The sequence below is a fragment of the Tachyglossus aculeatus genome, assembly GCF_015852505.1.
Source record: "Tachyglossus aculeatus isolate mTacAcu1 chromosome 12 unlocalized genomic scaffold, mTacAcu1.pri SUPER_6_unloc_1, whole genome shotgun sequence".
Classification (NCBI taxonomy): domain Eukaryota; kingdom Metazoa; phylum Chordata; class Mammalia; order Monotremata; family Tachyglossidae; genus Tachyglossus; species Tachyglossus aculeatus.
Genome location: NW_024044828.1, coordinates 22,051,392 through 22,288,158, shown reverse-complemented (window position 1 = coordinate 22,288,158; position 236,767 = coordinate 22,051,392). Strand labels below are relative to the sequence as shown.

At 58.0% G+C, this 236,767-nt stretch overlaps 9 protein-coding genes across 10 annotated transcripts; 5 read left to right on the top strand and 4 right to left on the bottom strand.

Annotated features, from left to right (window-relative positions):
* The first annotated feature begins 1,162 nt into the window (after positions 1–1,162).
* ARHGAP11A (Rho GTPase activating protein 11A) lies at positions 1,163–11,957 on the top strand. The gene is made up of 12 exons (XM_038741463.1): positions 1,163–1,320; positions 3,502–3,572; positions 3,994–4,090; positions 4,570–4,823; positions 4,937–5,100; positions 5,752–5,886; positions 6,149–6,223; positions 7,782–7,973; positions 8,190–8,328; positions 8,702–8,810; positions 9,255–9,393; positions 9,762–11,957. The coding sequence occupies exons 1-12, from the start codon at positions 1,198–1,200 to the stop codon at positions 11,195–11,197; spliced, it is 2,934 nt and encodes a 977-aa protein (XP_038597391.1). The 5' UTR covers positions 1,163–1,197; the 3' UTR covers positions 11,198–11,957.
* Positions 11,958–12,890: 933 nt separating this feature from the next.
* SCG5 (secretogranin V) lies at positions 12,891–19,549 on the top strand. Its single transcript, XM_038741464.1, has 6 exons — positions 12,891–12,973; positions 13,366–13,604; positions 16,960–17,109; positions 17,249–17,361; positions 18,081–18,137; positions 19,321–19,549. The coding sequence occupies exons 2-6, from the start codon at positions 13,373–13,375 to the stop codon at positions 19,414–19,416; spliced, it is 648 nt and encodes a 215-aa protein (XP_038597392.1). The 5' UTR covers positions 12,891–12,973; positions 13,366–13,372; the 3' UTR covers positions 19,417–19,549.
* Positions 19,550–20,652: 1,103 nt separating this feature from the next.
* GREM1 (gremlin 1, DAN family BMP antagonist) lies at positions 20,653–23,749 on the top strand. The gene is made up of 3 exons (XM_038741099.1): positions 20,653–20,685; positions 21,513–21,673; positions 22,372–23,749. The coding sequence occupies exons 1-3, from the start codon at positions 20,653–20,655 to the stop codon at positions 22,994–22,996; spliced, it is 819 nt and encodes a 272-aa protein (XP_038597027.1). The 3' UTR covers positions 22,997–23,749.
* A 1,205-nt stretch (positions 23,750–24,954) lies between these two features.
* FMN1 (formin 1) lies at positions 24,955–54,195 on the bottom strand. Its single transcript, XM_038741098.1, has 19 exons — positions 53,874–54,195; positions 53,823–53,826; positions 52,627–53,491; positions 51,719–51,833; positions 49,848–49,909; positions 44,154–44,890; positions 43,120–43,270; positions 42,463–42,550; positions 42,219–42,280; positions 41,786–41,874; positions 40,111–40,240; positions 39,463–39,609; positions 39,031–39,090; positions 38,785–38,905; positions 33,630–33,722; positions 27,594–27,645; positions 27,045–27,194; positions 26,594–26,678; positions 24,955–26,009 (listed from the first exon to the last, which is right to left on the bottom strand). The coding sequence occupies exons 1-19, from the start codon at positions 54,193–54,195 to the stop codon at positions 25,965–25,967; spliced, it is 3,378 nt and encodes a 1,125-aa protein (XP_038597026.1). The 3' UTR covers positions 24,955–25,964.
* A 33,645-nt stretch (positions 54,196–87,840) lies between these two features.
* RYR3 (ryanodine receptor 3) lies at positions 87,841–162,005 on the top strand. Its single transcript, XM_038741370.1, is given in 102 exon segments — positions 87,841–88,051; positions 96,918–97,037; positions 97,784–97,891; positions 98,502–98,576; positions 98,684–98,762; positions 99,642–99,754; positions 100,062–100,161; positions 100,432–100,525; positions 100,630–100,704; positions 101,271–101,427; positions 101,947–102,120; positions 102,530–102,651; positions 102,850–103,018; positions 103,212–103,347; positions 103,746–103,841; positions 103,931–104,049; positions 104,235–104,368; positions 104,747–104,988; positions 105,676–105,868; positions 106,172–106,388; positions 106,542–106,646; positions 107,077–107,180; positions 107,674–107,757; positions 107,912–108,071; positions 108,871–109,018; positions 109,771–109,976; positions 110,247–110,421; positions 111,231–111,439; positions 112,071–112,231; positions 112,665–112,701; positions 112,936–113,096; positions 113,375–113,540; positions 113,776–113,862; positions 114,689–114,915; positions 115,798–116,617; positions 117,641–117,841; positions 118,607–118,709; positions 119,059–119,196; positions 119,519–119,792; positions 120,410–120,524; positions 121,286–121,415; positions 121,607–121,710; positions 121,976–122,111; positions 122,331–122,515; positions 123,764–123,883; positions 124,158–124,278; positions 126,296–126,465; positions 126,860–127,080; positions 127,505–127,595; positions 127,906–128,046; positions 128,319–128,482; positions 129,178–129,256; positions 129,572–129,661; positions 129,877–130,023; positions 130,567–130,629; positions 131,166–131,241; positions 131,340–131,463; positions 131,929–132,044; positions 132,434–132,501; positions 132,716–132,837; positions 133,126–133,175; positions 133,441–133,501; positions 133,793–134,031; positions 134,395–134,476; positions 135,256–135,386; positions 135,729–136,064; positions 137,328–137,571; positions 137,656–137,743; positions 137,868–137,960; positions 138,685–138,855; positions 139,177–139,236; positions 139,335–139,478; positions 139,698–139,810; positions 142,780–142,876; positions 143,644–143,780; positions 144,180–144,231; positions 144,484–144,537; positions 145,272–145,371; positions 145,493–145,572; positions 146,953–147,029; positions 147,536–147,609; positions 148,292–148,372; positions 148,460–148,548; positions 149,226–149,354; positions 149,714–149,818; positions 150,121–150,202; positions 150,351–151,660; positions 152,928–152,986; positions 153,156–153,366; positions 153,653–153,739; positions 155,937–156,140; positions 156,526–156,656; positions 156,794–156,836; positions 157,069–157,196; positions 157,576–157,636; positions 157,735–157,881; positions 158,840–158,974; positions 159,184–159,340; positions 161,148–161,212; positions 161,307–161,407; positions 161,563–161,614; positions 161,858–162,005. Coding segments are annotated over 102 exon segments (14,679 nt in total). The 5' UTR covers positions 87,841–88,000; the 3' UTR covers positions 161,954–162,005.
* Positions 162,006–162,097: 92 nt separating this feature from the next.
* On the bottom strand, positions 162,098–174,520 carry AVEN (apoptosis and caspase activation inhibitor). Its single transcript, XM_038741097.1, has 6 exons — positions 174,464–174,520; positions 173,659–173,854; positions 163,071–163,141; positions 162,803–162,901; positions 162,387–162,642; positions 162,098–162,309 (listed from the first exon to the last, which is right to left on the bottom strand). Exons 1-6 carry the CDS (start codon positions 174,518–174,520, stop codon positions 162,209–162,211), a joined length of 780 nt encoding a protein of 259 aa, XP_038597025.1. The 3' UTR covers positions 162,098–162,208.
* Positions 174,521–182,078: 7,558 nt separating this feature from the next.
* On the top strand, positions 182,079–183,620 carry CHRM5 (cholinergic receptor muscarinic 5). Its single transcript, XM_038741096.1, has one exon. It carries the CDS (start codon positions 182,079–182,081, stop codon positions 183,618–183,620), a length of 1,542 nt encoding a protein of 513 aa, XP_038597024.1.
* Positions 183,621–188,839: 5,219 nt separating this feature from the next.
* On the bottom strand, positions 188,840–196,176 carry EMC7 (ER membrane protein complex subunit 7). Its single transcript, XM_038741095.1, has 6 exons — positions 196,075–196,176; positions 195,872–196,032; positions 190,756–190,875; positions 189,741–189,879; positions 189,329–189,409; positions 188,840–189,062 (listed from the first exon to the last, which is right to left on the bottom strand). The coding sequence occupies exons 1-6, from the start codon at positions 196,174–196,176 to the stop codon at positions 188,898–188,900; spliced, it is 768 nt and encodes a 255-aa protein (XP_038597023.1). The 3' UTR covers positions 188,840–188,897.
* Positions 196,177–201,027: 4,851 nt separating this feature from the next.
* Positions 201,028–214,106, bottom strand: KATNBL1 (katanin regulatory subunit B1 like 1). Of its 2 annotated transcripts, none has more exons than XM_038741288.1 (10): positions 214,054–214,106; positions 206,405–206,520; positions 205,557–205,597; positions 204,560–204,836; positions 203,627–203,745; positions 202,863–202,913; positions 202,680–202,769; positions 202,113–202,202; positions 201,510–201,603; positions 201,028–201,103 (listed from the first exon to the last, which is right to left on the bottom strand). In XM_038741288.1, exons 2-10 carry the CDS (start codon positions 206,504–206,506, stop codon positions 201,095–201,097), a joined length of 873 nt encoding a protein of 290 aa, XP_038597216.1. In that variant the 5' UTR covers positions 206,507–206,520; positions 214,054–214,106; the 3' UTR covers positions 201,028–201,094. The 2 variants fall into 2 exon arrangements, with proteins under 2 accessions (XP_038597216.1, XP_038597215.1); XM_038741287.1 differs by having other exon boundaries at positions 201,038–201,127.
* Between the last annotated feature and the right edge of the window lie 22,661 nt (positions 214,107–236,767).

Below are 236,767 nucleotides of genomic sequence, written 5' to 3'. Positions count from 1 at the left end.
CACACAGTAAGTGCTCAATAAATACGATTGAATGAATGAATGAGGCCCTAAAGACTAGGCTTAGGACTACCTGTATATATTTGTGCATATTTATTGCATTTATTTTATTTTGTTAGTATGTTTTGTTTTGTTGTCTACCTCCCCCTTCTAGACTGTGAACCCGCTGCTGGGTAGGGACCATCGCTATACGTTGCCAACTTGTACTTCCCAAGCGCTTAGTACAGTGCTCTGCACACAGTAAGCGCTCAATCAATACGATTGAATGAATATGGGCAAGGCACTTAACTTCTCTGGGCCTCAGTTACCTCATCTGTAAAATGGGGATTTAGACTGTGAGCCCCACGTGGGACAACCTGATCACCCTGTATCCTCCCCAGTGCTTAGAACAGTGCTTTGCACATAGTAAGCGCTTAACAAATGCCAATTATTATTATTATTATCCCAAATGCCCATGTTAAGGAAAGTGCACCACGCGTTTTCGCCTGGTTTCGCTAGGCCCCCGCCCTCGCAGGCGGCCTAGGCATCCAGCTGGGGGGGGGGGGGGGGGGGTTCCTAAATTTTGAACGCTGGCTGACCAATCACAGAGCGGGGCGGGGCAAGCCGAGAGCGGGACTGACCAATCAGAGGGCTGGGCGGGCTCCACCCTGCCGTTTGAGACGCGGCGCCATGGGGGCTATGGACGGACGCCCCTGGCGGGGCGGAAGGGGCCCGCCCTGGGCTATGGTTTAGACGGGCACGGGCGGGGGCACGGAGGGGCTGGGGCGAGCACAGGACTCTCAGGGGGCGAGGGGAGAAGGGGGTCGGTAGCCGCGTGGAGAAGGGACAGAGGGGCAGCCTAAGTGTCAGGCAAGAGAAGGGGCAGGATGCCAGTGACCGGAAGGAAAGGACACTGAGGCCACCACCCGGGGGGCAGTGACGGTGGCCATGAAGGAGAAAGGACGGCCAGTCAGTGACGGGAAGGAGTGAACTGTTTGGGCGCCAGTGGTCGCGAGGGCTGGGGGGCAGGGAACCAGGGGCAGCCATCGCGGGGAAAGGGGACAGGGCAGCAGGAGGGGAACAAGGTGTCGGGGGCAAGAGGGAAGCGGGGCGTCGGGGGGCCGCAGACGAAGGAAGGGGCAGTGGAAGCAGGACCCGACGGACGGTGGGGCCTGGGGCCGCCGAGCAGTCAGGGCCAAGGGCTGGGGGCTTAGGGCCGGCATGCTGGACCGGCAGGGGCTGCGGCCGGCGCTCCTCCACTACCTCCGCAGCGCATACGGGATCAAGGTCAAGGCCGGCCTGGGCCAGCCGGACCCCGGGAAGCAAGTCGCGGCAGCGCTGGGGGTAAGGCCGGCCGTGGCCTTGGGCGACCGGGCCCCCACGACGCGAAACTCAGCGGGCCAGATGGGGGTCCCTGCCCCGGGTCAGGAGCAAGCTTTGGGCCCTGAAGGAGGGGCCCGGGATAAACCGCTCGAGGCCTGGTGAAGGCCGGGGGGTTGGGGGGGGGGGGGGTAGTAAGGAGCAGAAGGAGCGGCCGGAGGATCCCCTCTCTTCCTTCCTAATAATAATAATGGCATTTATTAAGCGCTTACTACGTGCCAAGCACTGTTCTAAGCGCTGGGGAGGATACAGGGTGATCAGGTTGTCCCACGGGGGGCTCACAGTCTTCCCATTTTACAGATGAGGTAACTGAGGCCCACAGAAGTGAAGTGGCTTGCCCAAAGGCACACAGCTAAGTGGCGGAGCCGGGATTTGAACCCCTGACCTCTGACTCTGACCTTTTAGACTGTGAGCCCACTGTTGGGTAGGGACTGTCTCTATATGTTGCCACCTTGTACTTCCCAAGCGCCTAGTACAGTGCTCTGCACACAGTAAGCGCTCAATAAATACGATTGATTGATTGACTCCCAAGCCCGTGCTCTTTCCACTGAGCCACACTGCTTCCTCCCCGCAGCCCGGCTCGATCGGGAAACGCTGCCAGGTTGAGGGCGGGTGGGTGGAGGAAACAAGTGATAGAAAGGGACAGAGGGCAGGGGCCACTGGCTCTCCATTATCCGAGCCTCCAAGGGCGCCGTGGTGCAGATAATCGAGACAGGCAGGTAACCCAAAGCCCGTGTTTTTCGATAACCATGGTCGTCGAGACTCCCTGGAGCTACGGGTACTGAGAAAAGCCAAGTTGCTTTATTTCACTTCCCCCATATGCCCTGTTGCCAGAGCGACTGGAGGCAGGGGGAAGTGGCCCTTGGCCAGTAGTGGGGGAGGGGGAAGGGGGCGGGGCAGCCTGCGGTAAAAGCTGGATCGTCACTGACTGTGGACAGTTACCTAGGAATAGTCAGTGTTTGGGATAAGGTGAACGCCCCTCAACCCAGCCCGGATGTCACCGTCTCACCAGTGGCTCTATCGGTTTGGCATCACCAACCCTGGTCTCTTTTCACCCCTTCTCCAAAAACCCTGGCCTTGTCCACCACCTGAGCGAAGGCTACTTTCTGTGGCTTCTGCTTCTCTTGCCCTCATCGTCGGGCCGTGCCCGGTAGGGTGAGGCAGGAGGTTTTCTCTATGGTCCTTGAGAGGGAAATTCCCCCATGATTCATTCATTCATTCAATCGTATTTATTGAGCACTTACTGTGTGCAGAACACTGTACTAAGCGCTTGGGAAGTACAAGTTGGCAACATATAGAGACGGTCCCTACCCAACAGTGGGCTGGGGTGAAGGGCTGGCAGCCAGGGCCCTTGGAAGAGGTCTAGTTTCCTGGCTGTAAAGATCAAAGTTTTGTAGTGGGGGGTGGGAACAGCTGATGCTCAAGAGCTCGAAGGCAGCATGGGTGGGCTTGGGTAGCAGAGGTGTGTCCAGGGTGGGCGCTTGGCCAGGGTTTGGGTGTCTCGGTGGACAGTGGCTTGGCCTGGACCAAGTTGTGTTGGTAAGGAAATGGCAGCATCCTCTGAGGCTGAGCCAGGGAGAAGAAATTGGTGGTGGGGAGAGGTAATAGGATGTGGTGGAAGGGAATGGGATGCTCCCCTGGATTCTCCCCCAGCTCACTTGGCCCCGGGCCCAGTGCAGCGACACAACCGAGTCCCAGAGAGGCTAAGCAGCGTGCCCAAGGTCACACAGCAGAATGGGGGCAGAGCCGGACTGGACCTGGCTTCACGCGGGTTCCCCCAGACCCTGCGGTTAGGTGCCACCCATGGAACGGGGGCCGAGGGCAGTGGAGCCAGGGTCCCTATTTTGGCCTTGTCTCCTTCCCTTCTCCCCAGACCCGCCTGACCTCATGATGACCGTGATAATAGTATTAAGTGCTTATGATGTGCCAAGCACCTTACTAAGCACTGGGTTAGATACAAGATTCTCAGGTTGTTGGACACAGTCGTGTCCCACAGGGAGCTCACAGTCTAAGGGGAAATGGAGGGGATGGGCAGAGCCAGCGCCGGGTGGCAGTGGGGACAGGAGCTTGGCTTCGCCGTCTCCCTTGGGGACGTTCGAACCTCTGCCCTGAGTAAGGTCTTCTCTCACTGAATTGTATCTTTAGGGTAAAACGTTTGGAACTCCGCTTTGCACCTTGCCCCATGTCACAGTGCCCGAGTTTGGACATGTCCCCAGGTGAGCAAATGGGGCCCAGGAGAGCTGGGGGTGGTCTCTGGGCAAGGAGTGTGAAGTTCAGAGAAAGGGGTGAGCAGCCAGGATGGACAGGGGGCACGGGCTTCCCTCAGCTCTCAAGACAACAGGCCCAAAAATGATGTTTTGGCTTCAGATGCTCCCCGATCCCAGACCAGGTAGAGGCGCACCCCACCTCTACAGTAGGGAGCATTCCTTTCCAAGGTGGTTGGAGGACCGGGGGAGATAGCCCTCAGGTGGATCAGTGACATGGCTGAGGAGGCGATTTCCAAGACCCCGAGGATAGGGGGAGGCGACCCTGGCAGGGCGGTAGGGGCAGGAGGCTTGGGGCTGCCAAGTGGCTCGCTGGGGCTGCCCCATTCCAGGTCAGTGTGGGGGAAGGGTGCTGATCACTCCCCTCCCTCAGCTTCCTGGTGGAAGCCTGCACATCTCTCCGGGAGCACATCCACACCGAGGGCCTTTTCCGGAAGTCCGGCTCCGTGGTGCGGCTGAAAGCCCTGAAGGTGAGCATGTTTGTGGGTGAGAAGTGCGCTGCTGGCCTGCCGGGGTGGGCACCCTGGACAGTTAGCTGTGGCACAGAGGCCTGGGGAGCCCGGCAGCCAGCTCGTACCATGCAGGGAGCCTGGGAAGCTTTGGGTGGTGGCAGGAGTGCCTGGGTGAAGTAGGAGGAGTTGGACAGGAGGAGAATACAGGTTTTGGGGTGGGACCCTTTCAATCCCTCCCCTCCCCATCTTTCCTCTCTTCTGCCCTGCCCCCTTTTCGGGAAGCCTTTCCCAATTCACTCTCAACATCCCAACAGCTGCCCTCAGCCATTGTTTGAGAACCTGCTCATTGTCCAGGGCCGCCCTTACCAGCTGGTCCATCCTGATGTAGTCCGGGTGCTGCTGCCTGGTCTCCTGTAGTAGTACTTCCTCCTCCTCCTCCCCTGTCGGTGGCCAGCGCCCAGTCCTTGGGGGCTGCCTGACTGACCTGTGGGTTACAGAGCAAGCTGGACCAGGGGGAGCCCTGCCTGGCATCCGCCCCTGCCTGTGACGTGGCCGGACTTCTGAAGCAGTTTTTCCGGGAGTTGCCAGAGCCCATCGTGCCAGCGGCGTTCCACGAAGCCCTGTTGAAAGCCCAGCAGCTGGCCAGGGAGGAACGGGACACCGCCACCGTTCTGCTCTCCTGCCTCATGGCTGACACCACGATCGGCATGCTGCGTTTCTTCTTCAGCTTTCTCAGGAGCGTGGCACTCAGGTCGGGGTGGGGCCCAGGGTGGGCGGGCTGGAGTTGGGGAGGGGGTGGTGTAAGGCGTGGGATGGGGCAGTACTCGGCAGGGACCAGATCTGCCCACTCTTACATTTCCCAAGGTCGAGCGAGAACAAAATGGACAGCAGCAATCTGGCTGTGGTCTTTGCCCCGACCCTGCTGCACTTGGCTGACGGCCGGGCCAAGGCGGCAGCCCCCAGCGAGCGGAAGCTGCGCCTACAGGCAGCCGTGGTGCAGACCTTCATCGAGCGCGCGGCCGATATCGGTGAGCTGACGGACCGCCCCGGACAGGCGCCCAGAAACAGACCCCAGAAGTCCCTAGTTCCCACCCTCAGGGCTTGCAGTGTGGTGGGGGAGACCAGCAGACATACTTCGTGAATATACGGTAGGAACCAGGGACAGAACAGAGATCCTCCACCCAGAGCCAGAGGAGGCCAAAGGAATAAATGGACCTGGAGCTCCAGCGGGGCTGAGGCAGCCTGTGGGGTGATGTGACTATCAAGGGGGGAGTAACTCTGGGAAGGCTTTTTGGAGGAGGTGGTTGTTGGGATGGAGGTTTGCTGGCAGGAAGAGAGCTGGGGAGTCAGGTTTGAAGGGAGAGGGATTTCCCGGAAGGGGCTAGGCATTCATTCATTCAGTTCAGTCGTATTTGTTAAGTGCTTACTGTGTGCAGAGCACTGTACTAAGCGCTTGGGAAAGTACAATACAGCAGTAGAGACAGTCCCTGCCCACAACAAGCTCACAGTCTAGAGGCAGAAGAGTTAAGATTATGGGACAATTTTCAGAGGGCATTGGTGGTTGGGTGGCAGTGGGCACTGATTGTGCTCCCACTCCCCAAGTGCCACAAGGAGTAGCCCCTACCCAAGCACATCTGCGTCTGGCGCACCCTGCGAGCTCTTGGCTCTGTCTCTCCCAGGGCATGTGCCGGCATTCATCCTGGAGAAGATTCCCTCGGCGCTGGGCACGGAGGGCCCCAGCCTGGGGGGCAGCGAGGAGGGCGAGTGGGAGTCTCCGGCAGAGTGGAGGAGGAGGAGGAGAAGGAGCATGGGAGGTGAGGGCCCACCCCCAACATTTGCCTGGTCTCAGATTGGGAGTGGTCCCAAGTGGCAGGGGCGGGGAAGCGGCATCTAACAGGGGTGATAGGTTGGGCCTTTCTTCCTCATCGAAGACCATCCCCCCTCTGCAGGGCCCTAAGAGTGGAGCACTTGGGTGTGTGTAGGAGTGGGTGAGGGCTGGCCGGGCAGGAGTGGTCAAGGGCAGGCTGGGCAAGGGCCAGCTGAACCCTGACTGCTTCTATCTATCTTGTGTTTTAGATATGGTCAGCGGAGCCCTGAATAAGCTGAAATCTAACCGGACTCCATCCACTCCTCCCCAGTCAGAGCGGTGGGGTAGGTGCCTGGGCCGGGATTTATGGTCGAACCCCTCCCGGCGGGCGGCCACGTGGCCAGAGGAGACTGAGTCGATCAATCAATCAGTTAATGGCATTTACTGACCACGTACTGTGTGCGGAACACTGTACTAAGTGCTTGGGAGAGAATAATACAAAAAAGTAGGTAGAGACAACCCCTGCCCACAAGGAGCTTACAGACTAGAGGGAGAGATTGACAAATGGGGATGAACACGAAGGAGGGAAAAGCAGGGGGAACTGACCGACCCAAGTGCGTAGGTGATGTCGAAGGGAGGGCTTAGTCAGGGAAGGCCTCTTGTAGGAGATGTGGTTTTCGTAGGGCTTTGGTTTGGAGATTGGGAGGTGTTGGTCTTTCGGATATGAAGGGGAGGGAGCTCCAAGGCAGAGGGAGGATGTGGGCAATGGGGTTGGCAGCAAGATAGATGAGATTGAGGTACAGTGAGAAGGTTGGTGTTAAATGAGTGAAATGTGCGGGTTGAGCTTTAGTAGATCAGTGAAGTAGGGTAGAAATGGGGGAGATGAAAGGGGGCCTTAAAGCCCATGGTAAGGAGTTTCTGTTTGATGCAGAGGTGGATAAGTGGAGATTCTTGAGGAGTAAGGAGGCGTGAACTGAATGTGTTTTCAAAAGAATGATCCTTGTAGCAGAGTGAATTGTGGGATAGAGAGGAGAGAGATGGGTGGAAGGAGGATCAGTGAAGAGGCTGCTGCAGTAGTCAAGGTAAGATAGGATTTGATGACATTAAATATGTGGGTTGAATGAGAGAGATGAGTTGAGGATAATGCCAAGGTTAAGGGCCCGTGAGACCGGAAATATGGTGGTGTCTATGGTAATTGAAAAGTCTGGGTGAGTACTGGGAAGATTAAGAATTCTGTTTTAGACATGTTTGAGGTAGAAGTGGAACAACCGGGTAAAGATGTCCTGAAGGCAGGAAGAAATGCAAAACTGGAGAGGAGAGAGGTCAGATAATCGGGAGTCATCTACGTTAGAGATGGTACCTGAAGCTGTGGAAGCAAATGAGTTCTCCAAGGGAGTAAGTGGAGATGGAGAATAGAAGGGGGCCCAGAACTGAAGCTTGAAGATCGTTCGCAGTCAGGGGATGAGAGGCAGAGGAGGAGCCGGTGATAGACACTGGAAAGGAGTGTCCAGAGGACAGTGTCAGTGAAGCAAAAGTTTCCTAGTGTTTCCAGGAGAATTGGGTGGTCTACCGTGTCAAAGACAGCTGAGAGGTCGAGGATTAGGATGAGATAGAGTCCATTTGATTTAGCCAGAAGGAGGTAATTAATGACTTTTATAGAGGGCAGTTTCTGTGAAATGGGAGTCCGGTCATAGCTCCTGGCACCCCTGACCCTGGGGAAGGGGAGATTACAGTGGAGAATTGGAGCCTTGTGTCACCCTGACTCCTGGTGTTCTCATTGGTAACTGAGCTGGGCGCAGCTGGGGAGCTCCTTGGGAACGCTGGAAACCTGATCCGTGTTCCTGAACCACTGGAACTCGGAGATGAATGTTCCCAGGGACAATGTCCACCTTTGATTTCCAGTACTTCCGCCGGGGACCCCAGGGACCCTCACGCCAAGCACCAAGCGCAAGCTGCCAATGGAGCCCTCCCACGGCTTCTCCAGCAAGAAGCGGAAATCTCTCAGGACCAACCTCAACCTGGACTTGTGTCCAAGCGGCCCCTTTGGCAGCTCGGTCAGCGGCTCTGCCAGCGACATGTCCACGCCCGCATCAGGTAGGGACCCGGGCCCTGGCTGCACTACATCACAGCCCCCCGAGAACGCCGACACCTAAAAAGGAAACTAGGGAACGTGGATGGCACGCTCGGGTCTGGCACTGCCCAGCGTGGGGATGGCCCCAGTGAGGGGCTGCATCCCAGCCCCTTGGTGAAGAGGGGGGCCTGCCCCCAGCCCCGAAGTGAACTCTACGGGGGTGGGGGGTGTCTTTGCAGTTCAACTGGAAGCAAGCCCAGGGGGGAGACTCCAGCCTTCCCAGATCTCGCATTCACCCCTGACCATCAGCAAGGAGTGGCTGCCCAACTCGAGCGGGCTTCGACGGAGCAAGAGGGTGGCCGGCATGTCCGTGCGCAGGTAACTGGTTGGACTGGGTTCTGCTGAGGTCTCAAGAGAGGAGGTGGTGGGATGACCTTACCTAGTCACCATACCTCCCCGGTACTCGGCATGCTCATCTAAAGACCAAGCCAGTGGGCCCCACTTCTGGGGTGGCAAACAGGAGATCTTGGATGCCATACAGGCCGCACAATCCCTTGTGCCCCTTTGCCCCCTTCCCCAGCTCCTGATGGACCTGCTCTGTGCTCCCTGCCTCCAGGGTGAGTCTGTTCAGGGCAGACCCTTTCTGTTCCCCCCCGGGTCTTGTGCCCTGCCCAAGAAGGGCCCACTCTGTGCCCTTGGCTCCCAGGGCTTGTGCCCTGCTCAGGATGAGTCCTCTTTCTCTGTCCTGCAGGGTGGATTCAGGCAAAGCAGGCTGCTTCTCCCCAAAGATCAGCCGGAAGGAGAAGGTGCGCCGGTCGCTGCGCCTGAGGCTCAACCTGGGCAGGAGTGGCAGAGACCCGGTGAGGCTCGGGTCTCCTTTCATGTCCACCTAGGTCACTGACCCAGAGGGCTTTCCGGGCCGGACCCCGAGTCGGTTTTCAGTGACCAGTGACCACCACAGACAAGTCATGTATTGTTGAACCTGTGGGCCAGGTTTTGGTCACTGCTGCCAAGGCCACATCTCTTCCTACTACCAAGCTGCATTTGGATTGTGCCAAGGCGGCGTCTTGGCTGGGAACAAACTTGTGGGTGTGGCTCGGGGTGGAGGTGGTGGCCTTGGTGACGCAGGTGGCCGTGGTGGTTGCTGCTGTTGTCATTAGCAAAGGCCTTTGCTGAGCGCAAGCTTTGCCTGAAGCCTTGCTCTGCGCACTAAGGAAGACCTGGGAGGATCGTTCACCCCCAGATTGGGGGCTGAGGGGATGTGTCTCATGTGTGAAGTTCTTTGTGTTTTCATTTCTGGACAGAACGGGGGTGGCGGAGCGAAGAGATTGGAAAGCGTGGGTCACCGACTCGCTCACCAGCAGGATTTAGCACAGAGGATGGGATCCATCAGAACAGGGACACTCTTCAGCCCGGACACCTCCCAGAACCCACCACAGAGAGGTGAGGAACCACCGCTCCCCGGTCTGGATGAGCAAGAGCTTGGTGGAGCGAGGGGAACCTGTGCTTCCGGAACCCAGGAGAGAGCCCGGTGGAGAGAGGGAAACACACAGTCCCCTGGGCAAGAACTGTGGGTGGTGTGGGAGAATTCCCTTTCTGCCCTCGAGGGTGGAAGCTGACCTCTCAGCCCAAGCTTTTGGGCCTGTGAGTGGTTCAAACGTGGGCAGGGTGGAAGGCAGGGCCTCCACTATCACTGGTGCTGGGTCTGGTGTTGGGTACAGGAGCTCTGGATGGTGCATGCTAGAACAGCACTTCCTGGAGGGCACTGGGGGACCGCATCCAGGACTAACAGCTGAACCACTTGGTTCTAGGTTCAAGGTGTAGCAGCCTGTCTGAAGGAACCCCACCAGCAGGAGCGTGCCCAAGGCGGGTGCCTCAGCGAGGGTCATGGACCGACCTCGGTCCTCCAGCCTGCCCGGCCCCTCGGGTCGGCCAGCCCCCTGTGGCCAGCCTCGAGGCAGGGAGCTGCGCCTCCTTCAAGCCGCCCCTTCCAGGCAGGAGCCCCCGGCCAACCGCCGGAGTTGGAGCCCCTGAGCCCGAGGCCAGTCCTCCTGGCAACTCCTTGACCAGTGAGACGTTGCTGAGGATTCAGAAAGCCTTTTCCCAGTCTGGAAGTGACCTCAACGGGCTAATCAGCGGGCGGGCCACAGGGGTGCCCGCAGCCACAGCCTTCTGTGGCCTGAGAGATGAGAGCCCAGTAGAGGGGCTCAGCCTGGCGGAACCGCCGACTGCCAAGGATACGGCTGCAGTCCAGACCGGGGTAGGGGACACAGTGGAGGGGTCCCAGAGAGGGCATGGGCAGGGGTACAGGGTGGATGCTCCTGCCCCAGAGGTTGGAGCCAGTGTCTGGGAGAGAGACCCCTCCCGACCCAGTCACAAACTAGTGTCTGAGTCTAGGGCCCAGGGTTCAGATAGAAAAATAGCCCCAAAGGGTGGTTCTCCGCAGGGCCTGTCACCACCACCACCAGGGAGCCTCCAAGCAGAGCTGCCAGCTGGCCGGCCTGGAAAGCGTAGCAATCCCAGCACCACAATGGATCCGCCAGGTCCTGTGGTGGACATCAGCAAGACTTCCCTGGACCAGCGGCCTGTCTGCGTGCCATTAGAACCTCTGGGGCCTGGTGCCCCCGCTTGCCAGCGGCCTACCCCTGAGGCAGGGGAGCAGCCCAGGTCAGAGCCTTCCCTTGGGGCAGAGGAGCAGGCCAAGGTAGAGCCCCTGGGCTTGGGCGTGCGGGGGAAGGTCTTGGACCACATCCACTGGTTCAACAAGTTGTCGCTGAGCGAGGCGAGTGTCACCGCCCCAGCCCGGGCACCGCTGTCATTCCAGCGGACCCCTGTGCGTCAGTCTGTGCGCCGCATCAACTCCTTGTGCGACTTCCCCCGGCAGCTGGGGCAACGCCCGCCAGTCCGGGGCAGAGATGCCACCCAAGCCGCGTCCCCTCTGGTGAAGTCGGCCAGCTGTGACAGTGGCCTGGCCTCCTTTTCAGACCGGTCAAGTGCCGTGGCAATGGCAAGGCTGCTCCCTCGGGGTCCCCCCGTCCCTCCCCGTGGGCCTAAACCAGTCCTGGACGACCTGACCAATCAGGACCCTGTACCAGCTGGGGCACACAGGGGTCCCCGGGCAGCCGGTGCTTCCCCTGGGCCCCACCGGAAAATGTCCGGGAGAGACCGGGCCCGCTACAGGGGATCCCCGAAGAATCCCATCGCAAGCACGAGACTGTTGCCCTCCACCAGACCAGTCCAACTGTGATGGCAGCGGCAGCTCCCACTTGTCTGCTGACTGACCACTCGCTGGTGATGGAGCAGTGTGGGGTAAAGACTGCAGTGGACTCTGGTTAGTTGGGAGCTCAGCCTAACCTCAACCCGCCCCAACTTGTCGTTCCTCCAGGATTCAGGGTCTGGGGTCATGGCAAGACTCGGGTCTGGTGCTGTGGGTTGGGGTGGACTCCAACAGAACTCTCAGTTCTATTTGTGGACTTCGTTTTGGGATTTGGCTGGGCTCACCTAGCCACCCAGCCTATGCCTGTAGCAGTTGCTTGCTTAAAGGGGGAGGCTGAGGGCCTGGATGATTCTCAGGTGGCTTCCTTGCCCTCAGTTGTGAGGAAGAGTTCCTGACCTCATCTGAAAGGGTGGGGCTGGTGGGGGGGGAGGCAAGCCCAAACCTGGCCAAGCAGCCGGGGCTGAGGCCAACAAGACAGGTGAACCAAGCCATGCTGGGCCCGTGAGGGGCGAGGGGGACTTATGAGGGTGGTTCACCTGCCCTGTTGGGCCTGAACCCAAACGGTTTGCGGCAAAAAAGAAAGCCAGAAACTGCTCTGGTTAGGTTTCCTGCTTGTGAGAGTCCATCAGGGTGGGGTCCTTCAACCACAAGAATCTTTTATACTATCGTGTTATTTATTTAGCCCAGAAATTAAAGTGATGCCTGCAGGACACTACTGAGTCCTCGTCTCTGCCAAGACCATACTAACCTCCTCTCTCTGGGGCTTGGCTCACACTGGTGCAACTTTGCTGGCCTGGAGAGCACACCGTGGGGGGTGATTTCTTGCTGGGAAGGAGAGTGTTCCTGCCAGGCCTCTGATTCTACCAGGGGCACCACAACCCTGGAGGAACTGTGGGCTGATTGCCCACCTGGATAGCCTCTCGCAGGATTGGGTGGAACATTGAACATCTCAGACTCTTCTCTATCCCTGACTCTCCATGACCTAGCACAGACCAACACCCCGACCTTCCCTTCTTCGTCCCTGACTCTCCCTCTGTAACCCAGTACAAACCATCTAACATCCCTGTCCCTGATTCTCCCCAGTGAGCCAGCACAAACCATCTAGCACCCCCTGCCTCTCCCCTCTCCAACCCTGACTCCTGCCATGATCCAACGTGAATAGATCTGTCCAAATTCCTCTGGTCCTGCTGAACGTATCCCTGTGGGAACAGATACCCCGTCCGGGGAAGAAATGTCTTCGTCTATTGCTTCTGAACCTGCTGCCCACCAGCTTCTGTGGGGTGGGATTTAGGGGGCAGCGATTCCATTTGGCCCTGCCTACCCCTTTTCTTGTTCTGTAAGGGCTGCGGTGTTCTGGCCCTGCCCGTCTGGCCATCTAAGAACAAAGAGGGAGAGTGTGACAAAGCGGTAGCTCCGGGGGTGGCGAGGAACTGTAGGCAGGACCAGCCGTGTTCTGGAGGGGGTCGTCAACGCTCCCTTCCCCCCGTGAAACTGCAGCCACCCACCCCTCTGATGACCAAAGATGGAGCCGCGGGGAGGGGGACACCCTCGGGACTCTGCATAGGGCGGCCTCCCTGCTGCCGGTGGAGGGGGCGGAGGATGGAGCTGGGGGATACCCCCCCCCCCTCCGGCCCCCGGGACTCTGCATAGGGCGGCCTCCCCGCTGCCGGGGGAGGAGGCGGAGGATGGAGGTGACGCGCGGCTATTTGATTGGCTCCGGCCGAGCGCTTTTCCCGCAGCCTCCCCCGCACCCTGCGTTCTGCATCCCCGGAGGTGAGGAGGGGGAAGAGGAGCAGGCCCCGACAGGTACGGGAATCGGGGGGGAGAAGGGGCTATCGCGATCGCGGCCTTTCTCGGTGCTTCAAGGGGGCGTCAGGCCGGGCAGACCCTGCGGGGGTTGGCTATTTGGGCCCGGCCACAGGAAGAGTGGTCACCCGCGTCTTCCGAATCAGCCCAGGCCTTAGCATCTCTACATTGCGATCGGTGTTCAGGGACTGGGCATCGGGTGACCGGGCCCGATCTCCGGCTGTCAGTGGGAGTCGTGCGGGGGTCCAGGCCTCAGGCCAGCCCGTCCTGGCACCAGGCCTACCGAGCAGGCTGCTGCTGTCGCTAGGAGGCCCGGGGGCCACTTCCACCCACTCCCACGGTCGCCCCTCTCCCCGCGCCCCTTCTGCCCACCGCCCATCTCCTCCCTCCAGGTCCAGGATGGAATTGGTGGTGCCGTGGCCTGCGGGGCTGCCCCGCGCGTGGCTCACGCTGCTGCTGCTGGGTGGGATCCTGGTCTCCGCACACGTCCCGCGCACCCCGGACCGCGTGTCCGAGGCCGAGATCCAGAGGCTTCTTCACGGCGTCATGGAGCAGCTGGGCATCGCCCAACCGCGCGTCGAGTACCCCGCGCACGAGGCCTCCAACGTGGCGGGGCCGCAGAGCATCGAAGGTGGGTATCTGCGCGCCTCAGACTCAGAGGGGGAACCCCGACCAGGCAAAATTAGTAGCAATGACAGTGTGTATATATATATATATTACTAAGCTCCCCTTGAGGGCAGCGCCGTGTTCTAAGCGCTGGACACATTCCCTGCAAGGAACTTCCCATTGTATCAAGGGGACAGATATAAAAATATTTGCAGTAGTACATAACAATATTAATTAATATCGTTTATTTAGTGCTTACTGTGTGCAGAACACTTATTAGGTGCTTGGGTAAGTATAATACAACAGAGTTGGAAAATATGTTCCCTGCGCGCAAGGAGTTTACAATCTAGAAGGGGAAACATACATTAAAATAAATTACATATATACATACATAACTATGGCAGGGCTGAGGTTGGGGTGAATATCAAATGCTTAAAGGGTACAGATCCAGATGTATAGGCAACACAGAACGGAGAGGGAATAGAGGAAATGAGGGCTTAATCACGTAAGGCTTCTTGGAGGAAATGTAATTTTAATAAGACTTTGAGAGTGGGGGGAGTTGTAGTCTGTCATATATACAGGGGGAGGGAGTTCCAGTCCAGGAGGAGGACATGGGGCAAGGGTCGGTGGTGAGATGGGTGAGAATGAGGTATTGGAAGTAGGTTGATGTTGGAGGAGTGAAATGTGCGAGCTGGGTCATAGGAAATCAGCAAGTAAGTTAGGAGGGGGAGAGCTGATTGAGTGCCTTAAAGCCGACGGTAAGGAGTTTCCATTTGCTGTTGTAGACAGTACAGTTAGTCGCCCTATCTCACAAGTCCATAACATTGGCACTGTCCTTGACTCATCTCTCAGGCTACCAACATATTCAGTCAGTCATCAAATCCTGTCAGATCTACCTTCACCACATTGCTAAAATCCACCATTTCTTCTCCACCCAAACTGCTACTATATTGATCCAAGTATTTACCACATCCCACCTCCATTACTGCATCAGCCTCCTTGCTGATCTCCCTGCCTTCTCTCTCTCCCCATTCCAGTACATACTTTAATTCATTCATTCATTCATTCATTCATTCAATCGTATTTATTGAGCTCCTACTGTATGGAGAGCACTCACTCTGCTGCCTGGATCCTTTTTGTGAAAAATATGTTCAATCCATGTCTCCCCACTCCTCAAGAACCTCCAATAGTTGCCCATTCACCTCTGCATCAAACAGAAACTACTTATCGTTGGTTTTAAAGCACTCAGCTCGGCCCCACCTTCCTTACCTCCCTGATTTCTACTACAACTCAATCAGCAGACTTCATTCATCTAACACCAACTTACTCATTGCATCTCCATCTCATCCTCATTGCCAATGACCCTTGCCCATGTTTTCCCTCTGGCCTGGAACTCCCTAACCCTTTCTTGTACGACAGACCACCACTCACCCCTCCTTCAAAACCTTATTAAAATAACATCTCCTCCAAGAAGTCTTCTTCAATTAAGCCATCTTTCCCCCATATTCCCTCTCTCTTCTGCATTTACTATCCACTTGGATCTAAACCCTTTAAGTTCTTGATATTCACCCCACCCTCAGGCCCATAGCATTTATGTACATATCTGTGATTTATTTTAGTGCCTGTCTCTAGACTGTGAGCTTCTTGTGGTCAGGAAATGTGTCTATGAACTCTAATTGTATTGTACCCTCCCAAGCGCTTAGTACAGTGTTCTTCAATCAATGGTAGTTATTGAGCACTTACTATGTGCGGAACACTGTACTAAGCGCTTGGGAGAGGACAACAATCAATCATATTTACTGAGTGCTCACCATGTGTAGAGCACTGTACTAAAAGTTGGAAGTCACACTCCCTGCCCACAACAAGATTCCAATACAAGGAGCTCACAGTCTAGAGGGGGAGACAGACATTAAAGTCAATTATGGATATGGACATGAAGGTTTGGGATTGTGGGAGAGTACACTCTGTGAGCGACGGGAGGAGAAACCTCAAGAAGTAGCATGGCCTAGTGGATAGAGCATGGGCCTAGGAGTCAGAAGGACCTAGTTTCTAATTTCAACTCCGCCGCTTGTCTGCTGTGTGATTTTGGGCATGTCACTTAACTTCTCTGTGCTTCAGTTACTTCTTCTGTAAAATGGGGATTAAGACAGCCCCATGTGGGATAGGGGCTGTGTCCAACCTGATTAGCTTGTATCTACCCCAGCGCCCAGAGCAGTACTTGACACATAGTAAGCACGTAACAAATGCCATCGTTATTTTTTTTTTTTTAGATTATCCTCCTGCCCCCGGGAACCCGGTCCCTTTTTCCTCGAGGGCTGGGCCAGGCCCTGCTTAGGTCGAGGCCCCAGGCTGTCCCCAGCAGCTGCTCCCGCCCGCCTACCCCGTGGGTCTGGCCTGCTTTAACGGGACGCAGAAGGTGGGGATGGGTGCGGCCCTCTGGGGACCTGAATTTCCAAGGAGGCCGGCTGCGGCGCCCGTGCAACTCCCCTATTCGGCCACAAGGTGGCGCCCAGGATCGGGATCCCCAGACCTGCCGGAGAAGCTGAAGACCAAAGGGACAGGGGGACGGGGCCATAATCAATCAACCAACATCAGTGGTATTTATTGAGCGCTTACTACTGCAGAGCTGTACTAAGTGCTAAGGAGAGTACAATGCAACAGAATGAGCAGACACGTTCCCTGCCCATAAAGAGTTTACAGTCTAGAGGAGAGAGCCTGGAAGGGCTGGACTGAGGCCTGCAGACCGTCCCCTGTGCAGCTGAGGGGAGAGCTTAGGCGTTTGGGCTAGGAGGCGGGAAAATCGGGCACAGAGAGGGTTAGCAACTTGTCCGGAGTCCGGGTTAGCAACTTGTCCGGAGCTTCAGCAATCCTGAAGCTGAGCCGGGGTTGGCGGGTCCTTCGGGGGGCCCTTTAGCCCCGGCTCGGGGAGTTAATAATAAATGGTGGTATTTTTTAAGCGCTTACTATGTGCCAGACACTGTACTAAGCCTTAGGGTGGATGCAAGCAAACCGAGTTGGTCACCGTCCCTGTCCCATGTAGGGCTCACAGTCTCAATCCCCAAATGAGGGAACTGAATCACAGAGAATTGAAGTGACTTGCCCAAGGTCACACAACAGAGTAAGGATTAGAACCCACGATCTTCCGACTCCCAGGCCAGAGCTGTATCCACTACACCATGCTGTTTCTCCGGGTGTTCCGCGTGAAGGGACCGAGTCTGAACCCGGTTCAGTGCTTAACACCTAATAAGCGGTTAACACATACTATTATTAATTGTTATCGGGAGTGAGTGGCTCAGGGCGACCTCCCCACTCGGGCCTGCTGGTTTTCCGGTGCGGGAGGGCGTCGCCGGCCCCACCGGTCCGTGTCCTTCCGCCGGCAGGTGGCGCTCACGAGGGGCTGCAGCACCTGGGTCCTTACAGCAACATCCCCAACATCGTGGCGGAGCTGGCCGGAGACAATGTCCCCAAGGACTTCAGCGAGGGCCAGGGCTACCCCGATCCCCCCAACCCCTGCCCTGTCGGGAAAACAGGTACCCCTGGGGGTGGGCGGGGGGGTGCTAAGAGCTGAGCCGGCCCCGGCGGGGGGGAAATGGTGGGGTGAGTCCGGGTGGGCCGGGACCCTCCCACCCCTCTGGTCGCCGCTCCAAGCCTCTCCCTGGCGGTTTGCAGCGGCCGACGGCTGCTTGGAGCACACACCCGACACGGCCGAGTTCAGCCGCGAGTTCCAGATGCACCAACATCTCTTCGACCCCGAGCACGACTACCCCGGGCTGGGCGCCTGGGTGAGCCCCCCGGACCCCCGGATGGGCGGGAGGAGAAGGGAAGGTCAGGCAGGAGGCCATGCAGCCCACCGCCCTGCCTGTTTATGATGCTCCTGTTCTCCCCTCGTTATTGGATCCCGAGTCGGACAGCCCCCTCCCACAACCGGCAGGACGCCCCTTCTGGGGCCGGATCCCCAAATCGCGTTGGAAACTGGCCCCTGGCCTTCTTTGTCTCCTCTGAGGACAGTAGCAGTCCCAGCTGACTTCGGCTTTGGCCATCTAGGAGGTTGAGGGTCGGATGGAGGGGACATCTGATCGCCTAAGCCACTTACAGGATAAATTTACTGCTTCCTGGGCCCCGGATGGCTCTGAGCAAGCGGGACTCAGAGGAACCAGTTTCTCTCTCCCCACCCGAATTCCCGGTTTTGGGTGGATATTCGCCCAGGATCTTCGGTCTCCACCGACCCTATCCCTATGCTCTGACTCCGCCTCTGTCTGTCTCTGCATCCCTGGCCCTATCTCTGCCTGCCTATCTCTGAGATTCCCACTCTGTGCTCCAAGGTCCCAAATCCCCTCCCGCCCCCGAGCTGCGAAACAGAGCAACTCTTAGCAGATGGAGCTCGTCGAAGGGGGGTCCGTTTGCAGCCCAGCCCGTCCGGGGGTGGCTCTGGGCCAAGCGCGGGAAGGCTGGATCTGTACCCCTTCAGCCACCGTGAATGGCCCCTGCTGTGTCTCCCCAGAGCAAGAAGCTTCTCTATGAGGCTCGACGGGCCGGACAGCGGCAGCGACGGAGACGGGTACGAGCGAATGACGGCGTCGGTGCCCCGGGAGAGCCAAGGGCAAGATCCCGATGGGGTCGAGGAGGGGAGGACCCAGAGCCCTGAGGCCAAAAATCCCCCAGTGGAGACTTCCCACCCCCAAATCACCTCTAGGGTCCGGCCATGACAGCCGCCGAGATACAGGTTGTGTCAGTGTGTGGAGGGGGAAAAATGACGAGGGTCTGGCTCCTTCCCACCGCTCCTTGGTATGGCCCCCGCAGCTGAGAGGTTGGGTGGCAGCAGAGAGAGGCCCCTATGGGGATGGGCCCCTCTGCCCAGCCAACAGGTGCAGCCGGACCTGAGAGTCAGAAGGTCTTGAGTTCTAATCCTGGCTCTGCCATTTGTCTGCTGTATGACCTTTGGGTAAATCACTTCACTTCTCTGAGCCTCAGTTCCTTCATCTGTAAAATGAGGATTGAGCCAGGGAGCCTCACGTGGGACAGGGACTGTGTCCAACCCTATTTGCTTGAATCCAACCCAGCGCTTAGTACAGTGCCTGACACATAGTAAGCGCTTAACAAATACCGTACCTCCTACTATTACTACTGCTTCTAAAATTCCTGCCCACAACGGGCTTACAGTCCAGAGCAGTGGGAGACAGACATCAATACAAGTAAACAGGCATCAATATAAAAAATAGAATTATAAATACATAATAATAATAGCATTTATTAAGCGCTTACTATGTGCAAAGCACTGTTCTAAGCGCTGGGGAGGATAACAAGGTGATAAGCTTGTCCCACGGGGGGCTCACAGTCTTCATCCCCATTTTACAGTTGAGGGAACTGAGGTCCAGAGAAGTGAAGTGACTTGCCCAAAGTCCCACAGCTGACAATTGGCGGAGCTGGGATTTGAACCCATGACCTCTGACTCCAAAGCCCGGGCTCTTTCCACTAAGCCACGCTGCTTCTCTATACATATATAACTAAGTGCTGTGGGGCGGGGGAAAGCAAAGGGAGCGAGTCGAGATGGAGCGGAAGGGAGGGGGAGCTGAGGAAAAGGGCCCTTAGTCTGGGAAGGCCTCTTGGAGGAGGTGCGCCTTCAGTAGGGCTTTGAAGGGGGGAAGAGCGATTGTCTCAGTCCGAGCACAGGGCTCTGCGGGCGGCTGCTCCCCAGCTGGCTTGGATGGGGCCTCACGGGCGGTTTAACTGGCTTTTTGCAGAGCGTGAACCCGTACCTCCAGGGGCAGCGGCTGGACAACGTCGTGGCGAAAAAGTCGGTGCCGCGCTTCTCCGAGGAGGACGAGGCCCCGGAATGAGCGGGCCGGGCCGGCCCGGTGGGAACGGGGGAGGGGCGGGGCCGGGGGAGGGGCGCATGACCGGCTTCTCTCCACCCCTCCGGGGGTCGTGGGGGCGGGGGCCGCTGGGACTATGACACTGTCGCACGGATCACGCAACGGCGCCTGTGTTTTCTGTTCGGCATCGGGCACGGGGCCTCATCTCGGGGGGAATCGAGTCACTCCGCTCGACGCGGGAGGGTTTGTCTCTGCAGGATCCAGGCTGACTCCCGGGCCCGGATGAGTTGGGATTGCAGAAGGGCTTTGAATATGGGCTGAGGGATTTGTGAGAGTAGGGATCGGTCACGAGACCTTGGCCCCACGTGCCTGGGAGGGGGCCGGGGGAAGTTTAGAAGGGCAGGGAAGTCATCTGCCAGAGGCGGCTTCGGATAACGGGTGTCTGTATATGTGAACGTGGGTCAGTGTGTGTCAATTCATGGAAGTGAATGTATTGATGTGTTTGTGCGTGCGCCCGCGCGCACGTGTGTGTGTTTCTGATTCGGTACAGTCGACCACATGGGCTTTCTCTCGGGCCCCTCGGTTGTCTCCCCAGAAGCCCTTTCTCCTAGCGTCGCCCTACCCTACTGGGCAGGATTCGGGGCAGGGGCCTGGGGGTTAAGGGCAGGGGGATGGGGAATAGAATGAGGGCACCCGTTTCCAATCCCCCCACCCCTTCCCCAGCGCCGATTTCCTGTTCTCCGGGAGGAAGGTCCCGACCCAATACCGTTTCAACGAGGCCGACTAGGACTCAGAGGGCTGTCACTACAGATGCCTTAATGACAAAAGGGGGGCGAGGGAAAGTCACGGCCGGAGGTGGGCGGAGAGAGTCCAGGAAGCAAGTCAAGCGCCTAAAGGGGCGGGATGGAGAGCGGGGGCGTGGCTGGCAAGGGGTGGGTGGGAGCCGGGCGGGCAGGGGCCTGGGGGCACATTTAAGCAGAGACGGTGGGTAGGAGATCTCTCTCCGCCCCTTCATTACCCCGGGAGCCAGTTTCGACCGCTAGCCCCGCCGTTAGCACCTCACTTTCCCTCCTCGGACCGGCGAATCCCGGACCCTCCGCGACCGAGCGCAGTCCGGCAGGTGGGTCGGACCGGGGGTCGCCGGAGATGGGCGCGCGGAGGAGGGAGGAGAGATTCCCGAAGGGGCGGGCAGGGTCGGTAGGTTCGCGCTGGGCCTTTGGCGAAGAAAGGGAGAGGTCCGGAGGGCCGTGGGAGTGCGGCATGTGTGACCGTGTGGGGCGGCAGGCTGCGCGAGTGGGTGTCCTTGTGGGTGGGTCACGGTTAAAAGTGCGATTAAAGTAACACAATACTAATTCGTGCGTGTCAGGGGTAGGGGTGGGGCGGAGGAAGTGGTGCCCAGCCGGGGCAGGTGAAGACCCCCTTCTTTCCCGACATGTCCGTTTTTTGTCTCCCCGTTGGTGGGGGGAGGGGGGCAAGCCACTCCAGGACCCGCAACCCCAAGGTGGGGGGGACGGAAAGAGGGACAGAGCCAGCGACCCCCAGGGATTATCTCTATTGCTGAATTGTACTTTCCAAGCGGTTAGTACAGTGCCCTGCACACAGTAAATCATATGCAATACGATTGAATGAATGAATGAATGAGCCAGGGGGCTGTGTCCCTCCTCCCGCCCCTGAATACCGCTGCAGGGCCCTGGAGAGTGAGCCCACCTTCTAGACTGTGAGCCCACTGTTGGGTAGGGACCGTCTCTATATGTTGCCAACTTGTACTTCCCAAGCGCTTAGTGCAGTGCTCTGCACACAGTAAGCGCTCAATAAATACGATTGAATAAATGAATGAATGAATACGATCGAAAGAATGAATGAGAGGGACAGGTCCTGGGGAGGGAAGAGCCGCTCTGCCCGGCCTGGCCCGCTCCTCTCCCGACTCGGCACCAGATGCCGCCCGTCCCGAAATCCCGGCTAGTCCGACTCCCCTCCTCTCCCGGGACCCCGCCAGCGGTCCACCATGCGGGGGGCCCGGGACCCCGGCCCGGATCCTGCCTGCAGGGATGGAAATGGAGGAGGGTCCGGGGCGTCCCTTCCTGGTGCTGCAACTCCCCGCCCCCTCTCCCCCTCCCCAGGGGCGCAGCCAGCCCCGACCTCTTACCCACCCGATCCGGGGGAACTGGGCGATTAAAGGAAAATGGATAAAAACCTGCGCGCGTTCCCGGCCCCGTTCGTCGCTCAGACCGTCTGGCCCTGGGGGCCGCCGCCTCCGGATCTCCAACAAGCCGAGCGAGTGGTCTGACTTCTAGATTGTGAGCCCACTGTTGGGTAGGGACCGTCTCTATATGTTGCCAACCTGGACTTCCCAAGCGCTTAGTACAGTGCTCTGCACACAGTAAGCGCTCAATAAATACGATTGAATGAATGAATGACCGTTCTCTCCCCGGCGGCTTCCCAGACGAAGAAGGGAGAGTCTTGGAGACCAGTGTTGGGGCCCAGGGAGCTGGACCGGGAGTCCACTGGGAGTAGGGCCCTCGACTAGGCGCTTAGGGACAGACGGGCCAAGTGAAAGACCCGATCTGTGCCCTCGAGGAATTCGCGGCGCTGGAAATCTATGCCATTGGCACCAGCGGGCGAATATTCACTAGTTAAGAAACATGAGAAATAGCCTGGGAAGGTGGACAGAGCGAGCGCGGACCTGGAGTCAGAAGGTCCTGGGTCCAAATCCCGGCTCCTCCACTTGTCTGCTGTGTGACCTTGGGCAAGTCGCTTCACGTCTCTGGGCCTCAGTTTCCTCATCTGTAAAACGAGGATTGAGACTGAGCCCCACGTGGGAAAGGGACTGTGTCCAACCCGATTTCCTTGTATCCAGCCCAGCGCTTAGTCCAGTGCCTGGCATATAATACGCGCTTAACAATGACCATTTTTTTTAAAGTTTGTATCACCCGCCCTCCCTCCGCCCCTCCCTCACGGAGTGTCCCGGTCTCCCCGCAGGATGCCCCGCTGGGCCGGCGCCCTGAGCATCCTGCTCTTGCTCCCGCTGCTGGGAGCCCTGCCGGTCCTTGCCGCGGGCCCCAGGGCGGGCACCCAGGGCGCTCCGCCCCCGCCGGGCAAGGAGCTTCGCAACGACTCGGAACAGACGTTGCAGCCGCCGCTGCCGCCGTCGTCGGTTCCTCCTCCTCCCCCTCCGCCACCGCCTCCGCCTCCGCCGGGCGCCCAGAGCCGGGGCCGGGGCCGGAGCCGGGGCCGGGGCCGGGGGCCGGGCCCCGCGGGGGAGGAGGTGCTGGAGTCGAGCCAGGAGGCGCTGCACGTGACGGAGCGGCGCTATCTGAAGCGGGACTGGTGCAAGACGCAGCCGCTCAAGCAGACGATCCGCGAGGAGGGCTGCGCCACCCGCACCGTCCTCAACTACTTCTGCTACGGCCAGTGCAACTCCTTCTACATCCCGCGGCGCGCCCGCAGGGACGGCGGCGCCTTCCGCTCCTGCTCCTTCTGCAAGCCCAGGGCCTTCAGCACCGTGACCGTCACGCTCAGCTGCCCGGACCTGCAGCCCCCCACCAGGAAGAAACGGTTCACGCGAGTTAAGCAGTGCCGCTGCATTTCCATCGACCTAGACTGAAGCCCGCGCCGCCCCCGACCCTCGACCCACCCCTCCGGGTCCCTGGTTCCTTTGCCCGCCGGTCCTCACCCCCGCCGCTCGTCCTCACCGCCCCGGTGAGGACGCTCGCGGGCGTGATTGCACGTGGGTGTGTGCGCCGTTTGCCTGGGGACCCGCGTGCGGGCGGGCGCGGGCACAGGGGAGAGGATCCCTGCAGGCCCTCGGCTGATATCCGAGGGCCCCTCCGACCCTGGGAGCGCCTCGTCTTCCCTCCGAGGGCGCGGCCCGCCCCGTTCTCCGCCTCCCGGGGGTCTGAACGGGAAAGTTGATGGGGAGCAGCCCTTTCGCTCTGGAGGGGAGCGACCAGCCGGGCCACCCAGCGCCCCCGAGCCCTCCTTCCCTCCCTTTCCACCAGCCCTCGCCCGTTCCCTCCTGCACGCCGACCCCCGGCACCTCCTCCCCCATTTCGGGCCCGGCCTCGCGAAGTCAAGAAAACCTTAGTCCGGTGGTCCAGCGAGCCCCCCGGCCGGATCCCCTCACGGACCCAAAAGGGCTCCTCCGCCACTGTTGCAAACCGGGGGCCTTGAGGATTGGTCTTGAGAAAGTATACTCCCCTTAATATTAATAATAATACTAATAATAGCAATAGTCTCTCCCTTCACCCCCTCCCCCCCGACCCTACAACGCTTGCCATCAGAGTTCTTCACAAAGCCGCCGAGGGGCTGACCAAAATATCCGACAAAACAAAATCCCATTAAAATATCTTGAAATCCAGGCATGCCTCACCTCATTTCTGACAAATTTTCCGCTTGATACAGGTGCTCGCATTAGAACGATGGTCAGGACAAGCTCCACCGGTAGCGGTGGAAGAACAATGTCGCTAAGTCAGTTCTATCGGCCTCGCTGCTAACCGAATAGTATTCTCGTCGCTGTCATTCCTGAGCCTCCAAGTCCAAGTTTCCCCGAAATATTCAGCCGCAGGCGTTTCCAGGAACCAGACACTGAGGCCCGACTCCCGAACCGACCAGGCCTCCCACTCCTTCTCTCAGCCCGGAGCTCTCTATTCCGCTCTCTTCTCTCCCAAGCGCAAGTAAACGTCACCCCGTTGCCGCGGCTTTCCTCTCAGCCTCTTACCGGCTTCGGAACGGGAACGGGGAGGAGGTTCTCCTGGGGAAGGGGGCCAAAGGGTTCGCAGCACCGTTCTCTTCGCCCCCTACACCCACCCCTCACCACCAGAAGTCTTTTCAGATTCATTCTGCTACCTCCTACCTTCCAGGACCCTTCCTCCAGCTCCCCTGGGTTAACCCGTCCCCCCATTTTTCTCCACAGTGGCACCCGGACGCCCCCACATTCCTCTCGCTGGTGTTGTAAGTTGTGTAAGGAGAAGTAGCGTGGTCTAGTGGCGGGAGCCCGCGCCTGGGAATCAGAAGGTCAAAGGATCTAGTTCTGACTCTGCCACTTGCCTACTGTGTGACTCTGGGCAAGTCAGTTAACCTCCCTGTGCCTCTGTAGGATGAGGCTAAAAATAGCTGTTTGCCTTCCCTCCTAGGCATTGACTGTGTCTGGTCCGCTTATAGTGTATCTTCCCTAGCACTTACTGATGCAACGCGGTAAGGGTTTACCAAATAGCACCATTATTATACAGCAACACCACAGCCTCCCTCACAGGCAAGAAACTGGGAGGCGGTGGAAGACCATGTTTCGGGGAGGGCAGGCTCACCAGCAGATCTCGGGGGCCCCGTAAGGTGGAGAAGCCTCTCTGACCTAGCCTTCTCTACCCGCGCTAGTGGGGACAACACCTTCCGGCCAGAGTGACCTTTCCACCCACCGGGACCCCGGCTGTGTCCCCTCGCTGCCCACCTTCTTCGGGGTTGAAACCTCGTGCCACGGGGGGAAGAGGAATAAGGGCCGGCAGTCCCCTCTCCCTATCCTCCCAGGAACTCCATCAGCAGTCGCTCCCACAAAAATCACCAAGAGGGTGAGTGCTTCAGTCACAATTTATAATCTGCAGGCCGCGCAACGGATATATAAATAGGCGCTTGCTGGGGTGGGGGTCCGCGTGGAGAGGAAATTATCTTCAAAACCCAGAGGGAGTTCGTTACCTGAATCAGTGACCTTATTTCATTCAAAAATATTTTTGAGTAAGCCAATGGAGCTTTGATTTCAGAAAAATAACGCTCCCACCCCGCTCTCACCCCGCCCCGCGCAGCGGTTGTGGCCGCGAAGTTCATGCTTTTTGAGGGGCAGATCTGAGCCTAACCGGAAGGAAATCTGACATGGTTTCCAATACACGGTTGACGCGGCGCACGCCTGGGAACCCGGCTTCCCGGAACCCTCTGCCCTCTCCTTGGACCAAACTCCCGGGACCTTGTCCCCCGCGGGGCTCCTCCCACAGCTCGCAACCCATGCACGGGATCGGGACTCGTCCCCTCACGGAGAGTCCCAGGGCTGTGGGCCAAAGCGGGGCGCGGCGGGGACTCAGGCTCCCTCTTGGCCCTCTTAGACCCCCCTGCAGCCCCCACTCTGCCCGCCCCTAGGCTCTGATGCAGGAATCGCAGCCGCTGTCCCCACCAGCGGGCTAGGAGAAGGCTGCCGGGCCGGTTCCGTCCACTTGTCCTGAGTTCGGTCCAGGGAAGTCGCCTGGGGAGACGCTGCATAAATATTTCGCTGCCTGGGCTCTAGAGATGCGGTGGAGAGGGAGCCAGCGCCTACGTGTACTTCTCCCTGCCCGGAGGGTGGCCCACGGATACCACCGCGGCGCACAGCTCTCCCCAAGCCGCGACGCTCGCTCCGGACGCAGGTCCTGTGGCGGGGCCCGCCCGCTCCATCCCAGTCCGGACAGAATGGGAAAGTGAAGGCAGACATGGTCAGTTGTTCGGCGAGGCCAGGCCCAGGATTCGTTCGTTTCGGCGTTTTCTCGCGGCCGGGTTCGCGCCGCCCCACTCTGAGCCCCCGGGGTCTCCGGCTGGGCCTGGGGCAGGGGATTCGCTCAGTTTGGGGTAACGCTGGCTTCCTTCTGCCGCAGCCGCTCTTTCTGCGAATTGGAGGAAAGAGGGGTCACCGCGGTCAACCCTCTGCCAAGAGCACCGGCCTCTCCCGGTGGTCCGAGCCCCCCCGCCCCCCGCACGCTCCTAAATCCGGATCCCCTCGTTTCCCGCCGCGTGGGCGATGGGATCGGTGCCCCCCGGCTCCAGCTGAGAGAACTTTAATGCCTGTAGTGCCGACTCAGACTGGGAGAGGCTAAAGCTGGCAGCCCCTTACCTGGAACTGCACAGGACGCAGCCCGGTGTTGGGTGGGGTGGGGTGGGATGGGGCGGGGGGCGAGAGGGGAGCAGGATCGGGGGGCGCGGTTGTTTCACCGTGTTTCTTGCTTTCCGGTTTGGTTTCGGCCACCGAGAGGTCGGGGTGGTTCTCGCGGGCTCAGCGAGGAAGGGAATTCTTCCTTAATTCCCCGGGGAATTGGACTAATGCAAATGGACAAACCAGCTCGTTCCCGGCCTCGGGGCAGGGGAGGTGACCGGAGTTCGAACTGGGCGGGGAACTGATTATCCGCGCACCGACCCACTCCCCGTTCTCTGCGGGTGTGGAGCAGGGGCACGAAAGGGCAGGGTTTCTAACCAGACTAGCCGCGGGATTCATCCTTCGCGTTTCCACCTTCTTCTCTGCCGTTAACTTCCTGACGGTGGCCTGCGCCTCCTTCAGCCTGAAGGGAAGGGGCCGGGGGAAGTTAGGCAGGGGCAGCGGGAAGCGCCGGCTATTTCGGTAGTGTCTTCTCAGGGCTCCCACCCCTCTCCTTTACCGCACGCCCGGGAAGGCTTCTTGCCGGCGGCTGACTTCTAAGTAGCCCTCCCCACCTCCACCGGGTCGGCTTTGTTTTAGGACAGTGTGGGTGTCGTCGGGGCCAGCAGCCAATTACCACTGCTCGTCCAGGCCCGGACAATCCCCGTCCCTGGACTGTTCTCTGGCCCTGTCCGGGGCACGTCCTGGACCTCGTTTGCCCCGGGCACAGAGGCCGAACACCCTCCCTTCCACCTCGGCCGACCCTCAGCCGACCTTCAGCTGGCCCTACCTCTCCTGGGAGATGTTCTTGTTCTCTCGCTTCCAGGTGGCCTTGACGTCGCTGCAGAACTCGTGCCACACGGAAAATACGTGGCTCGGCATCAGCTCTTTCTCACCTGACTTGGGCTTCATCCCGAAGAACCCCACCGTCAACCAGAAGCTGCAACAGGGAAAACAAGGAGACGGGAGAGAAGAGGCCCTCTCGCGCTAAACCCAGGGCCTTGTCACTCGTCCCCAGGCCCAGCCCCGCCCCCCCACCCCCAGCCCACCGGACACTGGGCAGAACAAAAAGCAGTGACTTTTCCTTTGCCCCCTTTCCCTTCTTTTTCTCCTTCCGCGGCCCAGTCCGATACCAGGTCCCTACCCGGAGCTCAGCTCACGGTTGGCCTCGGACCGGCCGGACTGCTCCCCGGAGGGATCAGCAGGGTCGCGTGCTGCCCTCGGGGGGGTTAAGTCCCGTCCGCCCTGCCTGGCCATTGAAAAGCCGGCCAGAAGGACAGTCCAGGGCCTGTCCGGAGCTCGCACTGTTGGCATCCCGGGAATGGACACAGGCCCCTACCTCTCTTGAGCCTTCGCCAGGCGACTCTCCTCGGTGCAGAGCTCTTCCTTGGCTGCCAAGAGGGAGGACAGTGGTGGTTAGTCCTGCCGTCTGAGGTTTTCCTGGCGACAGCGCCGGGTACACCAGGATCACGTCAAAGATATGACAAGGATCCAGCCCCCGACGGCTGGGCCAGCCCACCCTGAATCACACCCGAGAACTCTTAAATACTAGCACCCCGGTAACGTCTTACAGCGTCTTACAGCGTCCAGCACGGAAACCCAATTCAATCCTCCCGGAAATTCAGCTCTTATCTAAATCCCTCCCACTGCATTTTGGATCTCTCAGAGGTTCGGGGAACAATTGTGCTGCCAGAGGGCCCATCCTCTCCTCCGCCACAACTTGAAGAGTATCCTAGTCCGCCCTCCGCCCTCCACCTCGGACCCTGAGCCCGCTCCGACTCCTCGGCCTTGTCCTCTAGGGCGGATTGGTCACAGGCTCCAACTGCCAGTGACGCAGCAGACACAAAATGAGGGTTGGCGGGGAGGGGTGGGGGGTTCTCAGGAAAGATACCTGCTGATCTGGCTCGGAGGGTGCAGAGAAGAGAGTCCCTATCCCCGGGAGAGGGTGTTCTCTCTCTCTCTCTCTCCTCTCTCTCACTCTCTCTCTCTCTCTCATTCACTCATTCATTCATTCAATCGTATTTATTGAACACTTACTATGTGCAGAGCACTGTACTAAGCGCTTGGGAAGTACAAGTTGGCAACATATAGAGACGGTCCCTACCTAACAGCGGGCTCTCTCTCTCTCTCTCTCTCTCTCTCTCTCTCTCTCTCTCTCTCTCTCTCTCTGTGTGTGTGTGTGTGTGACTCTATTCCTCCGTGGACGGGGGTCCCCTATCTTCCTTTTCCTCCCATGATTTTTTTTCCATAAATTCCCTATTGAGCCCTGGCTTCCAGTTGGGGGACAAGGGTGAGGTCCCCGAAGGGCCCCCCGGTTCTACAGGCGGTGAGGAGCAAGAGGGCACGATCACCTCGAACATGGGTGGAAGATGGAAGCGCCCCCACGATGTGCTAATTGGAGGGGGAGCCTTTCCCCCGCGGCCCGCCCCTCTCCCTGTCCCCTCTCCCTTCTCCCCGTGCCCGGGTAGAGAGGGTCGGTCACTGTGCGGCAGCCGAGAAGCTCGTACCGGCGGAGAGATGCCCTCAGAACCCGAGCCACGAAATGCAAACACGGCGGAAAGACTCGTAGCGCTGCCCCTCCCGCGATGGGAGAGAACCCGGGGCTCACCGCACGGAAACCGCTCCTGCCGAATGAGCCTGGACTGAGCTCAAGCAGGGGAGGGGGGAGGGGAGTGTGGGAAAAATGGGGGGTACAGAGGGAAGGGGAAGCAGCATGGCCTAGTGGCTAGAGCACGGGCTTGGGAGTCAGAGGACGTGGGTTCTAATCCCGGTTCCACCACTTGTCTGCTGTGTGATGTTGGGCGAGTCACTTAACTTCTCTGGGCCTCAGTTACCTCAACTGTCAAATGGGGATTAAGACTGTGAGCCCCACGTGGGACACCCCGATTCCTTTGTTATCTACCCCGGCGCTTAGAACACTGCTCGGAACGTAGTAAGCGCTTAACAAATACCATTATTATTATTATTAAGGGGGCAGCGTAAGAGGAAATCGAGGTGGGCGTTGGAGGAAAAGGTGTGAAGGGAGGAAGAGCAGGGGAAGGGCGGGGGGAGAGGGCCGTTAAAGTTCATTTTGCCTTTTCGCGGCTCCTTAATTAAGACCCGCGGCCCCTTCATTCCCTTATTGATGGATTGATTGGCTGATTGATCGCAAAAGCAAAGCCAGGCCCGGTGGCTGGGCCGGGGCCCGCCTGGCCGTAAAGGCCCAGGAGGGCAATGGCGAGGTTGACATTTAATTCCCCGCAGATTTATTCGGCTCGTTGTCGCCGCGGGCGGCCGGGCGCTCTCCCAGAGCGAGTAGTCGGTTCCCCGCCGCCGCCGCAGATTGCCCCGGGCCGGGTCGGCGGGGCGGCAGTTGAGAGCAATTCTAAGGCGACACAGAACTCTCCCTCTATCCCCCCAACGCACACAAAACCCACCATTTTCTTCCCCATCGAGGAAAGCGAAGAAAGCGATTAAGCGTCTTCTATGCATTGAGATGAGAAACGTCTTGGCGTTTAAAGACGAAAACGCAGAAACTCCTGAGGGCTTTTCCACCGCCGCCAATGGCTTTGGTTCCCGCTGGGTTTGCGGAGAATCTCGGCCTTTCCATAACAACTAATAATTGGGACATTTGCTAGACGCTTCTTACGTGTCGAGCACTCTGTTAAGCGTTGGAGTAGATACAAAATAATAAGCACAAATGGGACTCAGCCTAAGTAGGAAGGAGAACAGGTCTCTTTAATCTCCATTTTACTGAACAGGAAACTGAGACACAGAGACTTTAGGTGACGTGCCCACGGTCATACACGAGGTAAAGTGGCAGAATCTGGATTAGAACCCAGGTCCTGTGACCCCCAGACTTGCATTCTTTCCATTAGACTCCGTGCAGATGAGGGGTCTTGCCAGTCGAGAAGATAACGCACTAAAGATGAACTGCTAGTCCAGCTATTCTTTCCCCTTCCCTTTCCACTGTCATCCCATCACCATCATCATCATCATCACCGACAGCACCATCACGTCGTGGGTGCCCTCCCGCTACTTGCCTGCTGTGTGACCTCGGGCAATTCACCTAACTTCTCTATGTCTTGGTTTCCTCACCTACAAAATCAGGATTCAATACCTGTTCTCCCTCCAACTTAAACTGTGAGCTCCATGTGGGGCAGAGACTGTGTCCAAATTGATTTTAACTTGTATCTACCCCAGCTCTTAGCACTGTACTTGGCACATAGCAAGCGCTCGACAAGAGCCACAGTTATTATTACTGAAGTGAGCCCTTTGTTCACTGGGACAAGCCAGTTCCCATGAGGGCAGGGAATTTGCAGTTTGCTTCTGCCGTGCCTTGGGAAGGTGGGCAGCTGATTGGTTGCGTATGTCCGGGGACCTCAGCGGGGTCGCGAGGACCACCGACCGCTGACGCTCTGGAAGCGTTGCCTCTCTCTCTATCTTCCTGCAGATTGAACCCTGATTTTCAGTTGGGGGAGTAGGATGAGGTCCCCGAGGCCTCCCCCACCCACGATCCTACAGGCGGTGAGGAGCAAGAGGACACGATCTCCTCGAACATGGGTGGGAGATGGAAGCCCCCCCACGATGCGCTAATTGGAGGGGGGGCCTTTCTCCCGCGGATCCTTCCCCCCTCGCTCCCTCGCCCAGGGTGCGGCCTCCAGAGATTAGGGCCGCCCAGAATGAGGGGAGGAAAAAGGTTTTCCCTTCTCTTTGTGGGAAAAGGAGGCGACTCCGGTCATGGGAAAACTGAACACCACAGCTGGGCGAGGGGGCGGCGGGGGGGGGTAGGGTGGGCCGAGTAGGTCAGCTCGGGACTGGTGGGCACATTTCAAACCTGGCGCAGGGCATGGGGTGGGCGGAGCCGGGTGAGGGGGGCAGCTCGGGGCTGGCGCAGGTCGCGGAATGAGAGGGGTCGAAGGACCGGTCACGCTGTCCCGCCCACCCTCCCCCCGTCCATCTCGCCAACACAATAGCAGACTCTGCCAATAGCCTCCAAGCCAGCTCCCCGCAGCCGGGCCGAGAGACAGAAACGTGCCCGTGAAGACATCCCGCTGACAGTACTGGAGCTGGGTTGGGAGCAGGGGGTGAAGAGGAGGATAAAAACCGAGGGGTTTGGGAATGGGGGTGGGGTGGATAAGACAGCCCAAACTGGTTCACTAGGGAAGAATCAGGGATGACCAGCGTTGAGTTGGGGGTATTGTGTGGTCCGTGCTGGGTCACTGGGGGAGCGTCGGGGATGGAGAGGGGAGAGTCAGGGGGTTGGGTGTTCCTTGCTGGGTCACTGAGGAAGAGTCAGGAATGGAAAGGGGAGAATCTGGAATGATGGATGGATCATGTTGGATCATTGGGGAAGAAGTGGGGAAGGGAAAGAACCAGGGATGTTGAATGGTCCATCCCCAACCGTGGGGGTGGCGGCCAAGAGGGCAACCGGCACTCCGTTCCTCCAAATGTTTTGGGGCCTCCTTCCAGAGGCAGAGCACTGAGCTAGACGAGCCAGGGGCGAGGACCCAAATGGGGGTCGCTGGATACTAATGCCCCCATGGCCCAGGCCGCTCAAATGAGAAGCAGCATGGCGTGAGAAACAAACAGTATGGCGTAGTGGATAGAGCACGGGCTCGGGAGTTAGAAGGTCATGGGTACTAATCCCGACTCCACCACTTGTCTGCCGTGTGACCTTGGGCAAGCCACTTTACTTCTCTGGGCCTCAATTCCCTCATCTGTAAAATGGGGATTGAGACTGTGAGGCCAAATGTGGGACAGGGACTGCATCCAACCTGAATTGTTTGTATCTACCCCAGCGTTTAGTACAGTGCTTTGCACATGATAAGCGCTTAACAAATACCATTATTATTATTATTAATAATGTCCACATTACCCAGGAATGATGAGGGCGAGCGGCTTGCGGGGATGTTTAAGGGGCAGGGGATATTTCCCGTCCAAGCCTACTCTGGTCCTGCAGGTGTGAGCTTAGTTCTCCGCTCCGCGCCGCCTGTCAGGGCTCCTCGGACCCAGCGAGACCCTTGGGTGAATAGCCCCGGCCCTGTGGGCGGCGCGGGAGGGCTCTCACCTCCTCCTCGAAGGCAGGCAGAGTCCGGGCCAGCGCGGCCCCCGAACCCCCTCGTTCTCGCCCCCCCTCCCCTTCTTCTCTCCCCCCCGCCCCCCGACAGCTGGGAAGCCCGACGGCCAATTAACCGGGCGGGCCGGACCACCTACAAGGGGCAGAGCGCGGGTCCAATCAGGCCGGCGGCAGCCTCCCCGCTAGCTTTATGGGGGCTTTAATGCGCTCATCACACTTCCCAGGGCCGCGCTGTTACGAGCCCGTTTGATGTGAAGGTGGGAAACCCAGAGTCTCGCGGAGGCTGAGCGCCGGCGGGCTGGCGGGGAGGGGCCCCGGGCGGGCAGGCGGCCCGCGCCGACATGAACGGGACCCGCGCCGGGGTCTGGAAATGATCTTACAGCCGGGATCCCGCCCCCCTCCGCGCCCCGGCCCGCCCCCGGCCCCGCCCCGCGGAGGCCACGAGGGGCCGTTAAACGTCGCCCAGACGCAGCTCAAGGCGCCGCGGCCGCGCTGGGGGGCGGCACAGGATATGATTTGCCGCGGGAAAATGAAAGCCCACGGACGGGTGGCGGGATCGCCGCAGCCGCCCTGCGAACGGGGAATCAACCGGCATCTCCCGTTCCTGTGACTCAGCCACCAGGAACGCGATTGCCCAAGTCTTCCAGAGCGAGGCGACCGCTTCGTGCCCCCTCCGTGCCCCCTCCATGCCCCCTCCGCACCACCCCCCACGCCCCGACGCTGGCGCTCCTTCCAAGCGGTGGCCGTGCCACCCTTACCCACCCGTGCCCGTGCCTGCGCCCCCTCTCCATCCTCCAGCATCGCCTCCCGAAACCCTACCATCCCTCATACGGAGTAGTCGCGGGAGGTGGGAGTGCGGGGGGACTGACCACGGAGCTACCGGGCTTTCACTACCCGCTGACCGCCCCATCGCTCCCTCCTTCTTCAGACCTTATTTCGGGGCCCCGAACGTGTGAGAGCAGTGGGAACGTCGCTTAATTATTATTCTCATTCCGACGCGCGGAATGCGCAACCGGAGCTCCCCGAATCCCCGGGTCAGAACCTGCAGGCCCGCGGGCGGCGCAAAGCGAGGCCTAGCGTTTTCTCCGATTTCCCGGCCCCGAGGGATTCCCCACGTGTCCTTCCCGTGCTCCGGTCCCGGGGCTCCGGGTGGGTCCAAGCTACGGGAGACCCCAGACCAGCAGGGCCGCCGTCGATGTCCCGCGGACCTCGCCCTGGCGCGGCTTGCAGGGGGCAGGTTAGAGGCAAGGCCCCGGTCCGTCTCTTCGGGAGCGTCGGCCCGGCCGGCGGGCCCCGGACAGCCCGAGAAACTGTTACCTTTCTGGAAAAACTCCTCCAGCTTGTCTTTGAAGGGCTGTAGATACTCCGCCGGGGACTCCTTGCACACCACGGCCATCTGCTTCTTGCTGTCTGTGGAGAGAAGTTCCGCATCACGGAGCTGTCAGCCTTCCGGTCATCCCCCCACCCCCCACCCCATCCTCCTCCCTTCCCGCGGGCCCCGAGGTCGGGAGGGTCCTGCCCCAAAGAGGCACACCTGGGGTTGCCCTGAGCCCAACACGTGACGGAAGTAAAGGGGTTTTGCATTCCTAGATCTCCATCCTCATGGTTAGGGGTGGACTTTCTTTCCCCTGACTTTTCCCCTCCCCGTCCCTGAATTTCCCCCAGTGACCCAGTATGGACTGTCCAACACCCCTGACTCTCCCCTCTCCATCCTTGTTTCTCCCTCAGTGATCCAGCACAGACCATTCAACACCCCCAACTTTCCCATCTCCATCCCTGACTCTCCTCAGTGACCCAGCACAGGGAGCCCAAAACGTCTAACTCCCCTCTCCACCCCTGACTCGCCTCCAGCGACCCAGCACAGACCACCTAACACCCTAGACTCTCCCCGCAAGTGACCCAACATGGGCTGTCCAAAACCTCTGTTCTTAGGTCGGTCCAAAACCCTGTGGTTCCGGTAAACTTATTCCGCAGTACAATCCAATCACAACCCGCTCAGCGTGGCCCGGATCGGCCGCGTCCCATCCAGTCTCAACTCCTGGCTCGGCCGACCCCGGAGAGCCCTTATCATCCCAGGGAGGACCGCATGAAGCCGGGAGGAGGCAGGGCCCTCGCCTCCCGGGCACAAAACCACCAACCGGGCGAAGTGCTAGCCACCGGCTCCGCCGGTCCCACGCTCCCGGAAGCCGAAGGGATCTTCCCGCCGCTCTCCCAGCGTTAATGCAGGGCTTGGTTCCCTCGCGGGAGATTGGCAAATTCAGAAATTCACAGTGCGTCCTGCCTTCTGGGCGGCCGCGCAATAGCGATTAGGCCACCGTCCCGTCTCCCGCCATGCCCTGCACTTGCATTTGCTCCCATTTTACACCTTTCCCTCAGTCCAACAGCACTTATGTACAGATCCGTAATTTCTATTAATGTCTGTCTCCCCCTCCAGACCGTAAGCTGGTTGTGGGCAGGGGACGCGTCTACCAAATCTGTCATATTGTACTCTCCCAAGTGCTTAATACAGAGGCGAAGCGACCAACACCAAAGAGTTTTCCCCGGGGGCCTGAGGTCCCGTTTCCACGCTAAGCCCCGGCTGCCCGAGGCCCCCGAACTACCAGCAATGAGTAGGGCAGAGTCTATCCGCAATCACCGCCTGCTCAAACGGCCAACTCCCTTCTACACATCAAGGTCCTGGAAGACAGGAAACATGTCTACTAACTCTTTTGGACTTTCCCAGACGCTTAATACACTGTTCTGCACACAGGAGGAGCTCGATAAATACCACCGATCGATTTATTACCACCATCATTATTATGGTATTTGTTAAGCACTGTGCTAAGCACTGGGGTACATCCACGTTAATTAGGTCTGGCACAGTCCTTGGCTAGCATGAGGCTCACAGTCTAATTAGGGGGCATAACAGGCACTGAATTCTCATTTTACAGATGAGAAAACTGAGGCACTGAGAAGTTAAATCGCTTGCCCAAGTTCATACAGCAGGGAACTTGCAGAGGCGGGATTAGGACCCAAGACCTGTGACTCAGAGGCCTGTTGCTCTTTCCAGTAGGTCACGCTGCTGCTCAAACATCCCTGGCACCCTGGGCTGGGTAGCCCGTGGTCCATGGCCCTGGCATCCTGGCCTGGGTAGTCCGTGGTCCCTGGCCCTGGCCCCCTTGGGCTGAGCAGTTTGAAGCCTCTGGAGCACCACTAAGTTTAGCGACAATGACAATAAAACCACCACACATCGGAGGTCACTACAAGCTGCAAATTTAAACGTCCTCTGAGCCCCGGCGTCTCTCATTCTCAATGAAGTTCTCGCACCCCCGGCCGTGTCCCCTCCCCCGGCCTGCTTTGCTTCGCGGTGGACTCAGAGACCCAGGGCAGTAGTCTTCGGTTCCTGTGCCCAGGACACTCAACACACCCAGTGGCCGCCAGCAGACAGATGGCTCCCGTCAGAGCGTCAGAGTTTCCAAGGATAAATGGCCGGAGCGATGCTAATCCGCTAATCCCCTTGGCTGCCATCGCTGCGCTGCCCCGCCTAGAAGGTCCAGATCGGGGGCTGGGGGCAGAGGGGCGCGTGGAGGGGGGGAAGGTCCTCGGACTGGGTCTCACCCCAATTCCACTCCACCCACACACCCAGTCTCCTTTTGTTCTTCCAGCGGGTGAGGGAGTCGGGGGTCAAAACCCATTTCCAACAGGCAGGTCGGGGGGCAGGGCAGGGCTTGTAGGGAGGAAGTAGGGGTAGTTAGAGAGTGGGATGACTGGCGCAGAGGTCCCTTCAGGACTAACTGACCAGGAGGTTGGACGGAGGATGGAGGATCAGAGAGAGGGAGGAAAGGAATGAGCTTAGAACAGCGCTCAGCGCTTAGAACAGTGCTTGACACATAGTAAGCGCTTAACAAATACCATTTTAAAAATGAGGCAGGAAAGGGAAGTGGTGGGGATCGTATCTATTGAGGGCCCACTGGTGCAATACATTGTTCTAAATGCTTGAAGGAAGTGAGGGTTGGGGGAGAGACAGAGAGAAAGAGAGAGACGGGTGGAGGGTAAGGGAGACATTGTATTTATCTGGGTCTGGAAATTCCCTACAGGACCTTTATAGTAGACACTATAAATAATTCAAATTAATGGCACAGATTCTATACAGTATCAGACCTTGCACCGAATGCTAAAGTGATGTGTGTGTGTGTGTGTGCGCACGAGTGTGTCCTGTCTCCTCATCAAAATGGCAGACCCCGCGGGCAGGGGTCCCCCACTCCCCTGGTCAGTAGCGTCCCCTGGGTGGCCGCTGGCCCCACCCACCCAAGCCCGGCGGTTCAGGGAGCCCCCAGTGGACGCTATTCCTCCACCTCTGGACATCTGAAGTGCCGCAGCGGCCCGGGGTCCTGGCCAGCCACTTTGAGCCACTCGCCGGTCACATCTGGTCTCGTTTTGGCCGCGGGCTGGGGTCTGGCCCACAGCTTCGCCACTTTAATGACGGTCGTAAACCCCCCCACCCCCGGCCCACCTCGCAGTATGTGTGAAAATCGCCCCCTCTCTCACGGAGCCTTTCTCCGAAGGGATGGTCAGGCCTGGTGGAAGGGAGGGGGCGGAGGGAGTGAGGGCAGCAGTTCTCTCCATGTGCCTTTGGGGCTAGCCACAGGGAGACCACGGTCAGGCCACCGAACTTGCCAGAAGGGGCCACCCTGCAGTGGGAGATGATCAGTGCGGGAGATGAGGGGAGATTGCTATGCCCCGGGAGGGCTCCCACAGCCCTTTCCCCTTAGCCCCTTCCCCACCTCCTGCTGAGGAAAGGCGAAGACCTAATGAGGTTGGGTTTTGGCACCAGGAAGGGGAGAGGAGGGAGGCAGAGCGCTCTCACCCGACCCCCATGTGACCACCTCTGGGCCCTCCCGCCGGCACCCAGAACAAGGTCAGTGTCGGCTGGTGGTGTCCTCTGCCCTGATCTGGCCAGCTGCAGCAACCCACCCCCGTGGGCTCCTCACCCTCCCTGAGCTGGCAAGTGGCAGCCCACAGGAGCCTGTTCTTGCTTTTCCACAGACCCGAGTCCTGGGGCCCCGGCGCCCTGACCCCCACATGCATTCCACCCGACACAGAAATCTCCCGGTCTGGCCGCCACTGCCGCCTCTCCGGGAACTGACCTCCGACTCCTGTCCCGGAGCCAGGCTATTTGAGAGCCCCCGACCCCTTTTACAATAAACATTTTAGAACTTGTTTATTTTATGCCTTGAAGTAAAAATGTCCCGAGCTGAAACCCTTCACCGCCTCACACCCGCTCCCTGGCTGCCCAGATTGCCAGACTCCACCCCCGCACGCACTCCCTGCTTTCACCAAGCCCCCTCCATGCCGCCCAGCCACCTGGCACCAGTGCTGAGGTCAATATTTATGTCCTCGGGGGAAGAGCCCCTCCGGGGTGCAGCCCCCCAAGGCTGCAGCAGTCGGGGAGTCCGGTCCACCGCCGGTTCTTCACCCACACAAACACTAACGGGTCTGACTCGTCCTCACGGACTGGGAACGCAGAACAAACCACTTTGATCGTCTCCACTCCATGAACTATCGACCACCCAGATGACAACTAGAAGTCAGGGATACACCTAAGGACTGGGAAGCTTAGGATTGAACATACTGAATCTGCCAGGCTGACCATCACTTGACATCTTCCCTACTTTGGCTCCTGATCCACCTAACACACGGCACACAAACTAAAGCCTCCAGGAGAATGAACTCCAAACCACTGGAGAAGAAATACAGCTGGAAAGAGCTTCCTGACATGGCTGAAAAAGCCTTATCTGGGCAAGAAACCTCACGGGCTCCATCAAGGAACCAACGATTGGGCACTTCTATAGGAAACCCCACTTGCCTCCACCAAGGAGACTGTCTCTACATCATCCAAGGAGAACAACTATTGGGCACTTCTGCAGGAAACCCCAAAGGCCTCTGCTGAGTGTTTTGTAGGATGTGGTCTAGAAGACACAGACTTCTTCTAGACTGTGAGCCCGTTGTTGGGTACCATCTCTATATATGTTGCCAACTTGTACTTCCCAAGCGCTTAGTAAAGTGCTCTGCACACAGCAAGCGCTCAATAAATACGACTGAATGAAAGAATGAATGAAAGACAGTCCCTACCCCTGAGGCTGAGGCTGAGGGGGCAGCCAGCAGACAAAGCTGGTTGGATGAAAGTGATGCCAAGATCGGAGATACAGTTCATAATGTGTCAGTGCGTCAATGACCACTTTATATTGTACTCTCCCAAGCGGTTAGTACAATGTTGTGCACACAGTAAGCTCTCAATAAATGCAATTGATTGATTACAGAGGGCTTACCAAGACAAGTGTGCTGACGGAGTGACTGACCAATGGGCCAACGGATGGACCGACATCCTGACTGACCAATTAGCTGACCGCCTTACAGACTGAGGCAGGAGACCATTCTCAGGTGGGGCTGCCATGCTTTCTAGCAGCCAGAGGCCAATGAAGACCCTGCTTACCTTCCAGCTGCCTCTTCAGCTTCCTCAAGTCTTTCAGGAGATCTTCAAACTTGACCTGGGCTGCCAGGAAGAGCTCTTGGGGGTCAGGAAGCGGAAAAACACTCTTGTCGGTTCCCGCCTCCTGAAAGACAGCCACTGTCCGTGAACCGGGGGGTGACACCCCATGAGGGTCTGGGAAATTGTGCTTCCTGAGTCCCGAGGCCTAAACCACACCAGCGCTGGGGGAGGGGGGGGGGCGCCACTCACCTCATCGTAGTGCCGGAGATAATAGGTCACAACGTAGTCCACCAGATTGATCCCATTGTCCTATAGGATGGGATAAACATGGAAACCCTCTTTGAGGTGGGGCGGGGCTGCCTCCATTGAGTTGGGGCATAGAAATCCTTGGGTCAGAGAGCGGGGTCTGTGGAATCTGGCCAGGATCTCCATGGCTCCCAGGAGGGAGGGTGGGCCCAAGCAGGAGGGGTAGGTGGGGCTGGCGCTGAGCTCCCATGAGAATCCACCAGCTGGGCTGAGCGTGTTTGGAGTTGTTGGGAGCAGAGTGCCAGGATGTGAGGACGCAGAAAAAGAAGGCAGTGGAGGGGTGCAGATATGGGGGGAGGGGTCACAGGGACATGAGGGGCAGGGACGGGAGTTGGGGGCCCCAGGGATGCAGGCGACGGGGCTCACGGGCCTCACCCGACTCTTGACATCCTTGAGTTTGGGGAGGATCTCCAAACTGTAGCCGTCGGCCTGGCCCCGCGTCCGGTTTCCCCCATTCATGTAGTTGCCGAAGGCCAGAATTAGGCCGAGGATGTCCCTCACACTCTGCATGTCCAGCAAGCCCTGTCCCGAGGCACATCCAGGAGACCTGATCAACCTCTCCCCCTCCCCAAGCTGGTGCACGGCCTAGATTCCGCCCAACCCCCCACCCCACCTTGACACTGGCGAAAGGGCACGTGGCAGTGGTGAAGAGGCCAGTTGAGGGGTAGATGGCCACACGGGGGACTTTGTCTCCCTCCCAGTCTGGCAGCTCCCAGAGGGTAGGACTCTCTTCTGTCCCTCCTCTCCTGCCAGACTGCGGGTTCCCTGAGGAGAGGACTGTCCATCTGTCCCATCCCTCTTGCTGGATTGGCAGCCTCCCAAGGGTAGGGCTGTCTGTCTGACCCATTTTCCCAGGGATCCAGGACCGATTAAAACATTCCATCAAGCCTGACTCCTAAAGGCCAGACGGACCCTCCAGAGGTAATCTGGTCCAGCCCGTTGCCACCGGGCAGGGCTGCCATGGTTCTCTGGAGTCAGCAGTTGAGGGAAGTGATTTGGCACCTCCATGACCGGCCGACCCACCTTAGATGCCCGCGTGACGATCTCCACCTTGCGATGCACGGCACCAATGCCCTCGGAGAAGACAGAGCGGAAGATGATGCACTGAGCACGCTCAGCAAAGTTCGGGATCTGGGCCAACTCGTAAAGAAACCTGCGGGGACAAACGGATCGATCCTGGCTCTAGGCTCTGACCCTGACAGGAACTACAGGTCCCAGAATGCTTTGAAACCCCCCACCCCCGACCAGAGGCCACATTAGAGCTTCCTGCTCACTGCCCCTCCTAGGTGGTAAAGGAGACGCTCCAGTTTGATTTACTGTTGGGGCAGATGGTGGGGAACACTAATCTGATTCACTGTGAGGGTTGGAAGCAGTGGGCAACTCCAGGCTGAGTCAATGAAAGGTTGTTGGTAGAAGATACCCCTGTCTTATGCACTGTGAGCCATTGGTGGCAGGGAGGATGACCCCTCCAGGCTGACTTACTGGGTGGGTTGGAGGCTGGGGGTGGTCCCCATTCTGACCTGAACTCCCAGAGTCTCCCACAAGGTAACAGGTGTCAGTAAATACCACTAGTGCCCCCAGGTGCTTTTGGGAGAAGACATGCCCGAGGATAGGCAGCTCAGAGCAGGATCAGGAGGGAGGGGGCACAGTCCAGAGGACATAGGGCCAGGCCTTCAGACCCAGCTTCTGCGATGCCCTTCCTTCAAACGTTGCTCCAGCATCAGGCTTCCCAGACTGACCCTCATCCCCCAGGCTTTCCATTCATTCCAGAGCCAGGAGCCCCAAGACCTCCTGCCCCCCAACGCTGGCCCCCAACCCATTCCAGCCCGGACTGAGGGCCGGTTGATGGGGACATGACCTCCCCTCTGCCCAAATGTCCCCCCCTCCCCTTCACACGGGGTGAAGCCACCCCCTCCTTTAGATGTTCTCCCCACCCCAGAGTCCAGAAAACAGGGGTGAAACAGGGCTGAAGCAAGTAGTCTGGGACAGACACTGGGGATTCAGGCTGGCAAAGGTTCAGTGTCCCAGCCCCTTCACAGGGGCCAGTGGGAGGGAACAGGGGCAGTGTGTAACCCCTCCTTGAGTTAGTTTACCACTTGCCTGCTGTGTGACCGTAAGCAAGCCATTTAACTTTTCTATGCATCACTCTGCTTATCTGTAAAATAGAGATTCAATATTTGTTCTCCCTCCTACTTAGACTAAGAGCCCAATGAGAGACAGTGACCGCGTCAGATCTGACTATCTTATATCTACCCCAGTGCTTAGTACAGTGCTTGGCCCATAGTAAGTGTTTCACACATGATTATTATTATTATTGAACTTGTTAAGCAGTTACTCGTTAAACACTGTTCCAAGTTCTGTGGTAGACACATGTTAGTCGGATTGGACAACACATGTTAGTTGGATTGGACACAGTCCTGTCCCCCATGGGGCTCACAATCTAAGTAGGAGGGAGAACAGACATTGAATCCCCACTTTACAGTTGAGGAAACTGAGGCACAGAGAAGTTAAGTGAATTGCCCAAGGTCACGCAGGAAGCAATTAGCAGAGGCAGAATTAGAACCCAGGTCCTCTCACTCCTAGCCCCGTACTCTTTCCACTAGGCCATGCTGTTCTCTCTAGGCTTAGTTATTATTATTATTATTATTTATTATTATTAATAATGTTTAGGGGCAAGGAGAGCCTCAAGGGTCCTTACTGTTCCGGCTTGTCCAGCAGCTTCACCTCCTCCTCCTTCGCCGTCTCGTAATGTTTCCGGATTCGGATCAGTTCATCCTGCTGGGCACGCTGCTCAGCAGCAGAAAGCCAGGGGTGAGGGGACGGTGGCCTCGGCTAGAGACCAAGGGTTGGGGAGAAGCCGGGACAGCAGAGGGAGGCAGGAGCAGATGCCAGGGTGGCAGGAAGGCTCGGGGGAAGGCTCTGAGGCAGTGAGAAATGCTGAGGGGGCAAAGCGGTCTGTTCATTTTCCCAGTGAGATGAGGGCTTGTCAGTGAGCGAGACGCCCCAGCAGCCCTGGGAACAGAGCACAACTAAGATCTGGGGCACCGGCCCTGCCTCCGACCCTCGGCCTATTGCAGCTGCCAAAATGCCCTACCCCGGCCCACCCTGGTCTGGCAGAGACGGGCACTCACATTCTCATACAGGGCCTCCAGCGTCTCCAGATCCACCACTGAGTCGTCCACCTGGAAAATGGCTGCCGTGGGGTTGGGGCAGGGGGTGGGGTTTGGAAAGATAACGATGAGGCACTGCCTATCCTCCACCCCTTGACCTGGCCAGTTCTACTTGCTCGAGTCTCCTCCACCCTCAGGGATTCCCCCGATGGCCTCACGGGGACCCCTCCCCCAGCCCACCGCCCCCAGACCACCCCGGACCCACCCTGCTGAATGTCCTTCATCTCGAGATGCAGGCTGGAGATCAGGATGCCCACGGCCTGGGAACGCTTGCCTGCCAGCAGCTTGGTGATCTGGATAGAGACAGTAGCACGGGTCAGCGTGGTGGCCATCAGAGCCTGGGCAGTCAGTGCCCATCATGGGGGAATGCCCAAGGCTGGGCTGAATTGTGGCCTGGCCCTGCTGGGGCTGTGTCCAGTGATCGGACAGTTCTGTCATCAGTAGTTTGGATACCCAGGCCAGACCAAACCATCTTCCTGCTGAGCCACCTGGGGCCTCAACTGTGGAAGCTTGGACTAGGGCCAAGGAGGAGGCGGTGGCCCTGGGGCTCCTGGCCAGCACCGAGGCGATAGAAGGGGCCCTGGGGGAGCTAGGGGAGGCAGGAGTTGGCCCGAAAGTTTGAACAGAACCCTAAAACGGTACGACAAAGCAGCCGCCACGGCATCGGTTCTGGCCAAACCCTTGGCTTTGAGCACAGCCCTGCGCAGGCAGACCTGGAGGTCAAGCTTCCTGGGCACAGTGCCGGGGGGGGGGGGGGGCAGCTTCCCCCTGGCCGTTAAAGTCACCACAGGTTCGTGTATCTGGAGGACCCCCATCAGTAACCCTCAACTCCCACGGGTATGAGCCGTGCATAGGTAAATACCTTTTTGACTTTGCTTTTCTTTTCGTAGGACTCGGATAGCGGCTTCTTCCTCTGCTGGACAGTGTCCTTGGAGAACAGATATTCAAACTCGCTGGGGTCTCGGATATCCGGCTCTTCCAGGGTGTCCCACAGCGTGGGGGCCTCCCTAAGGCTGGGGAGCAGGGCCAGGAAAGTGGGGTGAGACAGGTATCGGCCCCCAGCCGATGATTTCCCCGGCTCAGGGTCTCCACGCCTCTGGGGCTGGAGAGAGCTTCAGCGTCAGAGCACCGTCCCACTGGGGCAACCCCAAAACCCCTTTGCCCTGGACTTTATCTGTCAGGGGCAACAGGACACTTGGAGAGACCGTGTGTGGTTATCCTTCTAAATACCTACTCGTCCAACCCCTCAGACTCTCCCATCTCCATCCCTGACTGTCTCCTAGAGACCCGGCATGGACCTCCCAACAACCCAGACTCTCACCCATCTGTCTCTAACTCTCCTCTGGTAACCCAGCACGGGCCGTCCAACACCCCTGACCTTCCCCCAGTGACGCAGGGTGGACCCTCCAGCATCACTGACTCTCCCCATAGTAACCAATGGACCGCCAGTAGGTCTGTCTATAATCTGGTCGCTGTCTGCAGGGGGGCATGTTTCCTCTCCTAAAGGTTACTGTGAGGTACTCTTTCCTCTCCTAAAGGTTACTGTGAATTTTTCCCCGGTGGGGTGGGAAAGGGGGAAGGAGAGCTGATTAGGGAGAAAGGACGGCTGGTTTGGGGAGAAAGGAGAACTAGTTGCGGGTGGGGGGGAAGGGAGCTATTTGTTGGGGAAAGGAGAACTGGTTGGGGCGTGGGGAGCAGGGTAAAGGTAGGAGCAACAGTTCAGAAAGCCTCGGAGGGGAAGGAGCAGGAGAAGCGGTTGCCGTGGAGCTGGGGGCGGGGATGCATTTGTCTGGGGTCCCCACAAAGTAGGGACATGTTGGGGTCTGGCTCTTGCCCCGGCCCCACCCGCCGTGGCAGATACCCACATTGAGGCCCCCCAGCCTGCAGCGCCCGTACCTGCCGGCGCCCAGCTGAATTCGTGTCCAGTACAGAGGCTTCATGGGGCAGCCGGGCTCGATGGCCGGCTTGCGGGGGGCCTGGCGGGAGGCAGCCCCTCCCCCTGACAAGAACCCCAGAGGGGGCGGGGGCGGGGGCCCGGCTCCCGGGGGCGGGGGCGGGGGAGTGAGGATGGACGGCAGGGGGGGTGGAGGAGGAGGTGGGGGGCCCGGGGCTGGAGAGGTCAGCGGTGGCGGTGGGGGCGGGGGCGGGGGCCTTGGGTTCAGGGGTAGAGGAGGGGGTGCTGGGATCGGCGCAGGGAGTGGAGGCGCCGGAGGGGGAGGGGGAGCTGGGGGGCACAGGGTCAGGGGTGGTGGGGGCGACCGCAGGGGACCCGAGGTGGCGGGGGCAGAGCCCGGGTCCGTGGCGTCCCCCGGCGGAGAGAGCTGGTTCAGGGAGGAGATGGTCAACTTCTTGGGCGGGGGCTGGGCGGCCTTGCCCGTCCCCCCGCCGCCACCGTCCCCGTCCCCGTCGTGGCCTTTGAGGAACGTCTCCCGGTCGGTCTGGATGAAGACGCTGCGGAACGTCTTCGGCGGCTGGTCCTCGTCGGTGGACACACACACGTCCCGGCTGCGCTCCCCGCCGCCGCCCAGCCGTGCCGTCAGGGCCTGGCGCAGCGTCTTGATGGTCTCCTCCAGCTGGGCGGTGGCCAGTGCGTGCTCCCCGCGGAGACGGAAGGCTCGGAGCTCAAACTGAGCCTGCGGACGACAAGGACACAGGGGACGCTGGACTGGAGCTCACAGACCCTCGGTCACCTCAGCACCGCTGAGGGCCAGGACAGCCAGACGCACAGACATACACATGGGTCGACCTGTGGACAGACGGGACACACAGACGGACCGACCTGTGGACAGACGGACACACAGACGGGTCGACCTGCAGACGGACAGACATCCACACAGGCCGATCCGTGAATTGACGAAAGGACCCTCCAAAACAGAACCAGGTCAAACCCCCGTGGCAACCAGCAGGTAGAGTGGGGCTCCTAGACTGAGTCCTGGCAGGGAGGGTGAGAGGGCCGGGGTCTGGACAAGGGCAGAACCGAGGGGTTTTTTTGCTACCAGAATTGGCCAGAACCACCTCCATCTGCCACCCAAGGGTTTCCCCTCCTTCCCGTGGCTCATGGTCTCCTGGAAGGAGGCTTCTACGGACAAGGGCGTTTTAACAACCGGATCCGCTGGAGAGTCTCACTCGCAACCCCGGCCCCCTCCCAATCCTCCCAACGTACACCCCACGAGGGGCTGGTGACTCACTTCCTGCACTGGACACCAGGCTTCACGCCTCCGACCACAGTCAGAGAAAAGGACCGCAGAGGGGCAGGGAGGGGGACGGCGGGAGAGGTTGGGGAAGTGGTCCCGTGGTCAGACGGATCAAGGTCCTCCTCTCCGCCCCACCCGGGGGCAGAGGGGATTTGGAGTCAGAATCCCCCCCCCCCCCCCCCAGTGGAAACGGCAAGCCGCTGGATCCACCCGGGGCCACAGCTTTGGTCCCAGCCCTGCCCTGCTCTGGGGAGGAAGCGATCCCCCAGGGAAAGACGCTGGGTTTCCACTGGTGCCGCCGCTGTACGGGTCGAATAAGTGGTGGATTGCTCGTCCCGGAGCCGGCCCGCGCCCCACGGCAGGGGTGCCTTGCTCATGGCTGCCCTTCGGGAGGGGGAGCCCAGCAGATGCCAGCCTGCAGGGAGCCCTGTGGAGTCTAGACAGGTGGCCTGGGGTCGTTTTGCAAGGCTTTGGAGGCAGATGGTCACAGGGCCAAGAACTACATACAGGGCACACGGGCACACGTGCCCACCCACATATACACATGCAAGCATGCACACGTGCCTCAGAGCACACATGTGAGCGGTCACATGCACACACACACACACACACACACACATGCACACACTCATGCGCACACCCATGCACACTGGCCTCCTCTGGGACTCCGGGCTCCGCCGGGCAGCCCTTCCCTTCTTTCCACCGCCAAACCTGGGAGAAGCCCCTTCCCGTGGGAGCCAGGGTCCCCAGCAGGGAGGGGCGGGGCTTCTCTTCTTGCTGTGGTTGACTTGTCGACAAGGAGGAAAAGAAAAAAAACAGCCCAGGCACTACAAACATTAAGTAAAACAACACACAAAGAAAGACCTTTTCAGAAGCAGTAGGGTCTAGTAGGAAGAGCTTGAGCCTGGGAGTCAAAGGAGCTGAGTTCTAATCCCGGGTCCATCACTTGCCTGCCATGTGACCTTGAGCAAGGCACCTAAATTCACTGTGCCTCAGTCTCTTCAACTGTACAATGGGGATTAAGTACCTATTCTCCCTGCTACTTAGATTGTGAACCTCATGTGGGACAGGGCTGTGTTGCACCTGATTGTTTTGTATCTACAGTGTTTGGCATGTAGTAAGTGCTTAACAAACACTGCTATTATTATTATTATCATTATTATATGTGCTCAATGTGACCGGGATCCCACGTTGGCCTCTTCAGCCACACACCACCCATAGGTGAACTGCACTGATAATGGTGTCGTCTTAAAATACAAAGCACCACTATAAAGTTGAGCTTTCTGTTGAATTTGCCTGGTTATTTCTCGATCTGTCTGTCCCTCTCCCCACTTTTAAGACTTGGAGCCCCTGACATCGGCTGTGTGGATGGGTCTAATTCACTGTCCTGGGTCCTCTTCCCAATGTTCAGCACAATGTTTGGTCCCCTGACAGTCCTTTGTGGAAGCAACTACTAACAACAGTAACAATGATGATGAAACTAGGCATGCTCATGCCACACACACATCACCTGACAAAAGCACAGGCACACACATCCAAATAGACACACACTCTGGCACTCTCATGTACACAGGAATGCACGCACGGACACCTGCTCACACATACACATATGCACGCACAGACACACTCACAGATACGCTTGGCGTGAGGAGAAATATCCATCCGCATCAGGCTGGGTCGCTTTGCTCCTTTCAAAAAGCACAAAGGAACGGTTTGAATGCTAGCTGACCGTTCAGGTGGACGGGCGAGGGTCCCACTCAGATGTCTGATTTTAACGGAACCTGGGCCTTACTCAAGTCCCCCGGGTGGGCGAGAACCATGAATAATGGGAAAGCAGGAGGGCGTAGGGGAAAAGGAGGGTCTGACCAACTTCTCCCTTCTTTTACAAGGTTCCTTGCCCCCTTATCTAAATGTCACTTGCTCAGCTGCCCACTGGCACCTCACTCCTACCCACTCCAGTCTGCTCTGCTGACCTGTCCTCGATCATGTTAGGTGGAATAGCCCCACCTCCTGGACTTCCCCAACTTCACTGGAAACCAGCTCTTTACATACTTCCTGCCCCAACTGTGACCCGCGTCTGTCCCCCCACCACCCTAGGCATTGTTACAGCCTCTCCAAAGCCTGATTGACTGGGTGATTAGAGGCCCTCGCTCCCAGAGCCTTCCTCGAAATCATCCCTTGAGGATGCCTGGTGCTGCCCACCCATGATCTCACCATCTCTCTGGCGACCCTGGGAGGCAAATGGGGCCACTTAGTCCCCCGTGCCCAAAGGCAGCTCTCCGGCTCCTACCCTTCCCCTCTGGGCCGCGGGGTACGGAGGTGGAGATGTAAGGGTGGGGCTGAAAGGATTTTGCTGCTGACCCCCGTCTCTCGGGCCAGGGATATTTTTTGTTTTAGCCCCCTCCCGTCTGTCCGTGTCCAGGAAAATTCCTGTAAGGCTTGGAGCCCGGGACTGAGGCCACCCAATGAACCTGACTTCGCCCAGGGTTAATTGGTCCGTCGCAAGGTCCGGGCAGGCTCGGCAGAAAGGGGTCGTGCTGCCCCCTAGTGGCCGAAGACGGAGAGGCCGCAGAGCAAGAGCACAGGCCTTAGCCTCAAAGGGGTGGGGTGCTGCGGTGGAGTGGGGGGAAAGTGGGGTTGTCAACGCTGTCCCGGAGAGAGGGGGAGAAGAGATACAGATCATTTTCTTCCCCAGAAACCTCAGTTCTGTGCAGCAACGAGTCCTGATGACCCTCTGGACCAGACTGCTGGGGGAGGGGAGCTGGGTCTGGAGCCCTCAGAGCCCCGGGGAATAATAATAATGATGGCATTTATTGAGCGCTTACTATGTGCAAAGCACTGTTCTAAGCGCTGGGGGGTTTACAAGGTGGATCAGGTTGTCCCACGGGGGGCTCACAGTCTTACTCCCCATTTTCCAGATGAGGTAATTGAGGCCCAGAGAAGTTAAGTGACTTGCCCAAAGTCACACAGCTGACAATTGGTGGAGCTGGGGTTTGAACCCATGACCTCTTACTCCAAAGCCCATGCTGTTGTCACTGAGCCACGAGACAGTTTACATCCCCTTCCTCTCTCACATACCCTTGGAGCTGACCCTGGCACTGACCCAAGGCCACCTCCTTGCCTTTACAGGCACAAGCGCAGAGCCCAGCAGTCTCGGCCTCAGCCCAGCACCATCCGGATTCCGTGCCTGGGTTCTGCAGCTTCCTCTTGCTGTGACCTGTCCTCACCCTCCTCCCGATTTCACTGAGGTCCTGCCTGACGTCCCAACTAGGTTGGGTTAACCCGCCTCCTGCCGTCAGTTTCTGGGGTCAGGGCCAGGCCTGGTCCAACGGCCATCAGCCCGGTCCTGCAGACCTATTCTCTAGGTGAAACAGCTGAGTCCAGGCAGGAGAAGCCAGTCTGAAGCTCCTCAGCCAAAGTATCAGGAGCTGCTGTTCTGCCCTGGCTCTGCCCTCCAGCCTCTGCACACAACCTGTGCTGCCCAACCCACATGCTGGGCCTGGGTCCTCATGACCCATGGTGACTCAAAACACACACTGGAGCAGGACCCTCACCGTCCACCCTGCAGCCTGACCCACGACAGTCCAAACCACACACCGGGACCAGATCATCACTGTCCACCCCACAGCCGAACCCATGACAGTCCAAACCACACACAGGGGGTGGATCCTCATGATTCACTCCTCAGGCTGACCCATGACAATCCAAACTACACACTGGGGCAGAGTTCTCACCCACACGGTGAGAAGATTTCTCCGACTAGGAAACCCTCTCCTCCAGCTGCCCAGGCCCCACCCATACCAGCTGATCCTGTCTGCCTGCAGGGGACATCATGTCTCCAAGGTTTCAAAAGAGAATAACTACTGGAATAGGAATCGGGAAGAGGGTGACCCCCAAGGCAGAGAGATCTAGCCAAGGCAGATGCAGCAAGATAGCATGGACAGGCCATTTACTGTGTCCAAACTCAGGTGCCAGGCCACAGGCCCTGACATCCATTCGCCCTTGAGCAGTAGACACAACCCCAGAAAAAGTCAGATGGTGAGTCTTAATATTACAGACCCCTCCGTGGGGTGGACTGTCTGGTGAGGGAAAAAAGCTCCCTGCCCCACTCCCTCCTTGTGGAGGTTGTCCAACCAGACTTGTCTCTGAGGTGTGTGTGTGGGGGAGGGTCCTGGCTAGAGGCTGGACTGACACTTCTGGGGCAGAGGGAAGACCTCCAGGGACAGGCCTCAGCCCCTTGTTCCCCAGTTCCCGCCCCAACCCTTTGGGGATACGCTTCCATCCCATGATGCCCTTTCACCTGGGCTCTTCAGGACCCACTCCCGCTGAAGGAGCTTTGTGGGCTATGACTCCCCCCTTCCCCTGACACACACACACACAGTCCTGAGATCCCTACCTGCAGGTCTTCGATCTCGTCCTTGTGCTCTCTCTTCAAGTGCAGGACAGCAGCCTGGTACTCTGAGGAGCAAGAGAGAAATCAGTTCCCAACAATGACATCCCCTGGGGTGGGACCTCACCTGCTCATCCCCCTGCCCTTCCCTCAGTGCACAGCATAGAGTTTGTGTGTGTGCGTGCATGCACTTGTGTTTGTGTGTGTATGTGTGTGTGTGCATGCACACATGCATGTTTGTGTGCCTGGGTCTGCAGTCTACAGAAGGAGTCAGGCAGTGTTTTTGATGGGCGGACAGAGGCAGGGAATAGACAGTAGAGGGTTGAGCTCCAGGGAGCAGGTGGGTGCAGACTCCTAGCCAAGAACACACAGCCCACTCTTACACTACCTACAGCCCTCTGGGGATGGGGGGGAGGGGAGCGAGGAGTGGGAACCAATTCTCACAAAATTATCTGGGCCTTGGTTTTCCCATCTGTGAAATAAAGCTAGGCAGGACCACGGTCTGCTTTGTGGGGTGTCTTCAGGGCGACTGGGCTTCACGTCACCAGAAAGTGCACTCACACAGTTTCCCATCTCCACCCTGGCCACCTTGCCCATGCTCAGCAAGACCTGCTTCATTTAACTGCCATCACAACCTCTGCCAGCCGAGTACCCACCTGGCCAAGGAATATGCACCCGCAGGTCCCAGGATGGTAGTCACAGGACTGTGGCAACAGGGACCCAAGAATCTGTCCCCATCCTTTCCCAAAGTGTCCCCTCGAAACACATGGGGAAACTGAGGCTACAGCCAGGACATCCTCCCAACTTTACTGGCCCCAACGTCCCCTGGAGTGGGCAGAGCCAGCATAACTCAAGAGTCTCCGCCAGTACAGTTGGAAGGGGCCTAGAGAGAAGCAGCAGGGCCAAGCAGATAATGGTTCAGGACTGGGAGTCGGAAGACCCGAGTTCTAATTCCAGTTCTGCCACTTGCCTGCTGTGTGACCTTGGGCCAGTCGCTTAATTTTGGTGTGCCTCATTTTCCTCAATTGTAAAATGGAGATTCCATACCTGTTTTCCCTCCCATTTAAACTGTGAGACTCATGAGGGATAGGGACTGTGTCCGACCTGATTAACTTGTATCTACCCCAGTGCTTAGTACAGTGTTTGACACACAATAAGGGCTTAAATACAAAGACAAGCGGTGGCTCACTGGGCCTGGGGCCTTCCTGCAGCCCCGGCCTAGTCCTGGCCAGGGGGAGGGAGGTGGCTGGGAGTAGGAAGAGGAGGAGGGGGGAGGGCAGCATAGGCCGCTGCTGGAGTAGAGCCTCGGCAGCGAGCGACGCTCCCAAGAGGCCAACTTTGGGATATCTAGCGTGATCCTCGGCTTTATTGCCCGGCCCCGGGAAACTCCCAAAACCCGTTCAGGGAAGGTTGGCGTCGCGCCCTCGACTGGGAAAGGCTGGCAGGCTCCGGGCCTGTGGTTTGGGCTTTTGTAGGCTCCTGGTGGGGCCCGGACTAGCTGGAATCCCGACCCCTTCCTCCTCACCCACACCCTTCCAGGTGCCAGAGGCCGCCGTCAGCGGATCAGGTGGCCGCTGCGGATAATCGATGTCCTAAATCTGCTCCCATCGCCGAGCAGAGAAAGGAGAACGGGGCAAGCCGACACGGACACCCAGCTACCCACGGGCCACTCCGGCCGGAACCCCGCCTCGGCCAGGGCGGAGCTGCTCCTCCTCTCACCACCGCCCCAACCCACCGGCCCGAGAGCTCCGTCCACCCCCTCCCCCCGCCGGCACTGGGAAACGGCCGGGGTGACCCTCCACAACGGCGGCGAGCTTCCCCTGGAGCGATCTCGGACGCCGGGCTCCGGGGGTGGCGGGCAGAGGCAGCCGCGTTACCTGCTTCCGTGTACTTCAATCCCACCTTCTCGTCTTCGTCTTTCGCCTTCGGGGGCGGCCAGACGGCCTGCAGGCGGCCGGGGGTCCGATCGTCCTGCTCGGAGGGGCTCTGCTCCTGCCGGGGAGGGACGAAGGGGTTCGGGGTCCGGTGCGGGAACGACTCCCAAACCGCACACCTCCGGCGGCAGCCCCGCGGCCCTCGGCTCCCGCCTGGTAGCCGACGCGAGACCCTCTCTCCCTTGGCCGCCAGGCCGGCCCATCGCAGAGGAAGGGGCGCGGGAGAGGGCCGCACGTGGACGGGAAAGGGGGCGACTCTGTGCCTTTTTGCGGAACTGTACGTAGACCCATCCCCGAGCTCACAGAGCGGTTTGGCCGCACGGCCCACTCAGCCCCTAGCCCTGTCCTCGCTTCACCTCAAAGCCTTTCGGGCACTCACCCACTACGACCCAACCCAGGCCGAGGGGCCAGAGGGTCCTGGGGGCTGCCAAGCCCGCGGAGGGGACAGGTCCAGCGCGGGCCGGCCGAGTTTAAGCCCCTGGGGGGGGAGGGGTTACTGTCCATTCCTGGCTGTCCCAGCCTGCTCTCCAAACCCTGCGGCCGCCTCGGAGTCTGCCTCAGGAACGAAGAGGGAAGACCAGAGAGGGGCAGGACAGACCCTGACATAAAGCACGGTCGGGCCCGAACTCGAGATCCGGGTCCTGTCAAACCAACGGAGGGCTTGGTATTGCCTCTGGTTAAAACTATTATCTCTGCATCCACCCCCGCTCCCGCCTCCTCCCGTCCTCCCCGCTGCCCCTCCTCGGGCTGTGAGCGGTCGGAGCGTCCCAGGACCTTCTCCCGGCCCGCGGCCAGTGCAGGGCGGCTGGGGGGCGGGGGGTCTCTGAACTCGCCCCCCTCTGGCCACATACGCTCTTGGGGTCGGTAGAGGAGTCCCCCGGCCGGGTCCTCTCGAAGACGGCGCGCAGCGACTCCTTCTCGTGCCTCATCTTGCGCTTGATGGCCTCCAGCTCGGCCGCGTCCGCGGTGGCCCCCCTGCGCGGGGGCCGCGTGAACAGGGCCTTGAAGGCCTCCAGCGCCGTCTCCGCGGGCTTGGGCCCGGCCACCCCGCGGCCGTCCGGGTCCGGGAAGCTGCCCGCATCCTCCCCCCCGGCCGCCGCTGCCTCCTGCTCCGTCCCGTCCTGCGGCTCCTGCTTCGCCTCGGCCTTGTGCACGTCGAGGCTCAGCAGGTGGCTCAGCTGTTCCAAGAAGGTGGGAGGCCTGAGGTCGAGAGGCGCCTCCCCAGCCTTCCGGGGCGGGGTGGCTTCGGGGGCCACTCTGGGGCTCTGGCCCGGCTGCGAGCGCGGGGGCGGAGCCAGGGGGGCGGCCTCCACGGCAAGGGCGGCCGGGACCCCCTTTCTGAGCACCCGCAGGCCGCTGAAGAAGGCCGGCAGTTGAAAGGGCTTCTCGCCGGCGGGGGCCGCGGGGGGCGCTTCGGCGCCCGGGCGGTCTCTGCTCCCGTCTTCTTCTCCCTCCTCCTCTTTCTCCTCCTCCTCTTCTCCGGCCCCGGCCGGGGACTGTGGGTCTTCCTGAGCCTGAACGACCTCGCCGCGGAGGGACTCCGGGGGCCGTGGACTCCCCTCGCCGAGCGGCTGGGGGGTGGGCAGCGGGGGAGGCGTCGCGGGGGCAGCAGGGCTCGTCTCCACCTCGGCTCTCCCGCCGGGGGCTGCCTTTTTTCCCTGAACCGCGGGAAGCACGGCCCGCACAGCGCACAGATCCGCGTGGTCCGGCGCAGGGCTGGAGGGATGGAGCCCCTCCTCATCCTCCCGCTTTTCCTTCTCTTCCTCCTCCTCTACCACCACCTCCTCCTTCTTCTCCCTCTCCTCCTCCTCTTCTTTTCCCTCTTCCCCTTCCTTCTTCTCCTCCTCCTCTTCTTTTCCCTCTTCCTCCTCTTCTTTTCCCTCTTCCCCTTCCTCCTCCTCCTCCTCTTCTTTTCCCTCTTCCTCCTCTTCTTTTCGCTCTTCCCCTTCCTCCTCCTCCTCTTCTTTTCCCTCTTCCTCCTCTTCTTTTCCCTCTTCCCCCTCCTTCTTCTCCTCCTCCTCCTCCTCTTCCCGGCCTCCGCCCTCACCGTCCTCGGAGGAATAGCCGGTGGCGTGGACCAGAATCCCACGGTCTAGACCAGCCTCTTCCCCGCTCGTCCTCAGGGCCGGGAGTCGGGGAGGCTGGGGGCTCTCGGTCTCCCCCGGCCCGGCCCGGCCGTCTCCGCTGCCCAGCTCGGTCCCGGGGCTGGCTGGACTGTCGTCGCGGGGCGCCGGGGGCGGATCCGGCGCTGGCCCCAGGGTCCGAAACGTCTTCAACACCGGGGCGGCGACGGCGGCGGGGGCTTGGCCGAACAGAGACTTCAGGGCGAACTTACTGAGGATGGACTGAGCCAGTTGGAGGCCGGGCTCGGGGGCCGCCCCTGCCTCCGCGCCGGCCCCGCCGGGCCCCCCGCCCTCCATGTCCGCGCTGCGGGCGGGGGGAGCCCCGGATCCCCTCTGGGGAGCAGAGTCCGGGGTCCTGGCTGTCCGTTGCCTTCCCGGCGACCCCTGGAAACGCGGCGCCCAGGCTCCTCGCCTGCAGGAGACGGCGGGCGAGGCCGGGCCCCGCGCAGGCCAGAGGGATGCCTCCCGATACTTCCGGGTCCGCGGAGGCCGGACCGAAGCTCCCGGCGGCGGGTCCGACCCGGTTGTGCCGGCCGCCGGCCGCCCCGCCGCGACGGAGCCCAGCGAGGCCCCGGCCTCTGCGCGGACCTCGGGGCAGCCTCGCCGGTCCTGCCGGCCGGGGCCAGGCCGCCACTCCGGGACCCCGCGGGCGGCGAAGGGAGGCTCCGGGTCCGCAGGCCGGGCCCCTCCCCCGGACCCCTCCCCCCAGCGGCCCCGCCCCCGGCGACGACGGCGGCGGGCTGAACCCGAACCCAGAACCGGCGCTGGCAGGCCGAGGGGCCCTCCGCAGATCCAAGCCGCCTCCGCCCCCGCCCCCACCGGCCCGCGCAGGTCTGGCCTGGAATGCAGGGCTCAGCCGGCGGGGCCCGGCAGGGGAAACAGACCCGACCGGTTTCGGGTTACGGCCGCCTGACTCCGGCTTGGGCCTGCGCGCTGCCACCAGACCCGGGGCCCCAGAGACCACGGCTCAGTTGACCGGGGTTTACCGGTCCACAGCAAAGGGGCGCGAACCCGGGGTCCCACCCGACTTTCCAGCTGACGAGCTGGGGCCGAGGGGCGGGAAAAGTGGGGCCGGGGGAGGGGACCGGGAGGGGACAGAGCGGGGGAGGGAGGGTTGCTGGGCAGCAGACCCTACCTCCCAGCCCACTACCAGTCACAGGGGATGCCGGGAGAGAGGCTACCGGCCTTCCAAGGTGTGTGTCTTGTTGTGTGTGTGAGCTTGTGGTGGGGGGCGGGGGACGGTGTTCCCTCCAGTGGAGCATCCGATCCTGGGACCGAATGGCCCATTCCCCTGCCCCCAGGCAAGATTCCTAGACCTTTCCGAGACCCTCCCATCGCCCTGTCTTCCCTGCCCATCAGGGGTGGGCATTGCCTAGTGCGGACGGTGAGAGGGCTGCGGCCCGAGCTCGGTTCCCTGTCCGATCGGGCCTGGCTGGTTGGCCTGCAGATTTGGATGGCTCAAATAGGCACCCCGAAGTGGGCCCGTGGCCTCGACAGCCTCTCCCACCCAAGGCGGCAGCAGGGGTCACTTCTAACCCATCCCTCACCCTAACCCAAGCCCCCAGCGGCCGCAACCCATTTCGTCTTGAGATTTCACCACCTGCCTCCCCCAGACCCACAGTGGCCTAGCTTGGCTCCTCAGTCGCTTCTGCCGGCCCAGCCCATTGCTCATGGCCTTCTTGGAACCTGAAAATTTCTTCCCACGGTTTAGCCGAAATCCTTCTGGCTGCAATCTTAGTCAATTTCCCTCATGTCCGGGCCTCAAGTCTTTAAATCTTCCACATGGGGAAGAGAATAGAATTCAACACCCTCCTCCAGTTTTAGCTCCCGTTTCCGTGAAATGGGTTGGCAGGCTAGGGCCCCAAGCCCACCTTGAGGAACTCGCTTTATTTTCCCACCAGCCCCACCTGGGCCTCGGCTCCGATGCGGCAGCAGAATTACAGACGCCCAAAGGACGCCTGTCACAGCCTCCTCCGCCCGAGGGCTGGAGTCGGGGCCCCACCTCCAACCCGCTCCCCACGCACTCCCCTGGGTGGGGGTGGGGGCGGCCAGAGGAGCCTTGGTCAACAGGAGCGGAGTCAGGGAAGTCCCCGCTCAGATCGCCCAAACGGCCTGGGCCCCACCCCCAGCCTTCGCTGCGCAGACCGGGGCTCACAGCTCGTCCCCCAACCCCCGGCGCCACGTGGAAGGGGCCAGGAACCGGAGGGGCGGGGCAGGCTCCGAGGCCGGTAGCCTGGTGTCTTTCAGGCCCCGGATGAAATTGTGAATACTAAATGTGGCTGGTGGTTGGGGCGGGGCCGGTGAGTGGGAGGAGTCAGAGGGCGGGATGGCAGGACCGGCGGAGGGGCGTCTTGGGACCGGGAAAAGGGAACAGGGGAACGTGGCGAGACCCCCGGGCATTGTCCCCGCTTGAAGTGGGGAAAAGGGGCGGGGGCCGGTCTCTGCCCTACCGGGTTCAGTAACCATATCCGTGCCCACAGAACCCAAGAACCCACCATCTCCACAACAGGACAACAGGTGAAAAGGTATCCTTGTGTTTGTACCGCTGGGTCTCTGTACATGGGTTTCTGTCTGAGAACATCTGGTGTGTTTGTGTGTGTGTGTGTGTGTGTGTGTGTGTGTGTGTGTGTGTGTGTGTGTGTGTGTGTGTGTGTGTTTGTCCTTTTCCGTGTCTCTGTGTGTCTTTCTGCATGTCTCTGTCTCTGTGCACATCTCCTCCTTTTCACCTCCCCCTCCTCCTCCTTCTGTATCTCTTTTTTTCCCCTGCGGTATTTGTTAAGTGCTTACTATGTGCCAGGTATTGTACTAAGCGCTGGGGTGGATAAAATATATTCAAGTTGGACACAGTCCCCCGTCCCACTTAAGGGCTCACACTCTTAATCCCCGTTTTACAGATAAGGTCACTGAGGCACTGAAAAGTAAAGTGACTTTCCAAAGGTCACTCAGCACACAAGTGGCAGAGACAGGATTAGAACCCAGGTCCTTCTGATTCCTGGGCCCGGGCTCTAGCCAGTAGCCCATCTTGCTTCCCCTACCAATCAGGGCCACGTGGTTCAGCCAACTTCTAGAGCCAGCGCTTAGAACAGTGCTTTGCACATAGTAAGCACTTAACAAATACCAACATTATTATTATTTACAAATATTAGAAATGGGGGTGGCAGGGTGGCCTGCCTCGTGCCAACCTAGAGACCCTTAGAGAAAAACTGTGAGCTTCTTCCTCCATTCCCTTCCCTGCCTGCTGCCTCTGAATAATAATTATAATACTAATTGTGGTATTTTGTTAAGCACTTACTACGTGCCAAGCACTGTACTGAGTGCTGGGGTAAACACGAGATAATCGGTTTGGGCATAGTTCCTGTTCCACAAAGGGCTCACAATCTAAGGGGGAGGGAGGAGGATTTTATCTCGGTTTTACAATTGAGGAAACCGAGGTACAGAGATGTTAAGTGACTTGCCTAAGGTCACACAGCAGGCAAGGGGCAGAGCCAAGATTAGAACTCGGGCTCTCTGACTCCCTGGCTTGAGCTAAGTTCCGCTAGGCCACACTATTCACGATCCCTGCCCTCAAGGAAGTTCCAATCTGATGGAGGCAGAGCACTGTACTGAGCACCTGGGAGCACTGTACTGAGCTCCTGGAAGAATATAATGGAGATGGGAGACCTAGCTTCTGTTCAGCCGAGCCTAAAAAGCCAAGACCCGCTCTCAGGACTTATGAATTATGACTTATGTAAGATCAATTGCTTATTTTGATCACTCTTTTTGTAGAACGTTTGTTATCTGTTCCCCCTTGGAGTATATCGTGGCTCAGTGGAAAGAGCCCGGGCTTGGGAATCAGAGGTCATGGGTTCTAATCCCGACTCCGCCATTTGTCAGCTGTGTGACTTTGGGCAAGTCACTTAAATTCTCTGTGCCTCAGTTCCCTCATCTGTAAAATGGGGATTAAAACTGTGTGCCCCCAGTGGGACAACCTGATCACCTTGTATCCCCCCCCAGCGCTTAGAACAGTGCTTCGCACGTAGTAAGCGCTAAACAAATGCCATCATTTATTTAGTTTTATTTTATATCATGGGCAGGGAATATGTCTGGGGCCTCTGTTGGACTTTCCCAAGCGATCAGCACAATGCCCTGCATCGTAGACGTTCGGCAAATACCTTGGCCACCACTATGGACACCCAGACCCTTGAGTGCCCACCGCCTAAGGCTACTCACCCAGAGGTCCAGGTGCAAGTCACTCGGGTTCAGCTTCTCTGGCTCCTCTTGACCCCCGGGAGGCTGGGAAGGGCTTGGCCTAGGGCCTGCGACCTGTCCGTGCCCGTCCTGGCTGGAGGCGTGGGCCGGGCCGGAGTTGTCCGGGGAGGGGCCTGCGGGATTCCGGTAGAAAGGAGGAGATGGTCAGGGCCCCCGGGTGGACGGGTGCGGCTCCCGGTTCCGCTCCCTTCGGAGCTCTCGTCGCCCATCAGAGGGCAGCAGAAGACCGCGTCGCCTCCCGGATCTGGCGCTCTGCCAAAGGGCCTGCTACCTCGTTGTTTTGAGGCTCATTTCAGAGATTGCTGACCCTTGGGGGTCGCGGCCCGAGACCTCAGCTAGGACCCCCCCCGGGAGTTCGCGGACCGTGCCGGGAGTCCGCTATTCCTTGTCCCCCCACTCCTCTTCCCCGGGGAAGAGATCTAGACTGTAAGCTCATTATGGGCAGAGAATGTATCTTTTTATTGTTGTAGTCTACCAAGCGCTTAGTATAGTGCTCTGCACACGGTTGACTGACCTCGATTCCCAAGGGGTCTGGCGCGGGATGGTTGGGGAGGGGCCGGGTGGGAAGCACGAAACCTTTTTTGGTTCTTGGCACGGGCCCACCGTCCAAGTTCCTGATACGGAGGGGGTGGTGGATGTCTTCAGGGCTGGGAATAGGGGAGTGTGTGTTCCCCGCCCACCCACAACCACCTCTTTTGGGGTGTAGGGGGTCCTTGTGGACGAGGAAACAGATTCTCTGAGTACTGCCACCTCCCTCCCCGTCCACCGGTTTCCCCAGAACACGATTAGAGCCGGGTGGACGTCCCTGTAGACTGTCCTCCTAGAAACTCATACGTGGATTCCTGGCCCTTCTCCCTATCTGGTCTCCAGATACACATCCAGCTCCCCAGGGCCTCCCCAGTCACTTCCCCAAAACCTCCTCGACCCCCTAGAACCGGGTCATGACGAGCCATGACAGGGCAAAATAGAGGGCAAAAGGCCCAGACCACACTGTCCATTCAGCTCCGGGAGCAAAGGGCCCGGGCCACATTGACCGCTCCGTTATGGGAGCAAAGTGCCTGAGCTACATTGACAACCCCACTCCGGGAGCAAAGGGCCCTGGCCACACTGACCCAAAGCGCCCAGACCACACTGTCCACTCCTCTCTGCAGGGCCCCATGGAACAGGAGCAAATTGGGACCCTGCTGAGAACAGCCTGGGGCTTCGGTTGCAAAACCAGCCCCGTGGGGCTGCGTGTCTGGGCCGTGAGTGAAGGGCGGGATGGGAGAAGGCACTGCTGCTGGATCGGCCCGCTCCTTCCCCACACAGCTCTTCCACCGGCACAGGGCACAGGGAAGCCCCACAGCTCCTCCGGGCTCCCCAAATCCTCCACATCCCGACCACTCTGATCATCTCCTCCGTGCCGCCTGCATTATTCCCTCCCCCCCACCACACTCACACGCGCGCAGACACACACAAACACACACACACACACACACACACACACACACACACACACTCGTCCATACACCCCTTCAGTTCGCTGCCCCGCCTGCCCTGGGAAGGCCTGGGCTAATGGTCCGGCCGCCCCTGGACCAACCTGGTAACTAGACGCTGCCGGGCAGAACGGCGGAGAGCAACCGCGTGCCCATCTCACGGCTCCGACCCCCTCGAGGAGGGACGAGGGCACACGGAGGGTCTCGCAAAGTGGAAACAATAGGGGACTGGGGACACGTGACTGCGTCCATCGATGGGGTAAGTGCCGGGTCTTCTGTCGTCTGGTCCCAAGCACCCGGCACAGCACACTCCACGCAGTGGGAGCTAGTACAGCGTCCTGTACAGTGTAGCCACCCTGGGTCGATTAGGCACAAGCAGGCGCTTAGCAGAGAGCAGGCGCTCTCTCCACAAAATAGGCGTCCAGGACGGTGCTTTGCGCCCAGCAGCTGCTCATTAGCAAGATTGTTTTACTGTTGGTAGGTTTTCCGTGATTTGTAGGACCTCATCTTCTGTGGCAGACACACACACACACACACACACACACACACACACACACACACACACACACACACACACATCCTCGGGCCAAGGCTCGGCCGACCCGCAGTCAGTGATTCTTCGGGGGCCGGGGGCAGGGGGCGGTTACCTGGGACCTCCAAGTGCCAGTCGTTTCCGGTCTCATGAGCGCTGCGCGACCCGGCGCTGCCCTGAATCCCGGCTAGTCCTCATTCCCCAAACGTTACCGGTTCTGAAGTCCCCAACCCTCCCAGCGAACCCCGAGGGACAGGGATCTGCGGGTTTTTCTGACGACCCAGCACCCCCCCACGACAGCTCAGCCCAACACGCCGGCACCATGTGAGTACACACTCCATCTCAGCCCAACATGTCACCATCATGTGCGTGCCCGCTCCAACTTACATGCTCATTGCTTCATGGACAAGAGCCTGACTACTTCTTCAGAAAACTCGAGGAGGGAGGCACCGCGATTCTTGCTAGAAACGCCTTCCCGCTTTAGGAAGGGAATCTACACTTATCTATCCATCTACCCACCTATCCACCTGCCCACCTATCTACCTACCCGTCTTCTTAGCTGGCTCTGCTATCAGACCAAAGCACATCCCCAAAATGCAATGGCTTAGCTACTCTCTCAAATGCACATTTAACGTCTCAACCCTCTCCTTTCCATCCCTCACTTTCCCCCAGTGACCCAGCATGAACCATCCAGCAGACCTGACTCCACATCAGTGACCCAGCACGGACCCACAACATCCCTGATTCTTCCCTCTCCATCCCTAACTCTTTCCCAGTGACCCAGCACGGACCATCCAACTCCCCCTGACTCTCCCCTCTCCATTCTTGACTCTCCCTTTGATCCAGCAGAGACACTCACCCGAGACCCTTTGTGAAGCGACAATTCTGCATTGGCCCAGCTCACCCGTTAAAGACACAGTCCTTCCTCAAATCTCCGTCTTCATCTCGGGATGAAAAGGCTTCCGCTTCCAGCCCTGCCCCAGCCCTGCCCCAGCCGCCGGCTCCGTCCAGAAAACTCCTCCGTATCTATCAGGGTTTGTCCCCTGACCGCCCCTGCGCCCCTCCCCCCGTGACCCCTGCCCGATTCTGCCCCCGGCTTCGAGCCCCGTGACGATGCGGAGAGGAGGGATGACCACGCTTCTGCCAATCGCTCCTCTATTCGGTCCGATCCCCCGCCGCCCCACCGCTTCCTGCCCGGGCCCAAGTCCGAGGCAAGGGAGCAGGGGGGGAGAGAGAAGGGAGAGAGAGAGAGAGAAAAGAAGAGAGAGAGAGACAGAGACACACACAGAGAGAGAGTTCCCTAAGATAATTGCTCTCCCCCACTTCAAAGCCTTTTTAAAGGCCCATCTCCTCCAAGAAGCCTTCCTTTACTAGGCCCTCCTCTCCTCCCACTCCCTTATGTGTCGCCCTGACTTGCTCCCTTCATTTATCCTCCCTCCCATCCTTACAACATATATGTATATATCTGTAATTTATTTATTCATATTAATATCTGTCTCCCCTTCTAGACTGCGTGCTCCATGTGGGCAGGGAATGTGTCTGTTGTTATATCATAGTCTCAAGCGCTTAGTACAGTGCTTTGCACACAGTAAGCGCTCAATAAATGAATGAATGTAGAGGGAAAGAGGGCAAGAGAGCCGGGGTGGGGGGGGGGGCGTGAGAAAAGGAAACCGTCCCTCAGGAGATCGCCCACCTCCCCAAGCACCCCGCTTCTCTCCACTTGGCCTTGGCGCTGCGTCCCAGCCGCAGTTAATGTGAGGTGAAGTAGCCTCAACGAACCCCCAACATCCGCGGCCCCCAGGGACCCCGCGCAGTAAGGGCCGCAAGAGCTATCAGCCCTGGACAAAATCACATGGGGGTGGCAGCTGGCATCTTTCCAAAGAGAGCATTCACCGTTCGATTTTGATTTCACGGCCTAAATGGCCACCGCAGCAGTGTCGGGGCCACGGACCGTCCAGAGCCCTGCTCTGAGCCTGTTGCCCAGTCTGAGGTCCCGCGGCTTTCCCCTAGATTCTCTGGACGGTCTCCCACGAGAAATCGCTTTCTCTCAGCCAGTCAGAAAAGACCCCTGCAGCCCCCCCCCAACAAATAATAATAATAACAGTAGTATTTGTTTAGCGCTTACTATGTGCCAAGCACTGTTTTAAATACTGGGGTAGATACAAAGTAATCAGGTTGTCCCGCGTGGGACTCATAGTCTTAATCCCCACTTTACAGATGAGGCAACTGAGGCACAGAGAATAATAATAATAATGATGGCATTTATTAAGTGCATTCTATGTGCCAAGCACTGTTCTAAGCACTGGGGAGGTTACAAGGTGATCAGGTTGTCCCACAGGGGGCTCACATTAATTCCCATTTTACAGATGAGGAAACTGAGACCCAGAGAAGTGAAGTGACTTGCCCAAAGTCACACGGCTGACAATTGGCGGAGCCGGGATTGAACCCACGACCTCTGACTCCAAAGCCCGTGCTCTTTCCACTGAGCCACTCTGCTTCTCTAAGAGAAGTGAAGTGTTTTCCCCAAGGACACACAGCAAACAAGTGGTGGAGCCGGGATTAGAACCAACGTCCTCTGATTCTCAAGGCCTTGCTTTTGCCACTGGGCCATGCTGCTTCTAAGACCTCAAGACCCAAAGACCCCGCCTTCCTTCGGCGGCTTCCAGCCCCTCTCCCGCAGCCGGCCATCCTACCCCCCTCAGCGCCGCGGGCGTCCGCGGCTTCTGCTCCTAGACGGGCTCCCCGGGGGGCGAGGCAGCGGGCGGAGACCTAGGCAGCGGCACCGACAGCTTCGGACCGGATCACAGGTTCCTCCCTCGGCCCTCCGGCCCCATCGGCCGCAGCCCAGACCCCGAACCCCACTCTTCGGTCCTATTTCCAGGGGGCGGAGCCAGAAAAGGGCGTTTGCTCTATTGCGAGTATGAGGGGACAGACCCTCTTCCCTCACCCCATTCCGGGATAATGAAGAAGTCTGCGCTCCCCCTCCCCAAGACCATAGGGAGGGAGCCTGCCAGGAATTCGAGATTAAGGAATCGTGGGGGAAGCTCTGGGCAGAATCGTTGAGGGTGCGGGGCGGGACACCCAGGCTCAGATGGGAGCTCCGGCCCAGCAGCCCTTAGAGCCTCCAAGCCTCGAGGTGACAGGAGGACTGAAAAACCGCGGGGGAGGAATGTCTCGGACTCACTCACGTCCTTGCATCCCAGGTCACAAGGACACGGGGACGGGGAAAGCCACAGCTGGAGAGAGAAGGTCACAGTTGATGGGGGATGGCCAAGCTGGGCATTCAGCTGGGATAGGGGTCCGGCTGGAGTAGGGGGGTCCACAGCTGGCACGTGTGTGTGTGTGTGTGTGTGTGTGTGTGTGTGTGTGTGTGTGTGTATGGCTGTGTGTGTGTTGTGGAGAGGTACAACTGGAAGCAGAAGGTCACAGCTGACGTGTGCATGTGTGCGTGAGTGTGGAGAACCGAGGCTGGGGATGTGAGAGGTGCAACTGGGGTCAGTGCATGTGGAGGAATAAATCCGGTACATTTTTTTTTTTTTTGTGTGTGTGTGTGTGTGTAGGGGGTCACAGTTGGAGAGAGAAGGTTATAGCAAACGTGTGTGTGGAGGGGGGAGAGCCAAAACTGGGAATGGGATGTAATGGGATGTCCAGCTGGGATGGTGGGGGTGGTCCATCTGGACTGGGGGCTGACAGGTTATATGATGGGTCACAGCTGGGGTGGGGTTGGGGTGAGACTGTTGCAACTAAGGATAAGGGTGGGTCACAGATGGGGTGGTTGGGCGCGGGGTGGGTGCCGACGGTTTCTGGGGCTGCCCAGAACACAGAAATATATGCAGTATGGAGAGATCTCTCACGCTGACCACCCCCCTTCCCTACCTGCATACCCTCCGTGTGTCTTCCCCGCCCCCCAATACGAGTCACCTCAAGGCGCCAGAGGGGAAGAGCCTCCCGCCCGGAAACACAGGGTTCCGGCCAACCCGAGAACCAGGTCTCTGTTCGTGAGGCGGAACGTGGGGCTGTTTCCGGCTGATCTGGGTGGGAAAAACGCGCGAACGGACAGGCCTAGAAGTGGGAAATCTTCCCTCACCAAATTAAGCGGGTCCTCCCAACGATCTCCCTTCCCCTCCCCTGGCAGCCTAGGCTCTTCACCCCTGCCCCTCCTGCAGCCGCTCCCACCAGAAACCGACCGCCCCCGAGCTGTGGGTGGGGGCTTGGGGGCGCCGAGGGGAGGGTCTCTAGGACCACCCCCCACCCACTCCAGCCCGGGATTTAACACTCAGAAAGGAGGAGGGAAAGTGGTGAGCCAAAGAGCCAGATCAATTTCGGTTCTTTGGTGGAGACTCCTCCCTCCTCCTGGACTTACTGTATGACCCTGGGGACGACATCATCCCTCTCTGGGCTTCAGCTTCTCCGCCTGTTCCTAGGGGGAATCCTTCCATGGGGGTTATGGGAAGAAGGGAGTGTCAAGGGGCCGGGGGCGGGGGATTTCCAGAGAAATCGATCGGGCAGGCTTGGGAAGCCCAGAGAGGGTTAGTGTCTTTCCCAGGGAGGCACAGAAATTCCAGGAGGAAGCAGGGAACAAGACCCTCCCTCTGTTTCTTTTGCGGCCGCAGCAACGGGAAACCAGCCCCTCCCGACCATAGGGAGGGTGGGGATAGTAGTTTAGAGGGAGAGGGTGGAAGGGGCAGTACTGAGGCTCTAGCCTGGCCCGATCCGCTCCAGAAACTCAAAGGAAACCTCCCGGCTCCCTGCTGAGCTGGGGTTGCTTCCACAGAGGGAACTGAGCGAACCACCCAACGTCTCCTGCAGCCATTCACCTCAAATACTGGGATTCCACCCATCCCTGAGTCTCTGTCTCTCTTTTTCTCTCCTAGCTCGCTCTCTGTCTCTGTCTGGTTTTGGGTCTCTAGCTCCAGTTGTCTGTCTCTGAAAGGGCATCCCTGAGCGAGGAAGAGGAGTCCCCGGACAGTTTTCCCGTTTCATCTTCCTGTCCATGGGCTGTCTCTGAGCGTGGTGCCCCCGCCCAAGTAATTTACCAGATTTGTTCGCTGACCGGTGAGAAGGCAGGGAGGGGGAGAGGGAGAGCCGGAATCCCGTAGGGCCCTTGCGGGTCTCCATTAGGGCCGAACAGGTGGTCACGGTGCGAGCAAATGTCCTTACCTTCTTTGGGGTTTGCTGACAGTCGGGGCTTTCCCGGCCGCCCCGTGGGGGCGGAGGGGTCCAGCCTGGTCCCGGCCCCTCCCGGGAAGCAGCGGCCCCGGGCGCCGAAGGGCGGAGAGCCTGAAGCGAACATGTCCGCGGTTTGTGTGGGGGGGAGAAGGGGGGGAAGGGGAGGTTCGGAGCCCCCCGGGAACGAGGCCGCCCCAGTTGAGGCTGCACAGGGGGAGGGCGCGGCTGGGCGGGGGGAGCCTCGTGTGAACAGCCGTGACTCACGGTGGGGGGAGAGGAAGGGGCAGGGAGGGGGCGAACAGGTTCCCCCACTTCGCGCCCCGCGGCCACACTGCGTTTGAGTGCGGGGGCGAGGGGAAGGAAGGATGGGGGGAGGAGAGCTGTCCTAACCTGGCTAGAGTGGGGAGAACGGGACGGGTCGGGGAGAACGGGGCCGGGCCGGGGCTGGGGCTGGGGAGAAGGGGTTAGGGTGCAGAGTTCGCGGGGCAGATTTGAAGATTTGGGATCTTTGAAGCCCCACTCGGAAGTACGCTCAAGAGGGTGGCTTGGGTCTGTCCCCTGAGCGGATGGGCCATCAAATAGCTCAGATTCTTCCAGGGGGGTACCCCCATACTCTCTCTCTCTCTCTCTCTCTCTCTCTCTCTCTCTCTCTCTCCAGCACCACTTCAGCCCCCCGGGGCTTTCCAAAAGCTCTCGGAGGCGGCCCAGGTGATCAGACCCACTTCTCAGATGGGAAAACCGAGGCCTGATATTACCCAGTTCCTCCACAGACACTGCCAGTCTCGCGGGGAAAGGAGAGGGACATAATAATAATAATAATAATAATGGCACTTATTAAGCGCTTACTACAAAGCACTGTTCTAAGCGCTAGGGGAGATACAAGGCGATCAGGTTGTCCCACGGGGGGCTCACAGTCCTAATCCCCATTTTACAGATGAGGGAACTGAGGCACAGAGAAGTTAAGTGACTTTCCCAAAGTCACACAGCTGACAAGTGGCAGAGCCGGGATTTGAACCCAGATCTCTGACTCCAAAGCCCAGGCTCTTTCCACTGAGCCACGCTGCTTCTCTATGGGGAGGACGGGCTGGGAGCAGAAGGATCATGGGAGAAGGGAAGAAGCAGCATGGCCCCGTGGATAGAGCAGGAGTCTGGGAGTCAGAAGGACTTGGGTTGTAATCCCGGCTCGACAATTTGTCTGCTGTGTGACCTTGGGCAAGTCACATCACTTCTCTGAGCCTCACTGACTTTATCTGTAAAATGGGAATTAAGCCTGTAAGCCCCATGTGGGACAGGGACTGTGTCCAACATGATTAGATTGTATCTATCCCAGCGCTTAGAACAGTGATTGACACATAGTAAGGTCTTAAGCAAATACCATCATTACCCTCAGCATTTTAACCAATCTCAGTTTAAGGGGGCTGGGCGCTGGGGTGAAGGGTAGAGGAAGGAGGAGACACGGTTCCGCCCTCAGGGGGCCAGACGGATGAGGAGACAGGGCAGATACTGATCCCCAAGGGGAAAAAGGACTCAGCTTCACTAGCTAAAATACATTCTGCACCTCCGAAGGGAGGATACGTTGACATAAAATTCCCCCTCGAGCACAACAACAGAAAAGTCTAAGGTCAGAACTATGGCCAGGGACTAGGGACTGGGGACTGGGGACCCATCTGGGAGGGCTTCCTGGAGAAAAGGGTTTTCATTAGCGCGAAGAGGAATTCCTCTCTCCGCAAAATCGTTTCTGGCTTGACACCAACCTCGATAGACAGGAAGCCTTGCGGGGTTGGGGGTAGGAGAGCGGATTGGGCAGGGTGGGGGAAAGGGAAGGTGTCATTCTGCCTGGAAAAATGAGAGCTATTTCTCACAAGTTTTCCTCATGGATTTCCCCGGAGCTCTAATTCCCAGGGGTAAATACCCCTCCCCCAAAGAACTTTCATTTTCAAAAACGCCCATGAAAAATCCCCAAGGTCCCCATCTCCTAATTTACTGCCCCCAGAAGAGTATTCCCCATTACTGCTCCCTAATCGAAAGTCTCCCCGTCTCCAATCACCCAGTACGCCTAACTCTCCTCTCTTCATCCCCGACTCTCCCCTAGTGAACCATCCTGGACCATCAAACACCCCTCACTCTCCCCTCTCATTCCCGACACTCCCCCACTCACTCAGCACGGACCACCCAACCCTCCTGACTCTCCCTTCTCCATCCCTGTCTCTCCCTCCAGTGACCCAGCCTAGAAACTCGCTCTTGTACTGTCCAAACTATTCTGGACCCTGCCGGTGTTTCCTGCTTTTTGTCCCGAGCCGGCGGCCCTCTAGGTCCAGTGGGCGTCCCTCGCCCTCGTACTCGGGATAATTTAGTAGTGTAGACCTGGCTCCTTCCTTCTTGTCCACCCCTGCCCGAAGCCGCCTGTGGTTCCCCCTCCGCGCGCAGCGCCCTGCCCAGATCCCGGCCCGGAGGGGGTCGGGGGTCGGAAGAGTCGAGGGCAGCCGGGGCGGGGGGCTGGTGAGGCTGGTCGGCTGCCAGGCGAGTGCCTGCGGGGAGCCGGAGGGAGGGAGAGAGGGAGGCCCGGGAGCTCCGCCCCGGCGCGAGCCCAATAAATGCATCCCGTGACTGCAGCCCGGACCAGCCTCACGGCCCCCAGAGCCCGCACCGGGCCGCCGGTCCCGGGCTGAAGCAGCAGCGAGACCGGGCAGGACAGGGCAGAGCAATCAATCAATCAATCAATCAATCAATCAATCGTATTTATTAAGCGCTTACTGTGTGCAGAGCACTGTACTAAGCGCTTGGGAAGTACAAGTCAGCAACATATAGAGACAGTCCCTACCCAACAGTGGGCTCACAGTCTAAAAGGGGGAGACAGAGAACAAAACCAAACATACTAACAAAATAAAATAGAGTAGATATGTACAAGTAAAATAAATAAATAAATAAATAGAGTAATAAATATGTACAAACATATATACATATATACAGGTGCAGTGGGGAAGGGAAGGAGGTAAGATGGGGGGGGATGGAGAGGGGGACGAGGGGGAGAGGAAGGAAGGGGCTCAGTCTGGGAAGGCCTCCTGGAGGAGGTGAGCTCTCAGTAGGGCCTGGAAGGGAGGAAGAGAGCTAGCTTGGCGAACGGGCAGAGGGAGGGCATTCCAGGCCCGGGGGATGACGTAGTCCGGGGGCTGAGCAAGCTTTTCTAGGGAGGTTCGGGGTCGCCTGGTTCTCCCCCAGTGTGCACTCGCACGCACACACACACACACACACACACACACACAAACTTCTTGTGGGCAGGGATTGTGTCTGTTTACTGTTATATTGTACTCTCCCAAGCATTTAATACTGTGCTCTGTAATAATAATAATTAAGATGGTATTTGTTTAGTGCTTACTATGTGCCAAACACTGTTCTAAGCGCTGGGTTAGATACAAGGTAATCAGGTTGTCTCATGTAGGGCTCACAGTCTTAATCCCCACTTTAGAGATGAGGTAACTGAGGCACAGAGAAGCTAAGTGACTTGCCCAAAGCCACAGAGCTGACAAGTGGTGCATCCCGTGGTCTTTACACTAAGGCACGCTACTTCTCTGTACACAGTAAGAGGTCAATCAATACTATAGAATGAATGCATGAAACACACACACACACACACACACACACACACTTCCTCGTTCGTCCCTCTTTCCTCCGCCTGGCCCACGCGTCTGTCAGCAGCACTAAGACGTTCGCTCAGCTTGTACTTCCCAAGCGCTTAGTACAGTGCTCTGCACACAGTAAGCGCTCAATAAATACGATTGATTGATTGATTAGACGACCGAGCTAGGCGCGGGGTGGGGGAGGGGGGATGGGAGCTTGAGCCCTCGGCAGTAATAATAATGGCATTTGTTAAGCACTTACTATGTGCAAAGCACTGTTCTAAGCGCTGGGGGGGATACAATGTGATCAAGTTGTCCCACCTGGGGCTCACAGTCTTAATCCCCATTTTTACAGATGAGGGAACTGAGGCTCAGAGAAGTTAAGTGACTTGCCCAAGGTCACACAGCAGACTTGTGGTGGAGCCGGGATTCGAACCCCTGACCTCTGACTCCAAAGCCCGTGCTCTTTCCACTGAGCCACGCTGCTTCTCAGTAGGCCCTAGGGGTGGGGCGCAGCGAGCAAGGACCCTCCGGACGGCCCGGGGCCACGGCCAAGCTGGAGGGCTCAGGAGGAGGTGTGGGAGCCACGCACGCAGCCTCCACCGGTGGAGGCTGAGGGGGAAGAAGGCGGAGGTGAAGGCGGCAGCCCGGGGCGATCCCGCCCCCCGCCCCCAGAATGCCTGGAAATCGTCCCAGTTCGCCAACGTCATCACCAGCTCCAGCTCCTCCCTGGGTTGTCACTGCCTCCAGTCTCCTCCCTTCCTCTCAGGTCCCCAGGGGCCTGGCTAGGCCGGTTGGACCAGTGGGGAGAATGGTCCTCGACAGCGTCTGCTCTTCCTCCTCCTCTTCCTGCTCCTCCTCCTCCCCCCTTCTCCACTTCCATCTCCTTCACTTACCCTCATCCTTCCCCTCCTCATCTTTCATCCCGCCTCCCTCTCCCCACATCTCCTTCTCCTCCTCCTACGTCCTGCACCCTAAACCACCGTCCCCCGACTCCTCCATCAATCAATGACATTTAGTGAGAGTTTACCCTGTGCGCTTGGAAGAGTCCAGTGCAATAGAAATGGTACACATACTGCCTGTCCACGACAAGCTTACAGTCTAGTGTCTAGTGGGGAAGACAGATATTAAAATAAATTATCGGTAGGGAAAATGCAGAGTGTAAGGATCTGGACCTTCTGCTTTCTTTCTCTGCCACACAACTCTCCCGTCTCCAGCCTTCCAACCAAGCCTATAGGAAGAGCCCAAATCCTGGCTGTCATCCTGAGGATCTGGAAGCTTTCGGGGGTGGGGGTGGGGATTCCCAAATCAGATGCCACAAACCTTCCAGCTCCCACAGTGGGCCAAGTGATGGATGGATCGACTGATTGATTGCCAAGTATGTCTGGGCTAGGAACTCCCCCGAGACCATGGGGCCCTGAAAGCCTCCAAGCTCAGGACCAGCCAGGCAGCAGGGTGGTGCTCTGGGGGACCGGCAGGTGAAACATGAGAACCACCCAGAGAGCCAAGCTCCAGGGACAGAGGTCCAATATTTCCATGACATCTGTGCACTTATGCACTCACAATCTCCTGCGGCACTTTCTGTAGTTCGGTCATATACTGTAAGCATTAGCTCAGGTGCAAATCCTTTTCCTCCTCCTAATAATTGTGGCATTTGTTAAGTGCTTACTATAATATAATACAGTATAATATATTCCTCTGGTGCTAACCTCACTGTGCCTCAATTTAGACTATCCCGCCATCAACCACTGGCCTACATCCTACCTTTGCCCTGGGCCGCCCTCCCTCCTCAAATCCAACAATCACTCTTCCCCCCTTCAAAACCCTACTGAAGGCACCCCTCCTCCAAGAGGCCTTCCCAGGCTAAGCCTCTCTTTTCCTCAGCTCCCCCTCCCTTTCATGTCACCTAGACTCATTCTCTTTGCTCTTCCCCCACTCTCCCCGTCCCAAAGCACTTATGTATATATGCATATATCTATAATTCTATTTATTTATTTTGATGCCTATTTACTTATTTTGATAACTGTAAGCCTGGTGTGGGCAGGGATTGTCTCTCTTATCGCTGAATTGTACCTTCCAAGCGCTTAGTACAGTGTTCTGCACACAGTGAGCACTCAATAAATACAACTGAATGAATGAATATATTATATTATAATATAGAATATAATTAATATTGTGTAAATAATCACATCGGGATTATAAAGACATCTCCCTCTAGACTGTAAGCTCACTGGAGGCAGAGAATGTGTCTGTTTATTGTTATATTGTACTCTCCCAAACCCTTAGTAGAGAAGCAGCATGGCTCAGTGGAAGGAGTACGGGCTTTGGAGTCAGGGGTCATGGGTTCAAATCCCAGCTCCACCAATTGTCAGCTGTGTGACTTTAGACAAGTCACTTAACTTCTCTGTGCCGCAGTTACCTCATCTGTAAAACGGGGATTAAGACTGTGAGCCCCCCGTGGGACAATCTGATCACCTTGTAACCTACTTAGCGCTTAGAACGGGGCTTTGCACATAGTAAGTGCTTAATAAGTGTCATCATTATTATTATTATTACAGTGCTCTGCACACAGAAAGTGCTCAATAAATACAATTGAATGAATGAATGAATGAATGAAGACAATTGTTGTGTTTGTTAAGTACTTACTATGTGCCGAACACTGAGCTGAGCACTAAACTGGACACAACATAATCTTATCCTTGCCCTTCATAGGGCTTACATTCTAAGGGGGAGGGAGAATAGACATTTAATCCCCATTTTACAGAGGAGGGAATGAGGCATAGAGAAGTTAAAGTGAATTACCCAAGATCACAGAGCAGGCAAGTGCTGAAGGGATTAGAACCCAGGTCTTCTGACTCCCAGCCCTGTGGTCTTTTCCACTGGATCATGGTTATTAACAACAATAATAATAGTGGTATTTGTTAGGTCCTTACTTTGTGCCAGGCACTGTACTAAGCATTGGGGAGGATACAAGCAAATCAAGTTGTCCCGTATGGGACTCACAGCCTCAATCCCCATTTTCCAGATGAGGTAACTGAGGCACAGAGAAGAGAAGTGACTTGCCCAAAGTCACACAGCAGGCAAGGGTGGAGCCGGGCGTAGAACCCATGCCTTTAGACTCCCAGACCCTTGCTCTATCCACTAGGTCATGCTGCTTCTCTGTAAGTAAATTATACTTCCCCTTACTTGTAAATTATTTTTGTGTTTGTCTTCCCCACTAGGCTCTAAGATCCTTGAGGGCAGGGATAGTGCCTCTAACTATTGTACTCCCTCAAGCTCTTAGTAATCAATCAGTTCATTACATTTATTGAGCATTTACTGTGTGCAGATCACAGACCTAAGCACATAGGAAGGTATAATAGAGTAGACACGATCCCTGCCCTCAAGGAGCTTACTGTCTAGCTGGGGAAGTGTGCAGTTTTCTGCAACGTATAGGCACTCAGGAAATACGATCGATGATGGTGGTGACCTCCTAATAGAGGGGAGGACAGAGGAAAGCCGGAAAGGAGTCAAGTGGGAGAGGAAACCAAAGCCGGAAAGGCTGGGCTGGAATTGACCTCTGGATTTTTCTCACTCCCTCCCCCTGGGGCAGGTATGGTCGGTCAATCAATCATATTTATTGAGCCCTTACTCTGGACTAAGCGCTTGGGAGAGTACAATACAACAGATTTGGTAGACATGCTACCTGCCCCCAAGGAGTTTACAGTCTAGGGCTGGTCCCACCCGGGCGAGGCCTCGCTGTGTGTTCTGGGCAATCACCGAGCTTCTCTGGGCCAGGAGGGTCCCAACCCCGTCAGTCTTTTCTCCACAGACACCAGTCATCCCGTCCCCTGCCCTGTCAGTCCTAAGATATAGTAACGAGAGACTCGAAAGCAAGAGGGACCCAGGAACAGGAGCTGGGAAACTGATTAATTCTCCACTTCCTTCCCCGATCCCGCCCACGTCACCTACGCACCCCCTGAGGGAATTCTCATTCAGTGTCTCATAGTGTGTGTGTCTGCATGATCCTGTGTGTCTGAATGTGTGTGAGTACGCATCTGCACGTGTCTGCATGTTGGTGTGCGTCTGTGTGCATGTCATTATGTGTATGTCACCGTAGATATGTCACTGTATGTGAGAGTGTATGTGAAGGCATGTTTGCACGTGTCTCCCGCTGTCTGTATGTGAATGTGTGGGAAAGTGTATTTGATTTTCTTTTTGTCTGCATATTTGTGGATGTGCAATCGTGTGTCATTCTGTCTGTGCGTGGTATCACTGTGGGTTGCTCTATGCAATTGTGTGTCACTGTGTCTGTGTCACTGTGGGTGTATCTGTGAATGAATTCCCTGAGTGTGGGAATGTGTGAAAGTGCATGTGATTTTTTTGGTGTGACTGCATATCACTGTGCTTATGCGTGAGTATCTTTGTATAATAATGATGGCATTTGTTAAGCACTTACTATGTGCCAAGCACCGTTCTAAGCACTGAGGTAGATGTAAGGTAATCAGGTTGTCCCATGTGGGGCTCACAGGCTTCATCCCCATTTCACACTTATTTTGTTTTGTTGTCTGACTTCCCCTTCTAAACTGTGAGCCCGTTGTTGGGTAGGGACCGTCTCTATGTGTTGCTGATTTGTACGTCCCAAGCGCTTAGTACAGTGCTCTGCACACAGTAAGTGATCAATAAATACGATTGAATGAATGAATGAAAGATAATTGAGGCACAGAGAAGCTTAGAAATTTGCCCAAAGTCACACAGCTGACTAGTGGCAGAGGCGGAATTAGAACCCACGACCTCTGTCTCCCAAGCCCGGGCTCTTTCCACTAAACCGCGATGTATGAGTCACTGAGAGTGTATCCGTTTGTGAATGTGTGGGTGGGGGGTCCCAGCCCCCTAGAAAGCCGAGGGAAGGCGGAGGAACCCGAGCTTCAGAGCCTCGTTCTGACCATCCCCCGTCTCGGCCACCCGCCCAGCTGACCTCAGCCGGGGGATCGGGCCTCGTGCTGGCCAACTGAGCTCCCCGCCCGCCATCCCGCCGACTTTCGAACGGCATCTTCCCGAGTCAGGCGGACATCAGGGGAGCACTGTCGCGCCCCAAACCCCGAGGGGGAGAGCAGCTGGACGGAGGAAGGGGCGACAAAGCCAACTTCCTCTGCCCTTTCTCCCGCTCCCTCCTCTTCCTCCCCGCTGCCCCCTTCTCCGCCCCGCCCGGCCCTTTCCTCGCCTGAAAACCCCCGAGGGCCCAGAGCCGGGACCGACCTGGGGCCTGCTGCGGCTGCCTCCTCCTCCTCCTCCTCCTGGCCTCCGGCTTCTGTTCCTGAAGAGCCGGGGGCTTCTGGGGCTCCTCCGGGGGAGGCCGGGGGTCCGAGGGGTCTCGCTCCAGCTCCGGCCCCCCGATCTCCGAGGCCCCGGCAGCGGGAGCTTGGGGCTGGCTCGGGGCCGGCCGGGGCCGGGGGCCGGGGCCTGGGGACTGTCCGGCCGTCGCCGGCTCCTTACGCCGCGGCCTGGAGGACCGGGCCCCGCCGGTTCCCCGGCCCTCGCTCTCCACCCTCCGGAGCGTCCGGGGGGACGAGTCCGAGGCCGGGGGACGGCCTTGGCCCACGGGGCTGGCCCTGCGGCCTGGCAGAGCCTCGGGGCCCTCCCCGCAAGGGCAGTCGCTGCCCGCGACGGCCCCGCTGCCCCCTCGTCCCGCGGGCCCCGGAGCCGGCTCCAGGGTGTCCGGCCCCGGCTTCTTGCGTCCCGGCGGTGGAGGCCTCCAGCCCCGCCGTCCCCCGGGGGCGGGGGACGCAGCGGGGGGCTCCTGAGCCACCCCTCCCGGACGCTGACCCCGTTCCCCATCGAAACCCCCGTCGGGCCCCGCCACAGCCCCGGGGGTCCCTCCCAGGAGCGGGCCGGCCGACGGCCGGGAGAACGCGGCCGGGGAAGGCTCGGGACCGGCGGGCCGGAGCGGAGGGTCCGCGGATCCCGAGAGAGGGCGGTCCCCGGGCCTCGGAGGGTAGAAACTGATACGGCACAGCTCCGTGACCGGCCGCTGCAGGCGCAGAGCCGCGTGGCGGGGTTCCATGGCAGCTCCGCACTCTCTGTCGGGCCTCGAACCCAGGACCTGGCGGGAGGGAGGGAGAGAGAGAGAGAGAAAGAAAGAGAGAGAGAGAAAGAAAGACAGAGAAGCTTGTCCGGGGTTCAGGCAGGGCAGTCCTGTCAGCTTGCCGACTGTCATCCCCCTCTGAGGCAGGAGGCTGGACCACATGACCCCTGGAGGGCCGTCCAGCCCTGGGAGTCCGAGGCTCACTCAGTCGTCCCTCATCGGCCTCGTCCTGGTCTTTTTCTACCCCCTTCCAGAGCCCCGCAGGGAAAGTGGTCCAGCAACATGTTCTCCCTGGACTTTCACCATTTCCAAGCCTGGGGGTCGGGCTTGGAGCCATTTTGGAGGGATGTAATTTTCCCATGGGGGCGTTTGGAGTATCCACCCAGGCCCAGCCCAGCACGGACCATTCAGCACCCCTGACTGTCCATCCCTGACTGTCCCCCAGTGACCCAATATGGACCATCAAACACCCCTGACTCTCCCCTCTCCATCCCTGACTCCCCCAGTGACCCAGCACGGACCATCTATGGGCCAAACCAAACCCCTTTGGACGGCAGTGACCCGTCATAGCTCCGTGTCCGGAGTTGGCAGTTGTTCCTAGAGATCCATTCAGCCTCTCCGGCCCTTTTCAGACAGGAAGTGGATGGCCCTGTCCTTCAACGGCTCCTAACACCTGGTGACTAAGGACCATCATTGGGGTCTCTCTGACCCCACCTCCTCTGCACACCCCGTGACCTCCCAGCGGAGCGCTCTGAGCGCTTGGCCCTCCAAGCTGGCATGACGATAGATGAATGTTTCCCCTATCCCATCGTCCCTGAGGACCCCATGGGTCCCCCATCCCCCACGTCAGGCTCAGGAGCAAGCAACATTGCTCTGGAAGAGAGGTATCAGACTGAACCAGAGGAGAGGCTGGGCCAGGTTTGGCCCTAAAATCCCAACCTGGAGGACATCCCCGAGGAAGAGTCTGGACAGAACCCCTCCTCCAGAAGCGCCTGGTCGAGGGGGAATCCTAGGATTGGATAGCACCAGATTCAGTGTCTCTCCCTCCCCCTTACTGGATGACTGAAATGTATCGTTTCCGCCGAGGAGCTCCCTTGGGCCAGAGAAGACAACGAAAAACAGCAGGGGAGCCGGGAGGGGCCTGGGAGCTCGGGGTAAGCAGAAACCGGAGTCTCTGCCCGCTGCCTTCGGTGGCCGGCGGGGCCGGAGGCTTCCCTGGGCACCATGCGGGTAATGGAGAGCGCCTGGCACGGGGCCTGGCACGGGGCCTGGCTTCCGGCCTTCCGGTCTAGGAGGAATCGAGAGGCCTCTTGCCCGCCGTTCCCAGCTTCGGGGAACCGACCCCTCCCTCCTCCTCCCACCCCACACTTCAACTTCCCTCCCTCCTCTTAGAAACCTTGAAAAGAGGCCCGGAGTTAGGAAAAACCGGGCCGCGGGCCTGGTGAAATTAGGCAGTGGGGCTGAACCTCATTTCCTTCTCCAGTGGCCCTAGTGGAGGAAATCCTCTGTATCTGCGGGAGTGGCGGGGGCACGCGGCAGGGAGGCTAGGGTCCAGCTTGCCACCCGCCTCTGGGCTCAAAGCGTTTAGGAAAGGAGGATGCCCTTTGGGCAAAGGCCAGTTTCGCTCTCTGAACCCAGCTCCCTATTCCAAGAGCCCAGCACCCAGAGTCCAGTACCCAGCACCCAGCGCCCAGAAACCAGCACCTAGAGCCCAGAGCCCATGAATGCTCGCTCCCGTTTCCAGGGGAGAAGAAGCCCCTTTTCCTTATGTTCGAGGCCACTGCCGGAGGGACAGGGGCAGTTAGTCGGGCTGAGGCGACTCCCTGGGCAGCAGAGATGTGGAGAAATAGCTGTGTACACAGCTATAGCTATAGCTATCCATAGACACATACCGCTCCCTGCAGGCCGACAACCACTCATTCACACGCATCCCGGCATCCACACTCACAAATTTACAGACACATACACAGACACCACTCCATGCAGGCAGACAAACACGTGCGCGCACACACACCCCCGCCCACCCCGCCCATAGAAACACACAGACATCCAAATACAAACGCATGCATACAATTTCGCTTTGTAAAACTAGCCTAGCTGGAGGTTGGCGATGCTATGCAGAATTCAGGCCCAGGAGGTCTGAGCATCTCCAGAGCAGGCCCTCGGCAACCATGACAACCCTGCCCAGGGGCATATCATCCCCCCTGGTCCTCCCCCCGCAACCGGGAAAGGCAGATCCAGGAGGGTGAGTCATTGCTCTGAACCGCCTGCTGACCCCAAGGCAAAGCCATGGAGGCTGTGGAAGGGGCGAACATGGAATCACAGGTCCCCAAATCCTCCCCCGCCCAGAGTGAGGGGGTCCCGTTGGAGCTGGAGGGGTACGATTTCAGGACCAACAGCAGGGAACCCTTCTTCCCCACAGGGAGCAGAGGAAATCCTTTCCTCTAGGAAGCCGTGCAGCCGGAAACACCACCAAGTTCAGGAGGGTTTGGACAGATCCATGGACTGGTGCCCATGCTGGGCCCCTGCGGGAGAGTCAGGGATGGAGAGGGGAGAGTCAGGGATGGAGAGGGGAGAGTCAGGGGTGTTGGGTGGTCCGTGCTTGTTCAGTGGGGTAGAGTCAGGGATTGAGAGGGGAATCGGGGATGTTGGATGATCTGTCCTGGGTCACTGGGGGAGAGTCAGGGAAGGAGAGGGAAGAGTCAGGGGTGTTGGGTGGTCTTTGCTGGGTCACTGGAGAGAGAATTAGGGGTGTTAGCTAGTTCATCCCTAAGCACGAAGGCGGGGGGCAAGCACCCTGTTCCTCCAAGTGTCCTGCTGCCCCTACCAGAGACAGAGGCCCAGACTGGGTGACCCCAGGGGCTGTCCTGGAAATGATGCTCCCCCACCCATTCCTGCACTCTCTCAGTATTTCCAAGTTCAACTATGAGCCTCATGACATAGAGGGACCATGTCCAAACTGATTAACTTTCATCTACTCCAGTACTTAGAACAGTGATTGACACATAATAAGTGCTTTAAAAATAATAATAATAGTAATAATAACAATAAATATCTCCCCCATCAGTTTCCAATACTTCTTAGCTCCCTAGTCCTTCTCCTTCACCTCGAAATATCCTTCCAGACTTGCGCCAAACAGCCCAGTGCTCTCACGAGCAGAAATCCAGATTTCTTCATCCCAATCAAGGGGTGGGGGAGGGAGGAGGGAAGATGATGATAATAAATTATTCCCACGGCCCTGAGTGAGGAATAGAGGCCCAGAGAGGTTTTGTGATTGGTCCGGAGTCACCCAGCTGCTCATGGGCAGAGAAAGGAGGCTCGGCCAAACGGGGAGAGCCGGACGCTGGAGGGTTGGGGGCGGGAGGGGGGGCGGACGGATGTTGCGGGAAGATTAATTGGCGAGAGACAACTCCGAGCTGGATAGCGGGATTAGCTCTCTCCTCCCGATCGCAGCCCAGGTGCCGGGCCGGGGGGCGGGGAGGGGGTGGTCTGGAGAGACGGACGCTCCGAGGGACCCCTCCCGGCCCCTAGGACACTTCTGCCCCGGCCCTGTCGTTAGCGATGGGCGTCGGGAGTCTGGGGAGCGCAGGTGTGGGCGCGGGCGAGCGGGACGGCAGTCGGCCGGCCGGAAAGATTGAGAGAGGGACAGCGCGCCCGGGAGGGAGGGGACTTTACCTGTTCAGGCTCCGCGGCGGCGGCGGCGGCGGCGGCCAGGATGCTGCGGATGCTGAGTCCGGTCCTCGGCCCTGCCCCCTGTCCGGCCCTGGACTCCCCCCGCCTCCCTCCTGATTCTGGGGGAGGGGAGGGAGCGGGAGGGTGGACGGGCAGGGCCTATGGCCAATCCCTGGTCGCAGCCGAGCCGCAGAGCTGGAGGGGAGGGCGGAGCTCGAGGGGCTGGGGGCGAGGGGGCCGGGGCCAGGGGCGGTCCCGATGATGCTCCAAAAGGGGCTCTGGGGGTGTCCCCAACGGGATGTCCGGCTCGGCTCCGCCGAGGAGCAGACCCTGCAGGGACAGGGACAGGGACAGGGACAGGCCGGCCCAACCGAGCTGGGGCAGAGGGTTTCAGGGTCCTCACTGGTCTGGCCCTCCGATGATTGCTCCCTCGCCTCCCCCCAACCCCGACCCCTGACAGGCCTGGGGCCAGCCGGGGCCGAAGTGGGGCGGGGTGGGGGAAGAGGAAGAGGAAAAGAAGGAAGCTCCCAGGAGGACAAACTCACAGCCAGAAACGGGGCAAGGGGCATCACTGTCCCCTGAGCCCCCGCCTCCCTGTACAGGCCTGGGAACCCCCAGTCTTTCCTCTCACTTCATCATCATCAATCGTATTTATTGAGCGCTAACTATGTGCAGAGCACTGTACTAAGCGCTTGGGAAGTACAAATTGGCAACATATAGAGACGGCGAGGGGGGGGGGAAATATTTCCCCACAGCGTTCTGGGCCCCTCCCCCGGCTCATAGCAGTCTACCCCCTCCGCCCTCGGGTGAGGAGAGTTGGCAGGGGCAGGCAAGACCAGGCCCGCGGGGATAAGAAGTGCATAGTGAGTTGGAAAAGGGACGGTGTAGACGAAATCTGCAGCCTGAAAGTGAGGGGCGGGGCGTTGGGAGAGGGGCTGGATGGTCTTCAGGGACACCTTCAGTACATCCCGGACTTGTTTTGGTTAATCTCAGAAAGTTATGACAAATTCATTCATTCAATCGTATTTATTTAGTGCTTACTGTGTGCAGAGCACTGTACTAAGCGTTTGGGAAGTACAAGTTGGCAACATATAGAGACGGTCCCTACCCAACAGCAGGCTCACAGTCTAGAAGGGGGAGACAGACAACAAAACAAAACATATTAACAAAATAAAATAAATAGAATAGTAAATATCTACAAGTAAAATAGAGTAATAAATCTGTACAAACATATATACAGGTGCTGTGGGGGGGGGGAAGGAGGTAGGGCGGGGAGGATGGGGAGGGGGAGAGGAAGAAGGGGGCTCAGTCTGGGAAGGCCTCCTGGAGGAGGTGAGCTCTCAGTAGGGCTGGCTTTGTTTAGACACACACACACACACACACACACTTACTGACACACTCCATGTCACTGTCTCACTCTCTCACACACACACACACACACACACACATATTCATGGACATGCACAGTCACACATAATGACACATCATGCACCCTGAGACCACCACACATCATGCACACTGACCCCGCCCACGTTGGGAACATTTGCTGCTTAAAATGGATCTCAGGTTGGGTGACTGAATTGGGAGGAAGGCAGGGAAAGGTGATCATGGTCTCGGTGGGCCCTGGGCTCAGTGTGGGGGTCCTAGTCTCAGCAGCTTGGGAGAGCTAGAAATTTGACCTCCTCAATCTGGGCAGCCATCGAAGCACTTGGATGATAAGAAAATTGAGGAGACCTCGGGGTGCTCGCTCAGCCTGGTAATGACTCTATACTAGTCATTATCGATGTGGGGTGTTGGGGGAGAAACTGAGAGGTCTCGGAGCCTGGTGATGTGTACACTGGCCATCCTCTTTGGGTGTGTCTATACTAGTTATTCTGGATCCGAAGCCTGGGGGAAATCTAAACTATGAAATCCTGACGGTGTGTTTTACTAGTCATTCTTCAGGGGTGTGTCTACACTAGCTATGATGGACACGAGGTGCCACGGGCAGTCCACCTCACCGACTCTGGTGACGCCGAAGCCCTCCAGGCAAGCCCAGGTGCTGCTATTTTGGGCCCAGAGTCCCGATGCCTTTTCCTGGGAGCACGGGAAGGATCAGGATGGGGCTCCCTAGGGAGGCGGCAGGAGATTATATCCATAGGGAATGTAGGACATTGAGCGAGGGCCAGGCTGAGCTTTGGCCTGCTCCCCTCCATCTGCCCTAGCTGCCTAATCAGCTTTTCGTCTTAGCGGGGTCAGGGCAGGTCTGGCGGGTGGAGCCATTTGCTACCTGGAAGAGAGAGGCCTGAAGTTAGGTTGGAGTCTCCTGTGAGCCCGTGATAAACCCGTGGTGAGCCCGTGGTGAGCCCGTAGTGAGCCCGTGGAGACCTGGACGTCAGAGTTTTGGTGCATCAGTGGAGACCAAGTTGTTGGTGTCTTCTGGAAACCTGGGGAGACACAGATGTTGGTGTCTCCTGAGTGGAGATGCAGGCATTGGAGCCTCCGGTGACACAGCTTGGGCCCCTCCATGACAAAAATCTTCCGGGATCCTCCGAGGGCTGGAGAAAGATCAGGCAGTGAAGAAAAGAACATTTTACCTTTTTGGGAAACTTCACCCCTGGCCACTTCCTCCAGGCCCCCCCCCCCCCCACCGCCAGTATACAGGATACTCCCTCCAGGATACCCCCCCACCCCAGGGCACAACCTCCTAGGGCACATCCTCCCAGGACACCCCTCCAGAGCATCCTCCAGGGCAATTCCTCCCAGGATACAGCACCCAAGGATACTCTCCCTGGGCACAGCACCACAAGGCGTCCCCTCTGTGAGCATCCCCTGCCAAGACACAGTCATCCCCCCCATCGGGTACAGCCCCCGAATCCATGCTCTAGTGAGATTGGGAATGGGGCCTGCACCGGCATCTCCACGTTTTTACACCTGCCTGCAGGGTAGAGATCCCATGATCCTTTAGAACGAAGGTGACCTGTCTGGTGGGGTGGCACAGTGCTCGAGGACTCTCGGCTTTCCTTTACCAGATATTGGGTCTTGATTTGCCGACTGTAGCTGACTGTCAGGGGCAATAATTGCCGGCGTTCTTTGCATCTGACCTACCCACTCAGACTGGTTGGTTGCCACTGGGGCAGGGACATATCCGAGCTCCGAGCTACTTCTTCGGACTCCCCCAGCTCTCTGTGAATACACTCAATAACCAACTCCCCAGCCATCCTTCTGTCCATCCATCTATCCTTCCATCCACCCATCCACTGATCCATCCATCCTTCCATACACCCACCCAGCCACCCACCAACCAGCCAGTCAACCATGGGTTTAGGAAACAGAAATCCCTCTCAGTCTCCCACCCCCACTCCCGAACTTCTCCCACCCCGTATGCCCAAGCTCGAAGTTGAGCAGAAGGCCACTCTGTGTTCTGCCCCCGGGGCTTCCATAGGGGGAAGGCGGGATAAAAGGAGGGAAGGCAGGGGGCTGGCTGCCAAGGGAGCAAGGGTCCGCTCTGATCTCTGTCCTGTCTGCCAGGGTGGTAGAAGTCGGGGAGCAACCACTTCAGATTGCCTTAGGGAACCGGCCCTGCCCCTCCTCCCGCAGTTTTCTGTTCTCAGCCAAGGCCTCGTGGCTACATGAGAGATGAAGACGGTCCTTAGGGGCCTGACAGACCAAAATATTGCTGTATAGACGCCCCTTCCCTCCGCCCGTCCCCCGAGGTCTAGAATCCCCTTTTGGGAAAGGTGCTTCTAGAGTCTCGAGGGGGCTTTTCCGCCCCCCGGCCCCCTGCAGTAATCAGGGCATAGAAAGGACACCCGACTGGAGTGATCTGGGCAGAGAGGGGGCAGGGCGATGGTACCCTAGCTGATCTGGTCTGCTGTCCGGGATGTTGTGTGGGGTCCAGAGAGGTTGCACTGTACACCCTTCTCCACTTTTTCTTCTTCCTCATCATCCGTCCTCCTCTTCTCCACTGTCCTTGGCTTGCCCCTCACCCAGACGATTCCTCCACCCCACGGAAACGACGGCAGGGCCATGACCATCCCCTTCCCCTCCCCCTCCCCATCCTGCCTGTGCCTCCTGGAGGCTTGCCCCAGCGCCAGGAAGCATGGGCCGTCTTTGTGCGCTTTTCGTTACGGTTCCCCCTTCACTACAGCCTGTCTGTTGCCATTGAGGCCGGGCTTGATTTCGCTCCATCTCTTCAGAAGAGAAAGGCTGTACCGACTGTGCTGAGTAGCCTCGCCCATCAGATGGCGCTCTAACCACCTCTTCCGGGCTAGGTGGGTTCCCGGGAATTGGAGGGGGAAAGGGGATTTCTCAGTCTTTCGTGGGGAACAATCATAGGAAAAGAACAGAGACAGGCTGCGCCGGTCACCTCACTCCCAACCTCTCTCACCTTACAGCTCGTTCAGCCATGACTCCTGCTCTCTTCTCCCTCCTTCTGCTCTACCCCCTCTCCCCGCCCCACAGCACTTTTGTATATATGTACGTATTTGTTGTATTAATATGTATATATCTATAATTCCGTTTATTCATATTGATGCTACTGATGCCTGTTTATATGTTTTGATGTCCGTCTCCCCTCTTCTAGACTGGGAGCCCATTGTAGGCCGGGATTCTCTCTCTTTGTTGCTGAATTGTGTTTTCCAAGCGCTTAGTACAGTGCCCTGCACACAGTAAGTGCGCAGTAAAAACGACTGAATGAATGAATGAATGAATGCTCTCAGGTGGGGAAGCCCTGCAAACGTCTAGGGTCAGTGTGCCGGGAGAGGGTGTGGGTGGGCTGGGATGGGGAACTGTGGGGCTAGGGGTTAGGGGGCCACAATGGGAGGAGGGTGGAGTACATAACCATAATTTATTTATTTAATGTCTGTCTCCCCCTCCAGACTATAAGCTCATGGTGTGCAGGGACCATGTCTACCAACTCTGTTATGTATTGTACGCTCCCAAGCGCTAGGTATAATGCTCTGCACACAGTAAACACTCAGTAAGTACAATTGATTGATTTACCGCCTAACCCATCCCCCTGCCATCAGGCTAAAGACAGACCCAAACCATTCTAGAAAAGCGGGGTCTCTTCACTTAAAATGATCGGCTTGCCTCCGGACTCTGGCCCCTTACATGACAAGTGCCCCGGGAGGGCTGTTCTTGGGATCCTGTCCCGCTGGCAGTCTTTTGCTCGGCCCTGGGCAGAAGCAGAGAAGGGTTGATGGTGATTCAGGGGTGTCTCTGTCCTGTCGGTCTGGCCCTCTGAAGGCTGAGGCTGAGGTGAGGACAGCTGACAGCCAAAGCCTACCTGTAGATCTCACCCACTCGGTTCTACCCTGAGTGCTTAGCACAGTGCTCTAAACACAGAAGCACCGTGCTTGAGAAGCAGCGTGGTCTAGTGCATAGAGCACAGGACTGGGAGTGAGAATAATAATAGTAATGATGGCATTTATTAAGCGCTTACTATGTGCAAAGCACTGTTCTAAGTGCTAGGGAGGTTACAAGGTGATCAGGTTGTCCCACGGGGGGCTCACAGTCTTAATCCCCATTTTATAGATGAGGTAGCTGAGGCCCAGAGAAGTTAAGTGACTTGCTCAAAGTTGCACAGCTGAAAATTGGCGGAGCCGGGGTTTGAAACCATGGCCTCTGACTCCAAAGCCCATGCTCTTTCCACTGAGCCATGCTCCTTCTCCCAGAAGAGCCTGGGTTCTAATCCCAGCCCTTCCATTTGTCTGCTGTGTGACCTTAGGCCAGTCACTAAACTTCTCTCTGCTTCAGGTCCTCATCGGCAAAATTAAGGCTGTGAGTCCCACGTGGGACATGGACTAAGTCCAACCTGATTACCTTGTATCTACTCCAGGGCTTAGTCCCTTCTAGACTGTGAGCCCGCTGTTAGGTAGGGACCGTCTCTACATGTTGCCAACTTGTACTTCCCAAGCGCTTAGTACAGTGCTCTGCACACAGTAAGCACTCAATAAATACGATTGAATGAATGAATGCTTGGCACAGAGTAAGCTCTTAAATTCCATTTAAAAAGTAAGCGCTCAGCAAGTACCACCGATGGATTGATTGCCCTGCTTCCCCAACATTTCTTGTCTCTAGGACTCTTCTGAACAGGGGGACAAACCCATCACTGCCCGGCTTCGCCCGTTCCTAACAGTTGGGAGGATTCTTTCGTGTTCCGGGGAGATTCTCATTACTAGGATCGTTTCTCCCGTGTGGGGACGCTGGCCTTTCGAGGCTTGGGAGTGACGTCTTCCAGAAGAGATGCCACCGTGTCGCCCTGGGAGGTAGGAGAAGCGTCAGAGCCCCTCGTTACCTTTGACGCGGTCCCAGGGTTGTAGCAGAGGCGGCTGCGGCTGCCGCTGCGGCTGCGTTACTCTGACTGACCTGCAGGGGCAGCCTGGACCCCGTAAACGGCTCCTTTTCATTCATTCATTCATTCATTCATTCATTCATTCATTCGTATTTATTGAGCGCTTACTGTGTGCAGAGCACTGTACTAAGCCCTTGAGAAGTCCAAGTTGGCAACACATAGAGACGGTCCCTACCCAACAACGGGCTCACAATCTAGAAGGGGGAGACAGACAACAAAACAAAACATGTAGACATCATCATCATCATCAGTCGTATTTATTGAGCGCTTACTGTGTGCAGAGCACTGTACTAAGCGCTTGGGAACTACAAATTGGCAACATATAGAGACAGTCCCTACCCAACAGTGGGCTCACAGTCTAAAAGGGGGAGACAGATGTCAAAGTCATCAGAACAAATAGAATTAAAGCTACTGGAACTGTAGCTCTTATTCTTTTTACTGCGGTCCTTGTTTTCTTAGGTTGTTTTACAGTTTTTATCAGTTCAGTCTCTCCTCGCCTGTCCATCGCCAATTCTCTCCCCTCCCTCTAATTATTCCTAGTCTGTGAGCCCGCTGTGAGCCAGGGGCCCACGCCTGAATTGTTGACTTTTTATTATCTCTGAAGACTCGGACAGCTCCCGGCTCCCAGCGGGCGTCCATAATAGCACTCTCCGCCGTAGAGCTCCCTGCATATCAAAGATGCTCAATAAACCCCGCTGAATGGATGAATGAGGCTTGCTGAGGCCGTCGCCCAGATAAGTGTGGTCGAGATGCTCTCCCTGGCCATGGCAGGAGGAGGCTGGGCCTTGCACAGCTCTGCCGCAGGAAACCCAGCCCGGTTCCTGCCAGCTGGAACGAGGTTTTACACCCTGCTCCTCCATCCTCTGTGGCAGCGAGACTCACTCCGTCTGCCCTCCCCACCCACCCACTAACCGCCACCCCCGTCCCCCCCGCCGCCAAGCTCCGGCCTGGTAACCGGCGGAAAAGGCAGCCCCGATAGAGATCTCACAATAGCGCCCACAGATCCCGGTAGCCGAATTACCGGGAGGCCCGAAAACCAAGAAATCCAAGTCAGAGGTGTTGGATCTGGGCCGAGAGGGACTCGGGCCAATTGCCACTTCCTCAGTGGCCGGATCTCTGCCTCAGGCGCAATCGGGAAGCCAGAAGCAAACAGCTGCAGCTGCCCCTTTCGCGGGGAAGGAATGGCGGGGAGCCCCGGTGGCTCCCCACAGGCAACACCAGGCACTTCCCCAAGCACAGCAGAGCTTATGGGAAACAAATCCCTAACACCGGCATTCAGGGAGCTCCATGTCCGGCGGGGGAGATGGGATGGACACAGCCCTGACCTCAGGAAGCCCCCGATCCGGTGGGGGTGAAAGGGTGGCTTTGACTCCAGAGGGGAGACAGCCTGACCTGAGGACCCAGGGTTAGCTCTGTCCCTTGGGATCCTGGAAGGACGACGCTGCCCTGGACGCTCCCCCTTCGCCCTACTTCTACCATTCTTGCTCTAGACCGGGATCAGGGGACTGGGCTCATTCATTCATTCATTCAATCGTATTTATTGAGCGCTTACTGTGTGCAGAACACTGTACTAAAGGTTGGGAAGTACAAGTTGGCAACATATAGAGAGGGTCCCTACCCAACAACGGGCTCACAGTCTAGAAGGGGGGGGGACAGACAACAAAACAAAACATGTGGACAGGTGTCGTCATCAGAATGAATAGAAATAAAGCTAAATGCACATCATTAACAAGATGAATAGAATAGTAAATATGTACGAGTAAAATAAATACAGTAATAAATCTGTACAAACATATATACAGATGCTGTGGGGAGGGGAAGGAGGTAGGGCGGGGGCTCATTCTGACTCATTCTGAGCTTGGGGGCAGCTGCTGTCCTGATCTCCCCCCTAGTGCCCCAAGTCCCCCTCCACTCTGCCCCTCTGCCTGAGCCCTGTGTGTCCACACTAGAGCCGTGGAGAGCAGCAGACGACCTTAACTCCCCCCAACACCTCCGCCCCCTCACCTGCCCCGCCTTCCGGAGCCTCAGTTCTGGGTTTCCGTGGCACAGATGAAGGATGGGGAGGGCATCTCAATGTTAGACCCTGGCCGCATCTGGCCTCATCTGGACCAGTGTCCAACATGGGCAGGGCTTCCGACCTCTTTGGGGTCTAGAGTAAAGGCACTAAGGGGGCAGGGGACGGGGAGGGCGACCCCTGAGCGGGTCTCAGTTGTATAGTTTGGGTGGCGGCAGGGGCGAGAAGACTGCCGGATTCGGGGTCCTGGGAGGAGGAGGAGGCCGGATCCCTCTGTTTCCTGACCTCCGGAGTGCAGCCCCCTGGACTCCTTGCTGGTGGGGGGCTTAAGCCCTCTGGTCTGGTTCCAGCTCAGTTTCTGGGCTCCGGAATGGGTTGAAGTCAGCTGGGGTTCCGGCTCCATTTCTAGTTCCAATTCCGCTCCAGCTGTGGTTCCGGATTCGGGTCTGATTCCCGCTCCCGGTCCGGCTCCCGCTCCCGCTCCAGATCTGGTTCTGGCTCGGCCTCGGGCCTCGCTTCTGGTCCCGACTTCAGATCAGACTCTGGTTCCGACTGGGGTTTGGGCTTGGGCTTCGGTTTGAGAGCAGGCTCCGGGCTGGGACTCCAGTTCCTGCTCAGGTTCTGATCGGAGCTTGTCTGAGGCTCCGGCTCCGGTTCCAGATCCGGTTTTCGGTCCGGTTCTGCCTGGGGCTCGGGGGCCGGGCCGGGCCGGGCCGGGAGCCGTGCGCCGGGCGGACTCTGCAGTGCGGTGCGCTCTCCAGAAGCCCCGGGAGAAGACCCGCGGAGAAACGCGTTTTGCGGGGCGGAGGCAGGGGCGGGGAGGGAGCCGGAGCCGGGAGGTACAGCGCCCAGCGCCCAGCGCCCGGCGCACCGTACCGAGGAACGCTGCCGGACCGGACAGGGCCGAGCCGAACCGGGCCGAGCCGAGTCCAGCAATCTCCTCGCCCCTGAGCCCCCTCCCAGTCCCCCGAGCCATGGCGGAGGGAGCCGAAGGAGCCGAAGATGAGATTCAGTTTCTGCGGACGGTGCGTGCCGGTGGGGCCGGGTTGGGGGCCTCGGGGGCGCCGACTAAGGAGCCGTCTCGGGAGGCGGGGGGCCGGGAGGCGGGGGCTCTGGAGGCCGGGGGCGGGAAACCTCCCCCCACCTCATTTCTAAACATCTTGACCTCTAGAGCTGGGGGCCCGCTGGTCTCGACCCTGTGCTCCTCTTACGCAGAGCCCCACTCGTCCGCCCCCCTCCCTATTCAGGGACCCCAGCCATCCCCCCTGCTACCCCCCCCCACCCAGAGCTGAGACCCCCCCAGCTGCCCCCTGAACCCCGAGCAAAGATCCCAACCGCCCCCAACCCCGAGCAAAGACCTCAATCACGCCCCTACTCCTGAGGGGTAGACCCCAACAGCTCCGCCAACCCCGAGCAGAGACCTCTAACCCAGAGAAGGGACCCCAACCACCCCTCCCAACCCCGGGCAGAGACCCCAAAAACAACTCCTCCGCCAACTCCGAGCCTTCAACCTTGCCTCCTTTAATTTCTAGCCCTGAATCCTGCAGCTGCCAAGATGAGAGACTTTAGAATAGGAGTCCACTTCCCCACTGCCTCACCACTACCCACCATATTCTCACCCCTCCTAAGAACAAGTGGGGCAGGTCACGGCAGTGGGCAGGCAGGTCCCGGGTTCCCCTCTTCCTGATAACTCCACCCCTTTGGTGAGGGCTGCTGGGATTCTCTCTATTTATTGTTCTGTTGTACTCTCCCAAGCGCTTAGTACAGTGCTCTGCCCACAGTAAGTGCTCAATAAATACGATCGACTAACTGACAGCTGCCAAGATCCCCACTTCTGGGAGAAGGTGTTTGATCCCTGAAGGAAGCTGGGAAATTTCAGATGGTCAATCCCTGGCTGGGGGTCTGACCAACTCATTTATAGGATGCTTGGCACAGGCAGGGTATGCGCCGCTGGTGGCTAGGACTGGGACTAATTGATTGACTTGGGGTTGGCCACGGTGATGCTGATGGCAGTGCCCGCGGCAATGGTGAGGACGAGGATGATGATGCGATTGTGGTGGTGGTGAAGGCGAGGATGATGGTGTGGCCAGGGATGATGGTGCAATGAATGGATGATAGTGCACACGGTGTTCAAACACCCTTGCCCACACCATCCCACGGGCATATATCGACATTACTCTCATTCGCACATGCGCACACCCATTTGCACCCCACGTATTTCACCTTGGCCCAGTATATCCTTGCCTCCCTGTCATGTCCCCCCCGGACCTGACGGGGTCTTGCCATAGGGTCAGCTTTTCAGGTGGGCTGAGGGGGCAGCTTCCTCTCCTGCCTTCTGTCCCGTTGTCCCACCCTGGCTGGGTTACAGCTGGTTCTGGGATGATTTAACTCCCCAGCCTGGGGCTCTGGTCTTTTGTCCACCCAGCAGTGAAACTAAACCTAGCTCCCCCAGGTCAGGTTGCCCCTTTCCATGATGATGGGAGGATCTGTAGACCAGGGTCCTGGGGCAACTGCTCATCTCTGAGTCCTCTTCATAGGTTGGGGGCTGAGGCAAGGGGAAAGGCAAGGGACTTCCCAAGAACAGGTGGTGAGAGAGCTGGGTGCCATCAGGCCTGAGAAAAAGCCTGCTAGGCACAACTGGCCTGCCTGGAGAATGGTCAGGAAGTCAGATCTCAAAGCTAAGAGGCAGGTCCTCCCATCTGGGCCGCCCACGGGCCCAGGGGAGGAAAGAGGAGTGGGGGAGGGAGGTAAGGGGCTGTGTGACCTCAAATCGCAGGGGCTCAGCCTCTCTGGGCTTCATATTTGCTTCCGGGGCAGAGGGGCAGAGGAGAAGACCGCATCAGTGACCCCCGGGGGTGCTAGGACTAATCCAATCATCTCCTGTGGCCCCGGGCCCTCATCGTTCTCTGGGCGGGTTGTGCCCTGCAGGAACCAGCCAGGACCTGCCAATTCTAGCTGTCCCAGAACCCACCGTTGGCAGTGAGAGGCGTCTGCAGTCATTCCTCAGGGCCACAGATGCGTCCTTCAGCTGTCTGGCAGGGGAGGAAGGAAGACGGCAGAGATCCGAACGGTCCCTGTGAGGGCAGGGTGGGGAAAGAGAAGCTTCCAGGGGGATAGCCAGTGGGGTGGGACTTGGGAGGGGAAGGCGGCTGGAACAGGCCCACCGAATCTGGGGGATTTTTCCAGCCTCTGGTCTGGTCGGGGACCCAGAGTGAGTGAGGCTGTGGTCCAGCCCGCACAGCTGTGTGGGAAGCAATGGCTGTGGCTCAGAGCTGGGAACTAGGGCTCCATCCCCCAGATCAATCAGTCAACAAATCGATAGTAATTATTGAGTGCTTACTGTGTGCAGGGTACTGTACTTAGCAATCGGGAGAATACAATATGACAGACACATTCCCTGTCCATAATGAGTTTACAGTCCAGAGGGGGAGACAGGCATTAATATTCTTCAGGATACTGGCAGAGAAATACTGTGGCCTAGAGAATGAAGCACAGGCCTGGGAGTCAGAAGGATCTGGGTTCTAATGCCAGCTCTGCCACTCGTCTGCTTTGTAACCCTGGGCAAGTCACTTAACTTCTTTGTGCCTATGTTCCCTCATCTGTAAAATGGGGATTCAGACTGTTAGTCCCAAGTGCTTAGAACATTGCTTTGCACATAGTAAGCACTTAATAAATGCTATAAAAAGTGGGACATGGACTGTGTCCAACCTGATTAGCTTGTATCCACCCCAGTGCTTAGTACAGTGCCTGGCACATAGTAAGGGCTTAACAAATATCATTTAAAAAAAAATCCCCATCGACCCATCAGCTGGAACTCAGGACCATCATTATCATGCCTGAGAGGTGTGGATTCAGGTCCTGTGAGGGCCCCACACTTCCCTCAGTGGTGACATTTGTTAAGTACTTAATATGTGCCAAACACTGTATTAATCGCTGGGCTAGAGTTAGAAGATAATCAGGTTGGACATAGTCCCTGTCCACCTGGGACACACAGACTAAGTAGGAGGGAGTAGGATTTAGTGAGGCACAGAGAAGTTAAATGACTGGTATGCTGTATGACCTTGGGAACTGTCAGAGGAGCGATTAGAACTCGGGTCCTCTGACTTCCAGGCCTGTGCTCTTTCCACTAGGCTGCGATGCTTCCCTGTGTGCTGAGCTTTGATCCGAACCTTCTTGGGGTCTCCGTGCTGGTCATCCCTCCCCCGCTCAATCCCTCCGGAGGAAGGGGTGTAGGGAGGACAGACGCAATCAATCAATCAATCAATGGCATTTATCGAGCGCTTAACTGTGTGCTACGTGCTTGGGAGAGAACAATATCACAGAGCTAACGCGGTGTCAGCGGTTCTGGATCCGGCCGTCATCCTCCCGTGGAGCCTGGGCGCCATGGCAACGAGATCCGGCCGGGTTCCCCGGGAGGGAGATCCTCGCCGCCCCCAGCTGGAGGGGAGAGCTCGGCGGCCCAGCTGGCGGGGGTATACCGAGCCGAGCCGCAAGACGTGCTATTAAGCCAATCAGGCTGGCAGCGAGAGAAATCAGGCTGCAAGGATGTAAAAAAAAAAAGGGGGGGGGGGAACAGTGAAAACAGGGCGTCTACCTTGTGCAGAGTACTGTGAGAAGGAGCGTGACTTAGTGGAAAGAGCACGGGCCTGGGAATCAGAGGTCGTGGGTTCTAATCCAGCTCTTCCACTTGTCAGCTGTGTGACCTTAGGCAAGTCACTTCACTTCTCTGGGCCTCAGTTACCTCATCGGTAAAATGGGGATTAAGATTGTGAGCCCCACGTGGGACAACCTCATTACTTTGTATCTACCCCAGCGCTCAGAACAGTGCTTGGCACATAATAATAATAATGGCATTTGTTAAGCAGTTACTATGTGCCAAATGCTGTTTAAGCACTGGGGTAGATACAAGGTAATCAGGTTGTCCCACGTAGGTCTTACAGTCTTCATCCCCATTTTACAGATGGGGTAACTGAGACACAGAGAAGTGAAGTGACTTGTCCAAAGTCATGCAGGTGTTAAGTGGCAGAGTCAGGATTAGAACCCACGATCTCTGACTCCCAAGCCCGAGCTCTTTCCACTGAGCCATGCTGCTTCTCTAGCAAGTGCTTAACAAATACTAACATTATTATTATTATTACTGAACTGGGCACCTACTGTGTGCAGAATACTGTACTGGGCACCTGTTGTGTGCAAAGTGCTGTACTGGGCTCCTACTGTGGGCAAAGTGCTGTGCTGGGCGTCTGCTGTGTGCAAAGTGCTGTAATAATAATAATGCTATTCATAAGTGCTTACTATGGGCCAGGCACTGTATTAAGCGCTGAACTAGGTGCCTGCTATGTACAAAGTGCTGTACTGGGCACGAAGTCCTGTACTGAGCACCTCTTGTGTGCAAAGTGCTGTACTGGATCTCAGCTGTGTGAGGAGCGTTTTACTGGGCTTCTGCTGCGTATACAGCGCCGTACTGAATGCCTGAATAACAGAAGAAGTGAAAGATAAGATTCCTGTCCTTGATCGATTCAGTACCTGCCAGGCGACTGTAAATCGACAGGCAGATAATCATTAACGGGATTAAGGTAGAGACAAACCATTCACCCAAGGGGAATCATGAAACAAGAACAGATCCGGAAACATTTACACACGTGAGTGCTGAGGGGGCTGAGAGGATGACCTGCCCCGGAAGATGGGGTAGAATCTGGGAAGGCCTGCTATAGGAGATGAGATTTCAGGAGACTTTGAAGCTGGAGAAAGCTGTGGTCTGGCAGATTTGAGATTGGGGACCCCGTGGGGAGAGAGTTCTAGAAGGGGCGGCATGCCTTGGTATTGGGCTGGGAATCATTGCTTGCCTCCTCCTCTCCTCACCATCCTTCCCTTCCTACACCTTTCATTCATTCAATCATATTTATTCAGTACGTACTGTGTGCAAAACACTATGTTTAGCACTTGGGAGAGTACACTATGACAACAGACACATTCCTGCCCCCAGTGAGCTCACAGTCTAGTGGGGGAGGCAAGCAATAATACTGAGAAGCAGCATGGCATAGTGGATAGAGCATGGACTTGGGAGTCAAAAGGTCATGGGTTCTAATCCCGCTTCGCCACTTGTCTGCTGTGTGATCACTTCTCTGTGCCTCAAGTTACCTTATCTGTAAAATGGGGATTGAGACTGTGAGCCCCACTTGGGACAGGGACTGTGTCCAATCTGATTTACTTGCACCCACCCCGGCGTTTAGAACAGTGCCTGGTACATAGTAAGTGCTTAAATACCATTATTATTATTAATAAATAAATTTCCCCCTTCTCCCTGTTTTTTCTCTTCCCCCATCTCTCTCTCTCTCTTTTATCCCCCTTCCCCACGTTCCTTCACCCCCAGGGTCCCCCGCTCCTCCCCCAAGGCCCCTCCCCCCAAGCACGCCCACTTCCCCCATCTCCTTCCTCCCCATTTCCTGCAGCCCAGGCCCCGCACCATCTGTGCTCCAGCGCTTAGAACAGTGCTTTGCACATAATAAGCCCTTAATAAATGCCATTATTATTATTATTATTATATTATCTCCTTTCCCAACCCCGGCAGCCCCTTCTGCAGGTGCGGCGGGGGTGGGAGAGGCCAGGCCTCCGGAGCCAGGTGCAGCCCCCGCCCCAGCTGGCCCCTGTTGTCATCAGAACGAGGGCAGAGAGGGCCGTCCCTTTTCTGCCGTGCCACGGGGTGGCTCAGGCCCTGGGCCACAAGTGCGCGTAGAAGACCTGGGGCGTCTAGACCCCCTTCCCGTCCCTGAACGTCTTTTCCCAGCAGCAAGGGTCTGTGGACCACCCTCCGTCGGAGGTCAGCGGAGAAGGTTGGTCCCCTGTCTCTCCGTGGGGGGGGAAGAGCTTAGTACAGTGCTCTGCACACAGTAAGCGCTCAATAAATACGATTGAATGAAGGAAGGAAGAGCTTAGTACAGTGCTCTGCACACAGTAAGCGCTCAATAAATACGATTGAATTGAATGAATGAAGAGCTGCGGGGCCAGGCCGGGCGGCGGTGGTGGTGGTCATTCGTTCATTCAGTAGTATTTGTTGAGCGCTTAGTGTGTGCAGAACACCGTACTAAGCACTTGGAAAGTACAATTCGGCAACAGAGACAATTCCTCCCCAACAACGGGCTCCCAGTCTCCTGCCCCAGGGATGAGTCCGGGCCACAGGATAGGGCAGGGCTGAGCAGGAGGGGCGGGAGCGGGGGGCACAGGGCCTGTGGCTTGGTTCGGGGACGCGGGGACCCTGCTTTTTAGGTCACCGGCGTGGGAGGAGGGGGCGACTTTCTCGGTCCATTGAGTCACAGGTGAGAAGAGAAGGCACGGCACTGGTCCTCTAATCCCCCGCCCCCTGGGGATGTTCGTTAACCACGCAGGGGGCCGGGGGAGGCGGGCAAGGAGGGAGGGAGGAAGGAGGCCTTGGGGAGCTGGAGGTTTGAGAGGGGAGGGAGGCCCGGGCTCTGGATCCTCGGCAGGGCGGGGCGTCCACTACAGTGTCCTCTGCTGGCGGGCAGGCCCTGTGACCGGGAGCGAGGACTTCCCCAGGTCCCCAGGTCCCCAGACCTGATGACGGTGATCGTGGGTGACAGGGTCACCGGGCTGGGTGTGTCTGGGGGCGGTTGGGGTGGCCGCCGGCGAGTGGCAGGACCTATGGGCCATTTCTGCCCTTTATTTTCCTCTTCTAAAACTTCTGAGGGTCGACCCCCGCCCCACCCCACCCCACCCCTTCCCCCCTCGTGCCGTGCAGGGCTATAGAATGGCGGCCCGGAGGTTGGGGTTTGCACGGGCTGGGGCCCGTGGGCTCCGGGTCTGGCAGCTGCACCTGCTCTTTCGCCCCCAGGGCAGCTAGGGTGGGACCGCGCCCCCAACTAGTTCTGTCTCTGGCACCTCTCTCCCTTCCAACAACTCCGCTCTCATGCCCCTCCTTTATCCTTTTCATCTATTCCGCCTCCCTGCGAAAAATATTTCCTGTTACTGTGGTATCTGTTAAGCTCTTACTGTGTGTCAAGAACTGCTCTAAGCACTGGGAGTAGATAAGAGTTAATCAGGCTGGATACAGTCCCTGTCGCACATGGGGCTCACAGTTTGAGGAGGGAGAACAGGTAACGAATCTCCATTTGACAATGAAGGAACTGAGGCACAGAGAATTTAAGTAATCTAAGACCATAAGCTCATTGTGAGCAGGTAACATGTCTACCAACTCAGTTGTATTGTACCCTCCCAAGCACTTGGAACAATACACTGCACATAGTAAGTGCTCAGTGAATACCACTGAATGATTGACTGGGCAGGGAATATATCTACAAACCCTGTTGTACTCTCCCAAGCACTTAGTACAATACTTTGCACACAGTAAGTGCTCAATAAATACCATTGATGATGGCTTGCCCAAGGTTAAAGCAGGCAACTGTCAGGGTCAGTGTTTGAATCCAGGTCGTCTGACATGCCTCAGCTCTTCCCACTAGGCCACGATCTTCCTGTATACACATGCACATGTATGTGTATTTGTTTGTGTGTGTGTGTGCTTGTGTGAGGGTATAGGTGTACAAACCCATGAGCCGGGTAAGAAGAACTCTTGAAGTGCCTCCTGGATGCTCACTCCCCCAGGTAAGGGCAATCCCTGGAACTCAAAATCGTGCTGGGGTTGGTTACAGGGGAGAACTGAACCATAACAACTGGCCAGCTGGGCCCTCATCTCTTGGGGATTGACCAGGGTTCTGGGGATTGAGCTGTGGGGTGACCAGCTGTGCCCTCCAAGCTAGAGCCTCACCTGCCCCGCACAGCCTGTGTGGAGCCCTTAATAACAATAATAAACCTGTTATTATTATTATAGGGGTGGGTACTGGCTAAGCTTTTACTATATGCTAAGCAGTGCTGGGCTAGATAAGATAATCAGATTGCCCGCACTTTCTGTCCCGCACAGGGCTCACAGACTAAACGGGACTTAACTTCTCTATCTCAGTGACCTATCTGTAAAATGAGGATTAAGACTTTGAGCCTTATGTGGAACATTGGCTGAGTCCAACCTGATGATCTTGTATCTATCCCAGTGTTTGGTACTGTGCCTGGCACACAGTAAGTGCTTAACAAATATGACATAGTCAGTGCTTGACAAATACCATTAAAAGAAAGCAGGACAGAGCCATTTTCCCATCTTTAACCCTCTAGGCTGTAAGCAGGGAATGTGTCTATGGACTATGTAATATTGTAGTCTCCCAATCACTTCGTACAGTGCTCTGCACACAGTAAGTGCTCAATAAATATGATTGATTAAGGGAAGGAAGAATAGTTGAACCCTCATTTTACAAATGAGGGAACTGAGGCATTAGAGAAGCTAAATGACCTGCCCAAGATCACAAAGCAGGCAAGTGGTGGAATCAGGATTAGAACGCAGGTCCTCCGGCTCCCACATCCTTGCTCTTTCCAGTAGGCTACGCTGCTGAAACGGCAACCTGGCTATCCATCCTGAGGAATCTCTTACCACCCAGGTTCCCCTGGCCTTTCCTCTTTCAGCCACCTCACCCCAAGGACAGCCCGGATTCAGCAGTTTTCCCCAGATGCTGGCTCGATGACCCAGCTGGGCAAGAACACTCTGGGTGTGGCCGGCTTGGGGAAGCATGGGCCGGTGCACTGGCTGGTTGTTGCTGGGTGTGCACCCAGAGGCCAGATCAGAAACGCCAGGGGAAGGAAACGTGATTAAGAGGAGTCCTAACTTTGGATGATTTTGGAAGGTGATCCCAGAGGGCCCCCTCCCCTCCAGAGGAAGGCTCTATAGAGGTCGGTGGGAAAGGGTGGGGGTCTCGCGGTGGGCTCCTGGCTCTGTCACGAGGCCTCTGGAATGCCCCCAGCCCCCTGCCCGTCCCTCTCACAGTGCTCCATCTGCAGGAGGACGAGGTGGTGCTGCAATGTGTCGCCAACATCCACAAGGAGCAGAGGAAGTTCTGTCTGGCAGCTGAAGGACTGGGCAACCGATTGTGCTTTCTGGAACCAACTTCTGAAGCCAAAGTAAGACCGTGCCACCCACCTATCCCCTCTGGGAACCCCGTGGGGTCCATACCCTCGGGGTCAGCACCAGATCAGACCTTCAAAGCCACTGGTCACTGGGGCATGGCGGGGGTGTTAGCTGTCACAACCTCTTCAGAGACCTTCTGGAAGGGCTTGCCTAGGCAAAGTGACCAACTGTGCCCTATAATGATAATAATAATTGCGGCATTTGTTAAGCACTTACTGTGTGCCAAGCACTGTACTAAGCACTGGTGTAGATACAAGATAATCAGGTCCCACATGGGGCTCACAGTTTAGGATGGAGAACAGGAATTGAATCCCCCTTTTGCAGATGAGGTAACAAGCACAGAAGAGTGAAGTGACTTGACCAAGGTCACACAGCAGATAAGTGGTGGATCCCGGATTAGAACCCAGGTCCTATGACTCCTAGGCCTGGGCTATTTTCACTAGGCCACGTGGCTGGTCTCCCTCACTCGCTGTTGGAACTTACAGCCTCTGTGAGGGGCTGATGGGGAAGTCCCCTGAGGGCAGAGCCCAGTACTCCTCTTTCCCCTTTCTTCCCTCAGTGCCCAGCACTGTGTGTGTTTGTGTGTGTGCGTGTGTGTGTGCGTGCATGTGTGTGTGTGTGCGCTCTCACGTACATGCATGCACGCGACTGTGCACACGCATGTGTGCATGTAGGTCCAGGGAAGGTGGAGGGTCTTGAGCCACAGGCCTCACTCCTCCCGTTGCTGCCCTGGCGGCAGTATGTGCCCCCAGATCTCTGCATCTGCCACTTCGTGCTGCAGCAGTCCTTGTCTGTGCGGGCACTGCAGGAAATGCTGGCCAGCAGTGGGGAGGACCCAGGAGACGGGGTGAGTGTCTGAGACGTGGCCTCGAAGAAATGGAGGAAGCCACCAGACGTGGCCAGGGCCCAACGTCTCTTTCCTTTCTGATCGGTTGCCCTCCCCACCCCTCCCCTGAAAAGAGGTTGTGGGGTGGGAAGGGCTTGGTGTTCAGGCCCGAGGCTGTGTCCAGCTCGATCCTGAGGGGACCCTGTCCATCCTCAGGCCACACTGCCAGTCTGCATTTTTCCTGAGGGTCCACGGGGTCTGCTGTGTCCACTAGGCGTTGGGAGCAGGGGAACGGGGCAGAGAGCAGGGAGGCCAGAGGCTGAAATGGCATGGGGCTTGGGAGGGCCTCTAGGCTCACCCTCCTGGGGTCAGTCAGTGGGCCCACCCATGAGCCCGCACGGCGACATCACCTCCTCTTCTCTCTCCCATGTCGAATGCTGTTGAGAAGTTCCAAACCCAGGTAAGGGGCTCTGGGCTTGGGCCCTCTGGCCGAGCGTGGGGCGCTCCTATCTTGGGTTAGGTCTGGAGCCTACAGCTTCGGGGTCGTCGCCCCCTGCTTGAGGCTGCAGCTGGTGACTCCCGGGGTCAGTGGGACCCAGCTGGACCTTTTTCTCCTTGCTGCTTCCTGCAGGCCGTTCAAGGGGGCAGCCACCGGACGCTGCTGTATGGCCACGCGCTCCTGCTGCGCCACGCCTTCAGTGGGATGGTGGGTGCCCTGCCCGGTCTGGGCTGGGGGCGGGGTGAGACACGCGAGGTGGGCAGGGAGAGCCCCTGGGGGAGGCCTGTTGCTGACCACCCTGGCCATCGTTGCAGTATCTGACCTGCTTGACGACGTCGCGGTCCCAGACGGACAAGCTGGCCTTTGACGTGGGGCTGCGGGAACACGCCATGGGTGAGCTGCCCCCCCCCCCCCCCCCCCGCCCCGGCTCCAGAAAAGGGGGGATGGGGTGAATACTGGGGGTTGCAGGACATGCCAGGTGAACCAGGGGGACAGGATGAATGGGGGCTGGGGCCCTCTGTGCCCCTCCACCCCTCAGGGGACCTCTTCCCTGGAAATGGGGCTTCAGGGCAGGGAGGGGGATGGAGTCAATGGGCCAGAGGAGGGGTCCTGGGGTTAGTGTGGCCTAGTGCAAATAGTGCAGGAATGGGAACCAATGCGAGTCTAGTCCAGGATCTGCCCCTCACCTGCCGCGTGACCTTGGGCAAGTCACCTCACCTCTCTAGGCCTTCGTCTCTTCCTCTTCAAAGTGGAAATAAGATCCCTGCTTTCCCTCCCACTGGCTCAGGGACTATCTGTGATCTGATTATGTTGGATCGAGCCTTGCATTTGGTTCAGAGTAAACTCTTAATAAAGACTATGGTGGGGGGCTGGACCAGGCTGCTGACCCCCTGCAGAACTCCAGGGGCCATGGAGCAAAGGAACTCCTCAATCTCTCCTGCTGCAGTTTTGCCTATTTGGTTCTCAGGGGTCACAGGAATTGGCAATCAGCTTTCTCCCTAGCCTGGAAGGTAACAAAGCAGCTGCCTGGCACCCCACCATCTGAGAGAGAGTCTCTCTCTCTCTCTCTCTCTCTCTCTCTCCTCAGCCTTCCCTTCTCTGAACTGAGCTCCCCAATTCCCTGTAACCTTCTTCCCCGCTCCCCATCTTGGCTGAGTCATGACTCTCTGGGGAATCTGTGCTTCAACCTCCTCCCTCGGGCAGAGTGGGGTGGGTGAGGGAAACAGGGAGAGTCGGGGGTTGCTGACCCTTGACCCTGTGGACTCTGGCCAGGTGAAGCCTGCTGGTGGACCATCCACCCCACCTCCAAGCAGCGCTCGGAGGGCGAGAAGGTCCGGATTGGCGATGACCTCATCCTCGTCAGCGTCTCCTCTGAGAGATATCTGGTGAGGGGGAGGGGAGCGAACTCGGACAATCCCCAGAGTGTGGGGGTCCATGCCCCCCCAACAACTGTCGCCACCATGTGGGTGGGGCCAACAGTGTGGTCCCTGGGAAACCACATCAGTGGCTCTGCCCAGGCCCAAAGGACAGGCCTGATGCACGCTGGCTGAGCTGCAAGAACCCACCCCCTCTGCCCCCTGAAGCTGGAGGCTCCCACTCCGCGGAGTGGAGCTGTGGGTCTTGCTCCTGTGGGTTCGGTGCTGCATCCTGCAAAGACCTGGCCAGCGGTGCCATGGTTCTCCTCTGCTGCAGCACCTGTCAGTGTCCAATGGTGTCATCGGTGTGGACGCGGCCTTTCTGCAGACCCTGTGGAACGTGCACCCCACCTGCTCAGCCGGTGGCATCGTGGAGGGTCAGTCCTGCGTGCTGGACCCCCCACCCCCCCAAATGACCCCTACCCTCGTTGGTTGGTCCGACCTGCCCCAGGCCCTGCTGCGTGCAGGGCACTGTGCTGGCCACAGAGCAGCACCCTCCGGATGGGCTGCCCTGGGCAGAAACAAGCCCACGAGAGGTCGCCGCGGGGAGACCCTCACTTGCCACACCTCTGTTTGTGGTTGGAGGACACAGGCCTGATTGTGTGGCCCCCCCATGGCTGGGGGTGTGTGTGTGTCTTTTCCCACAGGGTACCTGCTCGGTGGTCACGTGGTGCGGTTCTTCCATGGCCACGATGAGTGTCTGACTGTCCCCTTGGCTGACCAGAGTGACTCCCAGCACAGGTAGGGGGCCAGAGGGAGGGAGGGATGGGGCCCCCTGGGCTCCTGAAGTGGGACTCTGCCCCACTCATCTCTCCCCTGCCTGATCCCTTCCCATCTGTGCTCAGGAGAGTTTTCTATGAGGCCGGAGGTGCTGGGAGCCGGGCCCGGTCCTTATGGACGGTGGAGCCCCTGCGGATCAGGTACTGGAGCTGCTGCCTGTCCGGGGGTAGGGGTGGGAGTCCTTGTGGGGTCATTCCATCCCCCAGGGGCTGAGATCATGGTGAGCCTCAAGCAAGGCAAAGCTAGGTCATAGGTCAGCGCTCAGGTCCTCCCAGCTCCCCAGGAGCCTTGTGCTCTGCCTCTGCCCATCTAGATTCCTGCATTTGGCCGTCTCTGTCCCACCCCCACCCCATCACCCCTCTGCCCTGTGCCCCTGCTGCTCCCTTTATTGGGGCCCCTAATCCCCCAAATAAGTGAGAATTAAAAGTCGATGTGGGTGGGGGAGAGTGAAGGAGAGACTAAGGTAATGATCAGAGGGGAGGCCTGTGGAAGTAGGGGACCCCAGGTCAAACCCCGAGGGCGATGACCGGGAGCAGGGCCCCGGGACCCTCAGACAGGAGGGGCTGACTCGGTTTCAGCTCTGGAGGGTGGGGGCGGGGGTGGCGGAGCACCGCTGTTGGACCTCGGCAGGCTAGCCCCTGCGGGTATCCGGGGGGAGACCTGCTGGAGGGCCCTGACGGGGGCTCTGATGGGCTCGTCGGTCCAGTTGGAGCGGTGGGAGCATCAGGTGGGGTCAGGCCTTCCGGCTGCGCCACATCACTTCTGGCCAGTACCTGGCCCTGGCCGAAGACCAAGGTCTCGTGCTGCAGGACCGCAGCAGGGCGGACACCACATCCACTGCCTTCTGCTTCCGTCCATCCAAGGTTAACCCCTCTCCCCTCCCCCCGGAGCAGGGAGAAATCCCACGGAAATGAATGAAACAAGGCAGAGATGCCCCGGGGTTTGGGACCGAGGGCTGGCAAATTGGCCACGGGTGGAAGGATAGTGGAAGGGAATGCTAAGGTCAAGCCAAAGGGGCAGCGGGTGGGTGCCTGAGGAAAAAGCCATTCTCACTCCTCATTCTCCTCCTGCACCTGTATTTCTTTTATTTTTCTTTCTTTTTCTTCTCTCCTTCTCTCCTTCTCTTCTCCTCCTCTCCTCTCTCTCTCTCTCTCTCTCTCTCTCTCTCTCTCTCTCCTTCTCTCTCTCTCCTTCTCTCTCTCTCTCTCTCCCCCTCCCTCCCTCTCTCCTTCTCTCTCTCTCCCTCCCCCCCCCTTTCTCCCACTTTTTCTCTCTCTTCTCTTTTTCTTTCTTTTTCTCTCTCTTTCTCTTTTTCCCTTCCTTTCTCCTTCCCTCCCTCTATCTTTCTCTCCGTATCCCTCCTTCTATCCCTCTTCCCCCAGGAAACCAAAGGGAAGCCCGATGGCAGCCACAAGCCAGAGCCAGAGGGCATGGGAGTAGCGGAGATTAAGTATGGCGACTCGGTCTGCTTCGTCCAGCACATGGCCAGCGGCCTGTGGGTCACCTTCAAAGCGCAGGATATGAAAACCTCCCGCCTCGGGCCCCTGAGGAGGAAGGTGGGCAGGAGCACGTTGGGGGTCAACGGTATCCATGCTGGCCTCACTGAGCCCCCAGGGCAGTGGGTGCAGGAGGGAAGGTGGAGTGGGCATTGGGGCTGTGCCCTGGCTCAGGCTCCCAGCCCCCAACACCCTGCCCCCACGGTCTTCGCTTAGTTAGGGAGGGAGTCCCCGGCCCTTCTGCCGCACCCCCGGCTCTTCCATCCTGAGGTGGCCCGCCTCCCATGTGGCAGTGGTGGGCTGAGTGCCAGGAAGGGGACAACAAGGAGCATAGCCAACGAGCCCTGTGGGCCCCCATCGCCTCAGGTGGAGGCCCTGGAGAGCAGGGGAAGTGGGAAGGGGGTGGGGTGACCTCTGGGTGGGTCTGGGTTGGGGACGGAGCCGTTCCGAGCAGCGATGTTGGCTACAGGTTATTCTCCACCAAGAGGGACACACGGACGATGGTCTGACGCTTCAGCGCTGTCAGCGTGAGGAGTCGCAGGCCTCTCGCATCATCCGCAACACAACCACCCTGTTCAGTCAGTTTCTCAGGTGCGGGCCAGAAATGGGAGTGGGGAGGGCATGGGCCAGGGACATGGCTGCGGCACAGGCAGGGGCACCTGTCCCCGGTGGTGCGTGGGCAGGCCGGCCACCAGTGGCGGGGTGGGAGGACCTCCGCATCATCCAGATGGGAGAGGCCTGCAGTCTGAGTCCGGGACCCCCTGCATCTCCTCTCCCCTTTGTCTCTAGTGGCCACAACCGGACGGTGGCCCCCATCGTGCTGCCCCCCGATGCAGTGCTCCAGACCCTGCGTGACCTCATCGCCTACTTCCGGCCACCCGCCGAGGGTGTCCAGCATGAGGACAAGCAGAGCCGCCTCCGTGCCCTCCGCAACCGGCAGAACCTGTTCAAGGAAGAGGTTGGGGGCATAGCAGCCCAACAGAACGCCCTATTCCATGCGACCCTTCCCATGTCTCCTGTCCCCGGGTGGTTCTGTGCCCCTGGCTGCCCCGGTTGCCTGGCACGGCCTATCTTCCCTCCCCGGGGTGGCCCGCCTTCCCTGTAATATGTACCCATCATCCTCTTACCTGTTGTCCCCCTGACTCTCTCAGGGGATGCTGACTCTGGTCTTGAACTGCATCGACCGCTTGAACATCTACAACACTGCTACCCACTTCGCGGGCTTTGCCAGGGAGGAGAGCAGTGCAGCTTGGAAGGAAATTCTCAACTTATTTTATGAGTTACTCGGTATGCAGTGTCCCGTAGGTGGTGGTGGTGGGGGATCCTGGCGCAGGAAGGTGAGGGTCACTAAGGCAAAAACCCCCACTGCCCCCGAGGAATGTGGGGGATGGAGGCTGGAGCTGGGGTCATAGTGACCCCAGGAACTTCTATACCCAGTTAAGACTTCCAACACCTGCCTCTTTCTTCTGGGGAAATGGATTTTCCTGAATTAAGAGTCTTGGGTAGGATGCCTAGCAGAACTAACCCATGTTCAGGGAGGTGGTGTAGCCGGTGACTGGGGGAGTTGGAGGGGTTTCTGTCTCAGGGCCTTTGGGAGTAGAAGACAGACCCCATCGGCCTGCCCCGGCGGTCCCTCCCCACCTCCCCATCCCCCATGACCCCGTGGGACTCGGTCTCCTCGGCAGCTGCCCTGATCCGTGGAAACAGAAATAACTGCGCACAATTCTCCCGCCGTCTGGACTGGCTGATTGGCAAACTGGACCGACTGGAGCCCAGCTCAGGTCAGGATGGCCGGAGGGGAGGGAGACTGGCCGAGGGTTCACAGGGTGGAGCCGTGACTCAGCCGTGACTCGGTCCGTGGTGGCTGCAGGGATCCTGGAGGTTGTCCACTGCATCCTGACTGAGAGCCCCGAGGCGTTGACCCTCATTACGGAAAGTCACATCAAGTCCATCATTTCTCTGCTGGACAAGCATGGGCGCAACCCCAAGGTGAGAGCAGGGAGCCAGGCCCCATCTCCGGTCCCCTCGGAACCCCAGGCCCGGGACTGCTGATCACACAAAGGGGCCATCAGAGAAGGTGGGGATCCTGGGCAAGAGGATGAGAGGTGGTTGGGGAGGGGAAGCTGCGGCCCCTCCCAGCCCCTCCCCGGACTTACCCCCGCAACCCCCTCCAGGTTCTGGTTGTCCTCTGCTCCCTGTGTCTGTGCAACGGCGTGGCTGTGCGAGCCAACCAAAACCTCATCTGTGACCACCTACTACCACGGCGGGACCTGCTTCTGCAGACCCGGCTCGTTAATGACGTCACCAGGTGCTCCCTGGGGCCTGGGGAGGCTGGTGTGGGGGAAGGGTGGGTCTTGACCCTCCTCACTCACCCCTGGGCTCTGGGCAGGAGCTGCATTCTCCCACCCCTCAGCATTTGGTCAGGGGGCCCAAGCTCAGCCCATCTTCCCTGGAGTTCCCTGCTGTTTCTCTTGAACCCCTGTCCCGAGACTTGCTGGGGAAGGTGTCAGGCCCCAGTGGGTGAGGAATTGATCCTCCAACTTGAGTGGGTTGGCCAGTGCAGTTTGCTCCCCTGTGCCAGGGTGTCCAGCTCTGCCCCCGAGGAGCAGTTCCATCCCCAAACTTGGGCTGTTCCTTAGTGGGCACAAAACAGTGGACCACCCCCAGCCTGCTCCTTGCCTTCCAGCATCCGGCCCAACATCTTCCTGGGCACGTCAGAGGGCTCGGCGCAGTATCGCAGGTGGTACTTTGAGCTGATCCTGGACCAGGTGCAGCCATTCCTCATGACCGAGCCCACGCACCTGCGCGTTGGCTGGGCATCCTCGGCTGGCTATGCCCCGTACCCCGGCGGCGGTGAGGGTTGGGGTGGCAACGGAGTCGGTGATGACCTCTACTCCTATGGCTTTGATGGGCTGCACCTGTGGTCAGGTGAGTCCCTGCTCAGCTCTGGCTTTGACCACAGAGCCCCTCAAACTGTACCCCCCTCTTGCACCCACACATGGATACCCTTACTTAAGCTTCTGTGTTCTCTCTCTCTCTTTCTCTCTCTCTCTCTCTCTCTCTTGTTCTCTCTCTCTCTCTCTCTCTCTCTCTCTCTCTCTGTGTCTCTGTCCCTGTCTCTCTCTCTCTCTCTTCCCCACCCCCCCGGGCCCTGCTAGGCCCTGAGCAAAGTCCACCCCCCACCGGTAGGAATAATAATAACAATGGTATTTGTTAAGCACTTAATATGTGCCAGGCAATGTACTAAGTGCTGGAGTGGATACAAACAAATCAGGTTGGACATACTCCCAGTCCCATGTGGGGCTCCCAGTTTCAGTCCCCATTTTACAGATGAGGTCACCGAGGCTCAGAGAAGTGAGGTGACTTGCCCAAGGTCACACAGCAGACAAATGATGGAGCCAGGATTAGAACCCTTGACCTTCTGATTCCCAGGCCCGTCCTGTATCCACTATGCCATGTTGTGACCCTCTTGGCTCCACCTGGGTTATGGTGGAGCTGCCCAGGGTCTGAAAATGAGGGGCATATGGTCTTGGAAGCATGGCAGGGAGAGGAAAGGCAGGGCAGAGCACTCTCCCTGCCCAGCCTCTCTCAACCTCTCCCCCATCCCGCCCCCAGGCCGCATCTCCCGGGCCGTGGCCTCGGCCAACCAGCACCTGCTGAAATCCGACGACGTGGTGAGCTGCTGCCTGGACCTGGCGGCGCCCAGCGTCTCCTTCCGCATAAATGGGCAGCCGGTGCAGGGCATGTTTGAGGGCTTTGGCACTACCGGACACTTCTTCCCGGTGGCCAGTTTCTCTGCTGGTGTCAAGTAAGTGGGCACCAGCCACTCCAACCGTCCTCTCCAGGGGTTCCGTGACCTGCTCGGGCACTGCACCATGCTGTATCGTGGGATCTGGTAGGGATGGTGTGGGCGGCTGGGGTGTGGAAGGTTGCTCCATTTGCCAGACTGGCTTGCCTGTGGCGGGACTGAGGGAGGAACTAGCGCTGTGTTCTGGGATGACTGACTCACTGCATCCTTGGTAGGAGCTGGGGACCAGAGTGGCATAGCTTTGGGGAAGCCTGATCACCAGTGTCCATAGCCTGGCCACCTACCCTCTCCCTTGGGTTGCAGGATCCGTTTTTTGCTGGGCGGTCGCCATGGCGATTTCAAGTTCCTACCCCCATCTGGCTATGCACCTTGTGCCGAGGCACTGCTGCCTGGCGAGAGGATGAGGCTGGAGCCGGTCAAGGAGTACAAGCGGGACCGTCTGGGTGTCAGGGACTTGCTGGGTACCTCGCACTTCCTCTCACAGGCCGCGTTCACACCCAGGCCCATAGACACCAGTCGGGTATGTGCCTGCCTGCTGGCAGGATGGCTATCAGGGCCAGGGTTGGAATCGCACTCTCTCTGCTTGGGGAGGGATAGGAGTGGTGGCAGAGGCGCAGCTGGGGTAACTTTGCATGGGATGTGAGGGAGCAGTCATCACCCTACTTCCCTGCAGGTTTCCCTACCGCCACACCTGGAGAAGGTCCGTGACAGGCTGGCTGAGAACATCCACGAGTTGTGGGCCGTCAGCAAAACCGAGCTGGGCTGGACCTTTGGCAAGGTTAGTCCCGTGGAAGCCCGAGTCCTAGCAGGGGGTGTGGGGTGCGGGTCTGGGGGAGAGCCCGGTCCTCTCTCTCACTCTGCCTCCCCACAAAACCTCCACCAACTTTCTCTCTTCTCTCTCTCCCCCTGCTCCAGAATGAGATTCAGTATTGTTAACATTGATAATGACACTTGGCCTTTCTGGTGCCTCGGTATCTCCTAAAGAGTGACATCTTCCCCTTCCTCCACCATCCCCAGTGTCCCCACCATTCATCCTCCCTGAGCATTGGGGACCGACTCACGGCACTGACCTCTGTTGACTGTGGAGAGGCTGCTGTTGCCAGTTCTCAGGGTCGAACACTCGGACCTCTGGGTGGGTAGTTCTTTGGGGTGGGAGCCCAGGAGTGCCTGGTCCAACACACTCTCCATCTCTCTACCCCGGTCTCCAGGTGCGGGATGACAACAAGAAGCAGCACCCTTGCCTCGTGGAATTCTCCAAGTTGCCCGACACGGAGAAAAACTATAACCTGCAGATGTCAACAGAGACCCTAAAGTTAGTTTGGGTCCAAAGCAAGAATTGAGGTCGGGTTGGCCCTGGATGGGGGAGTGATTTTGTGGCTATAAGTGGGGCAGGAGCACTCCCAATCATTCATTCATTCATTCAATCGTATTTATTGAGTGCTTAGTGTGTGCAAAGCATTATACTAAGCACTTGGGAGAACACACTACAACAACGGACACATTCCCCACCCACAATGATCTCACAGTCTAGAGGAAGGGAGGCCCAGGGGATGGGGGAGATCAGAGGTCACTGCATCTGTGGTACACCTCTGGGCCTTCTCTCAGATGCTGAGATGTCACCTCTGCAGGTTTAGGACATGGCCTTGTGGGATCTTGGACTCACCTAGGGAATGGCTGGGAATGTTGTGTTATGTATCTATTCACCTGTTTGTGTATCTCTGTGTGTGTGTGTGTGTGTGTGTGTGTGTGTGTGTGTGTGTGGGCGGAGCGGGGGGCACACTTCAGCGTGTGGTTTGTTATCACAGAACCCTCCTGGCCTTGGGCTGCCACATGGTTCATGCTAATCTTGCTGCTGAGGAAGATCTTAAGAAACTGAAACTCCCCAAGAAGTAGGTGGTGTCAAACCCCACCCTTGGGTTATCTAATCCCTGCCCTGCCTTTGGAATTGAGGGGGGCCCTGCCAAGGCTGCAAATTCCAAGGCCTTGGGTTCCAGGTCTACACAAAGGGACCTTATGCCTGCCCGGGCCTTGGTTGGTTGGCAGCTACATGATGTCCAGTGGCTACAAGCCCGCTCCTCTTGACCTGTCTGAGGTGAAGCTGCTACCAATGCAGGAGGCCCTGGTGGACAGGCTGGCAGAGAACGCACACAACGTCTGGGCCAAGGACCGAATCGAGCAGGGGTGGACCTATGGCACCCAGCAGGTGAGGACGGGCCTGGTAGTTGGAGGGGTGAGTGATTTTTTTCAAATAGTTCACTCTCTGGCCCTCCCCCCAGCACACACACAATTTGCTACTGAGACATTTTATTCCCAGTAGCTGGGGTCCCCAGGTTCTAGCTGTGACAACGATGGGGCTGGAGACCCTCAGTTCCAGCTGTGAAAGTGATGGGGGCAATGTCCCCGGGTACCAGTTGTGGGGGCAGTGGGCCTGGTGGGCCTGCATTCCAGCTGTGGGGATGATGGAGCTGGTGCCCCGAGGTTCCAGCTGTGGGGGTGATTGGAGTGGCTCAGGAGAGTCTTGTCTCCCTTATGGAGGGTGGGCAGACGTGTCTCCACTTCCGGTTGGGGAAGCCCAGGTTCCGGTTCTCTTTCGGTCTCTGGGGAAAACAGAGATGTGTCGGGCACTTTCCTTCCCCGGCACTCTCTCATCCCTGGTCTCATTCCATCTTCACACCATCCCCTCGAGGCATGGATGATGGTGCCCATTTAACAGAGGAGGAAACTGAGGCTCAGAGAGGTTAGGTGACCTATCCAAGGTCACACAGCAGTCTAGATTTGGGGATTAGAATCAGGATTCCCTGACTTCCAGCCCGGGGTTCTTCCACTAGTTCCTGCTGCCCCTTGACCCGGGATGCTGGGAGGTGTCCTGAGGGTCACTCTGAATGTCCCCCATGTTGGGGCAGGGGAGTGGTCTGCACTCTGGGCACTGGGTGGGGCTGTGTGTGTGTGGGCGGTGCAGGTTGGAATGAGGCCCCTGCCTGGGTCCCTTTGGGCTCCTGTAGGACCTGAAGAACAAACGGAACCCGCGTCTGGTGCCCTACGCCCTTCTAGATGAGAGGACAAAGAAGTCCGGCCGGGACAGCCTCCGGGAGGCTGTCCGCAGCATCATTGGTTATGGGTACAGCATCGAGCCATCTGACCAGGAACTGCGTAAGAACCCTGGCCACGTCGGTTTGAGGGAGGGGGCCAGATGGAGATTCAGTTCTTGCCTTTGGGGGCTGCCGGTCCGATGGGGAGGCAGGATGGACAGACACATGAGCATGCATACACACACACACACACACACACACACACACACACACACACACACACACGCTGGGCTGGGTGCACGGGTTGGGCAAGAACAAGAGACAGTCCCTGCCCTCAGGAGGCTGCCAGTCTGTTGGGGAGATGGGTTTCCTACAAGAATAGATTGGGAAGATTAGAACAGCGGTCTTGAGAAACACAGAGGGAGACCACAGGATTGGAGCTTGCAGAACCAGGGAGGGAATGAACAGGGCAAACAGGGAACTGTTCATCGCCATCATCACCCCATCACCCCCCCACCATTTTTCCTATTGCCAGCACCATCCCCTGAGCACGAAGCACTGCGCTAAGCTCTAGGGAAAGAATAACGAACAGCAGGAACACTTCAGTGCAGGGTGAGCACAGGGAATCTGTTCTTCCAGGAATCTGTGCAGTTGGAAACCCCAGCAGGTCCAGAGAGGTTTGGGCAGATCCGTGGACGATCATCAGTGCTAGGTCACTGGGGAAGTCAGAGATGTCAGATGGTCCATATTGGGTCACTGGGGGAGAGTCAGGAGTTGAGAGGGGTGATCATTCGGGGTCACTGTGGGGACTCGGGGCGGTAGCCCATGTGATGATCTCTTGTCTCCGTGTTACCCTCTTCCGTCTCTTGGCAGCCGACCAGAATGTGGAGAAGGTCAGCGTGGACAAGATCCGCTTCTTCCGTGTGGAGCGATCATACGCGGTGAAGACAGGCCGCTGGTACTTCGAGTTCGAGGCGGTCACTGGCGGGGACATGCGCGTCGGTTGGGCTCGGCCTGGCTGCCGGCCAGATGTCGAGCTGGGGGCAGATGACCAGGCCTTTGTGTTCGAAGGCAACAGGGTGAGCTGGTGCCCTTCCCTCGCCCCCTCCCCTGGGCCAGTGTGCTGGAAGTTTCCTGGAAATCCCAGGGAGTTCCTGTAGGGCTGGGCCTCAGTGTCTGTCTGTCTCTGTCTCAGTCTCTGTCTCTCCCTGGAGAATGGGCAAGGAGAGGTGCCGCTGCCTTCCCCTGGCCTGGTGTGGTTTTATGGGGTGAAGTGGGCTCTGGTCTGGCCACAGCCAGCTACCTCATCTGATCCAGGCCTCCTGGTCCTGGACACCCCTCTCCCCCAGGGTCAGCGGTGGCACCGGGGTCGCAGCTCTTTCGGGCACTGCTGGCAGGCGGGAGACGTGGTCGGGTGCCTGGTCAACCTGGATGACGCATCCATGCTCTTCACGCTCAACGGGGACCTGCTTATCACCTCCCTGGGCTCAGAACTGGCCTTCGCCGACTACGACATCGACCACGGTGGGCAGGGGGGCGGGTGTCAGGCTCCGGATCTCTATTCCTCCCTGGGGAGCCCTGCCTCTTCCCTGGGTGGGCTGGGGTGGACTGGCCCTCAGCCCCAGGCTCGGTTCACTCCCAGGATCCTCCAAGATTGGAGCTGCTCCCTGATGGGCTCTGAATCGTCCAGGTGGTAGGAAGGCTCATGGAGGCAAAGGGGGACCAGGAGGAGGAAGAAGGGGAGGGCAGGGATATGGAGCAGGAATAGGAAAGAGAACGGGCAGTGAGATGGGTTGGAGGGGGAGGAGAGAAGCAGGAGGAGGAGGAGGATGGGGTAAGATTACATTGATGACAGGAGGAGAAGGAGGGGACAGGACAGGGAAGTTGTTCTCACTGGTTAGTCTACCTCATCTCTGAGAGGTTGTCAGTCACCTCACTACCCGGTGACAATCCCTGGGGGTCATCCCCCAGGGGCCACCTCCGGGGCAGGCTTATCTCACCCTCGGCAGGAATCTGGGTAGATTATTCACCTCCCCTGGATTCTGCGATACGTGAGCCTCCTCCACCCACCAGCCTCAGCCATCCGGTTGTCAACCTCCTAGCTTGGGCCCCCACGGGGCAAAGGGAAGGGCAGCTAAAGTTTTCACCTTAGCTCCCTCACCCCCGCCAAGCAGGCCGGTGGTCTCCCCTTCACCTTCCTGGGCCTTGACGCAGTGACCCAGGGCTGCTTCCCACCCAGGTTGGCTTCTAGGCTGCCTTGGGGGGGCTCCCTTGCATTCCCGCAGGTAGTGGGGAGCCCGTTGGGTTGAGTCCTGCTGTGCTGTGTTGTGTAGGCTTTGTGCCCATCTGCTCGCTGGGGCTGGCCCAGATTGGCCGCATGAACCTCGGGATGGACGCCAGCACCTTCAAGTTCTACACCACGTGTGGCCTCCAGGAGGGCTTCCAGCCATTTGCCGTCAACATGAACCGGGATGTGGCCATGTGGTTCAGCAAGAGGCTGCCGACCTTTGTCAATGTGCCTGGGAACCACCCACACGTGGAGGTAGCCGGGCCCATGAAGAGGGAAGCCCCCGCTGGCATCCAGGGCCCATGGATGACTCCTCTCCCCGAGGCAGGGGCACTGACCCTCTGAATGCTCCTTCCCTTTCCCTCCCCTCTGACTTACCTCTCAGACTCGGGGGTCGGCATCCTGGGCCCTCTGAGTTGGGGTGACTGTGCCGGGAGGGGGCGGCTTTGGTTGGACTCATTATCCACCCTGGCAGACAGAGTGGCTCACATCTACCATCCTGCCCTGCTGTCCTTGGATCCATCATCCTTCCCAGGCCCAGTAGTGTTGCTTAAAAAGTTCAACCTGCCTGCATCCAAGGCCCTTGAGGTGGGCTGGTCACCCCCACCCCCACCCCCACCCCCACTGCATCCCAGCCTGGGCAAGTGGGGGCCAGTCAGCTTGTTTGGCAGCTTATACCACTATATCCATGTCTTGCTGGACAAGGCCGATCTTTCCCCACCCGTAGAACAGGGTGAACCCCAGAACTCAGCTGGACATCTGGGCAGAGCCTGAAGGGGTTCACCCGGCTGGGTCCTGATGCCAGGAGTGGAGAGGGGACCCACAACCCCTGGCCGGCCAGAGGGTGGATGGGCAGTGGAGTGTTCATGTGTATGTGTGTGTCTAGGTGACCAGGGTGGATGGCACAATCGACAGCCCTCCTTGCCTCAAGGTCACCCACAAGACGTTTGGTACCCAGAGCAATGGCCCGGGCATGCTGTACTGTCGTCTGAGCATGCCTGTCGAGTGTCGCCCCGCCCTTGTGGATGGAGACCTCTTCCTGAAGAGGTGACTCACCCCCATCCAGCCCTCCTTAGTGGCCGGATCTACTGTAGGGACTTGACTGCCTGGTGCCCCAGAGGGAGTCTGTGGTTCACCCGGGCCAACTAAAAGCCAAGAAGCTCAGCCTTGGTCACCTCAACCCTGGACAGTTCCTCCAACCCTCCCTCAAAATAGGACTCCCAAGGCAGGGGCTGGGACTGAGACTGGCCGTGCTGCTGCTTAGGGGGGACTCTTTTCTGCAGGGTGGGAGAGGGTGGCTATCCAATCCCAAGGTCAGTGCTCTTGAGCCTCTGGGTGGAGCACCAGGACCCCTTCTGGAGGGTATGAAGGTTGCCCTTCCTGCCCTTCATCAGACGGGCTCATGGCTGGCTCACCATCAGCACGGGCTCCAGGCCATCACCCTCCTCCTCACCCTCCTCCTCCTCATCTATCTCCTTAGGAAGCAGACCCTGGATGCCGCAGCCCACCCCACAGCAGTAAGTACACTGCTGGCCACCGGTGGATCCTTGGCTGGCCTGGGGGATTCCAGTCACTAATCCCCCACAGTAGCTGGTAGTGCAGCCCAATGCTCGAGCCATCCCCCCCTCCCCCCTCTTTCCCTGCCCTGCTCTCTATGCCAGGAGAAGCTTGGCTCACCCCAGCTGAGCACTTTGCAGTGCTCCACCACAGTGTCCTGTCCCCACCAGAGTGCTCTCTTTCCTCTACCACAGTGCTCCTTCTCAGTGCGCATCTTTGCCGGCCAGGACCCCTCCTGCGTCTGGGTTGGGTGGGTCACCCCTGATTACCACTTCTACAGTGACAAGTTTGACCTGCATCAAAGCTGCTCCGTGACTGTGACGCTGGGGGATGAGCGAGGGAGAGTCCACGAGAGGTGAGGTGTGGTCCATCTCAACCAACCAGAGAGGGGGCAGCGGGGACGGAGGGAGAGAGGGAGGAGAGCCGTGAGCATGAAGCAGTCAGGGAGGGCTGGGAGACCCGGCATCTGAGGTCATCTCTGCCCTCATATTTGACTCAGTTTCACCCCCCTCCTGCACCTTGGCCCTGGGGCTTCCAGGGAAGAGGGTCTGGGTGCTCTTATCCACTGTAGGATGGATCACACCCAGGCCCCCGGTTCTGGGTGGTTCCAAACCCCCACATCTGGGCTTGTAGTGTGAGACGCAGCAACTGCTACATGGTGTGTGGGGGCGAGACCCTCGCCGCCCCCCAGAGACCCGTCCGGAGCAACGCGGACCTGAAGATCGGCTGCGTCCTTGACCTGGCCAGTGGCGTCCTGTCCTTCTCTGCCAATGGCACGGAACTGACCACATGCTACCAGGTTTGGCGGGGGGGAGGGAGTGGGTAATCGGGGGGAAGGGGCAGGGAGGAGATCCCGTGTCTCTGCTTCTTCTGTCTCTCATGCTGAGTCTTGGCTTCGCTTTGAGTTTCTGTCTGTTGATGTCTTTCACCTCGTCGCTCTGGGTGGGTCTCCTCCTTCGGGATCCTTCCTCAGTCCACCCCCTCGTGAGCCCCACCCACCTGTCAGCCCTCAAACAGGCCATCTTCCCCCGCAGGTGGAGCCCCACACCAAGGTGTTCCCCGCCGTCTTCCTGCAGCCCACCAGCACCGCTCTGTTCCAGTTTGAGCTCGGCAGGTTGAAGGTATCTGTCAGCGGCTCTGGGCAGGGCAGGTGGCGGTGATGTGGTCAGGGGAAAGGGCTGAGACAGGGCAGGGAGCCTTCTAGCACAAACCGAGCCTTCAGCCTTGTGCCTCTGGGAGATGGAGGGCTCAAGCTTCCTTCTTCCACTCTCCCCTTTGTCTCCCATCCCTGGTGGGAGCCACCTGCCTGACTGGCACAGGAATCGGTGACACTCAAAACTCTATTAGAGTCCTCTTTACCCTCGGTGAAGTCTGGGTCAGCCCTGGGTTTAACTGGACAGGTGTTGGAGGGGGTGAGTGGAAGGATGTTGGGTGTGTGTGTGTGTGTGTGTGTGTGTGTGTGTGTTCGTTCAATCATATTGAATGCTTTCTATGTGCTAAGCACTGTACTAAACGCTTGGGAGACTGCACTCTAACAATAAACAAATACATTCCCTGTCCATATCAAGCATACAGTTTAAAGGGGTAGATGGACATTAATATAAATGAAAAATAAAGTACAGATATGTACAGATATAATAATAATAATAACGGCATTTATTAAGCACTTACTATGTGCAAAGCACTGTTCTAAGCACTGGGGGGGTACAAGGTAATCAGGTTGTCCCACAGGGGGTTCACAGGTTTCATCCCCATTTTACAGATGAGGGAACTGAGGCCCAGTGAAGTGACTTGCCCAAAGTCACACAGCTGACAATTGGTGGAGTCGGGATTTCAACCCATGACCTCTGACTCCAAAGCCTGGGCTCCTTCCACTGAGCTACGCTGTTTCTCTTGTATGTGTTGCATGGGGCTATCCTTCCAACCTTCTCAACCCGCCTTCCCCAGGGTGCGATGCCCCTGTCGGCTGCCATCTTTCCGAGCGAGGAGAGGAACCCAATGCCTCAGTGCCCTCCGCGCTTGGACGTACAGACCCTACGGCCAGTGCTGTGGAGCCGCATGCCCAGCCGCTTCCTGAAAGTGGAGATGGAGCGGGTGAGCGAGCGGCAGGGCTGGGCGGTGCGATGCCTGGAGCCACTGCAGATGATGGCCCTCCACATCCCTGAGGAGAACAGGTGTGGCGGGCCAGAGCCGGGACCAGGGCGAGGGTTGGAGATGGGCAGGGCGCAGGACAGGGGAGAGCAGGTTGCGACCTTGACTCTTGACCTCCTGCACTGCCCACAGTTCTGTCTGCCGGGACCGACCCCAGGGCTGAGGTTTTTGTGGGGTCTGGGAACCCAGTCCCTACCTCTCCTGAAGACCCCAGCCCAGGCTGGGTCTGCAGAGAGACGGGGTGGTGGGGGTGGTTACCTAGTGGATGGAGCCAGAGCCTGGGAGTCAGAAGGATGTGGGTTCTAATCCTGGCTCCATCACTTGTCTGCTGTGTGACCTTGGGCAAGTCACTTCACTTCTCTGGGCCTTAGCATCCTCAGCTGTAAAATGGGGATTAAGGCTGTGAGCCCCATGTGGCACGGGGACTGTGTCCAACCTGATTCATTGTATGATTCACTTGTATCTACCCCAGTGCTTCCAAAAGTGTTTGACGCACAGTAAGTGCTTAACAAATACCGTCATCATCATCATCATTATTAGTATTATTATTATTATTATTATCATCATCATCGTCATCGGAGGCTCCTGAGGCCCTGGTGTTGGTTCTGATCTGTGATGCCGCCCTCTGGCCTTGTCAAAAGACCTGGAGGGCAATTCCCCTCTGCCCTGGCCAACTGGCTTTCCTGTGCACAGTTTCACTGAGCACAGCTCCCGGGCAGAAACAAGGTGGCCTCGGCACACTCCCTTCCATGTTCCCTGCCCCACCCCTGCCTCCAGGGATCGGGGCCTGGGGCAAAAGGTCAGAATCCAGGCCCCAAGGGGCTGTCCCCAAAGAGCAGAGGGAGAGACTGGGGGCGGGGCGGGCCCAGGGTGGTGACGTGGTCCTCCACCCACCCTCCCACCAGGTGCGTGGACATACTGGAGTTGTGCGAGCAGGAGGATCTGCTGCTCTTCCACTACCACACGCTGCGACTCTATGGGGCCGTGTGTGCCCTGGGCAACGGCCGGACGGCCACAGCCCTGTGTGGCCACGTGGACCTGCCGCAGCTCTTCCACGCCATCGATGACCAATATCTGCCCGGCCTGCTGCGCACCGGCTTCTTTGACCTGCTCATCAGCGCGTACCTGGACCAGGCCAAGGAGGCCAAGCTGGCCATGAAGAATGAGTTCATCATTCCCATCGCGCCTGCCACACGCCAGATCCGCCTCTACCCGGGGCCCTCGGAGCGGCACGGTCTGCCCGGTGTGGGACCTGGCTCTTGTCTCAGGCCCGGCTCCCGCCTTGGGCCCACAGCTCGTGCCAGCGCCCCCGGCTCCGACTCGACTGGCGGCAGCGCCCTGGGAACCGGTCCCGGGGTCCCACTGAGGATCCTGAAGGAGAGGGCCCTGGCCATGCTGACCGAAGCTGTGAGGGGCAGTGGCGCCCACGTCCGCGACCCAGTGGGCGGCTCGGTGGAGTTCGAGTTCGTACCTGTGCTCAAGCTAGTGCGTGCCCTCTTGATCATGGGAGAGTTCAGTGGCGACAACATCCGGCAGATTCTGCTCCTGGTGGACCCCACCGTGTTTGGCGAGCCACTGGCTGAGACGGGGGTGGGTGCCAGAAAAGAGCCGGAGGCCCGGGAGGAGGAGAAGGCTGTGGAGGCCGGAGAGGAGGCCGGCCCGGAGCCCCAGGGGCCAGCCAAAGGGCTGTTGCAGATGCGGCTGCCGGAGTCGGTCAAACTGCAGGTCAGGGGCCCCCAGTGGGTGGGGGTTACTTGCCCTCGGTCAGGAAGAAAGTCAGGCCTCATCAGGCACCCTGCACCCCCACCCTTCCCTCGGGGTCCCCCACTTCCCTGGGCAGAGGGACCCCATGCTCTGCAGGGAGTGTAAGAAGAGTCAAACTTAGGTAGTGGTCCTGGAAGAAGTGGCAGGCCCGTGGGGTTGGAGGCAGCTAAGGACCTAGGAGAATTGGGGCGGAGGAGAGTCTGTTGGATTCAGTCAGAGAAGTTCCTGGGCAAACCTGGAGTGTAGAGGGATGAGAAGGGAATTGAGTGTGGTGAAATAGCAAAGCAGTGTAGCCCAGTGGATACAGCACGGATCTAGGAGTCAGAAGGGCCTAGGTTCTAATTCTGACTGCCACCTGTCTGTTGTGTGACCTTGGGCAAGTCACTTCACTTCTCTGGGCCTCAGTTAACTCATCTGTAAAATGAGGATTAAGACTGTGAGCCCCATGTGGGACAACCTACCTTGTATCTACCCCAGCGGTTAGAACAGCGCTTGGCACATAGTAAGCACTTAACAAATATCATCATCATCATCATCAACTGCAAAATGGGAATTCAGAGTGTGAGCCACATGTGGGATATGGACTGCCACCAACCTGATTATCTTGTATCTATCCCAGCGCTTAGTACAGTGTCTGAAACATTGCAAGCACTTAACAAATACCATTTAAAAAGCCCAATTCCCAGAACTGGACTGAGGGGGAGGGAGAGAGGTGTGGCAGTGTCTGGATGGTCCAAAGGAAGTCTGTTAAGGGAGGGGGAAGTGTGGATGTATTTGAAGTTGGAGGGGATGGAGCCATTAGAGGGAGCGGTTGAGGACAGAGTGAGGGAGGTCAGGGTGGAGAGAGGAAGGGGTGCAATGGGGTGAGAAGGGATGAGATTCAGGAGTGGGGGGAGTGCCCAGCCCTAGCCTTAGCCCCGTCCAGTTCTCCCTCCCTTGGCCACCCCCAGGCTGACCCCGGGGGTCTCTTCTGCCCCCCCCAAGATGTGTGAGCTCCTCAGCCATTTTTGTGACTGCGAGCTGCAACACCGGGTGGAGGCGACTGTGGCGTTCGGGGATGGCTACGTGTCCAGGCTCCAGGTCAACCAGAAGCAGCGTTACAGCGAGCTCATGCAGGCACTGAATATGTCCGCTGCCCTGACAGCCAAGAAGACCCGCGAGTTCCGCTCCCCACCCCAGGAGCAGGTGAGAACCCTCAGCAGGCTCAACGGCCCCAACCCCACCAGGCCCACTGGGGCTATGGTCCGGCCCGGTGAGAGAATCTGGTCCCCTCCCATCCTGGCTCTGTCTGGCCCAGGGTGTCAAGAGCAGCCTCTGGTCCTTTGTTCTGAGATCCAGGGACAACTTGGGGTTAAGGAGGCCAGCCACCAGTCCTTTCACTCCCAGCTCACCCCAGGGCTGCAGTCTCTCTACAGAGAGAAGCAGTGTGGCCTAGTGGAAAGACCACAGGCCTGGGAGTCAGGGGATTTGTTTCTTTTAAATACTTGTTGATTGCTTACTGTGTGTCGGGCACTGTCCTGAGCACCGGGGTGGATACAAGATAAACAGGCTGACACAGTTCCTGCCCTACGTAAGGCTCATAGTCTTAATCCCCATTTTACTGATGAGGTAACTGAGCCACAGAGAAGTGACTTGCCCAAGGTCACACAGCAGACAAGTGGCAGAGCTGGGGTTGGAACCCAGATCCTCTGACTCCCAAGCCTGTGCTCTTTCCACTAGGCCACACTGCTTTAGGAGTCCCAGCTCTGCTAATTGCCTGTTGTGAGACCTTGGGGAAGTCACTTCACTTCTCTATGTGTCTCATCTATAAAATGGGGATTCGGTACCCATTCTCCCTTCTCTCTGAGCTCCATGTGCGACAGGGACCGTGTCTGTTCCGATTACATTGCATCTACCACAGTGCTTGGCCCAAGGTAAGTGCTTAACAAACTCCTCAATGATTATTATTAGATCAACATGCTGCTGAACTTCCAGCTGGGAGAGGACTGCCCGTGTCCCCCAGAACTCCGCGAGGATCTGTATGACTTCCACGAGGACCTCCTCAGTCACTGCGGTGAGTGACCGTGGACCCAAGCCTCATCCCTCGCTCCCCTCCCTGACACCACTCCCTCTGCTCCCCCTGCTGAGAACAAGGTCCAGAGGGGAAGGGGTGCCAGGCTGGTGATCTGGGGGAGAGCTGTTGGGCAAGAACAGAATGCCCAGCTTGTGTGCAGTGGTCGATGAGGGCAGTGAGGGGTGGGGAGAGATAGGGGGCTCAGGAAGACCTGTTTTGGATATAAAGGGGAGAGGAAAGAAACCTGAGCCGTGTCCTCTTACCACACGCACCCTCAATGTGTGTGCTTGGGGGGAGCAGATGAAGGGCTAGGGGGTCACGGTTTCTGTGCTGCACCCTGGTCTTGCAGGTGTACCTCTGGGGAAGGAGGAGGAAGAGGAGGAAGATGCTGCATGGATGCAGAGGCTCTGGGGGTTGGTGGGGAAGATCAAGGGCTGCTCCGGGCCTCAGGAGGAGAAGATTGGGGAGGAGGAAGAGAGGAACCCGAGTAAGTGAACACATGCCCAGTGTTCAGCCCTTCCCCACCAGGGTCCCCAACCGGATCCTGTCCCGTCCCTGCCCAGCAACCTGGTCTCTGGGGCAATGACCCCGGTCTGCAGGGAGTTCTCAGAGGTTGTGTCCATCTTTTTCCACCTGCACCTCTGTCACCGGGACATCTTAACTGGAGCCATTGTGAGCCAGTAGCTGGGCGGATGGTGGTTGGGTGACCCGTGGCACTGGCTTTCCTTCCTGGACAAATGGTGGCCCTGGGCTGACTCCCACTCCCGGGCCCGGCTCTGACCCCCATCTCCTGGGCCCATCCCTCCCAGCCTCCCTGAAAGAGCTGATCTCCCAGACGATGGTCCGCTGGGCCCAGGAGGAGCGGATCCGGGATCCGGAGCTGGTCCGGGCCATGTTCCACCTCCTACGCCGGCAGTACGACAGTGTCGGCGAGCTGCTGCGGGCCCTGCGCAAGACCTACGCCATCAGCCAGGCCTCAGTGGAGGACGCCGCCCACCTGCTGGTCGCCCTGGGCCAGATCCGCTCCCTGCTCAGTGTCACCATGGGTCCGGAGGAGGAGCTGCTCATGATCAATGGCCTGGGGTGAGTAGACTGGCCCCCTCCAAAGCTGGCAGCAGCAGCCTCTGAGGTCCGCCTATGTGCCCTGGTGTGCTCAGGGGCAGGGTTGGGCTCCGGGTGGGTGTTTCTGCTTGGACACCCAGTGTCCTTGTTGCCCTGAGTGGACCTGACAGCTTGTGAGCAGATTCTGGGATCCCCATCTCCTACCTGGAATTAACTCCCTGCAGCTTGGGTTATCAGAGGCCTGGGCAGGGAGGGGGTCCTAGGAACTGGGGCAGTGGCAGGAGAGCGGGAAGTGGGAATCAAACCATCACTACTATTTATTGAGTGCTTACCGTGCATGGAGCACCATAATGAGTGCTTGGGAGAGTGCAGTATTGTAAAGTTGAAAGATATGCTCCCTATCCACAAGGAGCGTACAATCTAAATGGCATAGAAGTGCAGTGTCTGGAGGCTCAGCGGCGGGGGCAATCCTGTGTCCTGGGAAGGGCTCCCAGTGTGGCTGCGTGTCCGGTCTCTGCACTCCCCCAGCTCTGCAGCCACAGCTCCCTAGACGGTGCTGGGGTAGGAAGGTGAGAGCTGGGTGTGTGGGGCAGGCAGAGGCTCGAGGAGGGTTCAGGTCCCTCTGCTCCTGCCCCCAGGGATATAATGAACAACAAGGTTTTCTACCAGCATCCCAACCTGATGCGTGTTCTGGGCATGCACGAGACGGTCATGGAGGTCATGGTTAACGTCCTGGGAGGACACAAGGCTCAGGTACCGCCGGGCCCGGGGACACTCTGAGAGCATCTCACACAGTGGGGGCCATGGGAGGGTGGTGGGAGGCAGCAGTAGAACCGGACAGAAGGGGTCAGAATATTTCCCCCTTGGAGTCTGCCCATCTTGTCACCACCATCGGCATCAGTTTGTGCCAGGCGGGCGTGGGGCGCTGAGCCGGGCACCTACAGTAGAAGTAGCAGCTCTGAGTCCTACCCTCCAGGAGCCATGCCAGGCAGACAAACCCAGGGGACAAACAATGAGAACAAGAAACGCAAGACCCAACTGGTAACAGTGGTTAAGCAACTCCCCAGAAAGCGCATAAATGGTGAGGGTGACAGGCAGAGAGTAGGGGTGAATCAGGGATGGCCTGCAGGAAGAGGCAGCTTTTTGGGGGGACTTCAAAGATGGGGAGGACCATGGTTTGGCAGATCTGGAGGGGAAAGGAGAAACATGTGAGCAAGTGGTCAGAGTAATGACAGTTGAGAACAAGGCACAGTGAGATGGGGAGCTTAGGGGAAGTGATGAGTGTGAGCTGGGGAGCAACGGGAGGCGGGAATGCAAGGGTAAGGAGAGAGAGCAGCTGGGTTTAAAATACCCATGCTGCTTATTTCAACTGTGAGCTGCATGTGAGCTGGGTACTGAATGTGACCTGGTTATCTTGTGTCTGCTCCAGTGCTTAGTTTGGTACTTGGCACGCAGTAAGTGCTGCACCAATCCCACAGTTGTCATTATGGTGATGATGACCCTGTTCCCCGCAGATGGCCTTCCCCAGGATGGTGGCCAGCTGCTGCCGTTTCCTGTGCTACTTCTGCCGTATCAGCCGCCAGAATCAGAAAGCCATGTTTGAGCACCTGAGCTACCTACTGGAGAACAGCAGTGTCGGCCTTGGTCAGTCCCCCCGGCAGATCCAACCCAGGCCCAGGAACTGAGCTCTGACTGGATCTGGATAAAGCTTCGTCTGGCCTACTGAGCGGTTCCTCCCTCCTCCCTCTCTTTTTCCTTCCCTTCTCCCTCCTCTCCCCCCACCCCAATCTTTCTCTCTCTCTTCCTTTCCCCTCCCTCCCTCTTCTGCCCCACAGCGTCCCCCTCCTTGAGGGGCTCTACCCCGCTCGATGTGGCGGCTTCGTCGGTCATGGACAACAACGAGCTGGCGCTGGGGCTGGAGGAGCCGGACCTGGACAAGGTACCTGTCCGGGGCTGGGCCTGGAGGCGGAGCCTTAAGGCTGGTCTGGGCCGGGAGCAGGAGCTTAGAGCTCTGGCTGGCTTTGGGTCAGGAGCAGGCTCGGCCAGCTGCGGGAGTGGGTATAGCGATTGTGGGGGGGGGAGAGAGAAAGAGAGAGAGAGAGAGAGAGAGAGAGAGTGTGTGTGCGTGTGTGCATGCATGCCCCACATGCAACTTCAACTCCCCTCCCACCCCCCGGGGCCCTCTGGGCCATTCTGGACCGCAGGTGGTGACATATCTGGCTGGCTGTGGCCTTCAGAGCTGCCCCCTGCTCCTGGCCCGGGGTTACCCAGACCTCGGTTGGAATCCCATCGAGGGGGAGCGCTACCTGTCCTTCCTGCGCTTTGCCGTCTTTGTCAACGGTGAGAGCCCGTCAGTGTCTCCGCTTCCTACTCTGCCCACCTGCAGGTCTTCGCTAATGGGGAGGGAGGGAGCAAGGGGGGAGGAGGCTCTATGGGCAGACTGGGGGCTCCAGATCGACCTGGAAATCTCCAGGAGTTCCGGAGGAGGGATGAGGACCGGGGTTGGGGAGTTGGGGGTCTGATCGAGCCCCTCCCACCCCTCGCCCATCACCGGCCCAGGCGAGAGCGTGGAGGAGAACGCCAGTGTCGTGGTGAAGCTCCTCATCCGGCGGCCGGAGTGCTTTGGGCCGGCCCTGCGGGGCGAGGGCGGGGCGGGCCTGCTAGCCGCTGTGCAGGGGGCCATCAAGATCTCGGAGACACCAGCCCTGGACCTACCCTCTCAGGGCCCCCGCAAGGAACTGTGAGTTCTCAGGGTAGGGTGGGGAGCGGGCATGGAACCCCCAGTCCCGGCAGCATGAGTGTGAGGGGTCGTGCTCGGTGGGCTGAGGAGAGGAGCAACCCCCATCCAACCACCCCCTGATCTCCATCATTTGAGCACTCCTCTGTGCATGGAGCACTGACTAAGTGTTTGGGAGAGCACGGTAGAGAAGATAGAGTAGGTAGACGAGATCCCTGCCCTTGTGAAACTTAGTCTAGTAGGGCACACAGACAGTAAAATAAATTACAGGAAGGGGGAGCAATCAAGCATGAGGATACGGATATAAGTGCTGTGAGGGTGGGTGGAGTATCAACTTGTTTAGGGGAACAGGCTTAAGTGCATGGGCTACGCAGAAGAAAGGAGAAATGGGTGGGGAGATGAGAACGTGAATCAGTCAGTGGTTAATTGATGGTACTTATTGAGTGCTTACTGTAGGCAGAACACTATTCTAAGCCCGTGGGGGAGGACGATTCAATAGAGTTGGTAATAATAATAACAAAAAAATTATGGTATTTATAGAGCACTTATTGTGCCAGGCACTGTACTAAGCGCTGGTAGGCAAGCTCCTTGTAGGCAGTCTACAAGGGAGTGCCTTCCTGGAGGGGAGATATGGTGCCCCTGCTTCTCCCTCCTCTTCCTCCTCCTCCTCCTCGCTTCTCCCCCCGGCTCCCCCGCCCCCGGTCCCTACCATCTCTCTCCTGGTGGGGCTTTGAATGCCCACCAGCACTGCTCCATGGCCTGTCAGTACAGTGGAGGGAGAGGGTCGGCCCATTGACACCCTTCAGTATTCAGGGTCCTAGGTGGGCCCCAGGCCTGGGGAATGGAGAACAGCTGAGGTGGGTAACTACATGGGTCCCTGAATTGTGATCCCACTCTGACATATTTCTGTCTTCCATTCAAGTCTACTGCCGGTGGGGGTGAGAGGATGAATCCAGGCCAGGGACCTGGGCCAGCGGTTAAGGAGGAGCCTAGAAGGTTGGCGGGTCCATCCTGCCACTGGAGAGGGGACTACAGGTGGTGAGAGGGCTGTCCTGTGAGCAGCTGACCCTAAGGCCCTATGTTGGGTGGCCTGGTGTCTTTCCCTCTAGTCTATTAGCTCATTATGGGCAGAGAACAAGTCTGCTAATTCTGTTGTATTGTGCTCTCCAAGGGGCTTAGTACAGTGCTGTGCACATAGAACGGACTCAATAAATACCACTGATTGACTGATTTCAGACGGGGAGAAGGAGGAGAGGTGGTGGCAGCAGTGGAGGAGGAGCGGGAAGAGGAGGAGATCGTGCACATGGGCTACGCCATCCTGTCGTTTTACTCGGCCCTCATCGACCTGCTGGGCCGCTGTGCCCCTGAAACTCATGTAAGTGGCCCAGGCTGAGCCCAGGGCCTTCTTTGGTCTCCAGGGAGGATGGGCTGGAACCCTGGAAGAAGGGCTTACTCTAACCTGCCACACCTGGGTGCCAGCAGCACTGTCCTCGGGGCCCCATTGGTCTAGGCTGGTGCTCACGTCCTTCGCGGCCCTTGGCCGTTGCCCCTGAGTGAGTACTGGCTGTGACCCCACTCGGGGGCAGATGGGCAGATGGGGTTGGGTGAGCTAGGCCCGTCGTGGCTGAGTGGCCCCTCTGTCCTCGCAGCTGATCCAGACCGGTAAGGGGGAGGCCATCCGCATCCGGTCCATCCTCCGCTCTCTGGTGCCCACAGAGGACTTGGTTGGCATCATCAGCCTCCGCCTGAAGCTACCCATGCTGGACAAAGGTGGCCACTCCCGGCAGGAGAGAGGGGGTGGAGGGGCGAGGGAAAGAGGCTCCAAGGGGGTCTGGTTTCTGTGCATGGCTCAGGTCGTCACACCCTGATTGAGGGTGGGGAGGCTGAGAATTAGAGAGAAAGTGGAGTGCAGGGGCGGTCATGAGGGCCGGGGGCCAGTGCATCATGCTCCTCTGCCTCACTGTTATTGAGGGGCACCCGTTGCATGCAAGAAAGGGCAGTGTGGGGCACTGTTTGGGGTGCTGCCCCAGGCACCGAGGTAAGCATCCGGAAGAGCATAATACGAACTGGAGGCCACGGTCCCCGTCCTAGAGATTGGGGGTGATCTGTGGACAGTGATAGTGTCATCAGTAAGAACAGGAGGAAAACCCTGGAGGGTCCTAGAAACCCCAAGGGGAAGCAGAAACCGAATCCAGGAACCACTAACCCAACTCGCCCCATCCAGGCTACCAGCATTGTGGTTCCCACAAGGCCTGGGTGCTGGGAAGCCGGCCAGAGTTAGACCCTGGGGGCAGACTCATTTATTCATTCAGTCATATTTATTGAGCACTTACTGTGTGCAGAGCACTGAACTAAGCGCTTGGAAAGTACAAGTTGGTAGCATATAGAGACGGTTCCTACCCAACAACGGGCTCACAGTCTAGAAGGGGGAGACAGACAACAAAACAAAACATGTGGACAGGTGTCAAGTCATCAGAATAAACAGAAGTAAAGATAGATGCACAACATTAACAAAATAATTAGAATAGTAAATATGTACAAGAAAAATTAGCACAGGCCCCGGTGACATTTGAACTCATGACCCCTGGTTTACAAGACCAGTGCTCTAACCCCTGAGCTGTGGAGCCTATCATAGTGAGGACTGCCACTCAATCAAAAAGTGGTATTTACTGAGCACTTAGTGTGTGCAGAGCACTGGACTAAGCCTTTGGGAGTGTACAATACAAAAGAGTTGGTAGATATGTTGTTTTCTGCCCACAAGGAGCTTTCAGCCTAGGGAGGGAGACAAAGGGCAGTGGGATTGAGGGTGGGGTGAATATCAACTGCTTAAAGGGTTCAGAGCCGAGTATGTAGATGACACAGAAAGGAGGGGGAGTAGAGGAAATAGGGGTTTAGTTGGGGCAGGCCTCTTGGAGGAGATTGGGTTTTAGGGTGACTTCGAAGTTGAATAGAGTGGTGGGCTGCCATCTGTGAAGGGGGTGGGAGTTCCAGGCCAGAGGATGGACTTGGGCAAGGGGTCGGTGGTGAGACAGATGAGATTGAGGTACCAAGAGTAGGTTGGCATTAGAGAGTTGAAACATGCGGCCTGGGTTCTAGTAGGAAATCAGCAAGGTAAGATAGGAGGGGGCAGAGCTGACTGAGGGCTTTAAAAAAGTGGGTAAAGAATCTCTGATGTGGAGGTAGATGGGCAACCCCTGGGGGTTTGGAGGAGTAGGGGAACATACACTGAATGTTTTTGAAGAAAAATGATTGGGGCAGCAGAGTGAAGCAAGGACTGGAGTGGAGAGAGACAGAAGACAGGGAGATCAATGAGGAGGCTGATGCAATAGTCAAGGTGGGATAGGATAAGTGCTTGGATCGGCAGTTTGGATAGAGAGGGAAGGGGGGATTTTTAGCAATATTGTGAAGGTCACCTATACGATTAAGTGACAGATTGGATGAGAGAGATGCATCGAGGACGATGCCAAGGTTAAAGGCTTGCGAGGCAGGGAGGATGGTGGTGCTGTCTAGAGTAATAGGAAAGACAGAGGAGGACAAGGTTTGGGTGAGAATAACAATAATAATAATAATAATGATGGCATTTGTTAAGTGCTTACTGTGTGCAAAGCACTGTTCAAAGTGCTGAGCAGTGTTCTAAGCGCTGAGAAGATAAGTAGTTCTGTTTTGGACATGTTAAGTTTGAGGTAGAAATATCCTGAAGGCAGAAGGAAATTCAGGACTCCAGAGAAGGAGAGAAGTGGATTTGCAAATCATCCGTGTAGAGACGGAAGATCTCTGCCTCTTCCAGATGGGATGGTCAGAGAGCCTGACATGAGTGCCAGCTTCTGCCCCGAGCACAAAGCCTCCATGGTGCTGTTCCTGGACCGGGTGTATGGGGTCAAGGACCAGAACTTTCTCCTCCACATCCTGGAGGTGGGCTTTCTGCCCGACCTAAGAGCCTCCGCCTCCCTGGACACGGTGAGCACCACGCTTCCCCCCTGGAAGCCCAGGTCCTGGCTGGAGGGCTTGAGGCGGGGGCTCCTGCCAGCGGAGGCTGTGGGAGACTTTCGTCTTACAGAAGGGGGATCTGTGGATTTTCCAGTGTGGCCTCGGGGCAGACCCTGTCCCGAATCTAGGAGATGGGCTTCTAGCCATCAGGCCATCCATCCTCGTGCCCCTTGATTGGGTCACTGTCCAGTCTCCTCTTTTTCTCAGTGGCACTAAGGCCACGGGTTGGGGCTGAGTCACCCTATGGGCTCCTTTGCGAGTCCGGGCTCTTGGGCTGAACTACTCGGAGTACTTAGCTGGCTACTCCCCTCAGGCAAGTGCGCCGTGGGTCACCCTGTCTTCCCGCCCCCTTCCTGGCCCCCAGGCTTCTCTGAGCACGACAGAGGCGGCCCTGGCCCTCAATAGATATCTCTGCTCTGCTGTGCTGCCACTCCTCACGCGCTGTGCCCCTCTGTTTTCCGGCACCGAGCATTGCACCTCGCTGATGGACTCCACCCTGCAGACCATCTACCGCCTCTCCAAGGGGCGGTCGCTCACCAAGGCCCAGAGGGACACCGTCGAAGAGTGCCTGCTCGCGGTCTGCAAGTGAGTGCATGGGTCGGGACACAGTCAGGAGGCTCGTCATGCAGGCTGGTGTACATCTGGACTGTCCTGAGAGTCCCCTGTGTGGTGTGTGTACGTGTGGACTGCCTGGCAAGCTGGAAGGTGGACCGGTGTGGGTCTGAGCTGTCCTGAGTGTCTTTGTGTGCCGGTGTGTATGTGGGGGAAGTATTGAGGACCAGGAGGCGACTTACTGAACTCTTTCCTGTCCCCTGGGGAGGCTCTGGATGATGGGCAGCATTGTGGAGGGGGTAGGGAAGAGGGAGGTAGGGGTGTCCACTCTGGGCTCCTCAGTCCAACCGGCCCAGCCCCGTGTCCCCTGACCTGCACACCCAACGCCTGCTTCTCTCCCTGTGGCTGCATTGGCTGAGGTGCCTTCTCCTCTGCCCTCCCCCTTACCTGTCCCTAGCCACCTACAGCCGCCCATGCTCCAGCAGCTCCTGCGGCGCCTGGTGTTTGATGTCCCCCTCCTGAGCGAGTTCTGCCGGATGCCCTTGAAGGTGCAGCTCCTCCTGGGATGGTGGCGGGTAGCGGGGGGACTGACAGGGGGCTGGCGGTGGACAGTGGGAGGATCGACGGAGGCCTGCAGCGGGGGGCTGGTAATGGGGAGCCAGAGGTGGGGGGTCAGTGATGGGAGGTGCCAACTGGGGACCGCTGGCTGAGGGGCTCTGCCACTTCCCCCTGCCCTTGGGGTGGTCAGCCCTGCCCACTGCCACGACGTCTTGCTCTCGCTGGGGGCTGTCCATGCCCCATCGCCTGGGCTCAGACAGTGACAGACGTTCTACCCGTTGGGTGGGCGGGTGGGGTCAGCTTCTGACCAACCACTATGAGCAGTGCTGGAAGTACTACTGCCTGCCCGCCGGCGGAGGTGGTTGTGATTTTGCCGCCGAAGAGGAGCTCCACCTGACCGAAAAGCTCTTTTGGGGCATTTTTGACTCCCTCTCGCACAAGGTAAAGACCAGGCCCTGGCTGGACTGGGGCTGAGGACGGGTGGGTGGGCAGAGGGTGGCCAGTGACTCTCCCCTAAGGCTGGGGCTCTGAGGCCAAGTGGGGAGCTGGGCCTGGGACTAGCTGACCAGAATTCAGGGGTCCGACTCCAGCCCGGCCCGCAGACGGCCCCAGTTTCTGTTCCTGGCCCCCCGCACCTGCCCTTCCCCCCTCCCCATTGTCTCCCCACTGTCGCCCCCTGGTCTCCCTGCTATCTCCCCACCTTTTCCCTGCAGAAGTTCGAGCCGGACCTTTTTCGCATGGCCCTGCCCTGCCTCAGCGCCATCGCGGGGGCTCTGCCACCTGACTATACGGACACCCGGGCCCCAGCCACACTGGTCAAACAGACATCAGTGGATGTGGATGGCAACTTTGACCCCAAGCCCATTGACACCTCCAAGTGAGTCTGGGACAACAAGGGCCCCCCAGCTGGTCCAGTCCAGCATTGCCGGGTCAGGGTCTGGGGCTTCCCCAGGAATCGGGGTGGGTCAGTTCTGGAGCTGCAGGAACCCCCACACTGAATGGGGCACCAGTTCCTGATCCCGACTCCCACCTCCACCCCCGCCCCCACCATCCCCAAAAGATCACCGGCTCCAGGCTCTGCCTCCACGCTGCTGAACAGTGGGTGGACAGGACAGAGGGGCGTCAGTCCCTTCTTGAAAGATGCCCGGAGCGGAGACCTTAGTCCACTACCCCTCCACATGCTCCTGACCTTGCTCTGGCCCCAGGCAGGGGCTGTTCCAAACCCCTTCACCCCATTCTCCCACCTCCACCGGGACCTTGGTAAGGTCCCCGCCTAATCCCACTCAGAAGGCACCGTCCAAGTCTCTGCCCCCAAGGGGGAATCAGGGGGCTAGCTGGGGCAAGCTTGGAAAGAGAACTGGAGCAACAGGAAATGGAACCCTATGCCTGCTGCCCTCTGCCCCGTTCTCCACCCACTGTGTCCTTGCCACTGGTGCTGCAGTTGGTCAAGGTTCAGGTGGACAGATGATGGCCACTTTAGAAGGGTTGGGGGGAGGTCAGCCGGGACTCCAAACTGCCGTCCATCTCCTGCGGAGGCCCTGGAGCCCCTGATGGACCCTCCTGGTTTCCCAGCCTGACCCTCCCAGAGAAGCTGGAGACCCTCGTGACCAGATTTGCGGAGCACGTGCACGACCGCTGGGCCTGGGACAAGGTAGGAGGCTGCAGGCGCCCGGCCGCCACAGCAGGGCCTCTGGAGAGTTGGGGAGCAGGGTGCTGTCCCTGCCCTGCCTCACCCGGCAGGCACGGTGACTTAGAAAGTGGGGTGTGTGTGTGTGTGTATGCAAGCACACACTCTCATACCCCATCCTGCTTTGCTTAGTGCTGGGGGCTAAGGGGATGTCTGGGCTTATCTGGGGGCAGCATTGGTGGGCAGCAGGGTTGGCATGGCTCCCGTTGGCCAGGAGGATGGCCAGAGTGCCCAGGAGGAAGGGTCAGCCCATGCGATAGAAACCCTCATCCCCTCCAGAGCCAGAGCGGGTGGAAATACGGACTCTTGCTGGATGAAAACATGAAGACGCTCCCACTGCTCCGTCCTTTCAAGACGTTATCTGAAAAGGTACGGGTGGGTTCGGGCGCTATGGGGAATGATGGGGGACTTGTCTCCCCAGGGGGGTGGCTTCCCCATCCCTGGCAGCGGGAGGTGCCAGGCCGGAGGGACCGTCGGATTTTGGGGAGCTGCCTGGTGCCGGCAGGAAGGATGGCGGTACCGCCAGGACTGGGTTGGGAATGGCCGGGTCGGGCCAGATAACCGGGTGGCATGTGCATTTGCAGGAGAAAGAGTTATACCGCTGGCCAGCCAGGGAGTCGCTGAAAAGCATGCTGGCCTTGGGCTGGACCCTGGAGCGGACCAGGGAAGGAGAAGCCATGGCCCATCCACGAGAAAATGAGAAGTTGCGTAGTACAGCCCTGGCCTGCCAGGTGGGGCGCGGGGTGGGAGGGGCATATGGCAAGGGGGGAGAGGGTAATAGGGGAGATTGGGCTGGGCCTCTCCTTGTGGAAGATCTCGGAGCTAGGCATTAAGGGCAGGGCAGAAAGAGGAAGAGATCCGGTCCCTGCCCTCATGCACAGTGTGTTGGGCACATGGGCAAAGCAGCAGGAGGAGACACGGTCCCTGTCCTTGAGGGTCTGCCAATCAGATGGGGAGCTAGGACTGCTACATGAACACAAACATACACATACTCTGTGTGTGTGTGTGTGTGTGTGTGTGTGTGTGTGTGTGTGTGTGTGTGTGTGTGTCTCTCCCTCCCCCCCAACCCGCAGGCATTGAGGGAGGGGGAGAAACCATCTGTGAGTCTGTGTCCTGGAGGGGCTGCCAGTTTGGGAAGCCAAGACTCATGCACACACATACACAAATACACGGCCTCCCAGCCCGGGGCACCTAGCTGGCGCCCCAGCTTTGGCACTGCCACCCCCGAGGGAAGCTCTTTGCGACCAAGGTTTCTACCCCCACTATCCTTCCAGGGGAATGGCTACAACTCAGCTCCACTTGACCTCTCCAACGTGGTGCTGTCCCGGGAGCTGCAGGTGAGTGTGGGCCAGGCCCAACCCACCCACCCCCATGCCACCTAAAGTTGGTTGTTCCCGCCCCTCACCACACATTCGCTTCAGGCCCAGCTCCCCCACATGCCATTTTGTGCTGCTGTTTCCGTTTGGCCGGAGTGGTGGAGTGAGCTCCTGGGGATCCTTTCTGGGGAGATCTGGGTGAAGGAGGGGCTGGGGAGTTGCCTTCTCAGGGTTCTCCGGGCCCTCTGGGTTCTGCACAGCATTAATGTGCAACACTCCCAGTCGGGCTTTGGCCATGCCACTGTCCCGGCCGACCCACGGGAGCAGGTGGAAGATCTGGGGCTCACCAGGGGTTTGGAGTTGGAACTGCCAGGCAGGGACCTCATTGTCCGGCCACTCTCTCGTAAAGCTCCATCCCTTCCCTGAATCGCCTCTTCCTCTCCCAACTTGGCTAGCTCCTCGTTCTGATGAGGCTGTTCTCTCTCCTGCTATTCTCACTGTCCCCGACCCTCTGCCTCCCCCTCGGGGTTCTGCTTCCCCGGCCTGCTGGGGACCAGGTGATGGTGGAGGTCATAGCTGAGAACTATCACAACATCTGGGCGAGGAAGAAGAAGTCGGAACTGGAGAGCAGGGGTGAGGCCGAGCAATGGTGGGAGGAGACAGGTGGACGGACGGGTGGCCAAAGGGGACCGTGGTGAGTGACCCCACCCTCCCGCTGTCCCTTGGTCCAGGGAGCAGCAGCCACCCTCTCCTGGTGCCCTATGATACCCTGACAGCCAAGGAGAAGTGCAGGGACCGGGAGAAGGCGCAGGAGCTGTTCAGATTCCTCCAGGTGAACGGCGTGGTTGTGTCCAGGTGAGTTCTGTGAACTCCACGGTCCCTGTGCCCCTCCAGTGTCGCCCCCCCCCCCCCCCGTACCCCGTCCAGGATTCCCACCATTTCTCCAACCCGCTCTCCCTACCATGATCCCCTCCACGATGTGTCAGGCCGCTTTGCTGGGTGGGGCTGGAGGGCAGGTGATCCAATGGAGTGAACGGTCAATTTTGCTCAGTCAAAAGTGCCACCCACACCCCCTCATTCATTCAATCGTATTTATTGAGCGCTTACTGTGTGCAGAGCACTGTACAAAGCGCTTGGGAAGTACAAGTTGGCAACATATAGAGGCGGTACCTACCCAACAGCGGGCTCACAGTCTAGAAGGGGGAGACAGAAAACAAAACAAAACGTGGACAGGTGTCAAGTCGTCAGAACAAATATAATTAAAGCTATAAGCACATCATTAACAAAATAAATAGAATAGTAATGGCCTGTCTGAACCAGGGGCCTGAAGTGTTTGGAGCCGGATGCCTCATCTGTGGAGAAGAGGTTTGCATATCAGTTTCTGAAGAAGATCCTGAAATATGTGAGCTCAGCACAAGACTTCATTGTCCACCTGGGTAAGGTGACCCCGATTGTCCCCCCTGAGTCCATCCATGTCTACCATTGGGTGTGGCGGGAGGCCGAATGTGTGAGGTGGGATGAGGCGGGGATCAGTTCCTGATATCTTGCCTTGGGTGTGGCCTCCTCAGCAGCCTCCCGTGTCTTGCCCCACAAGCCATTTTGCTGTGTAGCCTCGGGCCAGCACTCCACCCTCTCTGGGCTTGGGTCATCTTGCCCTCAGGTGGAGTTGGTGGCTCTGACTCTGGTCAGGCCGGTGTCTGTCCTGAAGGCCCAAGCCCACAAACAGAAGAGCCTCCCCAGGAGCTGTCCTGAGCTGGGGTGGGGGTGGGATGGTGGTAGCCCTCAGCAACCGGGACCCATGTTTCTGTCCATTGCACCATGCCAGAAGCCATCGTCAGCAGTGGTAAGGCAGAGAAGTCGCCACATGCCCAGGAGATCAAATTCTTTGCCAAAGTAAGCGTTGCCGTGTCTCTTGCCTCTCCTGCCTCCCAAACCTCACTCGCCCTCTGCTAGCCTGGGGACATCTGCTGGGGCGGTGGCTTTGTCCCCTACCTTGGTTCCTGGGGTGGACTCGGGGTTCTGTCAATAGGCCGCCTCTCAGGGTGGGCCTGGTGTTGGTCAGGGGCTGGGGTCTGCCCCCTCCCAGCAGGCTTGGGCTGCTTTTTAGGTACTCCTGCCCTTGGTGGACCAATACTTCACCAACCATGGCCTCTACTTCCTGTCCTCCCCACTGAGACCGCTTGGCAGCAGTGGCTCCGCCTCCAACAAAGAGAAGGAAATGGTGGCCAGGTAGCGTGGCTGTCGGTGGGGGTGGGGGTTTGTAAAACTCCCCTTCTGGCTAAGTGAACGTAGAGGTCAGGGGAAAGAGCAAGGTTCTTTGCCCTGGCAGCCTCCAACCTATCCAAGACGTGGCTGCTGGAAGTTAGAGATAAGGCAGGGAAGGGAGGCCGGAAGTCCACTGTCCCTTGTTAGTTAGGAATCCCCCCCCCCACCCTGTACCGGGAGCCCGTGGACGTGACCACGTGAGCTCAGCACCCCATTTTCTCCATTTCCCTCCTCCTCCCCGACTCCCGGCAGCCTGTTCTGCAAACTTGCAGCCCTGGTGAGACATCGGATCTCGCTGTTTGGTAAGGGAGGACTGGGAGCAGGGGGTGCTCAGCCTGTCCCTTCAGAGTGGTAACTCTCTGCCCACAGGCGTGGGCACCCCTTCGCCCTGTTGTGGGTGGGAGGGCACTGAGGCGGGAACTCACAGCTGCCTTCCTTGACCTGGGAAGGCTGGCCGGGTCCCCGGAAGATGGGAGTCCACATGGCAGGGCTTGGAGGGTGGGCAGGTGGTCCTGATAGGAATGTCCCCATCCACTGATGTCGCGTGACCTTCACCTCTGACCCCAGGGAGCGATGCCACATCCATGGTGAGCTGCCTTCACATCCTGGCCCAGACTCTCGACACAAGGTGAGGGAGAGCCCCTTCTCCCCCAGCCATCGTCTTCTCGTCTCCCCCACCACCTTCATACATCCCTCCCTGGCCCCTGGCAGGATTCTCCAGTGACTCCTCCTTTCCTACTCTGGATCCCTTCAGAGCCATGATGGCTATTCCCCAGCCCCTCAGAAGCGCCTTTGAAGGAGAGGGGTTTGGAGGGGGACGGGGAGTTTCCGGGGGAATCCTGTATGGAGGGGGACAAGAGGGAGAGGCTGGGGAGCCGTGCTCCCCAGGGGAATCCTGCATGGAACCGTGTGCCCACAGGACAGTCATGAAGTCTGGCTCTGAGCTGGTGAAAGCCGGGCTGCGGGCGTTCTTTGAGAATGCGGCCGAGGACCTGGAAAAAACCTCGGAGAACCTGAAACTGGGGAAGTTCACCCATTCCCGGACCCAGATCAAAGGCGTCTCCCAGAACATCAACTATACCACGGCCGCCCTTCTGCCAGTCCTGACCTCTATTTTCGACCACGTGGCCCAGCACCAGTTTGGCTCTGACTTACTCCGTAGGTCACTTCCTGACCATCCAGCCCTGGGTCCCTGGGGGAGAGTCAGGAGTGGAATGGGGAGGTTGGAGTGTAGGATGGTCCATGCTGGGTCCCTGGAGGAGAGACAGGGATAGGGAGGGGAGAGTTGGGGATGTTGGATAGTCCGGGCTGGATCAATGAGGGTGAGTCATGGGTGGAGAGAGGAGAGTCAGGATGTTGAATCATCCATCTCTAACCATGAGAGTGGGTGTCCTGGAGAGCAACCAGCACAGGACTCCTCCGAGTGACCAGGTGACCCAGCGGGAGCCAGTCGTGGGTTACGCTGGACTTGCTGTTGGGGTGGCCGGGGGTGACTCGAGAGACTGGTGGTCTTTCTCGCAGTGGGGGACATCCAGATTTCCTGCTCCCACATCCTGTGCAGCCTCTACACCCTCGGAACCGCGAAGAACATCTACGTGGAAAGGTGATTTGTGGGCAATACGTCCAAGACTGAAGAGCAGTCCTTGGTGGCAAGGGGCAGCGTGGTCTAGTAGATAGGGCACAGGCCTCGGAGCCAGGAGGACCTGAGTTCTAATCCTGGCTCTGCCACTTGTGTGCTGTGGGACCTTGAGCAAGTCACTTGACTCTACTGTGCCTCAGTTACCTCATCTGTAAAATGGGGATTAGGACTGTGAGTCCCATGTGGGAAAGGGTCCAATCCAATTATCTTGTATCCAACCCAGCACTTAGTACAGTGTCTGGCACATAGGAAATGCCTAACAAATACCACAGTTACAATTAGGGGGCTCTGCCACACCCAGGACCCCATGGGCCACAAGGGTGGGGGTTTCCATGGTGGGGCGGAGGCACCAGAGGTTAGCTGTTGCCGGGACCAGCTTTATGGCAGTGAGCCCCTCTCCTTTGCTACCCATGCCTCCCCCAGGGCTAGGACAACCAGAAGGGATGGCAGCCAGATGGTTCCCCCGGTACCTTTCTGTTGGGCAGGGGAGGGCAGAGGCTATGGGGAGGGGGAGCAGCTTGGTGCCCCTAGACTATTGACCCAACTGGGTGGCATGGAGCTCTGGAAGCGGACAGAACCCCCACTGGGGTATCTGGGGTCAGTGGGGATGTTGGCACTATCTTCCGGAGGCAGGATCCCCGGGGTCCAGCCAGTGGCTGCTGGGCTACCTTCTCTCGCTGCTCCCCCTTTCCTCTCGCCCTGCTGGGCAACTCAGAGAGACCCCTTTGGACACTGATGTCCAGGCAGCGCCCAGCCCTGGGGGAATGTCTAGCCTCCCTGGCCGCCGCCATTCCCGTGGCCTTTCTGGAGCCAGAACTGGACCACCACAACCCGCTGTCCGTCTTCAACACCAAGACCCCCAGGGAGCGGGCAAGTACGTGTTTGTGGGGACTGGGGGCGAAGCCTGGTTCTTGGGAGCCTTCCTGTTCAGCCAGGCAGTTGGTGCGGGAGGACACCCATCACCGGACAGATGTGGGGGCAATGGGGGAGGAGAGCCGGGGGGAGCAGGAGAGCCAGGTCGGAGCCGCCTCAGGGGAAGTGGTAGGGGGCAGATTAGTGGGGAGGGGTAGGAGGGTGGGGTCGATGTCTGACACCCTGGGCCAATACCCCTGCCCCACCTCCTGCCATCCCGAGCAGGAAATGGCTTAAGGGAAGGACTGCCGGGATGACTCGGTTTCCCCGGTTCTCCCTGTGGCCCTCCCCACGACCCCGGCAGTCCAGAGGCTGCCGGAGCGGGCAGAGGAGATGACCCGTGAGATCCCCCGGTTGGAGGAGCTGCTGAAAGAGGTGGTGGACCTGGCCGAGTCGGGCGGCCGCTACCTGGAGACGCCACACGTCATTGACGTGGCCCTGCCCATGCTGTGCAGCTACCTGGCATCCTGGTGGGCATGCGGGCCCGAGAGCGGGACCTCCGGGGGCGGGGCCTCCAGGCCCGGGCCCCGCTGCTCCACCGTCACCTCCGACCAACTCAGCCTCGTCCTGGGCGCCATCCTCAGGATCGTCCACAACAACCTGGGCGTGGACGAGGCCTCCTGGATGAAGAGAATCGCAGGTTGGGGCAGGGCCCGGGAGGGCTAGGGGGTTTCGGGTCGGGAAGCTGACTTGGATTGAGAAGTAGCGTGGCCTAGTGGACAGAGAACAGACGTGGGAGGCAGAAGGACCTGGGTTCTAATCCCGGCTCTCCCACTTCATCATCATCATCAATCGTATTTATTGAGCGCTTACTATGTGCAGAGCACTGTACTAAGCGCTTGGGAAGTACAAATTGGCAACATATAGAGACAGTCCCTACCCAACAGTGGGCTCACAGTCTAAAAGGGGGAGACAAAGAACAAAACCAAACATACTAACAAAATAAAATAAATAGAATAGATATGTACAAGTAAAATAAATAAATAGAGTAATAAATATGTACAAACATATGTACATATATACAGGTGCTGTGGGGAAGGGAAGGAGGTAAGATGGGGGGGATGGAGAGGGGGACGAGGGGGAGAGGAAGGAAGGGGCTCAGTCTGGGAAGGCCTCCTGGAGGAGGTGAGCTCTCAGTAGGGCCTTGAAGGGAGGAAGAGAGCTAGCTTGGTGGATGGGCAGAGGGAGGGCATTCCACTTGTCTGCTGCGTAACCTTGGGCAAGTCGCTTCACTTCCCTGAGCCTCAGTTCCCTTATTTGTAAAATGGAGGGCTCCAGATGGGACAGGAACTGTGTCCAACCTGATTGGCTTGTATCTACCCCAGCACTTAGAACAGTGTTTGACGCATAGTAAGTGCTTAACAGATGCCATCATCATTGTTATTATAATTATTGATAATAATAATAATGATGGCATTTGTTAAGCGCTTACTACGTGCAAAGCACTGTTCTAAGCGCTGGGGAGGATACAGGGTGATCAGGTTGTCCCACGTGGGGCTCACAGTGTAAATCCCCATTTTACAGATGAGGGAACTGAGGCACAGAGAAGTTAAGTGACTTGCCCAAAGTCACACAGCTGACAATTGGCGGAGCTGGGATTTGAACCCATGACCTCTGACTCCAAAGCCCGTGCTCTTTCCACTGAGCCACGCTGCTTCTCCCCATCCCTCCGTTTGGCACAGAGTGCATTAGAGTGTGTGTGTGTGTGTGTGTGTGTGTGTGTGTGTGTGTGTGTGTGTGTGTGTGTGTCTGGTCACCCCATGAGACGGGCAGCCCACTGAGGGCAGGGACCAAGTCTGTCATTCCCCAGGGCCAGGATGGTCCCAACAGGCCCGTCCGGTTGCCCGGGGGAATGGCGGTGTTTCCGGGCTCATGCCCCGGCCGCCCTTCCTCCCTCCCATAGTGTACGCGCAGCCCATCATCGACAAGGCGCGGCCCCACCTGCTCAGGAGCCACTTCCTGCCGACGCTGGAGAAGCTGAAGAAGAAGGCCGAGAAGATCGTGCAGGAGGAGGAGCGGCTGCGGGCGGCGGAAGGCAGGGGCAGCACGCAGGAGGCTGAGCTGCTGGTCCTGGACGACTTGGCGGCGCTCTGCAGGGACCTGTACGCCTTCTACCCGCTGCTCATCCGTTACGTGGACAACAACCGGTGAGCGGGGCCGTGGGGGACGCCGGCATGGTGGGGGCAGGCCGCCGGGACTCTCTGATGGTCAGCATGCTGTTGGCCCCCCAGGGCCGGCTGGCTGAAGAGGCCCGACGCTGACTCGGATGAGCTGTTCCGCATGGTGGCCGAGGTCTTCATCCTGTGGTGCAGATCTCACGTGAGCAGTCCCGCGCCTTGCCCCGCCCCCACGGGCCTCCCTCAGACACTCCCCGCTGCCGGCCCATGCCGCTCTGGGCCAGGCCCATATCGGTGAGCCCTTCCCTCCCCTCCTGCCCTCTCAGAACTTCAAGCGGGAAGAGCAGAACTTTGTGATCCAGAACGAGATCAACAACCTGGCCTTTCTTACTGGGGGCAACAAGAACAAACTGGGGAAGGTGAGTGGGCCGGGGCGCGATGAGGGCCTTGTGAGGGGGCCAGCTGTGATCTGGTGTCCCCTGAAGTGTCACCCGTCTGCTGCTTTCTTTGGTCCAGTCTCCAAGATGGAGTGGGTGACTTCTGCGGGCAGAGCGCCTGCTGTAGGGCGTTGATTAGCGACAAGATTATGAAACATTTGTCCGGTGTCTGTTGTGTGCATTGTGCCACCCCTACTGCATTGGTCCCCCACCCCCTGTAGTACTGGGAACCCTGGGGTGGGGCCCCTTTCCCCAGTGCCCTGTGGAGTGCCAGTTCGATGCAGGAGATTGATCCATTGATGGATCGTAAAGCAACAGGGCCAGGAACCCACCCTCCCTCGAGGTGTGGGCCGATCGTGGCCCCAGGCCTGCAGCTGGGTCAGAATTGACGGATGGACGGATGTACCTTCTGCATTGCGGGAGTCCAGGTCCAGTAAGCAGAGGAGGGGCTGTGTTCCCTGCTGCTTTCCCCCTCCCCCCAGGGGTTTGGGCAAGCCCAGGTCAGTGGGCACGCGTGCTTCTGTGTGTGTGTCGCAGTTGTGCCTGGGCCCTTCAGAAACTGACCAGGCTTTAGCCACCCCACCTGGGGCCTGGTCCCTGCCCACCTGCCGAGCATCTGGGAAGAGGATTCAAGGCCCTCCCCCTTCCCGCGGCACCCCTGACTCACCCGGACCCCCTCTCCCCGGCCTGTGCTGTCCCTGTGCAGTCTGGTGGGCAGGACCAGGAGAGGAAGAGAACTCGCCGGCGTGGGGACCTATACTCTGTTCAGACGTCACTGATCGTGGCCGCGCTCAAGAAGATGTTGCCCGTCGGCCTGAACATGGGCACCCGTGGCGAGCAGGAGCTCATCGCCCTGGGCAAGGCCTGCTACGCCCATGTGAGCCTTGCTCGGCCCTGGCCCACTGCCCGCCCCTCTGTGTGCCCCCCCGGCACCCCCCAGCCCAGTTCTACCAGGCGGCTTCCATGACCGGTTCCGTAGTGATTCCTGGGGGTCAGGGCCATGATGGGGGAGTAGGAGGGGAGTGTCCTCTTGGGCAACAAAAACCCCAACCCACCAACTCCCTGCTGCAAGAGCCAGCGGCAAGCTGAGGATCCTGTGGGTGCCCATTCCGTTCCTCCCTCCGCTCATGGCACAGGGTGTGGTGCCAACCGCAGTGGGCATGGCACCAGGAGATGACCCCCACATCTTCTTCCACAGAGGGACACTGAGGCGGAGGTGAAGGAGCACTTACGTAATAACCTGCATCTCCGGGAGAAGGTAAAGCCCTCCCAGATTCCTGGACCCAGAATGCTCAGCCCCTGGCCCAGGCCATGCCCCCGTTGGCCAGTCAGTGTCAGTTCCGGTTTGGGTTTCAGTCCGACGACCCCGCCGGGCGCTGGCAGCTGAACCTCTATAAGGATGTGCAGAGGAGCGGAGGGCCCGGAGCCCCGGAGCGGACCGCAGAGCAGACCGTGGAGCGGATCCAGAGGCTCTCAGCCGCCCTCTTCCACCTAGAGCAGGTGCTGCTCACCGACCTGGGGTCCTGTGGCCCTGCAGGGAGTTGGCAGGTGGGAGGCGGTGGGGAGGGGGAGCTGTGGAGGAGCAGGGAAGGGGCTGGGGGAGCTGGCTAACGATCCTCTTGGCCCTGTGGCATCACTGTGGGCTGGCCCCCCTCCCCTTGGCTCACCCTCTGCCACCCGGGGCCCCTTGTGACCTCCTCCCGGGCCCACCCACTGCAGGTGGAGCAGCCACTGCGCTCCAAGAAGGCCGTTTGGCACAAACTCCTGTCCAAGCAGCGCAAGCGGGCGGTGGTGGCCTGCTTCAGGATGGCACCACTCTACAATCTGCCCAGGTGGGTGCCCACCCCTACGACCGGCCCTCAGGGAAGGGGAATTTGGGGCCTGTGAAGGGAGGGGCTCTCTGGGGGAGGAGTATATTAGGAGTGGTGGTGGAGTGACTGAAGGAGGGGTCTGTCATGCAAAGGAGACTGATGGGGGAGGGGAATGATGGGGAGGGAGCTGACAGGGTCAGGGAGGGGGGCTTTCTATCAGGAGGCTCGGGCAATCAAGTCTGTGCTCCAGCGGTCTCAGGTTTCAGCATGGGACCCCCTAGATGCCCCCTTCCTTGACTTCTACCAAGCTGGCAGCAGGGGTTCCCATTGCCCTTGATCTTGGGGAGGGGGAGGGGGTCTTTGTGGGCCCACCCCAACTAGTCAAGGGTTGGGGGTCCAATCTGTTCACCCAGTCCTGAACGGAATCACTGTCTATCCAAACTGGGTGCTGTCACAGGGTGTCCCTGCCCTGGCCTGGCCCTCCCTCCTGGAGCCCATGCCCTGGCCTAGTCCTCCCACCCAGGGGCCCAGGGGCAGGCAGCACTCAGGGTCCCCTTTGCTGCCTTCCTCCAGACACAAAATTAACAATTTCTTCCTGAGCTCCTTCCGTCGGCTCTGGTTGGACCCCGCCCACGAGCGGATGCAGTGTGACAGGCTAATTTTCTTGTTAACGGTAATGGACCTGGGCACCCTTGCCCCCACCCCGCCCTGCACTCCGCCTGCCACCTGGCCATAACCCGACACCACCATGAAACGCCAATTTGTACAATTTTCGGGGAATGTTCTGATTGGTCAGCATCGGAGGAGGAGAGGTGGCCAGGCTTGGGGCATCCCTAGCCTTCCAGGGGGATCCTGGGTCAGTGGAGCAAGGGGGTGGGAAAGGCCCAGCTATTGCTCCTAGGTCAGGCTTATGGCCAACTGCAGGGCTCCCGCAATGGCATGCTGGGTGCTTAGGGAGGGAGAGAGATGGTAGAGTGGGATTTGTACCAGGGCTTTTGATCAATCAACCTGTCGATGGTGTTTATTGAGCACTTTGGGTAGAGCACTGGACTGAGTGCTGGCGAGAGTACTACACAGTTAGTAGACACGATCCCTCCCCTCCAGGAATTTACGAGCCAGTTGGGGAGACAAACAGCCTAGAGCTCGGAGGAAGAAGTGTGGCAATGGAAGAGTGGAGTGATTGATGGGAACCAAAATGCAGAGGAAGGCTATGAAGGCCCAAGGATTGAAATGACATGAGCTGGGGAGAAGGAAAATTAATCTGGAGAGGCCTTCTGGAAGAGATGGAATTTCAGAAAGGTTTTGAAGGGAGGGAAAGCTATGGTCTGGCAGGTTTAAAGGGGGAGAGAGTTCCCAGAAGGAGGAAATGTGTAAGCTAGGGGTTGGAGATGGGACAGTTGAAGATGAGCCACACTGAGCACAAGTCCTGGGGGAGAATGGAGAGTATGAGTTGGGGTATAGTAGGATAAGAGAGCGGAGAGTTAGGAGAAAACTGATGGAGTACCTTAAAACCTGTGGTCAGGAGTTTCTGCTTAATGCAGACAGGAATGGGCAACCATTGGAGGAGTAGAGTGACGTGCCAAATGACATTTTAGAAAATGACCTGTGCAAAGGAGTGAAGCCTGGGCTGGAGAGGCAGGAGGCAGGGAGACCCAACAGTAGACAGGCTGAGATGTGAGCAGCACCTGGACCACTGTAGTGGACATTCAGATGGAGAGGAGGGAGAGGAGGAGCTGGGAAACATTAGGGAGGGAAAACCAACAGGATTTGGATGTGAAAATTGGAAGAGTGGCAGGACTTAAGGATAAGGCCGAGGTTACAGATTTTAGAGATTGGAATCTTCACGTGGGATAGGAAAGTTGGGTGAGGGAAGATTTAGGAGGGAAGGAAGGGTTTGGTTTTGAACATGTTGAGCTTGAGGTGTTGGCAGGGCAACCAGGGAGAGATGTCCTCAAGGTAGGAGGAGATGAGAGGTGGGGAGAGAGGTCGGGATAGCCAGGTAGATATGGCATCCATCTGCATGGAGAGGCAGCAGTTGAAGCTATGTGAGCGAATGAGCTCCCCTGGGACATTGCATGTGGAGCGAGAAGAGAAGGGAGCCCAGAACTGAGCCTTGGGGGACCCTTCGGGCTGGGTGGGAGATGGAGGAGGAGCCCTCGAAGGAGACTGAGAAGGAGTGACCAGAGAGATAGGAGGAGGACCAGGAGAGGATGGTTGCATAATGTTTCAAGAAGGGGTGGTCCCATGCCAAAGATGGCTGACAGGCCAAGGAAGAGTAAGATGAAGTAGAGGCTGTTGGTATTTGACACCTGGGGTTTGAGTGATCGGTGGTCGTGGTCCCAGCCCCTGCTGTCTGGGTAGTCCCATGGTCCCGGTCTTTGGGGGATGGGTGGGCGGTGGCTATTTCGGCTGTGAAAGCACAGTCAAACTGTAAGTGTTCCTTTTTGGAAAAATGCCAGCTGCGACCCCCAGGTGACCAGGGCTGACAGGTCACTGGCCCTTCCCAGCGAGCTCGCATGGCTTCCGTCTGTGCGGTGTCCCTGCTGTCGGCGGCGGGATGGTGGTGACTGGCACCCACCTTGTGGGCAGTGCGATTCCCCCATCTGCTGTCCAAGATCCCAGGCGCCTTTCAGATGGAACGCTGGGCCTGGTCTGGGTCCGGACCCACAGTGGAAGCCAAGAAGCCCAGACCGCTTCTCCTGGCTGAATCCCTGTGGGACCACTGAGGGTCCAGGAGCACAGTGCCCACAGGCTGACATTCCCGCCTGGGAAACGGCCAAACGGGGGCACCGCTAGCCCTCGGGTGTGAACAGCAGTGGGCCGGGGCCACCCGACTAGACCACCGGGCAGAGGTTCTGCTGACCAATCAGATGACCCCAATTGTCCAAAGCTCCCGCCCACTAATCACTCACTGCCGCCCCCCCCCCCCCCCAGCGCCCCCATGGACCCCTCTGACCCCGCTCTCCCCCTCCCCCCCCACCCCCGTCCAGGCACCGCGCCATTAACCTCTTCCTCCACGGCTATCAGAGGGTTTGGCTAGAGGCAGAGGAATGTCCCTTTGAGGAGAAACTAGTGCAGGATCTGTCAGTGAGTACCGTGCGGCGGGCAGGGAGCCGGGGGGAGGGAGTCCCAGCTCCAGGCCGGTTCCAGTCCACCTTGCTCGTTCACTCGGGGGGTGGGGGGAGGCCATGCCCACCCACGGGCACTGGAATGGCATTCCCCTCCGCGGCCTGGCAGGGGGTGGGTTGTGTGGGAGCCCTCGAACCCCGGCCGTACTCATCCTCACCTCATCCTCATTCTCAGCCTCCAACGCTGCCCGGATCGACCCTCAGCCCGCCCTCTGGGCCCAGGGACCCTAACTGAACTGCCCGAGGCTGGACAGTGGCCCGGGGGCAGAGCCGGGACTCCCAGCTCCCGGTCCCCTGGGCTGTGCCATCCCTTCACTCAGTGGGCAGGACGTCACGGGGACGGGAGGAAGGGTCTCTCGCAGGGAACTCCCAGATCCACAGTCCTTGAAGTGTCTCCTCCCCAGTGCTTCCCCTCCATCTGTCCGTCTCTCCCGGGATTCCCCACTCGGGTTAGTGCTGTGGTTCAGGTGTGGAGAGTAGGCAGGGACCGGCCCTGCCTCTGCTCCTGCCTCTCTGCCTCTGCTTTCCCCTGCCCCGGGGGTCTGACCCACAGGCTGGATGTCCCCCTCTCCCCCATCTGCCCCCGCGCCTCTGACCACCCCCACTCAGAGAGTGCAGGAGCCAAGCATTCTGCCTGATTCGCCCTGGCTTGCACCTCCCAGTCTAGCCTTGTGACGTACATGTGGAGCAGAAGCTCTGACCCCGGCCTGTGGCCCTCTTGCCTAGAAGTCCCGTTCCATGGAGGAGGAAGCAGAGGAGAAGGAGGAGGAGGAGGAGGGGGCAGAGGAGGAGAAGGAGAAGCAACCTGACCCGCTCCACCAGGTCATACTCCACTTCAGTCGCAACGCGCTCACGGAGAAGAGGTCAGAGCCTTAGCCCTCCCACCGCCCCCTACCTTCTTTCCTTCCTCCCCTCCTTCCCCCTCCCTCGCCTCTCCCCACAGAGTAGTCACCCAAGCTTTGGTGGGGGTGGTGGGGGGGACTCTGTAAGCTCTCAGTTATCCACTGTGTGGATTGTCCCAGGAGTCAATCTGCCTTTCCTCTGACCATTTCCCATCCAGTGGGAGTTAGTCTCACCTCCGTGCCCCAGTGATGTTAGAGGCTACAGTCGGGGGTCCCTCATCCCCTGAACCAGATAGGGCCACTCCCTACGCGGCTCCTGTTGCCTGGACGTTTGGGGCTTTCCTATGGTGCCAGATTCCCTGCTCCCCTTCCCTCCATGGTTAACACCAAGATGCAGCCTTCTCTTTTTCCTCTCTGCAGCCGACTGGAGCTCGACCCCCTCTACACCGCCTACGCAGCCATGATGGCCAAGGTGCAGTCCCCGGGTCCTGGGCCCGGGCCTCCCAGTGCCTCCCGGTGGGGCTTGTGCCCACAGGAGGAGGCCGGGCAGCTGGGGGAGGGCGAGGACACCCCTCAGGGTCCCTGGGTTCTCACCCCAACTCTGTGGACTGAGCCCTCAAGGCCTCCTCCGGTTTGTTTTCCCATCTCTTAAATGGGCCCATTGGGTCAGGAGCCTGATTACTAACTGAGCGGTCTTGGCCTTTCCTTTCCCGGCCCAATGCAGAGCTGTCAGTGCAGCGTGGAGGAGGGGGGTGAAGAGAAGGAGAAGACATTTGAGGTGAGCGAGGCTCCCCACCCCCATACCAATTCGAGGGCTGGTGAGGGGGACGGTGGTGCTGGCTCGGAAATTCTACACATTGTTGCCCCTGGACACACCCCTTACCCATAGACACTCACCATGCAGTGGCATTTCCTGACCACCAGCTCATTCATTCATTGTCGTTTTTATTGAGCGCTTACTGTGTACTAAGCTCTTGGGAAGTACAGGTTGGCAACATATAGAGATGGTCCCTACCCAACAAGAGGCTCACAGTCTAGAAGGGGGAGACAACAAAACATGTAGACAGGTGTCAAAATAATCAGAACAAATTAAGGCTATATGCACATCATTAACAAAATAAATAGTAAATATGTACAAGTAAAATAGAGTAATAAATCTGTACAAATATATATACAGATGCTGTGGGGAGGGGAAGGAGGTAGGGCGGGGGTGTGTGGAGGAGGAGAGGGAAAAGGGGGCTCAGTCTTGTGCACAGAGCATTATACTAAATGCTCGGGAGAGTCCATCGGAAGCGAAAGACCAGGTGCTGGTCATCAGCTGCCTGGAAGCATCGTGGGAGAGGCCGGTGGATCTGGAGCACCGGGCGGGGGGTGAGAGCGGAGAGAAGGGGTCGGGGAGAGTCAGTGGAGGGTCAGCAGTGAATGAATGGGGCAGGTGGGCAGGAGGGTGGGCACGCAAGGCTTATACCCAGCCGGCCTTGAGGGGACAGTCGGCTGGCCCCTGTCCTGCAGGAGAAGGAGACGGAGAAGCAGCAGACGCTGTCCCAGCAGGCGCGGCTCCATGAGAGGGGGGCGGCCGAGATGGTCCTGCAGATGATCAGCGCCAGCAAAGGTAGCGGCCCAGAGTACCCGGTGGGGCCCCACAGTCTGGGGGGTGGTGGGAGGGCAGGTGGATGGGCCGGGGGCCGCAGGACTGGGCTGATGGCCTGTCCTGTCTTGTCCTGCCCCGGCAGGGGAGATGGGGCCCATGGCCATGGAGACGCTGAAGCTGGGCATCGCCATCCTGAATGGTGGCAATGTCAGGGTGCAGCAGGTGAGGACTCGGGCTCCTGGAGCTGCGGTTAAGTGGCCGGGGCTGGGGGCCAAGGCAGGGGCGGGAGGAGGACTAGGCAGGGCCCTGGCCTGCTGTGTGACCTCAGACCAGGGGCCGAATGTCTCTGGGCCGTGACCGGGTGAGTCACTCATTCATTCAATCGTATTTATTGAGCACTTACTGTGTGCAGAGCACTGTACTAAGCGCTTGGGAAGTACAAGTCGGCAACATATTGAGACGGTCTCTACACAACAGAGGGTTCACAGTCTAGAAGGGGGAGACAGACAGCAAAACAAACCATGTAGACAGGTGTCAAAATCATCAGAACAAATAGAATTAAAGCTATATGCACATCATTAACGAAATAAAAAGAATAGTAAATATGTACAAGTAAAATAGAGTAAAATATCTGTACAAATATATACAGGTGCTAGGGGGAGGGGAAGGAGGTAGGGTGGGGGGGATGGGGAGGAGGAGAGGAAAAAGGGGGCTCAATCTGGGAAGGCCTCCTGGAGGAGGTGGGCTGTCACTAGGGCTTTGAAGGGAGGAAGAGAGCTATTCCAGGGGTGACATGTGGGGATGGTGGGGTTGTGCTGAAAACATCAAGCTTTGGATTAAGGAGCATGTGAGTTCCCTGCTCTCGAACATGATGGTTCAACGGGTCATGGTGAACCTCATGTCAGGATGTCGGAGAGGACTCCGGCCACAGCGTGGCCTAATGGAAGGAACACAGGGCTGGGAGGCAGGGGACCTGGCTTGTAATCCCAGCTCTGCCAAGTGCCTGTTGTGTGACCTTGACCAAGTCACTTAACTTCTCTGTGCCTCAGTTCCCACATCTGCAAAATGGGGATTCAGTCCCTGTTCTCCCCCTTACTTAGACTGTGATCCCCATGTGGGACCTGATGATCTGGTATCTACCCCAGCACTGAGTCCAGTGCTTGGCATGTAGTAAGCACTCAACAGATACCACAATTATCATTATTGTTATCATGCTAGACTATCTCCTAGACTGTGAGCCCACTGTTGGGCAGGGACTGTCTCTATATGTTGCCAACTTGTACTTCCCAAGCGCTTAATACAGTGCTCTGCACGCAGTAAGCACTCAGTAAATACGATTGAATGAATGGTATTGATGTCTGTGCCAGCCGCCCCGTGGATGGTGTAAGGGACCCTGTCAGTGATAAAAAGCCGGGACAGCCCAGGGCGGGTACTCCCCTGGCCTGTACCAATGCCCCATCTCTCCGGCTGAATAGGTTGGCGGCCAATTGGGGCCCCCCAGGACGGGGTGGGGAGGGGGTGGTGGCGGGGCCTGACCCGTGACTCACCCGTGTCCAGCATCTCTCCCGTGTCTATCCCTCCCTCTCCCACTGCCCCTTGCAGAAAATGCTGGCCTACCTGAAGGAGAAGCAGGACGCCGGCTTCTTCCAGAGCCTTTCTGGCCTCATGCAATCATGCAGGTAGTCACTGGGGCCCGATGGGGCCAGCCGGAATGGCCAGGGGCCCCGGCGGGGAGGGTGAGCAGGGGATGGCTCCAGGGGTCCTGTGAGTTCTGCCCACTGGAGGGCTGATGCGGGCCTCCCCCGGGGCCTGGTCCCCTGCCGCCAACACTGAGGATATTCCATTAGCCTGTTGCGCCCACAGCCTGACTTCCGTGGGCCCGCTGTCTGGTTTCTTTTAGTCCTCGGACCCCTGGCCTGTGAAAAATCAAACAATGGTATTTATTGAGCGCTTTGTCCACACTTGTCGGGGAGCTCCTCCCTCCCCAACCACTGTAACCCCTTCCGCCCCCTCCTAGCACAGACCTATGGCAACCCTGCACCCTCCCCACAAACCCCGTGGGGACTCCCTGCCTAAATATCCCTGCCCGCTAGTGCCGGGGGGCTGCTAGTGTCATCATGTGAGAGAGAGAGAGGTGGGACCCACCTCTCTTTCCTGTGTCACCTCCCACTCTCTGCCCCTGCAGCGTGCTGGACCTGAACGCATTTGAGCGGCAGAACAAGGCGCAGGGTCTGGGCATGGTGACGGAAGAGGGGACCCGTGAGTCGGAGCCATCATCATCCCCCCCCCCCCCCCGCTCCCCCATCCCCGCCTCCCATCTGCCCCGGTCCCGCTCGAATAAGCTGCTTGATTTGCTCCTGGCTCCACACCTCCCTCCCCACCCCCTGGATCTGATCCCAGCCCATGGCCAGCCACTTTCTGACCACCCCTAACCTCGGTCCTCCCCACAAATGCACACCTCGCCCCAGCCACCGACTGCCCCCTCACTGTGTACCCCTCACCTAAGCCCCAGCACCCCCTAACCTGTGGTTCCGTTATTCCTCTGCCTCCCAGTCATCATTCGGGAGCGGGGTAGGTGTGGACATGCCAATCTTCCATAATGCTGCTTTCCAGTGCCCCCAACTCAAATCAGGCAGGGGGCCAGTGGGGTGGGAGGGATCAGTCAGATACGTAATTAGAGAAAGGGTTTTCGAGCAGGAGACCTGGGGCTGCCCTGCCCCCTCCTCCCATCCCCACCAGCCCTGTGCCACCTCCCCACCTGTGCCGCTCACCCTCAGCATGACACAACCTGGCTTTGGCTGCCTCCGGCTCCTCTCCCGGCTGTTCAGTTTAGACCCGTGATGACGAGTGCACCCCTTCTTATGCGGGTGCCCCTGGAGCCCCAGGACTCCGGGTGGCCGTTTCCAACGGGGAGCTCTGCTCACGGTGCCCTGTCTTTCAGGGGAGAAAGTGCTGCAGAATGACGAGTTCACCCGCGGCCTCTTCCGTTTTCTACAGCTTCTCTGCGAGGGCCACAACAGCGGTTAGTTTGTCCGGTTGGGGCTGGGGCGGGGCAGAACCCCTGGGCGGGCTGGACTCCCACACTGACCCAGGCCGGGCCTGATTTCAGACTTTCAGAATTTCCTCCGCACTCAAACGGGAAACTCCACGACGGTGAACATCATCACCAGCACCGTGGACTACCTTCTGCGCCTACAGGTGGTCCTGGCGGGGAGTGGTGGGTTGGGGGTGGGGGGGGGGCGGGCTGACTGGGGTCAGGGGACACCAGAGACATCGCTGGAGGGGGGCTTGGGGGTGCCCAGCAAGGGGGCTGAGGTGGGGGGCCATCAAAGGAAATAGGTGAGGGGTGAGAGGTTACATCCCTGAGCGACAAGTCTCTGGGGCCTCGCTGCCAATGGTCTGGCCAGCCGGAGACTCTGGCTCCAACTCAGGCACCGGGACCCAGGAAGGAACCGGGTTCGGGCCGCCCTCCTAGACCCCCATCCTCGTGGTTAGGGTTGAATCATCCAATGCCCCCGACTCTCCCCTCTCCATCCCTGGCTCACCCCAGCGATGCAGCACGGACTCTCATCCGTGGCTCCATCCTGGCCCTTTAAGGACCTGCTTTTGGGGTCTGGAAGGAAAAGAAAAGGCTCAAGGGAGCTCTCTTTGGGCCTTCTGGCCATTCTGAGGAGCAAATGAGAGCATCTTCCCTTGGGGCTGAGGGTCCCAGCCTGGCTGGACTCTATCTGCACCAGTCACAGTGGGCCAGTCCTGGAGCTTCTCCTCGCTGCAATCAGCATCAGATCCCGGGCCCCAGGCTGTCGGCAGTGAGCTGTGCCCACTGCCAGGGAGCCTTGGCCAGAGACACGGACCTCGCGGCTTTTCACCTCCAGGAGTCCATCAGTGACTTCTACTGGTTCTATTCCGGGAGAGAACTCATCGACGAGGCTGGGCAGAGCAACTTCTCCAAGGCCCTGGCTGTGGCCAAGCAGATCTTCAACTCACTGACTGAGTACATCCAGGTGTGTGGATTGACCGTCGCTTCCCTTTGCCTCACGGGGATGGGGGTGGGGCATTGGCCAGCCATCATTGCCCTCGAGGAAGCAGCGGGGTTGGGGTTGTGGGGGAATCTCCCTGTCCCCTGATGAGAAGAACTGGCCAAAAGGGATCCCATCTGTTTGGAACAGGTTGGGGGCACTTAGCCTGGGACAAGGGAATAGGCCAGTTGACCTCTGAACTTCTGTTTCTGTGCTCGGGACCAGGGGCCTGGGTCCCAGAGGAGTGATGGAAGCAGAGATCGGGGGGTCTGGGTGGAGGGGCCAGAGCCCGAGTGAAGCTAGGCCGGTCAACGAGAAACAGCCGTCACCATCTTTGCCCGCAGGGCCCGTGTGTGGGGAACCAGCAGAGCCTGGCACACAGCCGACTGTGGGATGCCGTGGTCGGCTTCCTCCATGTCTTCGCTAATATGCAGATGAAACTGTCCCAGGTAGCAGCCCGGCCTGGTCCTGTGGCATGGTGGGGACCGGAGACCCTTCCCTGACCCTGCTCTGCCTCTGGGAGACACTGACCCCCAGGATGGGGGATTGCTGCCACTCTGGGGGATCGGAGGGCAGGGGATCAGCCCCAAATCAGTCTCTTGGGGGTAGAATTGGGGCCGGGGGTTAGGGGGGACCCATGGGAGTCACTGCTTTGGAGGCACCCACGTCTGTGGGCCCATTCCCCGCTCTCTGGCCATCCACGGGAGCTGAGAACTCCCTGCGCCATTCTCCGTGCCTTTCCCGCCTCCAGGACTCCAGCCAGATCGGGCTGCTGAAAGAGCTGCTGGACCTTCTGCAGGACATGGTGGTGATGCTGTTGTCCCTGCTGGAAGGTGGGTTGGCCCCATCCGTCCATCCATCCATCCATCCCCTGCACCCAACAGCCTTGCGGTGCGGGCGTGGAGGGTGGGGTTAGGAGGTTTCCTCCCCAGGGCAGCCTGTGGCCACGCCCCACTCACCAGGCGGCTCGTGTGCATCCAGGTAACGTCGTGAACGGGACCATCGGCAAGCAGATGGTGGACACGCTTGTGGAGTCGTCTGCCAACGTGGAGATGATCCTCAAGTTCTTCGACATGTTCTTGAAGCTTAAAGAGCTGACCGGCTCGGATGCTTTCCGTGAGCTGGACCGGGACGGCCGGGGCGTCTTGTCTAGGAAGGAGTTCCAGAAGGCCATGGAGGGCCAGAAGCAGTACACGCCGGCCGAGACCGCCTTCCTGCTCTCCTGCACCGAGGCCGACGCCGACGCCGCCTTCAACTACGTGGACTTCATCGAGCGCTTCCATGGGCCGGCCAGGAACATCGGCTTCAACGTGGCCGTGCTGCTGACCAACCTCTCCGAGCACATGCCCGGCGACCCCAGACTCCGGAGCTTGTTGGGCCCGGCCGGCCGCGTGCTGAGCTACTTCGAGCCCCACCTGGGCCGCATCGAGATCATGGGCGGCGCCAAGCGCATCGAGCGGGTCTACTTTGAGATCGGCGAGTCGAGCCGGACCCAGTGGGAGAAGCCGCAGGTCAAGGAGTCGAAGCGCCAGTTCATCTTCGACGTGGTCAACGAGGGCGGCGAGGCGGAGAAGATGGAGCTGTTCGTCAGCTTCTGCGAGGACACCATCTTCGAGATGCAGCTGGCCGCACAGATCTCTGAGCCCAGTGTCCCTGACCGGCCCGATGGGGCGGGGCTGGGGGAGCGGGCCGAGGCCGGGGGCGCTGGGCCGGCCGCGGGGAGGGCGGCGGCAGAGGAGGATGAGGAGGCAGGGTCGGTGGTGGCGGAGGAGGAAGGGTGGCCCCTGGCCCCGTCTTCGGCTCTTGCGGCGGCCCAGTGGGGTGCGGAGACCCTGCGGTGGCACTGGCAGAGGTTGATGAGGCCGGCAGGGCGAGAGCCCGGGCTGCTGGGCCTGCAGCTGGCCGGAGCGCTCCCGGCCGGGCTGCTGCGGCTGGCAGGAGACGTGCTGGGTGGCCTGGGCCGGGCCCTCTGGGCCGCTGTCTTTGGGGGAGGGCTGGTAGAGGGGGCCAAGAGTATTGAGGTCACCAAGATCCTGGGGGACATGCCTGACCCCACCCAGTTCGGCATCCACCTCGATGACATCGGGGTGGGAGCCAGACTGGAGGGGGAGGTGGACGGGGATGGCGGGGAGGCGGCGGACATCCTGAGCGACCTGTTTGGGCTCTCCAACGGGGAGGGAGACAGCGGCCAGCCCGGACTGGACCCCGGGCTGGGGGACCTGGCTGAGACAGCCTGTGGCGAGGGCGGACCCCCGACCCTGGAGAGCACCGTGCAGAGGAGGAGGGCTCAGGTGAGCTGGGCCATGGCCCTCAGTGTCCATGGCCTGCCCCCAAACCCCTCCTCCAGAGTCACGATGAAACCCTCTGGGCTCCCTGGCTGGGAGGGAGAGGGGTAATCTAAAGTAGGGAACTTCTACCCCTCAACCTGCTCAACCGAACAGCTAGCTGCAGCCGGCTCTGGCTGGAAGGGGAGAACATTTGGGGTCGCGGTCAGGGCTTGCACTGAGCTCTCCCTGGGGGCAGCACTAGTACTGAGCACTTGCGGAGTCCAACTGAAGCTCGGGACGTGTACTTGCCCCTAAAGAGCTGCCACTCTAACTGGAGAGACAGACATGGAAATATTTACAAAACTGGCCTACCCTGATAAACACGTGCTGTGCGACTGGGGCCGGGTCACTCAACCTCCCTGGGTCTCTGTGTCCTCTGTGTGTGTATATGTATACATATGTACACACACAGATATCAATGGTATTTATTGAGCACTTACACTGTGCAGAGCACTGTATTAAGTGCTAGGGAAAGTACACTGCAATAGAATCGGCAGATGTGAACCCTGCCCACAAGGAGCTTACAGACTACAGGGAGAGATAGACATTAAAATGAATTAGGGGAAATAGTAGAGTACAAAGACATTTACAAAAGCGCTGTGAGACTGGGGTGAGTAGTAGAGTGATTTAAGGGGCACACACCCAAGTGCTCAGGTGATGCAGAGGCGGGAGAGAGGAGGGAAAATAAGGGCTTAGTCAGGGAAGGCCTCTGGAAGATGTGATTTTTAGGAGGGCTTTGAGGAGCGGTGGACTGTCAGATATGAAGGGGAGGGAGTTCCAGGCCTGGAGGAGGACGTGGGCGAAGGGTCAGTGGTGAGATAGATGAGGTCGAGTTACTTGGTATTAGAGGAGCGAAGTGCGTGGATTGGGTTGTAGTGAGATATCAGGGAGGTAAGGTCGGAGTGGGTAAGCTCATTGAGGGCCTTAAAGCTGATGGTAAGAAGTTTGTTTGATGCCGAGATGGATAGATGCCACTGGAGGTTCATGAGAAGTGGGGATATGTGGACTGAATATTTTTCAGAAACACGATCCGGGCAGCAGAATGAAATAAGGATTGGAGATGGGATAGACAGGAGGCAGGGAGGTCAGGGAGGAAGGAGGTGGGGACTTGCGCTGGCAACTGCCTCCCCCTGCCAACTGCCTCCCTGGGGGATGGGAAAATGGAGGAGGCCAGGGAGCGCCTGGGTTGGCCCGCCGCAAAGCGGCAGCGTTGTCGCTGTTCACTGTGCAGGTGGCAGAAATGGCAAAGGAGAGCGAGGTTGGAGGCACAGAGGAATCTGAGAAGGCGGAGTAAGTCTCTGGGGCAGAAAACTCAGGCAGCAGGGGCGACCTGGGTAGGGGGAGGTGAGGAGGGGTGGACCTCCTGCAGGAGGATGGGTGAGCCTGGCTGGAGCAGAACTCAGGCAGCGGTGATGGAGGGAGAGTGAGATGACTGGTGCAAATGGTGTCTCCCCATCAGCAGGGAAGACCAGGAGAAGCAGGATGAGGCCAAGGAGGAGGAGGAGGAGGAAGAGCAGGAAGAGGAAGAGGAGCAGGAGCCCCCTACCCAGCAGGCGGCTGGAGGGGAGACCAGGAAGAAGAAACGCCCACGTGGCCAGAAGGTGGAGAAGCCCGAAGCTTTCACGGCCAACTTCTTTAAGGGCCTGGAGATCTACCAGACAAAGATACTGGTGAGCGGCACCCTGGCTCAGTGCTCCCTCTGGGCCGCCCCCACCCCAGACCAGTTCTCCCCCTTAGCCGCCCCCCACCCCACCTCAGCTTAGTGCTCCGCCTGGGCCACCCCTCGCCCCACTCCCGGGACCCACCAAGGCCCCGTCCTCAGTCCCCTGAGCGTCTGTTGGGCTACCTGGGGTGGCCTGGTTCGCCGCAGGGAGAACTGCCCTCAGGGTGGCGGGGGGAGTCTCTGCTGGGGCTACACCCCTCCACTTCATTCCTCTCTCCATCTCCCCCTGTTAGCACTACCTGGCCAGGAACTTCTACAATCTGCGCTTCCTTGCCCTGTTTGTGGCCTTTGCCATCAACTTCATCCTGCTCTTCTACAAGGTGAGGGACAAGATGGGAGGCACCCCAAGGGCTCCGCACCAATCCCAGAGCAGCAAGGGGTGGGCCCAGGCTTGGGATCTGCCTGGGGAGGCCAGGGGAGGGACAGGAAGCAGGAAGAGGCCTGGCTCCCAGAGCCATCAGCCCCTCCTGTCATTCACCAATGTGTGACTTTGAGTGTGCATGGATAAACATCAGTTCATGGATACAATCTATCAATCAATCTTATCAAGTGCTTACTGTGAGCAGAGCACTGTATTAAAGGCTTGGGAAAGTATAATACAATAGAGTTGGTAGATACTACCCCTGCCTTCAAGGAGCTTCGATTCTGTAAAATAAACAGAGAGGGGCCATGGCAGAGAGTAAAGAGATATACATAAGTGCTGTGGGGCTGAGGTTGGGGTGAATATCAAGCGCTAAAAAGGTATAGATATGACTGCATAGGTGATGCAGGAGGGCGATTGGGGAAATACATGAAGATACAATTTTAAGATAGCATTAATTAAATGTCTGCCGTGTGCCACACTGTAAAGAGTGCTTGGGAGGGTACAGTAGAGTTGGTAGATAGGATCCCTACCCACAGTGAGCTTACCATTAAACATGGGAGAATGACAAGAATTAATTTACAGGAGGGAGGAAAAGGGGCCTGGAAAGACGGACGTGTGGATGAATAGGTGCTTAAGTTATGGAGTGTGTAAGTCGATGTTTCCTAAAGGGCTTCAGTTGGTCCTGAGAGTATAGTGCAGAGGGGCTAGCTGGGAGGATGTGAACCGGGGAGAAAAAAATATGATCAGGGAAGGTCTCCTGGAGGAGATGGGATTTCAGAGAAGCCCCTTGAAGTTGGGAAGACTAGTGGTCTGGCAGATTTGAAGGGGGGAGGAGTTCCAGGCGGGAAGAAGGGTACGAGTCAGGGGGCAGAAGCAGAAGAGCTGAGGTTAGCCACAGTGAGTTGGTGAGCTTGGGAGGCACGAAGAGGGTGAGGTGGGAGAAGAGTGTGGATAGGGAGAGGTAGAGAGATGATGAAGTGCAACCACTGGAGGTTTGGAAGGAGTGGGGAGTGGGCGCCAAATAAAGTTTGAGAAAGTGACCCAGGCAGAGGAGTGAAGTATAGATTGAAGAGGTGGACGGCAGGGAGACCAGTAGGGGCTGGTGTCAGACAAGCTGGGATTTAACCAGCACCTGGACCCTTGTGGGGGTCATTTGAATGGAGAAGAGGGAGAGGAAAAATGGGAAATAGTAGGGAAAACCAAGAAGACTTGGATGTGGTAATTGAAAGCGTGGCAGGAGTGAAGGATGGGAATGAGCTTACAGACTCCAGGGACCGGTGGGGTCGTCACCCGGGATAGGAAAGTTAGGTGAGGGAAGAGGATTTGGGAGGGAAGATGAGGAGTTGGACTTAGGACACGTCGAGCTTGAGGTGTCAGCAGGGCATCCAGGTAGAGAGCTCCCAGAAGCAGGAGTCAGACCTGGAGAGGTAAATTTGGGAATTCTCCACAGAGCAGTGGTAGTTGACTGTGAGAGCAGATGAGCTCCTCAAGGGACAGGGAAGAGAAAGGGACCCAGAACTAAGGGCCTCTCCGATCCTCAGTTTGGGGTGGAAGGCAGAGGAGGGGACGGAGAGGTAGGAGGAGAACCAGGAGAAGGTAGCATCAGTGACGCCCGGGTTTGATAGTGTTTCCAGGAGAAGGGGGATGGTCCATGGCATCAAAAGCCATCGAGAGGTCGAGGATTTAAGGAGGGGTAGAGTCTGCTCGATTCAGAAAGGTCATCGGTGGCTTGGAGAGAGCTGTCTCCATGGAGTGAAGGGGCCGGAGAGCAGGCGGAAGAAGGAGTTGTAAGAAGAGAGGAGGAGGCGGTGGGTGTGTTCGGCCCTTTGCCGGGCTGGGGACAGGAAGGAGTCGGGAAAGACGGGTGGCGGCTGGATGGTGCCAGCAAATCCAGAGGCCTTTTCTGTGCGGAGGAGACGTGGACACATGTGAAGGCAGAGGGGAAGGAGCTGAGCTGAGGGGACGATGGTTGCCAGGGTGAGGGGCGACTGGGAGGAAGAGTATCTGCCGGCATCATGGACTCCGGAGAAGGTTTTTACCGGGTGCAGGGGGCCAGGCCGGGCTGGATGCTGGCAAGCTGAGTGCAGAAGTTGGAGCCGGGGTCCCCGTCGGTGTGTGACGGGGTGCGCTGGGGCATGTGGGGCTGTGGGCAGGTGACGGAGGCGCCCTCGGCGGAGGCGGGAGCAGCCCTGTGGCACTCCTTCGAGGAGGAGGAGGAGGAGGAAGAGGAGGAGGATGGGGTGGTATTCTTCGTGCTGCAGGAGAGCACCGGCTACATGGCACCCACCCTGCGCTTCCTGGCTGCCGTCCACACGCTCATCTCCTTCGTCTGCGTCATCGGCTACTACTGCCTGAAGGTCAGCGGTCTGCCCCTCCTGCTCCCAGGCCCCTCACCTCCTGCCCCGATCTGCCCCTCCTGCTCCCAGGCCCCTCTCCTCCTGCCCCGATCTGCCTGCCACCTCATTCCAAAATGGCGGGGTGGGAAACGAGGGCCCCAGGAAAGCCAGGAGCCAGTCACGGGCCACACGCACTGCCGGGAATGGGTCAATCTCTGCCTCGGTTTCCCCAAATGGCCCTGGAGGGTGGTTCTGATTCAGAGAGGACCCTGCATTAAGATCAGTGCCCCAGCGTTTAGTACAGTGACTGGAATATAGTAAGCACTTAACAAATGCCATAAAAAAAAGATAAGGGCGAGGATGGAGCCCAAGGGGAGACACCTCCCGGCCCCCACCACTCCCCCAGGTTCCACTGGTCGTGTTCAAGAGGGAGAAAGAGGTGGCCCGGAAGCTGGAGTTTGACGGCCTGTACATCACCGACCAGCCCTCTGAGGACGACATCAAAGGCCAGTGGGACCGGCTGGTCATCAACACGCCGTGAGTGCTGGCTCCCGCAGCATCCCTCAGACTGCTGACCCCAGCCAGGGCCCCCCAACCCTGGCCCAGGATGACCTTTGAACCTTCTTGCTCCTCCATCCCCCCCAGCTGTGACTTATTCTCTGTCTCTCCCCCAGGTCTTTCCCGAACAAATACTGGGATAAGTTTGTCAAGCGGAAGGTGGGTGGGGTCTGTGGGATTCTGGGTGCAGTGGGCCGGGTGGTGGGGGGGTGCGGGGGGAGTCTCTGACTCCCAGCCTTTCTTGCTTAGGGAGACCCTGAGTTCTGGAGACAGTCACTTCTTCCTCCTTCTCTCCCAACTATTTCCTTGCCAACTGGGGTGGGGAGGCCGCTGGCGTGGATGGGGAAAGGGGAGAAAGCTAAGGCTGCCCCCCCACCCGCCCCATTCTCAGGTAATTAACAAGTTTGGGGACCTGTATGGAGCCGTGCGCATCGCTGATCTTCTGGGCTTGGACAGGAACTCTCTGGACTTCAGCCCGGCCAGCCAGAAACAGCCCGAGGCGGCCTCTCTGGGGTCCTGGTAGGTAGCCTGCCCCCCACCCTCCCAGAGCAGAGGTGGGGTGGCTCCCATCTATCTGGGCTGTGTGGAAGGCAAGGATGGGAGCTGGGCGGTCTACATCCCAGGTGTCAGCTGGGGGTCAGTGGCCAGGGAGCCGGTCAGTCACGGCGCTCCTCCCAGAACCCGAGCTGGCAGCCACCCCCCACATCCCTTGTTTATCCTGCTGGCCCCCCGTCCTCCGTCAGGGACTTGGGGGAGGCCCTCAGCTCCTGGGATGAGGCCACTGGGGCCTGTCCCCAGCTGCGCTGACCTAAAGAGCAACTGGGCATCCCTCGTCGTGGTTGGCAACCCCAGCCGCGGCATAGGGGCACTGAGCAATACGGTCTCCCCCTCCTTCCAGGCTGAGCACCATTGACCTGAAGTACCAAACCTGGAAGCTGGGAGTGGTTTTCACCGACAACGTGAGTCCTGGCACCCGCAGGATGACTGCCCAGTGCCGGGGTGGGGAGGGGGTGCGGCTGGGAGCTCAGGGCTGAAGGGGGCTGGTGGCTCTCCCCAGTCCTTCCTCTACCTGGCCTGGTATACCACCATGTCCATCCTTGGCCACTACAACAACTTCTTCTTCGCTGCACACCTGCTGGATATCGCCATGGGCTTCAAGACACTCAGGACCATCCTGTCTTCTGTGACACACAATGGCAAGCAGGTGGGGCCTCTCTCTCCCTCTCCCCTAAACCAGGCCTCTCAGAGCCCAATCCCAAATCTCTGCCCCTTTAAGTCTGTTAGGGGTGTGTGTGTGTACACGTACACATCGCCTTTCCCAGTAGATGGGCGGCAACCACTGAGGGGAGTGTGTGGGGGTTTTCCCCTCTAGGGCAGGGATGCAGTGCTTAGCACATAGTACGTGCTTAGTAAGCGCTTAACTAATACCATCATTATTATTATTATCCTTCTCCCCTTACTAAAGCCCCCAGCTCTCCCAACTTTCCTTACCTCCTCCAACAACTCTTCCCCGGGGCATCTCCCAGCACACTGAGCTGTCTAAACCCATCAGCACACCCTGGGAAGCAGTGTGGCTTGGTGGAAAGAGCACTGGCTTGGGAGTCAGAGGTCATGGGTTCTAATCCCAGCTCTGCCACTTCTCTGCTGTGTGACCTTGAGCAAATCACTTAACTTCTCTGTGCCTCAGTTCCCTCATCTGTAAAATGGGGATTAACACTGTGAGCCCCACATGGGACAACCTGATTACCTTGTATCTACCCCAGCTCTTAGAACAGTGTTTGGCACATTGTAAGCGCTTAATAAATACCATCATCATCATTGTTATTGAACATTTACAGCTTTATTTACACGAACTTCAGCATTGGTACAGGATGAATTTTCAACTGTTCATTTGATTATAGATTTTATTGACTCTGGCTGTAAACACTCCTAGGTACTCTCCCCCATTAGTGTAAACTCCTCAGGGGCAGGGAACGTGCCTCTTCTTTGCACTGTGCCCTCCCAAGTGCTCAGTAACCTACCCGCGGTGGGCACTCGGCCCATGATGTTACCAGCCCCGGCACAGTCCCGCCCAAGGAAGGGCAATGGTGAGACTGGAGCCCCTGTGCATGGGGGCCGGGGGTATGTGGGGCATCCTCAGACCTCGCTTCTCGCCCTCCCAGCTGGTGTTGACGGTGGGGCTGCTGGCCGTCGTGGTCTACCTGTACACCGTGGTGGCGTTTAACTTCTTCCGCAAGTTCTACAACAAGGGCGAGGACGAGGAGGAGCCGGACATGAAGTGCAACGACATGATGACGGTGCCGGGGGCTGGGGGGTGTCACCGCAGCTGGAGTTGCCCTGGGACTTCAGGGTGGCCCAGACCCTCACCCAGGGAAGGAGTGACCCTGAGCACTGGAGTCTGGCTGGTGGGGGAAAGAGGGGTGGGGAGTGGGGGCCTGGTCCCTTGAGGGAAGCCCACCCCTGGGACCCCCATGCCTGAACCATGTGTGCGTATGTGCTTGTCCAGTGCTACCTGTTCCACATGTATGTCGGGGTGAGGGCCGGTGGCGGCATCGGCGACGAAATCGAGGACCCTGCCGGGGACCCGTACGAAATGTATCGCATTGTCTTCGATATCACCTTCTTCTTCTTCGTCATCGTCATCCTGCTGGCCATCATCCAAGGTACCTACAGCACCCCCACGCCCCCCAACACCCCGGGGGCAACAGAGAGGGAGCCGGGATCAGATCACACAATCCGTCTCTCCGCAGTGCAGACTGAGCGCCTGCCACATGCACGCTGGATTGAGCCCTTGGGAGGATGCGAGGAAATGATGTGATCCCTGCCTTCCCAAGCGCTTGGTACAGTGCTCTGCACACAGTAAGCGCTCAATAAATACGACTGATTGCCTGCAGGGAGTTTACAATCTAGCTAGCTGGGGAGGATGGACACTGAAATGAGAGACAGGAGGAAGCCACAGAGTTTAAAGATGTATACATAGGGGCGAGGGCAGGGAGGAAGAGGGGAGAATCCCCTAGTGCTACACAGACACAGTAGTGCCAAAGTGGCTGGAGGGACAATAGGTGGGGAGAGATGAGAGTTCAGGAGGGTCTTGAAGAGGGAGAGACTGGTGGTCTGCCAGATGTGAGGGGGGAGGGAGGGAGGGCACATAGGCAGGGGCAGGGTGGTGTAAGAGGAGAAAAGTGTGCAGGGCTAGGCTGGATTAGGAAGTGAATGAGCCAATTGAGCACCTTGAAACAGACGGTGAGTAGTTTCCGTTCAATGCCGAGATGGCTGGGCAGCCATTGGAGGTTTTTGAGGAGTGTGGAGAGGGGCGCAGCCTGATATAGAAACATGATCCAGTCAGAACGGTGAAGCAGTGCCTGGATGGGGGAAGAGACTGGAAGTAGGGAGGTTAGCGAGGGGGCTGACGAGATTGTCAAGGTGGGATGTGGTGAGTACCCGGGCCGGAGTGGTGACGGTTTGGATGGAGAAGGAGTGGGGGATTCTAAAGCTGTCTGGAATGGAGGTTGACAGGATGAAGATAGGGGTCGAAAGAGCTAGTGGGTCAAGGGTGATGCTGAAGTTGTGGGCTGGAGAGGTGAGGAGGGAGAATGGTTGGAAACGGTGAGTTTGGGAGAAGGGAGAGGCGGGTGATTATTGCCTGGTGCACTGGAGTCCAGGGAAGGATTTTTAGGATTGAGAGCCAGGGGCAGGTTTGAAGGCAAGAGGGGAAGGAGCCGTGAGAAAGTGAGTGGTTGCTCAGGGAAGGAAGGAGGGAGGAGATCAGAGGTTCAGGTGGAGGGGGGAAGCTGTGAAAGCAGGCAGACAGGCAGCTCTTCAGAGAGATGGCTGCCCGTCGGGGAAGGAGGTGGTAAGGTGAAGATGTTGCTACTGTGGAGAGCTCATAGCAGCTGGTTTCGATTTTGCCTACACAGTAGGTTGGCAAGGTCATCGGGGACAAGAGAGAGGGAAGTGAGGGCACTGGGGTTTCAGGAGGGAGTGGAAGGTCTGAAACGGTGGGAGCAGAGGGAGACCTCTGAGATGACAGCAAAGGGCTAGCAGGGCCAGAGTTGGGCCACAGCCTGGACATCTGGCCACGGCGCTCTGCGGCATAAACACGAGAGTGGAAGAGACGGGCTGCTGGGGTGACCCCCGGCTGAAGGGTGGTGCAGGGGTGGGAGGGGAATGGGAGTTGAGGGTAGTTGGAAAGCGGAGGTCTCTTGCAGGGGGACAGGACAGTTGGGCAAGGGTCGGGGTGGGGGAGAGAAAAGGCAGGGGAAGTGGTTGTGGACGGAGAGTGAGATTTGTTGCCAACTTGTACTTCCCAAGCACTTAGTACAGTGTTCTGCACACAGTAAGCGCTCAATAAATACAATTGAATGAATTACAAAGTAGGCAAGGCCAGAGATGGCCTGGCAACTGGGACTGGGGGGGACGGGTGTGGGGAGACATCCCCGTGGACTGACCTCTCGATCGTTTCCGCTACAGGGCTGATCATTGACGCCTTCGGGGAGCTGAGGGACCAGCAGGAGCAAGTGCGGGAGGACATGGAGGTAACGGGGTGGGGCTCCCCTCTTCTCCCTGGCCTCCTGCTCCGGCTCCCACCCCCAGCTGATCGCGGGACTCTCCCCCGGGGTGCTCTTCCAGACAAAATGCTTCATCTGCGGCATCGGCAACGACTACTTCGACACGACACCGCACGGGTTCGAAACGCACACGCTGCAGGAACACAACCTGGCCAACTACCTGTGAGTCCTCCCCGCCAACCCCTACCCTGGCTCGCTCCTTCGTGGGGTCACCAGCCAGAGTGACCGTCCCTCTGCCCCCCTTGACTTGCTTTCTTGTGGGGCCATCGGACAGGAAGGTGGCCCCCTGCCCACTTACGACCTCCCCGGGGTTACAGGTTCTTCCTGATGCATCTCATCAACAAGGACGAGACTGAGCACACGGGGCAGGTGAGAGGGGCAGAAGTCAGAGCTTGTGCCTGTCCCCCAACTCTGACCAGCTTGAGCTTGCAGCTGGTGGCTTTAGAGGAGGGGCCGTTGGACACACCCTCCCCCCAACCCCCACCCCCAGGGAGACAGGGTCAGGGAGCTAAGAGAGTTAAGTGGCGCTCTTCTCCGATTCCAACCGGGCTGGGGGGTTGTGAGGCAGTCTCTCGGCACAGGCCTGAATGGCAGCACCCTGGCCTGTTGCAGGAATCGTATGTGTGGAAGATGTACCAGGAACGCTGCTGGGACTTCTTCCCAGCAGGAGATTGCTTCCGGAAGCAGTACGAGGACCAGCTGGGATAGGAGGCCTGGCGGTCCACCCGGGCCTCTGCCAGAGCATCACCCCCGCCTCGCGCCCACCCGCTGGCACCATCTTCCGAGGCAGGCCCACCCAGGTCCTCGCTCGCCGCTGAGATTCCCCCTGCTCACCCACCTGCCCCCGGATGAGAATGCGGGACCCAGACTTGCTATCCTTGGTGTTTATTGGGGCCTGACTCTGGCCATGTCCATGGCAGCAGTGGTTCCTGGGCGTGGCGGTGCTCCCCAGGGGGCGGGGGCTCAGGCGATCATACTGTCCAGCCAGTCCTCCAGCTCCTCCTCGCTGATGATGTTGGTTGGGGGGGCCACGGGCGGCTCTGACTCCACTGGAGCTGCAGGAGCTGTGGGCAGGAATGGTCAGACCCTGGCCCGGGCCTGGTGGCCCCCCACCCCACCCCCGGACCTGGGCGCTCTGTACCATCATCCTCGTTGTCTTCGTGGGTGGCAGAAGGAGCAGGTGCAGCAGGGGCCGGGGTGGCTTCTGTAGTGACGGGGGCTTCCAGCTGGAGCAGGACGTCCAGCTCCTCATCCAGGCAGTCGGCTGGCGGTGCCAATGGTGGGCAGGGGGCCTTGGGCTGGCCTCGGGACGGGCAGGGTGCCTTGGGCTGGCCTTGGGGTGGGCCCGGGCTGTGGCCAACGCTCTTGGCCTGTGGGAGCTCTTGAGGGGTGGCCTCCTGCAGGGGTTGGGGCCACAGCTGACTTAGAAAAGGCCAGCAAGCAGCGTCAGGACTACAACCTCGGATGCCAGCCTCCCTCTCTTGACCCGTGCTGCCCTAAGGCCCCGGCCCCAGGTAAGACACACCCCCGACCCCACCGTCCCCCCTCGGCATTTACCTGGACCAGGTCGGCTGCCACATTCAGCCGCAGCGCCACAGGGAGAAGCTGCAGGGCTTCGGCCAACGCTTCACAGTTCATGAAGACAGCCGGTGCCAGCTACAGTGCACGGGGGCAGAGGGGTAAGGCCCCAGGTCCAGCCCGGGCTCCCTCTCCACGTTCCTCCACATAGGATGGGAGCCAGAGAGAGGGACAACCCAGTGAGGGGGTTGGTCCCTGAGCCCGAACCCACGGACTGCTCGCATGGCTGAACCTGCCCCTCGCTCACCTGCTTCAGCAAGAGAGGGTCCGAATCCCACTCTTTTTCCTCGGCAAACCGGAACTGAGAGAAGGAGTCGCCTGCAAAGAACCAAGAACCAGTTTCAGTACGGTCCAGCAGCCTCCGGACGGGGCCCAGGCATCTGGTCCAGTAGGCACCCTGCCCAGAGCAGGCACCCGGGGGCTCCGCTACTGCTAGAGCCCATCTCTTTCCGCATGAACACAAACTCTGGACGGCCAGTCGGCTTCAAGGCGCCCCGCCTCACCACACCCCAGCTTCCCAACGGCTGCCCTACCCTCTGAACTTCTGACTAGGTGCAGATTCAAGTAAATGGTCAATGCTGTCCAGCTGTTTCATCCTGGGGCCTTGAGCTACTTACTGCCCAATGTATCCTTGTCTTTCCTCCTGCTTCCTCTTTGTGGAAATAATTTGGGTTTGTCCGACTCCCCCGCTAGAATGTAAGCTCCTTGAGGGCAGGGCCTGGGTCATTTCCTGCTGCTGAACGTGCCCAAGAGCTGAGAACAGTTGATGCTCAATAAATAAATACCACTGACTGATCGGACCCAAGGCCCTATCTCTTACCTTCTGCTTGTTCCCCGCAAGCCTGTTGTTTTTTCCAGCCTACAGCTCTTCCTGCCCTCTGAGCCAGGGTTTCTGGGCTGGCACCCCCACTCTCTGTGGAGAGCCACCAGGGTGCCACCCACTCACCAAGGCCAGGCACTGAAGACCCTCCCCATGAGCCTTGCTGTTTCCCCCAACTCCCTGGAATTTGACCTGAGCCAGTCTGTCCCTGCCTGAGAAGCTACGGCATCAGACCCAAAGGTGCTGGCTCTGCCATCGGTTGGGTTTGACTCGCCCGGCTGCACGTGCAGCCCCAGTTGCCAATCCTCAGTCGAGGGCAGGGAGCGAGCCTCCCTGCTGGCTCCAGTGGAGAGGAACAGACGGGGTCCCCCAGGCCACTGGGCTGCAATGGTCAGGGCAGGGTGGCAGCCGGACCCTGCCCACCTGACATAGTACAGACCAGTGGCTGAAGCCCTGGGGGCCCAGTCCCAAACAGGAGTGGGTTCTCCTCCGCCGAGCCGAGCGGCCAGTCAGGGTGAGATGTAGATCCAGTACAATTGTGGAGAGAGAGAGAGAGAGACAGAGAGTGTGTGTGTGTGTTTGGGGGGAGAGGGACGGGGGAGTGGGAGAGGAAGGTTGTTGGCAATTAAGGATGTCAGCCCCTACCCCGGCATTCTGAATCCAACAGGGACTTCAGGATGCCTGCAGGTGGGGGGAAGGGATCTGTGGCTCACTGCCCTCATGTTTACAAATGGACCACCCAAAGCCCCTGACTCTAGCCCAATTCCCCAGCACAGACGCTCGCCATGCACTTGCCCAAACCTCTGTGGACAGGCGGGTGCCTCCTACTGTTTGTTCTGCACCTGCGGCCCTCCGGCGCCCAGAGGTGTCGGGGGGCTGGTTGGGGGTAGCGGTGGGTTTGCTCTCCGGCCCAAACCTTTCCCGGGCAGCCAGACGGAGGGCCGGGACCAGCTGCGTCCTCTGTGGTGCAGAGAAGTGGCAATGAGGGCTTCCGTCAGCCCACACATGCTCCCCCATCAGCGGAAGACACTGAGCGGACCAGCAAGGCCTACACTTGGCACCTGCTGCCCAGAGTCCCTGCTCTTCTGGGGCCAGCCCAGGTCCGGCTCCCAGACGGGGCTGAAGCCCCCGCCTCACCTTCCTGACCTGGCCACACCCCAAGCTGCCTGGGGAGCAGAATTTTCTCAGACCCTCCCGCCCCTCCCTTTATGAGGGGGCTACAGACTCAGGGGGAGAAAGAGGAGGGGGAGGCAGGTAGAGAGAAATCCAAGCACTCAGTACAGTGGTCTGCACCCAGTAAGCGCTCAACAAATACGATTCACTGAAATAGCGGTATGGAAGGAAAGGCAGAGGGTGGGGAGGGGAGGGGGATCAGTGGAGCGGGGAGGAAGCGTTTCAGGGGGCTCAGTAGAGGAGCCCGGACGTCTCCAGATCTAACATTTACTCAAGATCCCCCCGGGGGCCGCTCCGCGTCACAGATGGGGATGCGTTCACCCGTCCGCCCGCCGCCCCCTCCCTGTTTGCTTTCCTGGTGGCGGGTGCATTGTTCTCCCGGCCGGTGCGGCGGCACAGCGCGCGTCCCATACCCGGCCTGCCCCCGCCCTCACCCCGGTGCTACAGGACTGAATCAATCCCAAGACGAAGGCTCACCGATCAAAGGCAGTACCCACTGTCTCCATCAGCCAAACCCATCAACGCCCACCTGAAGGCAACACCCACTCCAGCGGGATCACGGCAAACTCACCCCTGCTCAAGGCTTCAGGCCCCCAGTGGAAGGCCAGCTAGGGGCCAATGGGCCTGAGGGCCCCAGGTTCCAGTCGGTGGCCAGGACAGCCCCCCGCACCCAGTCGACACTTGGCAGAGCATTCTGCACACGACAGGTGCTCCGTAAATGCTGTTGGGTACCATTTCAGGATTTGCGTGACTGAAAGGTCTCAGGAGGGCTTAGTGCTTTGACCGAGTTCATGGGAATCCGAGCACAGCATGCAAGTCCAGTTCCAGCACCGGCCCGGCCCAGACCCCCTAGGGAACAGCCAATGCCCTGCCACCCGCGCACAGACAGACACACACACACCCCACCCCCACCCAGAGAGGAGTCAGACCTGAAGGACGAAAGGAAAGAAGCCTGGCCTAGGGCCAAGAAAGGTCACTGTGCTCTCCACTGTTGTCCCTTTCTGGTGTCCTCGTGGAAACAGCATTATTCATTCATTCAATCATATTTATTGAGTGCTTACTGTGTGCAGAGCCCTGTACTAAGCGCTTGGGAAGTACAAGTCCCTACCCAACAGCAGTCTAGGCTCACAGTCTAGAAGGGGGAGACAGACAACAAAACAAAACGTATTAACAAAATAAAATAAATAGAATAAATATGTACAAGTAAAATAGAGTAATAAATATGTACAAACATATATACATATATACAGGTGCTGTGGGGGGAAGGAGGTAAGGCGGGGGATGGGGAGAGGGAGGAGGGGGAGAGGAAGGAGGGGGCTGAGTGTGGGAAGGCCTCCTGGAGGAGGTGAGCTCTCAGTAGGGCTTTGAAGGGAGGAAGAGAGCTAGCTTGGCGGATGTGCCGAGGGAGGGCATTCCAGGCCAGGGGGAGGACGTGGGCCGGGGGTCAACGGTGGGACAGGCGAGAACGAGGCACAGTGAGGAGGTTAGCGGCAGAGGAGCGGAGGGTGCGGGCTGGGCTGTAGAAGGAAAGAAGGAAGGCGAGGTAGGAGGGGGCGAGGTGATGGACAGCCTTGAAGCCGAGGGTGAGGAGTTTTTGCCTGCAGCAAAGGCCTGCCTGGTTCCCTGGGGTTTTGGAGTCGTTTTCACACTTTTCTAGTGGCCCTCTGGTCCACACAGGTAGCCCTCCCCATTCCCCCTGGCTTCACTGCTGGCCTGAACCCCGGGACATGGCTCCAAGGGAGTTTGGAGTCTCTACCCCTGCCATCCGGTCACCTATGGGCCACACCTGCGGGGCCTCAGCTGGCCAGTATGACCCCAACTGTAGATTCTGCATGGCCGGGAAACCAGTTGGCTCTGTCTGGCCAGTACCAGGGTGACCCGGGCAGTGGTTTCATGACCCAAATCGTCCCTGATCCCAGGGTCCGGCCGCCTAGGGGGAGGAGTCTGGAGGCTGTTACCCTAATCTCACACACAACCCAGCTGCTGGGTGTGTCAGCAGCAAAACCCTTGGAGGACAGACCCTGAACCAAACCACACTCACCTCCTGCCTCCTGGGAAGGATTCCTAGAGAAAATTCCAAATACATTTCTAGTCCAGAGCCCTGGCATCTCACCCTTGCAGCCCTTCTGCTGGTCCTGGCCCCCTCTTTGGGTGGCGGACCACATCAGAAGCGGCCCCGTGGCACCAGACTCCTGGCTGCCTTGTGCCATGGGGGAGACCAGCCTGAGAGGTGTGCCTGTTCTTTCTGTCAATGTTGACCCCTGCCCTCCACTCACCTCACTGTGGCAGTTGTTGAGGTGGGGGCGGGGTGGGGGGGGGGGGCGAAGGGAGGTTGCTGGTTGGGAGAGGGAACCTTCCACTGCCATGAAAACCATCTAAGGGTTGAGCCATGGGCCCAGCGATCCCAAGAAAGTCAAGGTCACAAGGAAGCCTGACACCATGTGGGAAAATCAATAGTTTAAATTTAGGCCGCACCCGGTCTGGTTCGGCCAAGCCATGCCACATCTGGGCTTTCGCTAGATAAGATTTCCGTTGCAGAGGTGACCCCAGCCCTGGGGAGTGGTCCCGGCTCACCACTGCGCCCCTGGCTCAGCTCCCTGAGGGGGGGGGGCCAGTCCCCCACCCTCTGAGTCCCTTCCCCTTTGGCTGTGAGACCCTTCCCACTCTACGGCCCCAGTGGCAGTGAATGAATATAATAATAATAACAACAACAACAACAACAATAATAATGATGGTATTAAGCGCTATGTGCAAAGCACTGTTCTAAGCACTGGGGGGGTACAAGGTGATCAGGTTGTCCCACGTGGGGCTCACAGTCTTCATCCCCATTTTCCAGATGAGGGAACTGAGGCCCAGAGAAGTGAAGTGACTTGCCCAAAGTCACACAGCTGAGAAGTGGCGGAGCCAGGATTAGAACCCACGACCTTCTGACTCCCAAGCCCGGGCTCTCGCTACTGAGTCACGCTGAATATGAACTCCACAGTGCAGCTCTGTGACTGTGCGGCCCCTGCCCTGGCTCCCGCCTTGCCCACCGGCTCCTCCAGTCACTGCCCTGCCTCCACCCACTGATTCCAAGGTCAACATCTGCAACCTCACCCTCACCCACCGACTCCACAGCCATCGCCCCGGCCTCCCCATCACCCGACTACTTCCCAGTCACCGTGACTAACCCCAAGGCCACTGTAACCACAAGCCCTAACCAGGGCCTGGCACGCAGCCCCTAGCTGCTCCACCCCGGCTGGGTCCAGGGGGAGAACTGGTCATCACCTGGGGCCAAGGTTGGCAAGGGGAGATGCAGCCTGAGGCCGGGGCAGGAGCTTTCCCGGGCCCAGGCAGAGCCCACAACTGCACAACTGGCCCTGTGTCTGTATGTGTTTGAGTGTGGGCATGATGTGGTCATGACTGTGAGTGCTTCCTTGCCCTTCCCAGGTGAGTGTCAGACCAGAGGGAGTCCTCACCCAGCGCAAAGACCCCTGGATACAGCTGGGCTGGAGCGGCCAGGGGTGGTGGTGGGGAACACCACCTGCATTTCCCTTTCCCTCCCAGCTCCCATACAACACCCCACCATTAGGTCTGGGGGGCACGGGATCTCAGGGCAGACGTTGGCCCGCCGGCAGCCAGGCCTAAGGTGACAGAGCTGTGACACACCCCAGGCTCATGGGCCCATCCATGTTCTGGACTTCCAGCCTTGCTCCTCCCAGGGTTCTGATCGGACCTGGTGGGTTCTGAGCAGCTGGAAGGACCCAAAATCCTGCCTACTTCACAGAGGCGACTCCTGCTTACTCTCACTCTGAGGCCCCCCACCCTCCCCTTCCGCCAAGACCTCACCCTCACCCAGGAAACCCTTGGGCAGCCATCTTCCTGGAGCCCGTGGGTCCGGCTGGAACCAACAGGTGCGGCCACAGGGGCTGAGGTTCTGTGAACCCAAATCGCTCCAACAACTGATTGGAAACGTCCAGAAAACATTGCAAGGCTACGGGGGCAACCCAGTGTGCCACCCTGGGCACCAGGAAGAACCTGGTGGGCATCATTAAGTGTGCACCCTGCAGCCCCAGGAAAGAGCCACTCCTGCCTGCTCTGGCCTCAAGCCCTGAGGGACAGGCTGGCCGGGATGCGGGGGGAGGCTGTCCAAGGGAGGAGGAGGGAGAGACTGCCCGGGGGAGGGGGAGGGAAAGGCTATCCAGAAGTATTTCAGCTCATTCCCACTCCCTTCACCCTCACTGGCCCCCCAGCTTGTCCCTTGTGAGGGACTGAGGGGTGTGCCTGCTGTCCCCATGGCTGGTGCCACCCTCTCCCACCCCCCATCTGCCTCTTGCTGATTGGCTCCTTGGCAACAAGCTGCTCAAACACAGACCGCCTATCAATCCTCGCATTCCCATCCTCATCCTCCTCGCATTCCCTGCCCCGGCCGGCCGAGGGCCAGGCAATTAGCGGTCGCTCGGGCACGGTGCATCATCCTGTCAGTTCGCTGCTAGCTTGGCTCTGGATCGGAGCCAGATGCTCTCGCCGCTGTGACACCCGGCAGGACCCCAACCTCGCGGCTACTTCCTCCCCGCCGCCGCCGCCGCCGCCAGCCGCAGAGGGGATGCGGGCCCCGGACGGAAACGTCAGTGCAAGAGCATGGACACCCACACATACGCCCGCGGGAAGTCCCCGGACACGCTCGGCACCAGGGGCCGCTCACTCGGCTCTGGGGAAAGGACCAAATGCCCCTGCCAGACGGCACTAGTGGCTGGGAATTTTCAAGGCATCCCGATCTCGCCGGCTGTGGAGGCCGGTTCCAGGGCGACCGCCACTCTGGGGTTAGGCTCTGAGCTACAGGTGGGTGCGCCGGGTGCCACGGCTGATTGGGACGGGGCGCCAGGGGCAGCAGCAGGACACGGCAGAGGGCACTGCCCGAAGAGAAGCCAGGTGGCTGCGGCTCAGCCCCCCTCCACCCGGTCACCGGGCCAGGTAAGCGCCGTTTTCTCTTCTCCTTTCCCTGCCGGCTTCACTTCCCTCCAGATCGGACCTCCCCAAAGCCTGTTCCCATCCCTCCCCCGGCCTCCAGAGGTAAGCGCCCTCCCCCGCCACCCAGCTTTCCCCTCTAGTGTCCTGGTTATTGCCCACCTGCTGCCCAGGCAGTTTCCCCGGAGAGCCCTGCCATCCGCCAGCTCGCTCTCCCTGACCGGGATCACCAGCAGCTTGCCAGGCAGCAAAATGGCACAGCTGAAATGGGCAACGTGTTCCCCCCACAACTCCCGCCCCCCAGGTAACAGAGCTGGCACAGTGGAGGCGAGGGGCCAAGCCCCCAAACCCTTTGAGAGCTGCTACCTCTCTCTCCTGGCCTCAGAAGACGAGAGAACAGCCATTCGATCCCCATTTTATAGACGATACTGACACACAAAGTGACTCGCCCAAGGTCACCCAGCAGGCAAGCAGTGGAGCCGGATTTTAACCCAGGTCCCCAGCCTCCCAAGCCCATGCTCTTTCCACCAGGCTATGTGGGAGCTGAACTGGGCACAAGCACCCGCCCCGTGATCCCTTGCGAAAGGGGTCTTTCTCTGAAAAAATTCCCAAAGAACCCGGTGAGAATAAGGAGAGATTCCCAGAGAATGAGATCTGAACCTAGCTCCCGAGCTCCCTGCAGACGCGCAGCCAAAGGCCAGGACCGCTCGCCCTGACTGCATGCTGCTCTGGTGCTCGGCCCCAAGCCGGGCACCAATGTCCAGAGCCGCATCCCGATGCTGCCAGGGCACGCCCCTGGCACCCATGCCAGCGGTGGGTGGGCTCCAGTGACCCCTCTGACCCCCGAAGCTCCCACCATCCACATTCAGGCACCTGACTCACTGCTGGAAGGGGAAGCAAAATGACTTCCCCTAAACCCCCCAACCCTCTACCAACCGTTCCTTGGCATCTGTCTCTGAGGCCACCTGGACTAGAACTTCCTGCTTACTCCCGGGACTGTATCAAGCCCCCACCCCCATCCCCATTCCCACCTCGACACTTCACTGAATTTCATATCCTCTCAGGGCCCAGTTCCAAGTGAGGGGAGCCACAGGGCACGGCCGCAGGGCACAGCCACAGGGCACGGCAGCCGGGTATGCAAGCCTGTGGCTGGAGCCTGTTTGCCCCAGGCGAGACAGGTTTGGGGGAGAGTGATGAGATTGGGGCTGGGGGGAGGGGAACATTTTGTGATTTAACAGCATGGACTGATGATCTCTTATCAACCCTAGAGCTTAACTCACAGGAAACCCACAGGAAATTCGGACTTTAACAGTAATCAAATGGGAGGCAGAAAAGAACCAGAACACAGTAGATAGACTGTAAACTCCTGGAGAGCAGGGGAGATGGGTCTTGCTTCTGTTGTACTCCCTGGGTGCCCAGTACTGCACCCTGCACACCGGAGGTGCCCAGTAAATACCCCTGGCTGATTGCCCGACCCACTGGGGGCCCAGACAGAGAAGAAGCCTGGTGGCAGGAGCTAAAGGCAACCCGCTGGTTCTGGGCAGGGGACTACGAGGCAGGGCCCTCCCACCCAACCCCAAGACTAGCTGGGGGGCCTGGGTAGGGGGGTAGTGCGGTTCTCGCGTATCTCAGGCGTCCCTAGCTGCCCAGGTTCACCAGCTGCGCCCAGTCTGATGAGAGCGAGTGACTGACCACTGGCCCCCACATCGAGAAAACCCTTCCCAGCGACACCAGACCTGCTTCTGGGAACCCTGGCAACCCAACGGGTCTGTGCCCACAACACGGAGGGCCACTGTTTCCCCAGCAGCTCCTGCTTCTTTCCAGGCAGCAGGAAGTGTAGGGAAGCCCCCAGCACCCAGCACGCCCCTCCTGCCAAAGAAGAGGGACATTGAGAAGATCCACTAAAAGGGGCCGGAAGTTACTCAGTCCAGAAGATGCCCCTCCAGGGTCTGGGGGAATCCCCTTTTCCTGAAGCATTCCCATTTCCCCATGGGCCAAGGCTCAGCAAACCCCAAAACGGGGGCTCCTGGCCTTCTGCAAGACCCTGAGATTCATGGACCTTTCCAGCCACGTGCCCCACTTTCCCCATCAGAAAATGAATCTCCTCTTTAGTTGCCATTGGAAATCTGATTTTCAGGGAGACACAGGCTAACCAAACCGCCAGCAAGCGCACCCATGGCCCACGAGGTCCCCTTTATCTACAACAAACGCGGGGAGAATCTTAGGAGCTCCGTGTGGGGCCACGGCCAAATCACTTTCACGAACTGTAAGCAAACACGGCAGAGAGGGAGCGAGAGGGAGCGACAGGGAGCGTGGCTTTAATTTCCTGCGGGAAACCACAGCAATGGATCCAGGGAGTGCTCCGCTAAGCTAACGAGAGCGTTTAATAAGCCTTCACACGTCGGCTAATGGGTGCTGTTCACACACTGCTTAATTAAACGGAGCCCGTTGACATTTCCTGCCTGGGACTGTCCAGAGATTTGGGCCCTAGTGACAGACCCCTCTGTTTGTTCTCGCTCTCTGAACCAAATGGCCGGCCTGCACTGAACCCAGCCTGTCAGCGGAGGCGGGTGGGGCGGCTAACCAGAAGGGACCCGACCCTTGGAGAAGGACCGTCCCTCTGCTCGGAGAGCGAGGCGGATTCAGATCTCTCCTCTGCGTGCAAGGAACCAGTGGGATTTCCTTTAGGCAGGATGGGGTATAGGGAGGAGAAAAGGGAAAAGAACAAAGGGAAAGAGGAGGAGGACGAAGAGGAGGAGAACCAGCAGAAGCCCAGATCGCCCAACCCCAGAGTGGGTGAGAGTCAGGCAAAGGGATGCTGGTTTTCCCAGGACTCTTGCTTCTCTTCCTTCCCTTCCCCATACCGGCTCATCCCCGTGCCCATCTGAGCCCCCTCCCCTACCAAGGGAAACACCAGGAACGTGGAAGGGGAAAATACAGCCAAAAGCAGCTACGACCAAGTCCAGAGCTCTCCCTGCTAGCTCTTCCCGAGTCCTCACCTCACACATTTCCCAAGTTCCATCTCCCATCAACCGCAGGAGCCTAGGCTCGGCCCGCCAAAGAAGCCTCTACTCTCCCATGCAAACTCGCCAATGACAGCGATGACGGCTTGCTCTTCTCCCCTCCCTTTATCTCTGTCAGAGACTTTCAGCCTCACCTGAAGGCCCCCCATTTGGTTAACAAGTCCCCGCTGTCATCCAGGCTGAGGCAAGGGACTCTTAGGTGGGAGGGAGGGAGGGAGGGAAGGAAGGAGGGACCAGCCCTGGGCAAATATGGCCAGCTCCAATGCCGCTGTGGCTACGGCCCGGCCGACTGACCACAAATGAGCTTGCAGGCAGGCCCAGAGTGAGCTCTGGCCAGGGCGGCAGCTGGCATGAGGGCGGAGACTTGGCACAGCCAGACGGGTGTCTCTGCCCAAGATGGACCCTCCAGCTGAGCGACAGAGGAGAAGATGGCCCCATCACAGGCCCAGTTCACCCTCTCTCCGCGACACTACCCTGCCACCACCACCCTCCAAACCGGGCAGCCGCAGCCAGGGGAGGGGAGGAGAGGGCAGCGAGGACCCTCCATTCCTGTCCCTGCCCTGAGCAGCCCAGGCAGACAGGGTGCGAGGGTAGACTGGAAAGCGAATCAGGCCAGAGTCACAGCGGTCAGTGTAGGATTCCCGCCGCCGTGGAAACCTCCTGACCCCGCAGGGTGTGGGGAGACGGTCCTCCGGCGTACAAAACGCCACCATCACCCCCGCCTCCCAGGGGCCGGACCCCTTTAGCACATATGGCTGGGGGGGCGGGGGGACAGTGTGTGCACAGCGCTGAACTGGTGTGTGTGAGCGCAGAGTGTGTGCCCAGCGGCGGTGGGCAGAGCCGGGGTCCTGGGTGCCAGCGGCTCCTCTTACCGGCAGAGGTGAGCAGGACGCCGAACTCGACTCCCCTCCGGGTCTCCGGCTCCGGCTCCTTCTCGGAATCCTTGTAGCGGTCCCAGTTGGAGATGATCTTTCGCTTGGAAAAACCGCTCCACTCCTCCTCCTCCTCGTCCTTGTCCTTCTCCTCCTCATCATCCCCGGGGACACCTGCTATGACATCGCTTGGCGCCTGGGAGGGCAGAGAGAACAAGTCAGCATCCGTAACCCTGAGCAGCCCCAGGCCACGGTCACCCGTCTGTCCAGACCAGAGGCTGAACGTTCAGACAGCTGGTTGCTGGGACAGTCCAATGCCACAGGAAGGGGGCTGCCGGACCCAACCCTTCCCCACCCCGGGGTAGCCCACTGTCCTGATCCCTGCCCAGGGGGAGGCTGGTCCATCCACCCCCACAGTAATCAATCATATTTCTTGAGTGCTTACTGTGTGCAGGGCACCGGACTAAGCGCTTGGGAGAGCACAGTATAACAGGGTTGCTAGACACACGCCTGGGTATCAGCTGGGCTATTATTTCTCCATTATTTATGCCCTTCCCGGCTCCACTACTTGCATGTTGTGTGACTGTGGGCAAGTCACTTCTCTGTGCCTCAGTTCCCTCCTTTGCAAAATGGGGAATTCAACACTTAATTCTCTCTTGCTAAGACTGTATGCCCAATGTGGGATCTCATGATCCTATATCTACGCCAATGCTCAGGATAGTGCTTGGCTCTTAATAAGTGCTTAACAAACTCCACAATTATTACTCCTTCTGTTTCCACCATTTTGCACCTTTTGCTCTTTCACCTCTTTGTATGTTTGAGAGATCATTGGGGGCAGGAACCATTTATCTTTTTCTTCCATTGGATATTCCCAAGTGCCCAGGACAGCGGTCAGCAGGCACCCAGGATGGCGGTCACCACCCAGGGCGGGGCCCTCTACCTAGTGGGCCCCCAAGATGGTGCCCTACCCACGGCAGGAGTCCAGTACAGAGCTCAGGACCCAGCTTTGGTGACCAATCAATCGATGAGTGGTTTTTATTGCATGCTTACTATGTGCAGAGCACTGTACTAAGCTCTTGGGTGCTTCCAATACCACAGAGTTAGTAGACACGTTCCTTGCCCATAGGAGTTTACAGTCTCTCCACCACAGAGTGCTTTTGGGCACCACTCTTTGCCGGCCCAAACCTGACCCGCCCCACTGACCGCCCTGAGTCAATGCCCTGGTGACCAGAAAGCTGCCAGGACGGGCAGCGGCAACCAGCAGAGACAGGGAGGCCAACGGGCCCTTGGCCATGGCGAATGTGGGGCTGGAAGGAGGGACCGGCCACGGCCGAGCACACTGAAAACCCGACTTCAATCAGGGGTCTCTTGCCCGGCTTCTGGCCATCCTCCCCCTGCCTTCCTCCAACCCCCCAGGCAGATCCCGGGTCGCCCCGCTGCCTTCCCCCCGGCCCAAGGGAGTGGAAGAGGAGACAGGCGTGGCAGTTTGGAGGCTGCGCTCCCAAGCCAAATTAAACATTCCCCGGCTGTGGTAATCCTCACTCCCCAGGAACCGCCGCCGCTGACCTTTCCTAGTCTGTGCGTTTTGGTGAGAAGTTTAATTAGAAGAAAGGGCAGCTGGAAGGGCTTCAACCAGCGTGCTGCCCTCCATGCCCTCCTCCACGGGCGCCTTCATGGGGAAGCACCTGCCCTTGGCCTCGGGGGCACTTCCACACCCCACTGCCCGGCCCCTGCCCCCTCACCTGAGGGGCACAAGGCCACCCTGGCCTCCTGGACAAGTCTCCTCTCTCGCCCCAGGTCAGCAGGCCCTAACTGCTTCAAGATCCCCAACCAGACTGCTCTCCGGGCTCTCAGGGCGGCATACGCACCCGCCCCGGGCCAGCCTGGAAGGCCCCTAGGGACCAAAGCCCCGTCCACTCAACAGGCTAGTCAAGTGGCACTCAGGCACCACCACCACACGGGAAGAGGGTGAGGGCATCTGCCCAGCGGGAAGCCAACTAGGCAGGTGGGTTTGGGGAACCGTGTTGTGCCAGGGGGAGGGGAGAAAGAGGAAGAGGGAGGCAGCAGATGGCCAGCTGGTGTCAGGGACGGATGGGGGAGGCTGATGGATGGGGGCGGCAGCAAGGCCACGGGCAAATAGGACTGCGCTAAAGTCCGGGGCTGCTTGCACTGGCCGACCCCGCCTCCGCCATGGTTTCTCCTGGCCTGGAGCCCCGGAGACTCCGAGAGTCTGCTCCTGGGCCAGGTACCCGGGACTATCCCCACCTCCAGCGGGTGCTCAGGAAGCCCCGCGACTGCTACTGCTCTCATCCACGGAGTGGCCGGGAGACCTCTGGCTCGTCCCCTGGTCCACCCGCTCACCACTCTGGGGGCCATAGTTGCGGTCTGCAGGGCAAATTGGAGGCTCGGGCAGGAAAGGGGGCAGGAATTTAGCCCAGCTTTGCGGGCAGCGGCAGTTTCCCGCCGGCTTCCAGCAGAGGGAAGCCCGGGCCCTGAGAGGTCTTGGGCAGCAGGAGGCCGATGACGAGGAGGAGGAGGAGGACGGTCACCCGGCTGGGTTCGGGGGGGATGGGGAGAGGGGCGCCCCGCGGCAGAAGGTCAGAGGAGGCCGGCACTCTCAGGGTGGCCCAGCCAGCAGCCACAGTAGGGAACGACAGCCCTGACGGCTCCGAGCCCTGGGTTCCCAGCATGGGGGCCACGGATCACAGCACTCGGACCGGGACTGATTCAGTCCTGCCAGGGGCTCAGCGGTGCACACAGGGACTGACCACAGGGTCTGGCCCAGCCCTTGGGCCCTGGTGTCAAAGTGCCTCCCAACTGGCTCCCTCTTCTCCATCTGCTCTCCTGCCTGGCACACCCCAGCTGGCACACTTTGCGGCTCCCAGCGACCATCCCCCTGGGCTCTCACTCTCAACATCCTCCCACGATAACCCATGGCCTGGGACACGCTGGCTTGGACAGTTCTACCATTCGACTCCCCCGTGTCAGGCTGGACACAGTCTTTGTCCCACTGAGGGCTCACAGTCTAATTAGGAGGGAGGAATTAATCCCCATTTTACAGATAAGGAAAGTAAGGCACAGAGGAAGTGACTTTCCCAAGGGCACACAGCATACAGAATTAAAACCCAGGTCCTCTAACTCACAGGCCCAGACTCTTTCTAGGCCTCACTGCTTCTCAAGTTAATTTGCCTTGAGAAGCTTATAGTCTGTTTGGGGAGAAAAGTGGCCAAATTTGTATGTTTGTTTACTGTGTTTTAATCATCTGTAGCTATACTTTCCCTTGTTCTTTTGTGTTTTGGTGGATTTTGGCGGGGGCGGGGCAGGGGGTATGGTATTTGTTAAGCACTTATGTGACAGGCCCTGAACTAAACACTGAGGTAGATACGAGCTAATCGGGTTGGATACACTCCATGTCCCACGTGGGTCTCACAGTCTTAATCCCCATTTTACAAATGAGGTAACTGAGGCACAGATAAACGAAATGACGTACGCAGCAGATAAGTGGCAGAGCCGGGATTAGAATCCAGGTCCTTCCGGCTCCCAGAACTGTGTTCTTCCCATTAGGCTGCGCTGCTTTGCTTTGTGTATATTTGATGGCTTCTGCCTGCAGGTCTCACTCACAAGGACTATGCCACAGGACGGCACCCCATGGGCACCCGGCCCGGCCCAGCCCCTGGCCTCGTTCCGGGGTTGTAATTGCAGCATGCGAGTGACAGAGCAATTCATTCGCTCCTTCACTCAATTGTATTTACTGAGCTCTTACTTTGTGCAGAGCACTGTACTAGCTCTTGGAAAGTGCAATTCGGCAACAGAGACAATCCCTACCCAACACCGGGCTCACAATCTAGACTCCACGCATCTGCCCACTGTAAGTGCTCAATAAATACGACTGAATTAATGAATCTGCCCAAGAAGCCTGGGCAAGCGGAGTTCTAGAGGGCAGAGTGCAGGTCTGGGAGTCGGGGTCCTGGGTTCCAATCCCATCTCCGCCACTTGACGGCTGTGTGGCCTTGGGCCGGTCGTTTCATTCTCTGTGCCTCAGTTCACCTCATCTGTATAATGGGGATCGACACTGTGAGCCCCACCTGGGGCAGGGACTGTGTCCAACCCGCCTTGTTTGGATCCACCCTGGCGCTTAGTACAGTGCCAGACACATTTTAAAGCGCGTAACGAAGAAGCGGTGTGGCTCGGTGGAAAGAGCCGGGTTTGGAAGTCAGAGGTCGCGGGTTCTCATCCCGGTTCTGCCACTGGTCAGCTGAGTGACTTTGGGCAAGTCACTCACACAGAAGCATAGTGGCTCAGTGGAAAGAGCCCGGGCTTGGGAGTCCGAGGTCATGGGTTCGAATCCAGCTCCACTACTTCTCAGCTGTGTGACCTTGGGCAAGTCACTTAACTTCTCTGGGCCTCAGTTCCCTCATCTGTAAAACGGGGATTAAGACTGTGAGCCCCCCGTGGGCCAACCTGATCACCTTGTAACCTCCCCAGCGCTTAGAACAGTGCTTTGCACATAGTAAGTGCTTAACAAATACCATCATTATTATTATTATTAAGTCACTTCACTTCTCTGGGCCTCAGTTCCCTCGCCTGTAAAATGGGGGTGAAGACTGTGAGCCCCACGTGGGACAACCTGATTAGCTTGTATCCACCCCAGCGCTTAGAAGGGTGATTGGCACGTAGTAAGCGCTTGACCCACGCCATTATTATGAGTGTTTATTGTTCCTAAATAGCAGAACGGTTATTCCGTTTCGGGGAGGGGAGGGAGGGCGCGCGCGCGCGCGCAGGCGCGGAAGGTGTCGACGACTCACCGTTGTGGCGGGCCCGGCTCCTCGGCCCCGGCGTTCCCGGCGGTTTTGGCGGCCGGCCCGGGGGGCTCCGCGCCCCGCTCCTCCGCCGCGAGCCCCGCGGCCCCGCCCGGCCCCGGCCCCGGCCCCGGCCCCGGCCCAGGCGGCGGCGGCGGCTCCTCCTCTCTCCCCGCGGTCCCAGCCGCCTCCGGGGCCGCCCCGGCCTCTGTCTCCGCCGGCCCTCGCCGCGGGCCCAGCTCCGAACCCCGACCGCCCCCGCCTTCGCTGCCAGCCCCCGCGACCTCCGCGCTCCGCCTCCATCGGCCCGGCACGGCACGGCCCGGCACGGCCCGCACAGCCGGGGACGGACGGACGGACGGCGGCCGGACGGACGGACGGAGGGCCGGCTCCTTCCGCCCCTCGGCGCCCCGCCCAATGGGAGGGGCCCCCGATCGTAACTCCGCCCCTGTCCACCCAATGGGCGGTGCCTCCGCTTGTAACTCCACTCCCTGTCCGCCCAATGGGAGGGGCCTCCTGTCGTGACTCCGCCCCCTGTCCGCCCAATGGGAGAGGCCTCCGATCGTAACTCAATCAATCAATCAATCAATCAATCAATCGTATTTATTGAGCGCTTACTATGTGCAGAGCACTGGACTAAGCGCTTGGGAAGTACAAATTGGCAACACATAGAGACAGTCCCTACCCAACAGTGGGCTCACAGTCTAAAAGGGGGAGACAGAGAACAGAACCAAACATACCAACAAAATAAAATAAATAGGATAGAAATGTACAAGTAAAATAAATAAATAAATAAATAGAGTGATAAATATGTATAACCATATATACAGGTATGTATACATACATGCATGTATGTATACATACATATACATAGACATACATACACATGTATGTATACAGTATACATATATACATATATACAGGTAACAACTCCGCCCTTGTTCACCCAATGGGCGGGGCCTCCGCTTGTAACTCCGCCCCCTGTCCGCCCAATGGGAGGGGCCTCCGCTCGTGACTCCGCCCCCTGTCCGCCCAATGGGGGGGGGGCCTCCGCTTGTAACTCCGCTCCCTGTCCGCCCAATGGGAGGGGCCTCCGCTCGTGACTCCGCCCCCTGTCCGCCCAATGGGAGAGGCCTCCGCTCGTGACCCCGCCCCCTGATCGCCCAATGGGAGAGGCTCCAGCCGTGACCCCGCCCCCCTATCCGCCCGGTGGGCGGGGCCTCCGCTGGTGACTCCGCCTCCTAACCGCCTAGCTCCACTGGAGAAGCAGCGTGGCTCAGTGGAAAGAGCCCGGGCTTGGGAGTCAGAGGTCATGGGTTCAAATCCCGACTCCGCCAACTGTCAGCTGTGTGACTTTGGGCAAGTCACTTCACTTCTCTGGGCTTCAGTTCATCTGGAAAATGGGGATGTGAGCTCCCCGTGGGACAAACTGATCACCTTGTAACTCCCCAGCGCTTAGAACAGTGCTTTGCACATAATAAGTGCTTAACAAACACTATTGTTGTTATTATTATTATTTATCCGGCCAGTGGCGGGGCTTCTGCCTGCCGCCCCGCCCCTTCCGAAGAGGCCCTGTCTCGCCCCGCCCCACCCCGCCCCTTCCCTCCTCGGGGAGAAGCCTATGTCTAATAATAATAATGACAGTAATAATAATAATGGTATTTGTTAGGCGCTTACTATGTGCCAAGCACTGTTCTAAACGCTGAGGGAGCTACAAGGTCATCAGGTTGTCCCACGTGGGGCTCACAGTCTTCATCCCCATTTTCCAGATGAGGGAACTGAGGCCCAGAGACGTGAAGTGACTCGCCCAAAGTCACATAGCTGACCAGTGGCGGAGCTGGGATTAGAACCCACGACTCTGACTCCCAAGCCCGGGCTCTTTCCACTGAGCTACGCAGCTTCTGGAGCACCTCCTGAATACAGAACACTTTACTGGGCTCCTATTGTACGCCAACCACATCGCCAGGACCTTGGGGGACAGGCAGAAATCAGAAGACCTGATCCCTGCCCCTTTTATTTTTTTTTTAATGGTATTTGTTAAGCCCTTGTTATGTGCCAGGCACTGTGCTAAACGCTGGGGTAATAATGTTAATAATAATAATAATAATAATAATAATGGTATTTGGTAAACGCTTACCATGCACTGCACTAAGCACCGGGGTGGATACAAGCAAATCAGGGTGGACACAGTCCCTGTCCTATGTGGGGCTCAGAGCCTCAATCCCCATTTTACAGATGAGGTCACTGAGGCCCCGAGATGTGAAAGGATTGCCCTAAAATCACACAGCAGACAAGTGCCAGAATGGGGATTAGAATCCATGACCTTCTGACTCCCAGGATCACACTCTCTCCACTCTGCCATGCTGCTTCTCATGGCATAGATCCAATGCTTCTCATGTCATAGATACAAGGTTAGACATAGTCCATGTCCCACATGGGGCTCCCAGTCTTAATCCCCATTTTATAGATGAGGTATCTGAGGCACAGAGAAGTGAGGTGGCTTGCAAAAAAGCACACAGCAGCAGACAGGTGGAAAAGTCAGGATTAGAACCTAGGTACATCTGTCTCCCAAGCCCACATTCTATCCATTAGGTCACGCTGCTTCTCTTTCGCCTTCTCATTACATCCTTGGCCCCAGGCCACACTCTACTCTGACTGGGCTAAAATCGGGGGTTGAGCTGAGACCTTGGGGACCACAGGTGCCATGCTCGAGAAGTCCACCTGAAAGCCAAGTGCATGTTGCTAATTTGGGGGGTAACCCAGGTTAAAGGTTTAGATCCAGGCTACAGTCAAACCAGGATTCTATTTCTCAAGTTTCAGTTGCCTAATTCCTCCTGTTTATTTGTTTATTCTCTCCTGGTTACGGGAGGCCTAAGATTCTGCTTTAAGTATTTTTGGTAGATAAATATTTATTTCTTTTTCTAATGGAGGGCCGGCACCATCTATGCAAACACACAAACACTGGGAGGAAGCCACGCTATGGTGTTGGCGAGGGACCTGAGAATTTGCTTTCTTTCCCACCCAGTCGCAGAGTCTGCTGGGGGCAACCAGCAGCATAAATCCCTTCAAAAGCCTCGGAGCCTCCTAGGCTTGCAAATCCATTCAGGGAAAGGATGGTGGGCAGAGAAGGACCCAGGCACCCGAGGGGCACATGAGTGGAGTGAGCCCACTGTTGGGTAGGGACTGTCTCTATATGTTGCCAATTTGTACTTCCCAAGCGCTTAGTACAGTGCTCTGCACATAGTAAGCGCTCAATAAATACGATTGATGATGATGATGATGGAGCTCTCCAGGAGTGAAGAGTGAGGTCCTCGAGAGTCACCCGAGGCTCCTCCTCTTGCCCAGATGGCTCCGATCGGGACGTGACCCGCCTGAGACGGGACAGGCGGTCCAGGCCGCGTACAGACAGTGGTTTGAGCTGCCCTGAGTGCCCAAGCATTCCCCTGTGAGTCATGAGGCCTGGAGGAGGGAGGCGGGGACACGGCCCCGAGGTGACCACACTGCTGAAACCCCTCTCTGCTCCTCCTTCTCCTCCTCTTCCTCCTCTCCTCTCACCAGGTCCCAGCCTCGGGCCGGACGGGGCAGCCCGAGTGAACATTCAGCCTCCGACCCGGCTCCGCGATGGACGGAGACGCCTCCCCCAACGGCACCACGTCAAACGTCACCTCGACGGTCCCCAGACCGCCGGAGACCCCGGACCTCTGGGAGGTCGTCACCATCGCCACAGTGAGTGCGGCGGTCAGCCTGGCCACAGTGGTGGGCAACGCCCTGGTGCTGATGTCCTTCCAGGTCAACGGCCAGCTGAGGACAGTCAGCAACTACTACCTGCTGAGCCTGGCCTGCGCCGACCTCATCATCGGGCTCTTCTCCATGAACCTGTACACCGCCTACATCCTCATGGGCCGCTGGGCCCTGGGCAGCCTGGCCTGTGACCTCTGGCTGGCCCTGGACTACGTGGCCAGCAACGCCTCAGTCATGAGCCTGCTGGCCATCAGCTTCGACCGCTACTTCTCCATCACCCGGCCGCTGACTTACCGGGCCAAGCGCACCCCGCGGCAGGCGGGCCTCCTGATCGGCCTGGCCTGGCTGGCCTCCTTCGTCCTGTGGGCCCCGGCCATCCTGGGCTGGCCGCTCCTGGTCGGGGAGCGGACGGTGCCCGCCGGCGAGTGCCAGATCCAGTTCCTCTCCGAGCCGGTCATCACCTTCGGGACGGCCATCGCCGCCTTCTACGTCCCCGCCACCGTCATGACCGTCCTGAACTGCCGCATCTACCGGGAGACGCGGCGCCGGGCCGAGGACCTGGCCCGCCTGCGGGCGGCCGAGTCGGGGGCCGAGCCGCGGACGCCCGGGCTTCGGATCCGCCCCCGCTGCCCGCCACCCGCTCTGGCCCGGCGGGGGCAGGCCCAGGAATCCTGGTCCTCATCCGGCTGCAGCCCTCCGGCCTCCGCCGCCGGGACCATACGCCGGTTTCCCCGCAGCAGCCCCCCCTCCTCCTCCTCCTTGGAGGAGGACGGGGTCAGGCCAGGCGGTGGGAGCCCGGAGGAAGAAGACAGAGGCAGGCCGGCCTGGGGGCACCTGGAGGAGGATCCCGGGGGAAGGGGTGGCAGGGATCCCGCGGGGCTGGGCCCGGCTGGGAATCCCAAGGCCCCCAAGTACCCCGCCTCGCCTGGGTCCAGGCTCCCGGCCGGGGGCACCAAAGGTTTCGCTTACAAGTGCCGCCTGACGGTCAAGGCCGAGGGGGCGGTGCGCGAGGTCACCGGCGGCTGCCGGGCGGTCAAGGTCGTGCCCGGCCCGGCGCCCCCGGACGTCCCGTCTGCCGGCCTCAGCCCCCACGGGACCAAGCGGAAGCGGACGGTCCTGGTGAGGGAGAGGAAGGCGGCCCAGACGCTGAGCGCCGTCCTACTGGCTTTCATCCTGACCTGGACGCCGTACAACATTCTGGTGCTCGTGTCCGCCTTCTGCCTGCACTGCGCGCCTGCCTGGCTGTGGCACCTGGGCTACTGGCTATGCTACGTCAACAGCACCGTCAACCCCGTCTGCTACGCCCTGTGCAACAGGGGCTTCCGCCGCACCTTCCGCCTGCTGCTGCTGGGCCGCTGGGGGACAAGGAGGAAGTGGAGGAGGAGGCCGCAACAGGCCCAGGGCGACAGCAGGCTGCCGTGAGGGAGCCCTGGGGCGTGGGCTTCTCTCCCCATCCCCTCGCCTCCCCACCCCCACCCCATGGGACTCCAGAGACTGACCGGGTGGGGGGCGTGGAGGGGGCCGGAGGGGACAACTAGTCCGAGGCCAACATCCGTGCTGGCCTGCAGTTGGGACGGTGGGTAGATTGGGAGGGGCGGGCTTGATCTGGGCTGGGGCTCGCACCCCGCTGTGCCAACAGATCCTTCCTGGAGTCAATCCCACCTGTTGCCATTCCACCGATTTCCCCCGAAGGACTGGCGCAGGGTGGAATAACAGAAGGGGGAGGACTTACAGTACGTCTTTATTTTTGTGTCTGCCTCCCCTGCTAGACCGTAAGATCCTCACGGGCCATTGATGCACCTACAAACTTAACCGTCTACCGACTCTCCCAAGCCCTTAGTACAGTGCTCGGCCCAAGGCAGAAGTCTAGACTCTTGGTTGATTGATCGACGGGCTGGACCCCCACATATCCCAATCTTCCTGGGCCTTTTTTCTGCTCCCTCCCATTCTCTCTCTCTGGCCCTGCTTTGGCCACTAAGGAGGTCTGAAAATGGGGGAGTCCTGTTTTCCTCTCTTCAGGCCAGGCCTGGGTTGAGGCAGGAGGGGGCTGGTCATCTGGTCCTGCACCCTGCTTCCAGGTTGTCTCAGGGTGGAAGAGAGAGGAGGCTAATATTGGCTGCTGGACCCTGCCAGGGACACACAAACGTACGTTCAGTGTTACTGAGGCATTTGTGTTTCCATCGCTGCCCTTAGGGCTCGGGCGAGTCAGGGGGCAAGGATGGTCGAGGATGCTTTTCTGTATTGCCCGTTGGGGGCACCGGAGGAAAGGGTTAACAACTGAGGGCTTCTGGTCACTGGGTACTCCTACACCACAGACCCAGAGCCCGGGAGAAAAGCGGTGGCATGCCGACTTGGCCAGGCATGTAGAGAGTGTGTGTCAGTATGAGCGTGCGTGTGGGCATCGACTAGTGTGCGCACTTACGGGTGGGGCTGGGTGTCTCTGTGTCTGACGGACCGGGCACCTCACCCTGCTACTGCCCACTTCACCCCTGGGGGCCGGGGCTGCGCAGACCTGTGCCTTCCTCGCCCCGAGCCGCCCGCCCGCCTCTCCGGCCACGGTCTGCTGAGTCTCCCGGTTGGACTGCGGCTCTCCCGGGCCCTGGTCCCCAGAGCCACCGCGTGCCCAGCCGAGGGCATTCTGACCCCGGAGGGAGAGGGGCTTCAGATGCTCCCTTTATTGGCAGAGTGGGTCGGTGGGGTGGGGGAGGGATAGGGGGTGGAGGGCTTCAGGGTCGGGGTCCCTCCTGCCCGCCATCCGCAGATACAAGTCCGTGCTCGGTGGCCACTAGAAGGCCGGGGGAAAGAGGGCCCACGGCAGCCTGCTGGCCGGGTCCCCGCTGAGGGCTCCGGCCCCACTGCCCCGGTGCAGGCCGAGCAGTGGCCGGTCCTGCGCCTCCTCACCTTCGCACACACTAACGGAAAGAGCCCGGGGCTGGGAGGCGCCGGACCTGGCTTCGAATCCCGCCTCCTGTCCGCTGGGTGACCTGGGGCAAGGCGCCCTCATTGCTCTGTGCCTCGCTTTCCTCATCTGTCATAGAGGGACTACATCAATCAATCAATCAATCAATCGTATTTATTGAGCGCTTACATCCCACTCCCTCCTTAGGCTGCAAACCCCAACTGGGATATGGACGGCGTCCAACCTATCAACTACCTGCCAGCAGCGTGTTGGATGCCCTCCGTATCCCAGTTGGGGTTCGCAGCCTAAGGAGGGAGATGATAGAGACGGCGTTCAACCTATCAACTACCTGCCAGCAGCGTGTTGGACACTGTCTGTATCCCAGTTGGGGTTCACAGCCTGAGAAGGGAGTGGGATGTAGTCCCTCTATTACAGATGAAGAAAGCGAGGCACAGAGCCATGAGGCGCCTTGCCCCAGGTCACCCAGCGGACAGGAGGCAGGATTAGAAGCCAGGTCCGGCGCCTCAGCGTGGCTCAATGGAAAGAGCGTGGGCTTGGGAGTCAGAGGTCATGGGTTCAAATCCCAGCTCCACTGCTTGTCACCTGTGTGACTTTGGGCAAGTCACTTCTCTGTGCCTCAGTTCTCTCATCTGTAAAATGGGGATTAAGATTGTGAGCCCCACATGGGACAACCTGATCACTCTGTATCCTCCCCAGCGCATAGTAAGTGCTTAATACCAAAATTATTATTGTTATTATTACCTGTCCCAGTTTTTAGGACAGCGTAAGGCACGTCCTAAGTGCTTAGGGAGTATCGTTATTCTTAGCCCAGGCCTCCCCCTAGGAGTGAAAACCTAAGGGCAGGGGGGCAAGGGCCTTTGGGGTGAGGCTGCAGGTCCAGCCCCTCTGGGTCCCACCCTCCACCACCGGGCCCCAAGTCAAAAGCCAGAAGCCTCCGCCCCTGGGGCTCACTGGGCTGGCCCAGGAGTGGGGTGGGACTGCAGGACCTCTTCCCGGTCTCCCGCCTAGGTACCTGGGTCCGGCGGGGTGGCCAGCCTCTCTGCATCTTCGTGGGAGAGGAGGTGGGCGTTAGCAATCTCCCCGGCCACTTCCCCGCTGGGCGGCTCGGCCGCCGGGATGAGGAGCAGGATGGCGGCCCAGTGCTGAGGGCCCAGGGTGGCCACCTGCCCCTGGCCTGAGCCGCTGCGCTGCCAACTGGCTCCAGCGTGTCACTCACCCAGACAGAAGCCGGCTGCCGCCCCCTTGATGCTTCAGAGCTCCTGGGGGTGGTGGGAGCAGTGGACCCGGGCATACAGGGGACAGGGGTGGCTCCTATCAAAGGGGCATCTCCCTAACCCTGGCCTCATCAGTCCACTGGCCTCCAACACGGGAGGACCTCCAAGAGGGTGAGAGGCACAATGACTTGGATCCAAGTTCACCCGCCAGCCTCCTCCGGGCCTCCAGATCCCTTTCCAGGCCTGCGGGCTGCTGCCTGTTGGCAAGGCTGTGGCAGCGGGTTTGGGGAAGGGCCGGCTCTTGGACCGGGCCTATCTGGGAGGCTGCCCAGCGCACACCCCACTCAGGATGACAGACCAACCCCACACCCGCCACCTCCATCAGCGGAGGGGGCAGCTTACCTCCTTTCCTCCGTCCTCCGTCACCTCCCTGCATGGCCCCAAGGGAACAAGTGGAGCCCCAGCTGCCCCCTGGGGCCGGCCTTCACCCTTCCCCATCGCCCGGATCCCTATCTCCATGGCCCATCTCCCCGGACCTGGCTCTGCCAGTGGCGCACGTGGTGAGGCCGAGGCGGCCCGGAAGAGGGAAGGGGGCTGCGACCGGCCTTGAGCCCCCCATCATCAGATGTCCCGTGCCAGCGGCCGAGGACCCAGGGGTGGGCAGCGGAGAGGTAGGTGTGGGAGCAGCCGGCTTTCTGGTTTCTCTCCAGGGCCGGCCGGCCCACCCCAACACTATCCATATCAACCAGCCTCGATGATGCAGGACCCGTGCCCTGAGCCGCAGCCCCCTCCGTGTCGCCGGCTGGCATGGATGCGAGCCCTGTGGCCACCTGAGATCCATTATTGCCATCATCTTTACCGGGCCTTCCTGCCCTCCCCCAGCACCCCAGCCCCAGCCTCCACCCAGGATACTACAACACTGGTAACTCGGGCAAGGTACCGCAGCCCTCGGGCCTCGAGGTGTCCATCTGGACAATGGGGAGATCAGCGCTCATCCCCCGCCCCTGCCCAAGCGAGGGGGAAGCGTGGGAAGGCCTGTCACGGACAACCGTTGTTTCCATGTGACTCACAGCCCTTCAAGGGCAGGCACTGCCACAGAACGAGAGAGAGTGTATGTGTGTTTGTGTGTGCATTCACATGCCTATTTGTACATGCCCCTCCCCCAGCATCCATGACAAAGTGTGTGTGCACACCACTTGTCCATCTGTCTCCACATCAAGCAGAAACTCAGTCTTGGCTTTAACAAGTCAACCAGCTGTCTCCCTCCTCTCTGTCCTTGCTCCTCTAATTGCAACACACTCACTGGGGCCTCACTCTCATTCTCGGTCAGCCTTTTGGCTCCCTCCCCCTGCGGAAGCGCTTAAGCACCATCATTATATCTGAAGACCACCACTGTCTGTCACCGAGTACCATATGTACTTCGATACGTATCTTTAAACACTACTGGTTCCCCCCTCCCCAACCTGTAATTCATTTTAGCGTCTGTCTCCCCCGCAGTTGACCGTAAGGTCCTTAAGGGCAGGGGTTGTCTATCAACTGTATTGGACTTCCCCAAGTGCTTATTACAGTGCCCTGCACAGAGTAAGCACTCGATAAATACTATTGGTGGTGGTAAGCTCGTCGTGGGCAGGGAAAGCGTCTGCCAACTGTGTTGTATTGTACTCTTCCAAGTAGCTTAATATAGTGCTCCGCACAGAGTAAGCGCTCAATAAATATCACTGATGATGGTGATGCTGATGATGCGTGAGCACACTGCCTCCCCCCTCCAACTGGCAGCCCCTCGAGGGCAGGGATCACGGAGCCCCCCCCGCCCAACAAAGGGCAGCCCAACATGGAAATGAGAGCCCCGAAACTTAGTCCCTGCTGCCTGAGAGGGGAGGGGAGGTGGGGCCGGGGGGGTGGGTGACGGGCCAGTGCCTGTGCGCCGTGGGGCCAGGACCCCAAGTCCACCAGCTGCACAGGTCCCAACCCAAACACACGGGCACCGTCAGAACCGGGCCAGGGGAGAGAGGGTGGTGGCCAGTGAACGGGGTGGCCTCCTGGACCGCCCGGCCCAGCCCAAACACCATCGGCCCCAAGGACCCCGAGTAGTGCTGCCACCCCCGCCAGGGCAGGGGGGTCGGGGAGAAGACGGAGCTGTGGCGCAAGGGAAGGGGCCGGGGGCTGTCTGGGTTAAGACTTTATCTGAGGAGCGCAAGCACGCATGCGCGTGCATGCACACACACAGACGCGCACACACACACATACACAGAACACTTGCTATAATTTAGTTACATGTCGCTGTCGGCAGGGCCCTGTGGGCGATCGAAGGCGGCGGCTGCGGCGCTGTACTGACCTCACACGGGCGCGGGCCTCGTGTACAAAGCGGCCTCCACGGCTCAAAGTGACGCCATGCACAGTTGGGGGGGGCAAGGACGAGGACAACGGTCATGCGCTCACTTGCTGTCGTGCACGCACTTTCTCTCCCCTCAAGTTGCACACACACACACACTCTCTCTCTCACTCCCCTGTGTCTCTCTCCTGTCTGTCGGAACCACCGATGAAGGACGGGGCCCCGGCCTCCCTCTACCTCCTCTTCCCGGCCCCACTTTTGCCGGATTTGCCGCCGCCGCCGCCGCCGCCACCCCCAGACTTGCTGGAGGACTTGGACGAGAAGAGTCGCGTCATGAACTCGGAGACGTCGGGCAGCTCGTGGTTGGAGTTGAGCATGTTCATCGACTGCTCCATCTCCTGCGGGGGACAGACCCGGGGGTGAGATCTCCCGTCCCCGGCCTCCTGCCCCTTCGAAGGCGGCCCCACCGGGGTGGGGCAGGGGCTTAGGGGCGTGTGGATCTGGCTCACAGTCTGGGGGAGCTGGGGGCTGGTCCCAGGCCCGGGCCGAGCCGCAAGTCCCCCCAGCCCCGCGAGGTCTGCGGTCTGGCCGGGGAGAGCGGCCCCCCGGCCCTCTCCCCACCCTCTCCCCCACAACCCCCAACCCTCCCGGGGCCCGTCCTCACCCGCCTCATGTCGGGGTCGCTGGTGTTGACGACTTTGGGCAGAAGGACAAAGATGAGCAGCGGCAGGACCATCATCATCACCTAGGGAACGTGCGGGCAGTTGAGAAACTGCTCCGGGGCCGGCGACGGCACAGCCAGATGCCGTGAGTCCGGGTGGTCGGACCCGGGATACGCCGCCACCCAGACAGGCCACCCAGATCCCCGCAGACCTGTGGCACAAACCTCCGGGCGGAGCTTCCCTTTCCCCTGGCCAGGACACGGCCCATCTCCACCCCACAAGACCAGGTTCCCTGCCCAGAGACGGGCTCCACACCACCTTGTTGGGACGCAGCACCGGTCCCGGGCCCAGCCACCCGCCCCGCTGCCCCGCCGCCCCGCGGGGTCGGGCTCCCCGCGCCCTCCGGACACGCACCATGGGGTTCATCAGGAAGTCGGTCCAGCCCCAGGACTCCCGTTTGAGGAAGTAGGAGGGTGGGCCGGACGACTTCATCTGCAGCGGGTAGGGGAGTCGCACCACTTCGGAAGTCTTGATATAGTTCACGTAGCGGGCCCTGGGGGACGGCATCGGACAGGAAGCTAGCAGATCGGCTCCACGGGACCCCCGAGAGTTCCCGCCCCCTTTCTCTGTCGTGGCTATCGACACCAAGACTCTGTCGTGTTTCCGGGCCAGTAGTCTGCTGGCCCAGGTGTGACCTGCGGCCCCTCCGGCTACCACGCTTTCTCACTTTTCTCACCAAGCTCCCGCCGTGTCTCCTGGCGTGGCCAGTGCCTTGCGGGGGGGGCCACCGCTCTCCCAGGGCAGGCTCAGAAAGGGCGGCTCGTTGAACACTTTCCCCAAGACGCCCCTGTTGCTAAGCCAGGGCCCGTGCGGCCCCACAACTCCTGCGGTGGAGAAGGGGGGGGCCTCTCCTTAAAGACACCAGGCTGGGGCAGCGAGAGTCCTATTTCAACAGCCAAGAAAGCCCACCACCCCCAACATCCACAGCCTCTCTGAGGACTCTGGTGTTCCACGTGCTCCAACCCTGAGCCCGGGGGTGGGGTGGGGGGCTGGGGGTCGCTGGCCGAGCTTCAAGCCCATCAGTACTGACCCCGGGTGGGGTTTCTTCTCTTCACCAGCTCCCCTGGGCCACAGTCACAGGGGGTCCCTGTCCCTGAACTCAGTCCTCTTTCCCCAAGCCCCTAGGCCTGCTGCTCGTTCCCAGGGGGGTCAGGGAAGATGGCCCCCAAGAACCCCAGGTTCTGCGAGCCGGATCCTCCTCTGCCAGGCTGTGCCCCCGTGATGCGGAAAGAGAAGCCTCAGGGGCTCCTGTGGTTTTGATGTGGAGGGTCACCTGGTCCTCCCTCTAAAGCTGCTGCTGCTCTGATTTGGGGGGGGGGGGGGGGCAGGGGGCGGCAGGCAGGCGGGTGGGGAGGGGCCGCATTCTCACCTCATCTTCCCCTTGGAAGTGATGTCCACACGCACGGGCTCAAACCTGTGAGCCGGTGATACGACCTCCACGACGTAAGAGCCGGAGGGGATGTCATGCACCACAAAACTCCCGTCTGTCCTGGAAGAACCAACATCTGGACTCAGTGAGACCTTCCCCGCACGCCCGCCCCGGCTCACAGCCGGGAAGGCTGGGGCTCGGCCTCCTCCTCGGGGCCCTGCCTGACCAAGGGGCAAAGGATTCCTGGGCACGAGCCCACCCGCGGATGAGTAACTTTCCTCCAGTGAGAACCCAGAAGAGCAAAGGCGGTCCCTGTCCGGCAGGGCAGGCCTGAAACGTGAACACACCTTGGTGGGGATCAATCAATCAATCAATCGTATTTACTGAGCGCTTACTGTGTGCAGAGCACTGTACTAAGTGCTGGGGATAGAGAACAGGGGTCGGACCAGGGCTGCGGTAAGCCCAACAGGACAGCCGGGAGCTAAAATCCAGAACCTCAACCGGCTGGACCACAGAGGTCCAAACGGTTCTGCTGGACAGCAGTCCAGGATGGCCGCTCGCCCCAGCAACAGCATCGGAGAAGCAGCGTGGCGCAGTGGAGAGAGCCCGGGCCAGGGAGTGGGGAGGTCATGAGTTCTAATCCCGGCCCTGCCACTTGTCTGCTGTGCGACCTCGGGCAAGTCACCTCACTTCTCTGGGCCTCAGTTCCCTCATCTGTAAAATGGGGGTGAAGACCGTGAGCCCCACGTGGGACAACCTGATGACCTTGTATCTTCCCCAGCGCTTAGCACATGGTAAGCGCTTATCAAATACCATCAATACTATTATTATTATTATTGAAGCGCCCCTGGGAAGAGTTGGACGTGCCCTCCGTGTCGGTGGGGCGTGTTTTATTTTTTATTTTTTGAGAAGCAGCATGGCTTGGTGGAAAGAGCCCTGGCTTAGGAGTCAGAGGTCGTGGGTTCTAATCGCGGCTCCGCCACTTGTCAGCTGTATGACTCTGGGCAAGTCACTTAACATCCCTAACCCTAACACAGCGCTTAGAACAGTGCTTTGCACATAGTAAGCGTTTAACAAATACCATCATTATTATTATCTCTGTGCCTCAGTTACCTCATCTGTAAGATGGGGATGGAGACTGTGAGCCCCACGTGGGACAACCTGGTGACCTGGTACCTCCCCCAGCGCTTAGAACAGTGCCTTGCACATAGTAAGTGTTTAACAATTACCATTATTATCATTTCACACCCGGGAGCTCCTGGAGGTGCCAGCTGGCTCCAGTTTCGGGGTCCCGGCCGTGACCTGTAACTTACCGCCCGGATCGGAAGGGACGCCCACCGCCCCGCCAACCTGGGCAGGCTGGACCTAGTTCTGGGCCGGTGCCCGGGCCTCCGGCGCCGGCCCCCTGCCTGGAACAGACACGTTGGTTGCCCGGTGCCCCTCCCTGGCCTGGCAGGTTCAGGGAAGGAGGCCAGCCCAGGAGGCCCGGGTCCAAGATGCGCTAGCCCGAGGAGGCTCTCCGCCCCTCGGCCTCCCCTCGCCCCATTCCGTCATCATCAACGGTATTTACTGAGCGTTTACTGTGCTCAGGGCACTGTACTAAACGCTTGGGGGAGGGCAATACCACAGATGGTGAGGCCCGGGGCAGCGTGGCTCAGTGGAAAGAGTCCAGGCTTTGGAGTCAGAGGTCATGGGTACAAATCCCGGTTCCACCAATTGTCAGATGTGTGACTTTGGACAAGTCACTTCACTTCTCTGTGTCTCAGTTACATCATCTGTAAAATGGGGATGAAGACTGCGAGCCCCCCCCGTGAGGACAACCTGATGACCTTGTAAACTCCCCAGGGCTTAGAACGGTGCTTTGAACATAGCAAGCGCTTAATAAATGCCATCATAATTATTAAATCCCGGCTCCACCAACTGTCAGCTGTGTGACTTTGGGCGAGTCACTTCACTTCTGTGGGCCTCAGTTCCCTCATCTGTAAAATGAGGATGAAGACTGTGAGCCCCACGTGGGACAACCTGATCACCTTGTAACCTCCCCAGCGCTTAGAACGGTGCTTTGCACATAGTAAGCACTTAATAAATGCCATCATTATTATTAAATCCCGGCTCCGCCAACTGTCAGCTGTGTGACTTTGGGTTAGTAAGTTCACTTCTGTGGGCCTCAGCTCCCTCATCTGTAAAATGGGGATGAAGACTTTGAGCCCCATGTGGGACAACCTGAAGACCTTGTAACCTCCCCAGCGCTTAGAACGGTGCGTTGCACATGGTAAGTGCTTAATACCATCATCATCATCATCATCATCCCCGCGGGCCAGTGCCCGGGTCCCCTGCGGAGCACTCTTCTAGACTGTGAGCCTGCGGGCTCCTCCTCAGCCTCCCACCCCCTGACTGTGTGTGTGGGGGGGTCTCTCAAGTTCTGGGTCCCCTCCTATTACTCCAAGGCCCGGGCTCTTTCCACTGAGCCACGCTGCTCCTCAGGGACTATAGGACAGTTCTTCGCTCATTCTCTAGACTGTGAGCCCACTGTTGGGTAGGGACCATCTCTATATGTTGCCAACCTGGACTTCCCAAGCGCTTAGTCCAGTGCTCTGCACACAGTAAGCGCTCAATAAATACGATTGGATGAATGAATGAATGAATGTTGGGTAGGGACCGTCTCTAGATGTTGTCAACCTGGACTCCCCAAGTGTAGTCCAGTGCTCTGCACGCAGTAAGCGCTCAATAAATACAATTGGATGAATGAATGAATGTTGGGTAGGGACCGTCTCTAGATGTTGCCAACCTGGACTCCCCAAGTGTAGTCCAGTGCTCTGCATGCAGTAAGCGCTCAATAAATACGACTGGATGAATGAATGAATGTTGGGTAGGGCCTGTCTCTAGATGTTGCCAACCTGTCCTTCGATCAATACGATTGGATGAATGAATGAATGTTGAGTAGGGACCGTCTCTAGATGTTGCCAACCTGTCCTTCCCAAGCGCTTAGTCCAGTGCTCTGCACGCAGTAAGCTCTCAATAAATACGACTGAATGAATGAATGTTGGGTAGGGACCGTCTCTAGATGTTGCCAACCTGCACTTCCCAAGCGCTTAGCCCAGTGCTCTGCACACAGTAAGTGCTCGATAAATACGATTGGATGAATGAATGAATGTTGGGTAGGGACCGTCTCTATATGTTGCCAACCTGTCCTTCCCAAGTGTTTAGTCCAGTGCTCTGCACGCAGTAAGTGCTCAATAAATACGACTGACTAAATGAATGACTGTTGAGTAGGGACTGCCTCTAGATGTTGCCGACTTGTCCTTCCCAAGCGCTTAGTCCAGTGCTCTGCACACAGTAAGCACTCAATCAATACGATTGGATGAATGAATGAATGAATGTTGGGTAGGGCCCATCTCTAGATGTTGCCAACCTGTCCATCCCAAGCGCTTAGTCCAGTGCTCTGCATGCAGTAAGCGCTTAATAAATACGACTGAATGAATTAATGAATGTTGGGTAGGGCCCGTCTCTAGATGTTGCCAACCTGTCCATCCCAAGCGCTTAGTCCAGTGCTCTGCATGCAGTAAGCGCTTAATAAATACGACTGAATGAATTAATGAATGTTGGGTAGGGCCCGTCTCTAGATGTTGCCGACTTGTCCTTCCCAAACGCTTAGCCCAGTGCTCTGCACACAGTAGGCGCTCAACAAATACGATTGGATGAACGAATGAATGTTGGGTAGGGCCCCTCTCTAGGTGTTGCCAACCTGGATTTCCCAAGCGCTGAGTCCAGTGCTCTGCACACAGTAAGCGCTCAATAAATACGATTGGGTGAATGAATGAATGTTGGGTAGGGCCCGTCTCTAGATGTTGCCAACCTGGCCTTCCCAAGCGCTTAGCCCAGTGCTCTGCACACGCAGTAAGCGCTCAATCAATACGATTGGATGAATGAATGAATGTTGGGTAGGGCCCGTCTCTAGATGTTGCCGACTTGTCCTTCCCAAGGGCTTAGTCCAGTGCTCTTCACGCAGTAAGCGCTCAATCAATACGACTGACTGAATGAATGAATGTTGGGTAGGGCCCCTCTCTAGATGTTGCCAACCTGGACTTCCCAAGCGCTTAGCCCAGTGCTCTGCACACAGTAGGCGCTCAACAAATACGATTGGATGAATGAATGAATGAATGTTGGGTAGGGCCCGTCTCCAGATGTTTCCAACCTGGACTTCCCAAGCGCTTCGTCCAGGGCTCTGCACGCAGTAAGCGCTCGATCAATACGATTGGATGAATGAATGAATGCTGGGTAGGGCCCGTCTCTAGATGTTGCCGACTTGTCCTTCCCAAGCGCCTAGCCCAGTGCTCTGCACACGCAGTAAGCGCTCAATCAATACGATTGGATGAATGAATGAATGTTGGGTAGGGACCGTCTCTAGATGTTGCCGACTTGTCCTTCCCAAGCGCCTAGCCCAGTGCTCTGCACACGCAGTAAGCGCTCAATCAATACGATTGGATGAATGAATGAATGTTGGGTAGGGCCCGTCTCTAGATGTTGCCGACTTGTCCTTCCCAAGCGCTTAGCCCAGTGCTCTGCACGCAGTAGGCGCTCAACAAATACGATTGGATGAATGAATGAATGTTGGGTAGGGCCCGTCTCCAGATGTTTCCAACCTGGACTTCCCAAGCGCTTCGTCCAGGGCTCTGCACGCAGTAAGCGCTCGATCAATACGATTGGATGAATGAATGAATGAATGTTGGGTAGGGCCCGTCTCTAGATGTTGTCAACCTGGACTCCCCAAGCGCCTAGCCCAGTGCTCTGCACACGCAGTAAGCGCTCAATCAATACGATTGGATGAATGAATGAATGTTGGGTAGGGCCTGTCTCTAGATGTAGCCAACCTGCACTTCCCAAGCGCTTAGCCCAGTGCTCTGCACACGCAGTAAGCGCTCAGTAAATACGACTGACTGACTGAATGAATGCTGGGTAGGGCCCGTCTCTAGATGTTGCCGACTTGTCCTTCCCAAGCGCCTAGCCCAGTGCTCCGCACGCAGTGGGCGCTCAGTCCATAATCGGATTGATTGACTGACTGAGTGAGGGAGGGAGTGTGTGTGTGGGGGGGCGGTTTCCGGTCCGGGCCGCTCACTTGAGGAATCCGACATGGTCCTCGCCGTCCACCAGCACGCGTGCGGCCGCGATCCAGTCCTGCGGCTTGAGGCCGGACACCACGGCCCGACCCTCGATCTTGAAGCGCTCCCCGCCGCCGCCGGGACCGCCGCCGGGCCCCCCCGTCCCCTCCGCCGCCGCCCCCGCCCCCGCCGTCCCCGCCGCCCCCTCCGAGCCCCGCGCCCCGGCGGGCAGCAGCCACAGCAGCGCCAGCAGCCACAGCCGCGGGGACACGGCCCCTGCCGGCCCCTCCGCCGCCGCCGCCGCCGCCGCCGCCGCCGCCATGACGGCTTCTCCTCAGGCGGCCCGCTGACGTCACGCGCCGGACCGGAAGTGCTCCGGGGGCGCTCCCGGGAGCCCACCGGAAGAGAAGGCCGCGTTCGCCCTCCGACCCTTTCCCGGCCCAAAATGGCGCCGGCTCCCGAGCCTTTTCATTCATTCATTCATTCAATCGTATTTATGTTGCCATTATGTTGTTCAAGGCCCTACTGACAGCTCACCTCCTCCAGGAGGCCTTCCCAGACTGAGCCTCTTCCTTCCTCTCCCCCTCTCCATCTTACCTCCTTCCCTTCCCCACAGCACCTGTATATATGTTTGTACGTATTTATTACTCTATTTATTTATTTTACTTGTACCTATCTATTCTATTTATTCTATTTTGTTAGTATGTTTGGTTTTGTTCTCTGTCTCCCCCTCTTAGACTGTGAGCCCACTGTTGGGTAGGGACTGTCTCTAGATGTTGCCAACTTGAACTTCCCAAGCGCTTAGTACAGTGCTCTGCACACAGTAAGCGCTCAATAAATATGATTGATTGATTGATTGATTGCCTGCCTGCTGTGGGGACTGAGCCGCTGTCGAGCACGGGGCAGCAGTCCCACACACACCTTCCACAACCCAGGCCCGCCAGTTGGCCCCACGCCTTTTCATTCATTCAGTTGTATTTATGTTGCCAACTTGTACTTCCCAAGCGCTTAGTACAGTGCTCTGCACACAGTAAGCACTCAATAAATACGATTGATTGATTGTATTTATTGAGCAGTTACTGTGTGCGGGCCACCCCCCTTCTAATAATAATAATAATAATAATGATGGCATTTGTTAAGCGCTTACTATGTGCAAAGCACTGTCCTAAGCGCTGGGGGGGATACAAGGCGATCAGGTTGTCCCACGTGGGGCTCACAGTCATCATCCCCATTTTTACAGATGAGATAACTGAGGCCCAGAGAAGTGAAGTGACTTGCCCAAGGCCACACAGCAGACACATGGTGGAGCCAGAATTCGAACCCATGACCTCTGACTCCAAAGCCCGGGCTCTTTCCACTGAGCCACACTGCTTCTCGTATTGACTTCTAGACTGTGAGCCCACTGTTGGGTAGGGACCATCTCTCTATGTTGCCAACTTGGACTTCCCAAGCGCTTAGTACAGTGCTCTGCCCACAGTAAGTGCTCAATAAATACGATTGATTGATTGCCTCAGTTACCTCATCTGTAAAATGGGGATGAAGATTGTGAGCCCCATGTGGGACAACCTGCTTACCTTGTAACCTCCCCAGTGCTTAGTACAGTGCTCTGCACATTCATTCATTCATTCATTCAATCGTATTTATTGAGCACTTACTGTGTGCACAGCACTGTACTAAGCACTTGGGAAGTCCAAGTTGGCAAAATCTAGAAGACGGTCCCTACCCAACAGTGGGCTCACAGTCTAGAAGACTATGCCGCTATGGAACAAGAGGGATAATAATAATAATGATGGCACTTATTAAGCGCTTACTATGTGCAAAGCACTGTTCTAAGCGCTGGGGAGGGGGGGGGGGATACAAGATGATCAAGTTGTCCCATGTGGGGCTCACAGTCTTCATCCCCATTTTACAGATGAGGGAACTGAGGCTCTGAGAAGTTAAGTGATTTGCCCAAGGTCTCGAAGCAGACGTGTGGCGGAGTCGGGATTCAAACCCATGACCTGACTCCAAAGCTTGTGCTCTTGCCACTGAGCTACGCTGGGGTGACGATGATGGCATTTGTTAGGCGCTTACTATGTGCCAAGCGTCATTCTGAGCGCTGAGGTGGATACAAGTCATAAATAATAATAATGATGGCACTTATTAAGCGCTTACTATGTGCAAAGCACCGTTCTAAGCGCTAGGTAGGTTACAAGGTGATCAGGTTGTCCCACAGGGGGCTCACAGTTTTAATCCCCATTTTACAGATGAGGGAACTGAGGACCAGAGAAGTTAAGTGACTTGCCCAAAGTCACACAGCTAATTGGCAGAGCCGGTATTTGAACCCATGACCTCTGACTCCAAAGCCCACGCTCTTTCCACTGAGCCACGCTGCTTCTCTAGGTTGTCATCAGGTTGTCTCACATGAGGCCGACTTAAACCCCATTTTCCAGATGAGGTAACTGAGGTTACTTCTAGACTGTGAGCCCGCTGTTGGGTAGGGACTGTCTATGTTGCAAGCTTGTACTTCCCAAGCGCTTAGTACAGTGCTCTGCATGCAGTAAGCGCGCAATAAGTACGATTGAATGAATGAGGCACTGAGAAGTGAAGTGACTTGCCCCAAATCACACAGCAGGTAAGTGGCGGGGTCATGATTAGAACCCACAACCTCTGACTCCCAAGTTCAGGTTCTTTCCACTAAGCCATGTCGGGGTCGCCCCAGCCTCCTAGGACAGTGCGCCGCACCCCTTGGGCCTTCAGTGAACACTCCTGCCACCCTTTCTGTCACCTCACACTCTTCTCTCAACTCGTGTCTCAATCAACCTAGAACTCGGCCTCCGATCCTGCCTCCACCACGTCCCTGCGGGGCCACCTTCTGCAAGTCACTTCACTTTTCTGGGCCTCAATGACCTCGGCTGTGAAATGGGGATTAAAGCTGCACGCCCCACGTGGGACGTGGACTGTGCCCAACCTGATTAGCTTGCACCTCCCCCATCTCTTAATACGGTCCCTGATGCATAGTAAGCACTTAAATACCATTAAAATAGTAATATATTATTGTAATCCATGATTAGGTCTGTTGTTCTTGTACTCTCCCAAGCACTTAGTACAGTGCTCTGCACACAGCGCTCAATACGATTGGTTAGGTCATTTCCTCTTCTTCCACTCCCTGCTGCCACACCCTGCATACAGTGCTTTGCACATAGTAAGTTCTTAACAGATGCCATCATTATTATTATTATTCACACCTATTCACCCAAGCACTTCTACACATACCCCTAATTTATACTAATGTCTGTCTCCCCCTCTAGATTATAAACTCGTGAAGAAACATGTCTACCAACCCCATTATATTGTACTCTCCAAAATGCTTAGTCCAGTGCTCTGCACACAGCAAGTGCTCAATAAACACAATGGAGTTGATATTATCGTTACCATCATCATGCCTCGCTCCAACCCGGGCAGAAGGAAAGAGGCAGCGGCAGCGCGATACCCCGATAAAATGTCGACGGTAGTGAGGACGGTGGTTGGACTGTGAGGTCCCCGGCCCCTCATTCCTTTTTTTTTTTTAATTTGTTTTTATCCCTGCCCTTATCTTTTACTTTGGTTTTGTGTTCTTATTGTTCTACCCGTTTGTCCGGCCGATCTTTCTCCCTTCCCTCAAAGGCTGTGAGCCCCTTGGGTGCTTTTGAGTGTTTAACTTGCACCCGTGCTTTCTTACCAAGTGCTTAGCACACAGGGAGTGCCTATCACTGTGAGAGGTACAGACACAGCTACAGCTGCTTGTGCACTCATGTGTACACACCCATCCATCCACTCACAATCATGTGGACGTACCCATCCCCTCCACACGTGCCAGCACCCACAGAGATGCGCACGCATACACGCATACCCACCCACTCACTCACGCACACCCTCACGTGCCTTGGGCGGTGGCCACATGCCGCAGTGCCGAGTGATGGGATATTCCTCGGCCCGTGGCCATAGGCTCCGCTCGGATTTCCGAGCTCCAGGCAGGGCAGGGAGCGCGTGGATCCGTGCCCCTTTAGCAGCCGGTGGCATCCCAAGTCACCAGCCCCCAGGATGCAGCCTACTGTTGCTGAACTTTAAGGAGACAATCGGCTCCTGGGACCGGTGGGCGGGGAACACTGGGCCAGGTCCTCGTCCAGCTGCGCTCCCCGCTCCAGAACTGGGCTCCGGGTGGCGGGCAGGAAAGTTCCTCTGGGATGGACCGGGCCAGGCTACTCCCCGGCATCCGGGAGGACGGGAGTGGGGACCGAAGAACCAGATGCGGGCCGGTCGTGACAACGGGCCCCCCCGAAAGCAGAGCGACAGAGAGCGAGCAGGTTGGAACGAGGCACAGGATTGGGCCGAGTTCAAAAAGGAAAAAATATAGAAATATTTACTCGGCTGACAGTAGCTTAGACGCTCCAGAGGAGAAATGATCAGTACTCCAAATACAATAATAAAAAATGGCTGGCTGTAAGGCAGCCACCTCCTGCAGGGGCACTGCCAGGGATTGTGGGCATCCAAGCGCCCGTTCAGCCGTGGTCTAGGAGGGTCGGGGTGCTGGCAGCAGCAGAGGGCAAAGAATCCCATCGACACGTTTCTAAACGGGAGGAGCAGGCTCCCCCTGCTCCCCGCAGATGCCACTTGAGCCCGCTCGGACACGGTGGCTTCGACGCCGGCTTTTCTCCCGCCGGACACAAGCGATTAAGGCATCACGCCGGACACAGAGTCACCCCGGTGCCTCTCCAGACGGGATCGGGCAAGAGCGACGCCTTATGTAGTGTTCTCTGGAGCAGCACAACCTGCGACGCAGTCTGTGCGGGGACCTCTCCGAGGCGTTCCGCGCGACGTGTCCCGCGTCTGTATTTTGGCCGCGGGATCGCGCCCCACCCCTCGCACGAGGCTCAGGGTCGCGTCGAGACCCGGCTGCACTTCCGGGGTACTTCCAAGTCCACGGGGGCATCCCGGAATCAACAGCCGGAGCAGCAGGAGTGGACGCTTTTCACAGTGCACGTTGGCCGCCCCGGTGAAGCCAGAGCCGGCCCAGACGGACATTCCCCACTTCAATGTGAAGCAGCTGGTTCGCGGTTCGTCGGTGGCTCTGGGGGCAGAACTGGGGTGGCGGGGGGGGGAACGGCGGGTGGCCTCAGACCCCTCCTCCGCTCGCAGCTCTCCAAAGAGGCGTCTTTTGGAGACCGGGCGGTCTAGGGATATTGGAAACAGACGGGTGCTCCCCCGGCCTCCGAGCCTCCTCAGTGCAGCTGCAATAAATACGCATCGACATCCTTGGAGGAGAGAGACACATGGGGTCAGGCACCTGGGGATTCCACTTGGGGTTTCCATGGCGTCTGTCCCCCGGGCGGGGGGGGTGGCCACTGTGCCAGGGGCCAGTGCCAGCCCGCGTCCCGGCCCCAGACGCCGATCCCACGACACGTTTCCCCAGCGGCGGGCTCTGTTCGCCCGCTGTGGTCTGCCCGGCCCCGGGGCCCTTCTCAGGGAAGATGTTCAGAATCGGCTGATGCCAGGGGGTGGAAAGGCGGGCAGGGCAAAGGGCAACGGCAGCTTGGGACCGTCGTAGAGTCTGCCTGCCCCGTTGGAGTCTCGGCTGCAAGAGCGTTACCTAAGCCGAGCTACCAGGGACGGCAGCGGCGTGGAGATGTGCGTTACCTTAGCTATATTACCAGTGTATCCTGGAACCAGAGTGAGGTGGCTTTCCTGTTCCCACAATCCACTCAGTTGCTGCTTTAAAATCTGCACGTTTCTAGAAGAGACAACGAGGGCGCTGCGGTGAGGTGGGGGCGTTGACCTGGAGGGTCCGGAGGGCCGGGACCACGTGCAGCAGGGGCTCTGAGCAGCCAGTCACCACCAATGGAAAGTCTCGGCGCCGGGGGGAAAGATGTCGGAACTGAGTGGAACTGAGCAGAACCATACCGGTTCCAGCCTGGCTCCCGCAGACAAGCACGGTGGCTCCGGATGGCCCGGGGATCGGGACCGGCATGGAGCCGCCTGGGCGCAGCATAGGGGTGGGCAGGAGGGTGGGGTGGGAGAATAGAAACGGGAGGTGGGGGGGACCCGTACTCCCACCCCACCCACTCTCCCGCCGCACACAAGCCGGCACATCCCAGAGCGGGCCCGGAGGCCAGCTGGCTTCGGCGGACTCGGTCTGGGAACCCTCTTTCTGGGAACGAGAAAGCCCTCGGGGGTGAACTCCCTGACCCTGGCTGCCGGGTGACGCCACCACGAGAAGCGGGCAGCCACTGGGATACTCACCCATCCTTGGCCACGTCGGCCCCGGAGGACAGCTCGGACCACCAGCGCTTTATGACCGCCTGGAGCCAGTTGAGACCGACTACCACGTATCTGCAACCAAACGCATCCCCCGGCTAGCACCGGCTCCTCCCTGACTCCGCGACGGCGAGCGGGGAAGAGGGAGAGCGGGGCCTGGGCGGCTTCTCGGCAGCCAGAAGAGTGGCCGGCCGACTAGCCGGGCCCGGGAGAGCCAGACCCATTGTGCGGCGAGCCCCTGCCCTGTGTGAAGGGTGAGCGTGGCTGTCCCCAGATCTCTCGAGCCCCATCGGGAGCTCCTTCTGCTCCCCCTCCGAGCCAGGCCCTGCCCGACGATTCGTAGGCTGACGCTCCATCCGGTCAACTGACCCCTTAACCAGTCTCCGCCTCCCCCCCGCCCCAGAAAGCGCATCGGGCACTGAGCTCGGCAGGTTCCAAAATGGGGGGCCGGGGTACAGAATCACGACGAGCCATGTGCCGGTGACCAAGCCCACCCCAGCCAATGCCAGGCTCTCGTGCCCAGAGGGCAGGGGCTGCCACGGGGAGACTCACTCTTCGAATTTGCTTTTAAGCAATGATTTCACTAGAGGTAACAGATCCACACAGCAGCCGAGGGAGATGGCTTGTTTCTCTTCCTGCAAACTAGAGAGGGGAGAGACATCCAGTTACCGCTGCCTCGCCAGGCCGGATGGCCTCCCCTGCCCCGCCCCACCCTGGGAGGGGGCCACGACCAACCTGCTGGTGAGCACGGGGAGACAGTCCACCACCACGCCGAGGTCCTCTATCCTGCAGGCCGGAAGGAAGAGCCAGGCTCAGGGTCCGGCACCGGTCCCGGCGAGCACCCCCCCTCCCCACTACAGGTGGAAACTGCTTCTCCTGGGTCCTGGCGAAGGGGAACTCCTTGTGCCACAGGTGGGGAACCCATCAAGAGAGAGTGACCCACGGTCCACCGGACCTAACGGGGGGACGGAGCACTTTTCTGAGCACCTACTGAGTGTGGAGCACTGTCCCGGGTGTTTGGGAGAGTACAGCAGCAGCAAGAATCCCCTGCCTTGCCCTCCAAGAGGTTTCCTCCAAGTGTAAGCTCCCCAAATCAGTCAGTAAGTCACTCAGTCGGATTTACTGAGCGCTTACTGTGCGCAGGGCACTACACTAGGCGCTTGGGAGAGCAAAATAACAGCAATCAGATATTTCCTGCCCACAACGAGCGTATGGTCTAGAAGGCAGGGAAGGTGCCTTCTAACTCTACTGGGCTCTCCCGTGTGCTTAGGGCAGGGTTCTGCTCCCAGCAGGTGCTCAGGAAGCTCTGCCGATGGGCTGACGGTGGCCTCCCTGGGGGAGTCGAGGCCTCAGAATTCATCACGGGGAGCTGGGTTCCAGGTGGCAGGGCACTTCTGGGCCGGTTGGTCAAGGGCCGGGTAGAGGGCTGCCCCTCGGGCTCTCCGAGATCGGCTCGGAGGGCAGGGAACCCAGCCAGCCAGACGAGCAAACCGATTTACCTCACCAAGTAGGCTACCAGCTCACTTATACTTCTCTTCCTCCAGAAGGTTAAAGCTACATTCAGTCGCAGATTTCTGCTGAAGAGGACTTGGGCCATCGTCTCGTGGTCCTGAGACACCTGTAACGCCGGACGGGACCCCCACGTTGGCCAGAATGAGAGACCATGCCCCTCAGGTAGATTCGCCAAGCACAGCCCCACAGAGGGCACCCCCCCAGACAGTGCTGACCTCCGCCCGCGGCGCGATGGGAATCCGGAGCCCCGGGGTTCCAGTACCGGCTCTTCCCCACGCTGGCTGAGGAACCTCGGGCAAGTCACGCGACCGCCCGTGGTCTCTGTAAAATGGGGACCCTGATCCCTGCCCGGCCCGGACTCTCAGGGCTGCCGCGAGGATCAAATGGCTCCAGGTAGGAGGAAACCCAAGCTGACAAAAGGCAGGAGGAAGAGCCTTGGGCTCCTGCCCTGGCCAGGCTGATGCTGGTGACTGGGGGGGCGGCTGGGGAGACGGTGGGGGACTCTTTGGCCTGACTTGCCCTTGATTGGGTCAGTCGGGCTCCCGGGGACCCCACGGGGAGGAGGTGTGAGAGTAAGGCCCATCTGGCCTTGGCTCCAAGGGCCACCAACCTGTCCGCTTCCCCAGCCTCGGTCCAACCAATGTGGCCGAACACACCGATGAGAGGGTGCCACAAGGCAGCTTAGGAGCCACGGGAGCTCTCGGGCCCCTCTGCCTTTGGCTACTTAAAGCCGCCCTGCCAGGCCAACCGGCTGCAGCCAGTGGGCTTCAGGAGGGCAGCTGGGGACCGACTAAGGCCATGGGAGTGTGTGTGGTGGGGAACGGAGGGAGTGGAGCTGGGAGCTGCAGACACGGATGCCCTGGGCCCTGCCCACCCAGGGGAGGAGGGAGTGGTGAGCGCGGTGCCCGGGGAGGCCTCACCTCAGAGAAAAAGCTGCTGTACTTGGACGAGGGGCTCTCGGTCTGGGCCACGCTCGAGTCGCTGGGGCCGAGGCCCGGCGCCCGGACATCTTGGCGCAGCTTGTCGGCCAGGGGCCCCGCGCAAGCCAGCTCGTTCTCCTTGTTGGCCATGACCCGGGACCTGCCCCCGGGAGATGCTGCTTTTCTAGAGCGGGGGCTCGGAAAGTGGCGACGACCTCTCCTGTGGCTCCCCGCTTTGGGCGCTTTGTTTGGGCTTCTCACGGCTCGACCGGCGGGTCTGTGGGAGGAAGCGGTCCTGTGAGACCCGAGTGAGCGGGAGTGAAGGGGGGAAAAGAGTGGAATCCTGGCCCCAGGAGACCAGGGTGAATGAGTGGGGTCGGGAGAATCTCAGCCCCATGAGGCCAGAGAGAGAGGAGATACCAATAATAATTATGGTATTTGTTAACCGCTTTATGTGCCAGGCACTGTCATATGGGTCAGAGTCAGATGGGTCAGGGGAGCCTCGGCAGAGAGAAAGAGACAGACAGATGGACAGACAGGGTTCAGGGGAGGCCCAGCCCGGTAAAATCTGAGCAAGAGAGGGCCACGAGAAGGGGCCGGGGGAGCAAGCTCAGGTCGGGGCTTCTTTTACTTTCCCAGGCCTGGGGCCATCTTGCTCCCTGCTCCTAAAATTGCCTGGACAATGTTTCTGTTATCAAGGTGATGCAGGTCATGTCCCCGGAACAGGGGTCAAGGCAGGGCACATTGGCCAGTGGGGTCTGAACAATCAACCGGTCTTATTTATAGAGTGCTTACTGTGTGCACAACACTGGACTAGGCACTGACTTGCCCTCATTCACTTGGCTACAAAAGTCCTACCACCGAGCCATCCCTGACCCATTTCCTCTCTTCTCCATTCCCCGCTGCCTGTACTGCCCACCCTCCGGGCCTTCCCCTCCTCCCTGCCCGCCACTCCTCACCGGGCGTGGTCCCCGCAGTCGGGAGAAGCATCTCTTACCTATGTGTGTACGAAGCCAGCTGTTTTGGAGCTCTCTTACCCTGTCAACCAAAGATAAGAATTGGCCGCAAGATCCCCCGAAATGGAAGCGCGCCCCTAGGCCGGCCAACGGGCCACTCCGGCATCCACGGAGGACACCTGCAGGAGCACCGCCTTCCCCATTCACTACCCCAAGGCTTCAGTGGGCAGAACCTTCTAGACTGTGAGCCCACTGTTGGGTAGGGACTGTCTCTATATGTTGCCAACTTGTACTTCCCAAGCGCTAAGTACAGTGCTCTGCACACAGTAAGCGCTCAATTAATACAATTGAATGAATGAATGAATGAATGAACGAGTACCACTGTGGACCTCCTCCCCGGCCCCCCAGGCCCCCTGGCACCCGACAGTGTGGCCATCGGGACCCGCTGAGTCTGGGAGGAAAACCAGGGCCTGCTTGTGCGCCTCGGCCGGCAGGGTGGCAAAGACTCCAGTTCCGAAGCCGGAGCAGACCACCGACCCAGAAGGAGCCCGTCGGCCTATCGAGGTACCAAGCCGCCATGGGGGATACTTTCCTCGAGACCCCCTCCGCGCCAAGCGGTCCCGCTCAAAGCTTGGAGGCATTCTGAGCCCCAGGAAGGCCGAGGGGACCAGAATCATGAGTACCGGCTGAGTGCCAGTTGTGCACAGAGCGCTTTCCTCAGCTCTTTAGTAGAGTGTGATAGAGCCAGCCGGCACGATTCCCGCCCTCGAGGAGCTGAACGTGTGGCAATAAACGGCCCCCGCAGCTGTTACAACCAAGCAGCCGGACCCCAGCTGGTAGCCCCCGAGACCCAAGGGCCTGGCAGAGCTCGGCCAAACCGTCCACTCACCTCCTTCATGATCTTGCGAGGGAATCGCGAGGCCCTTTTTCTAAGGAGATGGTGGTCCTGCAGAGGGTTCCGTTTCCAATCATGGTGAGGTTCAGATGCCATACTCCCAGAAGGCCCTGGCGGGGGGGGGGGGACAGCGAACAGTGGACAATAGTGTTGACAAAGCAGACCGCGGCCCGGTGGGCCAGCCCACCCATACCCCAACCACGGGGCCTGGTCAATGCACAGCCTGAACGCGGTGGGCATGGGGGCATCCGGCAGAAGGTGGGTGTCGGGTTGGAGAGTGCTCCGAGGAAGGGCAGCGGCCGCCGGCAGGAGGGCCGGTCTGGGCAAGGGGCTCGTCCCGGTCCAGGAGTGCAGAGCACAGGAGACCCATCAGATGCTTGTTAGCCCTGCAGTGCGGTGTTGGCCAAACTGTGAAGCCCAGAGAGGGCTAGTGTACAGCAAATGGAGTCGACCATCGGGGGGCACCTCCTGGCTGGTCCCACGGAGGGGTGGGGGGCCTGTGCCCTGCTGGGCTGCTCCAGGCCGGGCACGTTGTCACCATCGGTGCCCCTCGGGCCTGGAGTCCCTCTCCTACCGACCCTCATAGGTCAGCCCCGGCCCGGCTTTTCCTCTCCCTCGGAGGGGGCTCTGGGCACTCAGCCCGAGGACCGTCGGCCGGGACAGTGGCGAGCTAGATCCCTCTGCGCCTTCCCAGGAGAGGCCGCCCGGCCCGGCCCCTGCCCCGTCCGGCCTTCCCATCAGCCCCTTTCCCAGCCCGGGAAGGGGACACAAGCTGTGCGAGGGCCCCTCCACCTTCGTGGCCGGGGACGGCTGCGGTGGCTGTCGGACCGCGCGGGGTCTGACTCACTCGCTCCTCCCCGGGGTGGGGGCGGGGGAGGGGGGAACTCAGCGTGGAGGAATGGGGCATGTCAGGACCTGGTCCCCACCCCCCTCCCCGTCCCTCACACAGCGCCACCAGGCCTGCTTCTCCACGGCCTCTCCCTCTGCTTCCGTGCCAGCAGCGGGTTGGGATGGGGGGGATTCAGCTCAACGGCCTCCCCTTCTCGTCCTTCCTGAGAGGGGGAGGGTGGCGGTGAGCCCCTAGGGGAGGACGGACGGGGTCCATCTGTTTGCCTGCCCCGTTCTTTTTCCGCCCCCAGGAAAAGAGAGAAATGCAACAGGAATGAGAATCTGGAATTCCTGCGACCGAATCCAATTTAATCCCCTCCAAGTCTCTGTAGCCGTGAAAGAGCCAGTGCCCGGACTGAACTCTAAGCAATCAGCTCCCAAAGGGGCTGACGATCTGCCCGCCCTGAGCACGGGTTCCCCGGGGGTGATCGCACAAGGAAGAAAGAAGAATTGTGGCTTTTGGTTAAGCGCGTACTATATGCCAAGCACTGTTCTAAGTTCTGGGTAGATACAAGCTAATCAGGTCTCACATGGGGCTCACAGTCTAAGTAGGAGGGAGAACAGGGCTTGAATCTCCATTTTGCATATGAGGGAACTGAGGCACAGAGATGTGAAGTGACTTGCCCGAGGTCACACGGCAGGAAGTGGCAGAGCAGAGATTAGAACTCAGGTCCTCTGACTCTCAGGCCTGGGCTCTTTCCACTAGGCCACTCTGTTCCCCGAGGACCTACCAACTCCCTAGGCCTGTTTGCACAACAGCCCGATCTTGCCGGCCGGCAAACTCCCTGGGTCAGGGCCTGTGGGGGGGAAGCTGGTGAGAGGAGGCCAGGGGCCCTTCCCTGGAGGCCATGACCAACGCGGCACCATCTGGAGGTCTCTGGGAAGCAGAAGTCACTACAAACGGGCCCGTGCAATGCTTGGCCATCCATGGGAGGGACCAACAGCCTCCCTTCCTCCTCGGCCCAAGACTCAAAGCAGAACTGGCCCATTCCTGGGTCCCTCCTCCCACGGGAAGGCCGGCACGCAGAGGAAAAGAGGGTTGGAGGCACAGGGCGGCTCCATGATCCTCGTTCCTGGCACAGACCCATGGGGAATGCTGCTCTTTCCTGCATGCCAATGCTCACACCCACCTCCCTGCCTGTGGCATCCTCTCCCCTTAGGGCTGCTCCCCCCACCCCCACACAATCACTTCTGACCCCACTATGACCCCCAACCCCAATTACCATCCCACAACTCCTATGGTCCAGGCCCACTCCCCAAATCTCCCACCAGTAAGCCCTGCTACCCTGGTCCCCTGGAAAACGCACTGCCCATTTGTCCGCAGGCCTGGATGGGGACTACGAGTTCCTGGGCTCTCAAGCTGGAGACCAGAGGCAAAATCATTTGCCCCCAGAAGTGGCCAAACCAAGATCCTGACCAACGGGTCTCGGGCTTCCTGCCGGCGGCTTAGCCCGGGAGGTGACCCCTCCATAGGATAGGGCCTTTCTGTGGGAAACGCCCCCAGGAAGCCCACCAGTACCAGCTTGGGAAAAGAACGGTATCGGTGAGCGTGTGAGGCAGAGTTCTTAAGAGCCTTTATTCCGGGCCCATTCCACAGATGTTTCTCTGGAGACTAAACATCTCAGTTCCCAAAATCCCCCCGGCAACATCAGATGATAGTTGAGGCCGGGGAGGGGGTCCAAGGTCCATGGGACCGCCTTCCCACCGGCCGGCTTCCAGGCCCCTTGACGCTCGCCCACCACCAAATTCCAGCTTCGGCCTGGTTCCTGCTCCCCCCGGCTCCCCTGCCCATCATGCCCAGAAAGGGCCGGGGGAGAAATCAATGGACAATAAGACCGAGGCAGAAGAATTTCATCTCTGACCACAGTAAACGACCGCTAAGTACGACGATTCTTCCCCATCTCCTCCCCCAGCTCTCGGTCCACACGGGTCACCGCTGGAGCAACGTTCCTTCTCTTCTCCAGTCTCGGTACAGATCTCCAGCCCGGCCCGAGGACTGCCGGGAGACCGGCATCTGCTCCGGCCAAAGCAAATCACATTAGTACAGTGCTCTGCACACAGTAAGCGCTCAATAAATACGACTGATGATTTGGGGAAGGGCAGGGCCGGCTAAGCCGACAGGCAGGCGGTTCGAGTGGGGGCCGCCTGGGAGTTCCTGGCCTGCCCGGGCTCTCCTCGCTGGTCCTCGGTAGCCCCAGCCCCCTACGGCTGGAAGGATCATTCACTTGAAAGAACTGGACACCCCCTGGTCCCCTCGATCAGGGTGAGAGAAAATCCTCGCCCACGCGGGCACGCAGCTGGGAGCTAAGGCTTTCCCTCAGGCCCACCCGCAGGGGACTCACGAGCACCCACGGTGGGCAATGCCCTGGGCTGGTGCTTGGGAAGCCCAAGATTTGATCCCTGCCCGCAAGGTGCTTTCACTCTCCCAGGGGAGAAGCCTTTCTTTCCAACCCTGAGGGAAAGAACTCTGTGATGGCCCTCAGGGAGGTGATGGGGAGCTTGTGGGATGGGAAAAGAGCCCCCGGGACCTCTGGGAGGGTGGGGCTCCCCGTCCCCGGGGCCACCAGGCCGCCTCCTCGTGCCGGCCAGCATCGGAGGGTTTGCTCCGGCAGGACTTCCGAGAGCCCTTTCCACCCGGCCTGCTTAGGGCCTCTCCGCTTCCCCAGCCCAGCCACGGCTGCCCCTCGGAGTTGAGGAGGGCGGGCGGCGTCCTCTGTACCGCCGAGGCTGGAAGGCCCAAATCAGAGGCACCTCGAGGTCGGGCAGAGCGACTGGAAGTGGCTGCCACTGGGATGAATTCCGCTCCTCCGCCGCCTGCTGTCTAGAACATGGCCTCCAGAGCCCACTTTGCAAGGCAGGGAGATTCCTCCCGTTTAACCAGTCCCCGGAGACGCCCTGGGTCCCATTCAACATGTGGAATAAAAGCTGTACACACAAAATCCAAATCACCTGTGATGGCGGCAGCGGCAAGATTTAGAGAGCGGCTCCTGAGTGCCGGCCACTCGATTCAGCGCCTGGGAGGATCCAGAGGACCTCCTCAAAAGTGGCCCCGAGCAAGCGACCAGCTGAATAAACTTCCTGAGGTTCAACAAACCTCCTGCGGAGAGGAAGGAGGAGGAGGAAGAGGGGCCAGGAACTCAGACTCTTTCTTTAAAGGGAAGGGTGCCATCAAAGAATTTCTCCAGAGGAACACAACCGATCAAAGCGATTCTATTTCTTCAGCTCAGAAACCTAGGAATAAAATGCCTCAAGAGCTTGACCACGATTCTCTCTGGGAGACTGCAGGCAAGTCACTTCACCTCTTTGGGCCTCAGTCTGTTCATCTGTAAAATGAGCTTAGGTCCCTGCTCTCCCTCCTTCGAGGCTGAGCGTCCCATGGGGGACAATGACGGAGGCCGGTCAGACATTCCTGTGTAGGCCCAGCACTTAGCCCAGGGCAGGCGCTGAATCCATATCACGGTTATTAGGATGGGATGGTTCAGTTGCGGGCTACCGGGGGCTGCCTGGGGATCCAGCTGCCACATGAGAAGCAGCATGGCTCAGCAGAAAGAACGCGGGCTTTGGAGTCAGAGGTCATGGGTTCAAATCCCGGCTCCACCAATTGTCAGCTGTGTGACTTTGGGCAAGTCACAACTTCTCTGGGCCTCAGTTACCTCATCTGCAGAATGGGGATTAAGATTGTGAGCCCCACGTGGGACAACCTTATCACCCTGTATCTCCCCAGCGCTTAGAACAGTGCTTTGCACATAGTAAGCGCTTAACAAATACCATCATTATTATTATTATTATTATTATTATTATTATGACAACCGGTGGGAGCTGGTCACCTTTGTATCTTCTCCCATCCGGGCAATGCCAAGGACTACGCATGCCAAGGCTCCCCGCTGGGAAGGCAGGTGAACACTGCTGTCCCTGGCTCTCCCCAAGCCCAGGAGCCTCACCAGAAATGGATAAAAGTGTGTCCTTGAAACTGATGCAAAATAGCCAGATGCCCATTTGATCGGGCAGGAGAAAAAAAAGAGAGTCAAATCATTCCCTGCCTGCTGTATGACTAAATCTATAATAATGGCAAAGCAGTGTGGCTCAGTGTAAAGAGCATGGGCTTTGGAGTCGGAGGTCATGGGTTCAAATCCCCGCTCCACCAACTGTCAGCTGTGTGACTTTGGGCGAGTCACTTAACTTCTCTGGGCCTCATCTGTAAAATGGGGATTAAGATTGCAGTGTGGCTCCGTGGAAAGAGCCCGGGCTTTGGAGTCAGAGATCATGGGTTCAAATCCCAGCTCCACCACTTGTCAGCTGGGTGACTTTGGGCAAGTCACTTCACTTCTCTGGGCCTCAGTTCCCTCATCTGTAAAATGGGGATGAGGATTGTGAGCCCCCGTGGGACAACCTCCCAAGCGCTTAGAACAGTGCTTTGCACATAGTAAGGGCTTAATAAATGCTAAAATGCTATTTATTTTATTTTGTTAATATGTTTGGTTTTGTTCTCCGTCTCCCCCTTCTAGACTGTGAGCCCACTGTTGGGTAGGGACTGTCTCTAGATGTTGCCAACTTGTACTTCCCAAGCACTTAGTACAGTGCTCTGCACACAGTAAGCGCTCAATAAATACGACTGATTAAAATTAAAAGATTGTGAGCCGCCCGTGGGACAGCCTGATCACTTGTAACCTCCCCAGTGCTTAGAATAGTGCTTTGCCCAAAGTAAGCGCTTAATAAATGCCATTATTATTATTATTAATAATCACAGCCAATGTGTGTGTGTGTGCATTGCATGTGGCAGGGGTGAGGAGGCAAAGTTCTGGCCAGTTTTAATTCTCGATTCAAAGCCCATTTACTGTGGAATGTGCTGCTGTAGCTTATTTTTAGCCAAACCCGGCAGCAGGCAGGGCCTTCGGGACACAAGACTGCAGGCAGTAAGGATGTATACGCGCAGATACACAGACAGACACGCAGTCGCCGGATGATGGGATCCATATATAGCAGCCGGTCTGGGCGCTGCGTGCAGACACGGAGGGACGAGGGGCTCCGGACTCCTTCCATTAAAGGCCAGTCCCCAATTCCCGGCCTAGCAGTTCCTGGAGGCGCCGATCCCAACCCCGACGGCTCCCGGGACCCCGGGTGGGAAAGGGGCAGGAAGGGCCTTCATGCTTAGTCCAGTGCTCTGCACACAGTAAGCGCTCAATAAATCTTCTAGGCTGTGAGCCCGCTGTTGGGTAGGGACCGTCTCTATATGTTGCCAACTTGGACTTCCCAAGCGCTTAGTACAGTGCTCTGCACACAGTAAGCGCTCAATAAATACAATTGAAAGAATGAATGACCGTCTCTATATGTTGCCAACTTGGACTTCCCAAGTGCTTAGTACAGTGCTCTGCACACAGTAAGCGCTCAATAAATACAATTGAAAGAATGAACGACCGTCTCTATATGGTGCCAACTTGTACTTCCCAAGCTCTGCACACAGTAAGCGCTCAACAAATCTTCTAGACTGTGAGCCCGCTGTTGGGTAGGGACCGTCTCTATATGTCGCCAACTTGGACTTCCCAAGCGCTTAGTACAGTGCTCTGCACACAGTAAGCACTCAATAAATACAATTGAAAGAATGAATGACCGTCTCTATACGGTGCCAACTTGTACTTCCCAAGCTCTGCACACAGTAAGCACTCAATAAATACGGTGAATGAATGAATAAATACGATTGAATGAATGAAAGAAGCAGCGTGGCTCAGTGGAAAGAGCCCAGGCTTGGGAGTCAGAGGTCATGGGTTCAAATCCCGGCTCCGCCACTTGTCAGCTGTGAGACTTTGGGCAAGTCACTACACTTCTCCGGGCCTCAGTTCCCTCATCTGGAAAATGGGGATGAAGACTGTGAGCCCCCCGTGGGACAACCTGATCACCTTGTATCCCCCCAGCGCTTAGCACAGTGCTTTCATTCATTCATTCAATCGTATTTATTGAGCGCTTACTGTGTGCAGAGCACTGAACTATGCGCTTGGGAAGTCCAAGTTGGCAACATATAGAGACAGTCCCTACCCAACAGTGGGCTCACAGTCTAGAAGGGGGAGACATAGAACAAAATCAATCAATCGTATTTATTGAGCGCTTACTGTGTGCAGAGCACTGTACTAAGCGCTTGGGAAGTACAAGCTGGCAACATCTAGAGACAGTCCCTACCCAACAGCGGGCTCACAGTCTAGAAGGGGGAGACAGACAACAAAACCAAACACATTAACAAAATAAAATAAATAGAATAGATATGTACAAGTAAAATAGAGTAATAACTATGTACAAACATCTATCCAGGTGCTCTGGGGAAGGGAAGGGGGTAAGGCGGGGAGGGATGGAGGAGGAGAGGAAGGAGGGGGCTCAGTGTGGGAAGGCCTCCTGGAGGAGGTGAGCGCTCAGTAATAATGGTGGTGTTTGTTAAGCGCTTACTATGTAGGGTCAATCAATCAATCAATCGTATTTATTGAGCGCTTACTGTGTGCAGAGCACTGGACTATGCGCTTGGGAAGTCCAAGTTGGCAACATCTAGAGACAGTCCCTACCCAACAGTGGGCTCACAGTCTAGAAGGGGGAGACAGACAACAAAACCAAACACATTAACAAAATAAAATAAATAGAATAGATATGTACAAGATGAATAAATAAATAAAAAGAGTAATAAATCTGTACAAACACAGACCGAGAGGCAGGAGGGGAAGGGGCCGGAAAGGTGGGTGAAAGGGGAGGAGGCCCAGGCCAGGCCCGGCACTCACCGGCGGCTCATGGTCCCGCGGCGGCTCAGCTCCAGGGCAGCAGGGCGTCGGGCCGTCGGGGGGCGGGCGGGCGGGGGGCTAGAGCGTCCCACCGCGTCCTAGAGCGTCTCCCCCAGGCCGGGGCCCAGGCCCTCAGCCGGCGCCATTCAAACAGCGCCGCACGGCCTGCCGGGATAGCTCCCCCCCCTCGCTCCCGGCCCTCCGCCCCTGCGCCGGGGGGGGGGGGGGCCCTCCTACTGCGCAGGCTCCGACCCCGGCTCGCCCCACAGCGCCCCCTCCCCGTCTCCCCGAAGCATCGCACCACTGCTGCCTTCTCGATGCGGGGAGGCGGAGCTGTTTGTTTTATTTTTTAAAGATAATAATAATAATAATAATGATGGTATTTGTTAAGCGTTTACTATGTGCAAAAAACTGTTCTAAGCGCTGGGGGGGATACAAAGCGGTCAAGTTGTCCCACGTGGGGCTCACAATCTTAATCCCCATTTTACAGATGAGGTAACTGAGGCCCAGAGAAGTGAAGTGACTTGCCCAAAGTCACACAGCTGACAATTGGCGGAGTCGGGATTTGAACCCATGACCTCTGACTCCAAAGCCCAGGCTCTTTCCATTGAGCCACACCGCTTCTCCAATAATAATAATAATGGTGGTATTTGTTCACTCATTCAGTCGTATTTATTGAGCGCTTACTGTGTGCAGAGCACTGGACTAAGCGCTTGGGAAGTCCAAGTTGGCAACATTTAGATTTGTTAAGCGCTTACTGTGTGCAAATCACTGTTCTAAGCGCTGGGGGGGTTACAAGGTGATTAGGGTGTCCCACGAGGGGCTCACAGTCTTAATCCCCGTTTTACAGATGAGGGAACTGAGGCCCAGAGAATGAATGAATGAATGAATCAATCAATCAATCGTATTTATTGAGCACTTACTGTGTGCAGAGCACCGTACTAAGCGCTTGGGAAGTACAAGGTGGCAACGTATGCAGTCCCTACCCAACAGTGGGATCACAGTCTAAAAGGGGGAACAGAGAAGTTAAGTGACTTGCCCAAAGTCACACAGCAGACAAGTGGCGGAGTCGGGATTAGAACCCACGACCTCTGGCTCCCAAGCCCAAGCTCTTTCCACTGAGCCACGCTGCTCCTCTAATAATAATAATAATAATCATTCATTCATTCAATCGTATTTATTGAGTGCTTACTGTGTGCTGAGCACTGTACTAAGCGCTTGGGAAGTACAAGTTGGCAACATATAGAGATGGTCCCTACCCAACAACGGGCTCACAGTCTTGTTAAGTGCTTACTATGTGCAAAGCACTGTTCTAAGCGCTGGGGGGATACAAGGTGATCAATCAATCGTATTTATTGAGCGCTTACTGTGAGCAGAACACTGTACTAAGCGCTTGAGAAGTACAAATTGGCAAGGTGATCAGGTTGTCTCCCGTGGAGCTCACAGTCTTAATCCCCATTTTACAGATGAGGGAATGGGGGCTCAGAGAAGCTAAGTGACTTGCCCAAAGTCACACAGCAGACATGTGGTGGAGCTGAGATTAGAACCCACGACCTCTGACTCCCCAGCCCGTGCTCTTTCCACTGAGCCACGCTGCTTTCTGTACTAATGATGGCGTTTGTTAAGCGCTTACTATGTGGCAGGCACTGTTCTAAGCCCTGGGGTGGATACAAGGTAATCAGGTTGCCCCACCTGGGGCTCACAGTCTTCATCCCCATTTTACAGATGAGGTTTCTGAGGCACAGAGAAGTGACTTGCCCAAAGAAGCAGCATGGCTAAGTGGAAAGAGCACGGACTTGGGAGTCAGGGGTCATGGGTTCAAATCCCCACTCCGCCATTTGTCAGCTGTGTGACTTTGGGCAAGTCGCTGAGGCCCAACTTCTCTGGGCCTCAGTTACCTCATCTGTAAAGTGGGGATGAAGACTGTGAGCCCCACGTGGGACAACCTGATCACCTTGTATCCTCCCCAGCGCTTAGAACAGTGCTTAGAACAGTGCTTTGCACATAGTAAGCGCTTAACAAATGACATTATTATTAATCCCTATTTTACAGATGAGGTAACTGAGGCCCAGAGAAGTGAAGTGACTTGCCCAAGGTCACGCAGCGGACAAGTGGCGGAACAGGAATTAGAACCCAGGTCCTTCCGTCTCCCGGACCCGTGCTTTATCCACTAGGCCATGCTGCTTCTCCTCAGGTCTCTTTCCAGCTCTGCCTCTCGTGCCCCTTGGGACCTCCAGGACCCAGCCCCCTAAATTGGGTCTACACCAACCAACCGTTCAATCAGCTGGTATTTATTGAGCACTCATTTTGTGCAGAACCCTCTAAAAAGTGCTGGGGAAAAATGCAGTATACTAGACATGGAAGGCATGATTCCTGCCCACATGGAGCTTACAGTCTAGAGAAGACACATAAATTATGGATAGGGAAAATAGCAGAATGCAAGGAAATGTCCATAACTGCTGTGGGTCTGAGGGAGGGGTGAACATCAAGTGCTTAAAGGGTACTGATTCATTCAATTGTATTTATTGAGCGCTTACCATGTGCACAGCACTGTACTAAGTGCTTGGGAGAGTACAATACAACAATAAACAGACATGTTCCCTGCCCACAATAAGCTTACAGTCTAGAGCGGGGGAGATAGACATTAATATAAGTGAATTACAGACCTGTACATTAGTGCTGATCTAAGTGTATAGGTGAAACAGACGGGAGGGAAGGCGATGGGAATGAGGACTTAGTCAGGGAAGACCTCTTGGAGGAGATTTTTTTTAGGTCGGCAGTGCCCTTCTGAAGTTACTTTCCTAGGCCCTGAAAACCGTGGGTTTTTCCATCGGCAAGTGTTTTTTCAGTTCAGTGAATTGGGTTCAGTCAGTCAGTCAGTCAGTAAGGCTGACTTTTAGACTGTGAGCCCACTGTTGGGTAGGGACTGTCTCTATATGTTGCCAACTTGTACTTCCCAAGCGCTTAGTACAGTGCTCTGCACACAGTAAGTGCTCAATAAATACGATTGATTAATTGATTGATTGACATGGTCAGTGCTGTGGCTAATGGCGACTGAGGGAGGGAGGGATGGGCAGCTGGAGATGTTTCCTTCAACAGTGGCCCGGAGGAGCCCCAGAGGTGGTTGTGGCCCTCTGAAGCCCATCTCTGGACCAGGGGCTTGGGGGAACTGCCCGAGATTGGCTTGGCCCCAGCTCCTGCTGCCAGGAAACGGCCAGAGGGCAGGGCCGAGGAGGAGCACGTGAAGCCGGAAGACACTTCTCCAGCCGCACCCGGCTGTGACGATGCCAATTGCCAGGGCGGAGCCGGACTACCAACCACTTTGAGCCTCGGTTGCCTGCGTGGGGTCTGAGGAAGTTCCCGGCTCAGTCACCGCGGGCGAAGGAAGCCAGGGCCATAGCAAAGTGGGGAAACTCCAGTTGTGCCCGTGCCCCAGGCTGGCAGAGGTGACTCAGCTGGCCCAGGGAGGCCCACAGAGCCAGAGCCCCCGGACCATCTTAGAAGTGGCGGCAGCTCCTTGAGGGTCTGCCTGTGGCTCCCCGCTTCTGCCCACAAACCCCTATCTATACCCCAACCAACACACACACACACACACTCACACATCTTCTTAGCCTCCCTCAAAGACCATCTCCTCCAGGGCACCTTCCCAGATTACCCTCCCCTCCTCAACCCAATCTCTAAGCATTAGAGCCTCCTGGACCCATTCCTCCCTTTCCAGCTCACTATCATAGTAAGTACTAAACAAATGTCATCATTATCAGGATGATTTTCCTTTAACTTGGGATTGTCTACATCCCACACCTCCTGATCCCCTTCCGGCAGACCAGGCAGCATCAGAGGGCCCTCCCTGTTGGCCCTATCTCCTTGGCCAGACTGAGGTCACCCCTAGGGCAGGACCGTGTCTGTCTTGGTTCCCTTCCAGACCGGAGACTCTCAGCTGGCAGGTTTGGGCCTGTTTCCTAAAGTGTCTTCTGAGCTCTGCCCCGGGCTCCTCTGTGGAAGTAAATGCAGAAATGGCCAAGACGGCCGGGAAGAGGAGGGAACCCAAGGCGGCGGGGCCCCAGAGAAGCCCGGTTCCTGCAGCCCACAGTGGACACGTGGTCCACGCGGTCCGACTGAAACCCCGAAGAGTCAGGGGCCCTGGGCCGAAATCACACAAAGAAACCAGGCCCGGCCAGCCGCGGGGACTGCTTTTATAGAAGCAGCGAGACGTCACCTCAGCTTCTGGGAACTGCAGGGAACCGGTTGGACAGGGGAGGCCGCCAGGTTGAGTCACGAGCGGGAGCAGGAGCAGCGTGGGGAACTGCCCGGTCTCTAGAGGGACCTGCCGGGGGCGGAGGATGGGACGGGCCCTCTGGAAGCAATTTGGTTCACTACGTCCCACGGAAGGCCTCCCCTGCGGGCCCCAGCCCCCAACCCCAAGACCCCAATTCAGGTGTCTCGTCACTGTGCACAGGTCTGGGGAATCGAGGTGCTCCTTCCCTCTCCAGGAATCGCAACCCATCCATTTCCGGCCCTGCAGAAATCTCCATCATCAGCGGGCCCCCTGAACATCCTCTCCCAACTCTCTTGTTCTCGCAGTAGTTGTGTAGCCGGGCATTTGGGTGTTCCTAAAGTTCCACCCCAAGGCGAACCTGCTCCCCCATGTCCCAGGATCCCCACGAGGGAGCCCAGGTTGGTCAGAGCCCCTTGGTCCCAGCTGGAGAAGAAGAAGACATTTCAGATGGGCCAAATGGGATGAGGGCTTGGGTCTCTGTCCAGTGGCCACAAACCGGCTCGGACCATCCACCATCTGCCTGAAGACTCCGAGATCTCTCTGCCGAGCGGCCTCAACCCGACCAGGTCATCAGCCGTCGGACTTACTGCTTACCTCAAGGACTATAGGACATTTCATTCCGGATCTGCTGTAGCCAAGAAACGGCCATTTTCCTCATCTTCCCTCTTTCTCTGCAGTCAGGTCAGGGTGTGGCTGCCTAACCTCCTGGTGACAAAGGCCCAGGTTCACACATTTTTACTTAACACCCACTCAGCCCTTGCTTTCTCCTATTTTCACACCAATGCTGCCTGTTTACACCTAATCACTAGCCCCTTCACTCTCAAGGCTCTAAGGACATTCAACCAGCTCCTCGGGCTACCACTGGGTACCTCGCGGGCCCCACCATTACCCCTCAATCCCACGCCCCTCCGTCCTCTCGGACAATAATCATAATAATGGCATTTGTTAAGCCCTTACTATGTGCCAGATACTTTACTGAGCTCTAGGGTGGATACAGGTAAATCGTGTTGGACACAGTCCCTGTCCCACATGGGGCTCACAGTCTCAATCCCCATTTTATAGAATGAAGTAACTGAGGCACATGAAAGTGAAGTGACTTACTCAAGGTCACTCAGCAGACCAGTGGGGGAGTTGGGATTAGAGCCCATGACCTTCTGACACCCAGGCCCATGCTCTATCTCAGCCGTCCCCTCCCACCACAACTCCCCTACCCCTTCTAGCACCCAACTCCTCCCCATCCCTTGCGTGGTCCTCACCCCTCCTCCTCTCCTGCCTCCTCTCAAAATCCACCCCTTCCACTTGTGCGTCTGACCCAATTCCTTCGCACCTTGTCAAAACACTTGTCCTCTCCCTTCTTCCCTCTCAAACAGCCATCTTCAACTGTTCGCTCTCCAGTGGCTTCTTCCCCACTGCTTTCAAACATACTCGTGTCTCCCCTAGCCTAAAAAAAAACCCCTCCCTTGATCCCATGGCTCCCTCCAGTTACCGCCTCATCTCCCTGCTACAGTTCCTCCCCAGCCTTCTTGAGCCAGTTGTCTACACCCGCCATCTCAAATTCCTCTCCTCCAGTTCACTCCTCGACTCGCTCCAATCTGGTTTTCGTCCCCGTGGCTCCACAGAAATCTTCTGTCAAAAGTCACCGATGATGTCTTTCTGGCCTGGAATGCCCTCCCTCCTGAAATCCGACAGACGATGACTCTCCCTCCCTTCAAAGCCTGATTGAGGGCACGTCTCCTCCAAGAAGCCTTCCCTGACTAAGCCCCGCATTCCTCCTCTCCCACTTCCCTCTGCGGACCTGGAGGGAGGACGGCACAGGCCGGAAAGCCCAGTGGTGGCCAGAGAGCAGAAGGCCCGGGAAGGCTCACACCTGATTTCATTCATTCATTCATTCATTCATTCAATCGTATTTTTTGAGCGCTTTCTACTACTACTACTACTACTACCAATGGCATTTATTAAGCGCTTACTATGTGCAAAGCACTGTTCTAAGCGCTGGGGAGGTTACAAGGTGATCCAGTTGTGCCACGGGGTGCTCACAGTCTTCATCCCCATTTTACAGATGAGGGAACTGAGGCACAGATAAGTGAAGTGACTTGCCCAAAGTCACACAGCTGACAATTGGCGGAGCCAGGATTGGAACCCATGACTTCTGACTCCAAAGCCCGTGCTCTTTCCACTGAGCCATGCTGCTTCTCTATTACTATCAATCAATCAATCAATCAATCGTATTTATTGAGCGCTTACTGTGTGCAGAGCACTGTACTAAGTGCTTGGGAAGTACAAGTTGGCAACAGATAGAGACAGTCCCTACCCAACAGTGGGCTCACAGTCTAAAAGGGGGAGACAGAGAACAAAACCAAACATACTAACAAAATAAAATAAATAGAATAGATATGTACAAGTAAAATAAATAAATAAATAAATAATAATAATAATAATGATGGTATTTGTTAAGTGCTTACTATGTGCGAAGCACTGTTCTAAGCCCTGGGGTAAATACAAGGTAATCAGATTGTCCCACATGGGGCTCACAGTCTTAATTCCCATTTTAGACTGTGAGCCCACTGTTGGGTAGGGACTGTCTCTATATGTTGCCAATTTGTACTTCCCAAGCGCTTAGTACAGTGCTCTGCACATAGTAAGTGCTCAATAAATACGATTGATTGATTGATTGATTTTACAGATGAGGCAACTGAGGCCCAGAGAAGTGAAGTGACTTGCCCAAAGTCACACAGCTGACAAGTGGCGGAGCTGGGATTAGAACCCACGACCTCTGACTCCCAAGCCCGGGTTCTTTCCTCTAAGACACGTGTGCAGAGCACTGTAGTAAGAGCTTGGAAAGTACAATTCGGCAACAGATAGAGACAGTCCCTACCCAACAACGGGCTCACAGTCTAGAAGGGAGAGACAGATAGCAAAGCGCTTAGTACAGTGCTCTCAATAAATACGATTGATGATGATAGCAAAACAGAACAAAACAGGGCACTCTCGGTTGACTTCCTGGAGGAGAGACAGCGCAGCCCGGAGAGTCCCCGGGTGACCAGAGGGTGCCCGGGGGAGGCCCCTCGTCGATCTCCCAAGGCCCCCGTCCAAATGGCCCCAGTTCAGAAACACCACACTCCGCAGGCCAGGAGGGCAACCAGCCGCACACCTCCAGCTACACCTGGGCGTGTAGCTCAGGGGAGGCCCTCTGGATCAGATCCCATTGAAGTAGCATCTCTCAGTGGTTACAGCCCGGGCCTGGCTGTCAGGAGGACCTAGGTTCTAATCCGGACTCCACCACATTTCTGCTGGGTGACCTTGGGTGAGTCGCTTAACTTCTCTGTGCCTCAGTTACCTCACCTGTAAAATGGGGATCAAGACTGTGAACCCCTTGAGGGACACGGACTGTGTCCAACCAGATTTGCTGGTATCAGATGTGCTTGACACATAGTAAGCGCTTAAAAAGTACCGCAATTATTATTATTATTCTCTGGGACTCAGTAAACTTATCATTTCTAGACTGGGAGCCCATTGTTGGGTCGGGACCGTCTCTATATGTTGCCGACTTGTACTTCCCAAGCGCTTAGTACAGTGCTCTGCACACACTAAGCGCTCAATAAATACGATTGAATGAATGAATCTGTGAAATGGGGGTAAGAGTGTGAGCCCCATGTGGGACAGGAACTGTGTCCAACCTGATTAACTTCTATCTACCCCAGTGCTTAGAACAGTGCTTGGCCCATAGTAAGGGCTTGACAGGTATTATTATTATTATTATTATTATTATTATTATTATTATTATCATTATTATTATTATTATTATTACATCCAAGTGCCCCTAGGTAGACTTTTTCCCCACTAGACTGTAAGTTTATTGTGGGCAGGGAACATATCTCCCAACTCTGTTGTGTTGTAGTCCCCCGAAGCGCTTAGTGCAGTGCTCTGCATACAGTAAGTGCTCAATAAATCGATGGATCTGATTGATTGGAGGCCGAGCCATGCGGCCTGGCCGTGTTGCGGGCAGCAGGCTGCGGACTGTGGTGGGCTCCCCCGTCACTGGGCCCCCTGATTTGCCCCCCGCGCAAGATCCCGGCTCAGGGTGCCTCCGGGAAAGACCCCCGGGGCTTCCAGCAGCGTGGCTTAGTGGAAACAGCGTGGGCTTGGGAGTCAGAGGATGAGGGTTCTAATCCCACCTCCGCCACTTGTCTGCTGTGTGACCTTGGGCAAGTCACCGAACTTCTCTGTGCCTCAGTTACCTCATCTGTAAAATGGGGATAAAAAGTGTGAGCCCCATGTGGGACAACCTGATTACCCTGTATCTACCCCAGCGCTTCGAACGGTGCTTGGCACATAGTAAGCACTTAACAAATACCATTATTATTATTATTATTATTATTATTATTACTATTATTATTCCAGCCCTTCTCCGCTCCGGCCACCAGGGGGCCTCCGCCGACTTCTTCAGGGAAACAAACGGCCACGCCAACCCCCGGCCCAGCCTTGCCCATTCATTCATTCAATCGTATTTATTGAGCGCTTACGGTGTGCAGAGCACTGTACTAAGCGCTTGGGAAGTACAAATTGGCAACATATAGAGATGTTCCCTACCCAACAACGGGCTCACGGTCTAGAAGGGGGAGACAGACAACAAAACCAAACCTGGGGACAGGTGTCAAGTCATCAGGACAAATAGAATTAAAGCCAAATGCACAGCACTTACAAAGTAAATAGAATAGTAAATATGTGCAAGGCACTGTACTAAGCGCTGGGATAGATACAAGCAAATCGGGTTGGACACATTCATTCATTCACTCAATCGTATTTATTGAGTGCTTACTGTGTGCAGAGCACTGTACTAAGCGCTTGGGAAGTACAAGTTGGCAACATATAGAGAGGGTCCCTACCCAACAGCAGGCTCACAGTCCCTGTCCCCATTTTACAAATGAGGTAACTGCGACCCAGAGAAATGAAATGACTTGCCCAAGGTCACACAGCAGACAAGTGGTGGAGCTGGGATTAGAATCCATGACCTTCTGACTCCCAAGCCCGTGCTCTAGCCAACACACCAAGCTGCTTCTGTTGATCTTGGACCCCAGACCGAAAAATGACATTTGTTAATGGCAAAATGGCATTTGCTAAGCACTTACTATGTGCAAAGCACTGTTCTAAGCGCTGGTCGGGGGGGAGGGGATACAAGGTGATCAGGTTGTCCCACGTGGGGCTCACAGTCTTAATCCCCATTTTCCAGATGAGGTCATCGAAGCTCAGAGAAGTTAAATGACTTGCCCGAGGTCACACAGCGGACATGTGGCGGGGTCGGGATTCGAACCCATGACCTCTGACTCCAGAGCCCGTGCTTTTCGCACTGAGCCACGCTGCCACTTCACTTCTCTGAGCCTCAGTTTCCTCATCTGTCAAATGGGGATTTAGACTGTGAGCCCCATGTGGGAAAGGGACTGTGTCCAACCTGATTACTCTAGATCTACCCCGGCGCTTAGAACAGTGCTTGGCGGATAGTAAGTGCTTAACAAATGCTATTATTATTGAGCGCTGTCCTGGGTGCTGGCCGCGGGCGGGCCGGGGAGAGGCCGGTCCTGGGATGCTGCAGCCCTGGGAAGGGACCATCCGCAGAAAAATGGGACAACCTGGAGTTGACTACCAGCCCTCCCTTAGGAGGGGCGTGACAAACAGGGCTGAACCCCAACCTGGAGGATTTAGCTCAGACTGACGACTTGACACCCATCCACACGTTTTGTTTTGTTGTCTGTCTTCCCCTTCTAACAATAATAATCATGGCATTTAATAAGCGCTTACTATGTGCAAAGCACTGTTCTAAGCGCTGGGGAGGTTACAAGGTGATCAGATTGTCCCATGGAGGGCTCACAGTCTTCATCCCCATTTTACAGATGAGGTAACTGAGGCCCAGAGAAGTGAAGTGACTTGCCCAAAGTCACACAGCTGACAGTTGGCAGAGCCGGGATTTGAACCCATGACCCCTGACTCCAAAGCCCGGGCTCTTTCCACTGAGCCATGCTGCTTCTATCAATCAATCGTATTTATTGAGCGCTTACTGTGTGCAGAGCACTGTACTAAGCGCTTGGGAAGTACAAGTTGCCAACATAGACTTCTAGACTGTGAGCCCGTTCTTGGGAAGGGACCGTCTCTAGATGTTGCCGACTTCTACTTCCCAAGCGCTTAGGACAGTGCTCTGCACGCAGTAAGGGCTCAATAAATACGATTGAATGATTGAATAAATAAATACGATTAATGAATGAATGAATGACGAGACTTCCAGAAGGCTGCTGGGGGGCAGGGGGATGACCCAGATGACCCCTGGGCTCTGCTTCCCAAACCTTCCATGACTAGTAGGGGTCAGACTCTCCCGTTACTCCTACTCCACACTCCTGTTGGGCTCGGTGGTGAAGGGGACAGTCTCCACATGAGGAAAAAAGGGAAGAATTAGGGGGGTTTACGGTATTTGTTAAGAGCTTATTATGTGCCAGGCACTGTACGAAGCGCCGGGGTGACTACAAGAAAATCGGTTTGGACGCAGTCCCTGTCCCACATGGGGCTCACAGTCTCAATCCCCATTTTACAAATGAGGTAACTGAGACCAGAGAAGTGAAGTGACTTGCCCAAGGTCACACAGCAGACAAGTGGTGGAGCTGGGATTAGAATCCATGACCTTCTGACTCCCAAACCCATGCTCTAGCCAAGACTCCAAGCTGCTTCCGTTGGTCTTGGGCCCCAGACCAGAAGCAGCTGCCCAGGACCTTGCCCCCCACCCCACCAACTATCACACCATGCACACCCTCGTTTTCCTGCTTGACTGCCTCCCCGGTTAGATCGTGGTATTTGGTATAGTATTTGTTGGAGACCCTATTATGTACCAAACACTGTACTAAAAACTGGGGTCTTTACAAGCTTAATCAGGTGGGACACAGTCCCTGTCCCGCAAAGGGCTCACAGTCTTAATTTCCATTTTACATGTGAGGAAACTGAGGCCCAGAGGAGTGAAGTGACCTGCCCTGTATATATGTATACATATGTTTGTACATATTTATTACTCTATTTATTTATTTATCTTACTTGTACATATCTATTCTATTTATTTTATTTTGTTAGTATGTTTGGTTTTGTTCTCTGTCTCCCCCTTCTAGACTGTGAGCCCACTGTTGGGTAGGGACTGTCTCTATGTGTTGCCAACTTGTACTTCCCAAGCGCTTAGTACAGTGCTCTGCACACAGTAAGCGCTCAATAAATACGATTGATTGATTGATTGATTGTCCAAGGTCACGCAGCAGACAAGTGGTGGAGCAGGCATTAGAACCCAGATGGCTCCCAGGCGCCTGCTGTATCCACTAGGCAACGGTGCTTTTCAAGGCCCCTAAGGGTCTTTCACTTCTGTTGTGTGTGCCCAACCCTCCAGTACAATGCTCTGCAAATAGGAGGCATCCTGCACAGTGTCCGGCTCATGGTAGGTGTTTACTGAAGTGCCCTGCTCACAAATGGCACTCACTGAAGTCCCCAGCTCGCAGTAGGTACCTGCCACAGCACCACAGCACATGCACACATCAGACTGCACGCGTGAAGAACGTGTCGGTGCAGGAGGGCTGGTGAGAGGGGGAGAAGCCCATGGGGCTCTGCCTCTGGGCATCGTCATTAGCCCCACAGAGCTGGGGTTGTTGACCTTGGCAAAGGCCGGTCTCTGCCACAGGTTTGGGTTGTGTCCTTGCCCATGCCTGTGTGTCCCCGTGCCTCCCCGTGCAGGCCTGTTTGTGTCCGCGCTTGCCTGTGTAAGCCCACGTGTTCCCATGCGTGCTCGTGTGTGTGTGTGGCTGTGACCCGAGGGCATGCCGAGGGCAGCGGCAGATGGAGCAAGGCGAGCAGAGAGGGGTTTCCAGAATGAGGGTGCGGGCTGGCATCGAGGAGTCGAGGCTCCAGTGGCTCGGAATGAGCACTCGGCCCACGGGCCAGCCTGGAGGGGCAGCTGTTCTTCACTCCCCAAGGACGAACGGCCACTCTCCAGGAGCCACATTCCCCCGGAATTCCCAGCAGAATTTCACCATCAGGGTCAGCGTTCACGGTGCGGAGCCCCTCGCCGGGTGTCTGTCGTGCCTGGAGCCCTCTACCAGTGTGCAGAGCCCCGTATCTGGTGCCTACCCAACGCCAACTGGGTGGGAGCACTGTTCCCAGCGACTCTTACACAGGGAGCACTGTACACGATGCCTACCGATGTGGAGCACTGGCTCTCTCCATCAACTCCCTCTGCTGCCTTCCCAGACTGAGCCCCCTCCTTCCTCTCCCCCTCCCCCCATTCCCCCCCGCCTTACCTCCTTCCCCTTCCCACAGCACCTGTACATATGTATATATGTTTGTACTTATTTATTACTCTATTTTATTTGTACATATTTATTCTAATTATTTTATTTTGTTAATATGTTTTGGTTTGTTCTCTGTCTCCCCCTTCTAGACTGTGAGCCCACTGTTGGGTTGGGACCGTTTCTATATGTTGCCAACTTCTACCTCCCAAGCGCTTAGTACAGTGCACTGCACACAGTAAGTGCTCAATAAATACAATTGAATGAATGAATGAATGCTACCCCCACTCCCTCCCCTCGCTCCCTCCCCGCCCCCTGCCCATTCCCCAAATTATAATAATAATAATTGTAGCATTTATTAAGCACTTACTATGTGCCAGGCACTGTACTAAGTGCTGGAGTGGATACAAGCAAATCGGTTTGAACACAGCCCCTGTCCCACATGGGGCTCACAGTCTCAATCCCCATTTTACAGATGAGGTAACTGAGGCCCAGTTAGATCATGGTATTTGTTGGAGAGCTTACTATGTACCAGGCACTGTACTAAGCACTGGGACCTATATGAGCTTAATCAGGTTGGGGCTCACAGTCTAATTTCCCATTTTAGATGTCATGAAACTGAGGACCAGAGAAGTGAAGTGAGAAGCAGCGTGGTTCAGTGGAAAGAGCATGGGCTTTGGAGTCAGAGTCATGGGTTCAAATCCCATCTCTGCCAATTGCCAGCTGTGTGACTTTGTGCAAGTCATTTAACTTCTCTGTGCCTCAGTTACCGCATCTGTAAAATGGGGATTAAGACTGTGAGCCTCCTGTGGGGCAACCTGATCACCCTGTAACCTCTCCAGCGCTTAGAACAGTGCTTTGCACATAGTAAGTGCTTAATAAATTATTATTATTTGTTTCTAGACTGTGAGCCCGTTGTTCGGTAGGGACCGTCTCTATACGTTGCCAACTGGTACTTCCCAAGCGCTTAGTACGGAGCTCTGCACACAGTAAGTGCTCAATAAATACGATTGAAGGAATGAATGAATTTGCCCCCTTTTACCACTTGTTTTATCCTCCTGCTCAACAGAGGGGAGAGGAGGCTGGAGGGAGATTCTCCTGGGTTACAGTCGGGAAAGCTGAGGCTCAGAGACGTTAAGTGACTTGCTTGCGATCACAGAGCTGGGCAAGAACAGAGCTGAGCTGGGCCAGGGCCCGAGGACTGAGCTGGACGGGAGTTGGGCTAGACTGGACTGGCGTGGGGCTGGGGCGGGGCTGGGGCCGAAGGGGTTAAGTATTATCCTTAGGCGCGGGCGGCGGCGGCGGCGGCGGCGGCCTGAGACTTCGTGAGGCTGTGATCTCTCCAGGATCAGAGCCAAAGAAGGATTAATCCACAACAGTGAGACGGTCTATTTCGGGCACCGAACAAATGCCCGCTGCCTGCGCGTCCACACATACACACTCACTGTGCATGTGGGTATGTGGGTGTGTATATATAATAATAATAATAATAATAATAAATGCATTTATTAAGCTCTTACCATGTACAAAGCACCGTTCTAAGCGCTGGGGAGGTTACAAGGTGATCAGGTTGTCCCACGGGGGGCTCACAGTCTTCATCCCCATTTTGCAGATGAGGGAACTGAGACCCAGAGAGGTTAAGTGACTTGCCCAAAGTCACCCAGCTGACAAGTGGTGGAGCCGGGATTTGTACCCATGACCTCTGACTCCATAGCCCAGGCTCTTTCCACTGAGCCACCCTGCTTCTTGTGAATATATATATATATATATATATATATAGTCACCCTTAAACCCAAGCACACATACATTATGTATACGTACCTCCACACTTTCAGCAAACACCATCAATGCAAGCCCACATGGTGAACTTAGACACATACACTCAACTGATATGCGCGTGCAGAGTTAAACAATATGCATACGAGGACATTCACACACTATGCACACATATACAAACCTACTTCATTTTAATGTCTGTCTAGCCTGTAAGCTCCTTGAGGACAGGGATCCTATCACCTAACTCTATTGTTAGCTCCTAGGCACCCAATACAGTGCTCTGCACACAGTAAGTGCACGGTCGATGCTATTGATTGGTTAATACGCAACACCCACAGAACACATGGACACACAAATAAGCCCCCACATAAGCACATATTCATAAGCAAGCACATCCAGGCAAACATAAGTAAACATGCACATGCTCCCATGTGTGTACATTCATGCAAGCAAGCACACGTCTCACATAAAACCACACCTGCGTACATGGAATTCACAGATATAGATAGTTCAAATTCGCCCACACATACAACCGTAGGAGTTAATGCATGCATGACTTGAACACACAAATAGGTATGTGGTAGGGACTCACATATGCATTCACATAAAACCACACCTGCGTACATGGAATTCACAGATACAGATAGTTCGAATTCGCCCACACGTACAACTGGCAGGAGTTAATGCATGCATGACTTGAACACACAAGTAGGTATATGTGGTAGGGACTCACATGTGCATTCACATAAAACCACACCTGCGTACATGGAATTCACAGATATAGATAGTTCGAATTTGCCCACACGTACAACTGGCAGGAGTTAATGCATGCATGACTTGAACACACAAATAGGTATGTGGTAGGGACTCACATGTGCATTTATATATACATGTTATGAGCACATATGCACACACATGCATGCCTAGCCTTGGGCCCTATATGGCTCTACTGTGTTCCCCCTTGTGGGTGAAGCCAAATCTGTGTGTGTGTTTGTGTGTGTGTGTGTGAGCGAGCCCATCTGACTGGCAGCTTCCAAATGGTCAGAAATGGGCCCAGGGTGGAGTTACACACACACACACACACACACACACACACACACACACACACACACACCTGTTACTCCCACATTGAATTCCAGAGAGGGGCGGTGGGCGGGAAGGGCGGGGTGTCTTACCTCAGTCACTATCGGGGAAACAGAGGGTCAGAGAAGGTAAATGACTTACCTAAGGTCACAAAGCCAACCCTGGTCCCCGACTCCTGGGCCAGACGGCCTTCCTTCCCCCCTTCCGTCCATCTTCACCTCCAGATCCCGCCTCCGAGTCGTCCGTCCCCTCCCGCGGCCCCTTGGGACGGGCCTGCGAAGAGCCGGCCGGACTTCTGGACCCTCAGCACCTCCGAGGTCCGCTGGGGAAAGGGGTGGGGGACCCCGGGATCTGGGCTCACCTGTCGGGCTGGTGGGCCTGGGTGGGGGCGGGGAGGGATGGCCCACCCCTCTCCCTCCCTGCCGGTCGGGGGACAGAGGCCCTTTGTGTGTGCTGGGGGTGGGGGGAGAGGGGGGCGTGTTGAGGAGTTCAGCTGTTGGGGGCAGGGGCGGGGGGTAGGGGCTGGGCGCGGGGGCTGCAGGATGGAATCTTGATTCTTCGCCCCCATCCTCAGGGATGTGAGTCTGGCCCAACAGCTGCTGGCTAAGAGCTCCTCCCAGCCCCTAACACAGAGTTGCGGGGTCCCTAGCTCGGGGCTTTGGAATGTCCCCCCCATCCAGTCATCAGCAGCGTGGCTCCGTAGAAAGAGCACGGGCTTGGGAGTCAGAGGTCATGGATTCAATCCTGGCTCCCCCACTTGTCAGCTGTGTGACTTTGGGCAAGTCACTTTACTTCTCTGAGCCTCAGTTCCCTCATCTGTAAAATGGGGGTTAAGACTGTGAGCCCCCCGTGGGACAACCTGATCACCTTGTGTCCCCCCAGCGCTTAGAACAGTGCTTCGCACATAGTAAGCGCTTAACAAATAACATCATTCATTCATTCGATCGTATTTATTGAGCTCTTACTGTGTGCAGAGCACTGTACTAAGCGCTTAATAATGGCATTTGTTAAGCACTTACTATGTGTAAAGCACTGTTCTAAGCGCTGGGGAGGATACAAGGTGATCAGGTTGTCCCACGGGGGGCTCGCAGTCTTAATGCCCATTTAACAGATGAGGGAACTGAGGCCCAGAGAAGTTAAGTGACTTGCCCAAGCTCACACAGCTGACAATTGGCGGAGTCGGGATTTGAACCATGACCTCTGACTCCCAAGCCCGTGCTCTTTCCATTGAGCCATGCTGCTTCTCTAGCATCATTATTATTATTATTATCAGCGGCAGGGGACCCCCACCCAGGTCCCCAGTTCCCAGTCCAAACCAGTCGGTAGACAGGAAGGGTGAACGACACTCCTGCTGCTCAGCTAACACAGGCCCATGTCGGGACCCCGAGCAGAAAGATACCATTCACGCCAGAGACCCCTCCAGACCCTCCCAGGACCCCCCAAAGCTCTCCTGCGTGCTCACCAGCACGACCGTGCACCCTGGACTGGGGAGCTGGGGAGCGAATGCAGAAGGTGGGAGAGGCCTAGAGAGGTCAACCGGTCCAGTCCCCTCTGTGTGTCCTGTCTCCCCTTCATTTTCTCCTCACAGCATCTTGTCGAGTCGAGAGAGGCAGGGATTAAGGTCCCCATTGTACAGCGGGGAAAACTGAGGCCCACGGAGAGGGTACAAAGGAAGCCAGTGGCAGAGCTGGGGAATCTCTCAACTTCCATATCTGTGTTCTTCCCATTAGACCACAGTGCCCCTTGGGCAACTGCTGTGTGCAGAGCACTGTTCTGGAAAACCTTCTGGGTGCAGAGCCCTCTGTTAGACACCTACTGTGGGCAGAGTGCTGTACTGGCCCCCTACTGTGTGCAGAGTGCTGTAATAATAATAATAATAATAATAGTATTTGTTAAGAGCTTACTATGTGCCAGGCACTGTACTAAGCGCTAGAGTGGATACAAGAAAATCAGGTTGGACACAGTCCCTGTACAACAGAAGACTCAGTCTCAATCCCCATTTTACAGATGAGGGAACCGAGGCCCAGGGAAGTGAAGTGACTTCATTCATTCAATCGTATTTATTGAGCTCTTACTGCGTGCAGAGCACTGTACTAAGCGCTTGGGGAGTACAAATCGGCAACATATAGAGACGGTCCCTACCCAACAATGGGCTCACTGTCTAAAAGACTTGCCCAAGGTCACACAGCAGGCAAGTGGCGGGGCCGGGTTTGGGTCCCATGACCTTTTGTCTCCCAGGCCCGTACTCCGGCCGTTATTCCACGCTGTGTGCGGGAACATAGAACCGAAGTGAAAGTCCCCGTCGCTGCCCCCGGGGAGGGGAAGGGAGCGGAAATTTCCGGAGCCCCCGATAGGTATGGTGGTGGCAGCGTGGGCGGGCGATGCCCGCGGCAGAAAGCAGCCCCCTTCCTCCCCTCCCCTCTCCGCGCACGGTTTCCTTGGGAACCCTGAGCCGGTGGGCAGCGAGCGGGGCTCCAGCCGGCCCCGCAGACCTAAGGCCGGTCAAGGTCACCAGTTAATTCCCGCGGCGGCCCCGAGTCCCGAGCCCCGAGCCCCGGCCCTAATCTCAGCCAGCGCAGCCCATCTGGACGGAGAGGACGCCATCTCCGCTGACCGCACACTCCCCTCGGCCGCCAACTCGCCCCCGGCCACCCCCGGGCCGCTCAGCGGGAGGGGAAGCGGGGAGGAGGACAGAGGGGAGGGGAAAAAAGGGAAGGGGAGGAAGGGAGGGACGGGGAGAGAGGGAGGGAACGGACGACAAGATCAAAGTCAGAAAATTCCCCTGACACGAGGCTCCCTCCACCCCGGCTCCCGCCCTCGCAGCCCACTTAAAAAAAAAAAGTATGGTATTTGTTAAGCGCTTACTATGCGCCAGGCACTGAACTAAGCGCTGGGGTAGATATAAGATAGATTGCACGGGGTCCCTGTCCCAGGTAGGGCTCACAATCTTAATCCCCACTGTGGTAAAGGAGGCACAGAGAAATGAAGCGACTTGCCCAAAGTCGCACAGCAGGCAAGTGGCAGATCCGGGATGAGAACTCAGGTCCTCCGGTTCCCAGGCCCGTGCTGTAGCCACTAGGCCACCTCGCCTCGGTCTCGATTCTCACCCAATCAAACCAGTCGATCGATTGATCGTTCGATAGCGTGAACTGAGCGCCTGCTGTGTTCAGAGTCCTGTGCTCCCTAGCCAACAAATGGGCCCCAGACGGGTGGGAGGGCTGCCGAGGGTTAATGCTTGGGTGGGATGAGGGGGATCACTTGGCCCTGGAGGGGAGACCCCGGCCGGACCCTCGTCCTTCACTGTAGCCCGCTGAGGGGGCAGCTAAGGCTGTGACCTTGACCCTTCCCTCACCCCCTGCTCTGGACTCCGGAGACTGCAGCTTCCCCTTCTGAGCCCCGGCCCCTAGGTTGGGCAAGGTTATTCCTGCCAGGAGGCAGGGAGGTGGACTAAATCACTCCTCCCCCCCGCCCCGAGGGGGGAGGTGTCCCACACGAGGGAAAGGCCGTGAGATCACAGGAGATTTTGTCCCGATGGCTCAGCCTGTCCCCAGGTCAGGCCCCACACTGCCCAACTAGTGACCGGCTCAGCTACACCCCGGCCAGTGACCACTGGTCGGTTGTGGGAGCCGGGCCCGTGCCCAGAATGGCTCCCTGAACCATTTCTCCGCCTGGCTCCCTCCTTCCCCTCGTGGGTCCTCGTTAATCATTTACATGGAACTGCTCAGCAGCAGCAACTGGGACCTTCCTTCCCAGCCACGGGAACCAGCTAGGGCGGGGTATGGGGGGGAGCGGGGGGGAGGCGGGGTCCAGTTGTGGGGGTCCAGGTTCCCGACTGTGGGGGCCACATGGCTCGTGCCCCCAGGTTCCAGCTAAGATGAATAACTGTGGTATTTATTAAAGCACTTACTGTGTGCTGAACACTGTACTGTGCGCTGGGGTAGATTCGGGAGCACCAGGTTGGATGCAGGCCCTGTGCCACAAGGGGCTTATAGTCTGAGGTGGAGGGAGATGAATACTTAATTCTCATTTTACAGCTGAAAAAACCGCAAAGGTAAGTGACTCTCCCAAGGTCTCACAACCGGAATTGGGATCCGAGGTCACACCCTCCTACTTTCAATAGTAGTGATGGTATTTGTTAAGCGCTTACTATGTGCAAAGCACTATTCTAAGCGCTGATTTCAACCCCATCTTCTTTCCTCTAGGCCACGCTGCTTATCCGGCATGGGGTGGAAGGGGCTGGGGGAGGCCCCTGGGGCTCCTTAACCCTCACCACAGCCCGAGGGGCTTCCGAAGATCTCTCCCTCTCCGAGGGGTCGGCCAGACGCCGGCCCAACCCCGCCAGAACCTTCATAACCTTCTCGCTGCTCAGGGGCTAGAAATTGCCCTCCACAGGCCTCCCTGTCGCAGGACCTGGTGCAGGAGTGGGACGGAGCCGAGCCGAGCCGAGCCAGGCCACAATACGTTTCTTAACCCATTCAGAAAAAGCCTACAAAGGGGCTCGTTCCGAGAGGAGTTTGAGGAGAGAGCATTTGGAGGGATTTGGGGGAAGTGAGTTTTGAGGAGGTTGGAGTAGGACTATTTGAGGCAATCTGGGGGAGGAGATGAGGTAGGTGACTTTGAGGTGACTTTTTTATGGTATTTATTAAGCGCTTACTATGTTCAGGCGTGGTTCTAGGTGCTGGGGTAGATGATACAGGCTAGTCAGGTTGGACACAGTCCATATCCCTCATAGGGTTTACAGTCTTCATCCCTGTTCTACAGGTGAGGTAACTGAGGCCCAGATAAGTGAAATGACTTGCCCTAGGTCACACAGCAGACAAGTGGCAGAGTCGGGGATTTGGGGGATTGGAGGGAGGTGGGAATTTGGGGTGGGGGTGGGAGACTTTGGAAGGCCGGGAGGAGAAGGAATTGAGGCGGGGGGGGGGGGGAACCAGGGCTAGAGGAAGGGGGTTTGTAAGGGTTGGGGGTTGCTGAAAGAACAGACCCCCGAGCAGACGGTCACCCTGTGGATGAACGGGAAACGACCGCATTTTCCTTCTAAAAATAGCCTCCCCGCTTCTGGAGGTGAAAGGCGGTGAGACAGCACGCTGCTTGTGGATTTAAATAACCGTCACCCCAGAAAACCAACCGAGCGTTGCAGCCGCAGCACGGAGCGACCCCGCCCGCCCCCGCCTGCCCGGAGATGAAGCGCTCAATGCGGAAAGATTCTAGCTTCCCCCGGAAAGCCTCCCTGCCCCCTGCCCCCTGCCCCCGGGCAGACCCTCCCGGGCCTCCCGGTTGCTCTGGGCCCGGCCTCCAGCCAGGGCCGAGCGCCGGCCCGAAGCCCGTCCTTGCTGCGTCGGGACGATTGCGAGCCCCCCGCCACCCCCAGCCCCCTCCCCATGATCCTTCCCTGCCGAAATCTCCATCTCCGAGTCCCACGGCTGGGGAGGAAGGTCTGGGGTGGGTGGGCTCTGCCAGCCCGAGTGAGACAAGGGCACCGATGGACCCCTTAGAGGCGAGAAGGGGTCTGCAGACCAGACGGGGGGGGAGGCACAAGATTGGCTGGCCTCTTTTGGCCTCCGCCTGGACTCTACTGGCCTTCACCTGGTCTTCACCTCACTCCGCCTGACCTCCATTAGCTTTTTACCTACACCCCATCTGGCCATCACCTGACTCCGTCTGGCCTCCACTGGCCTTCACCTAGCAGCCATCTGGCCTCCGCCTATCCTCCAACTGGCCTCCATCTGACTCCTTCAGAACTCCATCTGGCCTCTGTCTGACCCCCCAACCCCGAGCTTCCATTTGGCCTCTGTTGGGCCTTGATTTGGGCCCATCCCCTGATGGCTTCCTTGCAGCAGGTCTTGGCGTCTCCGCAGAGGAGCACCACCTCCAACTCCGGTATGCCTCCACCGGCAAACCCTCCAGATAAATCTGCCAGGGCTCAGTACGAATGGAGGCTGACCCCAGAAACTCAAGAAACTCTCTAGACTATAAGCTCGTTCTCGGGCAGGGAACGTGTCTGCTCATTCTATTGTATTGTACTCTTCCACGCGCTTAGTACAGTGCTCTGCACATAGTAAGTGCGCAATAAACACCATTCATTGATCGACTGAAACTCCCTCCCGACTTTCCCCAAAGAATCCAGTAAAAGAAATAAAAGGCAAGTCCCTTTATTGGAGCCCGAGAGGCTGTGGCTCTTCAGGCCGTCTCCGTGGCTCGTTAGACTGTATCCGTGGCGGGCTACACCGTCTCCGTGGCTTGTTGCACCGTGTCTGCGGCAAGGCGCAGCCTCCGTGGCTTGTCACTCTGCGTCCGTGGCTCGTACAACGTGTCCTTGGCGTGCGCTCCATCTCCGTGGCTTGTCACACCGCGTCGGTGGCTGGTTTCTCCGTCTCCGTGGCGCGTCACACCGTCTCCGTGGCTGGCCGAGGGTCACCGGGTGGGGGCTGCGTCCCGATCTGGGGGCGCCCCGGGGGCGGCGGTGATTGGCACTTACATGAAGGAGGGCAGAGAGAGCAGGGGACTGTCCCCCAGCTCCAAGAACTGATCCTTTGGTATCCGCACCGCAGCCGCAGTCGCGGCGGTAAAAAAAAACACACAACACCCCAGGCCACTGACGAGCGCTGAGCTCCAGGCTCTTGAGGCCAGAGTCGGAGGCTTGGAGGCTTGGAGGCTTGGGGGTACAGGGCTAGGCGGGGGGTGGTGAGGGCATGGGGGGCTGGAGGATAGTGGGGGAACTTTGGGAGACACTTTGAGAAGCAATGGGGGACGGTGGAGGGACAGTAGGGAGGATGGGGACAGCGGAAGTGGGGGGCAGTGGGATGGGGGACGGTGGGGTTGTTGGGAGGGGGTGTGTGTGTGTGTGGAGGTTGGGGCCCAGTGGGGAGAGCCAAGTATCAGCAGATGATTAAGGTCTGCGGTGGGTGTGTCCAGTGTGTCCAAGCCAAGGCAGGCGGGGCAGCGGGACGGGCTGGAGTGGGGGGGGGGGGAGGCGTGGAAAACACCCCCGGGGGCCCCCCGGGGACTCCCTTGGGGCTCCGAAGAGACGCTTCCCCCCCGCCTCTCGCCCCGGCCCGCCGACCAGAAACCAAAGTCACGTGACGCCCCGAGCTTCCAGGCGACCCTGGGCCCCGGGACAGTCCTCTGCGCCGTTGCGCGCTCGGTGACGATAATGATGATGATGATGATAATGATGGTGGTGGTGGTGGTGGTATTTGTTAAGCGCTTACTATGTGCCAAGCACTGTTCTAAGCGCTGGGGGTGGGGGAGGATGCAAGGTCATCAGGTTGTCCCA

Bases quoted from the DNA above. Each gene is read 5' to 3' on its own strand.
- ARHGAP11A (XM_038741463.1), top strand. From the start codon at position 1,198: ATGCTGGACCGGCAGGGGCTGCGGCCGGCGCTCCTCCACTACCTCCGC. The intron at 1,321-3,501 runs GTAAGGCCGGCC...TTGTATCTTTAG, and splicing joins AAGTCGCGGCAGCGCTGGGG to GGTAAAACGTTTGGAACTCC. The intron at 7,974-8,189 runs GTAGGGACCCGG...GTGTCTTTGCAG, and splicing joins CATGTCCACGCCCGCATCAG to TTCAACTGGAAGCAAGCCCA.
- SCG5 (XM_038741464.1), top strand. From the start codon at position 13,373: ATGGAATTGGTGGTGCCGTGGCCTGCGGGGCTGCCCCGCGCGTGGCTC. The intron at 17,362-18,080 runs GTGAGCCCCCCG...GTGTCTCCCCAG, and splicing joins ACCCCGGGCTGGGCGCCTGG to AGCAAGAAGCTTCTCTATGA. The intron at 18,138-19,320 runs GTACGAGCGAAT...GGCTTTTTGCAG, and splicing joins AGCGGCAGCGACGGAGACGG to AGCGTGAACCCGTACCTCCA.
- GREM1 (XM_038741099.1), top strand. From the start codon at position 20,653: ATGTGTGACCGTGTGGGGCGGCAGGCTGCGCGA. The intron at 20,686-21,512 runs GTGGGTGTCCTT...CCCCCTCCCCAG, and splicing joins TGGGGCGGCAGGCTGCGCGA to GGGCGCAGCCAGCCCCGACC. The intron at 21,674-22,371 runs GTCTGACTTCTA...GTCTCCCCGCAG, and splicing joins TCCAACAAGCCGAGCGAGTG to GATGCCCCGCTGGGCCGGCG.
- FMN1 (XM_038741098.1), bottom strand. From the start codon at position 54,195: ATGGAGGGCGGGGGGCCCGGCGGGGCCGGCGCGGAGGCAGGGGCGGCC. The intron at 43,271-44,153 runs GTACGGGCGCTG...CCTGCTCCCCAG, and splicing joins ATTCAGCTGGGCGCCGGCAG to CCTTAGGGAGGCCCCCACGC. The intron at 42,281-42,462 runs GTGGGTCCGGGG...ACCCCACGGCAG, and splicing joins GATGAAGGACATTCAGCAGG to CCATTTTCCAGGTGGACGAC.
- AVEN (XM_038741097.1), bottom strand. From the start codon at position 174,520: ATGGAAGAAAAAGATAAATGGTTCCTGCCCCCAATGATCTCTCAAACA. The intron at 173,855-174,463 runs GTGAAAGAGCAA...CTGCCCTCCCAG, and splicing joins TCTCTCAAACATACAAAGAG to GCGCCAAGCGATGTCATAGC. The intron at 162,643-162,802 runs GTAAATGCCGAG...CAACCCCTGCAG, and splicing joins TGGCAGCCGACCTGGTCCAG to GAGGCCACCCCTCAAGAGCT.
- CHRM5 (XM_038741096.1), top strand. From the start codon at position 182,079: ATGGACGGAGACGCCTCCCCCAACGGCACCACGTCAAACGTCACCTCG.
- EMC7 (XM_038741095.1), bottom strand. From the start codon at position 196,176: ATGGCGGCGGCGGCGGCGGCGGCGGCGGCGGCGGAGGGGCCGGCAGGG. The intron at 196,033-196,074 runs GCGCGGGGCTCG...GCGGGGGCGGGG, and splicing joins TGTGGCTGCTGCCCGCCGGG to GCGGCGGCGGAGGGGACGGG. The intron at 189,063-189,328 runs GTGAGGACGGGC...TGTCCCCCGCAG, and splicing joins GCGACCCCGACATGAGGCGG to GAGATGGAGCAGTCGATGAA.
- KATNBL1 (XM_038741287.1), bottom strand. From the start codon at position 206,506: ATGGCATCTGAACCTCACCATGATTGGAAACGGAACCCTCTGCAGGAC. The intron at 205,598-206,404 runs GTGAGTGGACGG...TTTGGTTGACAG, and splicing joins CTCGCAAGATCATGAAGGAG to GGTAAGAGAGCTCCAAAACA. The intron at 202,770-202,862 runs GTTGGTCGTGGC...TCCCCTCTCTAG, and splicing joins CTCCCCGTGCTCACCAGCAG to TTTGCAGGAAGAGAAACAAG.